The sequence below is a fragment of the Aquarana catesbeiana genome, linkage group LG07, assembly GCF_042186555.1.
Source record: "Aquarana catesbeiana isolate 2022-GZ linkage group LG07, ASM4218655v1, whole genome shotgun sequence".
Lineage (NCBI taxonomy): Eukaryota > Metazoa > Chordata > Amphibia > Anura > Ranidae > Aquarana > Aquarana catesbeiana.
Genome location: NC_133330.1, coordinates 246510183 through 246798540, shown reverse-complemented (window position 1 = coordinate 246798540; position 288358 = coordinate 246510183). Strand labels below are relative to the sequence as shown.

Here is a 288358-nt window from a genome sequence, read left to right as displayed (position 1 = left end):
TCTAGGAGAGGTTTTGTTTGCTTCAGAACTGCTTCTCTCCCCCCATACAGCAAGTTCATGGGAAATCCAAAAGCAGCTTGAAGCAGGTGCTGAGGTCAACTGCAGGTAATATGCATCTGGCGTGAATTCATAATGACCTTAAAAGAATCTCAAACTGATGTCAAAAGCATATGCTCATCAGCACAGGTTATAACAACCAAGCATGTGTAGTATTCAAAAATAAAACTTACTGCATTTCAGTAAATCATGGACAGTGCTGATGGGGGGGGGGGGGAAGCATAGATGAAGCATGCTTTCTGTAGTCTTCAAAAGGGCAGGCATGAATTTTCCTGGGTGTCAGGTTTAAGAATTTAGCTTATTTGCATATTAGGAGACCTCCCAGCCTCAGATACTGAGATGCTATATATTTTCAAATTTTTGCAACTCCGCTATTGGACCCGATGGATATCTGGTGTTCTTCGACAAACCCTGGCATAAACTTCAGAAAGCCAAGACTAGTTATCCAGTAAAACAATAGGCCACACTCGCCATTGAGCAAAACTTATGTTACTTTTCATTAGGGATGAGCTTCGTGTTCGAGTCGAACCCATGTTCGACTCGAACATCGGCTGTTCGATCGTTCGCCGAATTGCGAACGTTATGGGCCGTTCGCGCTAAATTCGTGTGGCGCGTCACGGCCCATAATTCACTGCGGCATCGCAGTGCATTGCTGGCTGATGATTGGCCAAGCATGCACTATGACCCGCATGCTTGGCCAATCACAGCGCCGTCAGTAGAGAGAGCTGTAATTGGCCAAAGCCAGGGTGGCTTTGGCCAATTATGGCTCAGGGGATTTAGTACACACCCCACACTATATAAGGCCGCCTGCACGGCGGCCCTGTGTAGTGTGTGTTCCGGTGTGCTGAGAGATAGAGAGAGAGAGAGAGACAGTGTCATTTGATTTGAGTTAGATAGATTAGGCAGAACAGTCAGTCAGTTAGCTGCACTTACAGTGTATTGTGTATATATATGCATCCCAGGTGTTGCATATATATATATACACTGTATTCAGTTTAGCTAGATCCGTTCCTGTTATCTTCTATCTAGACTATTTACATTTAATGCAGTGCGTCCTGCTCACAGTGTTCAGCTAGATCCGTTCCTGCTATTTACATTTAGTGCAGTGCGTCCTGCTCACAGTGTTCAGCTAGATCCGTTCCTGTTATCTTCTAGACTATTTACATTTAGTGCAGTGCGTCCTGCTCACAGTGTTCAGCTAGATCCGTTCCTGCAATTTACATTTAGTGCAGTGCGTCCTGCTCACAGTGTTCAGCTAGATCCGTTCCTGCTATTTACATTTAGTGCAGTGCGTCCTGCTCACAGTGTTCAGCTAGATCCGTTCCTGCTATTTACATTTAGTGCAGTGCGTCCTGCTCACAGTGTTCAGCTAGATCCGTTCCTGCTATTTACATTTAGTGCAGTGCGTCCTGCTCACAGTGTTCAGCTAGATCCGTTCCTGTTAAATTCCTACTGACCGGCAGGCTTGTCTGGTTACAGTATATAAAGCTACCTGAAGAAAATTACAGGTGTTCTATTTGATCCTATTAGTACCACGGTCAGGCAGCTAGACTATTTACATTTAGTACAGTGCGTCCTGCTCACAGTGTTCAGCTAGATCCGTTCCTGTTATCTTCCTACTGACAGGCAGGCTTGTCTGGTTACAGTATATAAAGCTACCTGAAGAAAATTACAGGTGTTCTATTTGATCCTATTAGTACCACGGTCAGGCAGCTAGACTATTTACATTTAGTACAGTGCGTCCTGCTCACAGTGTACAGCTAGATCCGTTCCTGTTATCTTCCTACTGACAGGCAGGCTTGTCTGGTTACAGTATATAAAGCTACCTGAAGAAAATTACAGGTGTTCTATTTGATCCTATTAGTACCACGGTCAGGCAGCTAGACTATTTACATTTAGTACAGTGCGTCCTGCTCACAGTGTTCAGCTAGATCCGTTCCTGTTATCTTCCTACTGACAGGCAGGCTTGTCTGGTTACAGTATATAAAGCTACTTGAAGAAAATTACAGGTGTTCTATCCCAGCTTAGTGCAGCTACAGGCCATTAGTATGTCTGGAAGGCCAAGAAGGAGAGGCAGACAGTCACAAGCCAATAAGAGAGGGCAAGCAGGCTCTGTGTCTAGTGCTGGTCGTGGAGACGGTGCATCCTCATCAGCACGTGGCCATGGGACACGCTTGGCCTTTTTTTCGGCAGCTGGCCATGTTGAGCCGCAACATGCGGAAGACTTGGTCGAGTGGATGACCAAGCCGTCCTCATCCTCCTCATCCTCTCTCACCCATGCCCAGGGTGCTTTGTCTGGCAAAGCAGCGGCCTCTTCCCTCAGCTCAATGTCATCAGTGACTCCTTCCCTAGCTCCACCATGTCCTCATGAGGATTCCCTCGAACTGTTTGACCACAGTGTTGGGTACATGCTCCAGGAGGATGCCCAGCGTTTGGAAGGCTCTGATGACGATACTGAGCTCGATGAAGGCAGTAACATGAGCGCGGACAGAGGGGGTGCCCAAGAAGGACAGCAATCTGGCAGTCATGCTCCCCCTGCTGCAGCATACTGCCAGGTTTGCTCCAGTGATGAGGAGGGAGGGGATGATGAGGTCACTGACTCAACGTGGGTGCCTGATAGGAGAGAGGAGGAGGAGGAGGAGGAGGAGGAGGAGGAGGAGGCGGCAGCACATCACCAACGAGGCAGGATGCCCTCCAGGGGCCAGCCTAAGGGCAGCACATTGACTGCATCACACCCCAAAGCTCCACATGTGCAGGGCGCTGCAGTCTCTGCGCGTTATTCAAAAAGTTCTTTGGTGTGGGCCTTTTTTGAGACGAGTGCATCAGATCGCACCGCTGCTATTTGCAACATATGTCTCAAGCGTATCTCGCGTGGCCAAAATATCTCCCGCTTGGGTACCACATGCTTGACCAGACATATGTTGACCTGCCATGCAGTTCGTTGGCAAGCGTATCTAAAAGACCCACACCAAAGAACAAAGAGGATCTCTCCTTGCTCCTCATCAGCTGAGATTTCCAACCCCACTAGACCTTCAGTCCTCTCTGAGACCTGCAGTGAGAGGAATGAAGGTGTAGAATTAGGTGTGTCACAGCCAAGTACTTGTGGGCAATCTGCTTTTGGTACACCGACGTCAGATTGTACCAGGCAAATTTCCCTGCCCCAGCTGCTGCACCGCCGAAAGAAGTTTGCTCCCAGCCATCCACATGCCCAGCGGTTGAATGCTAGCTTGGCAAAATTGCTAGCACTTCAACTGCTGCCTTTTCAGTTGGTAGACTCTGCCCCCTTCCGTGAGTTTGTGGAATGTGCGGTTCCTCAGTGGCAGGTACCCAAACGCCACTTTTTCTCACGGAAGGCGATTCCGGCTCTCTACCGGCATGTGGAAGGCAATGTCCATGCCTCGCTGGACAGGGCGGTCAGCGGTAAGGTGCATATTACCGCTGACTCATGGTCCAGCAGGCATGGACAGGGACGTTACCTAAGTTTCACGGCGCATTGGGTGACTCTGCTGGCAGCTGGGAAGGATGCAGGACAAGGTGCAGTAGTGTTGGAGGTTGTTCCGCCACCACGCCTCCAAAATGCTGATTGTGACACACCTCTCTCCTCCACCCCCTCCTCTTCTTCTTCCTCCATGGCCTCTTCCTCGGAACCAGCGGTGCTCCGTAGGCGTTCAAGGGGCTACGCAAGTACGCAGGCCAAAAGATGCCATGCGGTGCTTGAGCTGGTGTGCTTGGGGGACAGGAGCCACACTGGGGCAGAGGTTCTGTCAGCTCTGCAGGGGCAGGTTCAGAGGTGGTTGACGCCACGCCAACTTAAGGCAGGAATGGTGGTTTGCGACAATGGCACCAACCTCCTCTCTGCCCTCCGACAGGGACAAATGACCCATGTGCCCTGTTTGGCTCACGTCCTTAACTTGGTGGTGCAGCGGTTCTTGGGCAGGTACCCGGGCTTACAGGATGTCCTGAGGCAGGCCAGGAAAGTCTGTGTGCATTTCCGCCGGTCATATAATGCCAGTGCTCGTCTGACGGACCTCCAAAAGGAGTTTAACCTGCCCAAGAACCGCCTAATCTGTGACATGCCCACCAGGTGGAACTCAACGTTGGCCATGCTGCAGCGGCTGCACACGCAGCAGAGGGCCATCAATGAGTACCTGTGCGACTATGGCACCAGGACAGGGTCAGGGGAGCTTGGTTTTTTTTTCCCCACGCCAGTGGGCCATGATCAGGGATGCATGCACTGTCCTGTCACCATTCGAGGAGGCCACGAGGATGGTGAGCAGTGACAGTGCATGCATCAGTGACACTGTCCCCCTTGTCCACCTGTTGGAGCACACGCTGCGTGGAATAATGGACAGGGCACTTGAGGCAGAACAGAGGCAGGAAGAGGAGGACTTCCTTAGCTCTCAAGGCCCCCTTTATCCAGACAGTGTTCCTGCGTGCCCGCCGATCACACAGGAAGAGGACGAGGAGGAAGAGGAGGAGGAGGAAGATTGTGTCAGTATGGAGGTGGAGCCTGGCACTCAGCATCAGCAGCAGTCTTTAAGGGATCAGTCCCAAGAAACACATGGACTTGTACGTGGCTGGGAGGAGGTGGCTGCGGACCATGTCGTTCTTAGTGACCCAGAGGACTCCGGACCGAATGCCTCAGCAAACCTACGCTGCATGGCCTCCCTGATCCTGCAAAGCCTGCGTAAGGATCCTCGTATTCGTGGTATCAAGGAGAAGGACCAATACTGGCTGGCAACCCTCCTTGATCCACGTTACAAGGGTAAGGTTGCGGACCTTATCTTGCCATCGCAGAGGGAGCAGAGGATGAAACATCTTCGGGAGGCCTTGCAGAAAGGTCTGTGCAACGCGTTCCCAGAGACTGGGAGGTTACAAACTCCTGTTTCTGGACAACGTGTTGCTGAGGCTTCGGTCAGTCAAAGAAGGAGCGGTGGAGAAGGTGGCCGTCTGACCGATGCGTTCAGACAATTTTTTGGTCCGCAGCCCCAAGGTATGATCGGTTCCAGCAACCATCGCCAGCGTCTGTTTTACATGGTGCAGGAATACCTAGGGGCAAGATCAGACTTGGACACCTTTCCCACCGAAAATCCTCTGGGTTACTGGGTCTTGAGGATGGATCACTGGCCAGAGCTTGCACAGTATGCAATTGAGCTACTGGCCTGTCCTGCATCCAGCGTTCTTTCGGAACGCACATTCAGTGCTGCTGGAGGCGTGGTAACCGATCACAGGGTGCGTCTGTCCACCGACTCGGTCGATCGGCTGACCTTCATAAAAATGAATGAGTCTTGGATCACCACCAGCTACCAAGCACCTGATGCTGATGTAACCGAATAATTTTTTTTGAAATCTCAGATCCCTTCAAAGACTGCCTATGCTGATGCTGAGTGACTATCCCTGAGTAATTATCCTCTTCCTCCTCAATCATCACGCTGATAGCTTGTAAGAACATTTTTGGTTCTGGGCGCCACCACCAGTGCCTAAGGCACAATTTTTCAGCCCCTGTTTAACAGGGGCGTGTAATTACAATTTTTGATGTAATACTTTGCAGCAGGGCTCGTTCCTGCATTCCAACTAGAGTGTCTGTGAGGGGTTGCAGTGTTGTGGCACCAGCACCAGTGCCTAGGGCCCAATTTTTCTGCCCCTGTCTAACAGGGGCGTGTAATTACAATTTTTGATGCAATACTTTGCAGCAGGGCTCGTTCCTGCGTTCCAACTAGAGTGTCTGTGAGGGGTTGCAGTGTTGTGGCACCAGCACCAGTGCCTAAGGCCCAATTTTTCTGCCCCTGTCTAACAGGGGCGTGTAATTACAATTTTTGAAGCAATAATTTGCAGCAGGGCTCGTTCCTGCGTTCCAACTAGAGTGTCTGTGAGGGGTTGCAGTGTTGTGGCACCAGCACCAGTGCCTAAGGCCTAATTTTTCAGCTCCTGTTCAACAGGGGCATGTAATTACAATTCTTGATCTAATATTTCACAGCAGGGCCCTGTGAGGGCTTACAGTGTTGTGGCCACAGCAACACCTAAGGCCCAAATTTCTGCTGAGTATATAGGGCAGGACCCTACTTTCAAACATCTAACTTACAAACGACTCCTACTTGCAAACGGAAGGAGACAACAGGAAGTGAGATGAAATCTACCCCTAGGAAGGGAAATTCTCTCCTGTAAGAGTTAATATGGGAAAACAATTTCTCCTTTCCACTGATGCTTTCCAATCCTTGTTCCACAAAAAAACCCAAATTTTCAAAAAACATTTTTCATTGGGACAAAAAAGTGAGGTGAAATCTTCTGAAGAGGAGGAAAGACAGCAAAACAAATGTCACAGGGGTGATAACCCTTCCCTATGTTTTCCAAAAAGCTTAGAAAAGATTTTTTGGCTGGAGCTAAACACGTTAAAAATGTTCAAAATTACAAACAGATTCTACTTAACAACAAACCTACAGTCCCTGTCTTGTTTGCACCGCCTGTATACTGCTGTTCAGAGTATATAGGGCCTGGTGGCCCCACACCTTTCCTTATTTTAATTTGGGTGCGGGGTTCCCCTTAATATCCATACAAGACCCAAAGGGCCTGGTAATGGACTGGGGGGTACCCATGCCGTTTGTCTCACTGATTTTCATCCATATTGCCATGACCCGACATGACATTAAACCCGCAAGCAGTTTTAAATGAGATTTTTTCCTTTAAAAATGACATTTGGTGCAGGGACTGTTCTAAACATGGGAAACACGCGTCACTTTACAGGCATACTATAGACACCCCCCAGGTACGATATTTAAAGGAATATTTCACTTTTTTTTTTTTACTTTAAGCATCATTAAAATCATTGCTCCCGAAAAAACGGCCGTTTTTAAAAGTTTTTTTTTGCATTGATACATGTCCCCTGGGGTAGGACCCGGGTCCCCAAACCCTTTTTAGGACAATACCATGCAAATTAGCCTTTAAAATGAGCACTTTTGATTTCGAACGTTCGAGTCCCATAGACGTCAATGGGGTTCTAACGTTCGTGCGAACTTTCGGTCCGTTCGCGGGTTCTGGTGCGAACCGAACCGGGGGGTGTTCGGCTCATCCCTACTTTTCATGTTTTAAAAACTCCTCTGTGTTTAAACTCTTATGCTAAGATAAACTACTGTGCTAAAAACATTCTTGGACAGCTCTGATGAAAGAAAACCCTCACGTTTGGCACCAAAATCGCCATCAATGACTGAAGTACGATGGATCAACATAAATGAAAACCCAATCCCATTCTCAACAGCAGATAAAAGGGGCTGTTTTACTTTAAGATCTCATGATATCACCATTACTGCGTGGAAATGTCTGCTGTCCAAACTGTTTCCATGTATATTCCAGACACAAACCCCCTGACATCTTCCTGTCTGTATTTTCATAGTTTATAACTACAGCTTATTGTATATTTGTCAGTGGTAATAATACATCAACAGTGCATTGTGTACATAGTGCCAGATAGCACATAAAAATTTAAGGACTTGCTGGCCTTTTAATGCTGTTGGTTCAGCATGCCCTGGTAAGGGGGTATGAAATGGGAGTACTGCCTTGGTGGATATTTTATGAATAGATGACATTATTTTTGCCAATATGGAAATTATAATCTATTTATTATTGCGGATTTTGGTGGTTTAAAATCTTACTTGTATAGTGCCCCAATTACATTGATTCTCCTCAATTCTCACTATCACACTTATGTCAGTGTACAGATAGCATTATTGTGCAGAGATGCTTTGCAGACAAAAAGCTATCACAAATCGTACATGTTTCAAAGTACCCTTATGCCCCGTACATACTGATGGAAAATGTTCGATGGGAGCTTGTTGTCGGAAATTCCGACCGTGTGTATACTCCATCGGACATTTTCCATCGGAATTTCCGTCACACAAAATTTGAGATCTGGATCTTAAATTTTCCGACAACAAAATCCGTTGTCGTAAATTCCGATCGTGTGTACACAATTCCGACGCACAAAGTTCCACGCATGCTCGGAATCAAGCAGAAGAGCCGCACTGGCTATTGAACTTCATTTTTCTCGGCTCGTCGTACGTGTTGTACATCACCGCTTTCTTGACATTCGGAATTTCCGACAAGATATGTGTGATCGTGTGTATGCAAAACAAGTTTGAGCCAACATCCGTCTGAAAAAAACCATGGATATTGTTGTCAGAATGTCCGATCGTGTGTATGAGGCATAAGACATTAGACCCTTCGTCCAGTACAGGCAATTTGGGTAACCCCTAGCAACATGGACATTAGGGCTAAGAAAAGTTGATCTGCTTGGTTGGGAAATTCTGTCTGATCCTCTATAATTTATTGTCAGGTGTGTGGTGGCTACATGATCTTATTCTACCACTTTTTTCGTGTGTGTATGTATGTGTGTGTATGTATATGTGTGTATGTATGTATGTATGTATGTATATATATATATATATATATATATATATATATATATATATATATATATATATATATACATTTTATACATTTGGGACGGAAAGTATTCAGACCCCCTTAAATTTTTCACTCTTTGTTATATTGCAGCCATTTGCTAAAATAATTTAAGTTAATTTTTTTCCCTCATTAATGTACACACAGCACCCCATATTGACAGAAAAACACAGAACTGTTGACATTTTTTGCAGATTTATTAAAAAAGAAAAACTGAAATATCACATGGTCCTAAGTATTCAGACCCTTTGCTGTGACACTCATATATTTAACTCAGGTGCTGTCCATTTCTTCTGATCATCCTTGAGATGGTTCTACACCTTCATTTGAGTCCACCTGTGTGATTATACTGATTGGATTTGATTAGGAAAGCCACACACCTGTCTATATAAGACCTTACAGCTCACAATGCATGTCAGAGCAAATGAGAATCATGAGGTCAAAGGAACTGCCTGAAGAGCTCAGAGACAGAATTGTGGCAAGCCACAGATCTGGCCAAGGTTACAAAAAATTTCTGCTGCACTTAAGGTTCCTAAGAGCACAGTGGCCTCCATAATCCTTAAATGGAAGACGTTTGGGACGACCAGAACCCTTCCTAGAGCTGGCCGTCTGGCCAAACTGAGCTATCAGGAGAGACGAGCCGTGGTGAGAGAGGTAAAGAAGAACCCAACGATCACTGTGGCTGAGCTCCAGAGATGCAGTCGGGAGATGGGAGAAAGTTGTAGAAAGTCAACCATCACTGCTGCTCTCCACCAGTCTGGGCTTTATGGCAGAGTGGCCAGACGGAAGCCTCTCCTCAGTGCAAGACACATGAAAGCCCGCATGGAGTTTGCTAAAAAACACCTGAAGGACTCCAAGATGGTGAGAAATAAGATTCTTTGATCTGATGAGACCAAGATAGAACTTTTTGGCCTTAATTCTAAGCGGTATGTGTGGAGAAAACCAGGCACTGCTCATCACCTGTCCAATACAGTCCCAACAGTGAAGCATGGTGGTGGCAGCATCATGCTGTGGGGGTGTTTTTCAGGTGCAGGGACAGGACGACTGGTTGCAATCTAGGGAAAGATGAATGCGGCCAAGTACAGGGATATCCTGGACGAAAACCATCTCCAGAGTGCTCAGGACCTCAGACTGGGCTGAAGGTTTACCTTCCAAAAAGACAATGACCCTAAGCACACAGCTAAAGTAATGAAGGAGTGGCTTCACAACAATTCCGTGACTGTTCTTGAATGGCTCAGCCAGAGCCCTGACTTAAACCCAATTGAGCATCTCTGGAGAGACCTAAAAATGGCTGTCCACCAACGTTTACCATCCAACCTGACAGAACTGGAGAGGATCTGCAAGGAGGAATGGCAGAGGATCCCCAAATCCAGGTGTGAAAAACTTGTTGCATCTTTCCCAAAAAGACTCATGGCTGTATTAGATCAAAAGGGTGCTTCTACTAAATACTGAGCAAAGGGTCTGAATACTTAGGACCATGTGATATTTCAGTTTTTCTTTCTTAATAAATCTGCAAAAATGTCAACAATTCTTTGTTTTTCTGTCAATATGGGGTGCTGTGTGTACATTAATGAGGAAAAAATGAACTTAAATGATTTTAGCAAATGGCTGCAATATAACAAAGAGTGAAAAATTTAAGGGGGTCTGAATACTTTCCGTCTCCGCTGTATATATATATATATATAAATATATATATATATATATATATATATATATATATATATATATATATATATATTTATATATATAGTTATAGAAGAGCACACCCCAAAGTTTAATTGTGAGCAGACAATGGACATTTGGGCATTTACATATTCCTAGCATTAAATAAGCTTTAAAGCTAGTCCTTACTTGACTGACCTATGTATCTGCAGCCACTGTGGAGTAATTCTTCTAAGTTTGTGACAGAAGGGCCTTAGTTTTACTTTGACTTTGGTACCTTCTAACCGCTAATGTAAACACCCAACTTGAACATCTGCAATGCTTTCAATGCGAGAATTAATTTTTCCAAAGTGCCTGCAGCTACGGAGGTCAGTGAAGACTTATTGTAAAGCTTATTTACTGCTTATAAATATTGGGGGTTTTTTCGGTGTCTATAGCCTGGCCACAATTTTACTTATGACAAAACAATTGCCAAATAAATAGGGGTCGAGAGTTGTACTCCCAAACTCATAGTCCTTCCAGATATGTTTGTTTTATAAGTACTGTATGATTGAACTCAGTTTGCTGGAACTCCTGAAACCAGTGTGACCATTTTTACTGCTATCAAATGATTTCTATTGTCTTAAGCAATGTTTAGATTTTTTCATCATTTGTAAAAATTACATAGATTATAGGCTATGGGTATTTTTAGACCAGGGATGTGTAACCTTGAGTCAGGATCCCAACTGGAGAAGTGAAATCTATTTGTGAAGTTCTAGATTGACATTTGTATTACATTGTTTTAGGGACTTACAATAAGCCCAAGAACATTTGCGACATCATAGGGCTTCTATTTACCTTACACCTGCTCTTCTCCTCCTGCAAGTCAATGAGAATTCAAAGGCAGCTTAGAGGTAGAATGCAGGTGAGTGGGAAAATAGAAGCACCTTTGAAGGAACTGTGAAGGATCTTAAATCTTCAGCTTGTATATGAACAGTGTACAGCAGGGATATGCAATTAGCAGACCTCCAGCTGTTGCAAAACTACAAGTCCCATCATGCCTCTGCCTCTGGGTGTCATGCTTGTGGGTGTCAGAGTCTTGCTATGCCTCATGGGACTTGTAGTTCTGCAACAGCTGGAGGTCCGCTAATTGCATATCACTGGTGTACAGCAAGCTTTTACAAAGAAATGGTTTATGCTTTTAAAGTAGAAGAAAATGCATTAAAAACACTCACCTTGTTGTTGCTGGTCACACTAGGCCCACAGATTTATCCTGGGAAAGCTCTGAATCCAATTTCTTGCAAAAAAATTTTTTCATGGGAGTGTGATTTCCGAAGTATTTGGGATCCTCAACTTTCTCGGGATTTTGCAAGAAGACCTACTGATGTTGTCTTGTCTAGATAAGTGTGTTGGAAGATTGGTACCATTTTCTCTCAAAGTTTGTTTGCACAATGCAATGTTTTCACAGCAGGAGGTTGTAGCCAAATAAGCACACCTTGCTTTTTGGTGCAAAGTACACTTTAAACTCAAGTTTGAGGATGTTAAAAACAGATCTAAATGGGAATGCTGACTGTAACTTTAAGGCTAGGTTCACACTAATGCGAATTGGATGTGGAGTTCCGCGGATCCAATTCGCATGGCATGAGACTGTGACCGGCTCTCAATGGAGCCAGTTCACACATCTCTGTGGCGGCCGCAGAGTGGATTGCACAAGGGTCCTGTGTGTCTTTGGCTCCACTTCATTCAATTCAATTGAAAATTTGGCCCCGATTCGTCCCTGAAACGAAGAACAGGGACACACTGGACCCCTGCTGCGAGCCATATCCGGCATCAGTGTGATCCCAGCCTAAAGAAGTTTCAAGACATGCTGAAGCCTTCTAGCAGCATGTTTAACCACTTGCTTACTGGACACCTAAACCCCCCTCCTGCCCAGACCAATTTTCAGCTTTTAGCGCTGTCACTCTTTGAATGACAATTGCGTGGACATACAGCACTGTACCCAAATGACATTTTTATCATTTTTTTTCCCACAAATTGAGCTTTCTTTTGGTGGTATTTGATCACCTCTGGGTTTTTTTATTTTTTGTTAAAAAAATGTAAAAAGACCGAATATAAAAAAAAAAAAATACAAAACCGTTTTATATTTTGTTAATAAATTTTGCAAACAGGTAATTTTTCTCCTTCATTGATGTACGCTGATGAGGCTGCACTGCTGGGCACTGATAGGCTGCACTGCTGGGCACTGATAAGGCGGCACTGATAAGGCGACACTGATGGGCACTAAAAGGCGGCACTGGTGGGCACTGATGAGGTGGCACTGATGGGCACTGATGGGTGGCAGTGATGGGCACTGATCGGCACTGGTAGGTGACACTGATAGGCAGCGCTGCTAGGTGGCACTGATGAGGCACTGATTGGCACCACTGGTGGGCATTGATAGGTGGCATTTCTTGGCACTGATAGGTGTCACTGATTGCTGACACTTACTGTGGGCACTGATTGCTGGCACGTACTGTGGGCACTGATTGCTGGCACTGGTAGGCACAGAGGCTCTTCCTCTTCGGGACCGATGTCCCTTCAAACAGAAACCGGCTGTTAGCGTGAGAAGAAAAAAGAAAAGATTACCGATCTTCTGTTTACATCACGTGATCAGCTGTCATTGGCTAACAGCTGATCACGTAGTAAGGGGCTAGGATCGGCCCCTTAATCAGATCTGTGATCACCCAAGTCTCATTGACTCGGGTGATCACAGCATGCACATCTGCGCCCTTCAGGTGGGCGCAGCAAGCCTGCAAAGGGGAGGATGTCAATAGACGTACTCCCGGCAAAGCAGATCCATGCTGTAGCCTTCATTCGGCTATAGCGCGGATCTGAAGCAGTTAAAGTGACATTGTACATTCCAATAAAGATCGGCATTGAACATCTACCTGGTGCTGTATGGGACTTTAAAGCCTTTAAACTGCTTGTAAACCTCTGAAATTTAAAATGAACAAAGCATGTCCTTCTACAGTGTGTACTTGCCCCTACCCAAAGCAGGACAGTGATTTTTGTTTTACAGGACTAGTTAGATTAGGCTTAGAATGTGGCAGAGAGTAGGTTTAGAGTTAGGTTCTGACTGGAATTCCACTTTAAAGCCAAAAGCACATGTTTATTACAATGCAGCTTACCAATTCTTAAATGTGATGGCTACATTCGTTTTATTTTTTAGGCTTTATTTCCATTATTTTTATCTGGTGATCTGGCCAGTAAGTCTGTTGTTTTATAACAGAACAAGCTCTCCTACAAATGTAGCAGTTATCATGTTCAGACACTCCAGTAAACACTGCCCGGGGTGCTTACAACAATCAGCTTTTATTTATTTATATAAAACCTTTATCCCAAAAGGAAAAAAAAAACTGTTGCTGTAACTGCTTTTGTTACTGCAGTGTAAACTAGAGTTTGGCTTCAGTTTGTTTATAGTGATACTAAACCTAAAAACGTTTTTTACCTTAATGCATTGCTTGCATTAAGGTAAAAAACTTTTTCAGTTTCCCTGTGGCCCCCCCCCCCCCCCCTTTCCTGTGAGGAGGAAAAGAGAGGGGAGAAGAGATCAGCGCTGTGCAATGCTGCATCTATTCTCCCCTCTCTTCCACTTCACACAGCATTCGAGCAGCAGCAGGAGCCATTGGCTCTTGCTGCTGTCAATCAAATGCAGTGAGGAAGAAGTGTGGGGGGGTGAGCCTAAGTTCTACTATGTGAGTCTATGAAGCGCAACTCCATAGACACATAGATCTGGAGCGAGCATGCACCGTGTGTCCCCATAGCAAATGGCTTGCTATGGGGACAAAGAAGAGGAGGAGCCAAGATCGCCTGAGAAGAGGAGGATTGGGGCCACTCTGTATAATACCACTGTACAGAGCAAGTGAGTATAACATGTTTGTTATTTGAATCTAAAAATAACATTCAGACTTTAGTAACAGGTTAATGTATTTAAATCTGCTAACACTCCCTTCCCCCCAGACCGACAATGCTGCTGTCTAAAGGTGCCCCCTGTGCTCATTCATCCATGGGTTTACAACCACTTTCAGTCTTACATGAGATGTTATGTTATTCTTGAGAAATATGCAAGTGGTTGACTCCCTCTGGTGGTTATTAGGAAACACACACTTATAAATCAAAAGACTATTATTATTATGTAGTATTATTGTTATTTATTGATGATGATGACAATGACTTTGTAGAAGCACAAAAAAGTTTAAACTTTTTTCATTAGATTAAATAGGGAATGCTAATCTGTGGTTTTTACAAGCATTGTCACTCTTGGCCATTGCCAGTAACTTCTTGGCTCTTTGGGGTAAATATATAAGGCAGTGAATGTCAGTTTCACAAAAAAAAAAAAAACCCCACCAAAGTCGAATCTTACTGGTGCATGTATTTTCAATTACAGGAAATAATTGATCTCTAGTCAATGTTTGGTAAATGTCACATTCACTCATTCATAAATATCCAAATAAGAGTTCCTGTAATAAAACAATTGAGCAATTCCCAAAGGGATGACAAATCTACACTTTTACTACTATTGTACTGTGAACAGTACTGGAGTGGTCATTAAAAGCAAATATGATATCTAAAGAATGCAGCATACATTTACAGCCCTTACCAAAATTTGCTACCGCCAGAGACTAGTGAAGTTTGCAAATTGGCACCAAATTAGACCATAGAGGACATTACACAGACATTACATGGGTTCACCTTGCCTTTAGATACACTCGGGTGCCAGTACTGCCTTGCTGTTATTTTACCCTGATCTCCACAGAATCTATGAACTGCCTTCCTTTCTACCAGAAGTGTCAATGCACATTACAGCTGGCTGGATATTAAAGTATTATACTTGTAAGTGGTTTGTATTAACATTAGCTATTTTGTATGTGTTATCTGCATGACAGTCAGTAAAGTATTATAAATATTACAAAATCTTACTGTTGTTTTCATACAGATACAATTTTACTATATTATAATGATACATAACAACAGATTTGACCCCAGACCGCAATTTATTTACTGGCTAAGCAGAACAAGCATTGGCAAAATTTGAAGGAAGGAATTTGGCAAGCAATAGTCCATCATCTACAATAAAATTATATATAGATATATCTATATATAGATATATCTATTTATATATAGAGATAGAGATATCTATATATAGATATATATCTATATATATTTATATATATAGATATATATCTATATCTATAGATATAGATATAGATATCTATATATACACAGTATCTCACAAAAGTGAGTACACCCTCACGTTTTTGTAAATATTTTATTATATCTTTTCATGTGACAACACTGAAGAAATGACACTTTGCTGCAATGTAGTGTAGTGAGTGTACAGCTTGTATAACAGTGTAAATTTGCTGCCCCTCAAAATGACTCAACACACAGCCATTAATGTCTAAATCGCTGGCAACAAAAGTGAGTTACACCCCTAAGTGAAAATGTCCAAATTGTACCCAAAGTGTCAATATTTTGTGTGACCGCCGTTATTTTCCAGCACTGCCTTAACCCTCTTGGGCATGGAGTTCACCAGAGCTTTACAGGTTGCCACTGGAGTCCTCTTCCACTCCTCCATGACGACATCACGGAGCTGGTGAGTGTTAGAGACCTTACGCTCCTCCACCATCCTTCCCTTTGAGGATGCTCAATGGGGTTTAAGTCTGGAGACATGCTTGGCCAGTCCATCACCTTTACCCTCAGCTTCTTTAGCAAGGCAGTGGTCGTCTTGGAGGTGTTTTTGGGGTCGCTATGTTGGAAAACTGCCTTGCGGCCCAGTCTCCGAAGGGAGGGTTGAGGTTCCCTCAATAAACTGTAGCTCCCCAGTGCCGGCAGCACTCATGCATCCCCAGACCATGACACTTCCACCACCATGCTTAACTGTAGGCAAGACACACTTGTCTTTGTACTCCTCACCTGGTTGCCGCCACACACGCTTGACACCATCTGAACCAAATAAGTTTATCTTGGTCTCATCAGACCACAGGACATGGTTCCAGTAATCCATGTCCTTAGTCAGCTTGTCTTCAGCAAACTGTTTGTGGACTTCTTGTGCATCATCTTTAGAAGAGGCTTCCTTCTGGGACAACAGCCATGCAGACCAATTTGATTCAGTCTGTGGCGTATGGTCTGAGCACTGACAGGCTGACCCCCCACCCCTTCAACCTCTGCAGCAATGCTGGCAGCACTCATACCTCTATTTCCCAAAGACAACCTCTGGATATGTTGCTGAGCATGTGCACTTAACTTCTTTGGTCGACCATGGTGAGGCCTATTCTGAGTGGAACCTGTACTGTTAAACCACTGTATGGTCTTGGCCACCATGATGCAGCTCAGTTTCAGGGTCTTGGCAATCTTCTTCTAGCCTCGCCCATCTTTATGTAGAGCAACAATTCTTTTTTTTTTTTTAGATCCTCAGAGTTCTTTGCCATGGGGTGCCATGTTGAACTTCCAGTGACCAGTATGAGTGAGTGAGAGCGATAACACCAAATTTAACACACCTACTCCCCATTCACACCTGAGACCTTGTAACACTAATGAGTCAAATTACACCGGGGGGGCCTCCTCTAGTGCTGGCTGTGAACTGGATTGAGAATGGATTCTTTCTCTAGTAGGGTCCCAAGGAGAAACCCTTGTGTGCATGCTCCTGGCAGCCACCTGGAATGCCAACATGTACTGTGACATACTGAAGCAGAGCATGATCCCCTCCCTTCGGAGATTGGGCCACAGGGCAGTACTCCAACATAATAACCCCAGACACACCTCCAAGACGACCACTGCCTTGCAAAAGAAGCTAAGGGTTAAGATGATGGAATGACCAAGCATGTCTCCAGACCTAAACCTGCCTGAGCATCTGTGTGCCATCCTCAAACGAAAGCTGGAGGAACGCAAGGTCTCTAACATCCACCAGCTCCATGATGTCATCATGAAGGAGTGGAAGAGGACTCCAGTGGCAACCTGTAAAGCTCTGGTGAACTCCATGCCCAAGAGGGTTAAGGCAGTGCTGGAAAATAATGGTGGCCACACAAAATATTGATACTTTGGGCCCAGTTTGTACATTTTCACTGAGGGGTGTACTCGTTTTTGTTGCTAGCGGTTTAGATATTAATTGCTGTGTGTTGAGTTATTTTGAGGGGACAGCAAATTTACACTGTTATGCAAGCTGTACACTCACTACTTTACATTGTAGCAAAGTGTAATTTCTTCAGTGTTGTCACATGAAAAGGTATAATAAAATATTTACAAAAATGTGAGGGGTGTACTCACTTTTGTGAGATACTGTGTATATATATATATATATATATATATATATATATATATATACATACACATATACATTTTTTTTCCACTGAAAATGTATATTGACAAAACTATAGAGGTTTCACATCTTTGTGTATAGTTATGTTGCTTGGCCGAGATCAATCTGTTCTGTCTGTTGCTACAGATAGAGTTTACATCAATGTCCTTCAGCATTGCTATGACAGGAAGTCTTCTTTTTGTAGGAAACCCCTCCTTGTCCTGATAATCACAACTTTATTTTATAAAAAAAAAAAGTTTTTCTCAGAATAATTGAACAAAAGGTTGCAGGAGGACACCAAGACTTCTCTGTTTTGCATGAACACTTCCTCTAATATAATAATCCCTGTCACTCTTGTCTCCATAATCATGCCTTTTACAGATCTTATGTATAGGTCTCTATATGTAAATATACCATTTAGCTACTAGAAGAATTTATCTACATTTCTCAAGCAAATCAGTGACATGATGAGCAGTAATCCAGGCTGCCTCTCACTTTGCAAAGTCTATGCAACAGTTCTTCTGTGTATCTGCAGCCATTACTTTTGTAATAGTGCGCAGCAAACTGCGTCAGATTTGCATAGGTCTGCAACAGATTTATGTAGACATAAAGGTTTTCACCTTGAGCAGATGCACAATTAATGCTCAACTCCAGGAATTAGCTAAGAATTAGAAAGAACCTACCCTCACAGTGCCCCATCACTGAAAGGGTTGCTCATTAGGTCTAGGGGGTACAGCAAGAGGCAGTATTACTTATCCTAAACACTGTCCCAGCACTGTCTCCTTCTCCCCAAGCCTCTGTGGGCAGCCTCTTGACATCATCCTCTACAATGCAGTGCTCCGAACCCTACATTATACATGGTGGGATCAAGTGAACTGCTTAGAAAGGAGGCAGCAATGAACTAGTTGCAATTTTGTAGGGACCCTGCTGGAGCATGGAATTGGCTAAGGCCCCTTTCACATGGGGCTGATCCGCTGGATGGACTCCGCTAGCTCAACGGGGAATCGCTGAGCAGGCGGATGACAGGTCCTTCTCTGCTCACTGCGCAGGGATGGACCTGTCAGAGCCCCGCTGTTCTCTATGGGGAGATTGAATGAAAATGGACAGCCTGTCTGTTTTCATCCAATCCGCTGGACGGATTGCGAGCGTATCGCCATCTATCTGTTTTGAGCGGATCTTGTCGAATCGGATGGCAGGCGGGTGTCAGCGGACACATCTCTGCTTACATCCGCCTGCCCATAGAGGTCAATGGGTGGCCTGCTCCGATCCCTCTGAAAAACGAACAGATGGATCCAAGTGGGCCGATTGTGTGAAAGGGGCCTAAGGGTTACACCTTATTATCGCACCTGTAGACATAACATGCTTTTTCTCCTTATATTGGGGAAGGAGGGTGAGGTGGACAATGCAAGAGATTGTTTACTGTGGTCAGGGTCTCAGGCTACTGCAGAGCAGTGGCGGTGGGTCCATAAGGGGCATAGAGGCGGCACCCCTCCCCCCCCAAAGTTCCCAAACGAATCATAGAACAATTTATTTTTAAATAACTAATAATATGACTAACATTTTTTAACAACTTTAAGTTGAAAAATTTTAGTCATATGAACATTTATTTTTTAAAAATAAATCGTTCTTTGTGTGTGCACTGTGCCTAATGCGTTTCTATTAGGTCCGTAATTTTTTTACAAGCATGCAATTAGAGCCTGAGGCTCTTATTGACTCATTTTAGGTTGTCCTCGGGGCACAGAGCACTGCGCCTGAACCCTCCCACTTTTGATTTTAGCAAATCAATATTCGCCATCATGTCACTTCCGGTTTCTGGCTTTTTGTCCCAGCCAATCAGGAGGCTAAAGATTTGGAACCCGGAAAGAAGACCGGGTTAACAACAAAGCCGCCGGGTATCAGGGGAGCCGTGACCGCTTAATGGCTCCATTTGTAGTAAGTCTCACAGTGTCCTCTACACCCCCTAAAAATTTTTAGCACCAGCCGCCACTGCTGCAAAGCAACTAAGATGGGATTTTGCAAATCAAGCCGTAACTTTGTAGTAAATCTGACTCTATGCTCCTGTTTAACTTGGCCTTATTGTGCAGGTTTGCAACAATTTCCCCCAAGTTATCCAGATAGGGTCTACATCTACTTCAACATAAAAAAATTGACAGCTAGGTCCACTTTAGGTAAAGACAGGGCCAGCAAACATGGTGCATGCTGTCAACCAAAGAAAACTATAGAAAACTGCAAATAATTACTTTTTCCGTGTTTTGCTTTGAAAAAAGTATTGTAGATAAACCAGACTCATCCCTGGATTTTTCTATCCCTGGAAATTTATCCTGGTATCCCACAGTATCCCTAAAAATCTTTTTTAGGTTGCAGTCAAAAAGATGTACCGTATTTCAGAGCCAGCTATACAGGAAGATGTACCATTTGAACTGATCAGATATACTGCACTAAGCTTTATAACAAAACTAGTGCTACTTGCCCTTTTTCAAAGCATTGCATTTCACTACTATGTGTTCTCTTTCTATTATATGTTTCAGCTACAATACAAACTTGCACATTGTATCTAAGAGTGAAACCGAGGACCTTGGAGTTCTCAGTTTGATATCCTCCAGGGGGCACTGTTAGCTTGGAATTTGTATATGCTTTCTTACTTTGCCAAGTAATCTTTCCCACACACAAGTTTCTGATTATATTCTACTTAACATGCTGTAAAATGCATTGACATCAAAGCACTGTTCTGAAGAGGGCCTTAATATTTGCATTGGTCATTAAGTGGTTGATTTCTGAAAAATAGAATTCTTTTATTAAAGCGATTATTCTATCGTCTGCTTTGCATTATCCATGCATATGACCAACTAAAGGTTTAGTTAGTGCTAGTTTCTGTCTTTGGCTACTTCTCTATCACATTTTGGAAAATGTAAGATTATTAGGCTTTGGTAAGGACTACGAATTTTGTGGAGATATCTCCAGTGTATCTATTTTTTTATTTATTACAGGTACTTATATAGCACTTACCTGGTGCCACCCATGTCAGCATACCCATGGTTGGTTGCTCCGCCCTCTACCAACCCACAGGACCATTTTAACTCTATAAAAAAAGAGTTCCTCCCCTTAGTCAGTATTTTCTTTACTTTGTCCTCATGCCTGCAGGATCATTATCAGCCTTACCTCACCGCTTTTAAGTGTAACCTTTGCAGGTTCATGCTCTCCTGCAGTATGGAGTCCCATCGCTTGGGCTGCTAAAGGCGCCAGATAAGTATGGGAGGTCGTTTTTTTCTGTGGATCTTTTTTTGGGCCATATTGGAAGATTAACAGGAGCTTAGCCTCTCCTCTATGCTCTTCCCTGATGGTATGTCTCCTATCCGTATGTGAGCAGGCTGTTACTTGCAGATGGAGTCCTTAAACACGGTCATTCTATCTGTTCAGCCAGGAGATTGGATGGCGTCCATAGACCTTCAGGATGCGTATCTGCACATACCTATCCGCCCTCAGTTTCAACCTTTTCTTCGGTTCAGAATAGGTGACTTACATCTTCAAATCCAATGCCTTTCCTTCGGGATCTCAACAGTGCCCAGAACTTTCACCAAAGTGCTAGTAGCGATCTTGGCTCCTCTTCGAGAGAAGGGAATTCGAGTACTACACTATTTGGACGATATTCTAGTTCTTTCTCAGCACAGGCAGACCTTGGTGATACATGTACAGTTGGTCCTAGACACACTGATAAAGTTTGGTTGGCTAATCAACTACGGAGGGTCTTCTCCTGGATATGCCAACAATGGGGCACTCCCCAAATAGACCTATTTGCCTCCCCGCTCAATGCGAAGACACCGCTTTTCTTTTCAAGGTTCCCATCTCCGAAATCAGCAGGGGTGGATGCCCTAACCCAGCCATGGAACTTTCAGATGGCATACGCATACCCACCAACTCCACTGTTACTGAGGTTTCTCCAACGTCTAACCACAGAAGCGATCACAGTTTTAGCAGTGATTCCATACTGGTCCAAGAGACCGTGGTTCACGTTGCTAATCAAGATGACCTTGTGCAAACCGCTTCACCTTCCACGCATAGACAACCTTCTGTCTCAAGTCAAGTTCTGTCACCCGCACCCGGAGATCCTAGACTTGAGGGTTTGGAAGTTGAGCGGAAAAGGTTGGGCGAGTTAGGATGTTCGCATAATGTCATTCAAACACTACTACAGGCCAGAAAAGCAGCTACGAATTCCACATACTATAGAGTTTGGAGAAAGTTTACGGAATTGGCAGAAACGAACCATTTCGATCCTCTAAACCCCGGAATCCAGAACATACTCCTCTTTTTTACAGAGTGGATTGGACTTAGGTTTGGGCCTGAATACGCTTAAGGTCCAGGTTTCAGCCCTTTCAGCTCTAACAGACACCCGGTGGGCGCTAGATCCTCTGGTGGAACGTTTCTTGAAAGCAGTTCTAAGATTGAGACCGCCTAGAAAGACGCTATACCCCAAATGGGATTTGACTATCGTGCTTAATATCCTTTCAAAACCTCCGTTTACTCCCACAGAAGAAAGCACCTTGGAGGATATTTCTCTGAAGGCAGTCTTTCTAGTCACCATCACTTCGGGTCGCAGGGTATCAGAGATCCAAGCATTAGGGTCACAAGAACCCTACATTACCTTCTTCCCAGACAGGGTGGTGTTGCAACCTATTCATCAGTTCATCCCTAAAGTACCTTCAGTCTTCCATCTGAACCAAGAGTGGGTTCTTCCAGCATTCGGGGAGGATCCAGCCTCCTCAAAACTGCATGAGTTGGATATAGCCAGATCCCTAAGTCACTACCTAAATTTGACGCAGCAGTTCAGGAAAGATCAACGGCTATTTGTCATCCCCAAGGGTGCCAGAAAGGGAATGGCAGCATCTAAGACGACCTTGCCAAGCTGGATTGTAAGGTTAATCCAAAGAGCATATCGAGCTAGTGGTCTCCCAGTTCCAGATGCGGTCAATGCGCACTCAACGCGTGGAATAGCCTCCTCCTGGGCAGCTTTGGCGCGGGTCTCCCCTGAGACAATTTGTCGAGCAGCCAGCTGGTCGTCCTTCAGCACGTTCATGTCCCACTATAGTGTGGACCCAGCAGTCCTTACTTCCCGAGAGTTTGGGGAAAGGACTTTGCAGTCATCTGTACTGTAGCTTTTTTGTTTAATTAAATTGCTTTATTGCAGTACCCTCCCTGTAAGCGAGTTATTTACCATGGGTATGCTGACATGGGAGGCACCAGGAAAACGGAAAATTTAATACTTACCTTTCCATAATTTTCATTTCCTGGTGCCTGCCCATGGCAGCATACACCCTGCCTTCAATGATCCTATGAGATATAGTTACAAGAATACTGACTAAGGGGAGGAACTCTTTTTATAGAGTTAAAATGGTCCTGTGGGTTGGTAGAGGGCGGAGCAACCAACCATGGGTATGCTGCCATGGGCAGGCACCAGGAAAGGAAAATTACGGAAAGGTAAGTATTCAATTTTCCGTTATCAATCTACGCAGCGCTTTACATATACTATATATTGTACATTCACATCAGTCTCTGCCCTCACAGAGCTTACAATCTAATGTCCCTAACTAACATTCATACATACACATACTAGGATACAAACAAGTGGCCACTGCCCCCCACCTATAACTGGTCTTTGCAGCAAGGAGCACTGGAAAGGTGACGTATGTCAAACAAATATATAAAGAGATTTGCAAGCTCAAACTTACCAACCAGCAAGCTACCAACCATATTGACCTGTCTAACAATATGCGTTAGGAACAGAGGTTTAGTCTGCACACATTTGCAAATACATGCGTAAGCTACAGGCCCCATCAAGGTACCCTGTTTTCTGTAGTCCCCAAATCTAGCTTATGAGTTTCCACAATGGGAGCACATGCATTTTAATGAATAGGCATGTCTTTGGCCTGTGGGAGGAAACCGGAGTACCCAGAGGAAACCCACGCAGGCACAGGGAGTGGAGACCTAGAGGGCCAGGACTTCTCATCCAACATCAGTGTCTGATCTCACAAATGCGCTGCTGGAAGAATGGTCAAACATTCCCATAGACACACTCCTAAACCTTGTGGACAGCCTTCCCAGAAGAGTTGAAGCTGTTATAGCTGCAAAGGGTCAATTCAATATTGAACCCTACAGACTAAGACTGGGGTGGCATTAAAGTTCATGTGCATGAAAAGGCAGGCGTCCCAGTACTTTTGGTAATATAGTGTATAAGCTATGATTCCTTTTCAGCAGTACAGCAGTCACCGTGATTTGCGACCTGTCCTATCAAAAAAGACAACATATAACTACAGGTTGCTTACCCATCCTCGCAAAAGTTGTTCAGCATGCATGTAGATTTTGTAAACCAACACTAAAGACAATGCTAGTTAATCAGTTTATTAATTTAACTGTACAGCAAGCAAGTAAGAGAGTTGCATTAAAAGATTATCTTCAAGTAATCTAACAATAACAGCTGAAATTACATGATAGTTACCTATTAAAACAGAATATTGGCACCAGCTGTTGGTTAATATATGTAAAAGTTACATAGTATTTTATATGGAGTACAGAAGTACACTTTGCTAATGTGTAATACAGAATGGTTAATCAGCTGTAAACTTTGCTGCTAAAGTGGTCAACAATTCGTCTTTGGAATTTGAACCCAAAAAAAAAAAAAGAAAGAATCTGGCGTGTCTGACACTAGATAGAACAAGGATTAGACTCAGACTATTGTTCTAAATTCAGCCAAGTTCACAGTCTATAAGTTGTCACCCTCAGTTAGACTTGATGTGATCTCAGGCAATTCAAGGAGCTACTTGACTTCTAATTTTTAAAAAATGTAATAGTTTATATTGCTAACAAATAATATGTGATTTTGCAGCAATTATTGATTCTCTAAACAAACTATGTGTGATATATGTGTATCTGTGTTTTCTGTTTTTGTCGGTTTTTGCTTTTTTATTTTCACTGTAGATTATTTGTTTCAATAAAGCTATACACCTACAATTCATATTACATATCTCTAAAGTTCCATATTTATTACAGCTATTTACAAAATGCTGACATTTTACATGGGGCTTTACATAGTAAACTTTCACATCCGTTTCTGCCCTCAAGAAGCTTACAATCTAAGGTCTTTATGAAACATGCATACATACACACACACACGTTCTAGGGCCAATTTAGAAACGTTCCAATGAACCTACCAGCATGGAGTGAAGAAATAAACCCATGCAAGCACTGGGAGAACATGCAAGCTCCATGAAGATAGTATGCAGGATACAAACCAGGGACCCTGTTATTTGCAAGGCAGAAGTGCTAACCACTAACCACTAAGCCACAGTTCTGACCTGAAGTGGCCAGTTACAGTTTAGAAGATAATAAAGTAATCTTCACACTACTGGGGGCAATCTTCACTTCCTACAGTGGTAACACCTGTCTCAGAACTGCCCATTGACTGATAAGTCAAAATGTTGGATATGCTGGTAGCTGCCTCTTCTGTAGAAAGCAGATTAACATAGCTCCCAACTGTCCCTGACTTGGAACAAAGTCCCTCTGTCCCTCTTTCCTCCTCATTTTTCCCTGATCTATATAATTGTATATAAAATGCAGTTTTTAACTTTCAAAAAGTGTTTCCCAGAGCTAAACCTCTCATCTGCTTTCTAAATTTCTACATTTGTAAATTTCAAAAGCCAGTATAAAGGAATAGTAGTAGTAAAAAAAAAGCACTTGTGGGTTTAACTAATCATAATTTAGTATAATTCTCCTTTAAAGGCGCGTGGCAGGAGGTGTGCCCTATGCCTACACAATTTTGCTAATATCATTCCCATTTTGGGAGGTATGGACTAAGGTTGCGTCATTTGATTCCAAACGTCCTTTTCCTCCAGTGGCTCACACTACAGGGAAAACAGGGAGATTCAAACCAAAAGCACATAGTACAGCACAACTAGAGGGTCACAAATAGATGCAAACTCAAAAGAAAAAAATATGTAAATATGTGTAGGGCACCACTTGGTTTGCAGGTTAAACCCTGGGAGTAATTCCTTAAAGTAGAACTATAGGCAAAACTTTTTCCCTGGTGCCTCCATGGCAGCATACCTGTGACAAGCTCTGCCTTGGCTCCTCCCCCAGGACTAGTGAATATTATAAAAAAGAACTAGTTAGTACAACCCCAGCATTCTACTTTTTTTCTCATACTTCATGGCAGTGAATATTGGTTGAACGTCTTTACCTTCTACATTCCGCAGTTTCCATCTGGGTTCAGCCTCTCAGGGATGCAGTCCCTTCTTTTAGGCAGCTAAATGCACTTATAAGGATGGGAGTTCCTTCTGTGGGCCTTTTGGGACAAGCAGTTTGTCTCTTAACCAAGAGCTTTACCTGCATTGATGTTTCAGGCATTTGCTCTGGTTTGGCAACAGAAGAAACAACTATTTCCTTTTTCTTTCCATGTTCTTTTTTTTTGTTTTGTGCATTCTGTCTCTTTCTTTTCTCTTTCTCAATTCCCCTTTTTTCCATTCAAACCCTCCTCCTACGTGCTTCCTTCACTCCCATAGTCTTCTTAGATCCCCTTAGGAGTGGCGCGTGCCTCGTGCCGGCTTTTTCTCAGTGTCCCCAGCGTCTTCAACTCCATTCTGCACATGCACCAGCAGCCGGGAATCCCAAGTTTTAGTGCCACTGGACGGCGCATGCGTGGTCATCTCAGAGTCCGTGGCGGCTGCTTCCTCCTCTAAACATATGGAAGAGAGCGCCATTTCTGGACACTCCTCAGATGACCCAGATACCTCAGGTTTCAGTTTTTCTATGGTTTAACCTTATGTGCAGGTGGTGAAACAGGCGATTGGCTGGGAAGAAACTGACACTGAGTCTAAGAAGTCAATGACCAAAAAGACGGAGAAAAGATTCTCCTTCAATCGTTCGGGAAAACTGTACCCACTCTTAGATGTGGACTCTGCAATGCTAGATGGCCCACCAGTAGTAGATGCAGCCGTAATGTGTTTGGCAAAGAACGTCACGTTACCCATGGAGGATTCAACTTAATTTAAAGATCCACTAGATATAAGGATGGATATTGACCTGAAAAAAACTTATCAAATGGTGGGTAATGCCTGTAAACCAGCAATAGTCCTAACTTCAGTATCCAATGCCCTTCACGCATGGACGGATAACATAGAAACCGCAGTCCGGCAATATACCCCAAAGGAGGATATCATCAAAGCCTTGGATGCGTTAAACTCTCAGCAGACTTTATTGGGGAGGCAGCAGTTGACTCAATCCCATGCTCTGCAAGATCAATGCTCCATACGGTAATGGCCAAATGGGCCCTATGGTTAAAGCCATGGGCAGCTAATGTAGCCTCAAAACAAAATTTGTGTAAAATACCATTTGATGGCAAGGCCTTGTTTGGAGAAAAATTGGACAAGGCCATGTCTCGTGCCACAGGTGGGAAATCAGACCTGTTACCTCAAGACAGATGACCCAGATGACGCACCAGGACATTAAGCATTTTAGAAACAAGGACTACAGACAGCTCAGACAGGGGAAAGGCTTCAGACAGAACTGGAGAAGCACAGAGTCCACCTTCCTGAAAACTCGTAGAGAGAGTCAATTCGAGTCTCCCGTTTGTCCTTTGTACATCACCCAAAGTCTTCGCGAAGACCCTTATCGCTATCATAGCCTCCAAAGAGAATTAGGTCTCAGAGTATATATCTGTCAGAAACCATGAAAGCAGACCAAGACAGAAGTACAGTTAAATCACACTTGTTTAATAATTAAAGTAAAAAGAACAAACTGTCAGGGCTGGGCTCAGCCCTTCCTTCTCCGAGCTGGCCGCTCAGCTGTCGGCTAATTGCCAGCTCCTTTCTCTCCACAGTGACTCAGCTGTTGAGGATCTGCTCGTCAGTCCTGCCTACTTAAAGCCGTCCAGCTCACTTCATCTCTGCCTTCACCTTTGGTCACATCTGAGAATTTCTCCTGCGTTCCCGTTGAAGACTTGCTCGGCTGACGTCCCTTCTGGCTCCTGATCCTGCTTGCTGTACTACTACGTTGATCTCTGGCTCTCTCACATTGACATTGGCTGATTACCTGATCTGGTTACTGAACTATGCATCCGTGTGACTACTTTTCCAAGAAATTGTCACCGGTAGAGTGCAATTACGAGATTGGTGACAGAGAGCTGTCGGCGATCATTTTAGCCCTGAAAGAATGGAGACATCTCCTTGAAGGTACCACTGTGCCGGTCCTCATTCTTACTGACCATAAGAATCTCACATTCTTGTCTGAGGCTAAGCGCCTCTCTCTCGGAAGGGGCTCTTTTCTTGTCGAGTTTTAACTACATTGTCTCCTTCTTACCCGGTACTAAGAATGTAAGGGCTGACGCCTTGTCACGACAATTTTCCTTCACTTCCAAGATGGAGTCGGTTCCGGTTCCTGTTACTCCTCCTGATTGTATTCTGGCTACGATTCGCACCAGTCTTAGTTCTCCTTTGGGTGACAAAATTCTTGCTGCTCAGGTCGATGCTCCTCCTAACAAACCTTGTGACCACTGCTTTGTTCCCGAGAGTCTCCGTACTGCCGTGCTCCAGACTTACCATTCTCCCAAGGCTGCTGGCCACCCTGGGAGGAATCAACTCTTTTGGGCCACTTCCCAAAAATTCTGGTGGCCTAGTCTACGTGCTGATGTAACCGCCTTCGTAGCTGCCTGTTCCGTGTGTGCTCAGAGTAAGACTCCACGACACCTTCCAGTGGGCCTCCTACAACCCATACCCAATGGAGAGAGGCCTTGGACCCACCTGTCTATGGATTTCATTGTGGAGTTACCCAACTCCCAGGGCAACACAGTTATCCTTATGGTGGTTGACCGGTTCTCGAAAATGTTGCATTATATTCCACTCAAGACGTTGCCTACGTCTAAGGAACTGGTTTCTATTTTTGCTCGGGAGATCTTCCGCTTACATGGGCTACACAAGGTGATTGTCTCAGACAGGGGTAGTCAGTTTGTGCCCCGGTTCTGGTGAGACTTTTGTGCACAGTTGGGTATTCAGCTTGCTTTCTCCTCTGCGTATCATCCGCAGTCTAATGGGGCCGCAGAACAAGGCAATCAGTCCTTGGAGCAATTCCTACGTTGCTATATTTCTGACCATCATAACAACTGCTCAGACCTCTTAACGTGGGCAGAATTTGCTCACAATAGTGCCTTGAATTCAGCTTCCCGTTTATGGCGAACTATGGTTTCCAACCTTCTGTGTTGCCTGCTTCGTTTGTTCCGCAGAGTATTCCTGAGTTAGAGGAGCATCTCCGTGGTCTTCGCTCCACTTGGGCACAAGTCCAGGAGGCTTTGTGACATACTAACAATAGGTAGAGACTCCATGCTGACCGCAGACGCTTGCCTGCGCTTTCCTACCAGGTTGGGGACAGAGTCTGGCTGTCGTCTCGCAACCTCCCTCTGTGTTCCCTCTTTGAAGTTCGCACCTCGGTTTATTGGGCCTTTCCGTATCCTTCACAGGATTAACCCAGTGGCTTACGCGTTGTACCTTCCTCCTAGTATGCGCATCTCTAATGTGTTTCATGTCTCCTTATTGAAACCTTTGGTCTGCAACCCCTTTACCACACTATACAGGTTGAGAACCATGGGGAGTATGAAGTACAATCCATTGTTGACTCCCGTAGGTTCTGTGGGCGCATACAGTACCTGGTGCTTTGGAAGGGGTACAGTCTGGAGGAATGCTCTTGGGTCTCATCCTCGGATGAACATGCCCTGTCCTCCTCCGTGATTTCCATAGACGTTTTCCCCTCAAGCCTGGTAGTCCTCCGAGGGGGAGGGGTTGTTGAGGAGGGGGTACTGTCAGGGATGGGCTCAGCCTTTCCTTCTCTGTCCTACTTAAAGCCGTCCAGCTCACTTCATCTCTGCCTTCACCTTTGGTCACATCTCTGAGACTTTCTCCTGCGTTCCTGTTGAAGACTTGCTCGGCTGATGTCCCTTCTGGCTCCTGATCCTGCTTGCTGTACTACTACGTTGATCTCTGGCTCTCTGACATTGGCTGACTAGGCGATCTGGTTACTGAACTCTGGCTATGTATTGACTACGCTTACTCTGTTTACCTTTTTATTATTATTAAATAAGTGTGATTAACTGTACTTCTGTCTCAGTCTAATTCATGGTTTCTGACACAAACGTAGTCAAAACATAGCCAAAGTTCAGTAACCAGAACAGATAGTCAGCCAAGCCAGAAGTCAGGGATCAAATTAGAGGAACAGCAAGCAGGATCTGGAGCCAGAAGGGATGTCAGCAAAGCCAGTCTTTAAACAGGAACGCAGGAGATGGTTTCTTGAGATGTTGACCAAGGCGAAGGCAGAGCTCCTCTAGACTGGACGGCTTAAGTAGGCAGGACTGACGAGCAGGATATGATCAACAGCTGAGTAACTGTGGAGAGAGATGGGAGCTGGCAATTAGCCGACAGCTGAGCGGCCAGCTCAGAGAAGGAAGGAGTGAGCCCAGCACTGACAGTACCCCTTCCTCAACGACCCCTTCCCTTCGGAGGACTACCAGACTTGAGGGGAAAATGTCTCTGGAAATCACAGAGGAGGACAGGGGCATGTATGTCCGAGGATGAGACCCAAGAGCGCTCCTCCGGACCGTACCCTTTCCAATGCACCAGGTACTGTATGCGCCCACGGAACCTATGGGAGTCAACAATGGACCGTACTTCATACTTCTCATGGTTCTCAGTAGGGATGAGCGCCGTCTGAACAGAGAGCCGTAATTGGCCAAAGCCAAGGAGGCTTTGGCCAATTATGGCTCAGGGGATTTAGTACACGCCCCACACTATATAAGGCCGCCTGCACGGCGGCCCTGTGTAGTGTGTGTTCCGGCGTTCATAGATAGAGAGAAAGACAGACAGTGTCATTTGATTTGAGTTAGATAGATTAGGTAGAACAGTCAGTCAGTTAGCTGCACTTACAGTGTATTGTGTGTATATATATGCATCCCAAGTGTTGCATATATATATATACACTGTATTCAGTTTAGCTAGATCCGTTCCTGTTATCTTCTTACTGACAGGCAGGCTTGTCTTGTTACAGTATTTACAGCTACCTGAAGAAAATTGCTGGTGTTCTTTTGATCCTATTAGTACCACAGTCAGGCAGCTAGACTATTTACAGTTAGTGCAGTGCGTCCTGCTCACAGTGTTCAGCTAAAACTACAAGTTAGTGCGGTGCGTCCTGCTCACAGTGTTCAGCTAAACCTACAAGTTAGTGTGGTGCGTCCACCTCACAGTGTTCAGCTAAACCTACAAGTTAGTGCGGTGCGTCCTGCTCACAGTGTTCAGCTAAAACTACAAGTTAGTGCCGTGCGTCCACCTCACAGTGTTCAGCTAAACCTAGAAGTTAGTGCGGGGCGTCCTGCTCACAGTGTTCAGCTAAAACTACAAGTTAGTGCTGTGCATCCTGCTCACAGTGTTCAGCTAAACCTACAAGTTAGTGTAGTGAGACCTCTGCACAGTGTTCATCTAAACCTACAAGTTAGTGCTGTGCGTCCTGCTCACAGTGTTCAGCTAGATCCATTCCTGTTATCTTCTTACTGACAGGCAGGCTTGTCTTGTTACAGTATTTACAGCTACCTGAAGAAAATTGCTGGTGTTCTTTTGATCCTATTAGTACCACAGTCAGGCAGCTAGACTATTTACAGTTAGTGCAGTGCGTCCTGCTCACAGTGTTCAGCTAAAACTACAAGTTAGTGCGGTGCGTCCTGCTCACAGTGTTCAGCTAAACCTACAAGTTAGTGTGGTGCGTCCACCTCACAGTGTTCAGCTAAACCTACAAGTTAGTGCGGTGCGTCCTGCTCACAGTGTTCAGCTAAAACTACAAGTTAGTGCCGTGCGTCCACCTCACAGTGTTCAGCTAAACCTAGAAGTTAGTGCGGGGCGTCCTGCTCACAGTGTTCAGCTAAAACTACAAGTTAGTGCTGTGCATCCTGCTCACAGTGTTCAGCTAAACCTACAAGTTAGTGTAGTGAGACCTCTGCACAGTGTTCATCTAAACCTACAAGTTAGTGCTGTGCGTCCTGCTCACAGTGTTCAGCTAGATCCATTCCTGTTATCTTCTTACTGACAGGCAGGCTTGTCTTGTTACAGTATTTACAGCTACCTGAAGAAAATTGCTGGTGTTCTTTTGATCCTATTAGTACCACAGTCAGGCAGCTAGACTATTTACAGTTAGTGCAGTGCGTCCTGCTCACAGTGTTCATCTAAAGCTACAAGTTAGTGCAGTGTGTCCTGCTCACAGTGTTCAGCTAAAACTACAAGTTAGTGTGGTGCGTCCACCTCACAGTGTTCAGCTAAACCTAGAAGTTAGTGTGGTGCGTCCTGCTCACAGTGTTCAGCTAAAACTACAAGTTAGTGTGGTGCGTCCACCTCACAGTGTTCAGCTAAACCTACAAGTTAGTGCGGTGCGTCCTGCTCACAGTGTTCAGCTAAAACTACAAGTTAGTGTGGTGCGTCCTGCTCACAGTGTTCAGCTAAACCTACAAGTTAGTGTGGTGCGTCCACCTCACAGTGTTCAGCTAAACCTACAAGTTAGTGCGGTGCGTCCTGCTCACAGTGTTCAGCTAAACCTACAAGTTAGTGTGGTGCGTCCACCTCACAGTGTTCAGCTAAACCTACAAATTAGTGTGGTGCGTCCTGCTCACAGTGTTCAGCTAAAACTACAAGTTAGTGCGGTGCGTCCACCTCACAGTGTTCAGCTAAACCTAGAAGTTAGTGCAGTGCATCCACCTCACAGTGTTCAGCTAAACCTAGAAGTTAGTGCGGTGCGTCCTGCTCACAGTGTTCAGCCAAACCTAAAAGTTAGTGTAGTGAGACCTCTGCACAGTGTTCATCTAAAGCTACAGGTTAGTGCAGTGCATCCTGCTCACAGTGTTCAGCTAAAACTACAAGTTAGTGTGGTGCGTCCACCTCACAGTGTTCAGCTAAACCTACAAGTTAGTGTAGTGAGACCTCTGCACAGTGTTCATCTAAAGCTACAAGTTAGTGCAGTGCATCCTGCTCACAGTGTTCAGCTAAAACTACAAGTTAGTGTGGTGCGTCCACCTCACAGTGTTCAGCTAAACCTACAAGTTAGTGCGGTGCGTCCTGCTCACAGTGTTCAGCTAAAACTACAAGTTAGTGCTATGCGTCCTGCTCACAGTGTTCAGCTAAACCTACAAGTTAGTGTAGTGAGACCTCTGCACAGTGTTCATCTAAAGCTACAAGTTAGTGCAGTGTGTCCTGCTCACAGTGTTCAGCTAAAACTACAAGTTAGTGTGGTGCGTCCACCTCAGTGTTCAGCTAAACCTAGAAGTTAGTGTGGTGCGTCCTGCTCACAGTGTTCAGCTAAAACTACAAGTTAGTGTGGTGTGTCCACCTCACAGTGTTCAGCTAAACCTACACGTTAGTGCGGTGCGTCCTGCTCACAGTGTTCAGCTAAAACTACAAGTTAGTGCGGTGCGTCCACCTCACAGTGTTCAGCTAAACCTAGAAGTTAGTGTGGTGCGGCCTGCTCACAGTGTTCAGCTAAAACTACAAGTTAGTGGGGTGCGTCCTGCTCACAGTGTTCAGCTAAACCTACAAGTTAGTGGGGTGCGCCCTGCTCACAATGTTCAGCTAAACCTACAAGTTAGTGCGGTGCGTCCTGCTCACAGTGTTCAGCTAAAACTACAAGTTAGTGCTGTGCGTCCTGCTCACAGTGTTCAGCTAAACCTACAAGTTAGTGGGGTGCGTCCACCTCACAGTGTCCAGCTAAACCTACAAGTTATTTTTTTGCGAGCTCTGCACAGTGTTCAGCTAAAGCTACCTGTAGAAGGTTGGTGGTGTTCTCATACTACAGGCAGGCAGTTGATTTTGCTAGCTGCAGTATCAGTACATATATATATATATCCCAGCTTAGTGCAGCTACAGGCCATTAGTATGTCTGGAAGGCCAAGAAGGAGAGGCAGACAGTCACAAGCCAATAAGAGAGGGCAAGCAGGCTCTGTGTCTAGTGCTGGTCGTGGAGACGGTGCATCCTCATCAGCACGTGGCCGTGGGACACGCCTGGCCTTTTTTTCGGCAGCTGGCCGTGTTGAGCCGCAACATGCGGAAGACTTGGTCGAGTGGATGACCAAGCCGTCCTCATCCTCCTCATCCTCTCTCACCCATGCCCAGGGTACTTTGTCTGGCAAAGCAGCGGCCTCTTCCCTTGGCTCAATGTCATCAGTGACTCCTTCCCTAGCCCCACCATGTCCTCCTGGGGAGTCCCTCGAACTGTTTGACCACAGTGTTGGGTACATGCTCCAGGAGGATGCCCAGCGTTTGGAAGGCTCTGATGATGATACTGAGCTCGATGAAGGCAGTAACGTGAGCACGGACAGAGGGGGTGCCCAAGAAGGACAGCAATCTGGCAGTCATAACATAGAAAGGCAGTCAATCTGGCAGTCATGCTCCCCCTGCTGCAGCATACTGCCAGGTTTGCTCCAGTGATGAGGAGGGAGGGGATGATGAGGTCACTGACTCAACGCGGGTGCCTGATAGGAGAGAGGAGGAGGAGGCGGCACATCACCAACGAGGCAGGATGCCCTCCAGGGGCCAGCCTAAGGGCAGCACCTTGACTGCATCACACCCCAAAGCTCCACATGTGCAGGGCGCTGCAGTCTCTGCGCGTTATTCAAAAAGTTCTTTGGTGTGGGCCTTTTTGAGACGAGTGCATCAGATCGCACCGCTGCTATTTGCAACATATGTCTCAAGCGTATCTCGCGTGGCCAAAATATCTCCCGCTTGGGTACCACATGCTTGACCAGACCTATGTTGACCTGCCATGCAGTTCGTTGGCAAGCGTATCTAAAAGACCCACACCAAAGAACAAAGAGGACCTCTCCTTGCTCCTCATCAGCTGAGATCTCCAACCCCACTATACCTTCAGTCCTCTCTGAGACCTGCACTGAGAGGAATGAAGGTGTAGAATTAGGTGTGTCACAGCCAAGTACTTGTGGGCAATCTGCTTTTGGTACACCGACGTCAGATTGTACCAGGCAAATTTCCCTGCCCCAGCTGCTGCACCGCCGAAAGAAGTTTGCTCCCAGCCATCCACATGCCCAGCGGTTGAATGCTAGCTTGGCAAAATTGCTAGCACTTCAACTGCTGCCTTTTCAGTTGGTAGACTCTGCCCTCTTCCGTGAGTTTGTGGAATGTGCGGTTCCTCAGTGGCAGGTACCCAAACGCCACTTTTTCTCACGGAAGGCGATTCCGGCTCTCTACCGGCATGTGGAAGGCAATGTCCATGCCTCGCTGGACAGGGCGGTCAGCGGTAAGGTGCATATTACCGCTGACTCATGGTCCAGCAGGCATGGACAGGGACGTTAGCTAAGTTTCACGGCGCATTGGGTGACTCTGCTGGCAGCTGGGAAGGATGCAGGACAAGGTGCAGTAGTGTTGGAGGTTGTTCCGCCACCACGCCTCCAAAATGCTAATGATTGTGACACACCTCTCTCCTCCACCCCCTCCTCTTCTTCTTCCTCCATGGCCTCTTCCTGTGCTTTGTCCTCGGAACCAGTGGTGCTCCGTAGCCGTTCAAGGGGCTACGCAAGTACGCAGGCCAAAAGATGCCATGCGGTGCTTGAGCTGGTGTGCTTGGGGGACAGGAGCCACACTGGGGCAGAGGTTCTGTCAGCTCTGCAGGGGCAGGTTCAGAGGTGGTTGACGCCACGCCAACTTAAGGCGACAACTTTGCGACATGGCATCAACCTCCTCTCTGCCCTCCGACAGGGACAAATGACCCATGTGCCCTGTTTGGCTCACGTCCTTAACTTGGTGGTGCAGCGGTTCTTGGGCAGGTACCCGGGCTTACAGGATGTCCTGAGGCAGGCCAGGAAAGTCTGTGTGCATTTCCGCCGGTCATATAATGCCAGTGCTCGGCTGACGGACCTCCAAAAGGAGTTTAACCTGCCCAAGAACCGCCTAATCTGTGACATGTCCACCAGGTGGAACTCAACGTTGGCCATGCTGCAGCGGCTGCACATGCAGCAGAGGGCCATCAATGAGTACCTGTGCGACTATGGCACCAGGACAGGGTCAGGGGAGCTTGGTTTTTTTTCCCCACGCCAGTGGGCCATGATCAGGGATGCATGCACTGTCATGTCACCATTTGAAGAGGCCACGAGGATGGTGAGCAGTGACAGTGCATGCATCAGTGACACTGTCCCCCTTGTCCACCTGTTGGAGCACACGCTGCGTGGAATAATGGACAGGGAACTTGAGGCAGAACAGAGGCAGGAAGAGGAGGACTTCCTTAGCTCTCAAGGCCCCCTTTATCCAGACAGTGTTCCTGCATGCCCGTCGATCACACAGGAAGAGGAGGAGGAGGAGGAGGAAGATTGTGTCAGTATGGAGGTGGAGCCTGGCACTCAGCATCAGCAGCAGTCTTATAGGGATTAGTCCCAAGAAACACATGGACTTGTACGTGGCTGGGAGGAGGTGGCTGCGGACCATGTCGTCCTTAGTGGCCCAGAGGACTCTGGACCGAATGCCTCAGCAAACCTACGCTGCATGGCCTCCCTGATCCTGCAAAGCCTGCGTAAGGATCCTCGTATTCGTGGTATCAAGGAGAAGGACCAATACTGGCTGGCAACCCTCCTTGATCCACGTTACAAGGGTAAGGTTGCAGACCTTATCTTGCCATCGCAGAGGGAGCAGAGGATGAAACATCTTCGGAAGGCCTTGCAGAAAAGTCTGTGCAACGCGTTCCCAGAGACTGGGAGGTTACAAACTCCTGTTTCTGGACAACGTGTTGCCGAGGCTTCGGTCAGTCAAAGAAGGAGCAGTGGAGAAGGTGGCCTTCTGACCGATGCGTTCAGACAATTTTTTGGTCCACAGCCCCAAGGTATGATCGGTTCCAGCAACCATCGCCAGCGTCTGTTTTACATGGTGCAGGAATACCTAGGGGCAAGATCTGACTTGGACACCTTTCCCATCGAAAATCCTCTGGGTTACTGGGTTTTGAGGATGGATCACTGGCCAGAGCTTGCACAGTATGCAATTGAGCTACTGGCCTGTCCTGCATCCAGCGTTCTTTCGGAACGCACATTCAGTGCTGCTGGAGGCTTTGTAACCGATCACAGGGTGTCTGTCCACCGACTCGGTCGATCGACTGACCTTCATAAAAATGAATCAGTCTTGGATCACCACCAGCTACCAAGCACCTGATGCTGATGTAACCGAATAATTTTTTTTGAAATCTCAGATCCCTTCAAAGACTGCCTATGCTGATGCTGAGTGACTATCCCTGAGTAATTATCCTCTTCCTCTTCAATCATCACGCTGATAGCTTGTAAGAACATTTTTGGTTCTGGGCGCCACCACCAGTGCCTAAGGCCCAATTTTTCAGCCCCTGTTTAACAGGGGGGTGTAATTACAATTTTTGATGCAATACTTTGCAGCAGGGCTCATTTCTGCATTCCAACTAGAGTATCTGTGAGAGGTTGCAGTGTTGTGGCAGCAGCACCAGTGCCTAAGGCCCAATTTTTCAGCCCCTGTTTAACAGGGGCGTGTTATTACAATTTTTGATGCAATACTTTGCAGCAGGGCTAATTTCTGCGTTCCAACTAGAGTATCTGTGAGGGGTTGCAGTGTTGTGGCACCAGCACCAGTGCCTAAGGCCTAATTTTTCAGCCCCTGTTCAACAGGGGCATGTAATTACAATTCTTGATCTAATATTTCACAGCAGGGCCCATTTCTGCACCCACCAAGAGCGAGTGAGGACTTACAGTGTTGTGGCACCAGCACCACCACCACCAAAGGCCCAATTTTTCTGCCCTTTTTCAACAGGGGCATGTAATTACAATTCTTGATCTAATATTTCACAGCAGGGCCCATTTCTGCATCCACCAAGAGCGAGTGAGGACTTACAGTGTTGTGGCACCAGCACCACCACCACCACCACCAAAGGCCCAATTTTTCTGCCCCTTTTCAACAGGGGTATGTAATTACAATTCTTGATCTAATATTTCACAGCAGGGCCCTGTGAGGGCTTACAGTGTTGTGGCCACAACAACACCTAAGGCCCAAATTTCTGCTGAGTATATAGGGCAGGCCCCTACTTTCAAACATCTAACTTACAAACGACTCCTACTTGCAAACGGAAGGAGACAACAGGAAGTGAGATGAAATCTACCCCTAGGAAGGGAAATTCTCTCCTGTAAGAGTTAATATGGGAAAAACATTTCTCCTTTCCACTGATGCTTTCCAATCCTTGTTCCACAAAAAACCCCAAATTTTCAAAAAACATTTGTCATTGGGACAAAAAGTGAGGTGAAATCTTCTGAAGAGGAGGAAAGACAGCAAAACAAATGTCACCGGGGTGATAACCCTTCCCTATGTTTTCCAAAAAGCTTAAAAAAGATTTTTTGGCTGGAGCTAAACACGTTAAAAATGTACCCGTTAAAAATTACAAACAGATTCTACTTAACAACAAACCTACAGTCCCTGTCTTGTTTGCACCGCCTGTATACTGCTGTTCAGAGTATATAGGGCCTGGTGGCCCCACACCTTTCCTTATTTTAATTTGGGTGCGGGGTTCCCCTTAATATCCATACAAGACCCAAAGGGCCTGGTAATGGACTGGGGGGGTACCCATGCCGTTTGTCTCACTGATTTTCATCCATATTGCCAGGACCCGACATTACATTAAACCCGCAAGCAGTTTTAAATGAGATTTTTTCCTTTAAAAATGACATTTTGTGCAGGGACTGTTCTAAACACGGGAAACACGCGCCACTTTACAGGCATACTATAGACACACCCCAGGTACGATATTTAAAGGAATATTTCACTTTTTTTTTTTTTTTACTTTAACCACTTCAATACCCACGTATGTACATATGATGTCCTGGGATGGGGTCATATGACGTCCTGGGATTCCCGGCCGCCTAGGGGGCGCGCGCGCGCCCGCAGCATTGCTCGGGTCCCGGTGCGTGTGCCCGCGATTGCCCGTTAACGGGGCCGGACCGTGGATCTCTGTGTGTAAACACAGAGATCCACGTGCTGTCAGCTCAGAGGAGAGCGATCTGTGTTCCCAGAACGGAGGAACACTGATCGGTCTCCTCCCCTTGAGCGTCCCCTCCCCCTACAGTTAGAAGCATTCCCTAGGAAACACATTTAACCCCTCCCCGCCCCCTAGTGTTTAACCCCTTCACTGCCTGTCACATTTACACAGTAATCAATGCAATTTTATAGCATTGATCGCTGTATAAATGTGAATGGTCCCAAAAATGTGTCAAAAGTGTCCGATGTGTCCGCCATAATGTCGCAGTCACGAAAAAAAATTGCGATCGCCACTATTACTAGTAAAAAAAAAAAAAAAAATATTTTTTCTTTAAAAATGCCATAAATCTATCCCATATTTTGTAGACGCTATAACTTTTGCGCAAACCAATCAATATACGCTTATTGCGATTTTTTTAAACAAAAATATGTAGAAGAATATGTATCGGCCGAAACTGAGGAAAAAATGTGTTTTTTTTTTTTTTTTAAATTGGGATATTTATTATAGCAAAAAGTAAAAAATATTGTGTTTTTTTCAAAATTGTCGCTCTTCTTTTGTTTATAGCGCAATAAATAAAAACCGCAGAGGTGATCAAATACCACCAAAAGAAAGCTCTATTTGTGGAGGAAAAAAGGGCGTCAATTTTGTTTGGGTACAATGTCGCACGACCGCGCAATTGTCGTTTAAAGTGCGACAGCTCTGAAAACTAAAAATTGGTCTGGGAAGGAAGGGGGTGAAAATGCCCTGTATTGAACCGGTTAAGCATCATTAAAATCACTGCTCCCGAAAAAACTGACGTTTTTAAAAGTATTTTTTGCATTGATACATGTCCCCTGGGGTAGGACCCGGGTCCCCAAACCCTTTTTAGGACAATACCATGCAAATGAGCCTTTAAAATGAGCACTTTTGATTTCGAACGTTCAAGTCCCATAGACGTCAATGGGGTTCTAACGTTCGTGCGAATTTTCGGTCCGTTCGCTGGTTCTGGTGCGAACCGAACCGGGGGGTGTTCAGCTCATCCCTAGTTCTCAGCCTGTACAGGGTGAGGACGTGGCACCGAGGTAGTAAAGCGGTTGCAGACCAAAGGTTTTAATAAGGAGACTTGAAATACATTTGAAATACGCATATTAGAAAGAAGGTTTCATGCGTAAGCCACTGGGTTAATCCTGCGAAGAATACAGAAAGGCCCAATAATAAAGAGAAAAACACATGTGGGAGAGACGCATGCGCTGCACACCCCGAAACAATAATAGTAAAAAATGGACAGTTTCCCCGGTGGGGCTTTAGACAGCAAAATCTTGATATTCAGAAATAATAAAAAAATGTATAACCAGTAAGTGCTTTTATTGAACCATGAACAATTGTAATGCTATAATTCAATTGGCATTACAACATAGAGCACTGGCCAAGTAGTACAATACATATTCCACAATATAAAGTCGACACATCTTTACACAAAATTATATACAGTCATACATTTCCGGGCTGTTGACGGTATAAATCCCCGACGCGTTTCGACCTGTGTACGGTCATCATCAGGGGGATAGTTGGTTCTATAAAATACATTGAATATCTTCAAAATTTAAGAACATGTCATCATAAATCTCATTGTAAGGTTAAAAGTGGTAGTATATTTACCGCTGAAAAGTAGAGGGAATAATCCTTTGGCCAGTAAAAGCCATAAATGGATCCGGGGGGCCCCCATATTCACCCCTGTCTCCCCAGAGCGCATGAGTCCAGCCCAAGGGGCTTACAAGGAGCCACATAGACGCCCTCCAGGGGAAGGAGAAGTCAGTACCTGCGACAAATACCCAATCAGTCAAAATGATTCTCAGCACATTGGCAAAAGTATGAAGTGTATGGGCTAACTGCAATCCTAGTGATCAATATATATTGATCTGGTGTCCTAAGGTTTCATAATTATAATTAATTATATAGAAAGTGGCACAACCATAAAAGAAATGGTTGTATAGTTATAGGGTTGTTTGAGTGGTGTGGTGTGTAAACACAGGTGAGTGGGAAGTGATATGTGGTACAAGGAATATGAAAAACCCTTTGAGTGATAAAGTAAAATTAAAAGGATGGCCAGCACAATGCTGACTACAGTGCCATGTCCAGGTGAATGAAATGAGTGTGTAGTGTCAGCCAACACATGGTGGAATAAAAGTGAAAAACAAATCAAAAGGAGAGTGTGTGAATGAATAAAACCAAATGAAACAATCAAAAACATGTGTGGAAGATCTAAACTGATTATAGGAATAGGAGTATGAGTGTAGTGTTGTAATATTAGAGTAGTAAGGGTATATGTATAGTATAATAATTTACCTTGTGCCACAGTGTGGCTGATGTAGTAGAGTTTGACTTGTATGAACCAAATTGCAATGGAGCAAAAAAGGTAAAAGGCTGGAGCCAAAAAAAAGGATTTGTGCAGTGCCATCCATTACGGTCTGCGTGGAGTCATAATAAGACTCACAGGCAGCCGATCATGGATATATGCCTAAAGTAGGCAAATAATTGAGTAGGCCAGGTGCTGATCTCCTCCCCCCCAGAGTAAGCAGCCCACATGTGGCTCCCCCGGCATCCCTGTAGGCGAAGAAAAAAAAAAAAAAAAACCCCGGCAGCTGCCGTCAACTCCGCCGCAAACCGCGAGATGTCGCGGCGCCGTGCACACGCCAAAGTAACTCGCACATGCGCACCTCGCCGCGGCTCATCCGGAGGTGATCAAGGGATGCCACCGGCAGAGTGAAGCTCACGTCGGCGGACGATGAATACAAACGTCCGTCAATCAGAGCATGGGGGGGAGAGCTCAGATCCTGCATCACCCCCACATTCTCACCCTGCCGGGAAGCCTTCAATTGGACCAGGACTCACCTCCATGAAGCCAACAGGGGCGGCAGAGGTCCACCATGATCCATGACGGCCATAATCTAAAGTACATATGTAAATGCAGTAGGCACTAAATTGTAGATAAGGTGATCATTGAATTTATGCAGGAGCTGAGTGATAGCTCACTGACCCTAGATCCTAACATGTATATTTACAGAGCAGGTGTTAGTTAAACATCTGATCTACTGCAATGCAGGAGTCTAAAAAAGATCTATCCTGATGCATGAGGTGGGGAAAGATACAGTTACGATCTACTCCCTCATTTTGGGGGGCGTTTCCTCCGCAAGAGGCAAACAAAGTGTCACCCCCAAAATGCGTATCGTATCAAAAGAGGTTTTAGACATGTGAGGGTTTGAAGGGCCGTGTGAGCAACACAAAGCTCCTGCCATGTCTCTCATGTGTCATAGGGGGGAAGGGGTGTTTAACCACCCAAAATTCAGTAATAAAGAGAAAAACACATGTGGGAGAGACGCATGCGCTGCACACCCCGAAACAATAATAGTAAAAAATGGACAGTTTCCCCGGTGGGGCTTTAGACAGCAAAATCTTGATATTCAGAAATAATAAAAAAATGTATAACCAGTAAGTGCTTTTATTGAACCATGAACAATTGTAATGCTATAATTCAATTGGCATTACAACATAGAGCACTGGCCAAGTAGTACAATACATATTCCACAATATAAAGTCGACACATCTTTACACAAAATTATATACAGTCATACATTTCCGGGCTGTTGACGGTATAAATCCCCGACGCATTTCGACCTGTGTACGGTCATCATCAGGGGGATAGTTGGTTCTATAAAATACATTGAATATCTTCAAAATTTAAGAACATGTCATCATAAATCTCATTGTAAGGTTAAAAGTGGTAGTATATTTACCGCTGAAAAGTAGAGGGAATAATCCTTTGGCCAGTAAAAGCCGTAAATGGATCCGGGGGGCCCCCATATTCGCCCCTGTCTCCCCAGAGCGCATGAGTCCAGCCCAAGGGGCTTACAAGGAGCCACATAGACGCCCTCCAGGGGAAGGAGAAGTCAGCACCTGCGACAAATACCCAATCAGTCAAAATGATTCTCAGCACATTGGCAAAAGTATGAAGTGTATGGGCTAACTGCAATCCTAGTGATCAATATATATTGATCTGGTGTCCTAAGGTTTCATAATTATAATTAATTATATAGAAAGTGGCACAACCATAAAAGAAATGGTTGTATAGTTATAGGGTTGTTTGAGTGGTGTGGTGTGTAAACACAGGTGAGTGGGAAGTGATATGTGGTACAAGGAATATGAAAAACCCTTTGAGTGATAAAGTAAAATTAAAAGGATGGCCAGCACAATGCTGACTACAGTGCCATGTCCAGGTGAATGAAATGAGTGTGTAGTGTCAGCCAACACATGGTGGAATAAAAGTGAAAAACAAATCAAAAGGAGAGTGTGTGAATGAATAAAACCAAATGAAACAATCAAAAACATGTGTGGAAGATATAAACTGATTATAGGAATAGGAGTATGAGTGTAGTGTTGTAATATTAGAGTAGTAAGGGTATATGTATAGTGTAATAATTTACCTTGTGCCACAGTGTGGCTGATGTAGTAGAGTTTGACTTGTATGAACCAAATTGCAATGGAGCAAAAAAGGTAAAAGGCTGGAGCCAAAAAAAAGGATTTGTGCAGTGCCATCCATTACGGTCTGCGTGGAGTCATATTAAGACTCACAGGCAGCCGATCATGGATATATGCCTAAAGTAGGCAATTAATTGAGTAGGCACAGGTGCTGATCTCCTCCCCCCCCAGAGTAAGCAGCCCACATGTGGCTCCCCCGGCATCCCTGTAGGCGAAGAAAAAAAAAAAAAAAAAACCCCGGCAGCTGCCGTCAACTCCGCCGCAAACCACGAGATGTCGCGGCGCCGTGCACACGCCAAAGTAACTCGCACATGCGCACCTCGCCGCGGCTCATCCGGAGGTGATCAAGGGATGCCGCCGGCAGAGTGAAGCTCACGTCGGCGGACGATGAATACAAACGTCCGTCAATCAGAGCATGGGGGGGAGAGCTCAGATCCTGCATCACCCCCACATTCTCACCCTGCCGGGAAGCCTTCAATTGGACCAGGACTCACCTCCATGAAGCCGACAGGGGCGGCAGAGGTCCACCATGATCCATGACGGCCATAATCTAAAGTACATATGTAAATGCAGTAGGCACTAAATTGTAGATGATAAGGTGATCATTGAATTTATGCAGGAGCTGAGTGATAGCTCACTGACCCTAGATCCTAACATGTATATTTACAGAAAGGCCCAATAAACCGAGGTGCGAACTTCAGTGAGGGAACACGAAGTCGGAGGTTGTGAGACAGACAACCCTGTCCCCAACCTGGTAGGAAGGCGCAGGCAGGCGTCTGCGGTCAGCATGGAGTTTGTACCTATCATTAGCATGACGCAAAGCCTCCTGGACTTGTGCCCAAGTGGAACAAAGACCACGGAGATGCTCCTCTAATGCAGGAATACTCTGCAGAACAAACGAGTCAGGCAACATGGAAGGTTGGAAACCATAGTTCGCCATAAACGGGGACAATCGGGAAGCAGAATTCAAGGCACTGTTGTAAGCAAACTCTACCCAAGGTAATAGGTCCGACCAGTTCTTATGATGGTCAGAAATATAGCAACGTAGGAATTGCTCCAAAGACTGATTGGCTCCCCATTAGGCTGCAGGTGATACGCATAGGAGAAAGCACGCTGAATTCCCAACTGTGCACAAAAGGATCACCAGAACTGGGACACAAACTGACTACCCCTGTCTGAGACAAGGACATTGGGTAGCCCATGTAAGCGGAAGATCTCCTGAGCAAATATGGAAGCCAGTTCCTTAGAAGTGGGCATCTTCTTAAGTGGAATACAATGACACATCTTTGATCAACCAACATAAGGATAACTGTGTTGCCCTGGGAGTTGATGAAATCCATAGACAAGTGGGTCCAAGGCCTCTCTCCATTGGGTATGGGTTGTAGGAGGCCCACTGGAAGGTGTCGTGGAATCTTAGTCTGAGCCCACACAGAACAGGCAGCTACGAAGGCAGTTACATCAGCTCATAGATTAGGCCACCAGAATTGTTGGGAAATGGCCCAAACTAGTTGATTCTTCCCAGGATGGCCAGCTGCCATGGGAGAATGGTAGGTCTGGAGCACAGCAGTACTGAGACTCTCTGGGACAAAGCAGCGGTCACAAGGTTTCTCAGGAGGAACATGGACCTGAGCAGCAAGAATTTTGTCACCCAAAGGAGAAGTGAGACTGGTGCGAACAGTAGCCAGAATATGATCAGGAGGAATCACAGGAACCGGAACCGACTCCAACTTGGAAGTGGAGGAAAATTGTTGTGACAAGGTGTCAGCCCTTACATTCTTAGTACCGGGTAAGAATGAGAAAATGTAATTGAAACTTAACAAGAAAAGAGCCCATCGCACCCTTCTGGGAGAGAGGCGTTTAGCCTCAGACAAGAATGTGAGATTCTTATGGTCAATAAGAATGAGAACCGGTGCAGTGGTACCTTCGAGGAGATGTCTCCATTCTTTCAGGGCTAAAATGATCGCCAACAGCTCTCTGTCACCAATCTCTTAATTGCACTCCGCAGGTGACAATTTCTTGGAAAAGTAGCCGCAAGGATGCATAGCGCTCTCTCAGAGGTAGGACATTGAGACAGAAGGGCGCCAACACCAGTCTCCGAAGCATCAACCTCAAGGATAAAGGGTAACATAGGATCAGGATGTGCCGACACAGGAGCAGAAACAAAGGCAGCTTTGAAACTATCAAAGGCCTTAATGGACTCCGAAGACCAACTCTGTGGGTTACCGTCCTTTCTGGTCATATCGGTCAGGGGCTTGACCAGAGATGAGAAGTTACGAATAAACTTCCGATAATAGTTGGCAAAGCCCAGGAAACGCTGCAGAGGACGTAAACCCACGGGTCAGGGCCACTGTAGAACTGCCGAAAGTTTCTCTGGGTTCATCGAAAAACCAGCAGTGGAAATTACATAACCCAGGAATTTAATCTGTTCACGATGGAACTCACACTTTTCCAGTTTACAATAGAGATTGTTCTCTCTTAGTTTCTGGAGCACACAACAGACATCTGTGTGGTGGCTCTCCAGGGACTTGGAAAATATGAGGATATCATCAAGATAAACCACCACACATAACTGCAACAAATCTCAGAGGACATCGTTAATAAATTCCTGGAAAACTGCCGGGGCATTACAAAAGCCAAAAGGCATTGCGAGGTACTCATAATGGCCTGTTCTGGTATTAAACGCAGTTTTCCACTCGTCGCCCTCCTTAATCCTGACGAGATTGTTTGCCCCTCTCAAATCAAGCTTCGTGAAAACCGTTGCTCCCTTGAGGCGGTCAAAAAACTCTGTAATCAACGGAATCGGATAGGCATTCTTAATAGTGAAACGATTGAGACCCCTGTAATCAATACAAGGTCTCAGTTCACCACTCTTCTTCTTCACAAAGAAGAAACCAGCACCAGCAGGAGATGAGGATTTGTGGATGAAACCTCGAGAAAGTGCATCTGCAACATACTCCTCCATGGCCTTATCCTCCAAGACCGACAAAGGGTAAACCCGGCCAACGAGGGGGTATGGCACCAGGTTGAAGGTCAATTGCGCAATCATATGGCCGGTGTGGAGGCAAACTACCGGCTTGACCTTTGTCAAAGACATTGCTAAAATTGCGGTACTCCTCCGGCAGGGAGGAGAGTGAAGAGGTGCACAGGATGTTGGCTACCTTCTGGAAGCATGTCTCACTGCATTGTGGTGACCAGGAGAGAACCTCAGCACGGAGGCAATCAAAAGAGGGGTTGTCCCTCTGTAACCAAGGATAACCAATAACCAGGGGAAACTTAGGTGAGGAAATAACTTGGAATTGGATTATCTCATGGTGAAGAGCCCCTACGGCCATGGACAATGGAACCGTCTCATGAGTCACATGGGCAGGCTGTAGAGGTCTCCCGTCAAGAGCCTCAATGGCAAGTGGAGTGTCATGCAGCTGAAGCAGAATCGAGTGTTTTGATACAAAAGCAGCACCAATGAACAGGCTTGCAGCCCCAGAGTCGATTAAAGCCTGTATCTCGACGGACAACTCAGCCCAAGAAAGGGTGACCAAAATCAGGGGCTTATCCTTCTGGATAACTGAGGATGAAACAACGCCACCTAAGGTCTCTCCGTGACAGGACCTCAAGGTTCGGGCGTTCCCTGGACGGGTAGGACAAGATTTCAAAAAGTGACCTGCCTGGCCACAATAAAGGCACAATCTCTCCCTCCTCCTAAAGCAGTGGTTCTCAACTCCTGTCCTCGGGACCCACCAACAGGCCAGGTTTGCAAGATAACTGAAATACATCACAGGTGATATCATTTGTTACTCAGTGATTGCAGTATTCTAGTCTGCATCTCCCCAAGGTAATACTTAAAATCTGGCCTGTTAGTGGGTCCTGAGGACAGGAGTTGAGAACCACTGTCCTAAAGGTTCTCTCATCCGTAGAGAGATGCGTGAAACCCAAGTGCATGGGTTCACCTTCACTGCCCGACACGGTACCAGGAAGCATGGGAGGTATGGATGGGACTGCAAAGCTCAGAGACAAACGTACAGGAGGCTTCCGCAAGCGCTCCTTAAAAGTGAGTCTTTCTCTGAGTCTGGAGTCAATGAGGATGGCAAACGTGATCAACTTCTCCAGCTCAGTGGGTATATCTCGGGCTGCCATCTCATCCTTGATGGTATCCGAGAGACCATGAGAAAAAGCAGCCACGAGGGCCTCATTTTTCCACACAACCTCTGCTGCCAGAGTACAGAACTTAATGGCGTAGTCGGCAACAGTTCTCGTACTCTGTTCAATGGACATGAGGCACTTGTCAGCAGAAGCGGAGCATGCGGGAACGTCAAATACCCTTTTAAACAAAGCCACAAACTCAGGGTAACTCAAGACAACAGGTTTTTGCGTCTCCCATAGAGAGTTTGCCCAGGCCAAGGCTCTTTCAGAAAGCAAAGATATCACGAAACCTACTTTGCTTCTGTCCGTGGGAAACGCCTGGGGCAGCATCTCAAAGTATATCTCAACCTGGTTGAGAAACCCTCTGCATTGGACTGAACTGGGGAAGTGGAGCGGAACCAGACATACCTCCTATATACTCGAGGCGGGTGCCTGCACAGAGACAGGAGCAGCAGCAGGGTCGGCCTGCAACATAGGTTGTATCGGGGCGGCCACAGTAGGAGAATCCAGGTGAGCCGTGCGACTCAGGAGCATTTGTAACGCCATGGCGAACTGATCCATGTGGTGATCCAGTCCATCCAATCTGGAAAAAATATTACCAACAAGTGGATTGACTGCATCTTCTGAATTCATGGCCTTCGCCTACTGTCAGAAACCATGAAATCAGACTGAGATAGAAGTACAGTTAAATCACACTTGTTTAATAATAAAAGTAAAAAGAACAAACATAGTCAAAACATAGCCAAAGTTCAGTAACCAGAACGGATAGTCAGCCAAGCCAGAAGTCAGGGATCAATGTAGAGGAACAGTAAGCAGAATCTGGAGCCAGAAGGAATGTCAGCAAAGCCAGTCTTTAAACAGGAACTCAGGAGATGGTTTCTAGAGATGTTGACCAAGGCAAAGGCAGAGCTCTTCTGGACTGGACGGTTTAAGCAGGCAGGACTGACGAGCAGGATAAGATCAACAGCTGAGTAACTGTGGAGAGAGATTGGAGCTGGCAATTAGCCGACAGCTGAGCAGCCAGCTCAGAAAAAGAAGGAGCCCTGACAATACCACTACTTGGACGGAATTCTGCTAGCGAAGGATCCAGTCTAGTTAGTGGAACACAAGAGCATTTTATTATCAACACTAGCAGAGTTCGGCTGGAAGATAAACCAGGAGAAGAGTCACCTTTCTCCAACTCAGGAGATGGTTTATCTAGGCACTTTATTCGATACAATGAATGGGACGGTGTCCCTACCACCTCAGAAGGTGACAAACATCATTCGGAAAATGAAGAAATTGAGTGTGAAATCCTGCCTGACAGCTTCGAATTGCCTGAGCCTGATAGGTCTTATGTAATCATGTATCCCTATGGCACCTTGGGCCCATTGGCACCTGAGACATTTTCAGTTGGAGTTCTTGAGGCTTTGGAACAAGCACCATTTATCTCAACCCATACACCTGACGAGTCGAATGCACAGTAGTCTACATTGGTGGATAAAGAGACAGATGCTCATAAAATCATGTCCATTACTACTTGACTACTGCAACTCCCTCCTCATTGGCTTACCTTTAAGTAGACTTTCCCCGCTTCAGTCCATCATGAATGCTGCTGCCAGACTCATCCACTTTACAAACCACTCAGCGTCTGCTACCCCTCTCTGCCAATCCCTCCATTGGCTGCCACTCGTCCAACAAATTAAATTCAAAACACTAACAATATGTTACAAAGCCATCCACAACTCTGCCACCAGCTACATCACTAGCCTAGTTTCAAAATACCAACCTAATCATCATCTTCGTTCCTCCCAAGACCTCCTGCTCCCCAGTTCCCTCATCGCCTCCTCCCATATTCACCTGCAGGACTTCTCCCGAGCCTCTCCCATCCTCTGGAATACCCTGCCCCAATCTGTCAGACTTTCTGCAAATCTATCCACTTTTAGGCAATCCCTGAAAACTTTTCTCTTTGGAAAAGCCTACCCTGCCTCCACCTAACAAATGCACTTTTAATTTTCTTCATCAGCTCAACCCCCACAGTTATTATCCTTCGTATCACTTGATCCGCTCCCAAAGCTTGTAGCTCTGAAACTCTTCTGCCGGATGCAATTAGAAAAGACAGTTTCAAAGTTAGGTTCCACAGTGAAGCAGACTCCAAAGGGGCAAAAGGTTGGTTGGTTAAAGATTCTAGAATGATAGTTAGGTCTCAGGTGGGAAAGACTTGTTTAATTGGTGGACAAATCTTTTTAACAATTGATGAGCGGTGCTTCTAGGTATAATATCCACCCTATACTTAGTTGACCACCACTGCGCCTCGGAGAATCAAACTAGATGATGATTATCTTCAGTTGGTATAACCTAACTATAGCTGCCACTTAGTGAATATAAGCTATGTAACGAATATTTTCAAATCTTGTGACGTGTCAATGGTGCACTACACCCCACGTGAAGAATTAAAAACTGTGGCGCTATCCTAAACACACTTGTCTTAACACTATATACAGTGTAAAAAATCCTAATCTAGTGAACACATTTTTACAGGTGTAAATAAAAGTGAATCAAAGTAAATACACCAAATAAATACAATACCTAAAGTGACTCAGTGCTGATACTACTAACAAATTATATGTGTCACTCCTTCTCCAATTAATAAATATATAACATAAAAACAAATCGCACCATGTACATATTACGCAATGACTAAGTGACTAATATACAATAAATAAAGTCTGTGAAAAATGCACACATATGTGTAAAAAGTCTGTGATAGTGATTCAATAAATATCAACTGTGCCACAGCAAGTCCTTAGTGTTTCTTGAAGTTAAATGGAACCTTCCACCACACCTATGTGTTCAGTGCTCCCTCTCCCAATAGACAGTCTCTCACCAGCTCTCACTGCCTCCACTTTCGTATGAGGCTATCAAGCATAGGAGTTTCCAGGCTACCAGTAGGGGTTAAGTGTATTCCATCCAGAGATTCGTTCCATATAAAAATGAAAAAAAGCTCCCAATAGTGTGATAACGTAAAAACTTTTAATAACGCACACTTCAAATAACACTTCAAAAGATGCACTCACATTGTGTAAAACACTATAAAAGCACAGCACAAATCCACGGCAATCTGCACACTGTAATATCAACACAGCAACCTGGACAAGCCTTCCTAGGGGGTATGCAGTCACGGCGGACCCTGCCGCAGCTGACGTGTAAGAAGTCTCTCTCACCCTCTCCTCACTCGCTCGTCCACCGGACCCACCGTCTCCCCTGATAGGCGAACCTCAGAGATCGCTTCCTCCTGTCACCAAGTATGTGGTGTTTAATCTTCGCTCGGCCACGCCCCCGACATGTTTCGCTACGCCTGTAGCTTAATCATAGGATAGGCCGCTCAAAGCATCAATCTCCTTTTATACTTCCCCTCCTCTCTATTCAACTAGGGAAGTCACAGTGCGCGTGCGCATCCTGTGTATCCCGCGCCTGCGCAATCAGAGTGTCCCCGTGAGCGCAAACCCCCGCTGATCATAGCTGCCGGTCTGTAGTACATAATACAACTATGCAGCGAAATCAGACTGTCGGTATCTCTCTGTTAAATCACCCTTATTTCTGGCAATCTCACAGAGCAGTGGGTCATTTAACAACATTATAGCATCCTGACATGTTTTTCAAAATACTTTATATGTTAAAAAATTATAATACGCAATATTATTCAACCACATATATTAAAATGCTACAGAGGCTATCCAATCAGGTTGTTGTTATCACAACCCATTGGTGTTTAAAATTAAATATCCGTACAAGCAAATGATCTAAAAGATGCATACAAAATGATATAATAAAATGAATGGGAAAACTAGACTAGGAAAAAATAAAAATTATTTCCAAGATAAAAAGATAAAAAATGAAAGAATGGACATGGCTGGACAAAGATTATCATATCAAAGCTAAAATCAGATACTCTCTAATCTAGTCTTGAATAAATCTAAAAACATAATTTTAAAAATACTACTTTCCTTTATCTCATATCCTAGCTCCAAATGTTAGCCTAACTGTAACCTAAGGTTCCTATGTATAAATATCAATTCCTGGAATATTCGTAAATCTTGCTATTCCTGCAATTATATTGATTGCACTAATAATTATTAAAAAACTAAGATTCATATATGAACCATTAAAATCAAAAATCATTTTATGAGAAAATATTAGGCTACAAATTAATACAGAACAGGTACTTCAATTTCAATGAGGGATTTTAAACTATTCTTATATCATACCTGAACGGGATTGTCCAGTCGGCTAAAAATCATTAATGAAACAGTTGAGGTCTAATTCAATGTTAAGCCCCCTCGGGGTGAGACTTTTAAAAAGGAATATCCATTCCGTTTCTCTGCGTGACAAGTCCCTTACTCTGTTTGAGCCTCTCCATGAAGGATACACCACATCAATGCCACAAAATTGCAGCAGAGATGGGTCCTGTTGGTGTTTATCCTTAAAATGCATGGATACGCTGTGGTACTTGTATCCGTTTTTTATGTTGGTCAAATGTTCACTGATACGTATCTTCAATTGCCTTTTAGTTCTACCAACATAATACAGACCACAGGGGCACCACATAAGGTAGACAACATGTGTTGTGGTACATGTGCTAAATTCCTTGATCTCAAACCTATCTCCTTCTCTGTTGGTAACACTGGTGATCCCTCTATTACTAACCTTCACTGTTTTACAACAGACACACTTCCTACAGCAGAAAAAACCTCTAAAGTTAAAAGATAAAGACCTTAGATTTGGTGGATCCAGAATCTTTTTCACTATTTTATCTCCTATGCTTGGGGCCCTCCTATATATGAACCTCGGTTGGGCTGGTAAAATTCCTCCCAAGTGTTTGTCCTTACAGAGGATGTACCAATATTTTCTAAAGATGTTTTCAATCTCCTTATACTGGCAATGGAACCCAGATATAAAGCTCAATTGATGTTGGGTGTCCCCTCTTTCCACTTCTTTTTCCTTTTAAACATTGTTCTCTAGGAATTTCAGCTATTTCTTGTGTGATTCTGGTTAGTATATCTTCCTTATAACCCTTCTGAATGAACTTCTCCTTCAAGATATCCGATTGGGTCAAGAAATCTTCCTTCAAAGTGCAATTCCGACGGATCCGCAATAGTTGGCCCTTCGGGATATTTTTTATCCAAGATGGATGATGTCAAGTAGCTATTGCGGTCCGTCGGTTTGAAATACACCTTGGTTTTTAACGTGCCATTAACTTTCTCTATAGTGACATCTAAAAAATTAATTATTTTCTCACTAATTTGGTAATCCAATTTAATGTTGTTTGTATTCCTATTTAATTGTTCCAGGAATGTTTCCAAAGATTCCTTGGATCCCTCCCATATTAACAAGATATCATCAATGAATCTTCGGTAGAAGATCAAGTGAGGCCTATTAATATTAAACACGCGCCTATCCTCCCATTCAGGCATAAACAGGTTGGCGAGGCTGGGGGCATACTTTGCCCCCATTGCCACGCCGACCTGCTGGGAGTAGAACTGTCCATCAAACCAGAAGTAATTGTGGGACATGCAGAAGTCTAATGCATGTCCCACAAATTTCTTCTGAACAAACGGGATATCATCCTGCTTGCTAAGTGCCCAATTAAGGGCCAACGCCGCATCCTCATGCTGTATGTTGGTATAAAGAGACGCTACGTCTGCTGTTACCAAGTAAGATGTTATTGTAGGATCAAATTTCACTGGTTCCAACAGACGTAGCAAATCCGAAGTATCCTTTAGGTATGCTTTTGTTGTCTTCACACTAGGTTGAAGAAACTTGTCTAAATATTCGCCCAGCCTTGCAGTTACTGATCCAATTCCATTTACTATAGGTCGTGGAGGTGGGCACTGGGTATTTTTATGCACTTTAGGTAGCGTGTATATCACTGGTATGCGATTTGCACTTGGGACAAGATATCTTTTCTCTTTGGGGTTTAAGGCCCTCAGCCCAAATCCCCATTCCACCAGTGTAGCCAATTGTGCACTATATGAATCTGTAGGGTCTGATTTCAGTTTCATATATGTATTATGATCACTCAATAACTCCACCAGTTGATCATGATAAAATTGCTTACCCATGACTACCACCCCTCCACCCTTGTCGGCTGGGCGAATAATGATGTTTTTCCTATTTTCCAAGGAATCAATCCCCTTCTTAATGTAATGAGGGTTTACCCCTTTCTTGACCGGGAGTTCCTCAATATCTCTCAATACCAGGTTTTTAAACACCTCCACATAATGGTTGTTTTGAATTTGGGGATTAAAAATAGATCTGTTCTTTAGGCCACTATCTATTTTAGCTGGGGCTAGCGAAGCCCTCATTCTTGCTTCCACCGGATGATTTAAAAAATGTTTCTTTATATTTATTGAACGAATGAATTTATGTGTATCGATGTACACCTGGAATTTATTCATTTTCTTTTTCGGTGCACATTTGAGACCTAGGTTTAAGATGTTCATTTCCCTATGGTCCAATGTGACTCCGCTTAGATTATAAATTCCAGTATTTACATGTCCCTCGGTCGTTTTTTTGGGTTGCTTTGATCTGCCAGCCCTGCATCCCCTCCTTCTTTTGGTGGGGGCATTGTATTCATATCTTGCATGTGTGGGGGTCCAAGCCTTCCTCCCCCTCTCTGTTGTTGTATTCGGGGGTATCCTCTCGGTGTACCCCGTTTCCCTCCCCTCCCCCGTTGCCCTAAAAAAGATTGGTTGTGTGATGGCGGATCATAATAGCCTTCATCTTCCAACCCTGTATATCTATTATACAACGGGATTCCATTGTTCATTTCCGAATAATGGTTCGGTGGGGGGTGCTGTCTCCACTGATGGTACTCTTGTGGAGGGTGGTACCCTTGTGGTCCATCTCCTCTATATGGTGATTGGTAATTATATTCCCTTCTTTGTGGGATATTGTTTCTATAGGGTCTAGGTGATTGATAATTGTACTCTCCCCTTCCTTGTCGTCCTGGTCTAGGAGAGTACCCATATCCACCATTATAATTCGTGTTCCTCGCTTGGTTGTCCCCATTTTGGGTGGTACCAACAGGCCCCTGTTTATTCTTTTTCATCGTGGTTTTTTGCCCACTTTCCTTCTGGGTCGGTTTGGGTTGGGATTTCTTCACTGTGGGTTCTACTTCCTGACTTGAGTCTTCCATAGTCACTTCCTGATTTCCACTATTCATACTCTGCCAAACATAAATCTTATTCGTCCTAAAATCATTCGAGTCCCTCGTGAATTTCTTCACTTTCTTTTTTTGTGTTTCACGATCTACTTTATCCAACTTCTTTTTCATATTCATATTGAAGTCTTTCATTTGGTTGGATTCCTTGATGGGTTCCAATTTCTCTTGTAACAGCCCAATATTCTCATTAATCCTACTTAATTTAATTTGTTTTCTTTTTAAAACCAAGCTTTGTAATTCTCTACCAACTCTATTAAAAAATGCCAGCCATTCTTCCATAAAATTAGGGTCATTAAGACCATCCTGTGGGGGAACTTCCCACCTCAAGCTCCTAAATATCAAGTTTTCCCTTAGGTAGTGTTCAAAAGTGAACACATCCCACCATGCTTTTATTTGCTTCTCTAGGAGGTTTTCCAATGATCTCAGTGTTCCTGAGAAATCCTCCTCATCTACGGTCATGTCTTGGTTACTTGAAAAAACATGTTCAGGGTCTATTTGTCTATTAGAGAAATAGTTAAAAGGATCCATGGCAGCTAGTGGATAAATATGTAAATCAATTGATGAGCGGTGCTTCTAGGTATAATATCCACCCTATACTTAGTTGACCACCACTGCGCCTCGGAGAATCAACCTAGATGATGATTATCTTCAGTTGGTATAACCTAACTATAGCTGCCACTTAGTGAATATAAGCTATGTAACGAATATTTTCAAATCTTGTGACGTGTCAATGGTGCACTACACCCCACGTGAAGAATTAAAAACTGTGGCGCTATCCTAAACACACTTGTCTTAACACTATATACAGTGTAAAAAATCCTAATCTAGTGAACACATTTTTACAGGTGTAAATAAAAGTGAATCAAAGTAAATACACCAAATAAATACAATACCTAAAGTGACTCAGTGCTGATACTACTAACAAATTATATGTGTCACTCCTTCTCCAATTAATAAATATATAACATAAAAGCAAATCGCACCATGTACATATTACGCAATGACTAAGTGACTAATATACAATAAATAAAGTCTGTGAAAAATGCACACATATGTGTAAAAAGTCCGTGATAGTGGTTCAATAAATATCAACTGTGCCACAGCAAGTCCTTATGCCCCGTACACACGGTCGGATTTTCCGATGGACAATGTCCGATCGGAGCGTGTTGTCGGAAATTCCGACCGTGTGTGGGCGCCATCGGACATTTTCCATCGGATTTTCCGACACACAAAGTTGGACAGCAGGAGATAAAATTTTCCGACAACAAAATCCGATCGCGTCAATTCCGACCGTGTGTGGCCTGTTCCGACGCACAAAGTGCCACGCATGCTCTGAAGAAAATCCGACACGGGACAGCTCGTTCTGGTAAACTTAGCGTTCGCAATGGATACAGCACTTTCGTCACGCTGCAATGTAAAAAATGGTTTAATACAGCGCACTCTCTTCTTCTTTATAATGTGACAAGAATTAAGTGGTTTTGCTGCTCATATTCACACACACTTCTCACAAAGTTTGATTTGTGTTTTTTTAGTGGGATTCCCTCAATATATTGTTATTAGTTGTCACATCTGACAGTTTTATATTTTTTTTATATTTTTTTTTTGGTTTTTAAGCCTTTTTTTTTCTTTAATGTTTGGATTTTCTCCAAGGCTGATCTTTGTTCAATGTTATTTTTATTTTTACTCCCGAATATTTTTGTGTGTGTTTTGTGTGTCAAGTTACCCCAACACCATTGATATCTTTTATTATTTAATCTCCATGAGATTTTTTGTTGTTGGTGTCCCTTGTTCATTTCACATTGTATATTTGCAATGTACCTGAATCCTCACAAACCAACTGTCATTTTTGAAGTAAAACACATAGGAGAGTAGAATTCAAAACAAAAATCCTTTATTAAGGTATCAGAACCAAACAAAGAGGAAGGCAACACTGGATCAACAGCAGAAATTAGTGAAGCCTGGGACCCCCACGGCAGACATCAATTCTTCAACATCAAAATTGGTGGCCTGAGGAGTCCATATATAAGGGAGGGCAGTCTGGTCCGGGATTCACAGAGACTCGGATAGCAGCAGATGACATCTATGTCCCCAGGCTGTGGTACCACAAGAGGCTGCATCTTTTGGCCGACCAGACTGGATCCAGGGCAATCACTCTCTGGTCTTCCTTTCACACTTCCTTCCGGGCTGTGGCTGTGCAGTAGGAGATGTGGCAGGAGGAGGAGTAGGACCTGGAGGAGGAGGAGGACTGGGAGGACCTGGAGGAGGAGGAGGACTGGGAGGACCTGGAGGAGGACTGGGAGGACCTGGAGGAGGACTGGGAGGACCTGGAGGAGAGGGAGGAGGAGGAGGAGGACCATCCCAAAGCTGTGTGTGAGGTGTAAGTTGTCCCCTCACACCTTTCTCCAGAGCCTCTGAAATGAGGGCCTGACACCTGGCTTGTTGGCCCTCCTCCATCCTCTGCATTTTATAGGCAATGAATGCCGCAAGGTTCTCCTGCCTGGTGTGTGGTGCTCCCAGGACCTCTGTAGCCCTCCAAAAAAATCTGATAGCCGCCTCCTCTAGGCTACTCCTCCTGCTGCCACTTTCTGTTTTCAGGGTGGGTGGAGGGACCTGCAGATCAGCCACCTCCTGGCTGAGACTTCCCTGTGTATGAAAAAGGGACATGGTTTTAGTTTTTGCATCATCAATCACAATCCTAAATTAGTACTCCCAACTAACATCTAGGTAACATCATTGATAGTACAAGCAGAAATATTAAGAGGAATGCTATACCTGGCTCAATCTGGGCTCCTCCACATGTGGCCTGGAAGGCCCAGGTTGGGCGTCAGAAGCCTCAGCCGGGGGGGAAGGAAGTGTGGAAGGAAGACTGGAGAGGGATGGCCTGGGTTCAGTCTGGCCTGCCAGAAAGTGCAGCCTGTCGTAGTACAACATCCTGGGGACATAGATGTCATCTACTGCTCCAGATCTCTGTGAATCCAGGACTTTCTTGCGCTCCCTCAGATATGTGCTCCTCAGGCAACCAATTAAGATCTTTAAATAGGTGATGTCTGCCGTGGGGATCACCTGCTTCACAATTTCACACAATTGCTCCAGTGCTGCCTTCCTCTTTGCTTGGTTCTTGAAATGGGGGTGGGTAATCTCCCACAGACAGGGCAGCTCACTTAGCATATCAATGAATAGTGCCATGAAGTCAGTATCTCTCATTAAGATATCCATGTTCACTGCAAGACACAACACAAGACAAAGCCTAATGTCAAACAAAACTCTCCTAATCTTGTTACAATATAGTCCTCAATCTAGAAGCAGTATAGGCCCAAGTTTGTCTCTTACCTTCGTTCTTACGATCGGCGCGTCCAATGCTCCTTCCTCCGCTCACAGATCGTACGTAATACGCACGCGTGTTACGCTTTATAGACACTGCGCATGTGTGTAACTCCGCCCGCCCCTGACGTTCTTTCTATTCTATTCCCCGCCCCTTTTCGTTCGGCGCAGTGGGGGAAGAGCATGATGGCGGAGTCACACCAGGTGCGTGCTAATTGTAGCAACGAGGAGGAGGAGGAAAGCCCGGATCCAGGCACGTCCCGATCCAGAAGGAGATGTTTTAAGGCCACAAATATGTCGTTTGGGGAGATGTTGGAGATGGTCGACATCATGAAGAAGTCCGACTATGATGGCAAATATGGGCCTTACCCCAACCCGAACATCCGAAAGGCCAAGATCATGGCGAAAGTGGTCAGGAGTCTCGAGCGGAATTTCGGGGTCCGAAGATCAAAAGATCATCTCAGGAAGCGGTGGTCGGACCTGAAGTTGAGAGAGCCAGAGCAGTACCGAAAGATCCGGAGAGTGCTGCAAAAAAGTAAGTAGTTGTGCTGTGTTTATATTCTTTCTGGCTTTATTCCGTTCGTTCTGCTCCATATGCTTTTATTAATTGTAACGTTTAAAAAGGTCAACTTTAATGTTCATGGGCCCATTATTCGTTCGTATCAAACATTTTTCGTTCGGCCTCTAGAACACCATTGTTTAGGCCATATGCATTTTCCCACTTTTTTTGGGGCCTACTTGGATGCCAAATATTTGTTTAGGTAGATGGGTTTGTTACTAGAATGAAATGCAAACTAGATTGTGTGTAAGGAGAGGACACTGAGCAGCTGTTTTCACATCTGGACACTGGAGCACTAGTGTGGGACACAAGAACACCATTTTTATTAGGGGGGGCACACAGGTGCTCCAGTGTATACTATAGGGGGGGCTACATCTGTGAAGCTTGTACCAAACAGGTAAAGTATTGCAGCTTGACAAAGGGCAATAAAAAAAAGACATCTTTGAACTCGGCTAAAATAGACAATTGTACCCCACTTCCAAGCAATGTTTCCTATTTCTATAGTTCTGCCATCAAATATCTGTGTGCTAAGTATACCATTTTTGTTTTACATAGGGGAGAAAAGACTCGGACACCCCTCATCCCAGGAGAACACAGACCCCCCCCTCTGGAAGAAGGGGAACTACCCCAAACCCAAGATGCTGAGCAGGAGGAAGAAGAAGATGTAGTGGAGATTGGCACCACAAGAGGTGAGTGTCTGCGACCACAGACTCAGGTAAAAGAGATGGCTGGTGGCAGATTTTTGAGACCTTTTTTTTTGTTCTTTATCTCTTTTTAGGTGATCGTGATGTTGTGGATCCAGAACGCTTTACTTCTGAAAGTGCCCAGATACTGATAGGGGAGATCATGGGGTGTAATCTCCAATTGCAAAACATCCAGCAACAAATACGTGATGTTATTACAAAAAATAATAACATCATTGATGTTTTGGGGCGAATTTAAACCCCACAAAATGACCGGTTTTCAGTATTTTCAATTTTAACAATGTTTTGAAAAGCCAAATTTGGAGGATGCACACAGTGTGCCAACATGTGCTATCTGCCATCACGGGAGATCAATGGACGCGTTTTGGGGGGGGCAACCCCTTTCTCAATTATAAAGTAGCGTTGAGGAAGGGCTTGCTCCCCCAAAACACGTCCCTTGATCCCCCCTGATGGCAGATAGCACATGTTGACATTCGTAAATTGGTGTGCATCTTCCAAATTTGGCTTTTCCAGGGGTGAGTTCCCCCCATCTGAACGCTATATCAAACCCAGTTCCTAAATACTGATGTCTGATATAGCCTTCAGGTTTTACCTAATGTGAACTTTGTAAGTTCTAGTTTTTTGGCTTTCTTGTTGGTTTTACACAGGCCTGTTTTATCTGAAATGGATATTTTGATTATTCATAATGCTACTGCAAACATTTTATACTACAAACATGTTGGTTTGTTTTAAAAACCTTTGGTAAATGCACATTTTGATTGTGCAGGTATAAAAAAGTGCCTTACTCAAGAATGTGTGGATTATTGTCTCAACACTACAACAACACTTTTGGGGTGATGTAATTGTTGTTTTATGCACAAATGGGGGTTATTTCCTAAGGGCAAATACAGTTTGCACTACAAGTGCAGGTTCAGTGCAGTTGCAAGTGCACTTGAAGTGAAATGTGTTTTTGCATTTAGGAAGTACCAGCCAATACTGTTTTTTATAAGGTTACCCAATCACGACATTTTCTGCACTCAACACATTTCTGTCAGGGTCAGCTAAAACAAACACAAGTAGTAAATGTCCACCAAGAATTGCTTTTGGTTGTTTTTTATTTAAAAAAGGTGTCACATATTGTCTGGCATATTGATAGCCCCCCTACCCACAAAGAACTCCAGGTATCGTAACCGGACATCACGGGCATTCAGGGAGGGCAAGCCAGGACGGCCGCTTTCAAGTGCCGTCATTGTTGATGTATTTGGTATTCCGGCCTCAGGCCCAACTGAGCCAGCATAGTTGGCTGAATGTTTTCTTAAAAAATTATGGAGAACACAGCACGCCAGTATAATATGGTTCAGTTTATACTCCGCCATATGGATGGGTGTCAGAAATAGTCGGAACCGGCTGGCCAGGATTCCAAATGTGTTCTCCACCACTCTTCCGGCTCTGGCCAGCCGGTAATTAAAAACCCTCTGTTCCGGGGTGAGGGTCCTCATCGGGAATGGCCGGATCAGGTGGTCCCCCAGTGCAAATGCTTCATCAGCAATGAACACAAATGGGAGACCTTCAACATTGTCCTCTGGAGGTGGCAAGTCCAAACTGCCATTCTGGAGACGCCTGTAGAACTCCGTCTGGGCGATGACTCCACCATCGGACATCCGGCCATTCTTCCCCACGTCCACATACAAGAACTCGTAATTAGCCGACACCACCGCCAACATCACTATACTATTAAACCCCTTGTAGTTATAATAGTACGACCCCGAGTTGGGTGGTGGGACGATGTGGACGTGTTTCCCATCAATTGCCCCTCCGCAGTTAGGAAAGTCCCACCGCTGGGCAAAGTGGGAGGCCACAGTCTGCCATTCCTGTGGCGTGGAAGGAAACTGTTGAGGAAAAAAAAAAAACATTACTATTTTTTCACAGAAACCTGGCAAGCAGATTAGACACAAACATTATGGGTCAACCTCCAGATAGCATTTATTAAGGGGAATTTAACAACAACAAAGTATAAGGTACACCTATCATATTCCCCCTCCCCCCCTCTCATGGGCCATTTCTAACATTATAGGGGGGGGGGGACTCTTGGACAGGTAACCCTCTTCACTTCATTGAGAGATGAATGCCTAAATACAGGGTATTACTTGGAACAGCCCCTCCTTTGTTACACTATTGGCAGCCCACTGGACAGGTAAGAAGTGTCATAATACAAAGATATAAATATACACTGTACACATTTGAGCACATTTGGACATTCTGCTATTACCTATCAAGATCATAATAGGATACAAGAACTTTAAACAGTACCATTGGAAAATATACAGGCAGGCCCTTGCACTACATGCTTTGGGGAATTCATCCATAAATCTGACCAGTAAAGAGATGGGTATAGTGTGTATGGGTTTGGCAAAGTCAGCAGATAGATGATTGAGGATAGAGAATTGGGATCAGCTGACTTAGCAGTTGGGGGGAGGGAGGGTTACCAAAAATTTGGGGACACCACAAAAAAAAGCCTCTGGCCCTCTGCCTGAATTTAAATCCAAAATAACATTTCCAAACATTTTAGGGGGTGTTTGGGGTAAAGCACTACTATGGAGCTGATAAAATACATTGTTAAGTGACTACATGAGGTGAATATAGGGGCAGGAGACACCATGCTGGAGAGGTTATTGAAGGGCAAATATGTATGAAGGACATAAAATAATAATTACATAAAAATCCAGCATGCATGAGGACAAAGGGGACATTCACAGCATATTACAATCATGGTAATTAGGGAATGAGGAAAGAAATACAATATATTAGCAAACATTCAATACAATAAAATGTGATATAAAAGGAAAAAAATCTTACCTTCATATACTCCTTCTGCAGGACCTGTATGATGGCAGAACAGGTCTCTGGGATAATGATCCCCAGAGCCTGGGGGGAGATGCCTGTCGAGAACTTGAGGTCCTGCAGGCTTCTCCCTGTGGCCAAATACCGCAAGGTAGCGACCAACCTCTGCTCCGGAGTGATGGCTTGCCTCATGCAGGTATCCTGCCTGCTGATATAGGGGGTCAGCGAAGCCAACAAACGGTGAAACACGGGGTCCGTCATCCGGAGAAAGTTCCTGAAATCATCAGGATTATTCTCACGGATCTCACGGAGCAAAGGCATATGACAGAACTGGTCACGCTGAAGCAACCAATTCTTGGTCCATGAACTCCTCCCCACCCTGTTCATGGACTGGACTTGTGTCAAGGTCAGGACCCCAACACCAAGCCCCCGCACAGCACGAACTCTACGAGGAGTACGCATACGAAACATGGCTATAAAACGGTCGGCTGCTCAGAACGAAGTAACAGAACGCACTGAAGAACAGCAAGGCCTGTGAAGAGCGACCTGAAAACCAGTAACGAACGAACAAGAATATAGTGACTAAAGTCACGCGGAACTTGCTTGCACGCACTGAAGAGCAGATACAAACCCACAAGCACAAACTGAACGGCAGAAAACGATCTGAAAGCCACGAGTCTGAAAAAGCGCGAATCGTCTCTCACCAAACTTTTACTAACACGAGATTAGCAAAAGGAGCCCAAAGGGTGCTGCGCTTGGTTCTGAACCGGCCTTTTCTAGTCTCGTCGTACGTGCTTGACGTCACCGCGTTCTTGGCGATCGGAAATTCCGACAACTTTGTGCGACCGTGTGTAGGCAAAACAAGTTTGAGCCAACATCCGTAGGAAAAAATCCGAGGATTTTGTTGTCGGAATGTCCGATCAATGTCCGACCGTGTGTACGGGGCATTAGTGTTTCTTGAAGTTAAATGGAACCTTCCACCACACCTATGTGTTCAGTGCTCCCTCTCCCAATAGACAGTCTCTCACTAGTAGGGATGAGCTTCGAGTTCGAGTCGAACTCATGTTCGACTCGAACATTGGCTGTTCGCAAGTTCGCCGAACAGCGAACAATTTGGGGTGTTTGCGGCAAATTCGAATGCCGCGGAACACCCTTTAAAAGTCTATGGGAGAAATCAAAAGTGCTAATTTTAAAGGCTAATATGCAAGTTATTGTCATAAAAAGTGTTTGGGGACCTGGGTCCTGCCCCAGGGGACATGGATCAATGCAAAAAAAAGTTTTAAAAACGGCCGTTTTTTCAGGAGCAGTGATTTTAATAATGCTTAAAGTCAAACAATAAAAGTGTAATATCCCTTTAAATTTCGTACCTGGGGGGTGTCTATAGTATGCCTGTAAAGGGGCGCATGTTTCCCGTGTTTAGAACAGTCTGACAGCAAAATGACATTTTGAAGGAAAAAACTCATTTAAAACTACCCGCGGCTATTGCATTGCCGACAATACACATAGAAGTTCATTGATAAAAACGGCATGGGAATTCCCCAAAGGGGAACCCCGAACCAAAATTAAAAAAAAAAAATGACGTGGGAGTCCCCCTAAATTCCATACCAGGCCCTTCAGGTCTGGTATGGATATTAAGGGGAACCCCGGCCAAAATTAAAAAAAAAAAATGACGTGGGGTTCCCCCTAAATTCCATACCAGACCCTACAGGTCTGGTATGGATTTTAAGGGGAACCCCGCGCCAAAAAAAAAAAAAAATGGCGTGGGGTCCCCCCAAAAATCCATACCAGACCCTTATCCGAGCACGCAACCTGGCAGGCCGCAGGAAAAGAGGGGGGGACGAGAGTGCCCCCTCCTGAACTGTACCAGGCCACATGCCCTCAACATTGGGAGGGTGCTTTGGGGTAGCCCCCCAAAACACCTTGTCCCCATGTTGATGAGGACAAGGGCCTCATCCCCGCAACCCTGGCCGGTGGTTGTGGGGGTCTGCGGGTGGGGGGCTTATCGGAATCTGGAAGCCCCCTTTAACAAGGGGACCCCCAGATCCCGGCCCCTCCCCTGTGTGAAATGGTAAGGGGGTACAAAAGTACCCCTACCATTTCACTAAAAAACTGTCAAAAATGTTAAAAATGACAAGAGACAGTTTTTGACAATTCCTTTATTTAAATACTTCTTCTTTCTTCTTTCTTCCTTCATCTTCTGGTTCTTCTGGTTCTTCTGGCTCTTCTGGTTCTTCCTCCAGCGTTCTCGTCCAGCATCTCCTCCGCGGCGTCTTCTATCTTCTTCTCCTCGGGCCGCTCCGCACCCATGGCATGGGGGGAGGCTCCCGCTCTTCTCTTCTTCTTCTTCATCTTCTTCTCTTCTTCTTTTCTTCTCTTCTTCATTTTCTTCTCCGGGCCGCTCCGCATCCATGCTGGCATGAAGGGAGGCTCCCGCTGTGTGACGGCGCTCTTCGTCTGACGGTTCTTAAATAACGGGGGCGGGGCCACCCGGTGACCCCGCCCCCCTCTGACGCACGGTGACTTGACGGGACTTCCCTGTGACGTCACGGGGAATGCCACAGGGAAGTCCCGTCATGTCCCGTGCGTCAGAGGGGGCGGGGTCACCGGGTGGCCCCGCCCCCGTTATTTAAGAACTGTCAGACGAGGAGCGCCGTCACACAGCGGGAGCCTCCCTTCATGCCAGCATGGATGCGGAGCGGCCCGGAGAAGAAAATGAAGAAGAGAAGAAGAGAAGAAGATGAAGAAGAAGAAGAGAAGAGCGGGAGCCTCCCCCCATGCCATGGGTGAGGAGCGGCCCGAGGAGAAGAAGATAGAAGACGCCGCGGAGGAGATGCTGGACGAGAACGCCGGAGGAAGAACCAGAAGAGCCAGAAGAACCAGAAGAACCAGAAGATGAAGGAAGATAGAAGAAAGAAGAAGTATTTAAAGGGGTTGTAAAGATGTTTTTTTTTTTTTTAAAAATAACAAACATGTTATACTTACCTTCACTGTGCAGCTCGTTCTGCACAGAGTGGCCCCGAACCTGGTCTTCTGGGGTCCCTCGGCGGCTGTTTCAGCTCCTTCCCGCAAGCATTTACCACCTTCATGCGAGCTCCCTCGCACGGTGGTGAGTGCTTGCGGGCGCGCTCCCGTGATACAGCCGGCGGCTATAGCCACCCGCTGTATCACTCGGCCCCGCCCCCCGGCGCGCCGCGTCATCGGATGTGATTGACAGCAGCGCGAGCCAATGGCTGCGCTGCTTTCAATCCATCCACTGCAGCCAATCAGCGACCAGGCTGAGCTGCAATGAAGCTGACGAGGACGAGGAGCGAAGATTCGAGGCGTCAGGTAAGTAAAACGGGGGGGCTGGGGGCGGCGGTACTGTCAAAAGTTTTTTCACCTTAATGCATAGAATGCATTAAGGTGAAAAAATTTTTACCTTTACAACCCCTTTAAATAAAGGAATTGTCAAAAACTGTCTCTTGTCATTTTTAACATTTTTGACAATTTTTTAGTGAAATGGTAGGGGTACTTTTGTACCCCCTTACCATTTCACACAGGGGGGGGCCGGGATCTGGGGGTCCCCTTGCTAAAGGGGGCTTCCAGATTCCGATAAGCCCCCCGCCCGCAGACCCCCACAACCACCGGCCAGGGTTGTGGGGATGAGGCCCTTGTCCTCATCAACATGGGGACAAGGTGTTTTGGGGGGCTACCCCAAAGCACCCTCCCAATGTTGAGGGCATGTGGCCTGGTACGGTTCAGGAGGGGGGGGCGCACTCTCGTCCCCCCCTCTTTTCCTGCGGCCTGCCAGGTTGCGTGCTCGGATAAGGGTCTGGTATGGATTTTTGGGGGGACCCCACGCCGTTTTTTTTTTTTTTTTTGGCGCGGGGTTCCCCTTAAAATCCATACCAGACCTGAAGGATCTGGTATGGAATTTAGGGGGAACCCCACGTCATTTTTTTTTTTAAATTTTGGCCGGGGTTCCCCTTAATATCCATACCAGACCTGAAGGGCCTGGTATGGAATTTAGGGGGACTCCCACGTCATTTTTTTTTTAAAATTTTGGTTCGGGGTTCCCCTTTGGGGAATTCCCATGCCGTTTTTATCAATGAACTTCTATGTGTATTGTCGGCAATGCAATAGCCACAGGTAGTTTTAAATGAGTTTTTTCCTTCAAAATGTCATTTTGCTGTCAGACTGTTCTAAACACAGGAAACATGCGCCCCTTTACAGGCATACTATAGACACCCCCCAGGTACGAAATTTAAAGGGATATTACACTTTTATTGTTTGACTTTAAGCATTATTAAAATCACTGCTCCTGAAAAAACGGCCGTTTTTAAAATTTTTTTTGCATTGATCCATGTCCCCTGGGGCAGGACCCAGGTCCCCAAACACTTTTTATGACAATAACTTGCATATTAGCCTTTAAAATTAGCACTTTTGAATATTCATGTTCGTGTCCCATAGACTTTAACGGTGTTCGCGTGTTCGAACGAACTTTTTTCCTGTTCGCATGTTCTGGTGCGAACCGAACAGGGGGGTGTTCGGCTCATCCCTACTCACCAGCTCTCACTGCCTCCACTTTCGTATGAGGCTATCAAGCATAGGAGTTTCCAGGATACCAGTAGGGGTTAAGTGTATTCCATCCAGAGATTCGTTCCATATAAAAATGAAAAAAAGCTCCCAATAGTGTGATAACGTAAAAACTTTTAATAACGCACACTTCAAATAACACTTCAAAAGATGCACTCACATTGTGTAAAACACTATAAAAGCACAGCACAAATCCACGGCAATCTGCACACTGTAATATCAACACAGCAACCTGGACAAGCCTTCCTAGGGGGTATGCGGTCACGGCGGACCCTGCCACAGCTGACGTGTAAGAAGTCTCTCTCACCCTCTCCTCACTCGCTCGTCCACCGGACCCACCGTATCCCCTGATAGGCGAACCTCAGAGATCGCTTCCTCCTGTCACCAAGTATGTGGTGTTTAATCTTCACTCGGCCACGCCCCCGACATGTTTCGCTACGCCTGTAGCTTAATCATAGGATAGGCCGCTCAAAGCATCAATCTCCTTTTATACTTCCCCTCCTCTCTATTCAACTAGGGAAGTCACAGTGCGCGTGCGCATCCTGTGTATCCCGCGCCTGCGCAATCAGAGTGTCCCCGTGAGCGCAAACCCCCGCTGATCATAGCTGCCGGTCTGTAGTACATAATACAACTATGCAGCGAAATCAGACTGTCGGTATCTCTCTGTTAAATCACCCTTATTTCTGGCAATCTCACAGAGCAGTGGGTCATTTAACAACATTATAGCATCCTGACATGTTTTTCAAAATACTTTATATGTTAAAAAATTATAATATGCAATATTATTCAACCACATATATTAAAATGCTACAGAGGCTATCCAATCAGGTTGTTGTTATCACAATCCATTGGTGTTTAAAATTAAATATCCGTACAAACAAATGATCTAAAAGATGCATACAAAATGATATAATAAAATGAATGGGAAAACTAGACTAGGAAAAAATAAAAATTATTTCCAAGATAAAAAGATAAAAAATGAAAGAATGGACATGGCTGGACAAAGATTATCATATCAAAGCTAAAATCAGATACACTCTAATCTAGTCTTGAATAAATCTAAAAACATAATTTTAAAAATACTACTTTCCTTTATCTCATATCCTAGCTCCAAATGTTAGCCTAACTGTAACCTAAGGTTCCTATGTATAAATATCAATTCCTGGAATATTCGTAAATCTTGCTATTCCTGCAATTATATTGATTGCACTAATAATTATTAAAAAACTAAGATTCATATATGAACCATTAAAATCAAAAATCATTTTATGAGAAAATATTAGGCTAAAAATTAATACAGAACAGGTACTTCAATTTCAATGAGGGATTTTAAACTATTCTTATATCATACCTGAACGTGATTGTCCAGTCGGCTAAAAATCATTAATGAAACAGTTGAGGTCTAATTCAATGTTAAACCCCCTCGGGGTGAGACTTTTAAAAAGGAATATCCATTCCGTTTCTCTGCGTGACAAGTCCCTTACTCTGTTTGAGCCTCTCCATGAAGGATACACCACATCAATGCCACAAAATTGCAGCAGAGATGGGTCCTGTTGGTGTTTATCCTTAAAATGCATGGATACGCTGTGGTACTTGTATCCGTTTTTTATGTTGGTCAAATGTTCACTGATACGGATCTTCAATTGCCTTTTAGTTCTACCAACATAATACAGACCACAGGGGCACCACATAAGGTAGACAACATGTGTTGTGGTACATGTGCTAAATTCCTTGATCTCAAACCTATCTCCTTCTCTGTTGGTAACACTGGTGATCCCTCTATTACTAACCTTCACTGTTTTACAACAGACACACTTCCTACAGCAGAAAAAACCTCTAAAGTTAAAAGATAAAGACACAAATTGTGAGTATAGCCTCAAATAATAAGGGTAATAAAATTTAAACCGTACCATCATCCAAATTAATATGTACAAGGAAAAGAGAGTGGGACATAGGGGACAGTGGCTGATGTTGGCCCCATAATGTTCATACCCTAAAATGGCTGGACTATACCGGTACAGGTAAACGATGATAAACAAAATATATAAAAGAAGTTTATTACAAAAAGGAAATACATGGTATACAAATTAAAATGCAAAAACAGAAATTCAAAGATCACCAAAGAATATCTGAAAATTACAAAGTATTGACTGGTCTGGTTCTCGACTAGTTTCGCGATATTATCGCTTCCTCAGGAGGACCAATCTATAAGACAAATAATATAATGCAATACAAGCAAAAACATTATACAGTACACTACAAGTAGTGATCGTAAAAACAGCATGTAGAAAGGGGAAAAAATAAAACATAATTACTAGTTCGGCTTACCCTATAATTGGGTGATCGTGTGCGGCACCGGGGCGCCCAAACAACTCTCCCCCGCGGCGGACAAGGGGGATAGTTTAGAGCCCTCTAAAAAAAGCATAGCATAAGTGGGGGGCCACAAAAATAGCTGATGAAAGGATATAATGGATTTAGCCAAACACATGTTGAGGGGGCGGAAGGGGAAGGGAAGGGAGGGCCAAGGGGAAAAGGGGGAAGGAAACTGGGGGGAAGGGGAAGGGGGAGGGGGGAAAAAGGAGGAAGGGAAAAGGGGGAGGAAAGGGGGGGGGCGGGGAGGGAGGAGGGAAGGAGGGTAAGGGTAATGGAACATGGGAAGGGGAAAGGGGGGGGAGGGGAAAACTGGGAGGGACACCGGGGGAGGGGGTAGTGGAGGGAAGGGAAAAAGGGGGTGGGGGACAGGGTGAGGAAGAACAGACAAAACACAGGGACAGGAAAGATAGAGGGAGGGGGGTCTTTTATATATTTTGTTTATCATCTTTACCTGTACCGGTATAGTCCAGCCATTTTAGGGTGTGAACATTATGGGGCCAACATCAGCCACTGTCCCCTATGTCCCACTCTCTTTTCCTTGTACATAAAAGATAAAGACCTTAGATTTGGTGGATCCAGAATCTTTTTCACTATTTTATCTCCTATGCTTGGGGCCCTCCTATATATGAACCTCGGTTGGGCTGGTAAAATTCCTCCCAAGTGTTTGTCCTTACAGAGGATGTACCAATATTTTCTAAAGATGTTTTCAATCTCCTTATACTGGCAATGGAACCCAGATATAAAGCTCAATTGATGTTGGGTGTCCCCTCTTTCCACTTCTTTTTCCTTTAAACATTGTTCTCTAGGGATTTCAGCTATTTCTTGTGTGATTCTGGTTAGTATATCTTCCTTATAACCCTTCTGAATGTTAGTAGTATCAGCACTGAGTCACTTTAGGTATTGTATTTATTTGGTGTATTTACTTTGATTCACTTTTATTTACACCTGTAAAAATGTGTTCACTAGATTAGGATTTTTTACACTGTATATAGTTTTAAGACAAGTGTGTTTAGGATAGCGCCACAGTTTTTAATTCTTCACGTGGGGTGTAGTGCACCATTGACACGTCACAAGATTTGAAAATATTCGTTACAAATCTTTTTAACAGCCTTAAAGAATTGGATTATTAGAGAATCTTCAGCCCATGTCCTGCCAGTTGCCGCTGAAATTGCCGCAACCTGCACCTTGAGTGTACATAGCCCTAGACCTAAGTCTAGGCCTGCTTGCAAAAATTCATGAAGTTGGGAGGAAGATGGTAAATCCGGGCTGAAGCTTCTGCCAACCGCGAAAGACTTGAATTTGTTCCCCAACTTGTCATACATACTGTTTGTTGACGGCTTTCTTTCTCTGAGCAGGGTTGAAATAACTTTGGAAGAGCACCCTAAGGATTGGAACCTTTGCCTTTCAACAGCCAGATGTGAAGATTCAACTTGTGTGGAGTCGGATGGGTGTGACATCCCTGCAATAGAAAAAACTGTATTATTAGAATCTTTTGTCTTTTTTGCAGAGAGTAGAGCTCAGAAAGGTACAAGGATTTATTCCCAAAGTCGCATCTTCCTCAATTATATCGGAACCATGGGTACGTCCAACATTTTCAGAGCAGGATTCGGATTTGCTTCATGAGCTTGATAATGCCTCCACTTTGAGATACTATCTTCCACGGCACCCTTCAGGGACTCATCCAGGCTGTTTATAATTCCCTGGGGCAAGAACAAAAGCAAAGAAGCATCAGCACAAACAATAGCCTCATGGATAGTTAAACTTATCCAGAAGGCGTACAGGGCAAAGGGGCTAGAACCCCCTTTGACTGTCATGGCGCACTCCACCAGATCAGTTTCTGCCTCCTGGGCAGCGAGAGCCAATGTGTCGAGTGAAACCATATGTAGGGCGGTGACATGGTTGTCCCAGCATACGTTTCTGAAACATTATAGTGTGGATCCAAGGGCTTTCTCATCGGTGGAATTTGGCAGACAGGCTAAAAAATCAGCCTTTTTTTCTTCTAAATGATAACCTTTTTCAAATAAATTTCTTTCTACGCATCGTCCCCCCGTCTCAGCTACTTATTTGTCACAGGTATGCTGCCATGGAGGCCCCAGGAAAACTACCATACTTAACGTAATTTTCTTTTCCTGCTGCCCATCCATGGCACCATACAATCCCACCCTCTGTATTCTATATCACGGAGAATGCTGGGGTTGTACTAACTATTTTATAATATTCACTAGTCCTGGGGGAGGAGCCAAGGCAGAGCTTGTCACAGGTATGCTGCCATGGATAGGCACCAGGAAAATATAATTACGGTACGTATGGTACAATTTTTATTTTTTTTTCCATTTTTGATAGAGAAAGGGAGGGTTATAAACCCTGTCAGATTTTTTTTTGCGCTATCTGTGTCCCATTGCAGAGATTTCCCATCACTTCCTGTTCCTGAGCCAAACAGGAAGTGAAAGGAAATCCCTGCAATTTAAGGGAATTCCTTGGGGACCCCCAGGTCACCAGAACTAGAGTCTCGTTTTTAAGATTTCCCCTCTATTACTTTTCTACGGACAGCCCAAAATTTGGGATTTTCTTTTTCTTTCACTTTCAATTACAATGGTAAACAGGACATATAGAGAGGGAGAATCTCCCTAATGGAGCTCAGACAGCTCAGTCCAAAACGAAAAAAGAAAGTTTTGCCTTTAGTTGTACTTTAATAGGCTAGGTGACAGAGTGATTCTAATGCCGCGTACACATGACCGGTTTTGGCGTCGGAATAAACTCCGAAGGTTTCTCCACCGGAACTCCGATGGGATTCCACTCAAGCGGTCTTGCATACACACGGTCACACCAAAGTCCGACCATCCAGAACGAGGTGATGTACAACACGTATTACGGGACTAGAAAAAGGAAGTTCAATAGCCAGTAGCCAATAGCTTCAGTTTCGTACTTGCTTCAGAGCATGCGTTGTTTTTGGTCCGTCGGAACAGCATACAGACGAGCGTTTTTTCCCGATAGGAATTGGTTCCATCGGAAACAGCATACAGACGAGCGGTTTTCCCGATAGGAATTGGTTCCATCGGAAATATTTAGAACATGTTCCATTTCTAGGTCCGTTAGAATTTTCAAAAAAAAAAGTCCGAAGAGCATACACACGATCGGAATAGATGATGAAAAGCTTCCGTCCGACATTTTCTGTCGGACATTCCGCTCAGGTGTACGCGGCTTTACAAAAACAGCTGCATTACCAATACTTCAAATAATGTATAAGCATTAATGTGGTAAAAAAAAAATGCAGTAATACCCCCTATTAATCACCTGTACATGATTATCTTGGTATGTGTGTACAAACACTTACCAAGCTATCTGCACACTGCTGCTAACTATTTCTCAGAGAGCCTCTTTGAGGGAAGATAAAGTAAACCCTAAGTATTTCACATGAAAGAGAAGAGGTGGGAGGAGGGGAGTGGCCTCCCAATATTTTTTTTTCTATGGACACATGTACAGTATCTCACAAAAGTGAGTACACCCCTCACATTTTTGTATATATTTTATTATATCTTTTTATGTGACAACATTGAAGAAGTTACACTTTGCTACAATGTAAAGTAGTGAGTGTACAGCTTGTATAACAGTGTCAATTTTCTGCACCCTCAAAATAACTCAAGACATAGCCATTAATGTCTAAACCACTGGCAAACAAAAGTGAGTACACCCCTAAGTAAAAAATTTCCAAACTGGGCCCAAAGTGTCAAACTTTTGTGTGGCCATTATTTTCCAGCACTGCCTTAACCCTCTTGGACATGGAGTTCACCAGAGCTTCACAGGTTGCCACTGGAGTCCTCTTCCACTCCTCCATGATGACATCACGGAGCTGGAGGATGTTAGAGACGTTGCGCTCCTCCAGCTTCCGTTTGAGGATGCCCCACAGATGCTCAATAGGGTTTAGGTCTGGAGACATGCTTGGCCATTCCATCACCTTTACCCTCAGCTTCTTTAGCAAGGCAGTGGTCGTATTGGAGGTGTGTTTGGGGTCGTTATCATGTTGGAATACTGCCCTGCGGCCCAGACTCCGAAGGGAGGGGATCATGCTCTGCTTCAGTATGTCACAGTACATGTTGGCATTCCAGGTGGCTGCCAGGAGCATGCACACAAGGGTTTCTCCTTGGAACCCTACTAGAGAAAGAATCCATTCTCAATCCATTCTCAATCCAGATATCACAGCCAGCACTAGGGGAGGCCAGGGCCGCTGATAAGGCAGTACAGCCAGCCCTCCTGTTCTCATCAGTTCAAAAGGGGGGCCCGGGGCACCTGCCTAGCAGGAAGGCCAGCAGTACTGCCTTATTGGTAAAACTTGTGACTCTTGTGTAGTGCTGCTGGCCTATGCTTTTCTTTTCTTTCTCCGACTGCACTGCAGAGGGATTGGTTCTACTATTTGCCTCCCCTTCCCCCTGCTGTCTGGGATCCGTGTACCCCTTTCCCCCACAGTGCTGCAGTTTTCCCTCCTCTCCTACTTCTCTCCCGCCGGTAGCTGTTGAGGGCATACAGGCGGGTTATTTCAGGATGGTGAGCGGGGGGCTCACCATCCTGAATAAACACACCAACCTGAATGAACACAGCGAGTAATCGGTATCGATCACTTACTGTGGGGGTACAGATATTCACCCTTTCTATTTGTCCCGTTTACCATTATCACCAAGAGTGAAAGTGAAAGAAAATCCCAAATATAGGAGACATCTTCCAATGGGGACACTAATTTGGGGACCCTGGTGACAAACAGTGATTCCCTAACTTTGAAGAGATTTCCTCACACTTCCTATTTTGGCTATGGGACAGGAAGTGAAGAGAAATCTCCCTATTGGATGCAGACGGCAAAAACTGACAGGGGTTGTAACCCTTTCCTTACTCTATCCAAAATGAAAATGTCTTTAGTTCTACTTTAAATATTCTTTTTGGACTTAGACATGAAAAGATGCCATAAGCTGTCTGTCTCTCTCCGCAGGCCAGGCCTTCAGGAGTAAGGGTTAGAAAAAGCAGGAATCTTCCCTACTGGCAAGTGTTCTTGAAGATGCTGGCTCCTGGAGGGCTGTTTTTTCAACCTAGAAGAGCAACTGTAACTGTCCCCCGCAAGAGAGATGCTGATTGACTGGAAGAAGCCGCTCATGAACCTTTTCAGCTCTCCTGCTTTGGAACAAAATGATTAAGATGCTACATCTAGCACATCATTTTCAAGAAGCCAAAGTCCCATGGGCATCCACCCAGCACAGTCTGTAAGAGAAGGGATCCTTATGGAACAGAAGGCCAGAGAAAAGGATTAGAGCGTAGTCAGGTGTTTAAAGCCTGGTACACACTATGAGTTTTTTTCTGTTCAACCCAGCAGTAACGACCCAACGTTAATACAGCAATCTCCCCCACTGAACTGTTGTGTTCTGGCAGGGGAACAGGGTATCCTAATTTCACCCTCATCCTCTTTTTCATCTGCTGCAGTCTTAAATAAACCTGTTCAAGTTTATATGCCTGGGACCTGATTTTTTTCAAATAACTTATGCCATTTACAATGTAACCTATTACATAACTAGATGCCTGTTCTTGTGAAATCTGGGACTAATGGCATTACAATATTTTATATCATAAAGGACAACCTCAACTATACAATACACATGTTGTACTAAATAATAAATAATTATAATAGTAAACCCCTCTACGGAGTGGTGCTGGAGCCCATTGCATAAAACAAGGAAAACATGCAGCAAGTAAACCTATGTACAGGAGGAGATAAGATGATACCCATAACAACAAATTGTCATGATGTAATTAGCTTCAAGTGCTAATGGTCAGAACTAGGAAATGCGTATAACTCTTAGCACTTCTGATTGTAATTTTTGTACTTTGATCAGAGGTTTGTATTAAAGCGGAGTTCCACCCAAAAATGGAACTTCCGCTCATCGGATTCCTCCCCCCCTCCGGTATCACAATTGGCACCTTTCAGGGGGGAGGGGGGTGCAGATACCTGTCTAAGACAGGTATCTGCACCACTTCCGGGAATAGACTCCCGCGGGAGTCACGCCCCCTCCCGCACTCCCCCACTGTCTCCTGGGAAAGACACAGGTCCCAGGAGATAGCGGGGACCATTGAGAAAGCGCAGCGCGACTCGCGCATGCGCAGTAGGGGATTGGGAAGTGAAGCCGCAACGCTTCACTTCCTCATTCCCTCACTGAGAATGGCGGCGGCAGCACCCGAGGATCGAGGGACGGTTCGGTCTCGGGTGCCAACATCGCTGGACCCTGGGACAGGTGAGTGACCTTATTTTAAAAGTCAGCAGCTGCAGTATTTGCAGCTGCTGACATCTAAAAAAAAACAAATGCTACTGGGAAAAAACAAAAACAAAAAAATTCCCAGCTCAACTCACCAACCAGCCTGCAAACAACCGAATTATCCTAACGGTTTGCATTAAAATCAGGGGTTTAGTTTGCACACATTTGAAAATACATGTGTAAAGTGCAGAGCAGCTTCATGTCACCCCAGTATTATCCGCAGTCCTAACTATATATATTTATGAGAGGCTCCACAGTGGGAGCACATGCATAATAATGGATAGATAGAGCGCAGGTAAACCTGGAGGGAGCCCACCCCTCCTTAAAGACACAGGGACGCACTGGACACCCAGCATATAGCACAATGGCAGCAAAGGAGTCCAGTGCATCCTCTCACCAGTATTCCAAACAAACAAATGGCCACTGCCCCCACCTATAACTGGCCTTCCCAGCAAGAGGCCCATGGAAGGGTGGCGCATATCAAACAAAACTAAATACATTTCCCAGCTCAACTCACCAACCAGCCTGCAAACAACCGAATTATCCTGTCTAACAATTTGTGTTAAAAACAGGGGTTTTGTCTGCACACATTTGCATTTTTATCTCTACTAGTAGACCTTCAATGATGATGAGTGCTCTGCACCTGAATTCTGAGGACTGCACATCTGCTGCAGCCTTTACTACGGCCCTACTCTGCTTGCTGGATTTGTAATTTATTCTTATATAACGCACAATGCAACAGGAAGAGTGGTAAAAGATGAGTGAAAAGAACCAAAGTCCCATGAACTTGGAAGCTAGCCAGGAACTTGGGCAGAGGGATCTTAATAATAGGGATTTTAAGGGATATAAGAAGACAGCACAATACTCAGTGCTGCGGATTCCTTCCAGAACAAAAATAATAATTTTGGGTGGACTGAAGCTTTAAGACTTACCATCTTAATAAACAAGATGAAAGAAAATGAATCATTTTATGGAAGCTAGTCTCTCATTTGTCATTTTAATTCTATAGCCGAGTTACTGGTAGTGTCTGGCATGTGGTTGGTCTTGATATGTCTCTTTGTATTCTTTGAAAACTTGCCATTAGCTATAATTTTACAACCTCTGAATGCCTGTAGGGAATTTATTGATGTTAGAAAGCATTTTGAATCTTCTTCTCTGCGAACATGTCCAAGATACACATGTTTACAATACTTTTTGATAACATGAATGTTCATGAAAGCTATCTTTATTACGCTGTTTACTCATTAGAATAAATCTACCAGCATTAGTTTTAAATTTTATAACTTGGAAAATGCAAAATTATTACTTTAGTAAGTATCATGCATTACATATGGTTTCACCGAAGCCTTGAAGATGTATTGGTTTTATCATTTAACATTGTACTAATCTACACTTAGAAACTACTAAATAAATAACGGAAACAAGTTGAAAAATGTATCTGTTAGATACTTCTCATTGTTGGTTGATTTGCCGCTCACCTTCTCCTGGCTTGATGCACCCAATATAAACACTATCGCTGCTTGCAACAGGTCATGCAAATATTTTAATATGTGTAAAACTAAAAAAAACAATATATATATATATATATATATATATATATATATATATATATATATATATATATATACGTGTTTATGACATACTGGAGGTGTCGCAGAGCATTATGAGTTTCTAAAGAGTGAGCAAAGCAGAAGCTGTTTGCTTTTAGACTGTCTTTCTGTAAGTAAATCTCGTTGTGGTCTTATGTCAACAAAGAGGTAAAGGGGGAGTGCGAATGATGCATTCATCATTCAAAATGTTTACCTAAGCAAGAATATTTACGAGTTGCCGTCCCATGGAGATATGCTGGAGATTCTGCAAAAACTTAGTTGATGGGTGAAGGGTGTGTGCTAATGAGGTCAGCTGGTAAACTTCTTCCTGTGTCTTACTGGTTACTCTGTCTCTGTCTGTATACCAAGGAGTCTCTGAAGCGTTCTAAGAAATTTAGCAAGGGCTAAGGTAAGGCCTTGTCCTCAAAATCAAAGAAAGCTTGTTAAATTTTTCTGCATCAGAGGTACATTAATTGTATATTGGTACATAGGGGAGCTGGATTTAAAAAAAAAAAGGTGAACTTAGCCTTTAACCCACCCAGCCGCAAATTATTCTTTTGATGGCTGAAAACTTGTCTTACCACTCACATTTAGCCCAGGTTCACACTGCTGCGGGATTGTAATCGTGTAAGTTCAGCGGAACTCACGCAATTTCATTCCCGCATGAAAGTCTGACGATTTCAGAGACATCTGTGTGGTTTCCTGGACAGATGTCTATTTAAATTGCACCTGAAATCACCAAAAGTAGTACAGAATCTACTTTTGGGAATTGGTGTGGTGCCGCAAAGTCGGTGGCGCGCCAATTCGGACAGTTCAATTGCAGGCAATAGCCGCCGATTTGGCAAGCGACATGTCAAATCGCATCAATGTGAACCAGGGCTTAAACCCCCATATCCTGAAACACTACCATAGCTACAGCATGTTCTACTCCCCTGCTTCATACTGCCATCAGCAGCTGCTAGTTCCTTCAGCTTTCCATTACCATCAACTTTGGTCTTTAACCACTTACCTACAGGGCACTTTCACCCCCTTCCTACACAGGGCAATTTTCAGCTTTCAGCGCTGTCACACTTTGAATGACAATTGCGTGGTCATGCTACACTCTAACCATGTGAATTTTTTCTCATTTGCTTCACACAAATAGAGCTTTCTTTTGGTGGTATTAATCACTGCTGGGTTTTTTTTTTTTTTACAAAACTGATGAGGCAGCACTTATGGGCATTGATTAGGTGGCACTGATGAGGAGGCACTAATATGCTGCACTTATGGGTACTGATAGGTGGCACTGATTGGCAGCACTGATGGGTGGCACTGATGGGCAGCAATAATGGGCATTGATGGGCAGCACTGATAGGTGGCACTGATAGCCAGCATTGGCTGGCATCACTAATGGGCACTGGTGGCACTTGTTGGTACTGATTGCTGGCACTGGTGGGCACTGATTGCTGGCACTGGTGGGCACTGGTGGACACTGATTGCTGGCACTGGTGGCACTTTATTGTAATCAGGGCACTGATGATCAGTGCCCTGATTACATGTCTCAATGTCCCCTGCGGGGGGATGCCATAGATCGGCCCTCCTCGCCACACACTCTGTCAGTGTGAGGCGATGAGAGCCGATCACTGGAATTTCCATGTTTACACGTGACCGGCTGTGATTGGACACAGCCAATCACATGGTTAAAGAGCCGTGGTTCTTTACAGAGATCAGGGACGCACCGTGTCCTAGGAACACGGCATGGCTGCGATCGCCACGCTGCGCACCCCTTCGGGCGTGCAGGAGCAGCCGTTCAAGTGCCCTGTCATATGACGTTCACCCAGAACGAGAGCCGCACCATCCCTCCGTCATTTGACAGTGGCTGGGCGGCAAGCGGTTAACAATATGGCAGAAGCAAATAACAGCACCTTTGTTATTAGCAATATAAAGACTGTGATGTTTGCAGGGACACTGCCGACTTTTGGCTAGAGATAGTGGTATGCCTCAGATGTGGGGAATTCATTAAAACTGGAGCAGAAAGAATCTGGAGTATCTGCGTATGGAAACTAATTAGCTTCAATATTCAGATTGTTCAGTTAGGGTTTGAAAATGAGAGTTAGAAGCTGATTGGCTGTCATGCACAGCTGCTCTAGATTCTGGCAGCTCCGATTTTGTTAAATTCCCCTCAATGTATTTTCTACAATGTGAACAGTGATATTTTTTTTGTGCTATGTGCTGATGAGTTGAGCAAGGAGACACAGAAATTGCAAGGTACAGTGAGGAAAAAGGGTATTTTTTTCCCTGCCGATTTTGTATGTTTGCCCACTGACAAAGAATTGATCAGTCTATCATTTTAATGGTAGGTTTATTTTAACAGTGAGAGACAGAATAGCAAAAATATCCAAAAAAAACACATTTCAAAAAAGTTATACATTGATTTGCATTTTAATGAGTAAAATAAGTATTTGATCCCCTATCAATCAGCAAGATTTCTGGCTACTAGATGTCTTCTATACAGGTAACAAACTGAGATTAGGAGCACTCTCTTACAGGGAGTGCTCCTAATCTCAGTTTGTTATCTGTATAAAAGACACCTGTCCACAGAAGCAATCAATCAGATTCCAATCTCTCCGCCATGACCAAGACCAAAGAGCTGTCCAAGGATGTCAGGGACAATTGTAGACCTACACAAGGCTGTAATGGGCTATAAGACCATCGCCAAGCAGCTTTGTGAGAGGGTGACAACAGTTGGTGCAATTATTCTCCCTTGGTCTAGAGCTCCATGCAAGATCTCACCTCATGGAGTGTCAATGATCATGAGAATGGTGAGGAATAAGCTCAGAACTACGCGGGAGAATCTTGTCAATGATCTCCAGGCAGCTGGGACCATAGTTACCAAGAAAACAATTGGTTACACACTACGCCGTGAAGGACTGAAATCCTGCAGTGCCCGCAAGGTTCCCCTGCTCAAGAAAGCACATGTACAGGCCCGTCTGAAGTTTGCTAATGAACATCTGAATGATTCAGAGGAGAGCTGGGTGAAAGTGTTGTGGTCAGATGAGACCAAAATCAAGCTCTTTGGCATCAACTAAACTCGCCGTGTTTGGAGGAGGAGGAATGCTCCCTATGACTCCAAGAACACCATGCAGGTGGACACATTATGCTTTGGGGGTGTTTTTCTGCTAAGGGGACAGGACAACTTCACCGCATCAAAGGGACGATGGACGGAGTCATGTACCATCAAATCTTGGGTGGGAACCTCCTTCCCTCAGCCAGGGTATTGAAAATGGGTCGTGGATGGGTATTTCAGCATGACAATGTCCCAAAACACTCGGCCAAGGCAACAAAGGAGTGGCTCAAGAAGAAGCACCTTAACCACTTAAGGACCAGCCTCGTTTTGGATTTTAGGTGTTTACATGTTTAAAACAGGTTTTTTTGCTAGAAAATTACTTAGAACCCCCAAACATTATATATGTTTTTTTTCTAACACCCTAGAGAATAAAATGGCGGTCGTTGCAATACCTTTTTTTGCACCGTATTTGCGCAGAGGTCTTATAAGCGCACTTTTTTTGGAAAAAATTCACTTTTTTGAATAAAAAAAATAAGACAACAGTAAAGTTAGCCCAACTTTTTTTTATATTGTAAATTGATACCCAACATGTCATGCTTCAAAATTGCGCCCGCTCGTGGAATGGTGTCAAACTTTTACCCTCAAAAATCTTCATAGGTGACATTTAAAAAATTCTACAGGTTGCATGTTTTGCATTACAGAGGAGGTCTAGGGCTAGAATTATTGCTCTCGCTCTACCGGTCGTGGCGATACCTCACATGTTTGGTTTGACCACCGTTTTCATATGCGGGCACTACTCGTCGGGACGGGGGTTTTTTTTTTTAATTTTTTTAATTTTTATTATTTATTTTACATTATTTTATTTTGTTTTACACTATATTAAAAAAAAAATTGTGTCACTTTTATTCCTATTACAAGGAATGTAAACATCCCTTGTAATAGAAAAAAGCATGAAAGGACCTCTTAAATATGAGATCTGCGGTCAAAAAGACCTCAGATCTCATATTTACACTAAAATGCAATAAAAAAAAAAAAAAAGTCATTTAAAAAAATGAGATTTAAAAAAATATGCCTTTAAGAGGCGTGGCCGGAAGTGACGTTTTGACATTGCTTCCGCCCAGCGGTGTCATGGAGACGAGTGGGCGCCATCTTAGCCTCACTCATCTCCAGGCACAGGACAGAGACGGATGCGATAGCCTCCGCCGCTACCGCTGGCTCCGGTAAGTGGTGGAGGGCACCGGATCGCAGCGGGAGGGGGGGCCCCTCTCCCGCCTCCGATAAAAGTGATCTTGCGGCGAATCTGCCGCAGGGACCACTTTTATCAGAAAGCCGGCCGCCGCACGAAAACGGGGATACCGAGGTTATGGCAGCTAGCTGCTGCCATAACAATGGTTTCCCCCTTCAAAGTTTGGACGTACATCGTCGTGCGGCGGTCCGGAAGTGGTTAAAGTGTTGGAGTGGCCTAGCCAGTCTCCAGACCTTAATCCCATAGAAAATAAAAATATGTGGAGGGAGCTGAAGGTTCGAGTTACCAAACGTCAGCCTCAAAACATTAAAGAGGTTGTAAACTCAGATTAAAAAACAAAAAGAAAAACCCCGTAAGACAAAAGCATAATGAGTTAGTATGTACCGCATAGTAGCTCATTATGAAATACTTATCTTAGAACGAAGCCCTGCAGCGGCGCCTGCACACAGCTGACATGGCCGACATCTTCCCTGGTGTTTCTTCTGGGTTCACGGGCTCCAGCGCTGTGATTGGCCGGAGCCGCGATGATGTCACTTCCACGAAGGGGCGTGGGAGCCACCGGCTACAGCACAGGCCCTGAAGAAACGGCACGGGCGACCATTCCTTCAGAGCTCATGCGCCGATGACGTAATCAGCGAAGTATACAGTAAATATCTCCTAAACAGTGCAAGTTTAGGAGATATTTACAGTACCTATAGGTAAGCCTTATTATAGGCTTACCTATAGGTACAAACACACAAGGGGAGTTTACTTCCTCTTTAATGACTTGGAGAGGATTTGCAAAGAGGAGTGGGACAAAATCCCTCCTGAGATGTGTGCAAACCTGGTGGCCAACTACAAGAAATGTCTGGCCTATGTGATTGCCAAGTCAAATACTTATTTCACATATTAAAATGCAAATCAATTTATAACTTTTTTGAAATTTATTTTTCTGGATATTTTTGTTGTTATTCTGTCGCTCACTGTTAAAATAAACCTACCATAGACCAGAGGCGTATCTAGTGAAAATGGCGCCTATGGCAAGAACTGAAACTGCGCCCCTGTCAAAACATTTGAAACCTATCTTTCAGGTAACCTTAACAAAAAAAACAGCTAACAAAACTACAAGTCAAACTTTTTTATCTTCCAATTAACAAATTATGGATTGGCACTACATAAAAATTACAACTGCACCTTCCTTGCTTTCACCGATGCAAACTGGTCTATGATGTGCTCAAAGTCAGTTTTTTCTGTTTCTTCTCTTTCTACACTCAGCAGAGCAAGATCACAGAGTCTGTCTTGACCCATGGAGGCTCTCAAATACGAAAGTATTAGTTTTAACTTGCTAAATGATCTCTCACAGCTGGCGATGGAAACTGCAATAGTTAGCATTATCTGAATAGCAATGCGAAGATTGGGGAAGACACTCTCATCTCCATATTGAACAATAAATTCAAGAAGCTCTTTAGGTCTTGATATTTTCATGTTGGCCCGACTTAATAGCAACATTCTGCAATCCAAAATTTCTTCATATAGCTGCTGTGCATCAACATCAGAGCTGTAGAATTCGCCCAAATGTTCACACTTCTTTTTTAGGTCATTATTGTAGGCGCCGTAACACAGTCCCTCGACATCGAGAAGGAACCCAAACTTGGCGTCAGTGTCATGCAAACGGGTGAACCTTTCATCCATTTCTCTGTGAAGACGGTCGAGTGTTCCCTTCATGACTCTTTCCATCTCCTCCTTGGCTGATAACCCAGCATCTCTTGAGTTCTCACCAGGCATTCGTTTCCTTCGTCTCTGACGTCTTTCAAATTCAATATTCCAGTCTTGACAGAGACTGAATCCTTCTTTGAGTGACTCACTGACTAACACTTCTCTGTCATCATCAAAATGATCTCGGAGGGCTTTCAAATCCAGGGCAGCATCGTGGAAGTTCATGCTAGGATCCTGCAGCCTCTTTTGAATACGGTCAATGCGAATGAGCACTTTGTTCCAAAATCCTAGCAAAGTCAGAAAATCGTAACTCAACATGCGGTTATACAGCTGTCTTGCATCACTTGTCTCACTGGTCTCGTTTTCATTGTCTGTCATGTCCTGGAGAACTTGAACTATCTGCTCAAAGTAGTTGTTGATGGGCTTCACTGCTTCTGTCCTTGCACTCCACCTTGTTTCGGACTCTGACTTATGAACCATAGGCACAGCGTTTTTGAGTTTTTCCCAGCGCTGTGTTGAACGAGAGAAGAACACATAGAGAGCTTCGATGGTGCCAAAAAACGTGACCATCACTGTATCCTGCTTGGCTGCATGTACACCCACCAAGTTGAGAGAGTGATTGTTGCAATTCACAAACACTGCCAGGTTGTTTTTTTCACTTATTCTTTGATGAACACCACTTTTGTGTCCAGCCATCACGGCAGCGTTGTCATAGCACTGTGACCGACAATCTTGTAGCTCCATTCCGTCCTTCTCTAGCTGTTTCAAGATGTCTTCAACCAAGCTCTCAGCATCCTTCTGGCTTATCTTTATAAATCCAAGGAAGGACTCTCTAACACGGACCGTTTTCCTCTCAAAATCCACTTCCATGTACCTCACTACTTCTGACATCTGCTCACGGTGTGCCTGATCAGGAGTTGAGTCAAACATGAGACCATAGTACTTGGCCTTACGAATGCTTCTCAGTAAATTCTGGCGAACAGTAGATGCCATCATGTGAATGAATTCATTCTGAACACCTGGTGAAAAATAAGACGTGGATCCAGGATGACTTTCCACATGACCGAGGTGTTCTTTCATGACAGGGTCAAAGATGGCCAGTAGTTTCAGTAGGCCAAGGAAATTTCCCACATTGGAGTCATCATCCAGCTGAAGTGACTCCCTATGTCCTCGCAAAGCCAGGTTCTGAGTCGCAAGGAATTTTATGCAATGAAGGATTCTCCTCAAGATATCACGCCACTTCTGCTTTTCCTTCTCAATCTGTGACTGAAGTTCCACGTCAATAACTCCTCTGTTTTCAGCTAAATTTCTTTCCATTTCTTTCCACTGTGTAAAGCACTCCCAATGGTTCTTAGCATTTTCATGAACACTAATTCTTTCAGGTGCTTTCCATTGGAGGAATCCACTTTCCTGCTCCAATGAAGATTGATGGTCTGACCGGGAATAGAGAAGACAACAGATACAAAATGCAGACTTTTTAAAAGGGGAATAGACCAGCCAAGAGCGAGACACTTCCTCACCACGACCATTTCCCAATTTCCTCTTGAACCAAGTTTTGTTCATTGAGCGGTTATTTGTTGGTAGGAAAGGCCCCTCACTGTTCTGGAAATACTTTGAACCCAGCTTTATTATTTTCGTTCTCAATGCGTCAGGCAAAATTGCTTTTCCAGATTTCTTGTCGAACTTCAGAAGTCCAATGTCATGCTGTTCAATAACTTCTGGTAAGACAGTTTGAGGCTCTTCAACACCATCCAATTCACCAGGTTCAGCATCGTCGGGTTCAATCTCATCGATAAACACAGCATCGCCGCCACCATTGTCTTCCCCTCCTGTCATGTTCAAGTTCTCTCTGTCCTCCTCACTTCTAATCTCTTCATACTCAGATTTATCTGACTTGACTTCCTCCTCGGCTTGTGATGCATTTGCACTTGTTCTACCTTCAGATTCTAATAAACTTGTAGCAGGTGCAGGGGACTCCATGGAAGGTGTCAAACAACTTGTTCCAGGCTTTTCAAAGAAGGTCATGAAGAACTTGCTTGACTTCTTGGCTTCCTCCGCCTCCAACTTTCGTCTCTTCCGTCCTTCAGCTCCACTTTCCTTCTTCTTCATCAAGAAAGGTTTCATGGTCTTGCCATACACCTGAAGATTGATAGAAGTGGGCTGTCAGGCCTGGTGCTCTGCAATTTTGTCGCTGGGCTCTCCAATTTTTTCTTTAGTCATTTTAAAGAAGAACACACATATATATACACAAATTACATATATATATATATATATATATATATATATATATATATATATACACACACACACATACACACATATAATTAATATATTAATATGCTCAAAGACATACACTTTCACTGACAATGACCCATACACTCAAACACACATGCTGACTGGCACACACACAATGGCCCGCGGGCACACACTGATACAAAAATCACTGATGATGCCAACCCACTGGAACACGAACACTCATTAAAATACATTGGTGCACACAGTAACTCATACAAAAACAATGACACACACTAACACACAATCGTGGGACACTGGAGACAGACAGAGAGGGACGCAGTGCGACAAGGACAGAGGATATTTGACACCCCAGGTGAAACCTCATTTTGTCTCACCCCCCCCCCCCGGCTCTACCCCTGACTCCGCCCATAAATGTGGCCACACCACCACCCAAAAATGCACTTACATCAGCACCCATAAATACAGTAACATCAGCACCCATAAATACAGTAACATCAGCACCCATAAATGCAGTAACATTAGCACCTATTAATACAGTAAAATCAGCACCCATAAATGCAGTAACATCAGCACCAATTAATACAGTAACATCAGCACCCATAAATGCAGTAACATCCGCACCCATAAATGCAGTAACATTAGCACCCATAAATACAGTAACATCAGCACCCATAAATGCAGTAACATCAGCACCCATAAATACAGTAACATCAGCAAGCATAAATGCAGTAACATCAGCACCCATAAATACAGTAACATTAGCACCCATAAATGCAGTAACATCAGCACCCATAAATACAGTAACATTAGCACCCATAAATGCAGTAACATCAGCACCCATAAATACAGTAACATTAGCACCCATAAGTACAGTAACAGCAGCACCCATAAATGCAGTAACATCAGCACCCATAAATGCAGTAACATCAGCACCCATAAATGCGGCCTCACCAGCACCCAAAAATGCACCCATAAATGCGGCTTCACCAGCACCCATAAATGCAGTAACATCAGCACCCATAAATGCAGTAACATCAGCACCCATAAATACAGTAACATCAGCACCCATAAATGCAGTAACATCACCACCCATAAATACAGTAACATCAGCACCCATAAATGCGGCCTAACCAGCACCCAAAAATATAGTAACATCAGCACCCATAAATGCGGCCTTACCAGCACCCAAAAATATAGTAACATCAGCACCCATAAATGCGGCCTTACCACCACCCAAAAATACAGTAACATCAGCACCCATAAATGCGGCCTAGCCAGCACCCAAAAATACAGTAACATCACCGCTCCTCCACTGCTCCTGCCCATTGAAAACAATGGGGCAGCGCCGCCATACCACCGGCAAAGCGCTGCTGCATCGGCATTTTGCGGGTGGATTTACCCCCTTTTCGGCCGCTAGCGGGGGGTTAAAACCGCCCCGCTTGTTGCCGAATAGCGCTGCTAAAACGACGGTAAAGCGGCGCTACAATAGCGCCGCTTTCCCGCTGACACCCGGGGCGGCTCAGTGTGAAAGGGGTCTAAGTCATCATCATGTGCGGTTGTACGTGTGTGCCAGGCCCAAGCAGAAGCAAGTAGCCAATCAAATATAGTGCTCAGTATGGATTAAATAAATATGCTTAGCCATAGCTATCATAAATAAAGTGTAATAAAGTGATTTGTGCAACAGCAGGTACTGCTAACACAAATCACTTTTTTACACTTTATGATATCTATAGCTAAGCATATTTATTTAATCCAAATAGTTTGAGCACTAGATTGCTTGCTTTGCAGTTGGTGCTGGTTACTGGTACACTGTACACATGCACATGAATGATGATCAATATTGTGGTGACAAGTGCTGTAGCCTGTACAGTACTAGTACCTGCTGCTGCTGCCTGGGGGGGGTTCCAATTGTTTTTCTTCTCTCCGAGTCCGACGTCTCTCTCTTCTCCTGGTCTCCAGCCTCCATGGTGTCAGCACGTCACACAGACCCGGCCCGAGAGACCCACCAGAAGAGAGAAGCTGAAGCAGCTGCGCAGAGGAGGGTAGGCGGAGCATTAGGCTCCGCCTCCCCCAGTTACTGTATCTCATTCTCAACGTAGATGTCCCGGGCGCTCGCTCTGGGCCAGACCAACTCATCGGCCGTCATGGGGGGCGCCTGTCACTGGCTTCAGTCCTGACTTGCTGTGCCAGCGCTGAGCGCCGTGCTCCAGCAGGCCGATCGTGCCGCCGGGCACAAGATTAGAGCAGGAGGCGGCTGCTACTAGAGGACGGGTGGGACTTTATTTTTTGTGCAGGGGGGCGGCTTTTTTGCCGCCCCCCCCCGTATGGGGCCCATGGCACTTGCCATGGCTGCCATACCCTAGATACGCCTCTGCCATAGACTGATCAATCCTTTGTCAGTGGGCAATCGTTTTTCCCTCACATTGTGTGCTGATCCAGGAGCAGGAGGTTAGCACATGGCAAAGCATTCTCTGAATGATGCCCATGCTGAGTAGCCTCCTGTATTCAGAATGCATCAGGCTGACCTTAGCGCCCATAGTGATGTCTACTTCAGTGATTTCCAGCTTCCAGGAGCATTGGCCAGGTATGGTTTTTACATAGTCAAAACTGGACCAATGTAACTATGTACAAATATTCCATCCTTTTTTTAAGGGGGCAGGCGCATATATGCTGTTAGCGTAAAATAGTAAAGAATATAAGACAACCATATGACAGAAAACTGTATGTATATCATTACATGCAACATGAATGCTAAGTCATGCCAGGACAGGAAGTGAGGTAAAATATCTACAACTGAGACACTAAAAAACATAAAGTACTATTTTAGAAGAGCGAAGAAGGTTCAGAACATAACATTTTTTAATGATGTCATGTCATGTCATGTACAGCCATCACAAGGACAGGAAATGTGGAAATCTTTTCCCAATTCTCTCCAAACTTGAGTTAAACTTTAAAATAGCATGCCCTTGTGTTAACTTTTACAATGATTACCACATAAGGATGTTTAGAATATGGATGTGGCCTGTAGGAAAAGAAGTTAGTTCACGTTTGTCCAAGGCAACCGTAGTAAGAGAATATGGACGCTCCCTTTGCTCACCTTTCTTTTTGAAAATGTTAGTTGCCTATCTGTCATGTTTTTCCACTGCCTGTAATACTTTCAGAGGTTCTGAGTAGTTCAGGAGTTCTGACTTCATTCTGATTTTATAACCTGCAGTTGCAAGAAAATAAGTAATAAAGTGATCGTAAAGTCTCGTTTTTTTTGTTTTTGTTTTTAAACAATCACAGTATACTTACCTGCTCTGTTCAATGGGTTTGCACAGGGCAGCTTGGATCCGCCTCTTCTCGGGTCCCTCTTCACTGCTCCTGGCTCCTCCCTCCGGTTGAGTTCCCCCACAGCAAGCAGCTTGCTATGGGGGCACCCGAGCCGAGCTGCAGCTCAGTGTGTCCATTCAGACACAGAGCTGCAGTTCGGCCCCACCCCCTCTCTCTCCTGGTTGGCTAACTGACTTTGATTGACAGCAGCAGTACTCTTGCTCACCGGGCAGGTTGGGCTGGACAGCGCTTGCTGCACCGACTCCAGGTTCTCGAACTGGTCAGCAAGGGGGCAGCCGGGGGCTGCAAAGGGGAGCCGGGGCAGCTCGGTCGGAGCTGGCTGGGGGAGGACAGCCTCCAGTGGAGCATGGCTCGTACACCATCCATGCGGGGGGGGGTGTTCTGTCCTCATCCTCATCCTACACTTGGTAGGACACCGGTAGGGACTTTTTACTCCTCTTCACCAGGAAGGCTCTAGGCATGTCTGCAGCAGACGCAGTGCAGTATTACAGTGACCACTGTCATCTGGGCAGATAATCAGGAGCTATTTTACCAAAAAGGCATACAACATTAAAAATAAAAACTGGGATAGAATCAAAGACCCATTTCTGTCCAAAAAGAAAAAAAAAAGTTTGGTGATGTTAAGCCCCTTTCACACGGGTTGTGCAATCAGGTCCGCCTGTCAGTTTTTCAGGCAGACCTGATTGGCCCCTCCAGTCCCTTTTATGGAGTGGTGGATGTCAGAGGACACATGTCCATTGACTCGCACCGCCATCTGATCCGATTCTGTCCACCAAAAACAGACTGATGGTGGTCCTATTCCCCATCTGCCTGGCGGATCAGATGGAAATGGACAGGTGGTCCGTTTTCATCCGATTGCCCCATAGAGGAGAGTGGGACTGTGTCCGTGTCTGCTCTGCATAGCATACCTGTCATCCGCCTGCTCAGCGGGAATCAGTGGAGAGATCCCCTGCTGAGCAAGCGAATTCTGCTTAGTGGAGGCGCCTGTGTGAAAGGGATCTTAGACTTTAAAAGCTTAATTTCACCTTCCATGGTCTAATATTATAATCTATTTTTTTACAGCATGGTGAAGTGGTGCTTGCAATAAAGTTTATGTAAACCCAATCACAAAAGTTTCATATCAGTTTTAATATCTTACTGAAATTTCAAAAGTCATTTTTGATCTTTTTAAATCTACAGCCTTCATGAAAATAATACCTGGTAATTGTGCCATAGAGATCCTTGTGCAGGCACTTTTTTGTTATAGGATGACAACACTCTGTCCCTGTCTCCTAACTGCTCTCATGTGCTGTTGTCCTGTCACAATAATATCAATCGGAGACCATATACAGCTGTGCTGATATTCAATGTGTAGGAATGTTTTGGTGTTGTCACCATCAGGAAGTTTGACCTGAGCAATGACATACAGCTGATGCAGGAGTGAATCAATGTAGTCAAGAAGGTGTTGCAAAAAGGCTTTAGCAGATCAGCGACATTCATATTCAATAAAGATGAAGAAAAGGTGAAAATCTCACCTCCTGAAATACAATCGCATGTCAATTGTTCCTGACGCACAGTGCTTTAGTGAACCAAATGACATCCATTTAAAGGTTACTTTTCTTTAAGATGGTTATGCATGGGGTGAGTTTATTCCATAATGCAAACATTTTTGGTGCAGTAGTCACATATGGTTTATGTTTGTATCAGTAGACCTGCACTAGTATCATAAGGGATCTTGTAGGTGGAAATTTGGGTCAGATTCATCCCTGTTGCTTGATCAGGCAGTGAGGGTTAAGCTGGCATTCTCTGATACAGGTAGTGGTCAAGCCGGGAAGTTAGGAGTTAATTGTGTTTCCTGGGTTTTTCTTGATGGGTTTTTCCTGGGTCCCACCTAACCATTCTGTGTGCTATAAATGAGATGGAGGCCCAGACCCAAGACGCTTTAGGCCTGAGAGAGGCCTAGCAAGTTGTCCACTGCCTTTAACGGAGTCTGGATTCCCAGGATTATACAAGAGTTTATACAGTGTGAAGATACAGTGATTACCACAGGTAACAATGGTTTCTTTAGCAGTCTGTCATAAGTGTGTACGTGTGACAGGAGAGATAGCCTCTTGTAGCGAGGGAGAGGTTGTCGGCACTCTTTCAGCTGTGATCTGTCTCCCATAGCAACGGGGCCAGTCTGCACCACCAGGGCCCTCACCCTGTACACAGGTGCGGAAGAAAAAGAGTTAAGTGAAGTGCACACATGGAGTTTGCGCTAGGTGCACTGCGGGGCCCCACACCATTACTGGTGAGGTAGGACAGGTGGCGAGGGCAAGAGCTCTGCATGTCCCTCCTAATTGCACAAGGGACTGTGGTGATGTACAGTAACATCGAGAGAGCTTATCAAACCCAGTCGATTGTTCCAGTAAAATGTACCCTCTGTGTAAGGCAGTGACCCTATTCAGAGTGCCTAGCGTAGCCTGGGTTTTTCTTGATGGGTTTTTCCTGGGTCCCACCTAACGATTCTGTGTACTATACATGAGATGGAGGCCCAGACCCAAGACGCTTTAGGCCTGAGAGAGGCCTAGCAAGTTGTCCACTGCCTTTAACGGAGTCTGGATTCCCAGGATTATACAAGAGTTTATACAGTGTGAAGATACAGTGGTTACCACAGGTAACAATGGTTTCTTTAGCAGTCTGTCATAAGTGTGTACGTGTGACAGGAGAGATAGCCTCTTGTAGCGAGGGAGAGGTTGTCGGCACTCTTTCAGCTGTGATCTGTCTCCCATAGCAACGGGGCCAGTCTGCACCACCAGGGCCCTCACCCTGTACACAGGTGCGGAAGAAAAAGAGTTAAAGTGGTGTTCCGGCCAAATGTATACTTTTTAAATAAAAATACCCCTATAATACACAAGCTTAATGTATTTTAGTAAAGTTAGTCCGTAAACTAAGGTCTGTTTTGTTAGTTTATAGCAGTAGTTTGTTATTTTAGAAACTTACAGCAGGCCATGGCCATCTTAAGTGTGGGCATCTGAAGCCAGACTGTATTTCTTCCTGGATCTCATCCTTGCAGATCTCGCACATGCTCAGTGCAGCACAAGTGGTGTAATAGGTTTCAGGTCAGGTTTCCATAGCAACGGCAGTGTCAGAGGAAGTTGCCGCCCCTTCCCAGAAGGCATTGCAAACAGGAAATGATGCGATGGGCCGCGGCCAGGGAGGAGGAAGTGAAAAATGAATACAGCAGATATACAGTAGTTGCTGAGAAAAAAAATAAAGAAATATCCAATTCGTTTACAGTGCACAGTTTAGTGAGGGATGCTGAAGAGTTGTAAAAGTGGGTGGAACTCCACTTTAAGTGAAGTGCACACATGGAGTTTGCGCTAGGTGCACTGCGGGGCCCCACACCGTTACTGATGAGGTAGGACAGATGGTGAGGGCAAGAGCTCTGCATGTCCCTCCTAATTGCACAAGGGACTGTGGTGATGTACAGTAACATCAAGAGAGCTTATCAAACCCAGTCGATAGTTCCAGTAAAATGTACCCTCTGTGTAAGGCAGTGACCCTATTCAGAGTGCCTAGCGTAGCCCAGAAGAACCCACCCTGGGGAAGGCCTCTCATGTGACTCTTGTTTGGTGCCCAATGTTAAATCACGTGACTTCTTCAGATGGTCCCCCTAAGAAGTCACATGATTTGATGTAACGCATTTTAAGTTAAGTGTATTTATTTTTAATAAAAATTGTATATACTGTATATAGCATAGAGCACTATATTTTCATTCTCTTTTTTGAGTTATCCTGGGTGAAAGCATCATGGGGGATGGTAACGGATTGTGGAGCATCTGATTACCGGAGTGACGAATTTTGCTGAGGCTCATGAGACCCCTTTTAAAGGGGAAGGCGCATAAGGACCTAATATGATAAGATGAGAGCATAAGCTTTATAGTGACGGGATATGAACATATGATGAACTACATGTTATAAAGTCACAGTGGAAGAAATTGCATGTTGTTTTTTTAAGATCAACTATATTGTGAGAGTGTATTTCAAAGTGACACACATGGATATTTTGGACATCCTCTCTAATAGATATACATTGATTATTTAAAGTAAAATATACGGACATTCTTGGACTCTGCTGAGGATTATGATACTGGGATAGCATATTTAAAGCGGTGCACACGGACATTCTTTTATTTTTTTGTTTGTTCTTTAATTTTTATTCCCAAATGCACATTTATTATTTAACTGCTTCCCGACCGCTGCACGATGATATACATCGGAATGGCACGGGTGGCTAAAAGGGCGTACAGGTACGTCCCCTTTAAGAAACGGTGCTGCGCGCGCCCACAGCGTTCCCCGTGACCGCGGGTCCCGCAGACTCAATGTCTGCCGGGTGCCCACGATCGTGTCACAGACAGGTAGAATGGGGAGATGCCTTTGCAAACAAGGCATTTGTCCGTTCTGCCTTGTGACATGACAGAGATCACTGCTCCCTGTCATCGGAAACAACGCCTTCATCGCCCCCTAGTGGTTAACCCCTTCCCTGCCATTGTCATTTACACAGTAATCAGTACATTGTTATAGCACTGATCGCTGTATAAATGACAAAGGTCCCAAAATAGTGTCAAAAGTGTCCAATGTGTCTGTCTTAATGTTGCAGTCATGATACAAATCGCAGTGCCGCCATTACTAATAAAAAAAAAAAAAGAATAATAAAAATGCCATAAAACTATCCCCTATTTTGTAGATGCTATACATTTTGCCCAAACCAATCAATATATGCCTATTGCGATTTATTTTTCTTTTTCCAAAAATATGTATAAGAATACATATCGGCCTAAACCGAGGAAAAAAAATGTTTTTTTATATCTTTTTGGGGGATATTTATAGCAAAAAGTAAAAAAATATTGCTTTTTTTTTTCAAAATTGTCGCTCTTTTTTTGTTTATAGCGCAAAAAATAAAAAACACAGAGGTGATCAAATAACACCAAAAGAAAGCTTTATTTGTGGGGAAAAAATGGTTAATTATCAGTTAAAGCGAGCCAGTGCTGAATTGCAAAAAGTGCTCTGGTCAGGAAGGGGCAAATCCTTCCAGGGCTGAAGTGGTTAAAGCAAAACACAGGGATACTGCTTGTTTTTTGCCAATTTTTGCCACATATTCTTTATTTTTTGTGTACACAGTAGATATATCATTAGACATTATCACTAAACATTTTGGTTGAGTACTGCATGGCACTGGTAATGGGGGATTGTCTAACTCGTAAAAATGCAGCTGTGATCTTGTTCATGCATATTCTCAGATATGAAAATGTTTTTGCATTTTTTATTACCTAACCACTGATAATCCATTTAATTTCTCTGTAAATAAATTATGCCAGTCTTTCTGGTTGCAAAATTAAACAACGGACAATTTATAGTTTACATATTCTCAGACATAGCTGTTAGCATAGCTGTAAAACCACCCTTTGGGCTCTTTCACATAAGCATTGAAAATAGGTGGTATAGTTTCATTTTTACCGCTACCTTACCATCTATCAATTTTTAGCAGGTTATTGAATAATGCGCTTGGAAGCTTGTTGTATGCAGAGAATACTCTACTTTCATGGAGTAATAAATTACATGCCATTTATCATAGACAAGAAGAGAAGAACAAACAAGTACATGCACTGAACATAGACAGAACATCCTGTCACTACATTACATGTTGTACTTTTCCAATGTCAATGTTACTAAAAATTGTTAAAATAGGGAGCGAATGGAGGTGTTTACACTGCAGCCTTAGCATTACCTCAGGTTGCATCAAGGCAAAATTAACACTGTCTGCAGAGTTCAGCAGGCCTTGAACTGCCTCCATTCACTTCTATTGAAGTGCATTAAAAGCATGCCATAAACGCACTGTAAATGCACCTGTGGCGTTTAGAGTGCATTTAAGGTGCGGTTGCAAAGCGTCAAAAGTGATCATTCCCAATTTTAGCCTTGTACAAATTACAAAAGCTTATCTCCCAGGGAGTTTGATGAGCATTGCATGACGCAACATGAATGCCTGTGCGGCGCAACCAAAACGCTCATTAATGCTATGGGTGTGTTAATGCGTGTTAGCCTGCTGTAGAATTTAACACCTGTGTAAAAGAGCCATTACTGTGTTTATGTGATGCTCAAACAGTCAGGCACTGTGGGGGAATTTAAGACCATAGGACTTGTGTATGACCTTTCCTTCTCCCCAGCATGTTAAGCAGATATGGTGAGATAATAGCACAGCTTCCGTGATGCTATAATAGTTCCCCTGATTGGACACATGTAACCTTTGCTGTCCGTCAGCATGATAGAAAAGCAAAGGTGCAAACATTTTTAGGTTGTCAGACTAGATGGCTTTTTGTCTGTCTGCATATTCTCTTTCCAATCACAAGAAAAGAAGGAACAGTGTTGGTTGTCTGTAGCAGCTCTTTCTCTTTCACAATAACCTACAATTTTCTTCAATTCTTCTTACTTTTTTTATAAATAATATATATCAGCAGGCTCTTCTCTGTAAATAAATTCAAAATTAAATTGATGTTACCTCCCTGAGTTAATGTGATATAATACATGTAACAACAGCTTTATCTTTTTGTGACATTTTCCAATTTCCTGTAACACTGTAACAATGACCATTGATTTCTTTTCTCTAGGGATGTAGAACTGAAAAGGGTCTGGCAGGAACAGGCGCTCTGCTCTAATTTCCAATTCCCCAGTCATTAAACACTTATGCCGCGTACACATGAGCGGACTTTACGGCAGACTTTGCCCGGCGGACTGGATTTCGTCAGACAATTCGATTGTGTGTGGGCTCCAGCGGACTTTGTTTTCTCAAAAGTTGGACAGACTTAGATTTTAAACATGTTTTTAAATTAATCTGTCGAAATCGAGTCCGGTCAAAAAGTCTGTTCGTCTGTATGCTAGTTCGACAGACAAAAAGCCATGCTAGGGCAGCTACTGGCTATGAACTTCCTTGTTTTAGTCCGGTCGTATGTCATCACATACGAATTCGACAGACTTTGGTGGACTGTGTGTAGTCAAGTCCGTTCATTCAGAAAGTCCGTCGTAAAGTACGTCAAAGTCCGCAGAGCAAAGTCTGCCGTAAAGTCCGCTCGTGTGTACGCGGCATTACTCTGAGTCATCTAGCTTGAAAACACTGCTGTACTATTCTACAGCAAATTTACTGCTGCAACAGCCAGTGTCTATACAGATGACTTTTAGATTGGATTTTCATTGTTGTCAATGCATGTCAACATTCCTTATACAATATTATGTGTACACTGGCTAAGTGCATTGGGATACCAGTCACCCCAATCCCCTGCAAGCTATATATTGATAAAACTGGATATAATTTTTTTTTTTCACTCAAGCACCAGGCTAAAAAAAAAACCAACAACAACAAAAAAAAAAGATTACTTCATCCACAAAAACAAGATGGATGGAGGGACCCCCTTCATCGGGACACTGTATTCTAAAAAGTTTTTCAGCATGTCCCTTCAATAGATCAAATGACTGACTTCTGTCAAGCTTGTATGACCACAAACTGCTAGGCCTGTGCCTGCTTAACTGGCTGAATTGTGATCAATGTATGACCAGCTTTATTAATAAAGGAAGAGACAGTGGGACTTTATTAGTGCTAACATCTCAGAGATAAAACCACAATTATAATAGTCTCAATAATAAACAAAGAAAGTATTTTGTTTTACAAAAGTTAAAAACACCCTTAAAAATCCACCAATAAAAGGTGTGTTAAATATCACCCTTAACAAAGCATGCAATCCACCACACATCTGACTCTGACTAGAACTATATTTGTAAATATGGTTATTAAACTTGAAGAAAGATTACATTATACAAATCTCCAGTATTTTATAGTTCTATGTCTACAGGATGCTAAGTCCCAACATGTTTCGTGACGAATCACTTCCTCAGGAGACTTTAGGGTGAAATCATGGAAAACTAAAAAGCATAACCCAAAGTGATATTGCATTTTGTCTAGAGATGAAAGGGGAGAATCTCACAGAATGAGGCAGGCAATGGAAATCTCAAGTTATTGGAGCAAACTATTCATATGGTGAAAAGGCACATTAGAACGCAATAAGTTGAATAGGCCATGGTCCTCCAAAATGATCATAACAAAGCCATACTTGTGCCCATCAACAGTCAATGCACATTTCCATGTTCCAGACAGCTTTACTCTCACAAATCTCTACCTTACATGCCTACATCAAGGAATTTTCATCTTTATTGGGCTTCAAGGTCAATAACTCAAAGCCCTACCTAGCATCCTAAGTTCCCAAACCTTTACCTTGCCACAGTCCTCTTACCAGTAATCCGGAGTGTATTGAATCTGGGCATCAAACTTACACCTAATCCCCAGAGTTTATATGATGCTAACTACTCTAGACTTTTTAAGAAATTAGAAAACTCCTATTGACTATGAGAATGACTATTCTGCCAAAACTGTTATACAATTTTCAAACGTTCCCCGTGAAGATCCCTCTTTCAAGCCTACAAAGCTCCAACAGGATCTTCTTTCATTTACCTGGGTGGCCATAAATCTCAGAGGGAATGTGGGGGTTAGCATTAGAAAATATTACTATGCATCCAATCTCAGTCCAGTGATGCTCTGGTCTACTGTATACTTACACAACAAATTGTGGGAGATTGAAATATTGTAGATTGCCCTGGTCCATTGCAACTCACTGCTTTGAGGTCCCACTACCAAATGCAAAGATATTGACTTGTTAGCAGCAATGAAGTTTACTAAAGGGATTTGGGTTGTTTGCCAAGCAAAATTCTCATTGACATCTGTCACCTCTCCCATGGTATCCTTTCTCTACACACCAGCTATCTCTAATGCCCTGTACACACGGTCGGATTTTCCGATGGAAAAAGTGCGATCGGATTGTGTTGTCAGAAATTTTGATCGTGTGTGGGCTCCATCTGACTTTTTCCGTCGGAATTTCCGACACACAAAGTTTGAGAGCAGGATATAAAATTTTCCGACAACAAAATCCGATCGTTTAAATTCCGATCGTGTGTACACAAATTCGACGCACAAAGTGCCACGCATGCTCAGAATAAATTAAGAGACGAAAGCTATTGGCTACTGCCCCGTTTATAGTCCCTGAGTACGTGTTTTACGCCACCGCGTTCAGAACGATCGGATTTTCCGACAACTTTGTGCATGTGTATGCAAGACAAGTTTGAGCCAACATCCGTTGGAAAAAATCTGATGGATTTTGTTGTCGGAATGTCCGATCAATGTCCGTGTGTACAGGGCATAACTGTCCCACTCACCACATGGTGTTGATTTGAAAACTCAAATTCCTCTTCCGCATTGGCAAAATCATTGATACAAGGAAAAAAAAAACTCTTTTATACTTTATGTATCTTTGCCAGACAGCACAAACAGGAGGGTGACAACACTTTCTCTGGTGCAGTTAAAGAATACAATGGTTTCACCTTCCAACCCTAATTTTGCTGACTGGAAAGGAAAGGAGCAGAAAAAGCACTGATAAGTCATCATCTCTGCTCTTTCCTCCTATCTGCATGTAGCACACCTCCTGCTCTCTAGCTCCCTCATCACCTCCTCCCATATCTGCCTCCAGGACTTCTCCCGAGCCTCGCCCATCCTCTGGAATTCCCTACCCCAATCTGTCAGACTGTCTCCAAATTTATCCACTTTTAGGCGATCCCTGAAAACTTTCCTCTTCAGAGAAGCCTATCCTGCCTCCATCTAACAACTGCACTATTTTCTCCATTAGCTCATCCCCCACAGCTATTACCCTTTTGTATAACTTGACCCTCCCTCCTAGATTGTAAGCTCTAACGAGCAGGGACCTCTGATTCCTCCTGTATTGATTTGTATTGTACTTGTACTGTCTGCCCTAATGTTGTAAAGCACTGCGTAAACTGCCGGCGCTATATAAATCCTGTGTAATAATAATAATAGTGCAAACGGGGGACTGGTCTGGCTCTTTGATCCCAGGTTCCATTCCCAGATAGGCTAATGGCAGCCAGGCACATAGAATTTCCCAATCACTCGAGTCAGAGAACAGGCTGTGTCTGGATCGGGTCAACCTAGGAATATTCCAGTAACTTCAAAACTTGTAATAGAGGACATTAATACTGAACTAATACTTCCATGTGAAGGCACCCTCTGTTGAAGTGTAGACAACGTGGTACTAAACAGAAAGTCCTCAACAGGAATACAGTCCTAATGCCGTGTACACACGATCGGATTTCTCTTTGGAAAAAGATATGACCGCTTTTCTGATGGGATTCCACTCAAGTTTGCCTTGCATACACACGGTCACGCAAAAGTTTGCTGAACTTATGACCGTCAAGAAAGAAAATGAAGTTCAATGCTTCCGAGCATGCGTCGAATTGTTTCCGAGCATACGTAGGAATTTTGCGCGTCGGAATTGCCACAGATGATCGCATTTTCGGATAGGAACTTTTGCCGATAGGATTTCCCAGGGATGCCATAGCATTCAGGCTGGGCCTTGCTCCCCCCAGGAACAAGAGCCCACTGCTCTGGGTTCCAGCCTATTTATTCCCTACAGGGTAAGTAGCTGAGTCCCAAACATGAGAGCCCATAGCAGACCTGACTAAACAATTATTGCTCTCCCTAACTACAGGAAGGCCAAAAACTAAATTTCAACCACGAGTAGCCTAATAGGGGTGCTGCAAGCATGTTCCCTCTCAGCACATATGTGGTCAGCAGAGCCTGATTGACTCCTAATTTTGTTTCTCATTTCCCAAGTCTTAGTGCAGCTGAATTACAGGATGATGATAGGAAAACAGGTTTGGATGCTTATACTAGTTCTATGCAAAAAATGAATTAACCAGCATTAAAAGTGTTTATTATTATTATTATGATTCAAAACACCAATAAAAGTTGTGCTTGAGCTAAGAAAAAAAAAAATCAAATATCTCATATAAAGCAGCTAGAACAATATTGCAGGAAACAATGTAAAGCATAAAGATATCAAAAGCAGTGCAGAGCTATCAATGACAGATGACCCTCTAAATGTAAAACAAAAAAAAATTTAAAAAGTGATTGTAAAGTCTCGTTTAAAAAAAAAAAAAAAAAAACGTGTAAGGCCTCTTTCACACATGGCATGTCTGCTTTGACGGACTCCCCTTGCTCAGCAGGGATCGATCCGTTGATCTCCGCTGAGCAGGCGGATGACAGGTGCAGAGACGGACATGTCAGAGCCCCGCTGTCCTCTATGGGAGATCAGATGAAAATGGATCCGCCTGTCAGTTTTCATCCAATTCCATCCGATCCGCCAGACGGATGGAAAATAGGGTTTCCATCAGTCTGGATTTGGCAGACCGGATAGCACTGGATGTCAGCAGCCATGTCATCCGTCGCTCCATAGAGGTGAATGGAGCATCCAACGGACTGATCTGACAGCATGTGTGAAAAGGGGCAATATACTTACCTGCTGTGTGCAGTGGATTTGCACAGGGCAGCCAGGATCCTCCTCTTTTTGGGTGCCTCTTTGCTGCTCCTGGCACCTTCCTCCTGTCAAGTGCCCCCACAGCAAGCGGCTGCAGTTTGCCCCCCCTCTCCCCTAATTGACTAACTGACTTTAACAGCTGCGGGTGCCACTGGCGCCGCTGCTGTGTCTCAACCAATCAGGAGGCAGAGTCCCGGAGGGCCGAGGGACTAGCGGACATCGCTGGACAGAGATAGGGCTCAGGTAAGTATTAGGGGGTGCTAAGGCGGCTGCAACACACATAAGGCTTTTTATCTTAATACATAGAGTGCATTAAGGTAAAAAAAACATCTGCCTTTACAACCACTTTAACCACTTGCCGCCCGCCATATAGCAAAATGAGGGCTGCAAAGTGGTTTCAATATCCTGACTGGGCGTCATATGGGGGCACGCATTTCGGCGATCGTTGTTGCGGTGTGTCAGTCTGACACACCGCAACTCCAATCTAGGTAAAGAGTCTCTGACAGAGACTCTTTACCACGTGATCAGCCGTGTCCAATCATGGCTGATCACGATGTAAATAGGAAGAGCCGGTGATCGCCTTTTCCTCATTCACGTCTGACAGACGCGAGTAGAAGAGAGCCGATCGGCTGCTCTCCTGACAGGGGGGTCTGTGCTGATTGTTTCCCGCCCAGGACCACCAGGGAAGACGCCCAGGACCACCAGGATGGCCATCCACACTGGACTACTAGGTATGCCCCCTAGACCCCCAGGGAAATACTAATCTGTGCCCAGGCAGCTGCCAATCAATGCCCAGGCAGCTGCCAATCAGTGCCCACTCACAATGCCTACCACTGCCAGTGCCACCAGGGATGCCTATCAGTGCCGCGTATCAGTGCCCAGCAGTGCCACCTATCAGTGCCCAGCAGTGCCACCTATCAGTGCCACCCATAAGAACCCATCTTTGCAGCCTTTCAGTGTCGCCTATCTGTGCCCACCAGTGCCACCCATGAGTGCCCATCAGTGCCGCCTATCAATGCCCATCAGTGCTGCATATCAGTGCCACCCATCAATGCCGCCTACCAGTGCCCATCAGTGCCCATCGTCAGTGCCCACTCATTGGTGCCACCTCATCGGTGCCACCTTATCAGTGCCTGTCAGTGCCGCCTTATCTGTGCCCATCAGTGAAAGAGAAAACTTACTTATTTACAAAATTTTTAATTGTTTAGCAAAAAATAAAAACCGCAGAGGTGATCAAATACCACCAAAAGTAAGCTCTATTTGTGGGAGCAAAATGATAAAAATTTAGTTTGGGTACAGTGATGGATGACCGCGCAATTGTCATTCAAACTGCGACAGCGCTGAAAGCTGAAAATTGGTCTGGGCAGGAAGGTGTATAAGTGCCCTTTACTGAAGTGTTTAAATGAGATAAAAATAACTACAAACAAATAGTTTGTGTAAATCAGCTGGAGAGTTAAAAGTCTACCCAAAGAGTCTTTGTAAGATGATGAGTAGTTAATAGTGCTCAAAAGAATAATGTACAGAGGAGGAAGACCATACACCTTCAAACTGATCACACTGCCTCTTACCATAACGGTACTCATTTTCTATGTGTAATTTGTAATTATGTACATAGTGGCAGACATATTTGCTCGATAAATACTCAGGCTTTGTTTCCTGCTTTTCACTGTTAAACAATAAAGAGGAGTTGTAAAATTTTATCAAGGTGAAATACTGATTGGTTGTGCCCATTTTTCCAAAGTCTGCCTAAAAATGTGTGCTCTGTGAGATCTATAATTATGTGTCCATAAACAATGTAACTAATGATTTGATGAAAATCCTCTGTTGATGCAACAAATTAACTTTGTATAAAAGTGAATAGCAAAGCCATAGACACATAATAGAGTCCATATACAGCTTCAAGTAAAGTCCAAAAAACATCCAAATGCTTGTATCATTTTCATTTTCTGTGTCTTCAAACACCCCTATCAATCTGACAAACAGACTGTGCTCAACACCTGTGCTCCATTCAAACTCACTATACAATATAGGACTTTGTCCGGCATCAGATACAATCCCAGCTTATTCCGTGTAATATAGGAATAGGCTCCTCATGGGGGCATATCATAAAAACAAATTAATTTAAATGTTAAAGTGGATGTAAGTCCTGTGTCTTTCTGCTATATCGTTCCTCTGTTATCAGCATGACAACTTCTAACAAGTTCTCAGAGACGGGAGATAAACAAGCCTAAAATGTGTGTCAGGGGTGGGCGCTATAAATAGATTAGCAGAGAGCTTGTCTTGTCATAGCACAGCTCTGAAAGTATCTTTGTTCTTCTGCCTTTGTGGAGTGGAGGTGTGTGCCTTTCCTCCAATCAGCTGTCACACACAGTGTAAGCCAAGACTACACTCCTACTGCTGAATGAGGAAGTACAAATTCTAACACATTGTAAGAATTCTAAAGAATATAGCAAGCTGAAGACAGCAGATATACATGTAAAACTCATGTAGGGTGATTTGTTTCATCTCTGTGTATCATCTGAGGCAGTTCACTTCACTGGGTATAGGAGAGGGTTTACATCCACTTTAAAAACAGTTACTCACATTTCACATAACAAATATGACAAATCCCACTGACCTAAATCCCCGCTCCTATGATTAGGTCAGTTAGGGACTTAGGGTAAACAGTAATTGGTTGATTCAAATATACATGTCCCTTTAGCGGCTTATCTACAAACCTCTATAGCTGATAAAATAAGAAGAAGAAACAAAAAAAGAACAGACTTGTAAAAACATACAGAAAATTAGCTAAGCTACTGGAAAGCCAACATCTGGGGATAAATATTCTCAGACACAGTTCCCTATGCCAGGAGAACATTACATTGAGGCTGTGACCTAGAAGTGTATTTCTAGTTCTAAAACTGCACTGTCATTGAGAGCTTCAAATCTCAGACTAATAAATGGGATCCAGTTACTGTGATTTCTGTTCTTGTGATCACCATGACAGCCATTTATAGTGATCTGTGGCTGCAAGTGGCATTTTCTTTTTCTCTCCTTTTTTCTCATTTTCCCTTTAGGGTTAATAAAGTATTTTGTATTCTGTTTTCTCTCTGCATTTGCTGTGCACAGAGAAAGAGGTACAATGGAGGAAATAACTACAATAAAATATACAGTTAAAGTTAAAAAGTTTGATCAAAAAATTGCAGTGCCCATTTACACTATTGTGTTGTGGTAAAGAAAGTTACTACAATGCACAGTATTGCACATTACACATGTTGGTATGACCCAATGCACTTTACTGATACTGCATCGCACAACTATGCACTAAAATGCATTGTGGTGTGCTGCCATAAATGTCACATGCACCTTTTTTGGTACATAATTCTGCATTAGGCAGTCCATTCAAATGCATCACAATAGTGAGAAAAAAAGCCTTTACTGTATATCTAAAAGCTTATAATAAAAAGCATGAGCAGGCTAATCATCAAATTAAAGTCTTATGTCCTGAGGAAAAAAAAAAAGCATAATGTTCTCTATTTCACCACTCACTCACATTGCCCATAACCAGTCCCTCCCAACTTCCCCAGGTATTATATTCTCAGGGGATCATTTTAGCATTAATATTGTTAACTGTAAAAGAGAAAAATTTTTGCATCCACCTGGAAAAAAAGACTATGTTCTGAGTCATATTTTGCAGGCCACAATGACCCCAATCACAAGATAAAACATTCTACATTTTTCTTCCTTAATGGTTTATAATTGGTAATTAATTTCATTTGGGAACATGAAAACCCTGTATTATCTGCATTTGTGTATTATGAGAAAATTGTACTTCTATTTATGTAGAAAAACATTGTGAAATTTTAAACCGCCGATTGTAATTTGATTAAATCTAAAAAAGAAAAAGACAGTTGAATTGAAAAGCAGAGTAACAACTATTTAGCTATATTAAGTAGTTAGTCAAGTTAATTGATGTATAATGTAGCTGCTAAATTTGGTCTAGCATCTAGGCTTAAAAAAACTATCTACTAACTAAAAATATATTCCACCTTCGGATTCAGTAAACAATAAAGACATCCTATGGTTTTACAGCGTTCCTCAACTAGGGCTGAATGGAAGAGTTTTATTGAATAGGGATTCTAAGCAAGCATTATGTGCTGTCATGTTTAAAACAACTTTAGGATTTTATAATCAATATTCTGATTTAATGAAAGTAAAACATTATATATATATATACAATGGTTATAGTAGAGTAGCTTTTTTTCTGTACTAAAATTATAATTTATTTCCTTAACTCACAGACTTGTTGATACAATAGAAAATGTCAGTCTTTTGATGTTTTAATACTGCCTTTGTGTAAAGAATTGAGTAAAATAATACAAAATGTCATGTATGCACCTTGTGGCCTTCTAAAACTATCTCCAGGTCTGTCAATCACGTAAATCACTTCTCATTTAACTTTCATCTGCCAAAACATTCATTTTTATTCTTATACTAAGCAAATTGGTAAAATTGCTTTACCGCTACCGCAGAAGCAAACAGAACTGCAAATAACTCTGAAATTGGAATAATGTAATACAAATAAAACAACAGGTTACGTTTATATTAGTAGAGTAATTGGAAGTGTTTTAAGGGCAAAGGAAGTAACAGGAGTTACAAACAAACACTCTTTATTTTAGGGAAAGAGTAGCCATCTAGCAGTAGGTATGTGGGTAAGGTGGCAAACATCTCACAGTCTGCTTTGACCAAATATTTTGGCTCAAACTGGAAGGAGGGTAATGGGTGCCATCTACAGAAATTAAAGGTAGGAACCTCATGACTGGCTCAAATTAGGAAAAAGAAGGAGATAAATGAATGCCTGCTTTAGCAGTCACATGCATGGAGCACATGATTATGGCTCAAAATGGGAGAGGAAGGACATTGCTTGGTGACAACTATAGAGATTAAATGGACCTTGTGACTTTGGCAAACAATCCAATACAACTGGTGACTCATATATATATGTATACAGTCAGGTCCATAAATATTGGGACATCGACACAATTCTAATCTTTTTGGCTCTATACACCACCACAATGGATTTGAAATGAAACTAACAAGATGTGCTTTAACTGCAGACTTTCAGCTTTAATTTGAGAGTATTTACATCCAAATCAGGTAAACGGTGTAGGAATTACAACAGTTTGTATATGTGCCTCCCACTTTTTTAAGGGACTAAAAGTAATGGGACAATTGGCTGCTCAGCTGTTCCATGGCCAGGTGTGTGTTATTCTCTCATTATCCCATTTACAAGGAGCAGATAAAAGGTCCAAAGTTCATTTCAAGTGTGCTATTTGCATTTGGAATCTGTTGCTGTCAACTCAATATGAGATCCAAAGAGCTGTCACTAAAAGTGAAGCAAGTCATCATTAGGCTGAGAAAGCAAAACAAACCCATCAGAGAGATAGCAAAAACATTAGGTGTGGCCAAATCAACTGGAACTTGGAACATCCTTAAAAAGAAAGAACACACCGGTGAGCTCAGCAACACCAAAAGACCCGGAAGACCATGGAAAACAACTGTGGTGGATGACCGAAGAATTCTTTCCTGGTGAAGAAAACACCCTTCACAACAGTTGGCCAGATCAAGAACACTCTCCAGGAGGTATGTGTATGTGTGTCAAAGTCAACAATCAAGAGAAGACTTCACCAGAGTGAATACAGAGGGTTCACCACAATATGTAAACCATTGGTGAGCCTGAAAAACAGGAAGGCCAGATTAGAGTTTGCCAAACAACATCTAAGAAAGCCTTCACAGTTCTGGAACAACATCCTATGGACAGATGAGACCACGATCAACTTGTACCAGAGTGATGGGAAGAGAAGAGTATGGAGAAGGAAAGGAACTGCTCATGATCCAAAGCATACCACCTCATCAGTGAAGCATGGTGGTGGTAGTGTAATGGCGTGGGCATGTATGGCTGCCAATGGAACTGGTTCTCTTGTATTTATTGATGATGTGACTGCTGACAAAAGCAGCAGGATGAATTCTGAAGTGTTTCAGGCAATATTATCTATATTATATTATCAAAGTTTTTTAAGGGAAAGAAGTGGAATGTTATGCAATGGCCAAGTCAATCACCTGACCTGAATACGACTGAGCATGCATTTCACTTGCTGAAGACAAAACTGAAGGGAAAATGCCCCAAGAACAAGCAGGAACTGAAGACAGTTGCAGTAGAGACCTGGCACAGCATCACCAGGGATGAAACCCAGCGTCTGGTGATGACTTCAGGCTGTAATTGACTGCAACGGATTTGCAACTAGGTATTAAAAAGTGAAAGTTTGATGGATGATTGTTAATCTGTCCCATTACTTTTGGTCCCTTAAAAAGTGTGAGGCACATATACAAACTGTTGTAATTCCTACACCGTTCACCTGATTTGGATGTAAATACCCTCAAATTAAAGCTGAAAGTCTGCAGTTAAGGCACATCTTGTTCATTTCATTTCAAATCCATTGTGGTTGTGTATAGAGCCAAAAAGATTAGAATTGTGTCAATGTCCCAATATTTATGGACCTGACTGTATATATGTGTGTATATATATATATATATATATATATATATATATATATATATATACTCTGCCTATATATACAGTGCATTCCGCGGTGCACAGTTTCTAATACAGTGCAGGCGGTGTATACAGTATATAATAGTGTGTACAGTTTCAAATACACTTCAGGCGGTGTACACAGTATATAATACAGTGTAGTGCGGTGTTAAAAAAAAAAAAATACCCATCATGTCCGGAAGGCCTCCAAGGAGAGGCAGACACTCACAGGCCACTAAAAGAGGGCAAGCAGCCTCTGAAATAATATTTAACAGCAGGGCCAGTTCCTGCACTCAATAAGAGTAACTGTGAGGGGTTACAGTGTTCTGCCACCACCAACAACTAAGGCCCAATGTTTCTGCCCCTATTTAACAGGGGCACGTAATTACAATTTTTGAAATAATATTTAACAGCAGGGCCCGTTCCTGCGCCCAACAGGAGTAACTGTGAGGAGTTACCGTGTTCTGCCACCAACACCTAACGCCCAATTTTTCAGCAGAGTATATAGTGCAGGCCGTATAGTATATATACTGCAGTTCAGAGTATATAGTGCCCTCAGTGTAGTATATAAAATACAGTGCAGGGTATATAGTGAAGTGTACAATATATAATATAGTGTATTGAAGTGGTTAAGGGGAGCCCTATGACAGAATTAAGAAACAAAACGGCATGGGTTCCCCCCCCCGTCTATACCAGGCCCTTTGGGTCTGGTATGGATTTTGGGGGGGACCCCCATGCCATTTGTGGCGTGGAGTTCACCTTAATATCCATATCAGATCCAAGGGCCTGCTATGGACTGGGGGGGGGGGGGGGGGTGAGGAACCCACGCTGTTTTTTTAAAATATTTTTTATGTATATTGCATCTGGCAATACATTACAGCCGTGAGCAATTTTAAATTACATTTTTTATTTTAGAAATGTAATTTTGCAGTAGTACTTTTCTAAACATGGGAAACATGTGCTACTTTACAGGCAGACTAAGGGGCCCCCCAGGCACGATACTTAAGGGAATATTTCATTTTTATTATTCCACTTTAAGCATTCTTAAAATCACTGCTCCTGAAAAAACGGTCATTTTAAAAACTTTTTTTTGCATTGATACATGTCCCCTGGGGCAGTACCCAGGTCCCCAAACACTTTTTATGGCAATAACATGCATCTAAGCCTTTAAAATGAGCACTTTTGATTTTTCACGTTCATGTCCCATAGACTTTAACAGTGTCCGCACAAATTTTTTGTCTGTTTGCAAGTTCTGGTGCGAACCGAACGCGGGGGTGTTTGGCTCATCCCTACTCAAGTATTGTGCCTCCTAGTGAATTCACTCCACCCAAGTAATCCTGTTTAAGGTTTGTTGGCCCACTTTTACTTGAAGAAAAGAAAGTTCTAAGACACAAACGGTTGCCCTTGTTATGCAGTTTTGCTCATAAGTTTACATACCCTGGCAGAATTTATGATTTCTTGGCCATTTTTCAGAGAAAATGAATGATAACACAAAAACTTTTCTTTCACTCATGGTTAGTGTTTGGCTAAAGCCATTTCTTATCAATCAACTATTTACTCTTTTTAAATCATAATGGCAACTTAAACTAGCCAAATGGCCCTGATCTAAAAGTTTACATTCCCCAGTTTCTAATACCGTGCATTGCCCCCTTTAACATCAATGATAGCTTGAAGTCTTTTGTGGTATTTGTGGATGAGGCCTCTTTAGGGCTCAGATGGTAAAGCTGCCCATTCCTCTTGGCAAAAAAGGCTCCAGTTCCTGAAAGTTCTTGGGCTGTCTTGCATAAACTGCACGTTTGAGATCTCCCCAGAGTGGCTCAATGATATTGAGGTCAGGAGACTGAGATGGCCACTCCAGAACCTTCACTTTATTCTGCTGTAGCCAATGACAGGTTGACTTAGCCTTGTGTTTTGGATCATTGTCATGTTGGAATGTCCAAGTACGTCCCATGCACAGCTTCCTGATTGATGATGGCAAATGTTCCTCCAGTATGTTTTTATAACATACTGCATTCATCTTGCAGTCAATTTTGACCAAATTTCCTGTGCCTTTGTAGCTCACACATCCCCAAAACATCAGCAATCCACATCCGTGTTTCACAGTAGGAATGGTGTACTTTTCATCATAGACCTTGTTGACTCCTCTCCAAATGTAGCGTTTATGGTTGTAGCCAAAAAGCTCAGTTTTGGTCTCATCACTCCAAATGACTTTGTACCAGAAAGTTTGAGGCATTTCTCTGTGCTGTTTGGCGTATTGTAAGCAGGATACTTTGTGGCATTTGCATAGTAATGGCTTTCTTTTGGCGACTCGACTATGCAGCCCATCTTTCTTCAACTGCCTCCTTATTGTGCATCTTGAAACAGCCACACCATGCTTTCAGAGAGTCCTGTAATTCATTTGAAGTTATTTGTGGGTTTTTCTTTGCATCCTGAACATTTTTCCTGGCAGTTGTGGCTGAAATTTTAGTTGGTTTACCTGACCCTGGTTTGGTTTCAACAGTGACTCTCATTTTCCACTTCTTGATTAGAGTTTGAACACTGCTGATTGGCATTCTCAATTCCTTGGATATCTTTTTATATGTTTTATACAGTTCCACTACCTTTTCCCGCAGATCCTTTGACAATTCTTTTGCTTTCCCCATGACTCAGAATCCAGAAACGTCAGTGCAGCACTGGATGAAGGATGCAAGGGTCTGTCAGGAGTCCAGAAACTCATCAACCTTTTATATACACACACACTAATTACAAGCAAACAGATCACAGATGATAATGGTTACCTTTAATAGCCATTCAAACCCCTTTGTATCAACTTGTCTGCATGTTATCAGGCCAAAATCACCAGGGTATGTAAACTTTTGATCGGGGTAATTTTGGTAATTTCTGTTGTCACTATGATTTAAAAAGAGTAAACTTATGAGCACAACTGTATATTCAACCAGGCCATAATATACCACTAAATTAAGCTTGGACCCAGCAGACAGAAATAAACATCTCCGAATACTAGCAGACTCCTTCCATAAGAAAGGTTACAAGGACAAAACCATCAATACAAGCAAAAACATGACCCTGAGAAAGGGAAATGAACATTTCCAATACAAAGGGAAAAAAAAAAGCTTATACCTTTAGTAACCACATATAATCCAGCACTAGACGGGATAAGAAAGATAATCAAAGATTTGCAACCCATCATAACAGAGGATGAAACACTGAAAGAAATAATCCAACAACCCCCAATGCTAGCTTTCAAACAATCACCCAGCCTCAGACAAACCAATCATGCACAAATAAAGGAACCAACCCCTGCAACTAAAATGCTGAAAACTGTGCAGCCAAATCAAAGAAAAGAAAAAGGACCTTCGGTATTACAGGATCATACACCTGTACCTCCAGTAATGTTGTGTACCACATCCAATGAAAACAATGCAACAAATGATCTTATGTTGGGGAAACAGGACAGAAATTGCAAACAAGAATTAATTTATACAGACAGACCATTAAGTAACATAATAGAAGATGATTTCTGCACACCTGTGGGACAGCTTTTCTCCCATCCAGACCACATTAAGGATGACATGAATGTTTTGGTTCTTAAAGGGAACTTCAAAACTACTCGGGAAAGGAAAACTTTTGAACTAAGAATGATAATTCTATTTGACACAAAAAGATAATAGACTAAATGTGGACCTGTGTTTTCCAAATCATTATCCAACAGTTTTACTACTATCCTCACTTCTGTAACTGTTATTTCCCCTCCCAGTCTATAGCCCTTATCCTGCCTTATCTCACTAACTATCCCAGTTTAATTATTAACTATTGCTGTGGTTGTTTGTTTGTGCTTCCGTTTTCCTTAAAAAATTGTCTTACCGGGGGGGGGGGGGGGGCAGGAGGCGGAGCCTAGCGGAGCAGACATGCATTGTTAGAGCTCCACACCGCTGAGGAGAGAAGAGAAGGACAAAGCGGAGCCTGCAGCCTCAAAAGGTATCCATTTGAACCTTTTTGCCCCTGGGAACAAACTGTGAAAGTTTGGGCAGGAAATATGGTACTGGGAGGAAACCGTGGCAGAAATAAAAATCACCTCACAAAGAGCTCACAGGCACTCACTGCAGCTGAAGCAGCTCCAGTCACCTCACAAGATACAGCATCAGGGCGCTCTCACAGACAGAAAATGTCACAGCAAGACTCTCCATTTGAGTCAGATACAGAACAAATCCTCTCACAAACTTCTCCACAAGCCTCCTCAGTATCCCCAGTAATATTATTACAATATGAAAAGATGCTTCATAAGGCTTTAAAACAAACCTCAGACCAAATAACAAAAAGCCTAACCAAAGAAATAAGAGAGCTGGGGAACCGCACCGCAGCCTTAGAAATAAAAATGGATGAAATTGAAATTACAACCCAAGAAAATATAACAGAATTGGAACAATTAAAAAAAGAGAATTTAATACTTCAAACTAAGCTCGAAGATTACGAAAATAGAGCCAGACGTTCAAACTTGCGCATAAGGGGAATACCTGAAACTGTGACAGACCTGCAATCTACTATTACTGCTCTATTACAAGAACTAAAGCCAGATATCCCTATTGAACGTTTAGAACTGGACAGAGTACACAGAGCCCTCACAGCCAAAAAGAAAGATGGACCCCCACGTGATATAATCACAAAATTTCATTATTACAGAACGAAAGAACAAATACTAATTGCTGCAAGAGAAAAAAAGGAACTTACTTTTCAAGGACACAATTATCAAATTTTTGCTGACCTATCCCAACTTACTATTACTAAAAGACGATCCATGAAACCCCAACTAATGGAACTGCAACGCCACAACATTATGTATCAATGGGGCTTCCCCTTTTCAGTCAGATTTAACTACCAAGGTACAATTTACAGAAGCAGATCATCAGATGAACTACAACAAACCCTTTTAAAATTAAATCTGACAGAACCCACAAGCAGCAACACTCCCACACGCAGAAGAATGGCATCATCTTCACCTTCAGGCAGCACCCAGAAAATTTCAGAACAAAATGGGAATCATCATTCTCACAAAAGAGGCCGTTATGCCACATCATCCATGGACCAAGAAGATTCAATGGACTGACATCCTAATTCCTGATATCTCTTAATTTATTATACTAAGAGATGGTTCTCTATAAAAAACCTGTATTTATAACTGAATGTAACTGCATTCTGATAGTCACACACTGTGTGGGATCATGTTACATTCCAGTTATATTTCTTATTACTTCTGATTCATATAGCCTTAGAATATATAAGTGAAATAAGGAAATTCTTGTTCAGTTATATATTATCAGGTAATAACAATAGATTTATTACTTTTTAGGACAAATATGTTCAATAATCCAGAAGTAATGGAAGCTTTTTCTTTCTTTTCTTAAAACAAATATATTATTACCTAACTAGTTCCTAGAATTATGTTTTTGTTTATTCTAATCTGAAGCAATACAACCTCAATTTTATGAGTTAACATATCTAAACAGTTACATATGAATAAAATATGTAATTGTTTACTCTAAAAGGGTTAAAATCCCAAAATAATTCAAACTATCTTCATCAATACCAAAGTTATGAACAGTACCTTTCTAACTGAATTATTTAGCCTAGGGCAAGACTAACCATATACAACCACCCTGGAAAAAATAATTTCAACAAAAACTATATTCTGCACTCCAATTAATGAAACATCATTTTGATGTCTTTTGACATAGCACTTCTCTCCTGTAAGCGGAAGATCCGTGTACCCCCATTAGCCCTCCTCATTCTCCCAACCATATTATGTGGGAGTGTGACGAAGGCACTTATTCTCCTGAGAGAGATATTTATTCTCTTTCACGGGTAAATTGTGATTACTTGCAAAAAATAATTTATACAATGTATCATCTAATCTCATATGTTTTTTGTTTACTCTTTACTCCAGAATTCACTGGTTTCTTTTCTATCTATTCATCTCTTCAGTCCACACAGGTTGATCTGCGCAGTCAGCTCTGCATAACAAAAAGTAAGTCAAAACTATTTGATCTATTGCCATGGCACCACTGAATATACTTTCCCTGAATGTTCAGGGAATAAATGTCCCTCAAAAAAGGACCAAAGCCTTCCGTACTTTACATAACAAGAAGGCTCACATAGTATGCCTCCAAGAAACACACTTCACCAAAGATTCTACTCCAAAATATATTTCTCCTTTTTATCAACAAATTTACACGGCTTCTGCCTGTACCAAGCAAAGGGGAACTCTAATTGCATTTCACCGATCCACACCATTCACCTTATCATCAGAAATTAAAGACCCAGAAGGTAGATACCTGATACTCATGGGTTATATAATGGATACAGCAATCACGGTGATTTCCTACTACGCTCCTAACAAACAACCTACACCATTCCTCTCACATATATTACAAGTGATTAATACACACAAAATAGGAACAGTGATAATGTGTGGGGATTCGAACCAGGTCCTCCTCCCATTTCTAGATAAATCACCTTTTACACCATCCAAAATAACCTCTAGATTACCTTTTTCTCAACTTCTTTCCAAATACAATCTGGTAGATTCATGGAGAGAAAGTAACCCAATGAAAAAGAAATTCACTTATTTCTCGCACCCTCATCAAACCTTCACCAGAATAGATCATATTTTTCTAACAATAGGAATGATACCAGAAATTATTGCATCAGATATAATTCCGATTCCGTGGTCTGACCATAATGCAGTATACACTACTATAGCCTCAGCCATACCAAAAGCGCATGACCCAACGTGGTACTTACCGGACATAATGCTCAAACACCCACTACATCAGATGGCCATTGAACAAGCTTTAAAGGAATACATATCAATTAATAATACAACAGACATCTCCCCAATAACACTGTGGGAAGCTCATAAGCCTGTCTTGCGTGGTACAATACAAAGACAAATGGCACTATTTAAACGGGAACGCAAAAATCTAGCAAAAAAACTAGAACTCAATTTTAATGCAGCCTACATATCATTTCAAGATAATCCATCTCAGAGTACAAAATCTCATCTGGAAAAATCTAGATTGGAATACGATCTATTTCTCACTGAGTCAGTTGATAAATCCCTCAAACGCTCCAAACACAATTTCTACATGAATACAAACAAACCAGGTACATATTTGGCTCGGGCATTAAATTCAACTAACAAATCTTTCAAACCAATACGTTTGAAATTATCAAAAAATGTTTACACTTGTAATCCAGTTAAAATAGTCCATAAATTTCACTCACATCTCGCAACTTTATACAAGACAAACAATGAATTTAATCCTACAGAGGCTGAATCCTTCTTCTCAAAAATAACCTTACCTGAGTTATCTCAGAATCAAAAAAGCAGTTTGGATGAGCCTATAACTATAGATGAAGTTGCTAACGCCATAAAAGACCTAAAACTTAACAAAAGACCAGGCCCAGACGGCTACTCAGCTTTATACTATAAAACATTCTCAGAAATACTCTCTCCCATTCTCACTGAAACTTTTAACAAACTTCTAGATGGACATTCTTTTCGGCAGGAAACACTAATGGCAATTGTTTGTATGATCCCAAAACCCCTTTCTGATGATACTTCCTGTGTGAATTATCGGCCTATCTCTCTGTTAAACCTCGATATTAAATTATTAGCAAAAATAATAGCAAAACGCCTCAATAGCATTATAGGAAAATTAATACATAGAGATCAAGTAGGCTTCATGCCAAATAGACAGGCAGGCGATAATATACGCAGGGCAGTGTTATTGGCACATATTGCTAAAAAACGGAAAATCCCTTTATGTTTTCTATCTCTCGATATTAAGAGGGCATTTGACACAGTATCCTGGCAATATATGCAATATTCATTACAAAAATGGGGTTTTGGACCCCACTTTTTAACATGGATCAAAGCATTATATAATAAACCCAAAGCCTATATAAAATATGCTGGATACAAATCTGAAGCCTTTAATATCGAAAGAGGTACCCAACAGGGTTGCCCATTATCTCCCTTATTATTTGCCCTTATACTCGAACCCATGGCCCAATACATCAGAACAAACCAAACTATAACTGGCATTGAAGTAGGAGGTATTACACACAAATTATGTATATTTGCAGACGATATATTACTTTTTCTATCATCACCACAGGTCTCTGGTCCTAACTTAATACCAGCTCTTGATGGATTTGCAGCCCTATCGGGCCTTATGATTAATCCTAAGAAATGCCTAGTGCTTAATATTTCACTCACAAACATGGAATTGATCCCGGCTAGGGCTGCACTCCCATTCACATGGGCAGAAAAATCAATCCCATATCTTGGAATTCATTTAACAGCATCTCATTCTGACTTATTCTCAACCAATTATCCTCCTGTATTAAGACAGATCACAAATCTAATAAAACAATGGTCGCAACTTCCTTTATCCTGGATGGGGAAGATTAATGCAATCAAAATGACTATTCTACCCAAATTGCTTTATCTATTCAGAGTCCTCCCTATTCCAATTCCTTCCTATTTTTTGAGAATAGTACAAAAAAGAGCAACTTCGTTTATATGGGGCTCTTCTAAACCACGTATACCTATACACACACTACATCTTCCCAAAAATAAAGGAGGCCTGGGATACCCTAATTTTACTAACTACTACAGAGCAGCACATTTGGCCAGTCTGTCCAAATACCATGCAAAACAGGAAATCCCATTATGGGTATTTATAGAGGCTTCAGAAAATGACCCTCTATTAATATCAAATTTATTATGGCTTGATCCTAAAGACCGCTTTAAAATTCATAATCCCATAACTAAACACTTCTTATCTCTCTGGGATAAACTAAAAACCAAATATCAGTTACAATCTCCACACAATCCTCTCCTTTCTTTTATCAGAAATCCAGCCTTTTATCCGGCATGGATCTACCCAAATTCTTTTAAAGCTTGGACAACATCAGGCATTCAGACACTAAATGACTTCATAGCATCTAAATCATTCCTTTCATTCCCATCGCTTAGAGAAAAATATGATCTACCAAACTCTGAGATACTTAGATATCTCCAAATCAAAAATTTCTATACACCATTCCTAAAGGGGGATACACCATTATCCCAATTATCCATTTTTGAATCAATCTGTACAAAAGATCCATTTGCTAAAGGTACAATTTCATCACTTTATAATCAATTTTATGGAGTAGCAAATCTTAATAGACCCTCTTACGTTCAGAGGTGGGAGGAGGACCTGGGACGAACTTTAGAAGACACGGACTGGTCTAACATATGGCTCACATCTAAGTCATCTTCACCCAACATCTTAGCACTGGAGACAAATTATAAAGTCGCTGGTACCTTGTACCCGCTAGAGTGGCAAAATATTCACCTAATACCTCAGCTCTTTGTTTTCGAGGATGCCCAGAAATAGGCACATATTTACACATATGGTGGACGTGCCCAGTAATCCAAACCTTCTGGAAGGAAGTCTTCGTGATTGCATCTAAAATATTTAAAAAAATAATACAACCAGATCCATATTTAACTTTACTTAATCTAAAACCGGAATGGTTAACACTCTCTCAATTCAAACTAATGATCCAACTGATAACGGCTGCAAAACAAACAGTGGCCAAGGCATGGAAATCTCCTACATTGGTACTAGCAGAAACAATTCACAGAATGAATAATACAATGTCCCATGCTAAGATGGTAGCCATCGATCAAAATCAAATTCCAAAATTTGAAAAACTTTGGCATCCTTGGATAAAACAACAGTTCCTGTCAAACTTCAATGACTCTGTCCTGTTGCCATGGTAACAGATTAAATGACTTACAGAGACACCCATTCTAAGGCTTCAAAGAGAACTAAAAAGAATAATAAACTGACGAGCGGGACAAACTTGTGGACCATACCTCTACCTTTCAACCCTTTTTCTTCTTTCTCTTTCCTTTTCTCCACCTTACGATTAAAGCTCATTATCAGAATTTATTTGACCTATATACACTCTATTTGTAAACAATATGTATAGTAGGTATAAATCATTTAAATACCTACAAAAGTAACTAAGGAAATTATATATATCTTTAATTTAGGTTTACGTGAACCCAATGTTTAATATTTGAAATTTCATGATATTTACCTATATAAACCCTACTGTAAAACAATGAGCTTACTTTATAGATCCTTGTAAACTTACTTTATGTATCTTTATAACATTGTATACTCAATAAACTTCTTTTGACAAGGAAAAAATTGTCTTACCTAACATTCTGTTAAAAACTTTTGTATTAGTACTGCTTGGACCTTGAAGAAGGGGTTACACGCTGAAAGCTTGTCCTGAAAATTTGGATGTTAGTGTAAATAAATAGTATCACGGACAATACCCAATTGTTTTTGTTGCAATTGTACTAATTTGGCTACAATCACCTCAAAGGAGTACCCTTGAAATCGTTTTCAGGTCTACCAACCTCTGGAAAAACCTCAGGGAATCCTGGCTGAGAACGGCTGGACTATACTTAGCAATTAGGTAAAATAGGTGAGCTGCAAAAAATGTGAACCTTAACCTTTTTAATTTAAAAACACAACTGTCTTCTGGGAGAGTGATCTCATACAGTATACTGAAAGACCAACTGAATGGAAAGTGGTTTCATACTGAGAACTTCTTCTCTTGCCCAGATAAAAACTAACTGGAAACCACAAAACTTGATTTTCAAAACAACAGACCCCAGCATGTACTCTACTAACAAGACCGGATAGTTGCTCAATTCCTAAGAAGCAAAGAGTTTTTGTGAAACAACAGTTTTCACAGAGACCTTGTGCTTACTATCTGTTTTACATGTTATCTTGTTTTCTTTTGCAGACCAGAGGTACTGAGGATTAGCTACAAACACAAAAAAATCTTGAACTGCTTTAAACAAAGTCCTGAGCGCAAAAATATTTATTTGAAGGTCAAATTCTCTATTCCAACACATTTTCCTTCTCTTGCCTCTAAAGATGTGAAAACTTGAGAGGATTAGGAGCTTTCTAGGAGCCTAGAACTGAGGTTGCTAAGGCAGCGTCATATGCGAGGATTTCTCTCCTGCTCCTAATCAGGAATTATATGACTAATGCCGCGTACACACGATCGGAAATGCCGCCAGCAAAACTCCGATGAGAGCTTTTTGGCGGAAAATGCGACCGTGTGTATGCTCCATCAGTCTTTTACTGGCGGAATCCCAGCCAGCAAAAGATTGAGAGCATGTTCTCTATTTTTCGGTCATCAAAAGTTCCTATCCGAAAATGCGTTCGTCTGTATGCAATTCGGATGCGCGAAAAAATCACACATGCTCGGAAACAATTTGACGCATGCTCAGAGGTATTGAACTTCATTTTTCTCGGCTCATCGTAGTGTTGTACGTCATCGCGTTCTTGATGGTCGAAAGTTCAGAGAACTTTTATGTGACCGTTTGTATGCGAGGCAAGCTTGAGCGGAATTCCGTCTGAAAAACCATCCAAGTTTTTTCTGACAGAAATTCCGATCGTGTGTATGCGGCATTAGTTACATTTTGCTACTAATTGCTTTGTCACATTACACTATCCTGTGCTTTGCCCATGCAGGGAAATACAGCAGTTTCACATAACTGCTTCCCTTTTCCTCCCCAACTGCAAACACTATCCCTTCGCTGCTCTGCCACTTCGTTTAGACATCATGGGCAAAGAAAAAGTGCTTGGTACTCCTGGACATGAGAAGCATATGACTCACTTCCCTTTCTCCCATATGACAAAGTTGGTGCTTGGTGATTGACCACAAAGGCACAATGTCACATGGTGGAGGAGAGCGAGTCCATTGCCTAGTGTAAGCTCTCTGTGTACCTGCTCTGTATTTACAACAGAAGACTGGAGGACTGACAGTTCATTGCTGGGAGGGGGGAAGCAGGACGAGCTGCGAGATCAAACTGCTGAAAAATCAACCAGAACCACATTAGTTCCTTTGCTTTGAACTTTGAGGATGAATTGCTCCACCATCTTGCCCTGGACTCTGCATGAAGGCCGCAGACAGCTTTTTGCTCTTAGAATATATAGGAAAAAATAATAAGGCAAAAGGACCTGCAACATTTTCAGACTCAGTCAAAGATGGAAACCTTAAAAAAGTACCTTTTTTTTTTTTTTTTTTTTTTTTTTATTCAAAGGTTGCATGGGTTTGCAACCTTTGATTTGGAGGCAGAAGACCCAAGCCCATAGTTAGGCTTTAAAGTGGTATTAACCCCAAATGCAAATAATATTTTGCAGCTTATAAATCCTTAGATGTGGTGGCTGCATTCGTTTTCTTTCATTCCTTTATTTTCAGCCTTTTAACACACTTCCTGTCTTAGGGTGTCTGCATTTGAGGTGAAGTAGTAAAGCAGACACCTTTTGGATAGGAGCATTGTCAGACTAAAACTGGCCATAGCCACAGCCTGCTGAATCACAGCCGGTTCAGCAGGGACCATGTATGGGCAGGCTGAATGTACCCAAGTTAATCGATCGATCAACTGGGGTACAACCAGCACATTGGATTTTATATGAATATTGTCAGCAGCTATTATAGCCGCTAGCAGTAATCACTTTGTTCTCCCGGTGGTGACGGCTCACCACGCCTGCCCCCCCCCCCCCCCCCCCCCCGCCGGCAGAACACAATGGCTCGGCGGGAGGGGTTCACCCATCAACACTGACTGTGTTGATGTAGGAAATCGATTTTCTTTCCTGCAACCCGTGGTTGCAGTAACGTCGTTCTCTGCACAACCGCCATCTTGTGCCATTCCATATTAGCAAGTGCTAATTCTCATTTTCTAGTAGTAGTTGTAGTAGTAGATTTGAGCAGAATTAATATTGTTTTGTTAAATTTGCACAAGATGATTGCATTTAATTTTTGTAATGAGTGGCCATTATTTTTTGCATGAAAAGTTTTTTTGTCAAGATTGAATAAAGTAAACAATCTTTGTATGTGTCATATACGCATGAATTTAATGAAATAAATTACATATATTCATTGTATGCAAAGCTATGTTTATGTGAATATTTCTGGGGACAGGGACCACATCTTTTATCAGATTCTTAAAGGGGTCAGTGACACAAAAAGGTTACTTTGTCTGGGCGTCTTGGTCTGTTAAAATCAGTTGAAAAACAGACTTACTGGCTGGATTATTTGGTGAAATGAAAGGAAAAACCCTTAAAAAAGAAAACTACTGCAGCCATCACATCTAAGAATTAGTGAACTGCAATGTAATACATTTTTATTTTTGAGTTTAATACCACTTTAAGAAAACTGTATACAGAGAGATGTGATACCGAACATACTGAAAAATAGATTCAGAGTTTATGTAAGTTTTAATTTCTGTTCAAGATTCACGTCTTAAAAGTAACACATACAAAAGCTAAATGTCATGAAAGAACAGAAAGAAGGCTTATGTAAGAGTACACCAATAAAAAATAGGTCGAGAACGAACCACTTACATCATTAATAGCTGTGGGTAATCTAAGAGCAGCATGTACTTGTTTGCAGTACAGTACAGCATGCCATGTCTTTCATAGAGTCCAGGAAAATCAGCTGGTAATTTATAGCTAGGTGATGGAACAAAGGCTGCTTGGAACAACTATTATGTTGACCAAATAGGTTGTTAGATAATGTCTTCTTTGTTCGAAGAAAAACTTCTAGCATTTTAAAAACAAAATCCTGCTTTTAATTTGCCTGAATTTTCTCTTTAACTGTTGGGAGATGATCAGTGGCACAGATGACTTCCAAAATGGGTAACATGGCAGATGCAAAGGGCAGAGTAGGGATGGAATACTTTATTGCAATGAAAACAATGGTTACAATGTCTGGTATACCTTTGATCAGGGAGTGATTGAGAGTTTTAGGATTGTTAGGCTACATTCACACTGGCGATTAGGGCCGGTGCGAATAGTAGCGGCAGCACCTATTCGTGGCTCTCTGCACAGCCAGCGATTACCTGCGGGGGCTTTGTGTGCGTCAAGCAGCAATCACCACAGGTAATCGCTGGCTGTGAAGAGAGCCGCAGTGGTTGGCGACCTGTTATCATAGTGAACGGGTCCAGCGGCCGCACATAGCTACTGAGAGCCGCAGCAGGAATATCTGATTGCTGCCACTCCTATTTTCACCGGCCCTAACCACCGGTGTAAATGTAGCCCTATACCATTACTTGGATTGCTGCACAGGGATTATGGCTTATTAAAAGGTGTTGGACTTTGGATACAATAGGCCATTTCGGGGAACCGTTGTTGTTGCAAGCAAGGGCTCAAATATCAGAGCTGGAATATCAAATACTACTATATACATTTTATTTACTTATTTATAAATTAGATAGTTAGTTGAGTGTCAGTTAAATATCAAACAAAGCACTTTTCAAACCTGAAAATACTAGTTGTAGAAAATGAAATAGCTCTTGTGCAAAAGATAATAGCACAGTGCTTCATCTGTTTAGGGACGCTTCCACAGCTTGCAAAGCTAACCTTTAGACCCCTTTCACACTGGAGCATTTTTCAGGCATTTTAGCGCTAAAAATAGCGCCTGTAAAGTGCCTTAAAAGAGCCTCTCAAGCCACCCCAGTGTAAAAGCCTGAGTGCTTTCATACTGGGGCGGTGCGTTTGCAGGACGGGAAAAAAGTCCTTCAAGCAGCATCTTTGGAGTGGTATACGCCACTCCCACAATGCCCTGCCCATTTAAATGAATGGGAAGCGCTGCCGAAGCAGCAGCGCCGAAACACGGGCGCTATTAACCCTTTCTTCGGCTGCTAGCGGGGGTCAAAAGCTCCGCGCTAGCGGCCCGAATAGCGCCACTATAACAGCAGTAAAGTGCCGCTAGAACGTTTTACCGCGCTTTACCACTAACGCCGGCACCGTCCCAGTGTGAAAAAAATAGAAAAAAACATCATCCATGTCATTTGCCAACCGTCTAACTCATATGTGTGATAGAAGGGCATTTGGGCCTTAAAGCCTTTGTGCTAAACCTATGCATAAAGCACCTCTCTTCAGTCACTGACAGCTCCCGTTCACCGTTCATGATTAGGAGCCATGGGAGGGGCCCAGATCATTTGATCATTGTGGTAGCCGAATATAATGGTCACATGATCAGAAACTCGAACGCCGCATCTTGTTGTTCAGAACTCCTTAAAAGTCCTGCAGTAGGTGGATGCAAGGGGTTAAAGTAGTTCTAAAGGCTGAAGGTTTTCCTTCCTTGTGCAGCAACTCCCTCTCCTTATACTTACCTGAGGCTGATCTCGATCCAGCGATGTGCACGAGAGCAGTGGCTCACTCTCTCCTCATTGACTCAGACACAGCAGAGGGAGCCACTACAGTCCGTGAGGAGGGAGCAGGGGCTAAGCAACAGAGCAGGTAAGTATGACATTTTTGTTATTCAAAAAAAAAAAAAACTTTACCTTTAGTATCACTTTAAGGTAGGATATGCAAGGCACAACCATTGTATTGTGAGTTTAGATATAAAAACTACAGAATGCTATATAATGAGTAATGCCCTGTACATACGGTTGGATTTTCCGACGGAAAATGTGTGATAGGACCTTGTTGTCGGAAATTCCGACCGTGTGTAGGCTCCATTACACATTTTCCATCGAATTTTCCGACACACAAAGTTTGAGAGCAGGATATAAAATTTTCCGACAACAAAATCCGTTGTCGGAAATTCCGATCGTGTGTACAGAAATCCGACGGACAAAGTGACACGCATGCTCAGAATAGATAAAGAGATGAAAGCTATTGGCCACTGCCCCGTTTATAGTCCCGACGTACGTGTTTTACACCACCGCGTTTAGAACAATTGGATTTTCCGACAACTTTGTGTGACCATGTGTATGCAAGACAAGTTTGAGCCAACATCCATTGGAAAAAATCCTAGGATTTTGTTGTCGGAATGTCCGAACAAAGTCCGACCGTGTGTACGGGGCATAAGTCTTATGCATATATAATTAAAATCTATATGTACTTTCAGTTTGAATCAGGTAACTTCATTGCAGATGCATCAAAATAAAAGATGTCCAATGTCTTGCAGTTCATATTCTTTGTAAAGTAGCCACATCCTGAATTATTTTTGCTATTGTAAAATGATAAATATATGTGTATTGTTGTGATTGTAATTATATTTCTTTAAAAATATGCATAGTTCAGATGCATATTGAGTTTCCCTGAAGAAGCGGGGATCGAGGTCAGTGAAATGCGTTGGACTACTCTATGCTCAAGAATTTCCTCATTTACTAGGAACAAGTACTATTGGCTATGTGCCATATGTTACTCACACATCAACATGTTTTTATGATGTTTTTATTGATGTTTGTACAATAAAATAATTTTTTTAAATATAATTTGTGTTGTGGTACTCCCCTAAGTGACAACCCCTTATCCTTAAAAATCCTATCCAATATATGGGAGGGAGTTTTCCCTCTCTATCTGAAGACTGTAGTAGCCACATTCTGAATCTGAATCCTGAGCAGAAAGGCCTATCCCCTGCCAGTATGCTGAAGAAAATGAGCCTTGCTCTTTGCATAGAAGAAATGGTCTCTCTGCAAAGGTCTGACACTACCTCGGATGAGTGAGAGCTAATTTCTCCAATCAGGAAGAAGCATGAGCTTTGCTGATTGTAGACCTGTAAGTCTGACTTTTGATACATCTGGAATATACTGTACTGTATCCCAGGCTTTTTTCTCAGAGAATAAGTGTAGGAACTTCCCCCTTTTGAGTCACCCCTTGACTCCATCCCCTACCCACCTCTGAGCACTGTTCCTTGGTTCCACCTCTTACCCACCACCCAGTAGCACCTCTTTTAGGATCCATTCACACCAATGCATTTTTTCATGCTTTTTGCAAAAATGCAGGACATTTTTTTAACATGGGTTCCTATGGAACACATTCACATCAATGCATTTTTGTGCCTCTGCATTTTTGGAAAGGGTCAAGGACCTTCTAAAACGCAAAACCGTGCTTTTTTGCTTTTTTTTGGTTCAGGCCTGGTTCACAACTATGCAGGTTGCAGTTTGCATATCCCAGGTGCATTTTGTGTTTTTCAGTACACGTTTTTGATCCATTGTCATCTAAGGAACTAAAAACCAGAAAAAAAGTTCCTGGCCCTTTCAATAAAATGCATAGATGTGAACGTGACCCATAGGAAACCATGTTAAATGAACTGTGTGTTTAGTTTGTTTCTGCAAAACTGAAAACACACTAAAAAAAATGCATAGGTGTGAACCAGGCCTGAGTCATTTGTATGGAATTTGTTAAATAAAAGAAAAGTAGTAAAATAGATCCCCAACAGCCAGCAGCAGTAGACCCCCCCCCACAGCAACAATAGATTTGCCTAGAAAAAATACACCCCCAGCAACAATGGACTTCCACACAAACTAACACCCCAGCAGCAACAACAGATCTCCCAACAGCCAGCATCAATAGACTCTCCAACACACCCCAGTACTCCTTGCCATTACATACACTCAGTCCTGGAGGTGCCGGAACTGCATTACCCCGCATTCCTGCTGAAAAAAAGCCCTGATTGTATCAATCTTATTTAAACTAAATTTCACCTTAAAACTATAATTAGAAAAGGGTATTTATTCTCCCCTACATGTTTCGATTATACAGTATGTAGATACACAAGCCAGAAGAAATAATTCTCTCAAAGCAAAAAATTGTAATTCGTACACATTATGCATATCAGTGCAGCTCTGCAAGGATGGAATATTCATGTCAGGTCACATTAGAAATCAGAATTCCCCTTGAATGCATAAGGCAATTGAGGTCAGTCCACATATTGTTGGAGGACTTCAGACAATTTCAGCTAAATAACATTTTGAAAGTACATACATTTTTCCAATAAAAGTGATTAGGAAAGATGAATTTAATATATATTAGTGGCACACCTGTGCTCCTTTATAGTGAACCCCAGCTGATGCTTCAAGATATCACCCTGTTATTCAAATGTATATTATTTAGTTATGATTGGAAAGCAGTGCTTTTACAAGGTTATATATAAATAAGTGTGCATGGAATTGAGATATCTGAAAATGTAAAAATATAAAACTATTAAACTATACCTCCTACAGTTATGAAAGTTCATTGAAATTGTAAAGATAATGTAATGCTTATTAGACTTACACATACTTAATAACTAACCAATAGCAAGTAATTAAGTGTTTACTATTATAAATTAACACATTTCAATGGCGCACACATCCTTCTAACTCTTATAAGTGTGCAATGGAGCATAAAGACCTTACTTATAGTGAATCAACACATTTAATAGCGCAAAAATCCTTATGGAACATAGTATAGTACATCAACCATATGAATACAATAAAAATGAAAAGTTTAAAGTTCCCAAACATAAAATATAATTATTCAGATTCAGTGAACAACAATCTCCACTATTCACACTCCAAAAATATTAACTATGCCAATGTGAAACAAGCTCTTTTTAGTGATGCATTCTATCCACTGAATCCATATGAGGCGCAGACATCCAAACTTGAAACATCCTTCATTAAATCCTATCCATACTCCCAGTGGATAAATATATAGCAGAGACAGAGGGGTCTTCCGTTGTGTAAAACCATTTATTGGACAATATAAATTGTACATAAAATCAAAACACTCACATGCTGATGTGCCCATCGTGGGACCCAGGATAACCCACCTAGTGGAGCTCTGGTCCACTAGCTGTTCCTGCCTTTGGTGAGAGCTTGCGTTCCAACAAGCGGATGTGACATCACAAGCCAGACCCTTCCCAATGTGTTTCGTCATCCATGGATGTCTATATGAGCGCTGCTTGAAAATGTAACCCCCAGGTCAACCAATCTGGTATGCCAGGAATGTGAGATAGTTTTGCCATGGCAAAAGATTAGGAGGGCATTAGTGTGCAGCCACTGGCCATGATGATACCAGCCTGTATAGCTTTCAGAATTATGGGAATGCTTAGGGAGGTTTTACAAAAATGTTGTACTCTTTCTGAGGCATCAGTATTGAAAATCACTACTGTAGCTGCTGATTTTTAATATAAGGACACGTACCTGCCCCTGGATCCAGTGCTGCCCTTGCCTAAGCCGATACTTTAATTGGCTTCGGGGTACAGGCGCAGGCATCTACACTAAGGGAAACTGGCACTTTGTGATTGGTCCAGCTGTCTTCCTCTCAGATCACTGTGGCCTCTTTAATCATTTTCTCTATTGGTTGAATTAGACAGACTTGTGTCTTTTTTCAATATATTTAACTAGGCCCTTTGAAACCTATGCAATTGATAATAAGTTCTAACCACTTAAACCAGTTTAGAAGGTAGGGGGTGGCAACCAACTTGTTACCCATATGGGATACAGTAGATATGGTAAACAGAACCCCACAAACACCCCCACCGCCCCCCACAAACACACATCAACAACCCGCTCCAGGAAATCATCCAAAAACAAAACAAAAATAAGTGAACACCCAAAGGCTACCTCCTATTGCTTTATTGAATAGAATAAACAGCAGAAAAAGGTATGCAAGGTGTATGATCCACAGTGTCCACCTCCACTCCAATAGATCCCCCCCCCCTACTAACCAAAGATATCCCCCTAAAACCAATGGCAACAGATTCCCCCTCTAATGACCCCCCCAGGGCCCACACCCACTAATTCCCCTAGAACCCCAAATCAGATGAAACAGCTAACAGGGACCTCCCCTAGGAGTTGGGACAGTGCAGCTGTAGCTAACTACCCCCCAAGATGTAACCCCTGATGAATGCACCTGCAAAAATAGCTATGATCAATGTCCAGCAATGCAGAGACTTCAATGACCTCCCAGGATCCCTGATGGAGAGGCTCTACACCTTAAAACCGCAATGGACGAATGTAGTGCAACCCATCATACCCATCGTACCAGGCATTCCTGGAAGTTGGTCAAAAGGGTGGACGTATGCCCCACTGATGACTATCCTAGGAAAAATTATGTAATTTTCAATGCTACCAGTCCTGTCATGTCAGGTAAAGGTAAGTGCCTGCTTCCTGATGACACAATTTTCATTGCGAAACGCGTAGAGGCTGCTGGGAATTTTTCATGTGACGTCATTTCTCGTCGGACAAAAGCGAGGCTTGAATCGCAAGCTGCAAGCCAAACGGGATCCCTCCGCCGGCTTGCACCGCACGCCGGCGGAGGGATCAGACGGCGATACCTTCCCAATCCATTTCTAACTGCTGGAAAAGCTTGGTGCCGGCCCATGGGCACCAGAAACATGTGAGTTCCATAGTCTATTTTTTACATGGTTTTAAAATAAACAATAACAAGCATATTGCGCTATGATTGCTGTTTGATTGTTTTTTTCCATGAGGACGGATTTATTTGCTTTATTGCATTGGGGCCAGCTTGAGACAAACAGCAAAGTGGAATGGTTATCCCATAATGAACCAAAGGCGTATTTATAATAATATCTGGTGAGTGGCCAATTCATGTGGTGGTGGTGTTGTCACTGGAATTCAGTCACATGAATCACGAATGAGGAACTAAGAGCACAGAAACAGCACAACTGTAGTGGATAGCCCACCCAGGGATTCACGCTCTATCAACACATGAGCACTATTGAATTTAACTGGTTTATTTAATAATGTTTATCAGTACACGAGCACAATTGGACTTTAATTTATTTATTAATGTGTCTATATAATCATTGGAAGATACATAAGCGGTGTTACTAATTATTAGTAAATATTTTTGGAGTATATGTAAATGTAATTATTTTGCTTATCTGATTGGTTTAGATAAAGCGGTTTTTGTCTTTGCTGTAATATCACTTGAGGTAGCGCAGTCAGCACTTGATATATACTTACACAAGTGCCTGTATAACCTGGTTGGAGAGCTGAATGGCAATATGGAAATTCATGTGTCCAACAATCTGCTATGCCAATGTGTGTAGGAAACCGCACCATAGGTAAAGATTTCGCTAATCGCTCCACAGCTGTGTAATAGCATGTAGTGAAGGAAATGGAAGGGCATCAATCATGCATCTCAGCAAGACCTAGGACAGTGTGAAGATGGAAATATCTATGAACTGTATTTGATCTGGCCAGTGATGAAAAACTAGGTCCCATGCAATCTGGGTACCCACGTAATACTGCCGATGTGATCGTTCTGCAGATAGTTCATCAAGAAAAAAGATTCCCCCTTCGTTGGGACTTTATAGGCAGCAACCACACAAATGAATTTGAAAAATGTAATTTATTAAATATTCATAAAATCATTTGATCATACAATGACCGATGGTTAAAAGGACATAGAAAAAATGCTACACAAATATACAAAAATCAGACAAAAAACACAACAAGTAACATGGTATGTATGACAAAAAGTATTTGTTACTCTCCTGTATATAATGATCTCCGGTACCCGACGTGTTCTGGTTTAAGTACCTTCGTCAGGGGTATTAGATAAGAGTATATGACGTCATAATTTTTGTCTTACTACAAAAGATAGAAAAAAACATATCATAATGATACAAAGCATGGATAATTTTGACAACCATAAGGGACGAATGACTAGCAGTGATTGTAAGAAGCACCCTACCATGTGAAATATTCCACCGTACAACTTAGAAAAAATAGATGAAACACTACCGGGGGGGTATCAGTGGCTGCCCAACAGGTGCACCAGTAATGCACAATAATATCAGAGGAACGGGGGATTACCCATTCAATTGGCCTGGTGATCGCAAGGAGACATATGTGGCAGATTACCAAACAAGGTTTGTAAATTTTAAGTGAAAAGCGCTATCCGAAGCCTTAAATGTGGCTCCTGATCCATATATATATAGCAGCAACACATTCTAGATCCTTGGACAATACACCTCCCTGTAAGCAAAAAGGCCCCCTATCTCAGTGTCACCCTGCTCCGCAGTGCTCCCTGTGTAAACAAGGCATATCTCCGTTCTGACAGGGGACATCACACAGATCCTGTCTTTCTGCTAAGAAGAAGATGGATCTGTGTGTTTCCCCAGTCACACTTCCCCTATACAGTTAGAAAACACCTGCAGGGAACACATTTAACCCCTCTATCGCCCCAGATGTTAACCCCTTCCCTGCCAGTGTCATTAGTACAATACCAGTGCACAGGGCTCTTTTTCTCAGAAAATAGGTACAGGAACTCTAACACGACCCCCTCAAAAGACACCCTCCAAACCGCATCAAATAGTGGGTGTGGTCAAATGTCACTAACAGTTGGAGGACTTAAAAGTGTGCATTACAGAGTGCAGTGTTCGGGGTGCGCTGCATACAGAGTGCAGCGTTCAGCCTTCTTCCACTTTTGCTTACTTCCGCACCCCCATCCACATCTAACTTTCACTCCTTTTCAGCTCTGACCTCTACATGCAATACCCCTCCCCACTTCTCTGCCCCCCATCTTCTCCCCACCTCCTTAAAAACTCCACTATCTTCCACATGTCTTACTTTTATTTCTGTATTAAGCTGAAGCACTCACTCTGCTTTAGTAGCTCCCCACACACTGTTGTTGGCTCCACCTCTCTCACTTGTGGGGAGATTATCCAGTGGGGGGTGTTGGCATCTGCACTGCACCCCGGGCACCTGAATCTCCCTTGTCCCCATCCTGCATTCAGTGGGGGCCACTCTGGAGATCAAATCTGTGGGAGCCATTGGGAGACAAGCTGCCACTTGTAAACACAGAAGCCGGACTTCTGTGTTTACAAGTGGTAGTGGTGAGCAGGGAGCAGAAGGCCTGAGCCAGAGGTGGTGGAACTGAGTTCCACCAAGTTCCAGCTGAAAAAAAGCCCTGGCAGTGCATATTTTTAGCATTGATTACTGTAATAATGTCACTGGTTCACAAAAAAGTGTCAAAAATGTCAGTTAGGTGTCCGATCTGTCTACCACAATGTCGTAGTCCCGCTAAAAATCACTGATCGCCGCCATTACTAGTAAAATAAAAATAATAAAAATGCCATAAATCTATTCCCTATTTTGTAGACACGATAACGTTTGCGCAAACCAATCAATATACGCTTATTGTTTTTTTTTACCAAAAATATGTAGGAGAATACATATTAGCCTAAACTGATGAATAAATTAGGTTTTTTTTTTACATTTTTTTTTTGGAAATGTGTTATAGCAGAAAGTAAAAAATACATATGTATTTTTTTTAATTGTCGCTCTTTTTTTGTTTATAGCGCAAGTAATAAAAACCGCAGAGGTCATCAAATACCACCAAAAGAAAGCTCTATTTGTGGTAAAAAAGGACACCAATTTTGTTTGAGTTGTTTGTCAGTTAAAGCGACGCAGTGTCCTATTGCAAAAAATGGCCTGGTCAGGAAGTGGGTAAAGGACGACTCCTGTGTGTTTTTAAGTAACTTTTCTAATATCTCTTTTTTGCGCTGATGTCCATTCTTACCGTAATGGCATCTTTGTTCCCTTTCTTTTATTCTCCAACTATAGAATGGCACTAATATATTTTGTGCTTTACCTAAGAAGGAATCCAGAATCTTCGCACGTCAGTTACAAACCTGTTGTCCTGACATTAAGCACCTGCAGAATATGGAATCAGCATTACAATATGTCCTGAGGCTTTAAAATGTCCCTGGGAGTTTCAGTACTTATGTAGGGTTGGTAATCATTAACCACACATTGTACATAATACTATATTGCAAGATATTGTATATTAGAAAGAAAAACTAGACATTCTATGAAGATATTGCTGTCGTGAGAGCTGCACATGTCATACGGCTAACAATACAGCCCTTTGGCAGGTCGGCGTAGAAGGAGGGCAGTTAGTCTGGCTGCTGCCACACACCTGGCAGGGTCGGAGGGCTACAGGGAGGAAGGCCCATGAGATGCAGATGACAAATGACAAGGAGTGCGTTATGCAATCTCCCTCCGCCTTCTCCTGATCTGTGTGTGCAGCCTGGCCACTGCCACCATCTAAAATCTGGCACCCCCAGCATCCCTGCAAACCTTTTTTTTTTTCTACATAGTATCACTGTCTTTTGGAAATGCTTTAAACGAACAGTTAATCCTTAAATTGTTTTCAACTTGGTAGTATATTCACTACAAAAGGCAGGTAATATAGGTCTTTAACTGCTTGCCTACCAGGGCAATTTTTACATTTTTTAACAAATAAATCTGCATTTTTTTTTTTGCTAGAAGATTACACAGAACCGAAACATTATATATTTCCTAAAAGCAAAGGCGCTGGGGAATAAAATGGTGGCTGTTGCAATTTTTTATGCTACATATTATTTATGCAGCTGTTTCCCAAATGCTAATTTTTAGGGGAAAAAAAATACACTTACATGAATTTTATCACACACAAACACAAAAAAATACTAGTGGCACACCGGAATGAAAATTTCAGTGCTGAAACTGAAACTTCAAGAAGCACTAGGCTGAAACCAAAATTGACATTTTAAAAAAAATATATATATTTTTTATAAATAATTCTATTATCCCTTTCAAAGCCTAAACCTATTTCTGACATTTAAAGTTCGAATCCATATTTTTTGCTAGAAAATTACTTAGAACCGCCAAACATTTTATATATAAATATATTTTTTAGCAGAGACCCTAGGGAATAAAATGGCGATTGTTGCAATATTTTATGTCACACAGTATTTGCGCAGCAGTCTTTCAAATACATTTTTTGGGGGAAAAAAGACACTTTCAAGAATTAAAAAAAACAAAAAAACGAAACAGTAAAGTTAGCCCAGTTTTTTTGTATAGTGTGAAAGATGTAAGGTCAAGTAAATAGATATGTAACATGTCAAGCTTTGAAATTGCGCACACTCGTGGAATGGCGACAAACTACCACACCTAAAAATCTCCATAGGCAATGCTTTAAAAAAAAATGTAACGGTTACCAGGTTACAGTTACAGAGGAGGTCTGGTGCTGGAATTATTGCTCTCATTCTGACAATCATGGCGATACCTCACATGTATGATATGAATACCGTTTACATTTGTGGGCGCGACTTGCATATGCGTTTTTTTGCTGCGCGAGCACACGGAGACGGGGAGCGCTTTAAAAAAAAAATTCTTATTTATTTTATTTATTTATTTTTACATTGTCACTTTGAAAAAAAAATTCTGATCACTTTTATTGCTGTCACAAGGAATGTAAACATCCCTTGTGACAGTAATAGGTGGTGACAGGTACTCTTTATGGAGGGATCGGGGGTCCTTTGCACTTAAGTATTCAGATCAGCAAAAACAGCGAATCTGAATACTGTCATTTTTTAAAAATCGGCACCATTGGCAGCCAAGTAAATCGGAAGTGGCGTTGTGATGTCGCTTCCGGTATTTTACATCGGAGATCTGATTGGAGCTGAATCTGGCAGATGCTGCAGCTGGTGGCTCGGGTCTCCCAGTGGGACAGGAGGCCTGGGAAGAACGGTGGAAGGCGGCGGGGGGGGGGGGGAATGTTCCATCCCGCTCATTTAAGATAACAGCCGAGTGGCTTTTAGCCACTTTGGTTGTTTTTACTAGAGAGCCAACCGCCTACTCTAAAAAACGGTACTGGGGTGATGGCTGCAGCTAACGAAAGTGGTGTGGAGGAAAATCCGAACAGACAGTGACTCCGGGGGATACTACAGATGGACCCTTACCAGGAATGGTGGACCTCCCTGATAGCAAGGTCATGTAAGCATGCAGATACAGCCCTCTGCAGGGACAGCTGGATGGTGGCGTCCGGATCAGCTGATGTGTACAGCGTTAAAATAGGGGACGATTCCAACGCGTCTACCTGGAAGGGGGCACCCGACTGCCATGTGCCGCCGAGCACCCGGAACATCCAATAGCCGCCGCTGATAGGGCGCTGAGCGGATGGGGGCGGGGTTTGGACAGGAAGGTCTTGTCTACCTGGAAGGGGGCACCCGACTGCCATGTGCCGCCGAGCACCTGGAACATCCAATAGCCGCCGCTGATAGGGCGCTGAGCGGATGGGGGCGGGGTTTGGACGGGACATTCTGCATTTTTATGCAGCGCACTGGATGTGAGAGACATGAGACATGTGTCACTATGTGATGCCTAAATAATTTTACAAGAGTAAACAGTATGATACACTGAAACATGCATTGCACCGCTGGACCTCACACAGATACTATCCCACACAGCAAGACGCTGCATTTGTTTTAAAGTTTATTGCATGTCATTGGCACTGACAAATTATAAATACTAGAAAGGTTAAACGAGTTATATACATGGACATACAAGTCAGCAAATCTCCAAGTTATTTTTTAATAAGACAAATTATAAAAAACATAGCTACTGTATACTGGTATGTATTCTTTAGTTTTCATAGATAACAATGGCTGACTAATTTAACTCTGTACCTGTTAATGTATAATGTATAGGTTTATCTAAGCGATTGATAGAAATGTCACCAACTTATAGTGGTATGCATCACACTACAAAATCTACAAAAAGTCTTTCTATCTACACTTGACATCTTAGAAATATTTAGTGAACTCCTCAAGCCAAATCATCTCTAGACACAGCTCTCTACATCCAGTAAGTACCGTCTTTCATGTGTCATGGTGGTTTTCAGATAATTCTATATCAGTGCCAATTTACTGAACGATCTCTCTCCTAAACAACTTGTCACCATCAGACTCCGATTTGTTTTAAGAGGTACATTAAAGTGGTTGTAAACCTTTACATATACCCAGTGAAGTGACTGGCCTCAGGTGATACACAGAGATGAAACAAATCCTCCTACATAACTTGTACTTGTCTATCTGCAGTCTTCTCTTCTCTACATCCATTCAAAGTGTTGAATTTATAAGCTTGTCTGAGAGTTCTGAAAAAAGGGTATGGAGAGCTGAAATTACACACTGCAGAGGTCAGTGAGGAGAGATCTGAGAGCTGATTGGAGGGAAGGGACACAACCCCTCCACACAGCTCCCAGGAACAAAGCTGAGGCTGTCAATCAGCTGGAGGTCCCTCCCTGTCACCATTTTTCTCTTGGTTTTAGGAAAACTTGTCAGAAGTGATTCATGCTGTAAGCAGAGGAACAAAGCAGCAGACAAAAAATACACTTAATGCTTTTAATTGAGAAAGTACACACTAAAGAGGGATAATCTTTGTTCATATTTCATGTCTAAGGTTTACAACCACTTTAACCCTTGGAAAGGTATCAGAGAGTCCTTCATCAAGGAGTAAAACCACTTGGCGTAATGGAGTGAGACGTGACCTACATGTGGCAAAAGCTGAAAATAGACCATTTTATCTATGAACACCTTACTGAAATTACAAGTGTAGCACCTTCTAGGTTGCTAGATAGTAAGTACGATTTTTTTGTACAGGATAAGTAAATTGTCAGCCAAGCCTGTGTGTTTTTCTTCTGGGTCAGGGTTGAGTGACTCAGTCAGAGCTGGAGACCCACAGACAGCATCACCAAGACCTACCATTTCTTTCCAGAATATTCTAGCATCTTCTGGAAAGGAAGGAGAGGAAAGGTGGAGCTGCCTGGGGAGCCCTGACCAATCCCCAACTTGGATTGGCAGGGGGCAGGCCTCCTTAAATATCCAGGGTCAGCCCAGCTGGGCGGAGTTGTTTGGGTGGAAGCTGGAGATGGAGTGCTAGGCTGTCGTGGCCCTAAGGAAACTCCCCAGTCTGGGGGGGTGACCTTGGGCCTTGGACTTGGGTGCGGACAGGACCCTTCTCACAACACACGGCGTTGTCCTGGACAATTGGCACAGGAGCAAAGAGAGGACAGCGGGAGAGCACCGCTAGGCAAAGTCTCCTGGGAGGAACAACAGGTCGCAGCGAAGAGGGCTGGTGAGTGAAACACAGTCAGGAAGGACTGGGAGATTGCAGTCTGGGATGGGTGCAGAACCAGTGGAGTGGACTGTGGCGGCACAGGCAGTGGAGAGAGGCAGCTGCAGCCAGGAGGGTTGGCAGGGCCTGAAGAGGTGGTGCTGGGATCAGTAGCCACGTGGACAGCTAGCACTAGGACTACCACTATTTTTTATGCTACACCAGAGGGGCCCACGGTCCCTGCCTGCAAAGGGCATTCGCTAAAGCCTGGCTGAGACAGTGTCAGGCCTAAAATATAGTGCTAGCTGGTCCAGGAAGAACAAGCAAGTGATGTGCTGGAGGTGTTTAGGAGAGATAGCCTGCAAGCAAGTGATGTGCTGGAGCTGAAGTGTAGAGGAGTATATACAGGAAGTGTATATAGTTGTGTCCCGTATACTTTCTTCAATCAAGTGGGCATCCCATACTCCCTTACGACATCCAAGTTTAATACTCCTCAACAAAAAAACAAAGTTCAAGGACTGCTTTTCTGTCTGAGGGTGAATGAGAACTGTGTGCCTGACTGGGCAGGGTGACAGACGGACCACAATACTCGGCAGCCATTACCGTGGTACACAAGGGAAAGAAGTAATACGTTTCTTAGCTTTAGTTCTCTGCATCAGGTAGACAGCATATTTGTCTATATACTGACTGGTATGCTACTGTGCTTTCTTGTAAAGCAGCAGACAACTGATGACATTGAATGTGAGCAATGAACACACACAATCGTAGGCTACCTTCCGTGCCCTATGTATGGTTCCTTTAAGCTGCCAAAATTCCTTTAAAACTGATACAATATACCAGTATAAAAACTTTTTCATATTATTGCAGGCAAAATATTGCTTCTCAAGATAAATGTTAATAAAAGAAACGTATTTCTTAATTATTATATATTTGAATAGAGGTGGGCACTTCTGGCAGGAGGTCCCGGGCAAATCTGGTACTATTGATATCGCCATTTTTAATAAACCATATCATGCTCAATTTTAACTGAATCCTTTTTTATTGTAAGAGTGTTCTCTTTTATAGTTCTTACATTATTGTTTTATTTGTTTCATGGTATCTAGGTAGGCTATTAGGCCTGATCAAATTAGGCTATTAAATTCTTATAGTAAAAAAAATGTGGGGGACTGCACAGAAGAACACTAAAGGATAGTTGGGGAGGTGGGAGGGGGATAAAGAAAGCGAGAAAGGGTATCTAAATAAAGAGGATTTGGACTAGGGGCAAGGGTCCAGAATTCTAAAATACCAAAATGTTGTGTAGGACTGTGGTTAGCTTTTTGGAACTATTGCTAGTAAAATCACACTCTATGAAAGGTTACTGATGTAACTTTAAAGTGTTTGTTACTCTAAAAAAAAAAAAATTGATCCTGTTCCTTTAAAGCATGAATAACACCACAGTGCTTGTGCTGTGTCATTTGGCTTTATCACCTGAAATACCTGGCTGATCCTGCCTGGATATGCCCTCCACCCTGTAAACTGACCACGGTTTATCAGGGCTGCTGAGCTCTGACACTGTGGTCAGTTTACGTGCCTCCGTCATCTGCAGCTCTCTTGTCTCTCCTCATCCCCCCTGCCTATCAGCTCTGTGTCAGCGCCTCCTCCCCTCCTGCTGCTGTTACATTCAAGTTACATTAAAAGTTTCATACCATCCTCTCTGTTTAATAATCCTGTGTGCCTCAGTGTCTGTGCCTTATAAAAATAAGCCGTTCTATACCTGATTTCAGAGCGCCGTTCGGTGCTCATGTGACCAGCCGCCTCTCTCCTCCTCCCCTACTGACTGACGTCAGCGTGGGTTTCTTGGCCCCGACAGCTGCAGCTGTCAGACAGGGAGAGCAGAGAGGTGGCCGGTCACGTGAGCCCCAGGCGGCCCTCTGAAATCAGGTATAGAAAGGATTATTAAACAGAGAGGATGGTATAAATTGAATATAGAGGCTTAACAACCACTTTAAAGCTGAGCTCTAGGTATTACACAAAAATACATCCTTGCAGCTCTAGGGTTAAATTGTAACTAGATTGTAATGCTTACCTCATTCATGACTCCAGAAGACTTCAAGCGCTATTCTCTTCTCTTTGAGAAGTTGTTGCTGTGGGTTGTGAGCAGGTCCTAATTATCCTCATACAATGCAAGACTATTGATCTTGCATTGTACTTGATGACATCTATGTGCAACCATTGGCTAGAGTACCTTACAGAAGAGGCTTCAGGGTACTCGTCACATAGCGTGGAGGAAGTCTGCTGAAGTGAGGTAACTATTACAGCCAGCTTATACCTCTATCGCTAGACCTATTGAGCATTTAACCATTGGAGTGGGGGGGCTGCACTGGGGTGTTTTTTGAGTAACTCCTACAGTTCAGCCTAAATATCAGATGTTTTTCATATGCATGATATCATTTATATTTTGGATCCATGGGCTAATGAGAGTTTTTAGGCTAGGTTCACATATGTGCGGGTGAGTATAAGTGTTAGGTGTTTTTTATATTGCTCCTTTTACCAGCCTGCCCTACACCAACATTGCGACCAGCAGAGGACATTTCTTCACTACTGCTTCTAATAATCGTGAGTGAGCACACTATTTCATGAGCAGTTTTACCTTCTGTTCCCATACCTCCCAACTTTTTGAGACGGGAATGAGGGACACCTATTAGTAAAAGTATGTAGGCATAGGACATCCCCCCGCCACCCCTTCCCTTAAAGAAGAAATAAACAACAACAACAAAAAAGTTAAGTTAAACTCACAAGTGCTTTCTTTTATTTTTTTTTCAACCTCTACTATTCTGTAATACCGGCTTTTGAAATTTACAAATGCAACAATTTAGAAATTGGATAAAAGGTTTAGCATTGGGAAACACTTTTTGAAAGATATACAATTATATAGATGTGACCAAAATGAGGAACAAATGAGGAGGAAAGAGGTTGGAAATGAGAAGGAAAGAGGTTGCTCCAAATCAGGGACAGTCCCTTTGAAATCAGGAACAGTCCCTTTGAAATCAGGGAAAGTTAGGAGCTATGTATTCCTAGAGCCAGGAGTTTGCCTTCTATATGTTTGCATACTTACAGACCTTTCCAGTCCAGTGTTGGTCACCTAGGCTACTGGTTTAATCAAAATATTTTTTACTATGCACTAAACTTTTGCTCGGCCCATCACAAAAGTTTCAGTTTCTCATGTGGCCCCTTGGGAATATGAATTGCCCACCCCTGGTCTAGTCTAAACAAGGCTTCCTTCCTTTTCTCCTGGTGGCCAAATGGAGCAGTGAGAGAAAAGGGATGGTACATACAGCTAGGGTGGTGGCAATTCCTAAAAAAAACATTTATCTAACCTACTAATTCTCGATAGGTGCATTGCTAGGTTAAAAAAAAGTCTTCTATACTCCATGTGTAGTGCGATCCTTCCCCATTCTCTCTGGCCTTTTCTGCTTTTATGCACCTGCCCCATAGACACTGGTGCATGTCTTTTCTCAATGACACAAACCACTGAACACAGCAAATTGACCAAGCATCCATCACTCCTGGAAATGTGTGATACTTCACCGGAGGTGACTGCAGAGATTGTTGGCACGGGCAGCGGGAGAGGTTAGTATTTTATGTTTTCCATACAGGGAGCCATTTATTTTGAATCATTACTCTATGACAGTCACTTTAAAGAATTGGCAGGCTCACAAGTTAGAAAAAGTAAAAAAGAAAAAAAGAAGAAAAAAAAAAAAACAGAAAAGAATGACAGTGCTGTAAGGCAAAGAGTAAGCTGCTACTTTATGATTTTCTTATTTTTTGGGTTTGCAAGGGTATGCATAACTTCATGTAAGCCTGCATGGGCAAAGCACAGGTTCACTTCAGACCAGGGGTTCTTAAACTTTTTAATCTAGGGACCCAAATTAGAAAATTGTTACCATAATGGGATCCAAGATGACAATGTTTTTATAGAGCGTTGGTAAAGCCATACAAAGACAAATAACAATGGCCGCACAACAACTGAAAAAAAAACTGTATTCATAATGCATCATGGGGGGTGGCGAGTTATAGGAATGATTGCATACGTGCACCACTGCAGGACAATGCCTAAGCTGGAGGGGTGATGCTAACTACCCACAGCTACTGTCTGACAAGCTAGTTCTGTCTCAAACAACTTACCCTTTCACAGTCAAAACAATGTTTTTTAAAGCTTTCGGTGTTGCCACTGGAAAAATATTATTTGGGTCCTACTGGACCTGCAATGTACTTGATTACATCAGAACTGTACATGCTGGGTTGGCAGTACCAGCACCAAACTCGACCCATTCAAGTGCAAGGGACTGCGCCGCGTTAGGCTGTATGGGGTAATCAGCTCCGCCCCTATATGTGTCTTCGTTGTCATTCAAGTGGCGACCCATCCCAAATACATCTGTGACAAGTTTATAACCCTTTTGCTGCCAGACCCTGCTTTCCATTCTTCACTTCAGGTGGCCAGATCATTTTTTCAATGTTTCAATTTTTAGAATCATTTTTCACTTACATCTGTAGGAGTTTGAAAACTTGAAATCATATATTTTATGAATAAACTGACTGATTGAATATAAAAGATGGTGCTACTAACTTCGTAAGTCCCAAAATAGTTGTGAAAATGTTGCATAACATACAAAATTCCTTCAAAATCTAAAGCAGTGCTTCCCAAAGTGGGTGATTGTGCCTCCTGGGCCATAGAATGCATTAAGGTAAAAAACCTTTTGACTTTAGAACTATTTTAATTACTATCACCAAGGGACGACAAGCCTATTTGTGACAGTATATTTATACACCATTTTTGACAGATGCTCTTTGAAGAATTATCAGGATTCTAAACAGGTTTTTCATCTTAGGTGGTAGAGAAAGAGGTTGAGGATACAGAGTCTGCAATCTCCTTCTCCTCTGCTGCCCTGAGCTTAATACTGAGCTCTTTGTTCATTTACAAAACTGAAAGAGATAGGAAAGATAGGAAACATGCAATTACTGTGTGCTTATGGACTTCTTTCAGCATGAATGAACATGGAAGAACTTGTTCATTCAGAAACTGAAGGATGTTTGTAAACATCAGTGGCATGTTTAAAGTGGAACTTCATTCTCACTCCCCCCCCCCATGTGATTTCTTGTGCATGCTCAAAGACAGCAAAGTTTTGGGAATTCCCTAATATAGCTGTTTTTGTGCATGCATGGATTCCCCCCCACGTGCACAGATGGTCGGGGGAAACCTGCGCATGAACAGATGTGCCACAGGGCTCATTTAGGACCTAAACACCAGTGGCACATCTGCGCATGTGCAGGGGTGGGGGGGGGGGGGGGGAATGTCGCCTCTTGTCACCCTGAATGAAAAAACTGATGATCAGACTGGTGTGAAACAAGGACGGTGGTCTGATCACCAGTAAGCGCTGGGGTGGGGGTGACAACAGAAGGGCACATAGTCATCTGGCACGGAGAGCAGCACAGCATCACTGATCTCAATTATTCTCTAATGAGCAGCGTCTTGGAGATGCAAAGGATCTAAGGCTTACTGAGCTGGCCAGCTGCAAGTGGTTCAGCTCCGCCATAAGCATAACCCTACGTTCACCATGCGTTTTTTAGTGCGTTTTGCAGTTTGCAGAAACGCACTACAGTCCATTTAACATGGTTTCCTATGGTACTAGTTCATATCTATGCGTTTTGCGGCTGGTGCGTTTTTGGAAAGGGTCGGGACTTTTTTCCTGCAATTTGCAGCTAATAGACTTCAATGGAGCTGCACCCTGATGACAGCGCCGGACAGCGGGGAAAATAACAACGGAGAAAGACAGCTTTGCGACAAGACCAGCTTTTTTTGTTTTTTTTTAGCGGGAAACAGGGGGCGGCGAGGAAAAGAAAGAAGATGACAACACGAGGAGGATGAAGAGGGCGGCTAGGAGGAGGCGAGGAGGAAGAAGACTTTGACACCGGGAGATGACAGCTCGGGGGAGAAAGCGGTGGTGGAAGAAGACGAGGGCAGCGGGAGAGATGACACCGGGAGAGACGGCGGCTCCGAGCTATTTTACTAATAAAGGAATTGTCAAAACTGGCTCTTTTTTTTTTAACTTTTCACTGCTTTTTTGGTGAATGGGTAGGGGTATGATGTACCCGATACCCATTCACATAAGGTGGGGGGCCGGAAGCCCCCCGCCCCAAAACACCCATCCCCCATGTTGAGGGCATGCAGTCTGGTATAGTTCAGGAGGGGGGGCTCGCTCGTCCCTCCCCCTTTCCTGACCTGCCAGGCGGCATGCTGGGATAAGGGTCTGGCATGGATTTTGGGGGGATCCCATGCCTATTTTTTTTTTAGCGTGGGGGGGGTCCCCTCCAAATCCATACTAGACCCAAAGGGCCTGGTATGGACCTGGGGGGGAACCCCATGCTGTTTTTTTCACACTTTTTTTTTATTCAGCTTTCATCAGGAACCCCGCTGACAGCTGATGAATCATCGATTGTTAGGGATGTGGTAACCGGCTTCCCGGCCCCCTCCTTAGCAACCAGCTTTATACAGTGTGTTTTACGGTGCATTTAAAGAGAAAAAAAAACATAAAACGTAAAACTGCATGCAAAAACACAAAAAAACGCTGGTTTAAAAATGCAAAATGCACTGCAAAACGTGCCTGAAAAATGCATCAAATACAGCCGTATAGGTGTGAACCTAGACTTTGGCAGTGGAAGGATTCTAATGCATCTCTACACACAGCCATTTTTTAGTATGGAAGGGTTACATCCCTGTTAGTTTTGTATTGCTGTCTGTATCCTTCTAGGTAGATTCACTCCTCTATTTGTGCTGTGACCATTACGAGCAGAGGTGAAGTTGGCTGTTCTCTGAACTTATCGCTATTCAAACTTACAGTCATGCGCTTTTTTTAGGAAATCACCTGTGGGCTGCAGCACATGTAAACAAAGGGGTGGGATGCTGGTGATGCCAGTGCCCTCTAGTGGACTGGTCGCCATATTTAGTTGCAGCGTCTCCCTGCAAGAGTAGCTAAAGAAGTTGTTTCCTTTTTCCCTAGTTAAACACACACAGCCAGGCATACAGCAATTTCTTCACTCTTCCACTGGCTCGAAATGAACAGTCGAGGGGTGTATTTTTTGGGTTTTATTGGAGCGAGGAATGATGAATTTGAATGAAGTGTAGGGAGCATGGGATACCCCAAAACTGATGAACCGAACACTGTGAGGATTCTTCTCTAGCTTGATTAAGATACTCACAAAACAAATGGTCCCAGAGAATTTCTAACACTGATGGTGACTATGACTTCTCCTCAAAGGACCACAGCTACACGCAGTCGCTATTTTCCAGCACTTGGGTTATCTACTAGACTTGTTTAGTTTCGGTTTGTTGTCATTCGTAAAATACATCATTTCGTTCTGTTATATTCGTTATGTTACGTTAATTCGTTTTTGGATAAATTCTTATTATTCGTAGAGTGTTGATATTCGTTATACTGAATCTCGAATCATGTCGAATACATTTGTTATATCCGATATAATTTCTTTCGTATTAGTCGAAATTCGATATTAATGTATGTATATTGATTCGTGATAATGATTTGTAGTTTGGAAAGTCGTTTGTTTATTGAATCTATTAACACACACAATGACAATATCTCTTCTCCTCTGCTCAAATACAATACAACACCCTTCTCACTCAGTTCTCAGGAATGCAATGTGCCAGTAATCCAACCTCCAGCACAAAATTAATCAGCTGATTGGACTGTAAGATTTACTTTGAGTTGACCTTTTGTTTCATTAGATCTTTAACGAATTACCGAATCATGTCGAATTCATTCGTTATATTTGCTATAATTTCTTTCTTATTAGTTGAAATTCGTTACTTTTTTATTCGGACATTCGGATGCATCCAAATATCAGAAAGATGCAAAATTTGGACGAATTTAGATTCATTACGAAACAAATTGCACATGTCTATTATCTACTCACACAGCCACAGGACCAGAGGTTGCCTCCTTCCAATATCCACCAGGCTCTCCTTAGTGAGGGAGATTCACACTCACTAAACCATAGGACACTCTGTGAAAAGGTTATTCAGATATGGAAGCAACTAGAAAAATTTGCTTCCAAAATTTCAGATAGTAGTATAAACCTCACTCTCCATAACTGTCTCCTATTTTCCCCCATCATTGGATTTTCCATCCATAATATGAGACTGATATGTGCTGCAATACACTGGTTGATAGCATACCATTGGATATCCTCTTCAGTCCCTCTAATGCCCCGTACACACGGTCGGATTTTCCGATGGAAAATGTGTGATAGAACCTTGTTGTCGGAAATTCCGACCGTGTGTAGGCTCCATCACACATTTTCCATCGGATTTTCCGACACACAAAGTTTGAGAGCAGGCTATAAAATTTTCCGACAACAAAATCCGTTGTCGGAAATGCCGATCGTGTGTACACAAATCCGACGCACAAAGTGCCACGCATGCTCAGAATAAATTAAGAGATGAAAGCTATTGGCTACTGCCCCGTTTATAGTCCCGACGTACGTGTTTTACGTCACCGCGTTCAGAACGATCGGATTTTCCGACAACTTTGTGTGACCGTGTGTATGCAAGACAAGTTTGAGCCAACATCCGTCGGAAAAAATCCTAGGATTTTGTTGTCGGAATGTCCGAACAAAGTCCGACCGTGTGTACGGGCATAACACATTTGAAATCCAGAATCAATAATATTAATCTTATGGAAAAAATATTCCACACACTACAGAATACTAACCATTTTTACATTAAAAAATGGGACCCAGTGCTGTTGTACGTCTGTATTGTCTGTGTGTTTATTAAGAAAATAAAAAAGTTAAAAAAAAAAAAAAATGGGACAATGGCTTAACCGTGTCAATCTCCTTTTCAACCCTGATTAACTTTACCAAGTATTGGTGATCGAAGAACAATATAATATATGTATATATATTAAAATATATTTCCATCAATAATCAAACAATATATTTTGTTAATGTTTATGTGTAAACTACTTTTATTGTACTTTTTATGGCATATGACAAAAGCTTTTTGTACCACTTCTTTGTACCCAATAAAAATAGTTTGTAAACAAACAAAAAAAAAACATAGGACACTCTAGGAGGGTGCTACATAATCATTTTCATTGGCTAAATATGGACATGTGTCCCTATAGAGGCACTGACTTCACCAGCCTTCTGCCCATTTGTTTACATAAGTCACAGGGAGGTGAATGACCCAGTCCACAGGCGATTGTCCTAAAACTGAGTGTGACTTTGAAGCTGATAGAGTTGAGTTCAGATGATATCCAATTTCCTCTCTGATTGTGAGGGGAAGTGTAAACTTTAAAGTATAAATAAAAGCAAAACATTTCTTTAGTTTTGGATAGAGTGGAGAGCAGGGCTGGACTGGGACAAAAATTTGGCCCTGGACTTCATCCAGACTGGCCCACTTTAATTGTGCAAACAAGCACAAAAACAGTATATAAACTATACGCAATTGTGCAAAAAAAATAAGTAGCATAACATAAGGAGTCCTCACTAACCTCTTTTATTATTTCACTTATTCTCCTCTGTATTTTTCTCATCTTTCTCACATCGATGTGTGAGGTTGAGGGCGAACCGTGCAGCCATTACTTTGACAGGCTGTCACTGAAACCGGCCCACTGAGCCATCGGCCCACCGGGAAACTCCCTGTTGTCCTGATGGCCAGTACATGCCTGGTGGAGAGGGATTGCATAGCTCCCAACTGTCCCTGATTTCAGGGGACCGTCCCTTAATTGGAACAAAGTCCCTCTGTCCCTCTTTCCTCCTCATTTATCCCTCATTTTGGTCCGATTTATATAGTTGTATATAAACTGCACTTTTTTATCTATCAAAAATTGTTTCCCAGAGCTAAACCTTTCATCCAATTTCTAAATTGCTGCATTAGTAAATTACACAAGCCAATATAAAGAAATAGTAGTGGTAAAAAAAGCACTTGTGGGTTTAACCAATCATTTTTTTTTGTACAATTCTCCTTTAAGGGAGGCGTGAGACAGGGTGTGTCCTATGCCTACATACTTTTTCTAATAGGTGTCCCTCATTCCCATCTAAAAAAAAGTTGGGAGGTATGGGATTGGAACACCTGCCAGTTTTTATTGATGTCTGTGCTCCCGTTTGGGAGATTCACCCTCTCTATTTGTCCTGTTTACCATTATCATTCACAATGAAAGTAAAAGAAAATCCAAAATTTTGGGTTGTCCCCAGAAAAGTAATAGAGGGGAAATCTTCCATTGGGGACACTAGTTCTGGTGACCTGGGGGTCCCCAAGGAATTCCCTTAATTTGCAGGGATTTCCTCTCATTTCCTGTTTGGCTATGGAACAAGTAGTGAAGGGAAATCTCTGCAATAGGACACAAATGGCATTAAAAAAAGAGCTAGTAGTGCATGCACTACTTTCTCTGCATTTCAGTGTGATGAATGGGCCGCACTGCATGTGAACACACTGGAATCACACAGGAGTGTAGCAAGCATTCCAGTGATATTCAGGTGTGAACAGTCCCCAAAGCTCACCACAAAATCTACAGTTTGATTGTACAACCTCCTTTAGATCTTCAAGCAGCCATGTTCATGGGCATGCCTAATTGGATACAAAGAGATTGGATAGGTTAGGGAAGTCCCCATATTGCATAGAGTTGGTAAATCTAACGTTGTACAAATATTGTATGGCCAGATTGTAACATGTATAATGACGCTAAGCCTCGTAAACACAAGCAAAAACTGTACAATTTGGCTCCTCTCCCAATTTTGAAGCATGGTACACGCCAATAATTATTTTGGTCAACCCAGTAGGCTGAACAAAAAAAAACTGACAGCTCGGGCCAGAGCTTCTGTACTAATCTAATGTTAGTACAGCGATCTCCCCTGCTGTTCTATTGTGTTCTGAAAGGGGGGGGGGGTACGTGGCATCAGGGTGGGTAGCTTACAAGAAAAGACGGCCCTATTTGCAGACGACATGGTGCAGCCTCATCAGTGCCCATCAGTGAAGTCTCATCAGTGGCCATCAGTGCAGCCTCATCAGTGCCCATCAATGCAGCCTCATCAGTGTCCATCAGTGGAGCCTTATCAGTGCCCATCAATGCAGCCTTATCAGTGCTCATCAATGCAGCCTAATCAGTGCCCATCAGTGCAGTCTCATCAGTGCAGCCTCATCAGTGCCCATCAGTGCAGTTTCATCAGTGCCCACCAATGCAGTCTCATCAGTGCCCATCGATGCAGTCTCATCAGTGCCCAACAATGCAGCCTCATCAGTGCCGTCAATGCAGCCTAACAGTGGCCATCAATTCAGCCTCATCAGTGCCCATCAATGCCTGGACCACACAGAGCAGGGATCTCTTGCTGTGACATTGAGCTTGGATTTTAATTGCCCAGTGGCCCCTGTCAAGAAAGTCACGCCTCTTTGTTACAGCAGCCATGCAGCGTTCCAGATCCAAGCTCCGTGTCATAGCGGGAGATCCCCACTGTGTGTGACATACACATACACATTTAGGCATGGAGAGGAGGAGGGATGGGGAGGACTCTGATAAGGGACGATGACATAATTAATGCTATCGCGATGTAGCCATTCTCTGAATCGATGCAGAATTGTTTAAGGCTGCCTCGATTACACAATTATTTTCAACACCCCTACTCAGTATGACCACCGGGTTTGCCTTCCTCTCCTGTTTTAACTTTAAAATGAGTAAGGAAAGCAAAATATTTAGGTATTACCATTACTAATTCAGTGTCTGATTTTATAAGGTTAAAGGGGTTGTAAACCTTCGTGGTTTTTCACCTCAATGCATAGAAACCTCTTGCAGTGCAGCAGCCCCCCAGTGACCCCGTTTTACTTACCTGAACCCTCTTTTTCTCGCGCCGGGGACGAGCACACCAGCTATAGCCCGTGTCTCGTGTCCTGATTGGCTAGATTGATAGCAGCGCAGCCATTGGATTCCGCTGCTGCCAATCAAATCCAATAACATGGCACCAGGGGGCGGGGCCGAGTCCAGCATTCGTGACTGTGGGTGCAAATGCTGGACTCGGGAGCGCGCCCGCAAGGTAACCCCCAGCAATGTGATGTCCACGAGATTCCTTGCTGCTGCCATCTTCTTGTCGGCTTCTTTCAGGTTCAAGATAATCAATATTAATCAGTGCCCCTCAATGCAGTCTCACCAGTGCCCATCAATGCAGCCTCAATAGTGGGCAGCACAGTGGTGTAGCGGGTAGCACTTTCGCCTAGCAGTAAGAAGGGTCACTGGTTCGAATCCCAACCATGACACTACCTGCCTGGAGTTTGCATGTTCTCCCTTGTGCCTGTGTGGGTTTCCTCCCACACTCCAAAGACATGCTGGTAGGTTAATTGGATTCTGTCTAAATTGTCCCTAGTATGTATGAATGTGAGTTAGGGACCTTAGATTGTAAGCTCCTTGAGGGTAGGAACTGATGTGAATGTAAAATGTATATGTAAAGCACTGCATAAATTGACGGCACTATATAAGTACCTGAAATAAATAAATAAAATAAATAAATAGTGCCCATGAATGCAGCCTCAATAGTGCCCATGAATGCAGCCTTAACCACTGCTCATTAATGTAGCCTCACCAGTGCCCATCAATGCAATCTCACCAGTGTCCTTTCAATGCAACCTCAAAGTGCCCATGATTTCAGCCTTACTGTGCCCATGACTGCAGCCTCACTGTGCCCATAATTGCAGGCTCGCTGTGCCCATGAATGGAGCCTCACTACGCCCCTCAATACTGCCTCACCAATGCATGAGGGCTAGAAAGGAGAGCCGCCGGATCTCACAGAGTGGGTCTCTCCCACTGTGATACCTTGTGGCCGCATGTCACTCGGATGGTCTCATCCGGCTCTGGACTGGAACTGCGTATGCACAGTTCTGAGCCGAGCGTCACAGCCATATGTTTTACTGGACAGCTTTTCCTTTCACTGGCATTGACTGGCAGGAGAAAAGTGCCCGGTTTTACTGGCTGCCAGTAAAAATAACAGTGTAATCTTTCAGTTTGTTTGCGCCCCTCCAAAAAATTTTGAGCACCAGCCGCTACTGGCTCAAGTGCTAAGCTTGCCTCATTTTTTTACCTTGTAGTATTGTTTGTGCAGACCTGTTTATTAGAACTCCTTTCCTCTTCATACAACTTACTAGATGGAATAGAAGAGCCATGGAGGAGCTCTGACTCGGCACACACGCACAGCGCCACCTAGACGCCATAGGCGGTACAGTCACGTCTATAGAGTGTCCGGGGATGCGGCGTGTTATCTATCGCTCGGCTCTCATCTCATCGCTCAATCTCCAGGAAAGAGCACCGAGCCGGCCGAGTCTATGTCTGTCCGTGTGTCCTGTCCCTTCTACACACAGCGAGCGCCCCATGCCGCCCTGTGCCACCCGCACTGCCAGCCTCTGACCGGCACCTGCCTACTGCGGAGGAGGAGGAAGAGGAGGGGAGAGCCGGACCGGGCACAGCTCAGGTGAGACCACCTTCACCACCCCCCCCCTACACTGGCACCGGGGGAGCACTGTGTGCCAGCACTGCCCACCCCTCTCCTGGGGGCATCGATCAGTCCATGTGCAGGACTCCATGGCTTCTGTGTGTCATACCAACACCTGATCCGGGCACACACATACCAGGGAACTGCCAGAAATCTGTTGTAGGTGTGCCATAGAGGTGCCAATCTGCTGTAGCTGTGCCATACATCCACAGTAGATCTGTTATAGAAGTGCCAGGGATCTGCCATGTATCTGTCATAGCTCTGCCATAGATGTGCCAGGGATCTAACATGTATCTGTCGTAGATGTGCCAGGGATCTACCATAGCTGTGCCATAGATCTGCCATATATCTGGTAGGGATCTGCTGTAGCATTGCCATAGATGCTCCAAGGATCTGCCATAGATGCACCAGAGATCTGCAGTAGATATGCCATAGATCCTCCATATATCTTCTGTAGCTCTGCCATAGATCCACCATATCTCTAGCAGAGATTTGCCATAGATGCCCAATATATCTGGCAGGGACCTGCTGTGCCATCGATCCACCATTTATGTGGCAAAGATCTGCCAGATATCTGGCAGGGATCTGCTGTAGCTGTGCCATAGATGTGCCAGGGATTCACCATATATCTGTCAGCCATAGCTGTGCCAAAGATTCAGCTTATATCTGACAGGGATCTGCTGTAGCTGTGCCATAGATGCACAATGGATCTGCCATAGATGTGCCAGGGATCTGTAGTAGCTGTGCCATAGATCCATCATATATCTGGCAGCCATAGCTGTGCCAAAGATTCCACTTGTATCTTGCAGGGATCTGTAGTAGTTGTGCCTTAGATGCACCATGGACCTGCCATAAATGCGCCAGGGATCTGCTGTAGCTGTGCCATGAATCTGCCATAGATGGGCCGTGGCCTTCTTTGTATTACTACTGCAGGTTAAATCTAAAGTATATCCAAAAATGATTTTGGCCATTTGCACAGTAAAAATAATCTAATGATGTGTGCCCCATCTCTGGCTGAAGCAGCGTGAGTTAGGGCACTTTCATACTGGCACGGGCATCGGCGGTAAAGCGGCGCTGTTTTTGCAGCGCTGTTTTTGCAGCGCTCTTAACCCCCGCTAACGCCCAAAAAAGGCGGCGGCACTGCCCATTGATTTCAATGGGCAGGGGCGCTGTCTGAGCAGTGCATACACCCCAGATGCTGCTTGCAGGACTTTTTTGAGCATCCTGCCAGCGCACCGCTCCAATTTGAAAACACTCGGCCTTTCACACTGGAATTTTTAGAGCTATATCACCTGTAAAGCACCTCAGTGTGAAAGTAGCCTAAGGCTGCGCTTTGTGGGTGCATTTAACCCTTTTTCGGCCATTAGCGGGGGTTAAAAGTGTCCTGCTAGCGGCCGAAAAGCGCCACAAAAACAAAACAAAAATAGCGGTGCTTTACCGCCGACGCCCCAGTGTGAAAGTAGCCTTACACATTATTTTTCCTCAGGCCCCTGTTGACATGAACTGTCCAGTGCTGACTTGTAGTTCCAGCTGTAGTATAGTGATCACTGTGAGTTGCTCACTTGGCACCTCCTCCATTCAGAAAAATCCTTGCATTCTTTTCAGTGAATGCAAGGTGCATTGGGGTTGGAGGAGAGGGAAATCATGACGCTCATCTGCACTTCCTCCAATCACAGAGCACCTTGCATTCACTGAAAAAAATACAAGGCCTTTTATGAATGGAGGAGGTGCCATGCGAGCAACTCTGTTATATCTGTACTATAACCAGAATTACAAGTCTCAGCGCTGGATGTTCAGTGCTAACGGGGCTGCTGCCTGAGTAAAAGTAAAGCTGGTCATTATATATATTTTGACGCCTCTGATGATATCCTATGGGATGAAACATGTCAGGCTGGCCGATGCAAGTACGCTGTGAGCCGCGGATTTTCTACTATACATCATGATGCCTGTATTTTTCTACTACCTGTAAGTGGACTACAATAAATGATTGTTTTTATACCTTAAGGGCTTCACTATTGCTACCTTATTTTCTTTCCATTTGGGTAACTTGTCATTTGTGAGCGTATATCATATTCATCCCTGTTTTGGAGTTTGATGAGCTGGTGGCTATATGTGGCCTGGATAATGATTTCCCTGTGATCGATCTGCAGTATTTGGAGTGTGACACCTTGATCCTCTGAGATTTATGATTACATGCCTTTTTATCATTACTTTTTGGTAAGCAGATTGGATTCACTTGGGTGTGGTGTGCTTTTTTCATGCACACTGAATCTGGTGAAGGGTCCTTCATATTCCCTATCTCTTCATTGACAGAACTGTTATATGATTAACGATAATTTGAAGCGCTGGATTTTGGACTTTTTATATTTTTGTTTGATGATCAACGAACTGTGCTGGCTGCTTCTCAATTATTTAAGATAGCGCATATCTCTATCTCTATCCATATACACACACAGAGTTGTGCTCATAAGTTTACATACCCTGGCAGAATTTATGATTTCTTGGCCATTTTTCAGAGAATATGAATGATAACACAAAAACTTTACTTTCACTTATGGTTAGTGTTTTGGCTGAAGCCATCTATTATCAATCAACTGTGTTTACTCTTTTTAAATCATAATGGCAACAGAAACTACCCAAATGATCCAGATCAAAAGTTTACATACCCTGGTGATTTTGGCCTGATAACATGAACACAAGTTGACACAAAAGAGTTTGAATGGCTATTAAAGGTAACCATCCTCACCTGTGATCTGTTCGCTTGTAATTAGTGTGTGTGTATTAACTGCCGGTTCACACAGGGGCGACTTGTCAGGCGACCTAGCCGCCTGACAAGTCGCCTCCCGTTCTGTACTATGGAACCGTTCTAATAGGAGCAACGCAAGTCGCTCCGACTTAGAAAAAGCTTCCTGTACTACTTTGGGGGCAACTTGAGGCAACTTGCATAGACTTCTATACAGAAGTCGTTTTGCAAGTCGCTGTGGAAGTTGTGTGCAGGTCGCCTCGGTGAGGCGACCTGCAAGTCGTGCCGCCCCTGTGTGAACCGGGGCTAAAGGTCAATGAGTTTCCGGACTCCTGACAGACCCTTGCATCTTTCATCCAGTGCTACACTGACGTTTCTGGATTCTGAGTCATGGGGAAAGCAAAAGAATTGTCAAAGGATTTGCGGGAAAAGGTATTAGAACTGTATAAAACAGGAAAGAGATATAAAAATATATCCAAGGAATTGAGAATGCCAATTAGCAGTGTTCAAAGTCTAAAAAATAAGTGGAAAATGAGGGGTTCTGTGGAAACCAAACCATGGTCAGGTAGACCAACTAAAATTTCAGACACAACTGCCAGGAAAATTGTTTCCTTCAGGTGAAATACAGGACTCTCTGAAAACATGTTGTGTGGCTGTTTCGAGATGCACAATAAGGAGGCACTTGAAGAAAGATGGGCTGCATGGTCGAGTCCCCAGAAGAAAGCCATTACTACACAAATGCCATAAAGTATCCCACTTACAATATGCCAAACAGCACAGAGACAAACTTCAAACCTGGCACAAAGTCATTTTTAGTGATGAGACCAAAATTGAGCTTTTTGGCCACAACCATCGTTACATTTGGAGTGGAGTCAACAAGGCCTATGATGAAAGGTACAGAGGTGGATCGCTGATGTTTTGGGGATGTGTGAGCTACAAAGGGCACAGGAAATTTGGTCAAAATTGTTGGCAAGATGAATGCAGTATGTTATCAAAAAATACTGGAGGAACATTTGCATTCATCGGCCAGGAAGCTGCGCATGGGACATACTTGGACATTCCAACATGACAATGATCCAAAACACAAGGCCAAGTCAACCTGTCATTGGCTACAGCAGAATAAAGTGCAGGTTCTGGAGTGGCCATCTCATTCTCCTGACCTCAATATCATTGAGCCACTCTGGGGAGATCTCAAATGTGCAGTTCATGCAAGACAGCCCTATAATTTACTGGAACTGGAGGCTTTTTGCCAAGAGGAATGGGCAGCTTTACCATCTGAGAAGATAAAGAGCCTCATCCACAAATACCATAAAAGACTTCAAGCTGTCATTAATGTTAAAGAGGGCATTACACGTTATTAAGAACTGGGGTATGTAAACTTTTGATCAGGGTCTTTTGGGTAGTTTCTGTTTTCATTATGATTTAAAAAGAGTAAACACAGTTGATTGATAATACATGGCTTCAGCCAAAACACTAACCATAAGTGAAAGAAAAGTTTTTTTGTTATCATTCATATTCTCTGAAAAATGACCAAGAAATCATAAATGGGCATGTGAACTTATGAGCACAAGTGTGTGTGTGTGTGTGTGTGTGTGTGTATGTATATATATATATAGATATACAGATTTATCCATGCACACTCTGTAGTATAGATGGATGAATGTCTTGCTGCAGCTATTGTAATTTGACATCTGGCCCCACCAGCTGTCAAAATCCCCAAACAGTGGCTGCATCTGATTGGATATTGGTGCTGCTAGTGTGACAGTTTTCTGCCCGGCTCCTTACATTTATCAGTCGGGGAATGTCGGGTGGTAAAGGGCTGACAGGGCCACACACTGTGCTTATCTTGGCCAATCCAGCTGGAAAAGGATGAAAAATGCTCCATGTGTGGATATGTACCAAACCCTGCACAGCCAGACAAGGGGCTCTCATCATTACAGGGGACGGGCAGAAATCATTGTTGGCCGTATTTCAGATTTAACACTAGTTGGCTTCTATTTGTCAGAATATTTTAAATGCAGTTTTTATAAAGCACCTCCAAAGTGCACTCACCCCTGGCAATCAATAAGAACATGTCACTTACTAAAATGATAATAGTACGCTCAAATCTGATTATTTCTGCTCTTAAGGTGTATTTCCACTTTTGCCATCTTAATTGAGACCCCCCCACTATATGTTTATTATGTGTTTCCATTCACACAGCAGTGCCCACTGTCAACCCTCCATACTCCTCTGCTGTGCATACTGCCCACTGTCATACCCTCCACATTTCTCTCCTGTACATAGTGCTCACTGTCATACCATCCACACTCCTGTCCTGTACATAGTGCTCACTGTCATACCATCCACACTCCTCTCCTGTACATAGTGCTCACTGTCATACCATCCACACTCCTCTCCTGTACATAGTGCTCACTGTCATACCATCCACACTCCTCTCCTGTACATAGTGCCTGAAGATAATAATAAAAATATATATATATATAATCTTTCTAATTGTTTCCTTGGAGCAGGTTGCTCATAGCAGGTAGCTACCTTGAAATGGTTTGCCTGTATGGACACAGCCGCTCATCCTAATTGGACAGAAGTGTGGGTTTGGGTGAGTGGCTCCAAATGCACTCTGTTTGCACTCAGGGCTGCTCACCTGCAAGCCTGTTAATTGGGACTACCTGCCACTGGCTGTGTCTATGCAGTCGCAGCATCCCCATACACTAAGGCTGGCCATACATTATACAATTTTCTTGTACAACTTTCCATATAATATAATATGAGGTCAAACCTAAACACTTTCAATGTGTATGCAAACGGGTAGGCCCTTGCACTATATAGTTGAAGGTAAATCTAAAGAAAATTGAGTAAGAAAATTGTATGGTGTATGGCCAGCTTTACACGGGCTGCCTGCGTTCAAGACTTGGTGGCTCAAGCCACAAGCGCACACCCACAGATATCACGGTCTATGGGCCTCAGTGCCTGTGTGAATGAGGCCCTTCCGAATAGCTTGCGATGTGCAATTAGGGAACAGATTTTGGGGATGATGCAATAACATCCATTTTGTACCTCTTAAAGCAGAACTACTCTGCATCTGAGCACCACAAACTAAAAATGCTGTTTAATTCATTTTTAATATTCAAAGCAAACTCCCTCATCCATCCATGTCTCAATGTTTTATTTAGCTGAGAAATCACTTTGAAAAACACCCCCTACAATTTCTGGCCGTGGCCATCTTGAGGGCAGATGATTCATGTAGCAGTTACTTTCTGGACTCTATCTGCCCTTAGCTCAGGCATGCAGGCAAGAGGATGTGCTTAGCTGAGAAAGCCCCTCCTCCTCTCCTAAAGACTCTTGGGATGTATGGCATCATTTGCCTAGGCCTGGAAACCAGAAAGTAACTGAAGAAATAGGGGAGAAAAAAGCTTAAAGTAGAGTTCCACCCAAAAGTGAAACTTCCGCGTATCTGCTTCCTCTGGTGCCACATTTGGCACCTTTCAGGGGGGAACGGGTACCTGTTTTTGTCAGGTACCCTTTCCCCACTTCCGGGAGACGGCGTGATGGCGGCGCCGTCCCTCAGAAGTTTGCCCCCCCCTCCTTCCTTCGCTGCCGGGCCAGTTAAAAAGCACAGTGCGCTTCGCTCATTCATAGCCAATTTCCCCTACTATGAATGGCGGCGGCAGCACCTGACAGCCTATCCGAAAATCAGCTGGGGTGCCGACATCGGACAGGTAAAAATATTAAGAGTCAGCAGCTGCAGTATTTGTATCAGATGACTTTAAAAAGAAAAATGTTTTTCCCACCGCAGAACTCCTCTTTAAAGCAAGCAAATATCATATACATTCCTATCTATTTACTAATACTAGCAGCATAAGGATTAGAAATAGTTCATGTTGATTGAGAGAGTGAAGTTCCGCTTTAAGCCTTGAGACCTCTTAGGCCTGGTTCACACCTATGCATTTTTTTTGTGCGTTTTCAGTTTTGCAGAAACATACTATAGTCCATTTAACATGGTTTCCTATGTGTCACCTTCACATCTGTGCATTTTATGGAAAGGGCCAGGAACTTTTTTCTGTTTTTTTGTTCCATAGACTTCAATGGATCAAAAACGTGTATTGAAAAATGCAAAATGCACCTGGAATATGCAAACTGCCACCTGCATAGGTGTAAATCAGGCCTTAGGCTTCCTCAAGCACACAGATGACCACAGCACCATTAAATCCAATGTGTCCCGACACATGGGGGCATTTACTAGTGCAGCATTCAGAAATGTAAAACTGACTTACCTGAGTCCTGTGTTTAGGGATGGGTAGTTTGTTATTTTTTACATATGTATGCGCTAAATGTGCGTAAATCTGTTAAATAATAATAATTATTCTAGCCACTGGAATGAACTTGCACATATACGCTTCTAAATGCACACACTTGTTTACTTTGCATTTAATTACACCTGTGGGTATGAGCCACCCCAAAAATACACACAATATACCTTTTTTTTTTTGTGTAAATGTAGTTCATTTGCTCCTAAATATTCGGTGATCCTGCCATGCTGACATACACCTGTGTCCAGGACCGGATTAACATAGGGGCTATTGGAGCTGCAGCTCCAGGCCCCTTACCTTAAGATAGGCCCATTTGCCTAAAAAAAAAAAAAAATTTACTCCGAGGGTCGTTGCTCGGTGACCAGGGTTCGCAGGGGGTAGGTAGCTGAAGACCTACCCCACTACTGGTCAAAATTTGGGGCTCCTATCATCTATGGTTCCAGAGATACGGGGCTCCTTGCACAGCCTGTCGGAATCTACGTACAGAGCGGCCAGTTTAAATACAAGCTGGCACACTCTGTTTGCAGCAGACTGAGAGGATGAGGTCACAGTGCCTCTCCCTACTGTCAGAGGCACTGAGCTCAATGGTCAGCTTGGAGCCTGCAGAACTTGACAGGCAGAACCGCCTGTCAAACTCGCCTATTGATTTCGATGGGGCCACTCTGCAACTGCAAGCCAAACTCACTCCCAGTAGCAGCATAGTCCAACAATGTAAAACTACCATTCAGCAATGTAAAAAAAAAAAAAAAAAAGAGTGTCAGTAGCACCTCATGAATGCCTGTCAGTTGCTGTTATACCACTTGGTGAAAAGCAATTCACCACAGATCACTTTTCAGAGGGCAGTAAGCATTACCGCAAATGTGAAAAAAACTTGAAACACATCATCCATTTTATACTCCCCACCAACCAGGTCACTCGCCATCCACTTCCCATGTTAGCCACCTCTCAGTTACTCCCCACCACCTGCTAATTGAAATCCCTCCATGACCACCTCACACCCCCCTGCTGACAGACCTCTCCCCAGCCTGTCCCCACACACCCTCTCATCTGCTGACCTGTGGATGGGGGGAATCACTCCCGCAGTGTTGTGTCCTTCCAGTGGGGAGCCTTCCCTACCCACATAATACAATGATCAGTGTTGCTAACTATAGCTGGCAGCACTGAATGTTTTGGGAAAAACCTGACAGGCTGGTTATACTCAAGTGGATTAATAGATTGACTTATATACAACCAGCTAGCCCATACATAGATAGACTATGGCTGGTCTCTGCTTAATTGGCTTAATTTCAATAAATGTATGGCCCGCTTAACCACTACGCAGTCCCTAAACATCCTTCCACAAACCTTTACATTTTTCCTTCTCAGATTCCTTCATCCTCCTCACCTGTACATAGTGCCCGATGTCCTACCCTCCACACTCCTCTCCTGTACATACTGCCCACTGTCACACCCTCCACACTCCTCTCCTGTACATACTGCCCACTGTCATACCCTCCACACTCCTCTCCTGTACATAGTGCTCACTGTCATACCCTCCACACTCCTCTCCTGTACATACTGCCCACTGTCATACCCTCCACACTCCTCTCCTGTACATATTGCTCACTGTCATACCTTAACATTAAATGTGAAAATCAGAGGTGTTCTGTCACATTAGCAACCATGTAAGGTCAGCAGGTTTGCTGTTGCTTTTAAAATTTAACATCTAAACAGTCCGTCCGATCTACAAATACTGTATTTATGCATATAAGCTCCGTTTTGTGTTGAAAATAGCTGTTAAATCTAAAACATCTGTGGGTGTAACAAGATGTCCGCTTGCCCCCTTCTCACTCTCTCATTACAGTACTGTGCAGGAGTGTGGGGTGTAGCAAGATGGCGGCGACGAAACGTCACTTCCTGACGAGACAGCGGCCGCCTCCGGGTGTACCAAGATGGCCGCCGCTCCGGAGCTAGGCCGAAGCCGCGGCCTTTCCTATGGCCGAGGCCACAGAGCGCTCAGCGGATCACGGGTGTGCCGATCCGCGGAGGTTGACCCGTGACGATCCGTTGCACCCCTACTGCCCACTGTGATACCCTCCACACTCCTCTCCTGTACATATTGCCAACTCTTTCTCTCTACACTCCTCTCCTGTACATAGTGCCCGCTGTCAACCATCCACACTTCTGTACATATTGCCCACTATCATACCCCCCACACTCCTCTTCTGTTCATACTGCCCACTGGCATACCCTCCACTGTGCATACTGTCCATTGTCATGCCCTGCACACTCCTCTCCTGTACATAGTGCCCACTGTTATCCCACCCATACTCCTCCTCTATGCCTCTTACCCACAAAAACAGTTCTTTAAAATTTTATATTGAATATCCTCAATGTTACCAGCTCTAGAATGGGCACACTTTTGTTAGTTCAACTAAAGGAAATCTCAGTCCATATTTGTTCTGCCTATTATTAGGATTCATTTAATTTTGTGATTACTACTGTGATGTATAGAGGAACATAGGGGATGTCAGCTACTTTAAATATACCACTGGTAAAAAAAAAAAAAAAAGTCCCTGAAAATATTTTTTAAATGTTGGCAACTATGCACGGAGGTAAAACACTACTTTTTAGAGGCCCTGAGGTAGGTTATGCCATAATGTACTAGAATGCACAGCATATTAGCACATTACGGTAGACTTGCCTGTCGGACTGAGCCCTGCAGTGCTGCGCTGAGATCATCCGGCGGGTCCCGGGCACTTCCATATTCACCTGGTCTTCCTTCCAGGTTCTGTGCCTTCGGTGACTTGCCTTGACCAGGCTGCGTTGCTGTCACTCCCACGCATGCTCATGCGCATCCTCTCTCTCTCTCTCATCCTCCCTCCCTTACACCTCACCCCTCTCTCATCCCCTTTCTCTCTCTCTCTCATCCTCCCTCTCTCTAATTTAATTTGTTATAACAAAAAATTGTTTGCATATTTTATTTATTTTATAAAAAGCCCCACCAAAATCCTCAGCACCAGGCCCATGATGTTCTTAATCTGGCCCTGCCTGTGTCTCTGTAGTGTGTTTGTCTGCCCCGCCTTCTTCCCAGCCCCATTCTGTTGATTGACAGAAGCTTCCAACAAGAGCCTCATTATCAAAGCTGAAAGCACCACAGATGGGTAACATACCACCCTGCTGTGTGTAATGTCACTCTGCCCGCCCACTGGCCTGTCACTCTGCCCGCCCACTGGCCTGTCACTCTGCCCGCCCACTGGCCTGTCACTCTGCCCGCCCACTCGCCTGTCACTCAGCCTCTACCTTGGAGACAGGAACGTGAAGGGAAGATGCGTCATCATAGGATTGCAAATAGAAGAGGTACATAACCCTCCTTCTCTTTAGAAGTCGATACAATTTTAAAGGGTTGGTTAACCTTTATCAAAAAACTGCCCATGTTTATAAGGGGTGCCTGCGGATAAAAAACAAACCGTGCGTCTTTGACCAAATTTAAATAATGCCCTTGCTATAGGTGTAGGCCATTTACAGACCTCGTGCAGCCTGAGTGAAGCACTCTGAGATAGCATCACCATTTCCTTTCTTGTTTCTAGTATGTTGCTAAGACACTTCCAGACGTTGCTGGTCCCTCCACCACGAGCTCTCAAGCCCACGCACAAGTAGTCCACTGTCTCCTCCATTGCAGGGGAGACAGAAAGCACGTGAAGCGGGTGTTTGAATTGGCTGAGAGTGTCTTAGCAACATCCTAGCAACTGCCTAGCAACAAGACAGGATGGAATGATGCAGTGTTTCAGTCAGGATTCAGGAGGTATGTAAACGGTCTACACCTATAGAAAGGTCATTATTTACAGTCCAGTCAAATCCTAACACTATTTAAAAGTGCTCCCACACCCATTCTATGCCTATTCTAAGTTCCCTGTGAGGAAAGATGTGCATTTACCTATTCTGTTGGTGCTCCGGTCACATAATTGGGTCCCAACTGGCTTCAGTGTAGAGAAGGGAAAGCTAACAATAAATGACGTCACCTCTCCTCTACACTGAAGCCGGCTGCTGGAGAGATCATGTGACTGGACCAGGGTGACCCCAGAATAGGTAAGTATGCTAATTTTTCTTTTACAGGGTATTTAGAATAGGCCTAGAATGGGGGCAGGAGCAGCTTTAGGTATAGTATGGATTTGACTGGAATTCTACTTGAAGAAAAGTAGAATTCTAGTCAAAGCTGTACAGTTTGTTTTTATCTACAGGCGCTCGTTGTCTACATAGGCTGTTGGTAATGGTGAACTAACCCTTTAATAAATACAGGGGTAGATTTACTAATGCGATTGCGGTTGCACTTCTTTTCCTTCAGAGCTTAGTAACTGTGGTAAAATTTTCACTTTGTATAGAATAATTAATCGTGTGCAAGGAAAATAAAGTAAACAGCACTTTTGCTTGCACATGATTGGATGATAGAAATCAGCAGAACTTTACCAGATTTACTAAGCTCTGAGGAAAATTAATGCAACTGCTCTTGCAAAGTGCACAGTCTATTTTCCTTTAGTAAATCGGTCCCACTTTCTGCTACATTACTATTGGCTTTGTTATTGTTGTAATTTGCTATAGATAAGGGCAATGAAAGATCAGAATCAGGCACCACATCCTATTGGATAAATAGAGACAACTGCCAAAAAGAGCGGGACTTTAAAGGTGCCAAAAAAGTACACAACTTTTTATAAAAATATGTACATTTTAATATCAATTTCTTTAAAATGATAATAAATGTTCAACCAACGTTTGATTCATACAACAGTGCAGCCACTTCTTGCTCTACATGTTTCGCCCCAAAGGAGCTTCCTCAGGAGCTTTAAAGGTACTGCATAAAGTTGATACTATGAAAGAAACAGTTGTGAATATTTAAAGAGTTATATATAGAGCCCTTGCACACTGGGGCGGCGGCGGCGGTAAAACGCCGCTATTATTAGCGGCGTTTTACCGTCGGTATGCGGTCGCTAGCGGGGCGGTTTTACCCCCCGCTAGCGGCCGAGAAAGGGTTAAATACCACCGCAAAGCGCCTCTGCAGAGGCGCATTGCCGGCGGTATAGCCGCGCCGTCCCATTGATTTCAATGGGCAGGAGCGGTAAAGAAGCGGTATACACACCGCTCCTTCACCGCTCCGAAGATGCTGCTGGCAGGACTTTTTTTACCGTCCTGCCAGCGCATCGCTCCAGTGTGCAAGCCCTTGGGGCTTGCACACTGGGATGACAGCAGCGGCACATTCGGGGCGGTTTGCAGGCGCTATTATTAGCGCAATAGCGCCTGCAAACCGCCCCAGTGTGCAAGGGCTCATATTGTGACAATCATGTCAAAAAGAAACGCAAATCATATATTAAGCATAATTACATAAACTTCTTAAATTATAAACTGAGAATTTGTGCCTACCAGATGCTTTAAAATCAAAATGCTTCAATCATTTGAATAATTTCAGTTCCTCTATAGCCTAAGTCAGAGGGACAAGTTGCAAAAACGGGGAGAAGGAAATGTTCTGAAATGTATAAGATTAACACATAAATTTGAAATATATAGACATTGTTTATCAAAAGAGGACTATGGTTGTCTATGGGTAAAATAGATTGACCTTAGAGCCCTTGCACACTGGGGCGGTTTGCAGGCGCTATTGCGCTAATAATAGCACCTGCAAACCGCCCCGAAAGTGCCGCTGCTTTCATTCCAGTGTGAAAGCCCCGAGGGCTTGCACACTGGAGCGATGCGCTGGCAGGACGGTAAAAAAAGGCCTGCCAGCAGCATCTTCGGAGCGGTGAAGGAGCGGTGTGTATACCGCTCCCTTACCGCTCCTGCCTATTGAAATCAATGGGACGGCGCGGCTATACCGCCGGCAAAGCGCCTCTGCAGAGGCGCTTTGCGGTGGTATTTAACCCTTTCTCGGCCGCTAGCGGGGGGTAAAACCGCCCCACTAGCGGCCGCATACCGACGGTAAAACACCGCTAATAATAGCGGCGTTTTACCGCCGACTCTGCCCCCCGCCCCAGTGTGCAAGGGCTCTTATTCAGAATAGATTTCAAAGTAGAACCAATTGGTTCCTCATTTCCCTGGAAAGCGTAATTTGCTGCTGGGATATGAAAAACCTTTAAAGTTCCGCTCTTTTTGCCAGTTGTCTCTCTTTGTTATTGTTGAGTTCACAAATAACTTGGAGCTGAATTCCAGGAATTAAGCCACTTCCTAAAATCTGCTGGCTTACTATGGGTTACAGGGTTAGTTTACCAAAAAAACTGCCAATGCAGGTAAGGGGCAAGTAAACTGTGCAGCTTTGATTAAAGTTATATAATGCCCTTGCTTTAGGTGTAGGCCATTTTCCCCACCCGAAGTCTGACTGCAAAACTTCCAGAGATGGCAACATCTTGTCCAGTCTTGTTGCTAGGTTGTTGCTTAGACACTTCAAGCTCTTAGTGAATACACCGCTCCTTCACCGCTCCAAAGATGCTGTTTGCAGGAGTTTTTTTTTCTCTCCTGCCAGCGCACCGCTTCAGTGTGAAAACCCTCGGGGCTTTCACACTGGAGAAACAGTAGCGGCAGTTTTAGGTCGGTTTGCAGGCGCTATTTTTAGCGCAATAACGCCTGCAAACCGCCCCAGTGTGAAAGGGGCCTTACTGCTCACTCCCACTATCACATGAGTAGAGGTCGGCCGATATTTGGCTTTTTTTACTTAATCGGCATCGGCCGATTGTGCTGATAAAAAAAGCCAATTATAACTTCAGCGGGACTTGCAAATGACTTCTGTAATAGAAGTCAGTGCAAGTTTTCTGAAGTTTTCTTCTCTCCTCCTCTGGGCAGCCTGCCAAGTCTGATAAGAAGATACATTGTATCTCTTTCAGGTTCTTTTATCAATAGACTGAACTCCGTGGAGAAGTTTGCAGTTTAACCATTTAAAGACTAAATCTTTTCTGACACTTGTTGCTTACAAGTAAAAATCCTGTATTTTCTGCTAGAAAATCACTTAGAACCCCCAAACATTATATATATTTTTTCTAGCAGAGACCCTAGGGAATAAAATAGCGGTTGTTGCAATATTTTATGTCACACGGTATTTGCGCAGCGGTCTTTCAAACGCAATTTTTTTTTTAAAAAATACACTAATGAAATAAAAAAAAAAAAAAGCAGTAAAGTTAGCCCATTTTTTTTTGTCCAAAAGTTTTGATTACCTGTTTTTGTGTATTTAATATTTAAGATATAGTTATTTTTTAATCTAAATTATACATACTGATTGGAGGTTTGTTTTGTTTAATAAATGTTTAAATATAAAAAAATTTTCTGTATCACTTATTACTTAAGGCTGCTTTCACACTGGAGCAGGCATGCGTTGACGGTAAAACGCTGTTAGTTTTAGCGGCGCTTTACTGTCATTTTAGCGGCGCTATTCGGCTACTAGCGGAGCGCTTATAACCCAGCTAGCGGCCGAAGAAGGGGTTAAATGCGCCCCTGAAGCGCTGCTGCCGAAACGCTTTGCAGGCGCTTCGGCAGCGGTGCGCATTCATTTCAATGGGCAGGAGTGGTGGAGGAGCGGTATACACACCGCTCCAAAGATGCCGCTTGCAGGACTTTGTTTTAACATCCTGCCAGCGCATCGCCTCAGTGTGACAGCACTCGAGCTTTCACATAGACTGCAGGGGAGCCGTTTTACAGGCGCTATTTTTAGCCCAAAAGCGCCTGAAAAACGCCCCAGTGTGAAAGGGGTCTAACTGTTAGATTTTATGCGATGAAGGGAAAAAAAAAAAGAAATCGGCCTAATATATCGGCCCAAAAAAATCGGCATCATATATCGGCCATCGGCCACCGCGATTTCTAAATATCGGCTTTGGCATCGGCCAGAGAAAAACCCATATCGGTCGACCTCTACACATGAGCGAGCTCTCAAACCCCCGCACATGTGTTGTCCACTATTTTCTCCATCGCAGCATTGCTGAACTCAGCGCTACTGTGACATGGGAGAGAGAACACATTAGGGGGGTCAGAATAGGCTGGGAGTGTCTTAGCAACATCCTAGCAACAAGACAGGATGAGATGATGCCATCTCTGGGAGCTCTTCAGCTAGGCTTTGGGAGGTACCTAAATAGCCTACACATATAAAAAGGTTGTTCTGTCCCTTACTTGCATAGGCAGGTTTTTTGGTAAAGGTGAACTAACTTTTTAATTAAAAATACTCTCTTCTACATTACTGTTTATTTTATTAGTGTGGAGTTCACAAATACTTTAAAGCTGAATTCTAGAAATTCAGCCACTTTCTAAAATCTGCTAGCTTACTACTATGAGGTAAGTGCAAGGAGATGTTTGTTACCTCCTGGACTTATCTCATTAATTCACATCTGACAGTTTTACTGGGCCCTGTGGGTACAACTGCTACACTCTAGGCGCTCTGACAGGGGAGACACTGTCTTCTCATACACAGCATCCCTTTGCTGACCATTTTCTGAAGACTTTGTATTTTGTAAATGGGTTCACATAATACAAATTTATGATTGGACAGGAGAAGGGGAGAGGCAGGCACAGTGGCAACTGTGACCAGAAGTACCAGCATCTGAGCGCTGGAAGTATAGCAGTAGCTGTGCTCCCGAGGCTCAGTAAAAATAAAAATTGTCAATTAAGTCCAAGAGGTTGCATGCATCTTGTTGGACTTCAGACCCCATTAACACTGGGGCACCTTTCAGACGTTTTACCACTAAAAATAGCACCTCTCAAGCCACCCCAGTGTGAAAGCCTGAGTGCTTTCACACTGGGGCGGTGTGCTTGCAGGACGGGAAAAAAAGTCCTGCAAGCAGCATCTTTGGGGAGGTGCAGGAGTGCTGTATACACCGCTCCCTAAACGCCCTGCCCATTGAAATCAATGGCCACTGCTGCCGAAGCGCCTGCAAAGTTATTCGGCAGCGCAGCAACACGGGCACTATTAACCCTTTCTTCGGCTGATAGTGGGGGTCAAAAGTGACCGAAAAGCACCGCTATAACGCCGCTAAAACTAGTGGCGCCGTACCACTAATGCCTGCACCGCCCCAGTGTGAAACGGGTCTAAAGAGGAGTTCCAGCCTGTATTAAAAAAAATTAAAAGTCAACAGCTACAAATACTGCAGCTGCTGACTTTTAATATAAGGACACTTACCTGTCCAGGGAGCCCATTGGCTTTGTGTGCAGGCACCGGTATCCTTATTAAGGGAAACAGGAAGTGAAGCCTTGTGGGTTCACAGCCTGTTTCCTACTGCGCATGCGCAAGTCGTGCTGCGCTTTCTGAATAGTCCCGCTGTCTTCTGGGACCTGTGTGTGTCTCCCAGAAGGCAGCGGGGGGAAGGAGGAGGGGCCATAAATGACGTAGGTCACCGCAGCGCCCTTACACGGAAATGGGAACGAGTACCTTTTGAGGTTTTGAGTTTGACGCGTATCCGCTTCCCCCTCCCCCCTCAAAGGAGGGGAAGCAGATAAGCGGAGGTTCCACTTTTGAGTGGAATTCCGCTTTAACGATTGGGAATCCAGAACATTTTAGAAAGTGGCTGAATTCCTGGAGTATAGTTTATAACTGATAATGGGATCTGCCAGCACAGTACAGACAGGGTTAATTATGGCAAACAGAAATCTAAAGCCCCCTTCTTAAAGTGTGTTTTTTTTTTGTTTGTTTTTTAAACCCAATTCAAAAAATGACTCTTTTACTACCTTTATTAGAAGCCATCTGTGTCCTTTCTAATGTCAGCATAGGGCAGCCCAGCAATAAAAATAACTGTAAATCCTCCACAGCTGCAACTTCCTTTATGAGGGTGATTACGTTCGCTCTACATGGTTCCACTGAATGTTGGAATGTGGCCACCCTCCTCTGCAGCTCCCAGCATGGACTACAGTAAGATGTGCTGATGCATCCAGCGTGTAAAATCAAAAGGCGAACGCCCATTGATGAACTTGCTGCCCGCAGGCTTCAGAGTGACAGTGGGAACAGATACTGGTCTTCACCAGCAGACACTTGTGGGTGATACCAGCCTGAAATAAACAAAACGTCATGCATGCGCAGTTGCATTGGAAGGTGCATAGAAAGTTGGGACTTGTAGGTTTAGGTGAGCGGTGCACGTGATCACAATATATGTGCATTGCTTGCACACAGAGCGGACACATGGAGGCTTTCCTACAATAACAACAGAAAAACCTATTACTAGGGTGTAAGCTAAGACAATGGTGTATTACTGGTTCTTAAAGCTGTATTAAACCCAAATGCAAACATTTATTATATTGCTGTTTACCCAATCTTAGATGTGATGGCTGCATTCATTTTCTTTTTTAGGCTTGCTTTCTTCTATTTTTCAGCCGGCGAGTCTGTTATTTTTTAAAAGACCAAGCTCTCCAGCAGAATGTATCAGTTACAGAAATGAGACAAACCATTTAACACTGGCAGGGTGCTTACAATAATCAGTTTTGTTGTATTTATGTAATCTGTTATCCCAAAAGAAAAAATAGTTTGATGTAACTGATTATAAAGAAATTGAGTTTGGCTTCAATATATTAGTGTATCTAAATCCGCTAGTACAACTAACACTCCCCATCACCCCAAACTGACAATGCTGCTGTCCAAAGGTGCCCCCTGTGCTCATTCATCCAGAGTGGGGGTACTCTAATGCAGGAGGTGTGTTAATGGGCAGATCACCAGGTGAAAACAAAGGGGGAAAAAGCCTAAAACTCAAAGGATTGGTAAGCTGCGATGTAATACATTTCTGGTTTTGGATTTATTACTGCTTTAGCCACTTGAAGACCTGGCTTTTTCTGGCACGTTTTGTTTACATGCAACATTCATACGTTTTTTTTTTTGTTTTTTTTGCTATAAAATTACTTTGAACCCCCAACTATAATATTTTTTTTTAAAGCAGAGGACCTAAAGAATAAATTGGTGTTTTTGGCAATTTTTTTATGTCACACGGTATTTGCACAGAGGTTTTTCAAATGCAATTTTTGGAAAAAAATAAAACTTTTGGTGTAAAATATAAAAGATAATGTTACACCGAGTAAATAGATACCAAACATGTCACGCTTTAAAAGCACGCCCGGCGACAAATGTTGTAAATTTTACTATCCATATAGGCAAAGCTTTAAAAGACTTTACAGGTTACCACTTTAGCAGGTACATGATTGTGCGGCAAGTGGTTACAGAGGAAGTAAACCCTGATGGGTTTTACGTCCTCTTTTGTTCCCTGGAAAGTAAAAGCATAATGGGCTAGTATGCATTATGTTCCACTTACCTGCAAACGAAGCCCGCAATGTCCCCGATGTTGGCGCCGTCGATCGTCACCCCTCTTCCTTCCTGGGCCCTGGACTCCGGCTCTGTGATTGTCCGGAGCCGCGCGACATCACTCCCGTCGACGAGCTGACGGTCACAGCACGCTGCTGAAGAAAGGGCACGATCGTGCCCTTTCTTCAGTGTGCATGCGCCGATGATGTCCGCGCAAGTGTATATGGCAAATATTTCCTAAACCGTGCAGGTTTAGGAGATATTTTCAGTACCTACAGGTAAGTCTTATTATCGGCTTACCTGTAGGTAAAAGTGGTATGTAAGGGTTTACAACCACTTTAAATTGAGACTTTAATTAAACATCGAACGTTTAGTGACACTTTAACATTATATAGAAGAGGAAAGTTGGTAGGATTTTTAACCCCTTAATGCCAACAGTACACAGATATGCAGTCTCACTGGACTGGGCTTTTCTCCGTGGGGCCACATATCCGTATATCTGTCTTTGTGCTGGGAGCGTGCCACACCCTTCACTCCCAGCACAGGGATCCAGGTCTCAGCGGGAGCCCCGGGTCTTGTACTAATGATCGGGACCCAGAACTCCCGGTTCTGCAATTGTCAGGGGCAGGAGCATTTATTTTGGGTTGTTCTTTGGTGGTAGGTTTTTTTTATTTTTTTTTTATTTTGGGACAGTTTTCTTTTGATTAAAAAAAAAAAAAAATCAGGAGATATCCATAGCTATTTACCACCAACTTGTCCTGAAAAATACCAAAGGTATAATCCACCAGTAGTTGTGATGATATGTACGGTTTTACTAACCTGTCAAAGTTGCAAAATTGTGCTTAAGCATTAACATTTGTTTTACCCTTAGGCGCGAAGGGGTTATACAAGTTAGGAGGTAAGCAGCAATTTTTATTTATTTTTGAAGCTATGCTATGTCAATTGGAACATGTTACAAATAAATATAAAGTAGATGTTATCCCAATTTGGCTGGAAAAGTGGAAATACACTTTAAGATATTGTCACTGCATCTTGCGCAACCTTACTTAATATTATGTGTTATACAATAGTAACATTGAATACATTTAGGGCTTCAGTTGCTGTATGTTTATCTACCTTATTTAATAATGTGGTATTGTTCATTAGTAACAATGAATACATTTAAAGCCTAATTGAATTCTCACTCTAAATCCATTCCTGGTGCTTCAAACCAAAGCAAAAGCTGTTATATAATATTTTATATTTTACATTTCAAAACATCAACAGTCTGAGTAGGAAAGTCTTTCCCCTGCTAACAGCTGCAGTGTGGGGCCCTTGCTATCTGTAAATAAGCAGTAGGCTCTACACAGAAGTCCCTGATTAATTAGAAGGATAGCTTTACAGACAGTTCTGGTGCAGTAGAAGCATGTCAGACTTCTGCAGAGAGACCCCTGCTTCCACACAGAGAACAAAGACCCCACTCTGTAGCTGCTGATCTGCTGACAGCCTTAAAGCGGAATTAAGCCATCCTATCCTTTTACAGCCAAGGAAGCTGCTTCTGTTTGATTTGCAACTGCCATTGTGCTACGCATGTGATCAGTTATGACACCAGCCATTTGATGGTATGATAGTTTGGTTGAAGACACAAGCGCAAGTGACAGCAATCCCAGTATTTCACCAGGATTTCAGGAATGTAACTGTTTTTTTAAACCATTAAATAGATGAGTTTAGTTCCGTTTTATGATTTACTGCTGTTCAGGGGCTCTGGGCTTCAGCAAAATGGCAGCCTCCAACAAGAAGAATAAATAAAATGCCGCGCTATATTAAGATTACCAATGTGATATGACACATAAAATACATGAATATCTTAGTGCAAACCGTGCATGATATTAAACATAATAACATATAATATATAAAATGTCCATTGTGCTGGGAAATGAAAACATTAACAGATGAAGAGTGACGCACTATATTGAAGTAACCAATGTGATATGACACATATAAAGAAAGTGCATGAATGACTTTTATGTCATTGTACTCACATCTTCCAGGTGCTGAAGCGCACCACTCTATAGCAGATAAAAGAAAAAAAAATGATGCAATAGCTTGTCCATTTGCAGCGTTCAAACCTGCTGCCTACTACACCGTCCTGTCCCCTCCCCTACGCGTGTTTGACACAGGGATCAGTCACGTGTCTTCCTCAGGGGGATTGTTTTTTCTTTTATCTGCTATAGAGTGGTGCGCCTCAGCACCTAGAAGATGTGAGTACCCAGATTGATGTTTTATAAATAAAATATGTTTTAAAATGATAAAACACCATTTAGACTTTATTTTTATCAGGATTCCAAAGAGCTTCAGTCACATAGAACCCAGGGGTGGTTCAGAGGCGTTTTTTGACCAAACTTACGTGTGCCGTCAAACGCCCTGAGGTGAGCAGATTCACACGGGGTGGTTGCACAAGTTTGTTGTCACCTTGTCAACTTTGAAGCACCATCACAGGATTTTGCTTTGCCAGCACAATGGACATTTTTTATTTTATTATTTAATATTATGCACATTTTGCACTAAGTCATTTATGCACTTTATTTATATGTGTCATATAACATTGATTACTTCAATATAGTGCGTCACTCTTCATCTGTTATTGTTTTAATTTGACAGCACAATGGGCATTTTATATATTATATGTTATTATGTTTAATATCATGCACGGTTTGCATTAAGATATTTTATGTATTTTATATGTGTCATATTACATTGGTAATCTTAATATAGCGCTGCATTTTGTTTTTATATATTTATACACTTATAAGATTGTGATCAGTGCCAGCAGCTGTATCAATTTAGAAGGTTCTGAGTCATTCGTTTTGTTTGCTCGCAAGCTTTTTCAGTTTACCTCCAACAAGAAGAAACAAGAACAATTATTACTGAGGAATGTACAGTATCTCACAAAAGTGAGTACACCCCTCACATTTTTGTAAATATTTTATTATATCTTTTCATGTGACAACACTGAAGAAAAGACACTTTGCCCCAATGTAAAGTAGTGAGTGTACAGCTTGTATAACAGTGTACATTTTCTGTCCTCTCAAAATAATTCAACACACAGCCATTAATGTCTAAACTGCTGGCAACAAAAGTGAGTACACCCCTAAGTGAAAATGTCCAAATTGGGCCCAAAGTGTCAATATTTTGTGTGGCCACCATTATTTTCCAGCACTGCCTTAACCCTCTTGGGCATAGAGTTCACCAGAGCTTCACAGGTTGCCATTGGAGTCCTCTTCCACTCCTGCATGATGACATCACGGAGCTGGTGGATGTTAGAGACCTTGTGCTCCTCCAGCTTCCATTTGAGGATGCTCTACAGATGCTCAATAGGGTTTAGGTCTGGAGACATGCTTGGCCAGTCCATCACCTTTACCCTCAGCTTCTTTAGCAAGGCAGTGGTCATCATGTTGGAATACTGCCCTGGGGGCCAGTCTCCGAAGAGAGGGGATCATGCTCTGTTTCAGTATGGCACAGTACATGTTGGCATTCATGGTTCCCTCAATGAACTGAAGCTCCCCAGTGCGGGTATCACTCATGCAGCCCCAGACCATGACAACCCCACCACCATGCTTGACTGTAGGCAAGACACACTTGTCTTTGTACTCCTCACCTGGTTGCCGCCACACACACTTGACACCATCTGAACCGAATAAGTTTATCTTGGTCTCATCAGACCACAGGACAAGGTTTCAGTAATCCATGTCCTTAGTCTGCTTGTCTTCAGCAAACTGTTTGCGGTTTACTTGTGCATCATCTTTAGAAGAGGCTTCCTTCTGGGATGACAGCCATGCAGCCAATTTGATGCAGTGTGCGGCGTGTGGTCTGAGCACTGACAGGCTGACCCCCCACCCCTTCAACCTCTGCAGCAATGCTGGCAGCACTCATACGTCTATTTCCCAAAGACAACCTCTGGATATGACGCTGAGCACATGCACTCAACTTCTTTGGTTGACCATGGTGAGGCCTGTTCTGAGTGGAACCTGTCCTGTTAAACCGCTGTATGGTCTTGGCCTCCGTGCTGCAGCTCAGTTTCAGAGTGTTGGCAATCTTCTTATAGCCTCTGCCATCTTTATGTAGAGCAAAAATTATTTTTTTCAGATCCTCAGAGAGTCATTTGCCATGAGGTGCCATGTTGAACTTCCAGTGACCAGTATGAGAGAGTAATGCCCTGTACACACGATAGGATTTTCCGATGGAAAATGTGTGATAGGACCTTGTTGTCGGAAATTCCGACCGTGTGTGGGCTCCATCACACATTTTGCATAGGAATTTCCGACACACAAAGTTTGAGAGCTTGCTATAAAATTTTCCCACAACAAAATCCGTTTATCGGAAATTACGATCGTGTGTACTCAAATCCGATGCACAAAGTGCCACGCATGCTCAAAATAAATTAAGAGACGAAAGCTATTGGCTACTGCCCCGTTTATAGTTTTGACGTACGTGTTTTACGTCACCGCGTTCAGAACGATCGGATTTTTCGACAGCTTTGTGCGACCGTGTGTATGCAAGACAAGTTTGAACCAACATCCGTCGGAAAAAATCCATGGATTTTGTTGTCGGAATGTCCGATCAATGTCCGACCGTGTGTACAGGGCATAAGAGCGATAACACCAAATTTAACACACCTACTCCCCATTCACACCTGAGACCTTGTAATGCTAACGAGTCACATGACACCGGGGAGGGAAAATGGCTAACTGGGCCTTTTTGGACATTTTCACCTAGGGGTGTACTCACTTTTGTTGCCAGCGGTTTAGACAGTAATGGCTGTGTGTTGAAATATTTTGAGGGGACAGCAAATTTACACTGTTATACAAGCTGTACACTCACTACATTGTAGCAAAGTGTAATTTCTTCAGTGTTGTTACATGAAAAGATATAATAAAATATTTACAAAAATGTGAGGGGGTGTACTCACTTTTGTGAGATACTGTATGTTCCTTGCTAAAGAACGGGGCTTGACAAATCACACATGCCAGGTCACCATGGCAACCAGAAACCGCGTCCCGGCACCTGAGCTTCCGCCAGCCCACTCACCGCCAGCGCCAAGCGTGAGCAACTCCCATTGCCTGACACCCCGGACATGCACTATGCCTGCAGCAACTTAAGATATATGCTTATTGAAGTTGTTCCACTTGTCAAGGGCTTCAAACCAGGCTGTGATCAGCGCTTCAGCCGCCCGCTGGCTCTCAGATCAGCACTGAAAAAGTCCTCACCCTTTGCCTCCCAGCATGGGATGAACCGCCAGTCCAGGAAGCATAAAGGCTGCCCCACTCCTTCCAAGATGGCGCTGGGCTCAGTGAGCTGCTCGAGGGACAGCGGCTCCCCTAGGTTAACCTGCTGACTCTGAAGACAGCCAAAACATCTTCCCCCGACAATCTGCTACCTGCTGGATGCTCCCCGGATGCATCTCTCCTTTCCCTGGTGCGAGATGAGTTGGCCAAGGTATCGGCCACCATTATTCCTGAGTTCTGGAGGGAACTCTGAGAGTTTGGACACAGCGCTACCTCACTGGAGGTCCACATGGATGCCGCTACCACACTCCTAGAGGGACACGAGCAAGACCTGGAGAAGGCTCTGCCTGAATTAGAAGTCCTCAAAGACCAGCTAGAGAACATGGAAAATAGGTTTAGGAGAAGCAACTTGCACATCAGGGGCCTCCCAGAGAATGTAGTTGATCTGCAGGGTACTGTACAGGCCCTATTCCAAGAATTAGCACCTGATCTTCCTCTCGAATGCCTGGAGATGGACAGGATTCATAGAGCCCTGGGCCCAAAGTGGGACTCTGGTCCTCCTCGTGACATTCAGGTAAAAATGCATTTGCTCTAAAGAACTCCTTCTACAAGCGGCCAGGCTCTCATTGTCCCTTCAATTCCAGGGCCATAAATATAGCTTCTATGCTGACCTCTCACAAGTTACCCTGCAGAAACGCGAGCAATGGGGCCCTATTTGATGGCACTACAGTCAGCTGGCAAATGAAGGAAAAAAAAACTCCAGGTCTGCTGCTAACTGGCAGCAGAGTCAGAGCCAAAGTTTCTCTCTTCCTCTCCACACGCGGTCACCCCTGTGCACCCTCCGCCCCCTCCCTCAGCAGGCCCGCTGCCACCATGCACAAAGGAGCGTGGGTTCCCCTCTCCCTCAGCACCAGCCAGTCCATGTGCACCATGGCCCACCCCTCTTTCTCCCCGCCAGTCCCCACGTGCGACGCTGGAGGGTAGCACGGAGGCGAGCAGACACAACACACACACATCAAAAACCTCAGCCCCAACAACCTCAAGTGTCAAATCCCCACACTCCAAACTTTTTTACATGGGTGCATGTATGTGCACTTTTAAAAGGACCTATGGAAATGAGTGCTAAACATCTGGAACACATGTAAATGTATTTGAGATTTTGTTCAGCATTTGCATGGTGGGACAGTAACCACTAACCACCATGCAGCTAACCAGCCAGTTACTCAATCTTTGGAGCACTTTCACCGGCAAATGAATAGAGTTGTGTGTAACCCTAGGTTCACACCTATGCGTTTTTTAGTGCGTTTTGCAGTTTGCAGAAACTCACTACAGTTCATTGAACATGGTTTCCTATGGTACAAGTTCACATCTATTGGCTTTTGCTGCCAGTGCATTTTTGGAAAGGATTGTGGGACTTTTTTCCCCATGATTTGCGGGTAATAGATTTCAATGAAACAGCACCAGAAACGCAAGTGTTGTGGTTGTGATGCGATTTTTGATGTGTTTTGCTTTTGCGGTTTTTATTTTAACACTGTATATAGCTGGTTGCTAAGCAGGGGGCCGGGAAGCCGGCCATCGCGTCCTTAACAAACGATGAGTCATCAACTGTCAGCAGGGTTCCCCGCTGACAGCTGAATGTAAAAAAATAAAAGTTGCCGGGGAAAAAAAAAAAATGATGTGGGGTACCCCCTAGGTCAATACCAGGCCCTTCGGGACCAGATTGGATTTGGAGGGGAACCCTCCCACCAAGATTAAAAAAACAAAAATAGCGTGGGGTCCCCCCCCAAAATCCATACCAGACCCTTATCCGAGCATGCAGCCTGGCAGGTCAGGAAAGGGAGGGGACGAGCGAGCGCCCCAACACCCCCTTCCCTCCTCCTGAACCATACCAGGCTGCATGCCCTCGACATGGGAGGGGGGGATTGGTGGAAGCACCTTGCCCCCACAAGAGCCTCTTCCCGACCCCATGCCATTTTTTTTTTACATTTAGATGGAGGGGGGGGGGGGGCCTGAATTCACACTAGACCCGAAGGGCCTGGTATAGACCTGGGGGGGGACCCCACACCGTTTTATAATAATACTATATATATTTTTTTATAAAAATGGTGTGGCCCCCCCCCCCCCCCCGGTCTATACCAAGCCCTTCAGGTCTTGTATGGATTCAGAGGGGAAAGCAAGGTACTTTGGTGGGGGGGCTCTGCCCACAGCACCAATCCCCCCTATGGGTTGGGGCACTCGCTCGTCCCCTCCTTTTCTGAACCTGCTGGGCAGCATGCTCAGATAAGGGTCTGGTATGGATTTTAGGGGGGGACCCCACTCCATTTTTGTTTTTTAAATTTTTGTGGGGGGGGACCCAATCTGACTTTTTTTTTTTTCCCCGGCAACTTTTATTTTTTTTTACATTCAGCTGTCAGCAGGGAACCTGCCATCTGGCCGATCCTCTCAGCTCAGCAGGGGACCAGGGGATGGATCCCCTGCTGAGAAAACAGAACCGGCTCGTGTGAAAGGGGCTTAAGGGTTTCTGTGCACTCTGTGGGCCTGCCACATATTCTGCAATCATATTTCTGTTGGAAAAGTGCAAACTTCATTCACAGCTGAAGAAAGGGATAAATGAGACCATGGTTTGGGGGAGTGACTGCCTGTGGAAAGGAACTACTGTGAAATAAGGGGTGCTAGTAGCTCTGCATACATCACACAGAACTCTGCACTAGGGAGACCTAGTGTAAGTGGAAATTGCTCAGCAGATAATTTAGGATACAGTGATGGAGTCTCTAACCTCACAGTATTTTTTCTTATCATACATTTGTACTTTTCTCTATCAGGGCCTCATGGGTTAATATAGATCACATGCAATGTCACAAGTTTCAACCTTCACATAACTCAGTTCCTATATACTACAGATAAACAAACCTGGAACTTAGGAATGCACACACACATGCAAAGGTTTATTGAGTAATGTCAGGCTATTCATTTTTTCCAGTGAATATCTTTACTTAATTTTTTAAAGAAATAGAAGTGTAACTCCAACCTAAGTTTTATTTTACAGAGCTTGGGTGATTGGGACAGAAAGTGAGAAAATTGTGTACAGACAATAAAATTATGATTGAGGTTCTAAACGCTCTCCTTGCTTCCTATCTAACTGAAATCATGATTAACAGCATGCCGACCATCCGTTTCGCAGAATGGCATGGCTGGGTGAAACGCCGTTATGTTACGTCGCTTCGCCTTTTGGCCACTAGGGGTGCGCGCTCCCGACCTCGAGTGCCCGGCGGCCGCGATGACCACCGGGCTCCCGCAATCGCTCGTGACAGAGCGAGAACTGGGATCTGGGTGTGTAAACACACCCAGATCCCGGTTCTTTCAGGGGAGAGGAGATAGATCGTGTGTTCATACTAAGTATGAACACCGATCTCTCTCTCCTCCTAGACAGTCCCATCCCCTCTACAGTTAGAAACACATATAGGGAACACAGTTAACCCCTAGATCGCCCCATGTGTTAACCCCTTCCCTGCCAGTGACATTTATACAGTAATCAGTGCATTTTTATAGCATTGATTGCTGTATAATTGTCAATGGTTTCAAAAATGTGTCAAAAGTGTCCGATGTGTCCGCCATATTGTCGCAGTCCCGATAAAAAACGCAGATCGCCGCCATTACTAGTAAAAAAAAAAAAAATAATAATAATAAAAATGCCATAAATCTAACCCCTATTTTGTAGACGCTATAACTTTTGCGCAGACCAATCAATATGCGCTTATTGTGATTTTTTTTTTTTTTTTTACCAAAAATATGTAGAAGAAAAACTTTTTTGATAAAAAATGTACGATATTTATTATAGCAAAAAGTAAAAGATATTGTGTATTTTTTCAAAAAATGTCGCTCTTCTTTTGATTATAGCGCAAAAAATAAAAACCGCAGAGGTGATCAAATACAACCAACAGAAAGTTCTATTTGTGGGGAAAAAAGGACATCAATTTTGTTAGCGTACAGCTTTGCACGACCGCGCAATTGTCAGTTAAAGCGACGCAGTTCCGAATTGCAAAAAAATGGCCTGGTCATTGAGCAGCCAAATCTTCCGGGGCTGAAGCGGTTAATAGAACATAGAATAAGCTTTTAGCTACGCTTGTTAGACAGCAGTAACCATTAAAGTGGCCACTAATCCATAACTACAGCTTGTCCGAGTGTTTATTGTGTCTTATTTGTGTCTGTTCAGCCAGCTATGTGAAGATTCAGGGACAGCCTTGATTTATATTCTTATCGGAGATATGGCCTTTCTCAGTTATAACGTGCAATGTTTTATTCTCTGTCTTCTCTTCACATGCTGTCTCATTGAATAAGCAGTGCTCAGGCTTGTTGGGTTTTAACTGGTTTAGTTGGCGTTTTTGTTTGGTGTTAATGATTATGTGCTTGACTGTATTTTGCATTCCTTAAAATGAAATCCTTTTGTGTGAAAGTTTAATGTTTAACCACTTCAGCCCTGGAAGGATTTACCCCCTTCCTGACCAGAGCACATTTTGAGATTCGGCACTGCTTCGCTTTAACTGACAATTGCGCGGTCGTGCGACATTACACCAAAACAAAATTGATGTCCCTTTTTTCCCCACAAATAAAGCTTTCTTTTGGTGGCATTTGATCACCTTTGCGGTTTTTATTTTTTGTGCTATTAAAAAAAAAAAAAAAGAGCGATAATTTTGAAAAAAACCCAATATTTTTTACTTTTTGCTATAATAAATATCCCCCAAAAATATGTAAAAAGTTTATTCTTCTACATATTTTTGGTAAAAAAAAAAAAAAAAACCACGCAATAAGCGTATATTGATTGGTTTGCACAAAATTTATAGCGTCTACAAAATAGGGGATACATTTATGGCATTCTTCTTATTAAATGTTTTTTTTATTAGTAATGGGGGCAATCTGGGAATTTTTTTTTTTTTATTTTTTTTTTATCGTGACTGCGACATTGCGGCAGACACATCGGACACTTTTGGCACTATTTTGGGACTATTGTCATTTATACAGCGATCAATGCTATAAAAAATGCACTGATTACTGTGTAAATGACACTGGCAGGGAAGGGGTTAACACTAGGGGGCGATCAAGGGGTTAAGTGTGTCCTAGGGAGTGATTCTAACTGTAGGGGGGATGGGCTCACTACAACATGTCAGAGATCACTGCTCCCGATGACAGGGAGCAGTAGATCTCTGTCATGTTGCTAGGCAGAACAAGGAAATGCCTTGTGGTTAAAAATCCTTTTTTACATGAATGTGTCACTTTTGCTATGTGTTGTTTAAAGGGAATTTGGACTGGGGAGGTTTGAAGTTAGAGAGTAACTCCACTTTTGTTGAGAAAAAAACATTCCCCTCTGGGTGATCTATGTACATTACAAAGATTTAGACAAACTTTGTTGCAGATTCCTTTTGTTATTCTGAAGAAATCCCTGTGTGTTTGTAATGGGAGTGGTTTCTTAATTATCAACCAGCTGCTGCACCTGCAGAGCTCTGAGGACAATTGCAGGGTCTGCATCCCTTTTTAGATACAATTTCCTATTGGGAATATCTCAAAAATGACATTTTGTTGTTGCAGGGGATGCCTGATATCTGACGTGTATCTTTAATGTAGACTTCTGGGAAAATCAGTAATCCAAACGCACAAGCAGGAAATGACACATCTTGGGGGCATTGTGTGTACAGAACACCTCCGGGTAGCCATATATTACATTGCATTTAATAGAAAATTACAGAGGTGCAGATTGAAAAGGAAAGGTCATTTTTGATAACATTCAATTACAATATGACTTGTGTCGCACCTGGAAGAGCTTTGTTAGGTGAGCGTATCCCATTCATCCAGATTCTTGAGCTTCTTTGAGCTGGAACCCTGTTTGCCTGCAGATGGCAATGAGACGCAGGTTTAGAGTAATGTTGTGGTTTCTGGATGTCTGAAAAATGTAGGTCTGCCATAATGTGCAAGTATGCTGTGCATAAGTGCACAATAACCCTTTCATGCTGCCTCCCGGTGGCCCTTTAAGTGACATTTAATGCAGGGAGGTAGCTGGCTTACTGTCATGTGGCCATTGTGTGTCTCAGAGATCACATGATCAGGCGACTGTTCTGCTGGATCATGGCCTGAAGGTGTGACCAAGAGCTATAGAAGACATCTTGGTCAGTGTGCACTCTCGGCGCGGATCCTCAGGCTGCCAAGGACACATATGTATTTCTGCGGGGTGTTAAAGCCCACTTTTGCTGCTGCTGCATTCCATTCTTAAGTGATTTTTTTTTTTTTAAGTGCATGTAAAGCCTAATTTTTTTCAATAGAGTGTGGAGGGGTTAGAACCCCTGATTGCGGTTTGTGTTCTCACTTAGGAGATTCCCCCTCTCTATCTGTCCTGGTGACTATTACCTCCAGTACAAAGAATGAAGGGAAATCCAAACTGGAGTATTGCATGGACAAGGGGTGAAAGGGAAATCATCCAATGGGAACTGTCTCAGAGGGGAATATATTTTACTTTGCAGAGATCTCCTCTTACTTCCCATTGGGGTTTATTTACTAAAGGCAAATCTAATTTGCACTACAAGTGTATTGCAAGTGCACTTGAAATTGAAGTCACTATAGATCTGAGGGGGACATGCAAGGAAAATAAAAAACAGCATTTTTGCTTGCACATGATTAGATCAGCAGAGCTTCCCCTAATTTCAGAGCTTCCCCTCAGATCTACAGCAATCTACAGCAACTGCACTTACAAGTGCACTTGTAGTGCAAAGTGGATTTGCCTTTAGTAAACCAACTCCATTGTGTTTCTGGGACAGAAAGTGAACATAAATCTCTGACAGGACATAGACAGATAAAAAAAAAAAAAAAAAAAAAGCCTGAACGGGGTCATAGCTATTTGTTACTCTATTCTAAACTGATATGATATGTTTTAAGCTGGCCATAGATGGATCAGTTTTTTTACATTCAACCGGTGGGTTGCAGGAAGAAAACTGACCTGATTTCCCCCATCCACACAAGGTGGGGGAGTCCTCCACGCTGTGTCATTTGTATTTTGCCTCTGGGGACCCCTCTCTGCCATCTGAATACACAGGTCGATGTTCCATAGCCTGCAGCGCTGAACGAGAGAATTTTTTTTTTTTTTTGCTGCGGGGCGATTGTACAGAAGTGGATCAGTAAACGCCACAGTTACCATACATGAATCAAAATTCGGCCGTTCCTTGCTGAACAGCTGAATTTCGATTCACGTATGGGCAGCATTAGTTTAGAATGCATTTTAATGCAGACCTCCACAAATGCTTACACATGCCTTCTTTTGGCTCCACTAATGCCCTGTTCATTTGCTGGGAGTGAGAGAGAAGCCCTGTATAACCTATGGGTTGCTGGAGTCAAAGCTTACGCAGGGCTAGGACTCCCCATGTGACAAGAGCTAGAGAGCTGATTGGTAACGTCACGTGACTTGAAGTCACGTGACGATACGCGTCAGGATTGGAGCACAGGATACTGTCACAAACTGACGGCAGGAGACGAGCTCGGCGCTCGTGGATGCTATACACCGCAGTTTACTTCTAATGCCCCATACACACGGTTGGATTTTCCGATGGAAAATGTCCGATCGGAGCGTGTTGTCGGAAATTCCGACCGTGTGTGGGCTCCATCGGACATTTTCCATCGGATTTTTCGACACACAAAGTTGGAGAGCAGGAGATAAAATTTTCCGACAACAAAATCCGTTGTCGGAAATTCCGATTGTGTGTACACAAATCCGACGGACAAAGTGCCACGCATGCTCAGAATAAATAAAGAGATGAAAGCTATTGGCCACTGCCCCGTTTATAGTCCCGATGTACGTGTTTTACGTCACCGCGTTTAGAACGATCGGATTTTCCGACAGCTTTGTGCGACCGTGTGTAGACAAAACAAGTTTGAGCCAACATCCGTCGGAAAAAATCCTAGGATTTTGTTGTCGGAATGTCCGAACAAAGTCCGACCGTGTGTACGCCCTATATATGTGAGTTTTTCATATTGTTTTAAATAAATTGGTTTTTATACGGGATTATGCTATGAGTGCTTTCTCCCTATACCCCACATACATTCATCCCATGTGACGAGCACTGAGGAGTGGGGACTAACTGAAGATACTTACTGAGGCATACAAACTCGGCGTTCGTGGATTGATGCCCACACTCATTTTCAAAAAGTGAGTGCACCCTCTTTCTGTGTTCCGCCCCCTCTTACTTTGGTCTTCACAGGGTTACACTACATTTCTGTTTATGTCATTTCTTTCATATACCGTCCTGCACATCCACCATTGGAATCGCCTCAAAAATTGGATGGGATATCCATGCCTGCCTGTGGTCTGCAATTAAGCACATGCTGTATACCTTACAGCAGTAAGGTGAGCCGTTGCAGACACAGAGGTGTTTTCACTGAAGACTTCTCCTTTTTCCTGGAATTTTCATTACTTGGTGGCGGGACTGTTATATACTTACCCATATGGATTTATCACATTCAACTTCTTGATTTGTCACTATGTGCTAGTTTTGATACTAGCCCTTATCCACTTGGACTGTTTTGAGTGTTTTAGCATTATTATTTGCACGGATTTTGCTCTTTTTTTAGTTATTCAACCCATGTCAGTATATTTGTTATTTCATGGTATGTTTGTTTAGTGCATCTGTGGCCGCATTCACTTCGGCCGCTTTCACCTCTTTACTTAGCCCCTTCCACCTCCCTTGTCCCTTTGTCACAGCGCAACTACCACTTCCTTTTACCTACACTTTTTTGTCCGTTTTTGGAACAGTCACACAGGTGTTGCAGCAGTGTTCCTTAGTTTAGGCTTTTTTGACAGCGCGGGAGTTCTCCAATTTTATGGAGAGCTGATTGGCCTTCATACCCAGAATTATCCAAGCTTTATTTCCCGGCACTGACTTGAGCAGCGTGGGAGTGAAGGAGAGGTAGGTATATGGGCGAAGTACAGGTTAGCGGTAAGTGGTGTTCCACCCAGAAATAAAAAAAATGCATGAATGTGTCTAAAAAAAAAATTGAATTTTTTTTTTTTAACTCACCTCTAAATGGCTGTTGCTAGGGGGTCCCTCGTAGTCTGCCTCCTTCTGTACCTGGGCTGGTGACATCACTTCTCGGCGCAGGAAGGGCTCAGCTCTGCCCCCTCCCTCTTGTCAATCATCTGGGACACATTACAGGTGCCAGATAACTGAGCGGCCAATCACGGCGCACGGCGACGCTCGCGCATGCACAGTGGGTGCCCGGCTGTGAAGCCACAGCTGCAATGCCAGAGCCGCCGAATGGAGGGGGAGACGAGCGGGGCTTATAACCCCCTCATCTCTGGACCCTGGGACAGGTAAGTGCCCGATTATTAAAAGTCAGCAGCTGCAATATTTGTAGCTGCTGACTTTTATTTATTTTTTTTAAATGGGAACTCCTCTTTAAGTTAGCGTAATCATTTGTAGACCATTTTGTACAGTTCAGCCCAAATGTTAATTCTTATTACAAAGATCGATTTTTGTTTTTTAGCTTGGAGAATGTAGCTTGTGGCTATGCCTTGTCTTTTTAAGTTTGTAAAGACTTCCTACCCCTCAAGTAACAATCAAGATAATCAGCGATTGTGTAGTTTCATAAGAACAGACTTGCAATTACTAAGGCTGCCACGCCTGCTATGGAAGTTTAGTCTGCTTGCAAATAGGAGTCATTTTATTTCTTTGTGATTGGTACTTTGACCGTGACCACTAAATATTTTGGCAGCATAATGACTTGGTAATGTGTTTTCCCACTAGCCTTGTATGTGGTATTGGTTGAATTATATTATCTTGTGTTTCAAATAATTAACTAAGAGCAATAATCTAATAAAACTTCCAATTATGAATACATGATGAATAATCTCTGTGCAGATTAATTGAAGGGCATATTTTCCTTTTGCAATAATATAATGATCGAACAGTTTTGTGCTGGATTGTTGTTTTTTTGTTTTTTTTGTTTTTTTAAGTTGAACTCCAGATACAATATTATATTTTAACTATCCAGAATGAAGACCTTATGGGAGGCTGCTGCCAATCAGAGAAGCACCTAAGGGCAGTGATGGTTTATTTTGGTGTATTTCAGGAGCTAGGGCGTTTTGTAGCAGATTACTGAACTTGGCCTTTAACATTCATTATTTACAAAGCTCCGAAAATTCATGTAGAGCTATGGAAGTTCAGAAACATTACAAGTTAAAGGCAGAAGGTTTTTTTTTATCTGAACGCAGTCTATGCATTAATATAAAAAACCTTCTGTGTGCAGTAGCCCCCTTCAGCCCCTCTAATATTTACCTGAGTCCCATCTTGATCCAGCACTGTTGCACGAGAGACACTCCTCATTGGCTGAGACAGCAGCGCGTCACCATTGGCTCCTGCTGCTGTTAATCAAAGTCAAGGCGCCAATGAGAAGAGAAATTGGGTGGGGCCAGGCCATGGCTCTGTGTCTAAATGGACACAGGGAGCTGTGGCTCGGGTGCCCCCATAGCAAGCTGCTTGCTGTGGGGGCACTCAACAGGAGGGAGGGGCCAGGGGCTGCGAAGAGGGACCCGAGAAGAGGAGGATCTGGGCTGCTCTGTGCAAAACCATTACACAGAGCAGGTAAGTATGGCATGTTTGTTATTTTTAACGGGAAAAAACAAGACTTTAGTAAGTGGATGTAAACCTGATTCATGAAATTTGAGCTGGGCACATACATCTGCAGTGTTTTCTTATCTCTCTTCAAAGCACTATGTCCCGTAGCTGTCTCCTGCTCCGTTCTTCTATCAGCCTAACTTCTGACAAGTTCTCCATCACATATGCTAAAAGCAGTGAGAGTTTTGTGTTGGGGAGGATGCTATAAATAGATTAGCACAGAGCTGAACAATTCAACGAACAGATCTGAGAGTCTCTACCTATGAGGAGAGGGGGTGTGTGCCTTTCCTCCAATCAGCTGTCTTGGCTGTATGCCCAGGCTTCACTGCAGTGCTAACCAAGACGAGAAAATCTGCTAACACAATCTGAACTTTCTAAACAGTATATAAAGCTGAAGACAGCAAATATACATGTAAAACTTATGTAGGGAGATTTGTTTCATCCCTGTGTATCATCTTATCCCTGTGTATCATCCCTGTGTTCACTTTACTGGGTATATGTGAGGGTTTACATCCACTTTAAAATAAATGTAAACCCTCGCCTTGTCAAACAATCCATTCAGTTTAAAATAGAAATGAAAGTCAAAACATTTGTGAATAGATATGAAAACCCTTCTTTTTTTGCCTTTTTTATAAGTAATCACATACCCTCTGTTCTCAGCTGAATGAGGAGCTCAGAAAACCATGGGAGGAGAAACAGCAGCACACTGGTCTTCCCAGTGAAAAGCTATGCAGGGAGTGCGTATCAGCACAGATCATTGGAGGAGAGCAGACTCAGTTCCAAGCACAGCCAGAAAAATGACCATGCTGTGCTCTCTTGCCTAGTGTGGGCAGTTTGAAATGGCAAAGCAGAGGAACTGACAGGAATACCAGGGATATCACACAAAGCAAGCAATACAAAGAGAACAGGATACATTTTCATACAGGTACAGCAGGCACATATCAGGAGTATGAAATGCTGGGTTTACATATTCTTTAATTGCATACCCTCATTTGTCTTGCTTGGCACAATGTAAGTATGCTTCTCTTTTACCTAAAGGACCAATGTGGAAGCCGACAATCGCTGTAATATTCAGTGCTACTGCAGTGATCACCGCAGTCTTCTGGGTCATGTGTACTCACACTGGCACACTGACCACAGGAGGTCGCTTGCTCGGCACGGCCGTCATTTACAGAAGGTGTTCTCCAATTGGACGTGATGGCGAGGAGGCATGGTGATGTCACGATCTTCACCTTGTATAATGAGGGAACACCCTTTCATTGAAAAAATGACAGGGCATTCTGTGAGAACAGCCTTCTGAGAGGGCGACCCCCCCTGTGTTCAGTATGCAGTGAGGCAGCTGCTCGACACAGGAGCTGGAAAATTTGCAGCGATCACTATAGTAGCGCCAACCAGTACAGAGATTACTGGTTTACAAAGCAGTCCCTCAAGTATGAGATACACATAATTAAAGAAGTTGTAAACCCCAATTAACCCCCCCCCCCCCCAAAAAAAAAAAACCTGTAAGACAAAGACAAAGGCATAATGAGCTTGTATGCTTTGTATTATGAAATACTTACCTTAGAACAAAGTCTTCCATCAGTGCCCGCAGGTGACCACACCTACGCACTAACATCCCATAGGCTTGAATGCTCCTGTGGTATAGGTATGTCCTATTCAAGTCTATGGGACATGGTAGCCCAGCACTAGATTTGTACTGTGATGTAGAACCAGGTGGGTGGCTGCTGCCATCAGAAGAGGTTAGTGAGCACATACAGAGAGGATGGTTTAACTTGGTGCAATTAAGGGTCTCAGGAGGGGGTATTTTTTTCCTTTAATGATTGGTGAAATGTTTTATTCCTTTTACTTACACTAACTCTGTTGGCCATGTTTTAAATTTATTTTTAAATGTTCTTCTCGTAACAGGTCTTGTGCTAAAATAGCTAGTGTATACAGACATTATAACATTGATTGTGGTGTTTTCCATTCACGTGGCTGGCAATAGTATTGATTCACACATGCCTCTACGTTATCTACCATACAAAGGTATAGGATTGCCTGACAGCTGTTGGGTTATAGACACGCCAACCATAGAAATGATACGTTCTGGATTGTATCTAGTTCTGGCAAATATACACATACACTAATGGCCCGTACACATGATCCGATAATCAGAGGAAAACTACCGCTTTCGATGTGATCGTACGATAATCGGATCGTTAGTACAGAGCTTTCGAGAGCCGATCACGACAATTCATCCGATATTATTAGACCAGACAAGCACAAAAATTTTCCTCGTACGATACCAGATCGTACGATTTTCGTTTAGTCAGCACTGTTGTTGTCTGAAAATACAATACAAATACATTACAACACATGACATCACTTACGATTTTTTGTTTCTGGCGTACGAGAATTTTCGTGACTTTAGTAACCTATTCAATTTCTACTTGCAACTATTAAGCAAAAAAAGTTGTATGATCTTCGGAACGTCTGTATGGGCCATTAGGCACTACCAATGCCGGGACCAGGTCATCTAGAGCCCAGGGTGAACATTCCAAATTGCCCCCCCCCCAAGATTTAAAACATTATGTGTCAGCAAAAATCCCCCCCCCCCAAAAAAAAATTGAGCACTAATCTGCATGTTCACCCTCACCCTCTAAACCTACCCCCCCCCCCATTACAAATCAACAACATGTTGAAATCCCTTCTCCCAGCACAAATCTTTGCCCCCATCTCCACCAGCTCACACCCTCTCTCCCTCCATATGCCCCCAGCACAAATCTATCCCTTCCCAAAAAAAAAAAAATACCCCACTCCTAGCACACATCCTTTACCCCTTAAATTTCCCCTCCAAGCACGGATCCCCCCCCCACACACACACACAATCCAAATCCCCATTCTAGCACCAATTCCTCTCCACACAATCCCCCATCCTAGTACATCCCCCCCCCCACAAATTCCACCTCCTAGCACAAATACCCAACCCCCCCCCTCAAAAAAAAAAAAAAAAATTCCCCTTTACCATACTACTTTTATAGCACAAAATCCCCCCTCCTAGCACCAATTATCTTCCCCCATCCCACCTCCCAATACAAATCCCCCCCCCAAATCACCTTTCTTAGCACACCTCCCTAAATTTTTCCTCCTAGAACAATTATTACCCCCTGCTGCTCCCCAAATTCCGCCTCTCAACACAAATACCCTTCCCCTAATCTCCTTGAGGTGCCCCCCTCCCCACCTCACATGATACCATAGTACCCAGGGCAGCCGCCCCTCCTGCCCACCCCTTGTCCCGACCCTGGGCAGGACATACATGGTTAGTGTTTTTTTTTTTTCTTGTTCTGTTGCTTATAAAAAAAAAAAAACTGACAGATTCCTCCATCCACACGAATGAGGTTAAAGCAGGAACCCCCCCACAGTACATTGTATTTTGAAAGTGGAACACAATTGGAGAAGATCTATGCTCACAGCACGCACTTTCATGTTATAACGTCAGCATTGTAATAACAATAAAAATAGTTATAATTGACAATCCAATATAAGCCAGCTCTTGCTGCCTGCTAGCAGTGATTCCTGTATGGACTCCACCTTCTGAAACTCCTCCTCAGCAGTTCTGTGAAATGAGTGTCACAGCAGAGCCTACCCACAGGGCACAGTGACCACGTGTCACAGGATTCAAGGACGTGAATGTGTGGGGATCTTCACAAAGTAAGTTTGAAAACTTGAAGATTGTTCAAATTATTTGGAGTAGGCTAAAAAAACATTATTTTGACCATAGATACACTTTAAATAATTGACTTCTGTTGAGCGATGGAGGCCCGTCAAGGGAGGCCCTACAGGAGCAGCTGAATTTCTATCAGTGTAAGGTCAGCTTAAAGTGTTACTACACCCAGGACCCTGCATTCAATATATCTGGTCTCCCACAGTGCACAGAACATGGAAATGTAATAGGTTTAGTAAATATAGATTGCTAAATACTTTCTCTCATCATCAATATACAGTTGTGCTCATAAGTTTACATACCCTGACAGTGTTGTAGATCAAATGCAGCCTTTAAAATTTTGTAACGCCGGGTTGCGCTCCACCTGCGTTCCACAGTGGCAGAAGTGACGTGTCATGTTGAGTCCACCAATGCATTTCGTCAGTACGTCTGATATAATCAGGAGTCCCTGATTGATTGCTCAACTTGGGTAGAACCAGCCTGCTGGATTCTGCTATTGGCGATAGCGAGAATTGCTGTCTTCTCCTGGGACTGCTGGGAGAAGACAATGGCTCGGCAGGAGGGATTCCAGCATCGACACGTTCTGTGTTGATGGGGGAAACAAGCAAATTTCTTTCGCCCCATGTATTCGCTTCGTGTATGGCCGGCCTTATGGTGAGATCTGTGTGGTTACTCAGGACAGGTCTGTCTGAGGTAGAGGTCCTCATTGGCTGCTCAGGCAGACAGCCAATCATTCCACCATAACCTCTCTCTAGTGGTGAGAAAGAAGCTGGCCACCTATGGAAGGACACCCAATTCTGGTTGTAGATGTGTATTTCAACACTTCAGGTATACAGCCTCCTGCACACAGGAACTTCTGGCTATACAAAGTGAATTGCTCAGGATACACAGCAGCTGCGTACAGCTATTACTATGGACAGCTCTACGCAGCAGCTGTGTGTGCAAATTACATTGTATGCCCCAAAGTGCCTGTGTGTATGAGGCCTGAGCTTTACCTAGCTAGCCACAAGGGATGAAGCACGCCTTTTCTTTTAAGTGGACTCAGATCCACTTTAATTGTCTGGCATATTGCTAAGAAGCTGTAGATGATTTATCATTGTTATTCTCCACAAAAGACCTAAAGGAAAGCTCTTTGTAAACAGGTTTCATTGTTTGCATTGCAGATCCTGTTGTACTCTTATCCAAACACAAATGCTGGTAATGCAGGTGCCTTTATGCGACATGATACAAGACGTGGTGTTGTTTTTTTTATGCTTAGTTTTTTTGTATTTGTTTTGTACAGACAAAATCTTAACAAGTGATCACACCTTTTGCAGTTAAAAATATAACCAGTAACTGCATGGTATGCATTGATTTAGGTATACGCTATCTATGCCAAATACCTTATTTTTAAATTTCTTTTATGACTTAAGCTTAGAGTGTGTGCGTGCGTACTTGATATATCAAAGATTTTTAATTCTGTTCAACTAGTTTAGTGATCCAGGTACCCTTGCCAGAAAGCATAACTAGGTCCTGTTTTTTTCCTGAGAGCTCTCTACTGACTACACTGCAGCTGAGCAATAAAGCTTGGTCACAGACCCACCCTAGTTTGTGTTGGACAATGAAGGTGCAGCTTTACACTAAAGTGGTCATCACTTTCTCTGTTAGGCCCTTTCACTCTGCTCTGCTGAAGAAAAATGCATTAAAATCGCATATGCATTTTTACCTCATTTTCTAGTTGCCTGAATTTCAGCCTGCACCTGTGAAAGATGGACATGTGATGCAAAAAGCAGACCAAAATGCAACCCCAATGCATTTTTGATGCATTTTCCATTGATTTCAATCAATGTGTTTTTTTGGTGCACTTTTTAACCTCTTGCCGACCACGCTATAGTCGAATGACGGCTACAGCTTGGTTGCACATGTCCAGGAGGGCATCTATTGACGTCCTCCCAGAACCCTGCCCCGCTGCGTGCCCCCGGGGCATGCATTGGGTGCATTCTGTGATCAGCTGTGTCTTTTGGACACAGCTGATCACAGATCAAGGTAAAGGTTCAATCACAGCTGCCTTTTACCATGTGATCAGCTGTGTCCAATCACAGTTCATCACATGTAAACAAATGCTGGTTATTGGCATTTCCTTTCATCAGTGCTGTCACTGTCTGAGGAAAGGAAAGCCGATAACCGGCTTTCCTGTGACAGGGCACATTACACTGATAATCAGGGCACTGGTCATCAGTGTCCTGATTATCAGTGCAGCTCAACAGTGCCCATCAGTTCAGCCTATCAGTGCCCAACAGTGCAGTCTTGTCACCACACATCAGTGAAGAAGAAAAATTTCTTATTTGCTAAATTTAAAGAAACAAAGAAAAAGTGTTTGTTTTTTCGTTTGTTTAGCAAAAAATAAAAAACCCAGTGGTGATTAAATACCACCAAAGAAAGCTATATCTGTTTAAAAAAATGATAAAAATGTCATATATGTACAGTGTTGCATTACGGCGCAATTGTCATTCAAAGTGTGACAGCACTGAAAGCTGAAAATTGGCCTGGGCAGGAAGAGGCTGAAAGTGCCCAGTAGGTTACATAGTAGGTGAGGTCAAAAAAAGACACAAGTCCATCAAGTCCAACCTGTGTGTGTGATTATATGTCAGTATTATATTGTATATCCCTGTATGTTGCGGTCTTTCAGGTGCTTATCTAATAGTTTCTTGAAACTATCAATGCCCCCCCGCTAAGACCACTGTTAAATAGGGTAACAAAGATTAAGCATGCGAACTCCTAAAAATGCACCGCACCTTCAACATACTGGTGTGAAGAGTTCCATAGGATTTAGGAGGAAATACTTTTATAGCATTTTGCTTGCACTTTATTAGGGTGAAAGCACAGCAAAAATGCATCAGAGTGAAAAGGCTTTTAGATAATCTTCAAATATGTGTCTCACTGGAGCGTTCTATGAAATTCTGCTTCGCTGCATTTTGGTGTGGTGTAATGAACAACGCAGTGCACTGCAGCAGAGCCGAATTAGCTTCCAGCGCTCCCCAGCTCTTAGCCTCGGTAAATCATCTGCACAGCAGCACTAGGATTGATAGCAAGAAAAATTCAGGTATGTGCACTAGTTGATTTTTAAATTCATACTATTTTTAAACTGTAGGTGTACTAAATGATGGCCTTTTTATATATTATTATTCATGATTTATATAGCGCCAACAGTTTACGCAGCGCTTTACAATGTGTAGGGGAGACAACACAATTACAGTACAGTTCAATTCAGAAGGTACAGGAGGGCCCTGCTTGTAGAGCTTACATTCTAAAGGGAGGGGGTGGTGGTACAAAAGGTAATAGCTGCAGAGAATGATTTGAGGGGGGTGGCTCGGGGATAGTTATGTGGGTGTGGGATAGGCTATATATGTCTCAACATTTATTTGTAAAAAAAAAGAAAAAAAAACACATATACCGTTCTATCGCGGGGTGAGTGACTTGCATTGTAATAGACTATCAAGAATGCATCGAAATTTCGGGCGCCGAAACATATCGGCCGAAAATGGCCTTTTCGGTAATTTGACGAAAGAGAAAAATAGCTGAAAATAGGGCGGGGCTCCGACCCTTGCCGCCGCCCGTTACGGGGGTGTCCTATAGCGCAGAAGAGAGAGGAGAGCCACCGCCTGGTTGATTAGAGCGGTGGGAACTTAACAGCTTTCATTTCAATAGTTGTGTGTTCCCCGCCGCGTGCCGTCCCAGGATTGGACGGGTGATCTGTCTATCAAAGTGCCAGGACAAAGAGGAGGGGCTGTATGTGACGGCGCGCGGCGGGGAATACACAGCTATTGAAATGAAAGCTGTTATGTTCCTGGCGCTCTAATCAACCAGGCGGCGGCTCTCCTCTCTCTTCCCTCTCTTTCCCTGCACAGGCTGGCTGCACTGGGGACACAGGCTGGCTGGCTGCACTGGGGACACAGGCTGACTGCATCTGATGGGCACTGGTGAGGCTGCATTGATCTATTGTATCATGTCTGCAGTCTGACCATCTCTTGTACCATGTCCCCAGTCTCTGACCATCTCCTGTACCATGTCCGCAGTCTCTGACCATCTTTTGCACCATGTCCCCAGTCTTTGACCATCTCCTGTACCATGTCCGCAGTCTCTGACCATCTTTTGCACCACGTCCCCAGTCTCTGACCATCTCCTGTACCATGCGCCCAGTCTCTGACCATCTCCTGTACCATGTCCCCAGTCTCTGACCATCTTTTGCACCATGTCCCCATTCTCTGACCATCTCCTGTACCATGTCCGCAGTCTCTGACCATCTCCTGTACCGTGTCCGCAGTCTCTGACCATCTCCTGTACCATGTCCGCAGTCTCTGACCATCTCCTGTACCATGTCCCCAGTCTCTAACCATCTTTTGCACCATGTCCCCATTCTCTGACCATCTCCTGTACCATGTCCCCAGTCTCTGACCATCTCCTGTACCATGTCTGCAGTCTCTGACCATCTTTTGCACCATGTCCCCAGTCTTTGACCATCTCCTGTACCATGTCCCCAGTCTCTGACCATCTCCTGTATAAAAATATTTTTTTTAAAAATGAAGTTTCGGTATCGGTCATTATCGGTTTCGGTTTTCGGTCTAGTGTATTTTTCATTTTCGGTATCGGTTTTGGCACCCAAAAATCCATTCGGTGCACCCCTACTATATATGACTGGCAGTTGAATGTGTTAGGTTACATTCACACAGCCACACAGGGGTGGCAAGAGACTAACGACAGCAGCTTCCAGTGGTGGCTCTCAGATTTGTACTTGGCGCTGCTGTTAGAATGTCACTAATGAACGGTTACATGCAGATACTGCCTCCAACCGACCCTGGATGCAGAGTCCTTTCTGCCCACAAACTGTTTGCAGCTAATCGCCATCGCACAGATCGTTGCTGCGTCCAGAGGCGCCACTGAGCCACCTCTGAATGCAATATGATTTGCGCCCCTGTCTGCCTGTTAGAATGTAGTTTAAGGCTGGGTTCACACTGGTCCGACAAACGCTCCGACATTGGGAGCTCATGTCGCATGACGTGTGAAATTTAATGTTTCCCTATGGGAGCCGTCCTAACTGGTCCGACACAAGTCGTTCCGACTTTAGAAATGCTCCCTGTACTACTTTGGTCCGACTTTGATCCTACTTCAGCCTATTGACTATCATTGAAGTCGGATCAAAGTCAGATTGCCGTCTTGCATGATCCGACTTCGGCACGCGACTTGTGCTCAGATGTTCTTGAGGGGGAACTCCGCGCCAAATTTTAAATAAAAAACCGCCATGGGTTCCCCCTCCAAGAGCATACCAGGCCCTTGGGTCTGGTATGGACCTTGAGGGGAACCCCCTACGCCGAAAAAAACGGCGTGGGGGGTCGCCCCCAATCCATACCAGACCCTTATCCGAGCACACAGCCCGGCCGGACAGGAATGGGGGTGGGGACGAGCGAGCGCCCCCCCTCCTCCTGAACCGTACCAGGCCGCATGCCCTCAACATGGGGGGTGGTGCCTTGGGGGAGGGGGCGCGCTGCGGCCCCCCCACCCCAAAGCACCTTGTCCCCATGTTGATGAGGACAAGGGCCTCTTCCCGACAACCCTGGCCGTTGGTTGTCGGGGTCTGCGGGCGGGGGCTTATCGGAATCCGGGAGCCCCCTTTAATAAGGGGGCCCCCAGATCCCGGCCCCCCACCCTATGTGAATGAGTATGGGGTACATCGTACCCCTACCCATTCACCTAGGGAAAAAGTGTAAATTAAAAAAAAACACTACACAGATTTTTAAAGTAATTTATTAGACAGCTCCGGGGGTCTTCTTCCGACTTCGGGGGTCTCTCCGGTTCTTCTCCGCGCTCTCCGGGTCTTCTGCCGGGCTCCTCCGCTATTTTCTGCTCTTTTGCTATAGCGGAGGAGCCCGGTCTGCTGCCTTCTTCTCTTCGGGGGTCTCTCCGGTTCTTCTCCGCGCTCTCCGGACCTTCTGCCGGGCTCCTCCGCTCTCTTCTGCTCTTTTGCCGCTCTTTTGCTATAGCGAAGGAGCCCGGTCTTCAATCTTCTGCCTTCTGCCTTCTGCTCTCTTCTCCTGATGTTGACACGACGCTCTCTGGGGCTGGAATGCACTCTGAGCGCTCCGCTCTGTCTTATATAGGTGGTGACCACGCCCCCTTATGCCGTCACAGTCCCTGGGCATGCTGGGACTGTGACGTTTTAGGGGGCGTAGTCATCACCCGATGACCACGCCCCCTTATGCCGTCATAGTCCCAGCATGCCCAGGGACTGTGACGGCATAAGGGGGCGTGGTCACCACCTATATAAGTCAGAGCGGAGCGCTCAGAGTGCATTCCAGCCCCAGAGAGCGTCGTGTCAACATCAGGAGAAGAGAGCAGAAGGCAGAAGATTGAAGACCGGGCTCCTTCGCTATAGCAAAAGAGCGGCAAAAGAGCAGAAGAGAGCGGAGGAGCCCGGCAGAAGGTCCGGAGAGCGCGGAGAAGAACCGGAGAGACCCCCCGAAGAGAAGAAGGCAGCAGACCGGGCTCCTCCGCTATAGTAAAAGAGCAGAAAATAGCGGAGGAGCCCGGCAGAAGACCCGGAGAGCGCGGAGAAGAACCGGAGAAACCCCCGAAGTCGGAAGAAGACCCCCGGAGCTGTCTAATAAATTACTTTAAAAATCTGTGTAGTGTTTTTTTTTAATTGACACTTTTTCCCTAGGTGAATGGGTAGGGGTACGATGTACCCCATACTCATTCACATAGGGTGGGGGGCCGGGATCTGGGGGCCCCCTTATTAAAGGGGGCTCCCGGATTCCGATAAGCCCCCGCCCGCAGACCCCGACAACCAATGGCCAGGGTTGTCGGGAAGAGGCCCTTGTCCTCATCAACATGGGGACAAGGTGCTTTGGGGTGGGGGGGCCGCAGCGCGCCCCCTCCCCCAAGGCACCACCCCCCATGTTGAGGGCATGCGGCCTGGTACGGTTCAGGAGGGGGGGGGGGGGCGCTCGCTTGTCCCCACCCCCATTCCTGTCCGGCCGGGCTGCGTGCTCGGATAAGGGTCTGGTATGGATTGGGGGCGACCCCCCATGCCGTTTTTTCGGCGTAGGGGGTTCCCCTCAAGGTCCATACCAGACCCAAGGGCCTGGTATGCTCTTGGAGGGGGAACCCATGCCGTTTTTTTATTTAAAATTTGGCGCGGAGTTCCCCCTAATACCAAACAATGCCGGGCATTGGCGGGGATCCAAGTCGGATCCCCGTTCATTGAAAGTCAGACACATGCCGGCTTTATGTCGCAGGGCAAAGTCGGATCCAAAGTAGGACGGCTGTCGTGTCGCACCAGTGTGAACCCAGCCTTAGGGTGATTGTGGTAGACAAAGTAGGTAGCAAAATGAGAAACACTGAGGGAGGGCAGAAAGATGAAGAACTGTCTAAAAAAGTTGCTAAATATAAGTGAGGAGTAAAATTCTATACTATATCTAAAGTTTGTAGACTCCTGGCCATCACACCGATGTGCCCTTGTTGGACATCTGACTTTAAAACAATGGGTATATGAAGCTTGCCCTGCCTTTTCAGCAATTACAGTTTGTGTCACATCTTTATGTCTTCCAGCATCTGCTTCCTTTGCGCCTCTCTCTGCATTTGGTCACATAACATCTCAGAGCAGCAAAGGTGGTCACTGACCAAAAGCCCCACTCTGATGTCTGAATACTGAAGTACTTTTTAATATTGGCCCAGCCCATTTCTCCCTTGCCTGTACCCTCTGTTGACTACCACAGAACCCCAAAAACACTAGAACATCTATTGAATCAGTAACTTTTTGTTTGAATATATATATTTTTAATTTGAGCAGAGTAAGTGTCAGGGGAAGGTTGGACTGGCGTTTATGGGTATAGTCACTATCTGAATATTTGCTACTTCCAAACTGCAAGTAGATCTAAAACACAAAAATCTATATGGCTTTTTAATCATGAAAGCGGTAATAAACTCCACTATCAAATTTTTACCTACAGGTAAGCTTTTATCTCTATTAAGGAGATATTTGAATGTTTTGCAGCCAGTGACATCATCAAGGTATGCTCACTGTGCTCTGAATGGATGGCATACTTGAGTGTGCCGGCCACTGAACGTGCTGTGCCCTTACCACAAGCACGCGCGTGACATCATTGTGTCACGGCCATTCAAACGATTGGAACTGAGAACCCAGAAGGAAGACCGGATGGGGATGGAAGCTCTGTCAGTGGTCACAGCGCACTGCTGGAGGGGTTCCTTTACAGGTACAGTTATGTGAAAAAGAATTTGCCTCCTTTCTGATTTTTTTAATTTTTTTTGCATATTTGTCACACTTAAATGACTCAGATCTTCAAATTTTATTATTACACAAAGATAACCCGAGTAAATACAAATGTACAATACAAATTACAGTTTTTAAATGATGGTTTGATTTATTAAGGCAAAAAAGCTGTCCAAGGGGCCACCCTTGGTGACAACAACTGCAATCAAGCGCTTGCGATAACTGGCAATGAGTCTTTCATATTGCTGTGGAGCAATTTTGGCCCACTCTTCTTTGCACAATTGTTTTAATCCAGCCACATTGTTTTCGAGCATGAACGGCCTGTGTAAGGTCATGATACAGCATCTCAATTGGATTTAAGTCCGGGCTTTGACTAGGCCACTCCAAAACCTAAATTTTTGTTGGTTTGAATCATTTGGAGGTAGACTTGCTGTTGTGTTTCGGATCATTGTCTTACTGCATAACCCAAGTGCACTTGAGCTTGAGGTCACGAACCGATGGCCGGACATTCTCCTTTAGGATTTTCTGGTAGAGCTCAGAATTCATGGTTCTATAAATTATGGTAAGTCCTCCGTGTCCTGAAGCTGCAAAGTAGCCCCAGACCATCCCGCTACCACCACCACTTCTGACTGTTGGTAAGATGTTCTTGTTATAAAATGCTGCATTAGTTTTATGCCAGATGTAACGGGACGCACACCTTTCAAATAGTTACATTTTTGTCTCATCAGTCCACAGAATATTTGCCTAAAAGTCTTGGGGATAAGATTTTTTTTTTTGGTAAATGTGAGCCTTTTGTATTCTTTTTGGTCAGCAGTGGCTTCAGCCTTGGAACTCTCCCATGGATGCCATTTTTGCCCAATCTCTTTCTTATTGTTGAATCATGAACACTGATCTTACCTGAGGCAAGTGAGGCCTGCAGTTCTTTAGATGTTGTTCTGGGTTCTTTTATGACCTTCTGGATGAGTTGTTGTCTTGCTGTTGGAGTAATTTTTGTAGGCTTGACACTCCTGGGAAGGTTCACCACTGTTCCAAGTTATCTCCATTTGTGGATAATGGCTCTACCCTTGGTTCAATGGAGTTCCAAAGCCTTAGAAATGGCTTTGAAGCCCTTTCTAGACCAATATATGTACATTACTTCCACTCTGTTCTTGATTTTTTTTTATTGACTGTGACATGATGTGTGGCTTTTTGTGATCTGTTAGTGTGCTTCACTTTGTCAGACAGCTTCTATTTGTGTGATTTCTTGATTCAACAGGTCTGGCAGTAATCAGGCCTGGGTGTAGCAAGTGAAATTTAACTCAGCTTTCCAAAAAATTGTGGTTAATCACAATTAATTCATGATTCAGCATGGGAGGGGGCAATTACTTTTTCACATAGGGCCAGGCAGGTTTGAAAGTTTTTTTCCCTTAATAAATGAAATAATCATTTAAAAACTGCGTTGTGGATTTACTCGGGTTACCTTTGTGTAATATTTAAATTTTGTTTGATCTGAATTCATTAAGTGTGAGAAATAAAAAATCAGGAAGGGGCAAATACTTTTTCACACAACTGTTATGCCCTGTATACACGATAGGATTTTTTGACAACAAATGTTCAATGGGAGCTTGTTGTTGGAAATTCCGACCGTGTGTAGGCTCCATCGGACATTTTACGTCGAAATTTCCGACAAACAAAATTTGATACCTGGATCTCAAATTTTCCGACAACAATATCCGTTGACTGAAATTCCGATTGTGTGTACACAATTCCGATGCACAAAATTCCACGCATGCTCGGAATCAAGCAGAAGAGCCGCACTGGCTATTGAACTTAATTTTTCTCGGCTTGTCATAAGTGTTGTACGTCACCATATTCTTGACGTTCGGAATTTCCGACAACATTTGTGTGACCATGTGTATGGAAGACAAGTTTGAGCCAACATCCGTTGGAAAATAATCCACAGTTTTGTTGTCGGAAAATCCTATCGTGTGTACAGGGCATAAGTCTTTTATAATGTGCTGGTATGCAATGCATGAAAATTTGTTTTTTTTTGCTAGAAAATAACTTAGAACCCCCAAATATATATATTTAAAAAAAAAATTTTTTTAAAGCAGAGACCCCAGCCTAGAGAATAAAATGGCGATTGTTGCAATATTTTATGTCACACAGTACTTGTGCAGCAGTCTTTCAAACACTTCTTTCAAACACTTCAATGAATTAAACAAAAACAAAACACAATATTTACCCCAATTTATTTGTACAATGTGATAGATGATGTTATGCTGTGTAAATTGATACCAAACATGTCATTCATCAAAATTGCGCATGCTCGGGGAATGGCGTCAGACTACAGTTCTTAAAAATCTCCATAGACACTTTAAAAATGTTTACAAGTTACCTATTTAGAGTTACAGAGGAGGTCTAGTGCTAGAACTATTGCTCTTGCTCTAATGTTCGCAGTGATACCTCACATGTGTGGTTTGAACACCGCTTACATATGCTTGCACAACTTATGTATGCGTTCACTTCTGCGCGGGAGCACGGAGGGATGGGGCGCTTTAAATTTAGATTTTTTTTTTCTCGTTTATTTCACTTTAACATCCCTTGTAATAGAAATAAGGATAACAGTTCCTCTTTATTGAGAGATCTGGGGTCAAAAAGACCCCAAAATTTCTCGTTTACCTTTTTTAAAAGCAAAAAATCCAAAAAAGATTTTTTTTTTTTTAACTGTTGCTTTAACAAAAAAAAGAAAAAGATTTGCTATGGCCCGGGATCCCTCCCCCCTCGGGCATCCCTCCCACTACTTCTAAAAGGAATCCCATGGCAAATCCGCCCGCCTGTCTCTGGCATTACGAAACTCCTGACCTTCAGTCTTGTTCTGGGTCAGTCACTCAAAGTATTGATTTCATTTAATAAACATAATGGGCACGTTAGGCCCTGCAATGCAGACTTCAATTCTGGCTTTATGTGTACCTTAACTATATATCATTTTGATTATCACCTACTTTTGTATATACAGTATCTCAAAAAAGTGAGTACACCCCTAACATTTTTGTAAATATTTTATTATATCTTTTCATGTGACAACACTGAAGAAATGACACTTTGCTACAATGTAAAGTAGTGAGTGTACAGCTTGTATAACAGTGTAAATTTGCTATCTCCCTCAAAATAACTTAACACACAGCCGTTAATGTCTAAACTGCTGGCAACAAAATTGGGCCCAATTAGCCATTTTCCCTCCCAAGTGTCATGTGACTCGTTAGTGTTACAAGGTCTCAGGTGTGAATGGGGAGCAGGTGTGTTAAATTTGGTGTTATTGCTCTCACTCTCTCATACTAGTCACTGGAAGTTCAACATGGTACCTCATGCCAAGAACTCTCTGAGGATCTGAAAAAAAGAATTGTTGCTCTACATAAAGATGGCCTAGGCTACAAGAAGATTGCCAAGACCCTTAAACTGAGCTGAAGCACGGTGGCCAAGACCATACAGCGGTTTAACAGGACAGGTTCCACTCAGAACAGGCCTCGCCATGGTTGATCAAAAAAAAAGTTGAGTGCACGTGCTCCGCGTCATATCCAGAGGTTGTCTTTGGGAAATAGACGTATGAGTGCTGCCAGCATTGCTGCAGAGGTTGAAGGGGTGGGGGGTCAGCCTGTCAGTGCTCAGACCATGCGCTGCACACTGCATCAAATTGGTCTGCATGGCTGTCATCCCAGAAGGAAGCGTCTTCTAAAGATAATGCACAAGAAAGCCCGAAGACAAGCAAACTAAGGACATGGATTACTGGAACCATGTCCTGTGGTCTAATGAGACCAACATAAACATATTTGGCTCAGATGGTGTCAAGCGTGTGTGGGGGCAACCAGGTGAGGAGTACAAAGACAAGTGTGTCTTGCCCACAGTCAAGCATGGTGGTGGGAGTGTCATGGTCTGGGGCATCATAAGTGCTGCCGGCACTGGGGAGCTACAGTTCATTGAGGGAACCATGAATGCCAACATGTACTGTGACATACTGAAGCAGAGCATGATCCCCTCCCTTCTGAGACTGGGCCGCAGGGCAGTATTCCAACATAACAACCCCAAACACACCTCCAAGACGACCACTGCCTTGATAAAGAAGCTGAGGGTAAAGGTGATGGACTGGCCAAGCATGTGGAGGAGCGCAAGGTCTCTAACATCCACCAGCTCCATGATGTCGTCATGGAAGTGTGGAAGAGGACTCCAGTGGCAACCTATGAAGCTCTGTGAACTCCATGCCCAAGAGGGTTAAGGCAGTGCTGGAAAATAATGGTGGCCACACAAAATATTGACACTTTGGGCCCAATTTGGACATTTTCACTTAGGGGTGTACTCACTTTTGTTGCCAGTGGTTTAGACATTAGTGGCTGTGTGTTGAGTTATTTTGATCGGACAGACGATTTACACTGTTATACAAGCTGTACACTCACTACTTTTCTTTACATTGTAGCAAGGTGTAATTTCTTCAGTGTAGTCACATGAAAAGATATAATAAAATATTTACAAAAATGTGAGGGGTGTACTCATTTTTGTGAGATACTGTACATGACTTTTTTGGATATTATTATATCACTGAATTAATTCCCATCTAGCAATAAGGTGTTTGTGTTAAAGTAAACCTTAAATGGAGGAAGAATGAAGCTGGCCACTGCTGATCCTTTCCTCTGAAAATGTTTCCTGTCTGTTAGGCAGATCCACTGGCTTCAATATTTATTACTAGTAACAAATATGCATATCAGGAGTTTTTTTTTGTTTTTTTATCTGACTTCATTGCTGCATACTGGTTCCAGATAAGTGTCTCAAAGTATTGAAGCCAGAGACAGCCAGGCATCTAGAATTTTAGGCAGTCAGCAATGGCAGCCTTTGTTCAGCTTTTCTTTAAATATGGGGGTTCCTTTAAAAATGGCTCCCAATTGTCCTTATTTGGAACCAGATCTCTTTGCCCCTCTCTTTATAATCTATGATTTTGATGTAATACCAAAATTGTTACATTACACCAAACCTTTTATCCAGCCTCTGTATTATTGCGTTTGTTTTGAGGAGCCAGTAAAAACCAGAATTAGTGATGGGGAACATGACTTCTGCTGCTAGCCTTAGTAAATAGATGGGGAAAGTATATCATATTTACTTGATATAAACGTGTTTTTTTTTTTACCTTTCTTAAAGTGGAGTTCCACCCACTTTTACAACTCTTCAGCTTCCCTCACTAAACTGTGCACTGTAAACGAATTGGATATTTTTAAAAAAAAAATCTCAGCACCTACTGTATATCTGCTGTATTCATTTTTCACTTCCTCCTCCCTGGCCCATCGCATCATTTCCTGTTTGCAATGCCTTCTGGGAAGGGGCAGCAACTTCCTCTGACACTGTCATTGCTATGGAAACCTGACCTGAAACCTAATACACTGCTTGTGCTGCACTGAGCATGTGCAAGATCTGCAAGGATGAAATCCAGGAAGAAATACAGTCTGGCTTCAGATGCCCACACTTAAGATGGCCATGGCCTGCTGTAAGTTTATAAAATAACAAACTACTGCTATAAACTAACAAAACAGACCTTAGTTTACAGACTAACTTTACTAGAATACATTAAGCTTGTGTATTATAGGGGTATTTTTATTTAAAAAGTATAATTTCGGCCGGAACACCACTTTAAGTCATTTCCTGGTTTCTGGCCTAGGCAAATTATGTCATACATCCCAGGAGTGGAGGAAGGGTTTTCTCAGATAAGCACACCCTCCTGCCTGCATGCCTGAACTGAAGGCAGGGGGATTCCAGGAAGTAAATGCTACATGAATCATCTGCCCTTAGGGTTGCCACCCCATCCCTTTAAACCCAAACATATATTAATTACGCAGGCTCCGAGGCTAATTTAATGAAGACAAGGCACTAACATGTCGTCATGGAAGTGTGGAAGAGGACTCCAGTGGCAACCTATGAAGCTCTGGTGAACTCCATGCCCAAGAGGGTTAAGGCACTGCTGGAAAATAATGGTGGCCACACAAAATATTGACACTTTGGGCCCAATTTGGACATTTTCACTTAGGGGTGTACTCACTTTTGTTGCCAGTGGTTTAGACATTAGTGGCTGTGTGTTGAGTTATTTTGATCGGACAGAAGATTTACACTGTTATACAAGCTGTACACTCACTACTTTTCTTTACATTGTAGCAAGGTGTAATTTCTTCAGTGTAGTCACATGAAAAGATATAATAAAATATTTACAAAAATGTGAGGGGTGTACTCATTTTTGTGAGATACTGTACATGACTTTTTTGGATATTATTATATCACTGAATTAATTCCCATCTAGCAATAAGGTGTTTGTGTTAAAGTAAACCTTAAATGGAGGAAGAATGAAGCTGGCCACTGCTGATCCTTTCCTCTGAAAATGTTTCCTGTCTGTTAGGCAGATCCACTGGCTTCAATATTTATTACTAGTAACAAATATGCATATCAGGAGTTTTTTTTTTGTTTTTTTATCTGACTTCATTGCTGCATACTGGTTCCAGATAAGTGTCTCAAAGTATTGAAGCCAGAGACAGCCAGGCATCTAGAATTTTAGGCAGTCAGCAATGGCAGCCTTTGTTCAGCTTTTCTTTAAATATGGGGGTTCCTTTAAAAATGGCTCCCAATTGTCCTTATTTGGAACCAGATCTCTTTGCCCCTCTCTTTATAATCTATGATTTTGATGTAATACCAAAATTGTTACATTACACCAAACCTTTTATCCAGCCTCTGTATTATTGCGTTTGTTTTGAGGAGCCAGTAAAAACCAGAATTAGTGATGGGGAACATGACTTCTGCTGCTAGCCTTAGTAAATAGATGGGGAAAGTATATCATATTTACTTGATATAAACGTTTTTTTTTTTTACCTTTCTTAAAGTGGAGTTCCACCCACTTTTACAACTCTTCAGCTTCCCTCACTAAACTGTGCACTGTAAACGAATTGGATATTTTTAAAAAAAAAATCTCAGCACCTACTGTATATCTGCTGTATTCATTTTTCACTTCCTCCTCCCTGGCCCATCGCATCATTTCCTGTTTGCAATGCCTTCTGGGAAGGGGCAGCAACTTCCTCTGACACTGTCATTGCTATGGAAACCTGACCTGAAACCTAATACACTGCTTGTGCTGCACTGAGCATGTGCAAGATCTGCAAGGATGAAATCCAGGAAGAAATACAGTCTGGCTTCAGATGCCCACACTTAAGATGGCCATGGCCTGCTGTAAGTTTATAAAATAACAAACTACTGCTATAAACTAACAAAACAGACCTTAGTTTACAGACTAACTTTACTAGAATACATTAAGCTTGTGTATTATAGGGGTATTTTTATTTAAAAAGTATAATTTCGGCCGGAACACCACTTTAAGTCATTTCCTGGTTTCTGGCCTAGGCAAATTATGTCATACATCCCAGGAGTGGAGGAAGGGTTTTCTCAGATAAGCACACCCTCCTGCCTGCATGCCTGAACTGAAGGCAGGGGGATTCCAGGAAGTAAATGCTACATGAATCATCTGCCCTTAGGGTTGCCACCCCATCCCTTTAAACCCAAACATATATTAATTACGCAGGCTCTGAGGCTAATTTAATGAAGACAAGGCACTAACTGGGTTTAATTACCACCTCAATCAACCACAGAACCCGTGTAATTAATATGTGTTCCGGTTTAAAGGGATGAGTTGGCAACCCTAGCCCTTACTCATGTTGGCCAGGGCCAGAAATGCTAGGGTTGTTTTTCAAAGTGATTTCTCAGCTAAATAAAGCATGGAGACATAGATGGAGAGGAGAGTTTGCTTTGAATATTGAAATGAATTAACTACTTGTGGACCGACTGCCGCAGTTGTACTGCAGCAGAATGGCACGGCTGGGCGAAACGACTTTATGCTACGTCGCTTCGCCCTGTGGCCACTAGGGGGGCGAGCGCACCCGCTGCTCGCCCCCAGAGCCGATGCGAGTGCCCGGCGGTCACGATCACCACCGGGCTCCCGCGATCACTGGTTATACACCGAGAACCCGGATGTGTGTGTGTAAACACAGTTTCCGGTTCTCTGAGTGGAGAAGAGACAGATCGTCTGTTCATACAAAGTATGAACAGCGATCTGTCATCTCCCCTAGACAGCCCCCTATCCCCTTCAGTTAGAACACACACTAGGGAACACAATGAACCCCTTGATTGCCCCCTAGTATTATACCCTTCCCTGCCAGTGACATTTTTACAGTAATCAGTGCAATTAATATTGTTTTTTTATATATTTTTGGGGGATATTTGTTATAGCAAAAAACAAAAACATTTTGTTTCTTTTCAAAATCGCCGCTCTTTTTTTGTTTATAGCGCACAAAATTAAATAAAAAAACTGCAGAGGTGATCAAATACCACCAAAAGAAAGCTTTATTTGTGGGAAAAAGAGGTCGTCAATTTTGTTTGGGTGCAGCGTTGCACGATCGCGCAAATGTCAGTTAAAGCGACGCAGTGCCGACTCGCAAAAAGTGCTCTGGTCAGGAAGGGGGTAAAATCTTCCGGGGCTGAAGCGGTTAAATAGCATTTTTGGTTTGCGGTGCTCAGATGCAGTGTAGATCCGCTTTAACACCCCATTCACACTTGTGTGAACATCAAACTCGCATGACAAATCGTATCCCTTGTTTTCCAATGATAACCATTCATATTTGTGTGACTTAGCACTGCCGATTTCAGACAGACAGACATCTATGCAAATCACAATGAAATCAGTAAAAAGTAGCGCAGGAACCGTGACAATATGAACAGTTCCATTGCTGGCAATGGGGTGTGACTTGTCGTGATTTGGAACTGTGATATTACATGACAAGTCGCACCGGTGTGTACGGGGCTTAAAGTCACATGGACTTCAGAGTAGTTCATGCACTACTTTGGTCCGACTTTCATGCAACGTGGGGGCCATAGACTTCATTGTTAATCCTCAAAAGTTGATTAAAAAACGTACCTGAATGTTTTACATGCAATAGTGGGTCCAACTTTGCAGAGGGACAACAAGTCACATCCAAGTTGCACCTATCCAAAGTTGCACTCCAAAGTCACGCGTACAGGTGTGAATGGAGCCTAAATCTTTCTGGTCTGTGTCCTTCATCTAAGTCAGGTCCATAAATATTGGGACATCGACGCAACTCTAATCTTTTTAACTGCAGACTTTCAGCTTTAATTTGAGGGTATTTACATCCAAATCAGGTGAACGGTGTAGGAATTACAACAGTTTGTATATGTGCCTGCCACTTTTTAAGGGACCAAAAGTAATGGGACAATTGGCTGCTCAGCTGTTCCATGGCCAGGTGTGTGTTATTCCCTCATTATCCCATTTACAAGGAGCAGATAAAAGGTTCCCCACACACAAGGCGTTTCCCCACACATATGCTTCCACGGTGGGACCCATTCTCGTTTGGGCCACTGGAGGGAGCTCCTCTCCGTGCTGGTGGCGTTCCTGGATCACCCCGGACATTTAGGGGTTTCGCACATGCGAGGTTTGACCTGCGCATGCATGAAACGTTACGACGTCGTGCATATTGCGTCGGGGCTGACGGCTGCTGCCGGGGCATCGCCTTCAGGAACGCCGAGGGGGCCACGCTATTACCGCCAATCTGCGGTTGGGTTTCCAGTTGCAGGGGGAGGATGTGGGGTGGAGATGAGCACCTGTGATCAAGATGCAATTAACTCTATTAAATAAAGGTGCAGCTTCCTGAGGATCTTCAGATGATCCCTGGATGGCTGCCAACACATGCAGGAAGGGTCAGAACCAACAAGTAAGTGCTTGTACTGGATATGTCCTGCCAGCCGCAGCTCACATAGTATGAAATATGTTCATATATTTTTTATGATTTAGGTTTTTCAATACATTTATCACAATGACATCTTATACACATAGTCCAATAATAAGTAATAATAACAGTATTATCATTTTCACCACTTGTTTATAACCTTAGATATTCCTTTATTAGGCACTTCACATTATTTCACCTTGTATAGATTGTTTTCGCCATCACACATCACTAGCCTTCTTAGTTTTTTTTCCCTTTTTCACATGTTTGTTACATTTTTTTTTTTTCACGTTTTTGTTTTTTGGCACACATCAATAACACTTCATTTATGCTATATTTCATTACACAGACCCCATGCTTTTGGCACTCATCAATAACATTCTATTTATGTTACACTTTATCACATGGATCCAATCAATTAGTTTTTTTCATATACTACCCCACCACCCAGCATCATCACCTTTGCAAGGTGAGGCGTGAAAATATAGAGCTTGTTTAAAGTGATTTTTTTTCATCAAGCACTCCATACACTTAGTTCAACCTATCATATATTTACATATCACAATTTAGATTCAAAAATTATTAAAATATGAGCAATAGGGATAATATTAGTCGAGACCACCCTATTAAATTGTTTCGAATATCAAGCAGTCTGGCTATATAGGACCATATGGAACACCCACCCGACACCCGCTGACCACATACTAATTTTTACAAATATCAAATTACAGGTGCCTCGCCCTACACCTTCCCCACTGGGTCCAAATGCGTGGCTCCTTGTAAGCCCCGTGGACTGCGGACGCGCCCAGAGGTGACAGAGGGAATGGGCAAACATTGTGGCACCACCGCACGCAACGGTTTTTATTAATTCAAACTATGCGACACAAGCCCACTTTCCTATTCCCAAATGATAAGTACTTCTCCATATGTATGGTGATGTACTTTCAAGACTTTCAAAATATCACGAAATGATCCATTTGGATATTGTAGAAAATCCTAATGGAATTTTTTGATGCATCTCTCTAGAATTTAAAACCCCCCCGAAGAAGACCAGAAAAGGAAAAAGGGTCGAAATGCATTGGGGTATTCATGGGGATTCACATGGATAGTATTATTAAAATGTAACTGTACAATTAGAACTTTTTTAATGAATTGATTGCCATGGGAGATGGTCCTTTGTTGTTGCTTGTGTTGACTACTGGTATTTTATGTGATATTGATTGTATCTATGTAATGCATTCTATGTCCGAAATTAAACAATATTTTTACCAAACATGGATACTAAACATTGTTTCAAAAATATTTTGCTGCTTTAAAGCCCCCCCCCCCCCCCCCCCCCCCATTTGGAATCTGTTGCTGTCAACTCTCAATATGAGATCCAAAGAGCTGCCACTATCAGTGAAGCAAGTCATCATTAGGCTGAAAAAACAAAACAAATCCATCAGAGAGATAGCAAAAACATTAGGTGTGGCCAAATCAACTGTTTGTAACATCCTTAAAAAAGAACGCACCGGTGAGCTCAGCAACACCAAAAGACCCGGAAGACCACGGAAAACAACTGTGGTGGATGGCCAAAGAATTCTTACCCTGTTGAAGAAAACACCCTTCACAGCAGTTGGCCAAATCAAGAACACTATCCAGGTAGGTGTATGTGTGTCAAAGTCAACAATCAAGAGAAGACTTCATCAGAGTGAATACAGAGGGTTCACCACAAGATGTAAACCATTGGTGAGCCTCAAAAACAGGAAGGCCAGATTAGAGTTTGCCAAACAACATCTAAAAAAGCCTTCACAGTTCTGGAACAACATCCTATGGACAGATGAGACCAAGATCAACTTGTACCAGAGTGATGGGAAGAGAAGAGTATGGAGCAGGAAAGTAACTGCTCATAATCCAAAGCATACCACCTCATCAGTGAAGTATGGTTTTGGTAGTGTCATGGTGTGGGCATGTATGGCTGCCAATGGAACTGGTTCTCTTGTATTTATTGATGATGTGACTGCTGACAAAAGCAGCAGGATGAATTCTGAAGTGTTTCGGGCAATATTATCTGCTCATATTCAGCAAAATGCTTCAGAACTCATTGGACGGCGCTTCACAGTGCAGATGGACAATGACCCGAAGCATACTGCGAAAGCAACCATAGAGTTTTTTTAAGGGAAAGAAGTGGAATGTTATGCAATGGCCAAGTCAATCACCTGACCTGAATCTGATTGAGCATGCATTTCACTTGCTGAAGACAAAACTGAAGGGAAAATGCCCCAAGAACAAGCAGGAACTGAAGACAGTTGCAGTAGAGACCTGGCAGAGCATCACCAGGGATGAAACCCAGCGTCTGGTGATGTCTATGCATTCCAGACTTCAGGCTGTAAGTGACTGCAAAGGATTTAAAAGTATTAAAGTGAAAGTTTGATGGATGATTGTTAATCTGTCCCATTACTTTTGGTCCCTTAAAAAGTGGGAGGCACATATACAAACTGTTGTAATTCCTACACCGTTCACCTGATTTGGATGTAAATACCCTCAAATTAAAGCTGAAAGTCTGCAGTTAAAGCACATCTTGTTAATTTCATTTCAAATTTATTGTGGTGGTGGTGTATAGACCCAAAAAGATTAGAATTGTGTCGATGTCCCAATATTTATGGACCCGACTGTACATACTTTGTGCTGAAAAGTGCCCTTCTTTGTCATCTCAAAAATGTGGGAGTTATGAAGAAGTAGTTTTAATAATAATGTCTACAATAGACCAATCCTTGCTAACTAATGAATGGATACCTGCAGTGTGTGGTTGTTAAGGACGCATCCTTCAGGATGCCATACATATACAATACGTTCTGTGGTCAGCAACAGGTTAAATATTACACTCATAATTTCCCAGGGTCTTACACTATGTGGTTATACCATCACTAGTCCATCCATTTACCAGTTTATGAGCCCGTACATTCCACATAGCGTTACTACCTGTGAGTACAGCTCTGCCTTTCATTACCGTGTATGAAGCATCACATAAGTGAACGTTCTGACATCTGTGTGTTATTTGATTTTATAGGAATTTAAGAGGAATATCTGCTCTAAGGGATTGCAAAAAAAGAAAAAAAAAGCTTTAATTTTAAAGGAAAAGTTCACATTTTTTTAAAGACCAACGCCAACCCCCCCAAGTCTCCCTTGCCCACTCGGTACAGTAAACTTCCCTCAGTATAAACGCTCCTAGGCACTGTAATACCATAGATTTGAATGAGACATACCTATACAGGAGCGGAAGCAATTTCCCATTCAAGTCTACGGGATGTTAGTCTGCAAGTGTGGACATACCCTGCCACTAGATATTGGCCAGGCTACAGCTGGCATAGGAGGCCTTGACTGTTTGAGGAGGTAAGGACCTGCAGGAGGGCATGACTCAGTTTACTGACTAAGGCCGGCCATACACAGTGCAAATTTCTTTTCTGCAATGATGGGTTGCAGGAAAGAAATTTGCATGATCCTCACATCAACATAGTCAGTGCTGACAGGGGAATCCCTCCTGCTCTCGGCAGGGGTGGGAAGGGGAAGCTGTCCTCGCCAGGAGAAGACAGTAGTTGTCGCTAGTGGCTATAGCAGTCGCTAGCAATAATCGTAAAAGAATCCGGCAGACTGGTTGTATCCAAGTTGATCGATCAATCTAGTACATTCACCCTGCCCATTAATGGTTTGAATCTCGGCTGATTCCTGCTGAACCGGCTGAGATTTGAACCGTGTATGGCTGGCCTTACATGGCAGGGGGGATTATTAAAAATGTGTGAACTTGTCCTTTATCAATTGGCTGCAACGCTGATCAGTGTATTCCACTGACAGCGGAAAAGTCCTTGCTGTCAGAATACAATAGTGCAGCGTAGAGAATTTCTTCATCCACCTCAAATGTGTGGATGGGGGAATCCATTCAGGGGTTTTTTTTTTTTTTTTTTGACCAGCCAGCTGACTAATCGGAAAGATCCAAACCATATATTACCATGTTAAGGCTGGATTCTACTATGTTGTGTGTTGTATTAACTCGTGTTGCGTTAAAGCGTAACTCCACTTTTGTTGAGAAAAAAACATTCCCCCCTGGGTGATCTATGTACATTGCAAGGATTATAACAAACGTTGTTGCAGATTCCTACTTTTTGTTATTCTGAAGAAATCCATGTGTGTTTGTCTGTGCCCCTGTTCTGAGTGGGTCTAATGGGAGTGATTTCATAATTATCAACCAGCTCTGGCAGCTGCAGAGCACTAATGAGGAAAGCTGCTGGGCCTGCATCCCTTTAGTCATGTTCCTATTGGAAATATCGCACCAAAAATGACATTTTTGTTGCAGGGGATGCCTGAAATCTGACTTGTATCTTAGGTAGACTTCTGGGAAAATTGGTGAGCCAATCACACAAGCAGGAAATGATGTTTTTGGGGAGTGGTCAGTACACATTCTGTGTACAGAAAAACTCCAGGTAGCCATATTGCTTTGCATTTATAGAAAATTACAGCGGCTGCAGATTGAAAAGGAAAGGTAATTTTTAATAACATTCAATTACAATATGATTTGTATCGCAATTGTTTATACACACTATATTATTTTTTCTTTATTTGCTATTTTTTTTTCCTACGAAAGTTAAGGCAGCCCATTTATTTGAGCAGGCTGTCAGTGCACAGGAAAGGACCAAAAACGGACATCAAGCATTTTTTTTTTTTTTCTGACTCTGTGTATAACAATGCGTGGTGCGTTGTGGTTCGCTGCAGGACATGTGCACTTGGAGCTGTGTTGCCATAGTTCCTTGTGGTGCCATTCAAAATGAACAGCACTGCAACGTGCGAACACATCTTGTTGTAAACGTGTGTTGCCAACTGCCAGTATTTTTACTGGCAGCCAGTAAAAAATGGGCACCTTTCCCCTGCTAGTAAATGCCAGTGAAAGAAAGGTTGCCAGTAAAAAAGATGGCTGTGACGTTTGGCTGAGACCATCTGAGTGCCTGCTACATTGTGTAAGAACTGTGTCGGCAGTGTGTCTCGTGAAGTCATGGTGCAAGAGAACGGAGCAGCTGGAGCCTCATGTGCAGGTCTGTGGAATGGGAGGAAGGCAAGCCGGGAGTGGACTGATGAGACCACCTGGCATGGAGAGAGAGGGTCACTGTGACTCAGGAGGGGACGTGTCATGTCGGTGAGATGCCATCATCATCTGTGCTGCTGCACACTGCTGTCAGTATCACTGTAAGAGTCAATTGCATGTGCGTGTGTCGCCCATTCTAATTTCTTGCCCTCTCGATTCCTGTCCCTGAGCTACTTATTTACTATATCAAAAATGAAATAAGCAATATGTTTTTGCCTTAATATCTACCTTAAATGATTTTGCTAATTGCATATTGTACTTGTTTGTAGCCTAAATACTGAAATTTGCACTTAAAACTGTCATTTTGTAACTTTGAAATATGCCAGTAAAAACGTGGCTGTGCCAGTAAATTTTGGATGTCGTGTCAGTAAATGTCAATCTGGTAGGTTGGCAACACTGGTGTGTTTCACATTATTAGAAAATGCAGCAAGTGAAGCGCCCATCCTCAGTTGGAGCAGCTCTTTAATGATGATACGGCTTGCTTTCCCTGTATGTAGTGATGTAACCTGGGAGGAAAAGAGGGCTGTCAGTTGAATGGTATTTGGTAACAAGATCTCTAGCAACCTGGATGCTGGTAACGGAAGAAAATAAATGCCGGACATAGGCCTTGTCAGTAAAATGTTAGTGTGGAAAACCTCTTTAACCACTTCAGCCCCGGAAGGATTTACCCCCTTTCTGACCAGAGCACTTTTTACAATTTGGCACTGCGTCGTTTTAACTGCTAATTGCGCGGTCATGCAATGCTGTAACCAAACGAAATTTGCGTCCTTTTCTTCCCACAAATAGAGCTTTCTTTTGATGGTATTTGATCACCTCTGCTGTTTTTATTTTTTGCGCTATAAACGGAAAAAGACCGAAAATTTTGAAAAAAAATGATATTTTCTACTTTTTGTTATAAAAAAAATCCAATAAACTCAATTTTAGTCATACATTTAGGCCAAAATGTATTCGGCCACATGTCTTTGGTAAAAAAAATGTCAATAAGCGTATATTTATTGGTTTGCGCAAAAGTTATAGCGTCTACAAACTAGGGTACATTTTCTGGAATTTACACAGCTTTTAGTTTATGACTGCCTATGTCATTTCATGAGGTGCTAAAATGGCAGGGCAGTACAAAACCCCCCAAATGACCCCATTTTGGAAAGTAGACACCCCAAGGAAATTGCTGAGAGGCATGTTGAACTCATTGAATATTTATTTTTTTTGTCCCAAGTGATTGAATAATGACAAAAAAATAAAAAATAAATAAAAAAAAAAAATTACAAAAAGTTGTCACTTAATGATATATTGCTCACACAAGCCATGGGCATATGTGGAATTGCACCCCAAAATACATTCAGCTGCTTCTCCTGAGTATGGGGATACCACATGTGTGGGACTTTTTGGGAGCCTAGCCGCGTACGGGGCCCCGAAAACCAAGCACCGCCTTCAGGATTTCAAAGGGCATAAATTTTTGATTTCACTCCTCACTACCTATCACAGTTTTGAAGGCCATAAAATGCCAAGATGGCACAAAACCCCCCCAAATGACCCCATTTTGGAAAGTAGACACCCCAAGCTATTTGCTGAGAGGCATGTTGAGTCCATGGAATAGTTTATTTTTTGACACAAGTTGCGGGAATGTGACAATTTTTTTTTTTTTTTGCACAAAGTTGTCACTAAATGATATATTGCTCACACAGGCCATGGGCATATATGGAATTGCACCCCAAAATACATTTAGCTGCTTCTCCTGAGTATGGGGATACCACATGTGTGGGACTTTTTGGGAGCCTAGCCGCGTACGGGGCCCCGAAACCAAGCACCGCCTTCAGGATTTCTAAGGGCATACATTTTTGATTTCACTCCTCACTACCTATCACAGTTTTGAAGGCCATAAAATGCCAAGATGGCACAAAACCCCCCCAAATGACCCCATTTTGGAAAATAGACACCCCAAGCTATTTGCTGAGAGGCATGTTGAGTCCATGGAATATTTTATATTTTGACACAAGTTGCGGGAAAGTGACAATTTTTTTTTTTTTTTTGCACAAAGTTGTCACTAAATGATATATTGCTCACACAGGCCATGGGCATATGTGGAATTACACCCCAAAATACATTCTGCTGCTTCTCCTGAGTATGGGGATACCACATGAGTGGCACTTTTTGGGAGCCTAGCTTCATACGGGGCCCCGAAATCCAATCACCGCCTTCAGGATTTCTAAGGGCGTTAATTTTTGATTTCACTCCTCACTACCCATCACAGTTTCGAAGGCCATAAAATGCCAAGATAGCACAAAACCCCCCAAAATGACCCCATTTTGGAAAGTAGACACCCCAAGCTATTTGCTGAGAGGCATGGCGAGTATTTTGCAGCTCTCATTTGTTTTTGAAAATGAAGAAAGACAAGAAAAACGTATATTTTTTTTTTTTTTCTTTTTTCAATTTTCAAAAGTTTGTGACAAAAAGTGAGGTCTGCAAAATACTCACTATACCTCTCAGCAAATAGCTTTGGGTGTCTATTTTCCAAAATGGGGTCATTTGGGGGGGTTTATGTCATCTGGGCATTCCATGGCCTCCGAAACTGTGATAGGCAGTGAAGAGTGAAATCAAAAATTTACGCCCTTAGAAAGCCTGAAGGCGGTGCTTGGTTTTCGGGGTCCCGTACGCGGCTAGGCTCCCAAAAAGTCTCACACATGGGGTATCCCCGTATTCAGGAGAAGCAACAGAATGTATTTTGGGGTGTAATTTCACATATTCCCATGGCATGTTTGAGCAATATATCATTTAGTGACAACTTTGTGCAAAAAAAAAAAAAAAAAATTTGTCTTTTTCCCGCAACTTGTGTCACAATATAAAATATTCCATGGACTCGACATGCCTCTCAGCAAATAGCTTGGGGTGTCTACTTTCCAAAATGGGGTCATTTGGGGGGGTTTTGAACTGTCCTGGCATTTTATGCACAACATTTAGAAGCTTATGTTACACATCACCCACTCTTCTAACCACTTGAAGACAAAGCCCTTTCTGACACTTTTTGTTTACATGAAAAAATTATTTTTTTTTTGCAAGAAAATTACTTTGAACCCCCAAACATTATATATTTTTTTAAAGCAAATGCCCTACAGATTAAAATGGTGTTTCATTTTTTTTTTTCACACAGTATTTGCGCAGCGATTTTTCAAACGCATTTTTTGGGGAAAAAACACACTTTTTAACATTTTAATGCACTAAAACACACTATATTGCCCAAATGTTTGATGAAATAAAAAAGATGATCTTAGGCCGAGTACATGGATACCAAACATGACATGCTTTAAAATTGCGCACAAACGTGCAGTGGCGACAAACTAAATACATTTTTAAAAGTCTTTAAAAGCCTTTACAGGTTACCACTTTAGATTTACAGAGGAGGTCTACTGCTAAAATTACTGCCCTCGATCTGACCTTCGCGGTGATACCTCACATGCATGGTGCAATTGCTGTTTACATTTGACGCCAGACCGACGCTTGCGTTCGCCTTTGTGCGAGAGCAGGGGGGGACAGGGGTGCTTTTTTTTTTTTTCCTTTTTTTTTTTGCTTTTTTATCTTATTTTTAAACTGTTCCTTTAATTTTTTTTTTTTTAATCATTTTTATTGTTATCTCAGGGAATGTAAATATCCCCTATGATAGCAATAGGTAGTGACAGGTACTCTTTTTTGAAAAAATTGGGGTCTATTAGACCCTAGATCTCTCCTCTGCCCTCAAAGCATCTGACCACACCAAGATCGGTGTGATAAAATGCTTTCCCAATTTCCCAATGGCGCTGTTTACATCCGGCGAAATCTAAGTCATGAAATGCTCGTAGCTTCCGGTTTCTTAGGCCATAGAGATGTTTGGAGCCATTCTGGTCTCTGATCAGCTCTATGGTCAGCTGGCTGAATCACCGGCTGCATTCTCAGGTTCCCTGTTGGGACAGGAGAGCCAGAGAAAAACATGGAAGACGGTGGGGGGGGGCATTCCCTCCCACTGCTTGTAAAAGCAGTTTAGAGGCTAATTAGCCGCTAGGATTGCTTTTACATGAAAGCCGACCGCTGGCTGAAAAGAATGATACCAAGATGATACCTAAACCTGCAGGCATCATTCTGGTATAACCACTCAAAGTCCAGCAACATACCAGTACATTGCTGGTCCTTGTTGGGCATACATTGTAAACTTTTTTTTCATGCAGCCTGTGGGCTGAACGAAAAAAAGATCTTGATCGGTGGGTATGCCCACCATTAGAATACCTCCCTTCATCCACCCACTTCTAATGATGGGCATACATGCACCGTTTTATATATGCCGAAGCATGGGGGCATCCTCCCGCAAAAGGCAGGAGCAAATCGCTCCTCCACCCACTGCTGCCCCCACGCTTCGGCATATATGCTGAAGTATGTAACTGTGGTGGTGAAATCACCTCCGACAGCGCTGGAGTCACGGCTTTATGTATCGTGGGAGCAAACGCTGTTGCTGTCAAGATAAATAAATCCGCGCTGCAACTGAATGGCGTACCTGCTAAGCAAATGATGGTTAACAAAAAACAAAGTAACATTACAGTATAACAGTAATACTTACCATACCTGCAAAGCAAATACAAAAAAAAAAAACATAGTAAAAAATAAAACATTTAATGCAACCTGTGCCTACCTAAAATATATATATGCCGAAGCATGGGGGCATCCTCCCACAAAAGGCAGGAGCAAATCGCTCCTCCACCCACTGCTGCCCCCACGCTTCGGCATATATGCTGAAGTATGTAACTGTGGTGGTAAAATCACCTCCGACAGCGCTGGAGTCACGGCTTTATGTATCGTGGGAGCAAACGCTGTTGCTGTCAAGATAAATAAATCCGCGCTGCAGCTGAATGGCGTACCTGAAAACAAAAAAATGGTTAAAACACATTAAACTATAAAAAAATTACATACCTGAAAAGCAAACATGATAAAACATAACAATAAAACATTGCAGAATAGAATACAGTAAAAAAGAGAAGAACAATAGAGAGAAAATAGAGAGAGAGAGAACAATAAAAACGACAACTATTTTTTTGTTTTTTTTATTTTATATTTTTTTTGTGTATTTTATTTTTTTTTTACTTTTTTTTTTTTATAACTGTAACTTTTAAAACTGTAACGGTTCCAGGTTTGGGTCTCTCAAAATGCGATGGCATCTTGGGAGACCCTGTGAAAGTGTGTCCTAGTCTGTGCAGTGCTGTACCCTACGCTAAAACTCAACTAGTGTATGGTAGCGTTCAAAACATTCACCAATGCAAAGACCAGGATTGCCAGGACAGGAGGGACAATAATACCGGGTGTCACGCCTAAATCCGCGCTTTCTGCAGACACGACATTTTCTTTGGGGGGCTTGTTGGGTAGGGGTACTCGGGATGGCATAAGGAAAATGCCTCTCATGCAGCCGGCCTACTGCATTTGGTTGGGGAAGGTGAGGTGGAGCACCGTCTGGAAACAGAAGGGCTCTGACGATCTTTTCCTGGAATTTAAGGAAGGATCCAGTCCGTCCTGAAGCTCTGTATAGCACATGAGCGTTCAGCAAAGCCAATTGAAATAAGTATACAGACACTTTTTTGTACCAGCGTCTGGCCTTACGGGCAATTAGGTACGGCGCCAACAACTGGTCGTTGAGGTCCACCCCTCCCATATTTTGGTTATATTCGTGGACACAGAGGGGTTTCTCCACAACACCAGTCGCCGTAGTAATTTGGGTCGTCGTGTCTGCATGAAGGGAGGTAAGAACGAAAACATTCTTATTGTCCCTCCACTTCATAGCGAGCAAATTATTACACTGCAAGCAGGCTCTCTCCCCCAGCCTAAGACGGGAATCTACAAGCCGCTGAGGAAAGCCCTGGCGATTAGGTCGCACGGTGCCACATGCTCCAATTTGATGATCAAAAAGGTGACTAAAAAGTGGCACGCTCGTGTAATAATTGTCCACGTACAAGTGGTACCCCTTTCCGAATAAGGGTGACACCAAGTCCCACACTATCTTGCCAGCGCTTCCTATGTAGTCAGGGCAGTTTGTCGGCTCTACGTGACTATCTTTGCCCTCGTAAACCATAAATCTACATGTATAGCCTGTGGCCCTGTCACAGAGCTTATACATCTTGACCCCGTATCTGGCACGCTTGCTGGGAAGGTACTGGTTGAATGACAAGCGGCCAGAAAATTTAATCAGGGACTCATCAACGCAGACAACTTGATGGGGAGTAAACAAGTCTGCAAAACGTTGGTTGAAGTGGTTTACGAGGGGCCGAATTTTGTAGAGCCGATCGTATTCAGGGTCTCCACGAGGACGACAGAGTTCATTGTCGTTGAAGTGCATGAACCGCAAAATCTGCTCGTATCGTGCCCTGGTCATGGAGGCAGAGAACACGGGCATGTGGTGAATTGGGTCAGTGGACCAATATGACCGCAACTCACTCTTTTTGGTTATGCCCATATTGAGGGAAAGGCCCAGAAAGACCTTAAATTCGGAGACCGTAATTGGTCTCCAATCTCTGGCAAGGGAGGACTGGGGAATAGTGGCGATGTGTTGACCAGCGTACAAATTGCTTTGGTCCACAATAGATCTATAGAGATCTTCGGTGAAAAACAGTGAAAAATCAACTGTTTCCACCTGAATTCCGGGTTGGCCAGTGAATGGGGGCAATACGGGTGCTGCAGAAGTGGTGGGTACCCAATTCGGATTGGCCAATGCAGCAGGAAGGGCACTATGGGCACGACGGGCCTGTCTTTGTCTTCTTGGTGGCAGCGGGACCCTACTAGTGCTTGCCACCTCACCAGCTTGAACTGCACTTATGGGACTCACCACGTCACCACGTGATACTGCAGTGCTGGATGTACGACCAGGGTGTACTAGGCCGCTGGTGCTTGCCAGTTCACCAGAAGGAGTAGCGGCACTAGTACTGCTCTGCTCCATACGAGGGACCTGCGGTTCTTGCACTTCAAGGACAGAAGAAGAAGTTCGGGGTCTGGTACGCCTGACCCTAGCAGGGACCACAACTCCGTCGTCAGAGCTATCTGTCATGGAGCCGCTGTCCTCTACAGGATCGTATTCTGAGCCTGAACTTGACAGATGAGTGACTTCCTCTTCACTATCTGTCATACTCAGAAACGTGTAGGCCTCTTCACTAGTGTACCTTCGATTTGCCATTTTGGCCTCTAAATTTAGGGGTACACTAGTGAGACTCACAGGCAAAAAAGCTCCTGACTGTCAGCGACTGATTCAAAACGCTACCAAAAAACTGTTAGCGATCGCAGGGATCAGGCCTGACTCTGCGAACGCTGCAGTTATCTGTGCTTAGTGTTTTGTGACAGTTATCGATCGATACTGCACTTGGGTGGGCTGGGCCAAGGAGCAAAACGCAGGTGCTAGCAGGTATCTGGGCTGATCCCGCTAACACTGCGTTTTTTTGGGGGACCCTAAACTGCTGGGGAGTATAGATCTGATCGGATCAGATATCGATCCGCTCAGATACTATAGCACTAAGGGAGGTGTATGCTGCGTGCGTGGGTGTTAGCGGTACTGGCGCTAACCTGACGCTGCCTGGGGCGACGCAGACCTTATCTGACCCTAAAAACTTAACTTATATCACCGCCGGGCAATTAGGGGGTTAAACCTTTATAAGGTAATAAACGGCGGGTGCCCTAAAACTGTAATAAACTGTAATAAACTATAATAAACTACAAAAAACAAACCAACTAACCAGCGTCACCCGTAACAATTATATGGTGATCACTGGTGAAAGGGTTAACTAGGGGGCAATCAAGGGGTTAAAACCTTTAGAAGGTAGTATATGGGGGTCCCTGTCGCTATAAAACACTGACAGCGAACCTATATACTTACCTCCCTAACTAGCGTCACCTGTGTCACTAATACAGCGATCAGAAAAAGATCGCTTAGTGACACTGGCGACGGGGGGTGATCACGGGGTTAAAACTTTATTAGGGGGGGTTAGGGGGGTACCCTGGACCTAAGGGGGGTACCCTAGACCTAAAGGGGGCTAACCTAACTGCCCTAACACTTATAACTGACACAAACTGACACCAATGCAATAATCAGAAAAAAAAAAAAACCTGCTATTGGTGTCAGTATGTGTGGGGGTACAGGGGGGTGATCGGGGGGTGACAGGGGGGTGACAAGTGTGCCTGCGTGTTCTACTGTATGTGTAGTGTTGGTGCACTTACTTGGATGTCTTCTCTCCTCGGCGCCGGACGAAAAGACCGTCTCGAGGAGAGATGACATCACTTCCTCCGCTTCTGTTTACATTCACAGAAGCCGAGGAAGCACATCATTGGCCAGGAGCGATCGCGAGGGGGGAGCCACGAATGAGTGGCCTCCCCCTCACCTTCGATCGACCCTGACCTCGATCCGACCGCCGCTGGCACCGGGGGGGGTCCGATCGGACCCCCCACCCGCGGGCAGGCAAGGACGTACCTGTACGTCCTTTTGCCTGCCCGTGCCATTCTGCCGACGTATATAGTCGTGCGGCGGTCGGCAAGTGGTTAATATTCTAAAAGGATTGAAAAGAAGAAGTCACATTTAAGTGCTGACACATGCTAATTTCATTCCCGTGCTCCTCCATCTGCTGTGTGGGTGGTTCCTTTACAGACGCACAGGTTTTTCACCATGCCAGCTTGGCAGCCGAGTTCTGTATATGTCTGACATTTGCAAGACACACATCCTCTCACTACCTGGAGGGATCCGTGAGAACACCGCAATGACCTAAGATGATCTTATCTCAGTGGTCCTCAAATCCTGTCCTCGGGACCCACTAACAGGCCAGATTTTATGTATTACCTTGGGGAGATGCAGACTAGAATACTGCAATCACTGAGCAACAAATGATATCACCTGTGATGTATTTCAGTTATCTTGGCCTGTTGGTGGGTCCTGAGGACAGGAGTTGAGAACCACTGTCTTAGAGCCAAGTTTTTCCTCAAGATGCTTAGTTTGCATAGCATATATCTGCATTGACAATACAGGATAGACATATGTATATAAGGAATCCTGTTTATTTGATTGCTAACTGGTTTGAAACATAATCAAACTTGGCATCCTGTTTCCTGTATTTATGCTCACAGACTGCTGCTTGTACATCCTGTTTTAATGTTTAATCTGTGGCACTCTTTGCACATATAGCAGATCGCTGTATGATGTATTTGGAACATGATCGTTAATATTGATGAACAAAAGTGGCACTCCAATGTCCGCTCTTCTAGGCATTTCAATTCAACTGTCAACCGTAGTGTTCCCACCCAAAAAAGTGCCTAGAAGAGCAGGCATTGGAGTGCAGCTTTTTTTTCATTGGTATTTATTTGATGGGCTTTTTGGAGCCGGTACCCGGGGCGTCCACAGAAAGTGAGTGGCGCCGGTCTGGAGCGGTGTTCTGGATTTGGGATAACGTTTTTATATATGTAAAAACATTTACATTGAGACAGACATTTTACGAGGGATCTTGCTGCCAGCTCCTGCGTATTTCAATATGCCCATGTGCATGAGGCCTTATTGCCGTGCTTACCTTGAAGTAATGTGAGTTTCACTGGCTTGCTTTTACTCATTTTTTGTTGTTGAATTAAATATCTAAAATTGTGATTAGCCAATAGAGGTAGCTGTCAGTGGCTCCGAGCAATTGCTCTCTCTTAAAAGACATTTTTGGATCTGCAAAAAACAGCCCACCTTCCCTGGGCTCTAATGTAGTGGGTTGAATGGTGCTGGGCTTCCATTAACTTGGAAGACTGAGGGCATCTAGTGGCAGAAAAGAAGTACTGTGGGGACAGCTCTAATATTGAATATGAGTGATGCAGTAAAAGCTGCTTTTTTATGTTTTAATAGGGTATTTATTTTTAGCTGGAGTCTGCTTTAAGCTAGTTGTCATATTTTTGGTTCTAAGAACTAAAAGTTCCCCAACTGCATTTCGGCCCTTCTCCATGACGGATTGTTGTCATGTAGGAACTGTGATGTTATTAGTACAATTTGAAAAAGTTGATATTTGCATAGGTAGTTCATGGGACTGCATGGCCACTGTGGATGGATTGAGACATAAAATGGCAGGATGATCTGGCACTATATGCAGGTTGCTTTGATATGCAAATGTCATTTCACAGGTTTAATTTAAAGTGTTTTACCCTAGAAAAAAAAAAAAAAAAAAGAAAAAGGATCCTGTTCCCTAAAGCATGTTATACAGCACAGTGCTTGTGCTGGGTCATTTGGCCCCCTGTATCACCTGAAATACCTGGCTGATCCTGCCTGGCTATGCCCTCCCCACTGTAAACTGACCACTGTATATCATGGCTGCTGAGCCCTGACACCGTGGTCAGTTTACATGCCTCTGTCCTCTGCCCCCCCTCCCTGCCTGTCAGCTCTCACTAGCGCCGATCTGCTCCGCTCCCCGCTGCTACAAAACAATGTGATCTTTATACCATCCCAATTGTTAGATAACAACCTGTGTCCCAGTGTCTGTGCTTTATATAAAAAAAAAAGCAGATTTCTACCTGATTTCACAGTGCCTCCCGGTGCTCACGTGACTCCTGGCTCTCTCCTCCCCGGCTGTCGTCAGCGGAAGTTTTAGGCCCCGCCCGCTGGAGCTGTCAGACGGGGATAGGAGAGAGCCAGGACTCACGTGAGCACCAGGAGGCGCTGTGAAATCAGGTAGAAGTCTGCTTTTTTTTTTTTTTTTTTTTTTTTTATAAAGCACAGACACTAGGACACAGGTTGAATCGATGCTCAATTGGTACTAAGGGACCCAAAGTGTGCTAAGAAAACATCCCCCACACCATTACACCACCCCCAGCCTGAACCGCTGATACAATGTAGGATGGATCCATGCTTTCATGTTGTTTATGCCAAATTCTGACCCTACCATCTGATTGTCGCAGCTGAAATTGAGACTCATCAGACCAGGCAACATTTTTCTAATCTACTTTTGTCCAATTTTGATGAGCCTGTGCGAATTGTAGCCTCAGTTTCCTGTTCTTAGCTGGCAGGAGTGGCACCTGGTGTGGTCTTCTGCTGCTGTAGCCCATCTGCTTCAAGGTTTAATATGTTGTGCATTCAGAGATGGTATTCTGCATACCTTGGTTGTAACGAGTGGTTATTTGAGTTACTGTTGCCTTTCTATAATCTCGGACCAGTCTGCCCATTTTCCTCTGACCTCTGACATCCACAAGGCATTTTCATCCACACAACTGTCGCTCACTTGATATTTTCCCTTTTTCAGACACTTAAATCCCCTTTCTTCCCCAATCTGATATTCGGTTTGAACTTCAGCATGTCATCTTCACCACGTCTAGATGCCTAAATGCATTGAACTGCTGCCATGTGATTGGCTGATTAGCAATTTGTGTTACCAAGCAATTGAACAGGCGTACCTCTTAAAGTGGCTGGTGACTGCTTTGGTATTTGGCTCAGCACTATCCCACGGAGGGTGTCAAATGCTTTTCGATATCCGGACATGTCTGTTATTTTTTGAGACCCCCTACAACTGAACAAAGTGGCAGGGAACAAAGCAAAGGTATGTACTGCTGGGGATGGGGGCATAGATGGGTACTGGGGGGAGACTTTTTGCTTTGCCCTGCATGAGTGAAGCACAGATTTAAAAGGCCCCCGCTCAGATCTCTTCTGTAATTGTGTGAACATGCTTTTCATTGGGATGTCAATGACTTGTATATATACATTCTTACTGAGATAGACTAAAGCTGTAGAGAATAGAGCAGCTCAAAACTGCTTTTAAAAAGCTGTAAGTGCTTTTGGTTTCCTTTACATTATTTTTAACTGTGCTGCAGGAAGTCCTGGCTCGTGCAAAGCTGATTGTTGCATTTTTAATTAAAACACGAGCTTGCGTCTTTTATTTGAACTGCTACCCTTGGGAAGAGGCCATTGTATATCTAACCAATAAAACTATTCTTTTCTACGTACAGATCAGTTGTCTGGATTTTTTTTTTATAGTTAAAAACCTGTGACAGGATGTAAGAACATCACATTGTATTTATAATTAGTATTTGAATTGCCCTAATGGACAATAAAACATATATAGTTTGTGCATGGTCGTGGAAAACCTAGGTGGTATCATGAAGTTGGCTTACAGTATATGTACACCCAGTCACTAAATCCTATTTTAATGTTATTTGTAATTTCAGAAGTCATTTTTTAAAATATTTTGAAATCTATATATAATATAGAACAGGGATATGCAATTAGCGGACCTCCAGCTGTTGCAGAACTACAAGTCTCATGAGGCATAGCAAGACACTCAGAGGCAGAGCATGATGGGACTTGTAGTTTTGCAACAGCTGGAGGTCCGCTAATTGCATATCCCTGATATAGAATAATACCTGATGATCTGTTATAGGGTCACAGTGCTCTTGCCATTATCTCCCTGTTGTACTCTTGCACTGTCATCCTGTCACTATGGACTACTAGTGGAGACTAAAAGCAGTCATGCTGACACACCTTGTGGAGGCAGAATCCACTGTTCACCATTAGGACCTCCCCCAAGAAATGATGTGCAGCAGTCGCTGGAGTACATGCAAGTCGACAGAAGTGGCTGTAAAGAATCTGCAAGAGATCGGCAATGTTGATATACAATTCTTGTTGGCCTCTTGCCATGGTGGGCTGCTTTATTAGCCAAATAATCAATAAACAGTGCTGCGCTATAAATCAAAAACAAATAATAATGGTACAAGTGTAACTAAAAAATGGTAATCAATAAACCCTATATTGCTGAAAGTTCATATATAAATTTCATATATTAAATCTGTGACTGATTGAAGTGAATTCAAAAAATAAAGATATCAACCAATCAAATCCAAAGTGCTTGTGCTCCCCTCCACCAATCTCACAGGCTGCTCACCTCATCAAATCAGCAATGTTCCCCTCTGGGGATAGTAAAGAATGAATAAAGGGGGCACAATATGGGCCCACTTTCCTGAGGCTGTGGCCTCCCCACCCCAGGTTAATTAAATGATTTTAGTTATACACAGTATTGCTATAGGGGGATTTATATTTAAGGAGGCTGCCCCTTTAAGAAGAGAAACTAGGGAATTCGGGATGACCCAATCAGAACACTGGGAAGGTTCTGGAACACCTGGGATAGTCTATAAAAAGGTACAGAGAGAGGCGTTCTCCCTCTTTTCCTGTGACATTGAAAGAAGACAGGAGCTCCCTCCGTCCCGCGAGCACGTTTATGTGGTTGGGTCACCCTGGATTTCTAGGGGGGACTGTTATTTATATTTAAATATGGGGATTACTGCTCGAGTTCTAATAACTGAGCAGAAAGAAAACAGTTTTTTTGAATTTCTGTTGTTATTAGGATAATAATAAGAGTTATGGATAATACATTGTTTAAACCAATAAAGGTGCTGCGGCCGATTTTTTTTTTTTTTTTTTTTGCCAAAACAAATGTTTTGTGTGTTGTTTGTTTGGTAAGGTATTTTGTTGTGGGTGTGGCCTACAGTCTCAGGCTGGCGTGGTGCTGGTAATCACTTTCCTCCTCCAAATTGTTTATTGCCATGGGATAAAATCCCCGATCATCTAACCAAATATGATGGATATACAAAAGAAGGAACATTGCTGATTTGACTCAGATGTGAGGTGAGCAGCCTGTGAGACTGGTGGAGGAGAGCACAAGCACCGTTGATATATTGATTTTTTTTTTTTAATGCAATTCAATCAGTCACACATTTAATATATGCACTTTCAGCAATATATGTTTATGGATTACCATTTTTTAGTTACACTTGTACCATTTTTAATTGTTTTTGATTTATAGCGCAGCACTGTTTATTGATTATTTGCACCTTTGAAATGAAGTGAGAACACTTGTTAGGCCCCTTTCACACTGGCGCGGTTTGCAGGCGTTATTGCGCTAAAAATAGTGCCTGCAAACCGCCCCTAAACAGCCTCCGCTGTTTGTTCAGTGTGAAAGCCCGAGGGCTTTCACACTGAAGCGGTGCGCTGGCAGAAGAAAAAATCTCCTGCGAGCCGCATCTTTGGAGCGGTGAAGGAGCGGTGTATTCACCGCTCCTGCCCATTGAAATCAATGGGACAGCGCGGCTATACCGCGGCTATAGCCGCGCTATACGAGGGGTTTTAACCCTTTTTCGGCCGCGGGGGTTAAATCCGCACCGCTAGTGGCCGAATACCGCTGTAAAACAGCGCTAAAAATAGCGCTGTTTTACCGCCGACGCCCCCTACCGCCCCAGTGTGAAAGGGGCCTTAGTGATAGCAGTTATTATTAACCGCTTCAGCCCCCTTCCTGACCAGAGCACTTTTTGTGATTTGGCACTGCGCTACTATAACTGACAATTGCACCATGCGCGACGTTACACCAAAACAAAATTGGCGCCCTTTTTTCCCCACAAATAGAGCTTTCTTTTGGTGGTATTTGACCACCTCGGCGGTTTTTATTTTTTGCGCTATAAACAAAAAAAGGGCGTCAATTTTTTTTAAAAAAAGCAAAATTTTTTTCTTTTTGCTATAATAAATATCCCCCCCCCAAAAAAAAAAATAATATAAATATATATATATATATATATATTACCAAATTTTTTTCCTCAGTTTAGGCTGATATGTATTCTTTTATATATTTTTGGTAAAAAAAAAATCGCAATAAGCGTATATTGGTTTGCGCAAAAGTTATAGCATTTACGAAATAGGGGATAGTTTTATGGCATTTTTATTATCAATTTTTTAAATTAGTAATAGCGGCGATCTGTGATTTTTTTTTTTTTTTTTATCGGGACTGCGACATTATGGCGGACACATCGGACACTTTTGACATTATTTTGGGACCATTGTCATTTATATAGTGATCAGTGCTGTAAACATGCATTGATTACTCTGTAAATGACACTGACAGGGAAGGGGTTAAACACTAGGGGGCGATCAAGGGGTTAAGTGTGTCCTAGGGAGTGATTCTAACTGTGGGGGAATGGGCTACCACTGACATGACAGCGATCCCTGCTCCCGATGACAGGGAGTAGTAGATCCCTGTCATGTCACTAGGCAGACTGGGGAAATAGCTTGTTTACATAGGCATCTGCCCGTTCTGCGGCTCCGTGACACGATCGTGGGACACCAGCGGACATCGAGTCCGGCGGGACCCGCGGGCACAGTCACGCTGTACGTGGTGGGCACGTGCGCGCCTGCTAGTCCCGCCAATTAAAGGGGACTTACAGGTACGCCCATTTGCCCACTGCTGCCATTGTGCCGACGTGTATCGGCCGGCAAGTGGTTAATTATATATATATTTTTTTACACTACTTTATTTGACGAGATTGCACAGATTGATATTCACTTTATGCCTTATTAGTCAGTAAGGATTTGATGGTGTTCATTGTGCATTCTGCTCAGTAGTTTATGTTTAGTGAGATAACTAGCAGATCTCACAGGTAGGGTAATTCCCCCCCCCCCGTTTATCCTGGGGAAAGGAATCAGGGATTTTTTTTTTTACACTCTGATTGTTGTTACAGTGATGATTACTATAACAGCAACATTTTGAACTATCACGGATAGGATACATTCATAACAGCTGTGATTTACTATTGTGTGCTGTAATTGGTCCACAGCTTTCATTTTCTGTTTTTAGGCTTTTTTTTTTAAACAAATTTGGAGGGGGTCCACTAAAAAAATGTAAATATTCATTTAGGCCCCTTTCACACTGGGGCGGGGGCGGCATCGGCGGTAAAGTGCCGCTATTGTAAGCGTCGCTTTACCGTCAGTATTCGGTTTTACCCCCCGCTAGCGGCCGAGAAAGGGTTAAAAACCACCTCAAAGCGCCTCTGCAGAGGCGCTTTGCCGGCGGTATAGCCGCGCTGTCCCATTGATTTCAATGGGCAGGAGTGGTATACACCGCTCCTTCACCGCTCCGAAGATGCTGCTAGCAGGACTTTTTTTTCCTGTCCTGCTAGCGCACCGCTCCAGTATGGAAGCCCTCTGGCTTTCACACTGGGGAGACAGCAGCGGCTATTTCGGGTCAGTTTGCAGGCGCTATTATTAGCGCAATAGTGCCTGCAAACCGTCCCAGTGTGAAAGGGCCTTAAGGCTGGATTCACACCTATGCATTTTTAGCGCTTTTTGCATTTTGCAGATTTGCACTACAGAATGTGTTCCATAGGAAACCATGTTAAATGGACTGTAGTACAAATCTGCAAAATGCAAAAAGCACTAAAAATGCATAGGTGTGAATCCAGCCTAAGAGAATGTCATAGTGATTGCTTGCACAGTTTGAATGCAAATAATTCCCAGTACTGAGGAAGCAAGTTGTTTTCTTAATGTGAATAAAGAAGCTCAACTTTTCTCATCTAAAATCTATTTTCAGAATCGGAAAACACTATAATGCAATTAAATATTGAAAGAATTATTTCTGTTTGTAAAGATTTAATACGCTTCTTTCAGAATATTAATTTGCCCCGCAGCACAAATGCTTTAGCCGTGACGTGTCTACGGACCCCTTCTGCTTCTTATTAGAATATGGATTAAATGTCATTGTGTATTACAGTGGCAGCGGTCACATATTTCTCCGGAGTCTGAGGACTCGTGTCTGTCATCTGGATTCCCTCTGCCCTACTACAGTAACTGTTTTGACTTCCTGTTGAGCTTCCTGTGAGCACGCGGCGCTGGTAAGAACACTATTATCTGATTCTTGTTATACAGAAATGTGTCACCGAGAAGCTGTTTATATATAAATAAACTGCACTTTCCTGGTGACTGCAGTGCACAAAATGTCACATTTATTACAATCGAATGGAGTCGGCAATAGAAAGTACAGAAAAATCTATTTTATATAGCTGAATCGTATTGCAAAGTCAGATTACAGAACTGAAATCTGAGTAACATTTTAGAAGTACAGTCTCTCTACACATTTGTGTTGCTGTGACAACTAAGTGGTGCATCTTAATGGCAGCAGTTGTACTCCATGTTGTGGCCCCCAGCCCATTCCAGCCTTGCACATGCTGTGAGCTGGATGGCTTCATCGGACAGCGACAATTATCACTGGACACTTTGAGAGCACAGAATAAAACATGGGATATGGGAGAGTGGTATCGTTTTTTGAAGGCTGGCTGACTTGATTAGAAAGGTTTAGAAATAGATGAGGGTTCTCATAAAAGTATGTAGGCCTACATATCTAGAGAATACTTACATTTTGTATGCATGCTTCAGAGTTTATGTGGGTCATACATTGAGGCTGGCTTCACACTAGTGCGAATTGGATGTGGATTTATCCGCATCCAGTTCGCACGTCAGGAGACTGTGACTGGCTCTCAATGGAGCCGGTTCACACAGCTCCGGGAGGGCTGCGGAGCGGTTTGCAGAAGAGCCTGTGCGTCTTCTGGTCCATTTCAGGTTTGAATCCAGCCAAAAAATTTGGTCCTGATTCGTCCCTGAAATTGAGAACAGGGACGCACCAGACCCCTGCTGTAATACCCCGTACACACGATAGGATTTTACAGCAGAAAATGTTCGATGTGAGCTTGTTGTTGGAAATTCCGACCGTGTGTAGGCTCCATCGGACATTTTCCATCGATATTTCCGTCACACAAAATGTGAAAGCTGGTTCTCAAATTTTCCGACAACAAAATCCATTGTCGTAAATTCAGATCGTGTGTACACAATTCTGACACACAAAGTTCCACACATGCTCAGAATCAAGCAGAAGAGCCGGACTGGCTATTGAACTTCATTTTTCTGGGCTCATCGTACGTGTTGTACGTCACCGCGTTCTTGACTTTCGGAACTTCCAACATTTGTGTGACCGTGTGTATGCAAGACAAGTTTGAGCCAACACCATTTGGAAAAAAACATGGATTTTGTTGTCGGAAAATCCTATCATGTGTACAGGGCATTTGCTGCTCTGCACAGCAGTGTGAACCCAATCTGAAAGTGAGCACCAACCTATAAATTGTATCTAAACCCAAAATGAAAATGTAAAATATTGCAGCTTCCCATTTTAGATGTGGTGGCTGCATTAGTTTCCTTTTTCTATGCCTCTTTCCCTTTTATTTTCACCTGGTGATGTGGCCAGTAACACATATCCTGTCTTAGCAAGTCTCAACTCAATGGAGGAGCAATGAGGACTGCTTTGGGCAGCTGCATTGTCAACCTTTGGAGAGAGTAGTGTTAGCACTGGCAGATTTAGATGGGCATGACTACCACATTAAAACCAAAATTTCATCTTATGACCTGTACACACGGTCGGATTTTCCGACGGAAAAAGTGCGATCGGATTGTGTTGTCGGAAATTCCGATTGTGTGTGGGCTCCATCGGACTTTTTCAGTCGGAATTTCTGACACACAAAGTTTGAGAGCAGGATATAAACATTTCCGACAACAAAATCCGATTGTTTAAATTCCGATCGTGTGTACACAAATCCGACGCACAGAGTGCCACGCATGCTCAGAATAAATTAAGAGACGAAAGCTATTGGCTACTGCCCCGTTTATAGTCCCGACGTACGTGTTTTACGTCACCGCGTTCAGAATGATCGGATTTTCCAAAAACTTTGTGCGACCGTGTGTATGCAAGACAAGTTTGAGCCAACATCCGTTGGAAAAAATCAATGGATTTTGTTGTCGGAATGTCCAATCAATGTCCAATCGTGTGTACAGGGCATAACACTTTTTTATGTAGTTACAGCAAGTTTTCCTTTTTGAAATTAAGGATTTACATAAATGAAACCCTGACCATTGTAAGCACCCGTTTATTAGGACAGTATTTTTTTAACACGAAGTGCCACTTTTGCTGGACAAGTTGGTCTGGTAAAGGAAAAATAACAGACTTGGTGTAATGATCTGCAGGTGAAAAAAAAAGGAAAAGCCTAAAACAGGATCTGTGTGAAATCCTGATATGCCCATCCTAGAGGACACAGACTTAAAGCCTCGTACACACGATCGGATTTTCGACAGGGAATTGTGTGATGACAGACTGTTTGCCTAAAATCTGACCGTTAGTACGCTCCATCAGACAATTGTTGACCAACTTTCTGTCAACAAATGTTGGATGGCAGGCTAGTAAATTTGCGACGTACAACAGTCTGTTGTCAGATTTTCCTATTGTGTGTGTACATAAGTCCTTCACACAAAAAGTTGAAAGTACAAACATGCATGCCCAGAATCAATGCTCACCAAACACGACGTGGTGCTCAAGAGCTGAAATTCCTCGTAGTACATTACTACGTTCGTGTTTGTTGGCAGACAATTGTGTGCCATTAGTATGCAAGACAAAATCCAGGCACACGCCCTTCGGACAGAAGTCTGACGCTTTTTCTGACAACAATCCAATCGTGTGTGAGGCTTTAGGCTGGCTATACACTATACAATATTCTCATTCAAATTCCTTTAGATTTACCTTCACCTGCAAGGGCCTGCCTGACTGCATACCTTGAAAGGGTTTAGGTTTGAACTCGTATTATATGGTTTTGGTAAATCTAAAGGAAAGTTGAACAAGAAAATTGTATAGTGTATGGCCAGCCTTAGAAGGGAATGAAGAGGATATTAAGGCAGTTATTGGAGGAAGCTGTGAAAAATTTCTCTCCAACAGTTTGTCACTATATTGGTCATGCTTGTTAATGATGAAAAGCTCAGTGCTTCTGTCTGCAAAAGCCTGGGAGCTGTGCAACCTGACCCTTCTCCATCTCGACATGCCCCTTTGGGCACAAGAAGACCTGAAAAAACCTACAAAACATTCCCTGTTCATGAGGAGATGGAATATGCAGTTTAGGACCAGGATTTTGACTCCCCCCAAAATCTTTGCTATACTCCTATCCAGTGAAAAGTTTTCAAAGAAGTTGGCTTTTCCTGTGGATGATCCTATAATCTATGTTCCTAAGAAACATCTCACTGTAATTATTGTGGTTCATTTTTTCAAAGATTCTGCAGAAATAAAATTTGAGACACTCCCAAGATTCTCTTTAACCCCTTCCCAACCAGCCGCCGCAGTTGAACTGCGGCAGGTTGGCTCCCCTGGGCGAAACAACGTTGCCTTACGTCAGTTCGCCTTTTGACCACTAGGGGGCGCGTGCGTGCTGCTGGAGCCGAGCACCTGCGATCGCTTCACACAGAGACAGAATGGAGATCTGTCAATGACAGACAGATCACCGTGCTGTCAGGGGTGAGGAGAGCGATCTGTTGTTCATACTAAGTATGAACAATGAATCGCTCTCCTCACTCAGGCAGTCCCATCCCCCCACAGTTAGAATCACTCCCTAGGACACACAATTAACCCCTTGATCGCTCCCTACTGTTAACCCCTTCCCTGCCAGTGACATTTACAAAGTAATCGGTGCATTTTTATAGCACTGATCGCTGTATAAATGCCGGTGGTCCTAAAAATGTGCCAAAAGTGTCCGATCTGTCCACCATAATGTCGCAAGTCAGGATGAAAATCACTGATCACCGCCATTACTAGTAAAAAAAAAATGCCATAAATCTTTCCCCTATTTTGTAGATGCTATAACTTTTTTTTTTTTACCAAAAATATGTAGAAGAATACATATTGGCCTAAACTGAGGAAAAAATTTAGCTTTTTTAAAAATATTTATAATAGCAAAAAGTACAAAATATTGTGTTTTTTTTTTTTTTTTTTTTTTTTCAAAAATGTCGCTCTTTTTTTATAGCGCAAAAAATAAAAACCGCAGAGATGATCAAATACCACCAAAAGAAAGCTCTATTTGTGGGAAAAAAGTTTTGTTTGGGTACAACGTCGTACGACCGCGCAATTGTCAGTTAAAGCGACGCAGTGCAGTATCGCAAAAAATGACCTGGTCATTGAGCAGCCAAATTTTCCGGGGCTGGAGTGGTTAAACCTGCTTGGCCCAGCTCTGCAACCAGCTCTTGCTGCAATTTCAGCTTGTCAAACTGCAGCTAACAGGACTAGGACAGTGAACAACCAACATGACCCTGTATTTCAGGATCATATTGTTTCAGAGAAATTACAGCAATTGCCTTTTGCTAAGCTTTTTTGTGTGGATGTCCTGAGCAAATCTCCAAAATGGCTCTAATCTCCATTCACAAACACAGAATCTTATGGCTAAAGGCTTGGACAGCTAAAGCTGCCTGCAAAAGGCATGTCGCATGTATCCCTTCCAGGGAAGAGGTCTGTTTGGTGAGGCACTTGACCAATTCTTCGAAGAGGTCAAAGGTGGGAAGATTTTTCTTCCACAGTTAGGTCCCAAAATCACTCCCCTCCAGAGCCCCCTAGCTCTTCTAAATGCAGAGCACCTGTCTGCTCTAACCAGGCTTCAACTTCAAAACTGAACTTCAAAAGTTCAGTCTTTCCTTTCGGCACAAGGCTTGGCCCACAAAAGCCACCAAGCCTGCCCCGAATCCCACTTCACAATGGAGGGGTGTCCTCTTTCCTAAGAGTGTGAGGAGATCTTGTAGTTTGCTTCTCTCTGGGTCACAAACATCCTACATCTGTGGGTTCAAATGGGATCAAAATCTCTACCACCTCACTGCTTTCTTCTTTCACATCAACCACAAACCAGGGTGGATATAAATCAATTATTTAAAAAAAAAAAAATTTAAAAAAACAGATTTTTTTTTTCTAAATTTAAATCAGATTTTTTTAATTTTTATTAAATTTATTTTAATAAAATGTTTTTGGAGTAAAAATCTAAAGATAGTTTTCTATTTAAAATACATTAATAATTTAGTTTATTCAGCGTGAAATGGAGCTTAGTTCTGTAGCATGAGGCTGTATATTCTGCAATATTTACTTTTTTGGCAAACTAATTCAATGAATCCCAGCTCTGCAAGCTGAGATAACATGCACTGCATTGATGCATTCACACAATTTCACAGTAACCATGACATACAACAAATATCAGATATATGTCTTTATGCCAAAATGCAAATCTATGTACACTACAAACTGTATGATTTAATCAGTTCTGATATCGCTGTTTTACTAACCTGACAGCTTTTTATTCTAAATAGGAAACCTTAATTTTGTTAATTTTGCAACTATTAAAGATTCTAACTACCAGCAAGAATAAGTCCTTACATTTAAAGAGCGCCTGTCATTTCAGATCCATCATGGTAGTGCCTGTTAGCGGCATCCACTCACCTGCTGCCACCACGTCCCTCACCTTGTTGTGTCACTACTGCATCACCAGCCATCCCATTAAAGTGAATGGGACTGTCGGTTAGTCAACAGCGGGTCAGAGGAGGAGCCGCTACGGGACAGATGACAGTTGCTCTTTAAAAATTATGATTTAAATCGAGTTGATTTAAATCAAGCCTTTTTACTAGTGATTTAAATCGACTTGATTTGAATCAAATCCACCCTGCCACAAACTGTCCAAAGGCAGTTAGATTTGCAGCATGCCCTGAACCACCTCTTGTCCCAGGAGTCATTGTGCCAGAACCACCACAAGATAAGTTCAAAGGATTTTACTCAAACCTTAAGTTTGGCTCTTACCTACCTATCATCCTTGTGCCCTGCTCCCATGCATCCAAAGGAATTGTCTCTAAATAGTCAGAGCTATTATACTAAACCTTAAGGCCTCATTCACACAAGGCATACAAAAGTGTGCACCCATGTAGGGCTGTGTCGGACCTGTGCACCCGCATGTTTGTTATATTGGGAGCAGCTTCTGTGTCTGTGCAGCAGTAGCGTTCCAATTGACATCAATCGGACTGCTTGCAAATGGATGCACAGAATACCTGTGTATCCCCATGCGGGTAAACATGACCATACATGAGGGTATGCTTTTGTACGCCCTTTGTGAACGTGGCCTAAAGCTACTGCTTCTTATCAGACAAATCCCTGTTTGTTCTTTCAAATCCCTGTTTGTTCTTTCCTTGGGTCCTTGCAAGGGACACCCTGTGATTGCAAGAGCTTACACTCTTAAACAAAAACCTCCTCCTTCTCTGTTGTGCCCCTACTCCACCAGATCTGTAGGAATTTTTCTGGGCATTTCGGCACCACGTCTTTGTAGCCCACCTGGTCTTCTGTTCATACTTTCTCAAAGTTATACCCCACACTTTTGTGGTTGCAGTTTTTGGCAGCAAGGTTCTTGCAGTGGCACTGTGAACCTGTGTCCTTTTGACTTCTGTTATTTTTCGGCCTTTTGCCACTGTTTGCCTAGTTGTGGCCCACTCTTATTTTTTATTGCTTGGGGACATCCCATGGTGTATGAATATATGTTGCCTGTGTTATCTGTATGCTGTACTGTATGATTAAGATGATGGGATGATGGGAACTTACCTGTAAATTCCATATCTTGGTGTACAGTACAGGACACAGGCCACCCTCCCTTTCTTCATTTCTTGCTTCCTTGGATTACTATGCTTTTCTTGTTACAAAATTAAGGACTCACAGTGGGGTAGGGTTATGGGGAAGGAGTGTCCTCTAAAGCTTGCCAGTATACAATCACCTGTACATGCCCTTATATGTGTTATGTGGACATGGCGAGAAATGTCATTAACTACTTTGGGCCACTCCTTGTTTTACATTGTCATTTCTCTGTGTTGCTGTATTGAATAAATCTGTATATATTGTCAGTTGGCTCCATTTCTGTGGTGGTTGCATTGATAATGTATGGTTTGATTTGACACACAGTATTTTTAATATAAGCAGAGGGCTTTTTATTTAGATTGTAATCTCCTTCTTTGGCCCTGCCCATTCTGTGATTGGAAGAGTTCTTGCTCCCCCAGAGTGAAAGTAACCACCTTAATAAAAGTGATTTTCTGATACATTTAATTAAAGGAACCATAGGTAGGCAGCCTTGGCACTCCAGCTATATTGAAATTACCAATCTCATGAGTCATTGCAAGGCTGATAGCCCCAAGCGTGACTCCCAGGAGGCAGAGGCATGATGGGTCTTGTAGTTTCATAACAGCTGGAGTGTCGAGGTCACATAGTTACATAGTTAATCTTAAAAGACACGTCCATCCAGTTCAACCCACAGAGAAAAAAAAAAAAAAGAAAACCAACATACTCAAATTGAAAATCTCCCATATACACTACTCAATACCCACAGTTGATCCAGAGAAGGCAAAAAAAAAAAAGCCCAAACCCCAATAGGTTGCCTACCCTTGTCTATAAAAGAATACCTGGTCTGCAAGTTATGCAGTTATTTCAGCTGGGGAAGGTGATTGACTAAGTCCACAGTTTAGAGATGGTTGGGACCATTGAAGAAACAGCAGGGGACAGAGAAGCCGGGTGCAATTGGCCAGCTTGGGGACCAAGTTGAAGCTCCCCAAGGGAATCCCATTAAAAAAGAGAGAGCCCTGAAGGACCCATAGTGATATTCTGCGCATGCAAAGCTGGAGAGACGCTAGTAGAAGGTAAAGCTTAAGGTCTAAGGATATTCCTTTTAAGATAAAGGAAAGCACATAGAGGCAAACACACCTAGTAGGAAGTGTGGCCCAGGAGTTGAGACCCATCTAAGAGGTTACATTGTGAGGTGGTTGTGGAGAGGTGTCAGGAGAAATTCCTGCTCTGCTGTGGCATACTCACTATCTACAGAAAGATTCCCTCTGCTGTATGGTCATCCCCTCATAAATCACAGGTAATAATTGCTAAACCTTGTTACATATATAAGGGGAATATTATCATATCTCTTAATATATCCTGTGTTACAAATCTGCAAAAGTGTTTGGATTGTCTCCAAGGACAAAAAGCCATGATAAGTTCAAACATTCCAAAATGCTGGAGATTTTTGTTCCCAAGTATACCAGTGAGAACTTGTTTAGTATATTGTCTCTGCAGGAGACATGTTATTTCTCACAAGGCTTAGAGAACAGTAGTCAATATAAAGCCCTTTTAATGTCCTCTTATGTGCAGATGTTGCATTTGTATTGAGTGTGACCTGTGTTTAGAATTAAGAGGACGTATTCCTTATGGTGGTAGGTTTTTTATTATTATTATTTTTTTTTTTAGTCACATGGTAATTGCATGGTTTGTTAAATTTGAATTTTCAGTAAAAAAAAATTTAATTCACACAAAAACAGTATAATATTTAGGTAAAATATTACAAATTAGGTTATGTTAAGTAAATATATACCAAATACATAAAGGCATAAAACTGCATGTGCCTGTGAAACAGCATAAAACGATGGTACTCAAAATTGTCTATAGGTGATGCTTTAAAAGCATTTACAATTCAATTTAGTGTTACCTGTGAATGATGGCCCTAGAATTATTGTCCTCACTCTGGTGTCTGTGGTAATACATAATATTTGTGGCACAATCTTTTTTTCATATTTATGCCCTGAAGAGGGGGGCTTTAAAAAAAAAAAATGTTTTAACCACTTGCCCACCAGCCACCGTCATTATACTGCGGCAGCTCAGCTCCTTCCCGCAAATCGCCGTAGATGTACATCAGTCCCTTTAACAGCTATATCAGGGGCGCGCGCGCCCCCGCTGCACGGCGTGGGAGCTGATGCGCATGGCCGGCAGCCGCGATGGCCACCCGCGATCGCTCCACAGAGAACCAGAACTGGGATCTATCAAAGTAAACAAACAGATCCTCGTTCTGACAGGGAAGTACAGAGGGATTGTCTGTTCCTAGCGATTAGGAACAGCGATCTCTCTGTACTCCCAGTCAAACCCCCCCTCACAGTTAGAAACACCTCCCAGGGAACACATTTAACCCCTTGACCCCCCCTAGTGTTAACCCCTTCCCTGCCAGTGTCATTTATACAGTAATCAGTGCATTTTTATAGCACTGATCGCTGTATAAATGTCACTGGTCCCAAAAAAGTGTCAAAAGTTCCCGATCTGTCCGCCGCAATTTCGCAGTCCCGCTAAAAATCGCTGATCACTGCCATTACTAGTAAAAAAAAAAATAATAATAAAATGCCATAAATCTATCCCCTATTTTGTAAACGCTATAACTTTTGTGCAAACTGATCAATATATGCTTATTGTGATTTTTTTTTTTAAATAAAAATATGTAGAAGAATACATATTGGCCTAAACTGATATTTTTTTTAATTTTTTTTTGGGGGGGGGGGGGGATATTTATTATAGCAAAATATAAAAAATATATTTATTTTTTTTTTCAAAATTGTCTGTCTTTTTTGTTTATAGCGCAAAAAATAAAAACCACAGAGGTGATCAAATACCACCAAAAGAAAGCTCTATTTGTGGGGAAAAAAAGGACGTCAATTTTGCTTGGGTACAGCGTCGTATGACCACGCAAATGTTAGCGACACAGTGCCGTATCGCAAAAAATGGCCTGGTCATTAAGGGGGAAAATCTTCCGGGGCTGAAGTGGTTAAACTTGTTTAATTTTGACATATGTAATAGCATAGTGCAGGTGATAGATTCTCTTTAAGGAAAACCTGTTACTTGTGCTATTTTATTACATAATAGACCCCTGATGTCATTCTTGCATTCGGTTGAAGGTAATTGAGCCAAGACTATGCTTGATTACCGTACTACCCAGAGATTGACGGCTCTGAACCCGAAAGCGCTCATAGCTGATGGCAAGTTCAAATGCTTTGGCAAACAGTTTTTCAGAATTTGCATATCAACATTCAGACAAAATCCTACTGGTGTATGGTCAACTCAAGAAAATAAAATTGATGGTTTATTTTCAATCTAATGCCTAGTACCTGTGCCTCCTATAGACATGCTCAGACATTGTCACTGGAGAGGGGGGACAGAGAATGTGCCTATGGGCCCTTGTCACATTTATATAGTTTCTATAGAAATTTGATATATGAATTTTGGAAGTTTCTGGGCAGATCTCGGGAGAGACTGCATCAATTACCTGCCATTGTTAAGCCCAAAAAGATTCCTCCATCCACACAAACAGGATTGATGGAGAAATCCCTCCTGCCGAGACATTGTATTCTGACAGTGGGACTCGCTGCTGATCAGCGAACATTTTCCAGCATGTCCCTTCTACAGAAGTTGATCAAATGATTGACTTGTGTCGGACAGGGACGGCCACACTGATTGAAATTCAGTCGGTCCCTGCTGAACCGTTGAAATTTCAATTCGCCTGTGTCCAATTTTTAAGCTTTGTAGTCTTTTTTTTTTGCACACAGGTGTACTTTAAAAGTGGCCAGGGCAGGTTTGATTTTGGCACATAGCCACATGTGGGCAGGAGAATGAGAGCAAGTAATAAAATAAAGGTGTGACCTTATAGTAAGTCAGAAAAAAACAAATGTGGTGCTAGCACAACTTTATTACCCATCAAATCATTTTTATTGATCAGGAAGGATATGCTGGAACTGGAGAGAGTCCAGAGAAGGGCAACAAAGCTAATTAAGGGACTGGAGGATATTACTTATGAGGAAAGATTACGAGCACTGAACTTATTCTCTCTGAAGAAGAGACGCTTGAGAGGGGATATGATTTCAATGTACATATACCGTACTGGTGACCCCACAATAGGGATAAAACTTTTCTGTGAAAGGGAAATTAAAAAGACACATGTCCATTCACTAAAAATTAAAAGGAAAGCGGTTTAACCTTAAACTGCGTAGAGGGTTCTTTACTGTAAGAGCGGTAAGAAGGTGGGATTGTCTTCCACAAGCAGTGGTTTCAGCAGGGAGCACAGATCATTTAAAAAAACTATTAGATAAGCACCTACACAACCTTAACATACAGGGATATACAATGTAATACTGACATAAAACACACACATAGTTTGGACTTGATGGACTTGTGTCTTTTTTTCAACCTCACCTACTATGTAACATCATACAAGTGACACATGTATTGATAAAGGGACCCTGTGCTTTTATTGAACACTGCACTATTATGGCGATCAATGTGGTCAGTACAATCACTTGGTGAATAGATGTGGTTGAACATTATCATCAATCGAGTTGTTGGAGTACCCATTACAACCAGGTCTTAGTACTGCATGGTGTGTGACCAGGATGTGATTATTTATTACAAAAGTCTGATTGCTCTTGTTTAGTATTGATTTGCTGCACAGCAAAGTTAAAGGCTCTTTCTAGGTGTACCAAGAATAAAGCACTACCATTATGCTCTATTGCTGTTTTTATTAGTTCTTAGTTACAGAGATGCTCATTTTAGCACAACAAAAAAGCTGCTGACAGGTTTAAAGTGCGGGTCCCTAGAGGTACCAGTACATATTTGTAGCAACTACCAGTACTTTCCACATCCCATGATCCACGGGCCAATCAACAGGCAAAACTTTGACATTATCTGATGGTGTTGAAGCTTGCCCACTTCTTCTTGCCTCCTACACATTTTATTAGCCAATATGGAAGCCCATCATGATGGTGGGGGGGGGGGAGGGGGTGTTCAAACTCTGACATTCCCTAAAAGTGCCATTCTCTGGACATTCATTTGAATGAAGCAAGAGATAATGAAAGCTGCTTGGTGATCCTTTGGCCGTGTAATCAATGTTTTGTTTCCCTAAATCTCCACTGTGAGAGCAATTCGCTGGAGCAAAAAAAATCTAATTGAAATGCCTGTTTTTGCATATCATAAACCAGGGTTATGTGATGCCGCAGCCCACGTCTTCTCCTTCTTACTTCCTGTTTGGACCCTTTGGGGGGGGGGGGAGAGGATGGTAGAAGACCGACAATCTTTGGCTTCATTTGTACTTCTGGATTCACGGTCTTATGGCACCTGGCATCTGAATTGTCTGTGCCAGTGACCTCAAGATGGGACACACGGTCAGAAAATCGTACGAAAAATACCACTCTCAAAGTAATCGTACTGTAATCTGATCGTTAGTACACAGCTCTCGATAGTCGATCACGTTCATCCAATATTATCCGATGTGACAAGCAAATTTTTCCCGTACAATACCAGATCGTATGATTTTCGTTTAATCAGTACATTTTTTGTCTGAAAATACAATACAAATACAATCCAATACATTACATTACTTCTGAATTTTTGTTATGTTGTACAAGAGTTTTCATAACTTTAAAAAAAAAAAAAAAAAAAAAAAAAAAAAGATGATCATTCACTCAATAATCTAATTGCATGTACCAGGCATTATATGAGTATATGTGGCTTCACTGGGTAAGAGGATAAAAAATCCTAGTAGGATGGGTTAGGAGAGTGTTGGAGGGAGGGATGGGAAAACATTTTACCCTGGATTGGAGCTTGAAGGTGACAGAGCCTCTTTAAAACGGAGTTCTGCCCCCCTTTCAAAAATTAAAAGTCAGCAGCTACAAATACTGTAGATGCTGCCTTTTACTATTAGGGCACTTACCTGCCTAGGTATCCATCCTCACCCTAGCTGATTCTCGGGTGCTGGCACTGCCATCTTGTCTAAGGGAAACCTTCACAGCTGATCTCCTACTGTGCATGCTCAAATCGCTCTGCGACCTGTAAATGGGCTGGCTGCTGGGGGAAGGAGGGGGGGGGATCGGGGCGAATGTCTGGCTCATTTTGCCGTGGCAAACTGAGCTGGAAGTGGGAGCAGGTACCTGTCAAGACCAGGTGCCCCCCCCCCAAAAAGGTGCCAAATGTTGAGAAGGGGTGGGGGAGGGCGGACAAGCATAGCTTCCCCTTTTGGGTGGAGCTCCACTTTAAGATGTTGATTTTTGAGCTAGCAGAGTGGGATAGGGTATGTCAATTCTATGACTTATTTAAGTCTCTGCAGCCAGTAGATGGCGCTGTAAACAAGTCTCAGCAGTTAGACAGCAAGTAGTTGGTAGTCCTATGCTATGTTGTATATTTACATGATTTTATTACTGAACACAATACAGAAAATATTTATATCTTTTATGCATAACTTTAAACCCATGGCACTTCTGTGTTCAGGAAAAAAAGGCCATATAAAGATAAATGCTGATGCAGCCAAGCATTGGCTTTTACATGAGTACATGGGCGTTCAGCCATCCATTTATGTGAGAGGTTGTACGCCCAACCTGCGGCTCCCCAGCAGTTTTTTTACTATAGGTATATTTAATGCCTATATACGTCTGTGACCATGTACTCTTATTAGAACATTAACAAAATGTGGCTATGCCCATGACATCGAAACAGTTAATTCACTTCTAACTCAGAATGCATTAAACTTGTGCACTGAAGAATGATCTTTAATGTCTAAATTTTATTTTTGATTAATCTCTGAAGGTCTCAAACTTTGTTCCTAGTCTTTTAGATGAAGGGAAATTTGGACTAAAAGCTTTTCCTTTGATAATACAGCGTTAGTAAGGAGCAGCTGTGTTCTTGACCTGTTCTTGTGTATGAACAGGGACTTTAATGGGATCCTATATCAAGGGGATGTGACATCATTGAGACAGTGGGCATGGTACGGAGAGCTTTAATAGTGTTATTTATCAACCGGGAGCACGGATCTCTTTGGCAGAGTGGAAAACTTACAAAGCATAACCATAAGTGAATTGAGACTCCTGATCCAGGAAAAGCATTGACTTATAAAGTGGTGGCATGCAAGTGTGGAAAATGGATAGGTTGCCAATTCACTTTAGTTTTTATTGCGAGGAATAATAATTACTTTGAGCGTCTTGATTTATTTGTTTTCTATATATTCTGCATTATCGGTTGAGAGACAGATTTGTTCTATATTTATCCTACGAGTTTCAGCTACGGAGAGATAGAAGTAACATTATTAGAAGCTGCTTCACTTATCCTTTCTTCATCATTGGTCTGTGCCCATTGTATGATGTGCTGAAAATACAACCATCAGACAGGTACCGGGCTGCTACGGAGCAGAGTAGACCCAACCCATTAGGAAAAAAAAATTGGTTCACTCCGGGTAGCCATCTACCTGCTTAGTAATTCAGTTTAATCTTGGTTATACTGCTTCCTGCAGAGGAATAAGGTCATCCTTCGAGTCCTTCCTTCCTACCTAAGGTAGTGTTCTTCTTTCCTCTAAATGAGAATACTCTGCTTCCATCACTCTGCCCTACGCTGGTTTATCAAATGGGAGATAGCTTTTTACTACTTAGATGTGGTCCAGGGTATTTGCCAGACAGTGGTTAAAGTGGTTCTAAAGCCTTAACCACTTCAGCCCCGGTGGTTACCCCCTTAATGACCGGGCCATTTTTTGTGATACTGCACTGTGTTACTTTAGCTGACAATTGCGCTGTTGTGTGACACTGTACCCAACTAGAATTGATTTCCTTTTTTCCCATAAATAGAGCTTTCTTTTGGTGGTATTTGATAACCTCCTGCGGTTTTATATTTTTTGCGCTATAAACAAAAAAAACTGTCAATTTAAAAAAAAAAAAAAACAATATTTTTTATTTTCTGCTATAAAACATACCCCCCCCCCCCAAAAAAAATGTAAAAATCAAATGTCTTCATCAATTTAGGCCAGTATGTATTCTGCTACATATTATTGGTAAAAAAAAGGGACATTATTACAGTGATCAGTACTAAAAATGTGCACTGATATTGTACTAATGACACTGGCAGGGAAGGGATTAACATCAGGGGCAATCAAGGTGTTAACTGTGTTCCCTGGGTGTGTTTAACAACTGTATGGGGGATGGGCTGCCTGGGATAACACAGATCCGTCTTCCTGCATAGCAGAAAGACAGGATCTCAGTGTAATTCCATCAGAACAGAGATCTGCCTTGTTTACTTCGGCAGATCTCTGTTCTGTCTCTGCGGGGAGCAATCGTGGGTGGCCGGCGGACATCAAGTCCGCTGATTGGCTCCCCCGCTGGCCAATCGGGGCGTGCGTTCCCTCAGAAGCTAGTGCACGAACCGCCATACCGGTACAGCAATTCGTGCAGCCGAGCCACCTTGCTGCAGTATAACTGCGGCGGCTGGTCAGCAAATGGTTAAAGGAGTTGTAAAGGCAGAAGGTTTTTTATATATATAATTAATAAAAGTGTCTTTTTTTTTCCCAAAAAATTGCAGTTGAAAGATCGCTGCGCAAATACAGTGTGACATAAAATATTGCAACAATCGCCATTTTATTTTCTAATAATATATATATATATATATATATATATATATATATATATATATATATATATATATATATATATATATATACATACATACACACATACACACATACACACATACACACATACACACATACATACACACATACATACACACATATATATATATACACACACACACACACTCAGTACAGTGAAGAAGACACAAATTTTAACTATGCGTTTATGTTGATGATTCCAAGTGCACCTAGTTTCCTCTACATGTTTCGCCAATAATGGCTTCTTCAGGAATTATTTAAGTGCGAACAACATAACTGAATAGAAAAAAATGAATTAATGAATACATACATAGTGATGGTTCATATAGCATGCTAGATTTATATCACATAGCATGGGTTCCAATGGTTGCACCTAGATGGAAATGGAGGTCTACTGTGGAAATTAATGTATTATTAAAAAAAATGTTTTTTCTATTCGGTTATGTTGTTCGCACTTAAATAATTCCTGAAGAAGACATTGTTGGCGAAACATGTAGAAGAAACTAGGTGCACTTGGAATCATCAAGATAAACGCATGGTTAAAATTTGCCTCTTTTTCACTGTACTGAGTATTTGTGTGTGTGTGTGTATATGTATATATATAATATATAATTTTTTTAACTTTGTTAAATAAAATCACAGGATATATATATATATATATATATATATATATATATATATATATATATATATATATATATATATATATATATATATATATATATATATATATATATATATATATATATATATATATCCTGTGATTTTATTTAACAAAGTTAAAAAAATTATATATATATACATATACACACACACACACACAAATACTCAGTACAGTGAAAAAGAGGCAAATTTTAACCATGCGTTTATCTTGATGATTCCAAGTGCACCTAGTTTCTTCTACATGTTTCGCCAACAATGTCTTCTTCAGGAATTATTTAAGTGCGAACAACATAACCGAATAGAAAAAACATTTTTTTTAATAATACATTAATTTCCACAGTAGACCTCCATTATATATATATATATATATTACTTTTGTCAGATTGGGTAATAAAAAGGATTACCTTTTTACATTTTACGTGGGAAGCTTATATTGGGACTTGGGAGCCAATTCCAGGTCAGTGCTGATGGTATGATATAGAGGAAAATTACTATAGCATGACTGTAAAGGTTTCCAGCCAGAATCTAATGGATTTCAGAATAGAGTTATTGATGCATTGTGTAATTAGGCTCTGAGTTTAATGTACATGTGTTTTGATAATTCTGAACAGCTTCTGTCTGATCTCTGTGGAAATAGATATTAATTGTTATCTCTGGCTGTAGCTCTAATTGCAAAGTAATTTTCTGACTTGGCTGAGATGCACTGATACAGAACTCCCTACATTGGATGGTGCAGATTCCAGCTCCAGGCAACTTCTATACCAGTGTTTACAGACATTGTTCAGGAAAGCGTACAAAGAGCAATAATGAGTCACAGAAACCAATCCTATTTCGTTAGTGCAGTGAATTATTGCTGTGGATTGCTTCATTACGGGCAACTACTATTTGCTAGCTACTAAAAGTGTCTTCGGTCTCTACATACCTAACCATCAATGGGTAATTATTTAAATTTTTAGCTTTTGTGGGGTTAGGACCTCTTGCTGTCCCAGTGACCACCTTTTATCAAGTGGTATCAAGTACATGCAGGTGCCTTAAGATTCTCACCACACACCCGATACCATGCTGTGATAAACCAAGTTTTTATGGCTCCTAGTAGCGTTCTCCTGCCTGCAACACATCCCTTTTGGTCCATCTTTATGATTGATTGTCTTAGTGGCCAAAAGAACATGTATGAGGCTGCTAAGCTTTTAGACCTCATGGAAGTATCTCAGAAAACCTAGACTGGCAAAGCCTCAGGTTTAAATGATGCTGTGGGTGTGTGGTGCACCTCCTCTTGTTTTGGGGGGGGACTGATTTTTTTTCTTTAAACGTTGGGGTGCAGGTTACTGGTTGGTAAAGAGAGAACATGAGATGAAGATAGCTTTTATTTTAGGAAGAGGGTGGATGCTTGGCTGTCATTAGCACTGAAGGGCTCATGCCATAGCACTGGACCCCCGGTCCTGAAAACGATTGTATTGTTGAAAGACCTCTTGAGATAACTGTTGTGGTATCTGAATTTTACTTAGTCGGGAGGTGTTGTGCAAATCTAATACCAGTTTCTTTTTTTGTTCTTGCGTTTTAATGCATTACACTAATCACAGCTTAGAGAAAGAAGATTACAGAATTCATACTCCTTTCTAAGAGCTCTCTGGTATTTTTTATATTTGACCTGTGGTTGTCTGCTAATTTATTTCTTTTAGAAAAAGGGAATTATGTTTCATTAAGTAAATGTTAACAATGAGACTACTGTGCAGTTATGTGAAAAGGTATTATTATATACTGCATGGCAAAACTTAGAGCATAGTCAAATTTTTTTTTTTTTTTTTGTAGTTTTGGATAGAGCGGGGGGGGGGAGATGTTAGAACCCGTGTCAGGTTTTAATTGCTGTGGTGTCCCTGCTGGTGAGGTTCACTGTCTGTTTTATCCTGGTGACTGGGAATATCAATTAATCACTCCTCAGTTGCATAAGGCCCCTTTTACACTTGTGAGACTTGTCCTGCGACTTGGGACTGCAAAGTCACATGACAAGTCGTACCCCATGATTTCCAATGAGTACCATTCATAACTGTGAGACTTCATTTCGCAGCCACTTCAAAGTAGTCCCTGCAATACTTTGGTCCGACTTTGATCCGACTTTAGGTCCACAGACCTCAAGATTACACAGGCATTGCTTCAAGTCGCACATGTGTGAAAGGGGACTAAGCTGTGGGTCACAACTGTCTAAAGTCTAGTATACACGGGCTGAATGTCGGGCATGTGTACAGTAGTCGGTCCGACAGAAGCCGGCTATTCGGGTCATGACCAAAAAAGGTCTGGTGATAAGCATCCAATCAGCCAATAGCTGACAGCACTGACCGGAGTGTTCTGGCGGGGGGGGGGGGCTGTCCCCTTGTCAGAACACAATAGCTCAGCATGGGAGATCGCTGTACTAACATGTGCATAGTTAGTACAGTGGCTCCTCCTGAGCTCTCCAGTTTTTTTTTCAGCCAGGTGGGTTGAACGAAAAATAACTAGTATTGTGTACTAGGCTTAAGAAAGGATCTGGTCTCATTTCTTGGTGGTGTCTCTAAAACAAGAATGAAGCTAAATCTCTCCAATAGGGTATAGAAAACCTTAAGCTGCCCAACTCCAGTCATTTTTACTTTTTTGTGTACCTTTTCTTTTTTTTATCTTGGAATAAATCTGTAATGGTTTTTCCTAAATTGACAGCTATCTGTAAGTTTCACTGAGTGCAGCTGGTCTGTGCAGAAGGAGCTGCATCTTCAGCTCCCCACTGATTTGCAATGGTATCTATGATAGACACAGGCTGTGATGTTGTGCCTCTGTCACCCCCCACTACTGAGTGGAGCTTATAGAAAGCTCTTGAAGTAAACCATATTTTCACATGTTAGAATTTTTTTTTAAATTGATTGCAAACATAAACATTTTTTTCTTTAAAATAACAAACATGTCATACTTGGCTGCTCTGTGCAATAGTTTTGCATAGAATGCATTAAAGTGCTTGTAAAGTCGTGTTTTTAAAAAATAAAAATAACAAACATATTATACTTACCTGCTCTGTTGTAGTGGATTTGCACAGAGCAGCCCCGATCCCTCTCTTCTCGGGTCCCTCTTCTCCCTCCTGTCAAGTTCCCCCACAGCAAGCAGCTTGCTATGGGGGCACCTGAGCCGAGTCTCAGCTCCGTGTGTCCATTCAGACACAGAGCTGCCATTCGGCCCCGCCCCCGCTCTCTCCTGGTTGGCTAACTGACTTTGGTGGACAGCCATAGGAGCCAATGGCGCTGCTGCTGTGTCTTAGTCAGGAGGAAGAGTCTTTGGCGGCCGAGGCACTCGTGGACATCGCTGGAGGGAGATGGGACTCAGGTATTAGGGCTGCTGCTACACACGGAAGGCTTTTTATCTTAATGCATAGAATACTACCACTTTAAGGCCTCATGTACACTGGACGTTTTTGGACATTTTTACAGCAGCTGTTTTTGGCTTCAGACGTTTTTTTCTACAGTCAATAAACTCCCCATCATGTTATCCTATGTGTACATGCACAACATCAACTGTTTTTGGCTGTAAAAAAAAACCCACAACTAGTGGGTTCTGAGAGGCAGTTTTCAGCTGTAAAAATGATCTAACATCAAAAAACCTCAAAAAAATGCAGATAAACGCTCAAAAACGCGGCTCACCAGCGGTTGTTAACATTTTTGATCCATTGAAAAAATAGACGCTAAAAAAAACACTATTGCAAAAACATTGAAAAACTCACTACAAAGCTGCTGATGTTTTTATAACGTTATTATAACGTCCAGTGTGCATGAGGCCTCAAGTTTTACAAAGGAAGGGAAAAAAGGAAGTAAAAAACTGTGTCTGGGGTTATTGATGTCTGAATGGATTATTTGGCTTCCAGCCAAAACCTTTGACACCCACCCCCTCCGCCCCTTTTCGCCCACGCCCCTTTTTGCCCACGCCTTTGTAGTTGATCCCCATACACTTCTATTCCTTCTAATTTCCTGTGATATTAAACACCATCTTCTTGAGAAAGTGCCTTCAATTGCTCTCAGCCACCTCTAAATCTCAAAACACCTTTTTTTTTTTTTTTTTTTTTTTATTATTGCTGCTCTTATCTGACTTCCTTTAGGCTGGGTTCACACATGTCCGGATGCGGTTTGCAGTCTGGTGCGTTTGTGTTCACCAGTTCAGGTGCGTTTCAGGTGCAAATTTTTGCATGAATTCGCATCTGAACTGACTTAAGCTGCACAATTCTGGATAAAATGAAAATCATGATTTTTTTGCTTAGAATAAAGATCACGATTCCCGAGGCGTAACATGATCTTTCATATTATACAAAAAAAATCAGACTAACTTTACTGTTTCGTTTTTTTAGAATTCATTAAAGTGTATTTTTTTCCCAAAAAATTGCGTTTGAAAGACCGCTGCGCAAATACAGTGTGGCATAAAATATCGCAACAACCACCTTTTTATTCTCTAGGGTCTCTGCTAAAAATATATAATGTTTGTAGGTTCTAAGTAATTGTCTAGCAAAAAATTTGTCAAAGGTTTAGTCTTTAAGTGGGTAAACTGACCTCATTTACAGACCGAAGTTTGTTCCTTTGATCTAAAAGTACTAAATGTTACAATGTTTATAGTTATCTCCCTGACAATGTTGTGGCAGGCTGCCTGTTTTTTTTAATTCTTGGATAGCTGTCAGCTGTGAGCAGAGAACTCTCTGCACTAAATCAAGAAAAAGCTGTGTTAAGATTGTGAGGGGGGGGGTTGAATCGAGATTGCGATTTTTTTTTTTTTTTTTTTTTTTTTTTTTTTTTTTTTTTTTTTTACGATAAATCGTGCAGCTCTAATCTGAACCGAACCCTTTTCAAAACCACACCAAAGGTGTACTGCTTGTTCCAGATCAATAGAAACAGAAAAACATGTTAAAGTGGTAGTAAAACCTTGAGAGCAAAATAAAAGAAATGGTCCCCCTGCAGGTTTAAGTCATAATGTACTACTATGCACTGTATGCCTGTACATTATGACAGACTTCCCTACAAACCAAGCTTTCCAGCACTGCGCTGTCAGTCAGGGCTGTCCCCGGTCCCCAACACTTCCATCGTCACCCAGTTTTCCTTCCAGGTTTTGTGTTTTCTGACGTTTGATTGGCTGGGTCGAGGTGACGTCACTCCCACGCACACAGAGCGGGCCGTAAATGTGGTCTGAGCTGAGTATGTGCGGCTCAGATCACATTACCCAGTGTATATTTTAAATGTGGGACTTTACTACCACTTTTAAGGAAGATTTTAATGAAAAAGAAATGACACGGCCATTAAAAGACGTTCGGATTTGTTTTTTCAAAATCATACTTACCTAGGTAGATGCTGCATTGGTCCAATGCCTTATCTGTCCCCCGCTGGCTGTAAGACTGAGCGATCAAAGACCGCTGATTGATCGGTTCTCGGAGCTCCGTGAGCAGAGAGCTGGTGACTGTCAGTGGCCGCTCTCTGCTCCCCCCATGCGTGCGTGCTCACTCATTGGAGCACTAGGTGTGTGGAGGGGCCAGGAGCGGTTTACTAAGGCTCTCAGCGGCTCACTGAGCGGCTGAGCCATGGGTCCAGGTCAGGATTAAGGGGGGGGGGGGTTCCGACTTTGTTTTCGCAATCCTGATCAAGCCTGGACCAGCTCTGTGACATCAGCCGACAGCGGGCTTTAGCATGCTATCTGCTGAAAACGGGTCACAGGAGTGCATCCTGTGATCCACAGGAGAAGTCCAGTCAAATGGGCTTTGGCTGTATTTCTCCTTTTAAGCAGTGGAAATAAATTGATTATTTCTGAAGAATAAAGATAGTGTTTAGTTTTGTTACTTTAAGAGATGGCCTTACAGACATCAGTGTACATTGACAATGCAAGCAGGGCTAGGGGATAGAAGATTTCTTCCAGAGGCCTTGAAGGTACCTGCGGGCCTCAACTAGCCGTTTCAGGTGAGTTTACATCTTAGACAAGGATAGGGGGGTACATTCGCTTGGTGGGAGGGTAGGCCAAAAGGATAACTGCTTTCTGTGACAGTACATCGATCTTTTCAGATTGGTTTGATTGCTCATGGTTAAACAAGGAGGCCACTAGGCCTGTGTGTAGACCGCTAGGAATGTCTGTAGTTGTTCTTGACACTAGTCATGGAACAAATAGATGTCATTTCTCAAGGCCATTTTCAGCATACCATATACATTGAGATTTGGACAGGTGTTTTGCATTTGGCGCTCTAGAACTTTATGGAATAATCTGTGAATATGCTTGTACAGCTGTGTTTTCCCCTGAATACAGGTATCGGTCAGGGAGGAAAAGTCGGGGGGTTTGGAGTTTTTTTTTTTATTTTGGTGTGTGAGGAAGGGTAGATCTGGAATAGTTATTTGCTTTCCATGAGGTCAGGTCAGTGTTTCATGAAGACAACACACATCAGAACAAAGATCAGAATAAGCTGTAGCCAATCAGTGAGAGCAGATGGATTGAGTAAAGCAATCGTATCGCTGTTAGTAGGATCAGGCTGAAGGCTGTTCTCATTTTCTTTCTCTTTTTGGCAGCAAAGGCTACTTAGGAGATAGTTGTCTGTGATTTGTTTATGAGATTTGCTTTGCCAATATGTTGTTAACTGCAAACTCTCCAATGTGAATATAATTTAAAACCTGTATCTGGCTAATATTTGCTAGAATTACTGGGAACATTGGCGCTATGCAGATGCTGCATAATTCTATTTACAATGAACATTTGAACAGTTAACCTCCATCTAAAAAAGAATGTAAGACAATTGGTTCATATGGTTATAGGGGAACTATAATGTGTTTGTTAGAGAAGATACATAAATGTAACATTTCGTATTTTTTTAAAATTACTTTTACATGCCTAATTGCAACTGCGTATCTAAACTTGAGAATAAAAATGTACTATATTGCAGCTTAAATGCATCCACTCAGGGCGGTGCAAAATGCCGGGGCTGTTATGCTTTGCTGTGGGAAAAATGAAATGGCATGTCACATTGCACTCTTTTCAAGTTAATGGGGCTGCGCCACAAGACCCCTAAATAAAACACAACCAGTATTCTCTATTAGGCCTGATTCACACCTATGCATTTTTAGTGCTTTTTGCATTTTGCAAATTTGCACCACAGAATGTGTTCCATAGGAAACCATGTTAAATGGGCTGTAGTGCAAATCTGCAAAATGCAAAAAGCTCTAAAAATGCATAGGTGTGAATCAGGCCTGAGAGCGTTTGGGACTTCATATTGTATCCCACACTGTGATTATGTGTAATCCTGAAATTATGCAATGTCTCAGTAGGAAAAAATCAGTTCATAACATTCCCATTGTAGTAACAAACGATTTATTGGAGCTTAAAGGTCACATACAAATCAATCACAATTGGCTTCTAGTTGGAAAAGTCATATTGAAGAACATAATGTAACTGGGTGGTTCTGTAGTACTTAACCGTGTAACAAACCCAATTGTTGACCCAAGTCTTGTCAGAGATGGTACAGGGAAGGCTGCTTGCACAATGATGGAGATAGTATGCTGAAAGTCTTCGGCTGTTGGAATATCCGCTGCACATGGTGCAGGTATGTGGGACTTGTAGCAGGAAATCCTTGATTTTCCCCTGAGTGGGGACGCAGCACCTAAGCTGTAGAGCTGGATATGATGTCATTGGGCCACACCGGAAGAGGGGCAGAGCCAGAAAGGTTCCTTGTGGGTGGCTGCGAGGTGGAACCCACAGATCAGTGTCTGAAAGTGTCACCATGCATGCACTTTCTCAAGTCACCTCAGTCGCCACAACAGCCCTGCAACTACGTGCAATGCAGTGGGGCAGCATTTTGAGGGTTAAAGTAGGAAAACAGTCGGCATGGAGTAGAGCTGCACAATTCTGGCTAAAATGAGAATCGCAATTTTTTTACTTAGAATATAGATCACGATTCTCGCGGCGTAACATTATCTTTCACATAAAACAAAAAAAATTGGGCTAACTTTACTGTTTCGTTTGTTTGTTTTTATTCATTGAAGTGTATTTTTTCCCAAAAAATTGCATTTGAAAGACCGCTGGGCAAATACAGTGTGACATAAAATATTGCAGCAATTGCCATTTTATTCCCTAGGGTCTCTGCTAAAGTATATACAATGTTTGGGGGTTCCAAGTAATTTTCTAGCAAAAAATATTGATTTTAACTTAAGAAAAAAGTGTCAGAAAAAGATTTAGACTTTAAGTGGCTAAACTTCCTGCATTTGCATGTTGTTGAAAACTTGGCAGACTGCCCAGATTATTTATTTACACAGAAATTCTATCCCTTTGATCTAAGAAGGAAGCTTAGTTACAATGTTGCAAGTTAAAAACTTGGCAGTCTTCCCAGATGTTTTCTTTTGACAGCTGAGTGAGCAGATAGTTTCTCCACTTGTTTATATGAAAGAATCGGCAACCTCTGCAGGAGCGATTGTCAGGGTGGGTGAATCGAGATCACGATTTTTTAACGATTAATTGTGCAGCTCTAGCGTGGAGGAGACCTATCGCCTCCTTGCCATCTGCCAAATGAACTCTGAAAAAGTGATTTATCATGAATCGCTTTTCAGAGTGGCGGCAATAATCGCCACATAATCACATGTGAACAAGCTCTTGGGCCCCTTCCGTATTGACGGATGAAAAACGGACAGCAATGCATTACTATGGGCAAACTGATGTAAAAAAATGTCTGTTTACGTCACTTTTTCATTCGCAGGCCCATTATTTTTTAAACGGCAAAGTCTGCATTTTTCTTCCATTTAAAAAATGGAAGCCGATGAAAAATGAATGTAAACGGAATTAATTTTTTCATTTTTTTTTTCCTAGCAAATTCGTGACTGAATGGATGATATCTGTGTGAAAGGGGCCTTAATCTTCTCTTTTATTTTAATTTTAACTTGGTGATCCTGCCAGTGGCACATTGACTGTGTCAGGGTTACTTTGATTGCTCACCTCCTTGTTTCTTTGGAGGGATAGAGTTATCAACCCAGGTAAGGACTACAGAATAGCCCCGCCCTCTCCTACTTTCTATAACATAGAGCAGTGGTTCTCAACTGCAGTTCTCAAGTACACCCAACAGGCCACGTTTGCAGGTTTTCCTTTATCATGCACAGGTGCTTTAAATCAGTCAATGGCTTGCTATTTTGGGCAGCTATTTTATCTAAGATAAATTCCCAAAACATGGCCTGTTAAGGGGTACTTGAGGACTGAGGCTGGGAACCACTGACCTAGAGAATAGGTGTCCTGGCTTAAAACAATGCTGGCAACTGATAGGTTAGCCCAGGAAAAGTGAACAGGAAGTTATCACCCTGCTAGATTTGGCAGGATTGAATGGTATATTTTGCACTGATCAGAAAGAAAAAGTACCTTCAGTGGTACATTTAACAAAGCAAAAGATACCAATAAGTAAATTTCACTGTTAGGCAAGCCATAGGTGAATCGATTTTCTTTCCTTCCACCATGGGTGGAAGAAAAGAAAATCGGTCAATTCCTCCATCAACATAGTCAGTGTTGATGGAGGAATGCCTCCCACAGCGCTGTTGTATGCTGCTGGTTGGGTTGCAGGGTGCTCTCCTGGCCAGCAGAATACAATGATTACTGCTAGTGGCTACACCCGCTGGCAGTAATCGCATGCAGAAAAATCTGCCAGGCTGGTTGTACATCGATCGACCTTGGGTACAATCAGCCTGCCCATACATGGATCAAAATTCAGCCAGTCCCTGCTGAACCGGCCAAAGTTCAATCCATGTATGGCCGGCTTTAGAGAAGTAATCCATTAAGATGATCCACACAACCAGTTGCTACTATTAAAAATCTGCTAGGAGAACACAATGGCTCAGCGGGAGAGATTCCCCCATCCTCACTGACTTTGTTGATGGGAGATTTGAGCGATTTTCTTTCCTCCAACCCCTGGTCACAGGAAAGAAAATTGCTCTGTCTATGGCTGGCTTTAAGCATATTCGTTTTACTACTGGAAATTAGAGCTGCATGATTAATCTTTAAGAATCGGTATCGCGATTTTTTTTTTTCCCCCTTACGATCTTGACAAAGTATTTTCCAGATTCTTTCTATGCAGTGAATTCTCTGCTCTGCTGAAGCCCACAGCAGTCAAAAGAAAAGGAAAAAAAAAAAAACGGGCAGTCTGCCAAGTATCACAACATTCTTTAGCAGTGGAACTAAGGCTGGCCATACATTATACAATTTTCTGTACGATTTTCTTTCCTTCAACTATGTAGTGCAAGGGCCTGCCTAATTGGATACAATTATGTTGTTTAGTTTTGACCTCATATTATATGGTATTCGGTAAATCTAAGTGCCGGTTCACACAGGGGCGGCACGACTTGCAGGTCGACTCACCGAGGCGACCTGCACACGACTTCAGCAGCGACTTGCAAAACGACTTCTGTATAGAAGTCAATGCAAGTCGCCTGAAGTCGCCCCAAAAATACTACAGGAACCTTTTTCTAAGTCGGAGCGACTTGCGTCGCTCCTATTAGAACGGTTTCGTAGTACAGAACGGGACGCGACTTGTCAGGCGGCTAGTTTGCCTGACAAGTCGCCCCTGTGTGAACCGGCACTAAAGGAAATTTGTACAAGACAATTAAACATGTATGGCCAGCCTTAGTATAAACATTGTAACGATTTGTCCTTTAGATCAAAGGAATACACTTCGGTGTGTAAATGAGGGAAGTTTAACCACTTAAACACTAAACCTTTTTCTGACATTTGTTGGTTTCAAGTTAAAATATTTTTTTTTTTTGCTAGAAAATTACTTAGAACCCCCAAATATATAATATATTTTTAAAAATTTTTTTTTAGCAGAGACCCTAGAGAATAAAATGGTGGTTGTTGCAATATTTTATGTCACATTGTATTTGCGCAGCAGTCTTTCAAATGTAACTTTTTGGGAAAAAAATACTCTTTAATGAATTAAAAAAAACTAACCAGTAAAGTTAGCCCAATTTTTTTTTTGTATAATATAAGCAAAAAAATATAAGCAAACAAATTGTGATTCTCATTTTGGCAAAATCATGCAGCTTTACTGGAAATGTTGTGTTTCAAAGGCCAAGTATTCTGTTGAAGACAGACTCATAACTCGCAGTGCACATGCTCATTTAATCACAAGATCCTTTGGCTGTAGTACCGCTCCAACTGCCATAACCATTTAATTTGCCTTCATGGATAATTCAAGAATGAAGCGTGATCTGACCACACGTATCTTAATCACGCATGACAATAAATGATTCTTTTGAAGGGAAAAGTATTATTAACCACTTCAATACAGTGGTTAATTTTCACCCCCTTCCTGCCCAGGCCAGTTTTCAGTTTTCAGCGCTGTCACACTTTAAATGACAATTGCGTGGTCATGCTGTAAACACTATACCCATATGAAACTTTTATCACTTTTTTTCCCCACAAATAGAGCTTTCTTTTGGTGGTATTTGATCACCTCTGCATTTTTTATTTTTTGCGCTATAAACAAAAGAAGAGGGACAAGTTTGAAAAAAACACAATTCAGGCGGTCCCCGGGTTACAAACAAAATGGGGTCTGTAGGTTTGTTCTTAAAGCGGGGTTCCACCCAAATTTTGAACAATATCTGTATGTATTCTCTTCCTTGCCTAGATGCTGACATGCCGTTTAAAAAAATTTAAATCGCCGTAATTACCTTTTATTTTTCTATTCTTCTTTGCACTTCCTGGTTCTCCTCCCGTGGGAGTAGGCGTGTTTCTAGCCTCTCCCAGACTCCTGGGAGCTAGTCTCAGGCTTCCCAGGATGCCACTGAGCATGTGCGGGAACGAGCGGGGAATGCTGGGAGCACAGCATTCACCACATCCAGGAAATGCTTGTGGGCTTCAAATGCCCACAATGAAGATGGAAACCGCCTGCAGTGAATAATATAAGTTATTCTTTCCCACGAAATCTGACACAGGCGGACATATTACACACAATATGTGAGTATGTAATGCTGAGAAGAAAAGTTTGTGAATGAACTCCAAAAAAAAAAAACGATAGATAGGTGGACCCCCGCTTTAAGTTGAATCAGAACAGGTACATTTTTTTTAAGTGCAGCTCCAGCCAAAAATACTATGTTTAAGCTTTTTGGATAGCACAGGGAAGGGTTAACACCCCTGTAATGTTTGTTTTGCTGTCTGTGCCCCTGTTCAGAAGATTTCACCTCACTTTCTGTCCCAATGACAACTGGATTTTGAAAAATTTGGGTTGTTGTGGAAACAAGGATTGGTGATAAAGCATCAGTGGAGACACCTTTTTCCTATAATAAATCTTAGGCCCCTTTCACACTGGGGCGGGGGCGGCGTCGGCGGTAAAGCGCTGCTATTGTAAGCGGCGCTTTACCATCGTTATTCGCCCGCTAGCTGGGGGTGGTTTTACCCCCCCGCTAGCGGCCGAGAAAGGGTTAAAAACCACCGCAAAGCGCCTCTGCAGGGGCGCTTTGCCGGCGGTATAGCCGCGCCATCCCATTGATTTCAATGGGCAGGATCGGTGAAGGAGCGGTATACACTCCGCTCCTTCACCGCTCCGAAGATGCTGCTAGCAGGACTTTTTTTCCCGTCCTGCTAGCGCACCGCTCCAGTGTGAAAGCCCTCGGGACTTTTACACTGGAATCAAAGCAGCGGCACTTTCGGGTCGGTTTGCAAGCGCTATTATTAGAGCAATAGTGCCTGCAAACCGCCCCAGTGTGAAAGGGCCCTTACAGGAGAGAATTTTCCTTCCTAGGGGTAGATTTCCTCTCACTTCCTGTTGTCTCCCTCCGTTTGTAAGTAGGAGTCGTTTGTACGTCGGATGTTTGTAACTAGGGGACCGCCTGTATTTTTTATTTTTTGCTATATTAAATATCCCAATTTTTTCTAAAAAGAACCCTAATTTTTACTCAGTTTAGGCCGATATGTATTCTTCTACATATTTTTGTTAAAAAAATCACAATAAGCATATATTGGTTTGCAGCATTTTTATTATTTTTTTTTTTTTTTTTACTAGTAATGGCAACGATCTGCAATTTTTATCATGACTGTGACGTTGCGGACACTTTTGACACTATTTTGGGACCACTGACAGTTATACAGCGATCAGTACTATAAATATGCACTGATTACTGTATAAATGTCACTGGCAGGGAAGGGGTTAACACTAGGGGGCGATCAAGGGGTTAAATGTGTTACCTAGGGAGTGATACTGACTAGGGGAGGAGACCGATTGGTGTTCATACTTGGTATGAACACAAGATCTATCTCCTCTCCCCTGACAGGACATGGATCTGTGTGTTTACGCTCTGTAACGAGCGATCTCGAGTGCCCGGCGGACATCGTGGTCGCTGGGTATGCGCATCGGCTCCTCGGTGATGCAGTGGGGGCGCGCGCGCCCTCTATGCCACCGGGAAGCCGAGGACGTCATATGATGCCCGCCCAGGATGGGAGATCCCACCTGCAGGCGTCGTATGACAATGGGCGGGCAGGGAAGTGGTTAAGTAACACACTAATATACATGGTTATTGCACACTGCAAGCCTGTATTGTTGGATCTCTTTAAACAAAAGAGATCTCTTTGTAGTTAGTTATGATGTAAGTCTTATTTTAGGCAGTTTCAAAAGACTTAATGGAGAAAATAACTACAATAAGCAAGCATTCCGCTGAGAACACATTTTATTGCAGGTAATGTCACGGCTGACAAAAGAAGGAACAGCAAGTGTGCTTAACCTGACATGCCAGGTTACTGATTATGTCTTGTTCAGGGCAGTGTTTTCACCCTGTTTCCAACCCCTTACGGAGAGCTGTTTTAAGAAAGCTGTGGAGATTTTCCTTTTGTTCTTTCAGAGAAGACCATATATTCAATTGTAAAATGATGAAAAAATGTCCAGGTTTATCAGTTTAAAATAGAAGGTTTAATTTATTTTTATGTTGCCTTTATACATTACATTACAGTAAGGTAAAACTTAGCGTTACTAAACCTACAACAGTAAAATCAGCCTGTATATGCAGTAAAGCATGCTTGTTATGCTCACTGTAGAACCTAAGGGGTTAATATTCCACATTGTATAAAAAGGATGTTTGATCCTACTATCTCTGATCCTCCCCTTCTTCCACTGTCCCCAATCCATCTGCTGATGGCACAGAGCCCTAGGAGACAGTCTCAGTTTGGTGTGTATTGCTAAAGAGTTTGTTTAGTTTTTTTTTCTTGGGTTGGTGCATGTGAGCAGCACAGGGCCAATCAGCACTGTCCAGACAGAGGGTCAGGGGTCCTGCAGCCTCATAGGACAGTCAGAGGCGAATGGAAACACCTCCTACAAGCTGTAAAGTGGTTATAAACCCACGTGGACAAAAAAAAAACCTACAAGACAAAGGCATAATGAGCTAGTATGCATAGCATACTAGCTCATTATGACATAATTACCTTAGATCGAAGTCCCCGCAGCGGTCCCGGCACACAGCTTTGGCTGACGACGTGTCTCCCGGAGTTACTTCTGGGTATCGTGGGCTCCGGCGCTGCGATTGGCCGGAGCCGCTGGCAACGGCACACTAGCTGAAGAAACGGCACGTACGAGCCATCTCTTCAGTGCGCACGTGCCGATGACATCGCCACATGCGTATACAGTGAGTATCTCCTAAACTATGCAAGTTTAGGAGAAATTCACGGTAGCTACAGGTAAGCCTTATAGGCCTACCTGTAGGAAAAAGTGGTTGTAAGGGGTTTACAACCACTTTAACCAGACACTCGTAGAAGTCATAAGACTTCTATATACTGCTTAGAGCTGCAAGATTAATCCTTAAAGAAACAGATTGCGATTCTACAACCCTCGTCATCTAAACAAAGCATTTTCCCAATTCAGTGCAGAGTTCTCTGCTCACAGCCTACAGTTGTCAAAAAAAACCCCAAAAAAACAGGCAGTCTAAGTTTATGACAACATCGCTTAGACGGAGATAAAGAGAAATATTGGAACACTTAGTCTTTTTAGATCAAAGGAATAAACTTCGGTCTGTAAATGAGGGAAGTTTAACCACTTAAAGACTAAACCTTTTTTTGACATTTGTTGCTTACAAGTTAAAATCCAGTATTTTTTGCTAGAAAATTACCCGTATTTATCGGCGTATAACACGCACAGGCGTATGACACGCACATTCATTTTAAGAAGGAAGTTTCAGGGAAAAAAAATATTTTTTAAATAAGGAACTTTGAAGCAAAATAAGGGTCAGTGCCCATCTGCAGCCTCACCATTGCCATCAATGCAGCCTGATCAATGCCTATCTGCAGCCTCACAAGTGCCATCAATGCAGCCTCACCATTGCCATCAATGCATCATCCTCACCATTGCCATCAATGCATCATCCTCACCATTGCCATCAATGCAGCAGCCTCACCATTGCCATCAATGCAGCAGCCTCACCATTGCCATCAATGCAGCAGCCTCACCATTGCCATCAATGCAGCAGCCTCACCATTGCCATCAATGCAGCAGCCTCACCATTGCCATCAATGCAGCAGCCTCACCATTGCCATCAATGCAGCAGCCTCACTATTGCCATCAGTGCAGCCTGTTCGATGCTCATCTGCAGCCTAGAGGGGACAGGGAGGGGGGCGAGATGAGCGCCGACAGATTACATACAGTGAGACTCTTCTATGATAGACAGAACAGTGGTCCAATGGCGGCCCAGGAGACGGGACTTTCTATTACAAAGGCCGCCAAGTAAACAGGCGATTCTCACTGTATGTAGTCTGACGGTGCTCGTCCCGCCCCCCTCCCTGTCTCCTCCGAGGCAGCTAAAATTGAAGTATTGGCGTAAAACACGCACACACTATTTGCACCCAATTTTCATGGTGAAAAAGTGAGTGTTATACGCCAATAAATACAGTACTTAGAACCCCCAAACATTATATATATCATTTCTTTAGCAGAGACCCTAGAGAATAAAATGGCGGTTGTTGCAATATTTTATGTCACACTGTATTCGCGCAACGGTCATTCAAACGCAATTTTTGGGGGAAAAAACACACTTTAATGAATTAATAAAAAAACTAAACAGTAAAGTTAGCCCAATTTTTTTGTATAATATGAGAGATGATGTCACACCACGAGAATCGTGATCTTTATTCTAAGCCAAAAAGTTGTGATTCTCATTTTGGGCAGAATCGTGCAGCTCTAATACTGCTGATGAGAAAATATATTTAACAGATTATATGTACTACAATAATTGCATTTCCATGTTCTGTGTACTATGGGGGACCAGATATAGTGAATGCAGAGTCCTAGGTTTAGCAGCCTTTGTGCTAACAGCCTGCATTTCTATAGTCTTACCTTCACTATCTTGTCGCAGCAGCTGTGCAGGGTGTCTTAAAGTGGTTCTAAAGCCTGAAGGGTTTTCACCTTCATGTATTCTATGCATGAAGGTAAACTTTCTGTGTGTAGCTCCCCTTCTAGCCCTCTAATACTTACCTGAGCCCCATTTTGATCCAGTGATGTGCACAAGAGCAGCTGCTCTCTGCCACCTCATTGGCTGAGACACAGCAGCCATTGGCTCCCATTGCTGTCAATCACAACCAATGAGGGAGTGGGGGAGGGGTTGAACTCTGTCCTGTGTGTCAATGTACACACAAAGCGGGGCTTGGTAGCAAGCAAGCACAAGTGCTCCCATAGCAAGTAGCTTGCTATGGGGACACTCGGTGGGGGAGCTCAGAGCGTCAGCAGAAGACCCCAGAAGAGGAAGGTTCGGGGCTGCTCTGTGCAAAACAATTTTTTTTTAAATGTTCCTTTTAATATCACTTTAATATGACTGTAGTTCAATAGGCACCAGATTTAGACCCAGAGCTCACATAATGTAACAGACCTGGATAGACACAGCCACTTCCCTTCTCTGCGATAACCCTATGTGAGGAAGCTTGTGCTATAAGGTGTGTTTGTTACTCAGCTCTACTGGTGCAGGGCCCTGCAATGTTAAGCTGGCCATAGATAGATCAATATTTGGCTGGTTCAGCAGACACTGACTGAATTTAGATCCATCTATGACTATTCCCGTTCAAGAGCAGTTGATCTAAGGACTGATTGCTCTCGAACAGGCTTGTTGAAAAATTTTAAACCACATATCAGAGCAGATAGAGGCCCAGAAAGGAAGTTACTCATGGCACCAAGCAGCATTGGTAGTACAAGACGGATGTGTTTGCCAGTGCGGACCTCTCTAAAAGGTTTGAGATCAAGGAGTTTATCAACTGCTCCACTACCCATTTATTTATATGCTGGTATGTCCCTGCAACAAATATTATGTTTGCATAACAATGCGGCAGTTGTCCGCATTGACAAACTCATCCGTAATATAAAAAAGAAGAATGATGAGAGCCCACTGCCAATACACTTTGCTGAGCATCATGATGGAAAGCCACACGGATTGGTTGTGAAGGGGATCTTTGTGCTCAACCTGCCATTGCGCAGAGGTGACTTTAATACGATCCTCTTGAAAAAAGAAAAAAATTGGATTTTTAAGCTGGGCACACTTGCCCCATACGGTCTAAATACAGAATGTAACTTACAGATCTTTCTTGAATCATAAGATAATGGCAACACTGGCATTGATAGCTGCCTCTATTGTTTCACCATCATTACTAACTGACTAGCTCTATTTTTGCCCTTATTATAATTATAAGATAGTATAGCCATCTTATGGCCTTCTGTTTAGGATTTAACGTACTAATGTTATGCAGGTATATTCCTGGTCCTTCCTTTCCTTCCCTACATCCGCCCCCAGTTCATACTGACTTCCCTTGCCTTGATATGTGGTTTATGGTTTTTTTGAGTTACTGGGATGAAACCTACCCATCCTTTAAGGTAAGACGGCAGTAGATTGGCTGATGGTTTAATGGTTTATGTATATTCCTACCATCTTTTGAGATCTTTTAAGACAGGTCCTTGGATTTTTTTTTTTTTGAAAATGTTGCTTTGATAAACATATTCTGATGGTGGAGGAGCCCCACTGTTGGAATACAATGACACAGTGGGGAGGATTCCCCAAATTTAAATGTGGAAATAGGGGAATCTGGTCAGGTTTTTTTTTCCAGTCAGCCCGCTGGTTTATCGCAAAAATGTATGTGTTTTCCAGCCCCATAGCTGGCCATGCACATTTATTTCCTGGTAGAAAAAAGTTATTTTAGGCATTTCCTAGCAAAATTCGGGCACAAATTACAACTTGTGGGGGGGCACTGGACTATTCAGGGGTAAAACGAAAGGCAAGGGGCATATGTGACTAATGACTTTCAGTTGAAAGCAGTACGATTGTGATACATATATAGTAAATTCCGCGCTCAGGATAGTAGCAGGTTGCAGCCCCTCCTATTGGGTTCCCAAGGGAACTTATAGAGATAGAGATAAAAGATGGGGTAATTGGCGCTACCCTATAGAACAAATGAGTATATATTAAAAGTAGTATGAAAGTGCCTGTCTGTAGAGAAAGGTGGAGTACCTTATCCTATGAGGCAGAGTGTGTGTATGTGTGACCTTCAGTGTTCCGTAAAAGTGTGATAAAGCAAAACCAAATGTGTATGTGACAGGTACACCAGATATGTATAAATAATCATCCGAGTAGCATCCCATATGAAGAGAAGGGTGTGTGAGTGTATCTTTCAGTCAAAACTGAGCCTAACAACCTTGCATATAAACCAAACAAACAAAAATATCTTCCACGATTAATCAACCAAATATAGCAAGAAAATATCTTGTGGTAAACACAAGAACGATGTATACATAAAAATATGTATGGAATGTAAAAATATATATGCACCAAAATATAAATGCAAAAATATATAGACAACTAAATATATATAGTCCCACACAAACCATGTGTGTGGAAAACAAAAGGTGAATCGTAAAAGATATAATTAAATATAGAAATATAAAAAGTCCAAGTCCCACATGTAAAAATAAATAGAATGTAATCCCAAAATAGCCATTGGTGACTTGTAACAGCTGACTTCGGTGCTCAGCACGTATGGTGACTCGTAGTGCTCCCCCAAATGGGTCCCCACTCACCAGACGTAGTTACCCCTGCAGGGGTAATAAGCAAAAAGTGGGTGACTGTGGATAATCCTCCTCCTCAGCTTTCTTACTTTCCCATCAGTTCCTCCATCGGGCTCTTACAGCTGTCCTCTCAAACTCAGGGGTGCAATCCGGTCAGGACCTCCCAAATCCTTCCATAGTGTCTCAAAACTGGGTCTGTGGCTGTGAATTAGAGACACTGCAGACTATAGGTGAACAGGCACCACCACAATGGATTTGAAACAAACAAGATGTGCTTTAACTGCAGACTTTCAGCTTTAATTTGAGGGTATTTACATCCAAATCAGGTGAATGGTTTAGGAAGTACAACAGTTTGTATATGTGCCTCCCACTTTTTAAGGGACCAAAAGTAATGGGACAGATTAACAATCATCCATCAAACTTTCACTTTTTAATACTTGGTTGCAAATCCTTTGCAGTCAATTACAGCCTGAAGTCTGGAATGCATAGACATCACCAGACGCTGGGTTTCATCCCTGGTGATGCTGTGCCAGGTCTCTACCGCAACTGTCTTCAGTTCCTGCTTGGGGCATTTTCCCTTCAGTTTTGTCTTCAGCAAGTGAAATGCATGCTCAATCGGATTCAGGTCAGGTGATTGACTTGGCCATTGCATAACATACCACTTCTTTCCCTTAAAAAACTCCTTGGTTGCAGTATGCTTCGGGTCATTGTCCATCTGTACTGTGAAGCGCCGTCCAATGAGTTTTGAAGCATTTTGCTGAATATGAGCAGATAATATTGTCCAAAACACTTCAGAATTCATCCTGCTGCTTTTGTCAGCAGTCACATCATCAATAAATACAAGAGAAGCAGTTCCATTGGCAGCCATACATGCCCACGCCATGACACTACCACCACCATGCTTCACTGATGAGGTGGTATGCTTTGGATCATGAGCAGTTACTTTCCTTCTCCATACTCTTCTCTTCCCATCACTCTGGTACAAGTTGATCTTGGTCTCATCTGTCCATAGGATGTTGTTCCAGAACTTTGAAGGCTTTTTTAGATGTTTGGCAAACTCTAATCTGGCCTTCCTGTTTTTGAGGCTCACCAATGGGTTTACATCTTGTGGTGAACCCTCTGTATTCACTCTGTTGCTCTTCTCTTGATTGTTGACTTTGACACACATACACCTACCTCCTGGAGAGTGTTCTTGATCTGGCCAACTGTTGTGAAGGGTTTTTTCTTCACCAGGGAAAGAATTCTTCGGTCATCCACCACAGTTGTTTTCCGTGGTCTTCCGGGTCTTTTGGTGTTGCTGAGCTCACTGGTGCTGCTGAGCTCACTGGTGCATTCTTTCTTTTTTCTTTTTAAGGATGTTCCAAACAGTTGATTTGGCCACACCTAATGTTTTTGCTATCTCACTGATGGGTTTGTTTTTTGTTTTTTCAGCCTAATGATGGCTTGCTTCACTGATAGTAACAGCTCTTTTGATTTCATATTGAGAGTTGACAGCAACAGATTCCAAATGCAAATAGCACACTTGAAATCAACCCTGGACTTTTTATCTGCTCCTTGTAAATGGGATAATGAGGGAATAACACACACCTGGCCATGGAACAGCTGAGCAGCCAATTGTCCCATTACTTTTGGTCCCTTAAAAAGTGGGAGGCACATATACAAACTGTTGTAATTCCTACACCGTTCACCTGATTTGGATGTAAATACCCTCAAATTAAAGCTGAAAGTCTGTTAAAGCACATCTTGTTCGTTTCATTTCAAATTCCATTGTGGTGGTGTATAGAGGCAAAAAGATTAGAATTGTGTTGATGTCCCAATATTTATGGACCTGACTAATATATATATATATATATATATATATATATATATATATATATATATATATATATATATATATATATATATATATATATATATATATATATATATAAATTTAGCAGAGACCCTAGGTGGTTGTTGCAATATTTTGGGATAAAAAAAATACACTTTAATGATAAAAAAAAATGGTAAAGTTAGCCCAATTTTTTGTATAATGTGAAAGATGATGTTACGCGGTGAGAATCGTGAGAGAATCGTGATCTTTATTCTAAGCAAAAAAAGTTGTGATTCTCATTTCAGCCAGAATTGTGCAGCTCCCTATCCCTCACTAGACCAAGGAGACAGACCTGGACTGACATAAGGATGGGAACAAGTAGTGAATTGAGCCTTTAAGGACTGGTTGAAAATAGGATCTAGGAGGTAGACAGACAGGTCATCCTCTTCATACTTACGGCTGCACTATGGGTGAACTTTTTTAATGTGTAAGGATAGCATTTTACCAACTTTACTTCCTTTTCTTATTGTAACAGAAGCTCTGATCTCTATGGGGGTAGAAAGGGTGCTAATAAACCCAAGAGGGTGGTCAAAAATGGCTGGATTGGTCAGCTGTCTTTTCATGTCTATGGGTATGCTAGATCATGTTGAGGTGATTGTCATTTGATTTAGGGCCTTTCACACTGTCCCGCAGCTCAAATGATGCTGCCTGCACAGAGTTTTGGGCTGCAGAGCCGTGCAGCAGGGGTCTGTGTGATGCACTTTTTTTTTTTTTTTTTTCCCTTGAAGATCTGTGTAATGGCAAATATGTACACTAGTCTGAACATGACACACACAAAACTATTGTCCTCCATGAGGAATAATGTACAGTAAGTAACTGCACGGTGCATATAAAAGCCAACACTGGCTCTGGAGCTGTACAGTCCACTTTTTTAGAAAACCGGGTAAAAGTTGCCATAGCACGAGTATGGAAGCCTCCCATGGTTAATCTAGCACTGGTCAAACATAAAACATCTTGGATTATGATTAATGAAAATTTGACGAGTATTCTAAGGGACAAACAAACCAGATTTTAGAAAGTATGGAATCCCTGGATTAGATACCTCCAGGTTCTCTAGTGGTGGGGATGTCTTGGGAGTCTGAGTTGAGGGGACCTGTCGTTCCCCCCCCCCCTTCATTTTTTCTTTCTCTTTTCTGTCCCTTTCTAAGTTTCCTCTTTAATTATTTTTGTGTATGGATGTTAATGAGAAGGCCACGGTGTCTCTCTCAAACCTATATTGGGATGTAGGGCATAAAGCTTTGCGGTAAAGGAAACCTAGTTGATACTATGGTACCCTATTTTTCAGTATAGTTGGGATAATACCTGCATTGTTCTCTAATAGTCAACATTTGTGTAGTTTTGGATTATCCAGTGCCATGTACGTGGGTATTTCTAAATGCTGAGCTTTACACCCTTAGAGAGTGATTATCTCATTTGACAGGATCCACCTGTTAGAAGCAGTTCTTTACTGCTTTTCATGTCCTTTTCATTGAGACAGGTGAGTCCATGATTTGGTTCGAGGGTGTGCTCACCCTTTTATACTTGTATGCTACTATTTACATTTTTTGTATTTCAAATGTATTTGAATAAAAATGATTGAAAAAGAAAACGGGGTAAAAACCAGCTAATACAGCAGTGCTGATGTGTTTCAGCCAAGGAGGCTTTCCAAATAATATCATTAATATGTTTGTTTTTAAAAAAACTTGTTTTTGTGGAGATTGAATGTAATTGTATATGTGTATGGGGTACGCAAGCATTCTCACAATCCTTGCTGTGTCGCTGATCCGACCCACTGGAAATAATGGATGATTATAGAGAAATACAGAGCTCCCTCTAGTGGCTAATCTATACATCTCTATAGCTAATAAAATATAAAAAATATGGATAAACAAGCGCCAAGTTACTTTGGGCTAAACATTTCAATTGTAGTCAAAATTCATACTCGCTGAAAATACATCATTCTTTTAGTGAGTATCTGTCTATTACATATTTTGTTAACTGTGTAAAACACATTTGCTAGTAGTGTAAAATAAAAATGTCTTAGTTATTTACTCTGGACGGAAGTCACAATGTGCAACAGCTCTCGTATGTTCCAGCCAGGCATCTGCATTTGGCATATCCATCCTCGCTGTACCAGCAGTCAGTAAATATAATATGGGTTGGCTTTCTCTGTCTGAGATATTCCTACACTATTAATTGTGGCTGCTGACTAAGCGAGGAAAAAGTTTAACATGCCCACCTGTTAACTGTTATGTTTATCCTCTCTGTGTTTGGTTGGGTCATACTGCTTATGTAAACATGCTTGACCAATCTCTTTCTTGGGTTTTATGGAAATGAAAGAGTGATCATGTAGCTCTAATATGCACATTGACTATGCATAAATTAGAAATATCAAGAGCCCCTATACACTTGTGCGTTTGTGTTTTTAACACAAATTGATGCAAGCTGTTTTGTTAGTTAAGATGCGTTGCACTAAGGCAGCTTAATACATTTTTTAATGGACTCTCAATGTACAAAATCTGGACCTGCAGCAATTTGGAAACTCAAGGTACCATGTTGGGGTGTGCTGTAACATAGGTGTTTATACTGTACTGTGTATGGGTGTTAAGCTGCCATTCTAAATAAATTCTGCCACATAGTACTGTACATTTACAAGCGTTGTGGTAATGCTCAAGTGTGAAGCTGGACGTAAACAAAAAGAAGTTTATAGCTTTGAATTGCTTTATACCCAGCTGGACTCTGTGAAGGCATAACCCACTATAATTTAAAAAAATGGAAAGGGGGGGTGCCTTTTACCTCCTCTTTAGGTAGAATACAACATTGCTACACCCTAATTTGTACTGTTCATCATATTAGATGTTGAAAATACAAATCTTGATGCAGTTATACACATAGGGCTCATACACTCAGGTGAGCATACAGCAAGAATAATTTTATTTAAGAGTCAGAACTTATTTGAGAGTCAGAAATTGCTCAAGGAACCCATAGCAACTTCTGTTGGAACCCTAGTCGAGAAACCCTGGTCGAGAGGGGCTTATAGATTTGGATCCACAAAAGGGGACTGTCCCTCCAGAAGAAGAACATTTAGAAGCTGGGGTAGTCTGGTATAGTAGCTGTAAGGGAAGAGGGCCATTGTAGATGATCAGACTGATCTTAGTGCTCTGATCTCTGGCTAGGGAATAGGGAATATTTGCCCATAGCAGGCAGATGCGCTGCTTGACCAAGTCCACTCTTTTTCTTTTATTTTATAAAGAAAAATCAGTAGGGTTGTAAACATTTAAGGGATCACTGCTATATTGATAGAAGCCCATATGCTCCTCGCCATTGGGTAAGTGTCCCAAGAGATGGAAGAGGAGGCAAAACTCACAGGCATCAAAGAATTGGAATTGCAAGAAGTAGATTAGAAGTTGCGCTCTTAACTCGTACCTCTGTGCCTTTGTGCCTTTCCTTTCAGCCTGCTAGGATTTTTTTTTAAGAGGAACAGACCAAATTTTTGGGCCTCCTTCAAAGCATACCCAATACTAAAGGACATATGAGCTGATAGTATCTGCAGCATTCCTGCGGCCATATGGCTGTGGGCATAACTGGCCATGTACTGTATTTTGGTGCATATTTATAAAGCAGTGAATCTGACATTTAGCAAACATTCTCTGCAAGTGAATCTTCCAGATGCATGTTTTTTTTTAATGGCTGTAATTTATTCACCACAAAAGAATGTTTGGTGAAAGTCACATTCACTGCTTTATAAATAGTAGTGGGGGTTGGGCATTCTTTTGTAAAAACAAAAAAAAAACAATATTCGCAGATCTGAAACCGACAACAGCCAATTTTTTTGAAATTTTTTTTTTTTTTTTTTTTGCAAATGTATTTTTTTTTATATTTTGCATAGTACAAAATACATAAAAAGAAAATGAACAAAACCACGCCGCACAGGATTCATAGAAAAGACGAGTAAAAATAAAGAAACTCCCACAACATCCCCCACTTCAGATTCACCTCCCTGTGGACAAATCCACCTTCCCGGATGCAAATCCCCTAAAACAAAAGGCATAAATATAACATTATATTATAGGCATCGATATAACGATTTCACAGTTCTCATGGTAATAAGGCCATCAATCATCCCTACATCCCGCTATCTAAGCAACAGTCAGTCCCTAAATAATCCCAATGTTAGTACAGCAATTACAGAGCCATATCCATCACCACCCAGGCAACCGCCTCCCTATTAGTACAATCATATAATCAGGCTACAGAAAGATTGCTGTCCAAACTTTGTCAAATTTCTTTGGACACCCTCTGCTCAGGTGTATTGCTTTATAGAACGGAATCACCTTATTCACAAGCCCCTTCCAGTACGACAGGGAGGGCGTTGTGGGTAAACAATGTTGATTTATCTGTATTTCCTACCTTTATTCAGTCTGTACACATAAGTTACATTTTTTTGAAATAAAGATCTTTTGACCTAGCTTAAAGAAATTTAGTGGCCTAAACAAAACCTTGGATTCTTGTATAAGGTTTGAGGAATGAGAACCTCAGTTGGAATTTGCAGAAGGACCATTAGGTTGATAGGCTTAAAGTGGGCACAGCATGAAGATTGATGAAGGACAAATTCAACTGTGTGGAAATTTAGTAATTTACAAAACAAACAAAAAACTTGTGTTTTAGGTTCACGCCTGCTCTTTCTATACAGTCCCACCCTGGACCTCGCTTTCTTTAACATTTTTGTGAAGAAATAAATCAATCTGCATTTTGAGGGCCACACCTATCATTCCACATTTTAGAACAGAGGGCCTTTTATTGTCACTTACACATTTTGTTTTGTTCAAGCAGTTGTCAATTACCATTTTATGCATTAGCATTTTAAATTGCTGAACATCACAGTTAACCTAAATAAAAGTCTGCCTATGTCTGAAGCTCGCTTCCATACAGATCAACTGTGCTATGAAAAGTGGATACAATGTTTTATTCAAGGTTTTAATTTAGAAGCCCATTTACAAAATTGGGAAAATGAAAATGCTTTCTCTTTGCCACATTTCACATTTGCACTGTTGTATTTCACTGAGTGTTCCTTCATTACATAATTTACACTTGAAGTTTGATTGGCAAACTGTACTTTAAAAACAATTGGCTAAATGCAGCAAAAAACTAAAAAAAAAAAATGCTACTTTGCTACTTTGAAGGTTCCCTCTGCAACCTTACCCTTTTTGTAAATAATAAAGCCAAATTTAGGGATGGCAGTTTTTTGTTTTTAACATAATTTTTCCCCCAAAAAATGAATTTGTGTTTATTTCATGGACAATGCAAGGCTTATAATATCAAGCACACTAATCTAAAGCAAGAGAAAATATGTGCACAGGTTTAATATTAGGTGGACATGGATGGCAATATCACACACAGTAAATAATAAACTACTAATGTATACAGTATTTCATCACCACAGAGTTAAAGTGGTTGTAAAGGCAGAAGGATTTCTATCTTAATGCATTCTATGCATTAAGATAAAAATCCTGGACTGGACGGGGCACCAGGTCCCATATACCCCATTTAGGCCTCACCTAACTAGGTGACTGTCCCTAGAGGGACATCAAGCTAGTGCCCAGGGGGTTTCGGGGTTTCGATACCCTCCCTGGGCCAGCTTTGTAGTTAAATATTGTACAGTGTACCAGAACTGTTAGCCAAGGTCTGGCCCTCATTTTACTTTTGTGACCTACTCCCCCCATTTTTTTTCCCCTCCCCTCTCCCCTTTCCCCCTCCTTTTCCCCACTCCCATCCTTCTCCCCTTCCCCCTCCTTTTCTTTTTTTTCTTTTTCTCTTTCTCTTTCCCTTACTCTCATCATTGTTCTCCCCATTGGTTCGTAATTTTAACTGTTTTGTTGATTCGACCTTTAGGTAGTTTTTCACCTGCCAACACCCTCACGGGACTTACTGAAGGGAGCAGACAGATCGATTGTCACCGGCTTCAGGTATGCCGTCACTAAAGGTACTATCTTACAATGTTAGGGGGCTCTGCTCTCCACACAAGCGCAACAAACTATGGCTCAAACTGAAACGCCTAGGGGCCCAAGTCGTGTTCCTACAGGAAACACACTTTAGACAGCAATCCCTCCCCAAGATACCTACACACCTCCTATAATCAATGTTTTTTTAGTAACTCCCCAGTAGCTAAATCACGTGGTACAGCAATCGCATTTCATAAATCATGCTAGATAAATAAAAGGGGATTTTGCAAGCCACGATGGTATATTGCCTCAAATGTGGAAATCACCTAGCTGCTCGCGCAGAACACGTTTCATATGCCGTGCAATACAATGTATACAAAAGATACGCTGCGCTAAGGTGAAAATATCAATCTGGAGATTATTAATGCATATAAAGTATTCTGAAAATACCGCATAAGCGGCTTATCCAGCCACAGCAAGGCACAAAAGATATATATATTAAAAAAAAGTGTTTTTAAAGTGCATTGTGTAAATAATATACTAGATGTATACCATTAGAATGAGAGTAGCGATTACTGAACTACTGCCTGTATATATAATGAATGAACAAAAATCATTTATATAGCCTGAAAAATACCGTGTAAAGAAATGTATCACAGTGATAAGTGCAAAGTACAATAAAGTGCCAAGTGCCACACAATGAGTGTAAATATCAAATCCAGGATGTAATATGTGATTATTAAAGTCCAATATATGAAAGAAATGCACATAAAGTCCATAAAAACAGTTCATAAGAAATCCAATGTGCGTGCATTAATCTTAGTGCTCAGAATTCCATGCTCAAGTGCCATCCAGTGACCCCCCGGGGACAGCCGCTCACCTCAGAGCGTGCGACTCAGCTGTGAGTCTAAACACGCTTATGAGCCATCCCACGGCTCAGTGATGGAATCCATTTACACAATTTTCAGCAGCAACTCCAGGAATCCCCCTGATGAAGACACGTGGCCCTGTGTCAAACACGCGTAGGGGAGGGGCCAGGACGGAGCACGGAGCTATTCACTCCACTGAGATGCGATGCACAGCTTATCCCTCTTGACAGGCAAACTTTAAAGCGGGGGTTCACCCACACCGCCAAAAAAAAAAAAAATATTAAAAGCCAGCAGCTACAAATACTGCAGTTGCTGACTTTTAATACATGGCCACTTACCTGTCCCAGGGTCCAGCGATGTCGGCAGGGGACGCCGAGAACCCGCTCGGTTCTCGGCAGCTGCCGCCGCCATCCTAGGTGAGGGAATCAGGAAGTGAAGCGTTGCGGCTTCACTAACGCTTCACTTCCCGGTTCCCTACTGCGCATGCGCGTCCCAAGTGGTCCCCGCTCTCTCCTGGGAGCTGTGTGTTCCCAGGAGACAGCGCGGTGGGGACGGGAAGAGGCGTAGACTCCCATGGGAGTCTATGTCGGAAGTGGGTGCAAATACCTGTCTTAGACAGGTATCTGCACCCCCCTCCCCCCTGAAAGGTGCCAAATGTGACACCGGAGGGGGGGAGGGTTCCGAAAAGCGGAAGTTCCATTTTTGTGTGGAACTCCGCTTTAAGGCAAACTTTGGAGAATGTTATCAGATTGGTGCACTCACGCACCTTGCAAATGTGAGTACCCTAATGTGGGGAGCTTTTACTCTAGATAAATATTTTATAAACGATATCACACTATCCAGTTTTTTCTTTTCCTTTATTCCCAACTGTGGAGTTGCTGCTGAAAATTGTGTATATGGTTTCCATCACTGAGCCGTGGGATGGCTCATAAGCGTGTTTAGACTCAGTCTCACAGCTGAGTCGCACGCTCTGAGGTGAGCGGCTGTCCCCGGGGGGTCACTGGATGGCACTTGAGCATGGAATTCTGAGCACTAAGCACTAAGATGAATGCACGCACGTTGGATTTCTTATGAACTGTTTTTATAGACTTTATGTGTATTTCTTTCATATATTGGACTTTAATAATCACATACTACATCCTGGATTTGATATTTACACTCATTGTGTGGCACTTGGCACTTTATTGTATTTTGCACTTATCACTGTGATATATTTCTTTACACTGTATTTTTCAGGCTATATAAATGATTTTTTTCATTCATTATATATATACAGGCAGTAATCGCTACTCTCATTCTAATGGTATACATCTAGTATATTTTTTACACATTGCACTTTAAAAACACTTGTTTTTTTTATATATATCTTTTGTGTTTTGCTGTGGCTGGATAAGCCGCTTATGCGGTATTTTCAGTATACTTTACTTTATATGTATTAATAATCTCCAGATTGATATTTTCACCTTAGCGCAGCGTATCTTTTGTATACATTTCATAAATCATGCCCGTTCCAACCCTCAGAAAGCCGCATAGACCCGCAAGGCCGTTATGTCTTTGTGAAAGGGGTCATAGCCAACCAAAAATTCACATTTGCGACTCTCTACGTGCCTAATGCCCAACAACTCTTCTTTATAGATTCAATATTAGAAAAGCTGATAGAATTTCGAGAGGGCCTCCTGATCCTTGGGGGGGGAGACTTCAATGTTGGCCCTGACCCCCTCCTGGACACATCCTGTGGCCGCCCCACACATTCCCAGGCCTTCCTTAAGCATTTCTGTAAATCGTTACAGAATAATTTTCTCATTGACACTTGGAGAGCACTGCACGCGTCAGACAGAGATTATAGCTACTACTCAGGGGTACATGATGTCTATACGCGCATAGATCTTATGTGTGTAGATCATGATACTCTAGAGCAGGGGTCTTCAAACTGCGGCCCTCCAGTTGTTCAGGAACTTCAATTCCCATCATGCCTAGTCATGTCTGTGAATGTCAGAGTTTTACAATGCCTCATGGGAAGTGTAGTTCTGCAACAGCTGGAGGGCCGTAGTTTGAGGATCCCTGCTCTAGAGCTACTGCAGTTGGCTGAGATAGGGAATATCCCTATCTCAGACCATGCCCCTGTTCTTGCTACGATCAGGGTCCCCGATGGCATGGTCTTGGAAACTCAACGAAAATCTAGATGACGCCTCAGTGATATCTAAGGTCTCCGACACCATCACTCACTATTTTACAGAAAATGTGTCTGATGAATTACCAGAAGGAGTTGTGTGGGAGGGCCATAAGGCGGTACTCAGGGGGGAATTGATCTCACTGGGTTCTAAACTTAAAAAGGAAAGACAGATTGATTTTCAGAGGGTGCTATCAGCCTTACACCAGGAAGAACATAAACGCCAGGGGGATGTTGAGGCCCGCAAATGCCTGACTGAGCTAAAGGGAGTTGTTCTCACGCCTCCTCGATCGTTGACGAATATTACGAACATGGTAATAAGTGCGGCAAAATGCTGGCCAGGTCTCTCTGAAAGAGACGAATAACATACACACACTTAGGTTCCCCGGTGGTACAGCGACCCTGCACTCTTTTGGGATTACTTCGCTATTTAGAGACTACTATGCAGATTTATATCACTTAGACAAAGGCATCTCCCACACGGACAGAAAGCCAAACTGCGTGCTATTAGCGACCACCTCGCGTTGGCCGGGCTCCCTTCTCTGACGCCGGAGCAACGACTAGACCTCGAATCACCCATTTCCCCACAGGAGATCATTGGGACAGTGCAGGCTCTGCCTAATGGGAAGAACCCTGGCTCGGATGGCTATACCAAAGCATATTACGCTAAAATTCTCCCCCTGCTGCAAAACCACCTGTGCAGATACTTCAGTTTGTTCGCCCCCGGTCACCCGTTCCCACTAGAAGCCCTGTTGGCTCACATCACGGTGCTCCCAAAGGAAGACAAGGACCCTGCCCTCCCACAAAGCTATCAACCTATATCGTTGCTTAATGTCGATATAAAAATTTTTGCTAAAATTATGGTGAACCGACTAAAACATCTCATACCATCTATCATCCACCCTGATCAGATGGGATTTATTCCAGGTCGTGAGGCCACAGATAATTCCATCCGCTCCATGCATTTCATTCAGTGGGCTCGCTCCCACCAAGACTCCACTCCCTACCTTATCCTGTCCACCGACGCCGAAAAGACATTTGACAAAATAGACTGGTCATACCTCAAGGCGGTTCTAGAAAGTTAGGGTTAATGGCTATCTATCAACTGGATTCCCCATACAGAATGGCATGAGGCAGGGGTGCCCCCTCTCTCCCCTCCTGTTTGCCTTAGTTCTGGAGCCTCTCCTTAGAACAGTACGGGCAAGCAGCAACATTAGAGGGATGACGGTGGGGTCCACAGAATATAAACTCTCAGCTTATGCTGACGACGTTCTTTTCCACTTGACAAACCCTCTTGTCTCGCTGCCAAACCTTATGAGGTCCTACCCATTAATATACCCAAAACGTTGGCCACTAACCTGCAGCAAGCTTTCCCATTTAGCTGGACCAAAGCCTCTATTAAATACCTAGGGATCCAACTCACAGACCGGTTTGATACAATATACTACGCTAACTTCCCTACTCTTCTGGGCATGGTGGGTGCGCAGAGACCTGCAAAACTGGGCCAAGACCTCTTTCACATGGCTAGGTAAGGTTAATATACTTAAAATGAATGTCCTCCCTAGGGTACTTTTCTTGATGCAGATGCTACCCATCCCCCTCCCCAAAAGCTTCTTCCCACAACTTCAAAGCCTAATGATTAGTTTCATATGGCACAATAAAAAACCTAGGCTGGCCGTGTCCTTATTACAGAAACCTAAAGAGGCTGGGGGTCTAGGACTTCCAGACATATGTCGCTATTATAGAGCTATACCGCTCCAGCACATTTTAAACTGGCGCCATCATACCAACTCCAAACTGTAGGTCTCCCTAGAGAAAAGCCTAGCAGGTCGCAACCTGGCGTATGCCCTTTGGCTACCCCAGGAATACAGAGGGCTTTCACAATCAGCTTCTTCGCTGACCACTCATACCCTCCATGTCTGGGATCGCACTAATGCTTTGTATGCCCTGGCTCCCCATTGGCACCGCTAGGAGGATTCCTGTGGTTCCCTCCTGGGGAACAGGCAGCCTTTTTTGGGTCCTGGGTCACCGATGGCAACTATAGTTGTGGCAAATTCCTGGAGAGAGGCAAGTTGATCCCCCTAGAGACCATGAGGGACAGGCACGGACGCTTCCCAATGGACTGGTGGAGACAAAAACAGCTACAACACTTCATTGCGACCCACGGTGCCTCTATAAGAGGAATAGACACTCTTACTTCATTTGATCGATTGTTCATTGAAGCGGAGCCTACCCCCCATTTGATTTCTGAACTCGATCAGCTTCTGCTGTCACCAAACCGGCCTTTATCTGAGAATGGGAGCATGACCTGGAAGTCGAGTTCTCAGCTGAACAAAGGTCGCACATGTTTAGACTGGCATACTCCAGCTCCATAGACTCCAAGACACAGGAAACTAACTACAAACTTTTGACCCGTTGGTATCTGGTACCTGTGGCTCTATCACGTATCTACCCCTCAGTCACAGACCGTTGTTGGCGCGGCTGTGGCCAGAAACGCACACTCCTCCACATTTGGTGGGACTGCCCAGTGATTAGTCTATTCTGGCTAGAAGTCCACACCTGTATAAAGGATGCCCTGCAGAACGAAATCCCGCTTTCCCCAGCTCGCTTTCTCCTGCACCTCCCTGCCCTTTCTCTGAGCCATTACAAGAAAAGCACACTTCCTTATCTCTTAAATGCTGCTAAAAGGCTTATACCTCTATTGGAAACGTCCACAGATTCCTACTATAACGGAGTGGCTTAGGAAGGTGGACGAAATTAGGGAGGCAAAGGAGTGGGTGGCGAGGTGCAGGGTCAAAAGTGAACGTTTTAACAGTATCTGGGCACAGTGGCAGAAATATACTGCCGACCCAGACCCTGTGCCATCTAGCCTGGAGGTTGCGCTGTTGGAGTTAGCAGAGCCCTCACTGAAACTGAAGATACCTGTTAATGGTGACGTGCATACCTGAACATGACCTTTCACAAATCCTTCCTGAAGTTGAGATCCCTATACCCCTTCTTTTTCCCCTCTCTGGTTTATATAGCCGACAACTGAGCCCAAATCTAAGGTTCAACATATCCTTTGAAACTTTTTGTTATGTTTTTTCTTAGCTAATGCTCTTACAGTACTTTGATGGTTGCACCCGACGGGAAGATTTACCTGACAACCCTGGTACATTGGTGGGACCCGCATATGGGAAGGCTGCAGAGGGGGCCCAGGGGGTGTCTCCCCTAGATGGAGGTATGATGGAGGCTTTTTAGCCCCTGTCCTATGGGGGGGGGGGTGCCTGTCGGGTCCTTGTTAGCCGCTGGGCTGAGATACACCCCAGCATATTAAACGAGACCTACAATAAAAACATAAGGCCCGCCATTGACGGTCTGAGTCCCGGCCGGTTCAGCAGGAACCGACCGAGATTTGAATCATTAATGAGCAGGCTGAATGTACCAAGTTGATCGATCAATCCGCTTGGGTACAACCAGCCTGCCAGATTCGCTTGTGATTATCGCAAACGGCTGCTATAGTCCCTTGCGATAATCACTGTCTTCTCCCGACGAGGATAGCTCTCCCCCCCCCCCCCCCCCCCCTGCTGGGAGCAGACAATTGCTCAGCAGGAGGGATTCCCCTGTCAGCACTGTCTGTGTTGATGGGGGAATCGTGCAAATTTCGTTTGCAGGAAAGAAATACGCAACGTCTATGGCCAGCTTTAGGGGGAAATCCTTTTCATATTTGTCACCTTCAATCATAAGCACATACTGGATTTTGTTTAAACAAAGCAGCATGTAAATAGGGCAGCAAATCTGTTTTTATTCCCTTCTATGGGGTGGAATAATTATATCTTGTATGACTTCCATTGTATTTGTTAATAATGACATTTTCTTCTTTTTTTTTTTTTTTTTTTTTCTTTTTTCTTTTTAGGAATGTTCACCCTTTCAGAAGTTGCCTCACTTAATGACATCCAGCCCACCTATCGGATTTTAAAGCCATGGTGGGATGTTTTCATGGACTACTTGGCAGTGGTTATGTTAATGGTTGCAATCTTTGCAGGGACCATGCAGCTAACCAAAGATCAAGTTGTTTGCTTACCAAAGTTAGATTCAGCTGTATGTTCAGCCTCTCAAACTAGCAAAACCATACAAGTTTCTCCTATGTTTGAAGAAACTACAGCAGGACCTGATACAAAATGGGAAAGTACATTACCTAATGTTGAGTCAGAAGAACCTTTGACAAGACAAACCGATACTTTGGTCGCTTCGACTCAGTCTTCTGTTGAGAGCGTTAACAAGGAAGCAAGAAATCCAGGAGGGAGAAAGACAAATCTGGATTACCAACAATATATATTCATCAACCAAATGTGTTATCATGTGGCTCTCCCATGGTACTCTAAGTATTTTCCCTATCTTGCACTTATACATACAATTATTCTAATGGTCAGTAGCAATTTCTGGTTTAAATATCCAAAGACCTGTTCAAAAATTGAGCATTTTGTCTCGATACTGGGCAAATGTTTTGAATCCCCATGGACAACAAAAGCTTTATCCGAGACAGCATGTGAGGATTCAGAAGAAAATAAGCATAGACTTACTGGTGCTCAGTCCCTCCGTAAACACTTTTCAAATAGCAGTGAAGAGGGAAGTCCTAGCCCCAGCACTCCAATGATCAGCAAATCTGGACTTACGTTTTCAGCTGACAAACCAGTAGTGGAGGTTCCTGGGATTACCATCTTGGACAAAAAAGATGGGGAACAGGCTAAAGCTCTTTTTGAAAAGGTCCGTAAATTTCGCACCCATGTTGAAGACAGTGATTTAATTTACAAACTTTATGCTGTACAAACAGTTGTCAAGACCATGAAATTTATTTTTATACTGTGTTACACCTTAACATTTGTAACTGCAATAAGTTTTAAACACGTCTGTAAACCCAGTGTTGAGCACCTTACAGGATACAAGGAGTTTGAATGCACACATAACATGGCATTCATGCTAAAGAAGCTTCTTATCAGCTATATTGCTCTTATTTGTGTCTATGGCCTTGTTTGTTTGTATACTTTGTTTTGGCTCTTTAGGAGACCTCTTAAAGAATACTCATTTGAGAAAGTGAGAGAGGAAAGCAGCTTTAGTGACATTCCTGATGTTAAAAATGATTTTGCATTTCTTTTACACATGGTTGACCAGTATGATCAGTTATACTCCAAGCGCTTTGGAGTTTTCTTGTCGGAAGTGAGTGAAAACAAACTGCGTCAGATTAGCTTAAATCACGAGTGGACCTTTGAGAAGCTTAAGCAGCACATATCTCGCAATGCCCAAGATAAGCAGGAGTTGTATCTTTTCATGCTTTCTGGAATTCCAGATGCTGTGTTTGAGCTAACAGATCTTGAAGTTATTAGGTTTGAGCTTATTCCAGAAGCTAAGATCCCGGCTAAAATTTCTCAAATGACTGCTCTTCAAGAACTTCATCTCTGTCACTGCCCAGCTAAGGTTGAACAAACTGCATTTAGCTTTTTGCGAGACAACTTGAAGTGCCTTCATGTGAAATTTACAGACGTGGCTGAAATTCCTCCCTGGGTCTACTTGTTAAAAAATCTTCGAGAACTACACTTAGTAGGTAACTTAAACTCTGAAAATAACAAGATGATCGGACTTGATTCATTAAGGGAGTTAAGGCATCTAAAGCTTCTCTATGTGAAGAGCAATTTGACCAAAATACCAACTAATATCACAGATGTGGCACCACATCTAACAAAGCTTATCATTCATAATGATGGCACCAAGGTTGTTGTGCTAAACAGCCTTAAAAAGATGATGAATGTAGCAGAGCTGGAGCTCCAAAACTGTGAATTAGAGAGAATTCCGCATGCTATTTTCAGTCTGACCAACTTGCAAGAGCTGGATCTAAAACAGAATAGCATTCGTACTATAGAAGAGGTTATCAGTTTTCAGCACTTAAAAAGGCTAACTTGTTTGAAATTGTGGCACAATAAAATTGTCAGCATTCCTCAGTCTATTTCACAAGTAAAGAACTTGGAATCTTTGTATTTGTCACACAACAAGCTAGAGTCACTTCCAGTAGGCCTGTTCCTCTTGCAGAAGCTTCGACACTTGGATGTCAGCCACAATTCTATATCTATGGTTCCTATTGAAATTAGTAATCTCCAGAATCTTCAGCATTTGCATTTTACAGGAAATAAAGTGGACATCTTGCCAAACACATTGTTCAAATGCATCAAATTAAGAACTTTATGCTTGGGTCAAAATTGTATCACTTCTGTCCCAGAAAAAATTGGGCATTTAGTACAGCTTACACATCTAGAACTAAAAGGGAATTGCTTAGATCGCTTACCTTCTCATATTATTCAGTGTCGCCTTCTCAAGAAAAGTGGGCTGCTTGTTGAAGATCACCTGTTTGATGCTTTACCATCAGAGGTAAAGGAGGCATTGAACCAAGATACAAGCGGCCCTTTTGCCAATGGCATATAGACCATTTTGGCTAGTGTGCGGTATATTGAACAGAAGTTTGAGCAAACCTCTTCTTTTTCCCATAATTTTTATTTATTTTTATCTTTTTTTACAAACAACCAAAAATTACAAACCTTTAGTGTACATATTACATGAGCACATAAGAAGTAGAGGTATAAACAAGTCTACATAGAAACATAAACAGAACAGGAGAACAGAAGGTGAACCAAGAACCACACAAAGGATCGGCGAGTCAATACAGGCATTCAAACAGGCCACTTTTTTCTTCTCAAAATCTGAGACTGGTATTTTTTTCTTTTCTTGGTAGGCCATTGCACCCCTCAAGACATGATCTTTGCAGTTTGTCTATTTACTAACAGTTATTGTTCATTATTGAAGGTATAATTACATATTTCAATAGGTTTATACCATTTGCAGATCTTATGGAAATGCTGCAGTTATTTTTTATTTTTTTTTTTTTTTTTATGTAATTTTAAGGAATTCCCCTGGATGTTTACAGATAATCTGTTTGTTCACATTTGTAGATCAATTACATAGTAAATTTTGGTACTCTGTGTGTTTTTATTCTTAACTAGTGGATAAAGTAAGCACAAAATAGTGTTAAACTAGTGTCACATCCATTACATTAAAAAAAAAAAAAAACTTTGAGGCTTGGAGGGTTTTGTCCTCCGAATATGGTGTCCAAACCCATCCTTCTCTCCTTCCTATTAGCCACATTAAATTCAGTAGGTGGCCTCATTGTCCGGTGGGAAGGCAAAGACTCGAAGGAATGCTACAACCCCCGTCAAAAAGTATGAAATCAACACTCTTGGAAAATGTTCATTCAATTGTTTAATTGTGTAGAAAAAAAACGAATCAGGGACATGCCTCAAAACTATTTTCATTTAACATTCCAACCTTCTGGCTTTAAGAAACATAAAAAAAATAAAGAAAACTAGTCAATTGCAACTGTTTTTGCAGATCAAGCAGAGAACAAATATGGAATCACTCAATGCTGGGGAAAATATTATGGAATCACAATGTACTTTGCAGTTCTAAAACAAACCTCTGCATCAGATTACATCCTGAAAAAAGATGTCATCATCACCAAACATCCTTTCAGTTGATAGAATAAGAAAAGTGTCCAAAATCTCAATATAAACTTGTGCATTTATTGAAGATTTAATGACTATAATCTCCCCGCACCTTTACCTAACATGCAACCCCGTATCCTCAATGATTGTGGAAATTTTGCATGTTTTCTTCAGGCAGTTGTCTTCATACATTTCATTGGAACGGCATCAAACAAAAGTTCCAGCATCCTTACCCTGCCCAATGCAGATTGGAGATTCATCACTGAATATCACTTTCATCCACAGTCCATGATTGCTTTTCTTTAGCCCACTGTAACTTTGTTTTTTTTTTTAGGTGTTAATAATGGTTTTCGTTAATACAAATTAAATGGAATGGTTGTGAAAGGGAAGTGTACTGATAGAACAAGGAAGACATCAAAGTGTCAATATAGAAAACTTAAAGCAATATGCCTTGAAAACAGAAAATGCCCAACAAAACAAATGAGGAACAAATGGTCAGAAGCTGGAGTCAATGTCTGTGACTGAACTGTAGGACATCGCCTAAAGGAAATGGGATTTACAAACAAAAAAGCCAAACGAAAACCATCATTAAAGCGGGGGTCCACCTATCTATCGTTTTTTTTTTTTTTGAGTTTATTCACAAACTTTTCTTCTCAGCATTACATACTCACATATTGTGTGTAATGTGTCCGCCTGTGTCAGATTTCGTTGGAAAGAATAACTTATATTATTCACTGCAGGCGGTTTCCATCTTCATTGTGGGAATTTGAAGCCCACAAGCATTTATTTCCTGGATGTGGTGAATGCTGTGCTCCCAGCATTCACCGCTCGTTCCTGCACATGCTCAGTGGCATCCTGGGAAGCCTGAGACTAGCTCCCAGGAGTCTGGGAGAGGCTAGAAACACACCTACTCCCACGGGAGGAGAACCAGGAAGTGCAAAGAAGAATAGAAAAATAAAAGGTAATTATGGCGATTTAAATTTTTTTAAAGGGCATGTCAGCATCTAGGCAAGGAAGAGAATACATGCAGATATTGTTCAAAATTTGGGTGGAACCCCGCTTTAACACCTAAACAGAAAAAAACAAGGTTATAGTGGGCTAAAGAAAATCAGTCATGGACTGTGGATGAAAGTGATATTCAGTGATGAATCTGCACTGGGCGGGGTGATGATGCTGGAACATTTGTTTGGTGCCTTCCAATGAAATATATGAAGACGAATGCCTGAAGAATTTTGGACAAGCTTCTTATTCCATCAATTGAAAGGATGTTTGGTGATGATGACATTTTTCAGGATGTGATCTGATGCAGGTGTTTGTTTTAGAACTGTCATGGTGATTCCATGACATTTTCCTCAGAATTGAGGAATTACATATTTTTTTCCTCTGCTTGATCTGCATAAACAGTTGCAATTGACTACAGTTTTTCTTTTCTTTTTTAAGTGTATTTTAAAGCAAGAAGGTTGGAATGTTAAATGAAAATAGTTTTGAGGCATGTCTGTGATTAGTTTTTTTTTCTGCACAATTAAACAATTGAATGAACATTTTCCAAGAGTAATGATTCCATACTTTTTGGCCAGGGGTTGTAGATTATGCCTAGGAAGTAGGAATAAGCTCAGGTGAGTTTGGACATGAGTCCAATTCCATGGAAGGTATCCCACCAGGAAGCTGCCAAAGCTGACAGCCAATCATAGCCAGTGGACGCATTCCCCACCCTCGCAGCTACATGTATTCACGCCCCTTGCATATGCGCGGTTGCGGTGCGGAGAATGCCTCCACTGCATTGGCTGTCAGCTTTGCTAGCTCAGGTAGATATGAACTCTTGTCCAAACTCTCCTGAAATCATGCCTACTAGGAAACTGTGGTTGTAGTTTATGCTTTTGTTTTTTTAGGGAAACTGAAACACACTGCCAGATAATCTATGGTTTGAGGGACCACCTTATGAGGTCACAACCAAACCCTAACCCCCCAAAACACACGTACACCCTAATGCAGACTATATTGTGTCAACGTTATTATTTAGTTGCTTTTGAGGCTCATTTGAGGTAGGTGTTTAAGCGCTACATAGAGTTCATTAATTTCTCCCGTTTCAACTTCTTATCATAAGGCTAAATGAAAATTCTAAAGAGTACATTTGTTAAATTTTACAATATACCATCTTACAGAGATAATTTAAAATATAACTGCTTTGGTCCTTCTGATGCAACATTTCATCTTAGTATTAAAAAAAAAAAGTTGATTCTCTGAAGCATACCTTAAAGTCAAGTTTTGCAGCTATAACACTGACACTGCCACACAACAATAAGAGTTCTAATATGTGAATTTTCTTTGTCAAAAAATACATTTTTGTTTTACATAATATAACAAATATGCATAATTCCTTTAGAAATACAATCCATAGATGTTTGTGTGGGTCAACCTTTTAACCACTTCAGCCCCAGACCATTTGGCTGCGCAAAGACCAGAGCGTACGACGTGGCTCCCAAACAAAATTGACGTCCTTTCTTTCCCCACAAATAGAGCTTTCTTTTGGTGGTATTTGATCACCTCTGCGATTTTTATGTTTTGCGCTATAAACAAAAAAAGCAGCGACAATTTTGAAAAAAACGCAATATTTTTTACTTTTTGCTATAATAAATATCCCCCAAAAAATGTATAAAAAAACATTTTTTTTCTTCAGTTTAGGCCGATACGTATTCTTCTACATATTTGTGGTAAAAAAAATCACAATAACAGTTTATTGATTGGCTTGTGCAAAAGTTATAGCGTCTACAAAATAGGGGATTGTTTTATGGCATTTTTAATAATATATATATATTTTTTTTTACTAGTAATGGCGGCAATCTGTGATTTTTTTTTTATAGTGACTGCAACATTATGGTGGACAGATCGGACACTTTTGGCGCTATTTTGGGACCATTCACATTTATACAGCGATCAGTGCAATTAAAAATTCACTGATTACTGTGTAAATGTGACTATCAGTGAAGGGGTTAACCACTAGGGGGCGCTGCAGGGGTTAAGTGTGTCCTAGGGAGTGATTCTAACTGTGGGGGGGGCTGGGCTACATGTGACATGACACTGATCACCACTCCCGATCACAGGGAGCTGTGATCAGTGTCACTAGGAAGAATGGGGAAATACTTGTTTACATCAGCATTTCCCCGTTCTTCCTCTCCGTGATACGATCGCGGGTATCCCCGCGGACATCGAGTCCGCGGGACCCGCGATCACACTCACTGGGCTCACGGCGGGTGGCCGCGCGCCCACAATTCCGCGTCTAAAAGGGCAGCGTACAGGTATATCGGCGTGAGCCGGTCGGCAATGGTTTAAACTGTCATTTTAAAGCAGATGATGGATTTAGGGAAAGAAGAAATGGAATGAGTAATGCGATTATGTGAACTTTTGCTGCTTATGGACAATTTCATAATTTTTCATTAAGAGTGCAGGTAAAACAAAAATGATTTAAAGGACTTTCACAGCAAGAAGTGTACATTTAATGGCTAGTGGCAGTGGTTATGTTATATATATATATTGCTCTGTCACTGTTGTTGCTAGGGCCACTAGTTCTCTGCACAAGCAGCTAAAGGGCAATTCAGAGGACTAGTCTATGGGTGAAGTAGCATTTTTACATGCTGCTGAAGTTAGCATTTATCAAACATGATCACTTGACCCACACTTGTGTGACAAAGAAGATTTATCCCCACTTTAGTGTGATAAGAAAAATATGGTTAAAATTTTCACAACATGATATACACTTTGTTACAGTGGAACTACGCTGTATCTGAGCACCACAAACCAAAAACACTATTTTATTTTCAATATTCAAAGCAAACTCCCCCATCCATCTATGTCTCCATGCTTTATTTTGCTGAGAAATCACTTGCTTAGCATTTTTGGCTGTGGCCATCTTGAGTATGATTCATGTACTATTTACTTTCTGGAATCCATCTATTCTTAGCTCAGGCATGCAGGCAGGAGGGTGTGCTTAGCTGAGAAAATCCCTCTGCCTCTCCTCCAGAAGATTCCTGGGATGTATGACATAATTTTTCTAGGCCAGAAACCAGGAAGTAACTAAAGAAATGTAAAAAAAAAAAAACATTAAAACAAGTAAATATGACATACTTTACTTATCTATTTACTAATGCTAGCAGCAATAAGCCCCTTTTCACTTAGGCTATCTGTCCGATCAGGTCCGTCTGTCAGTTTTTCAGGCAGACCTGATTGAACCCTCTGCTGTCATCCGATCCAATCCTGACTGCCAGAAACAGACGGATGGTGGTCTTATTCCCCATCCATCCGGTTGATCAGATGAAAATGGAGAGACGGTCCGTTTCTATCCAATTGCCCCATAGAGGAGAGCAGGACTGTTCTGTGTCCGCTCTGCATAGCGGAGTGGACAGTGACCTGTCATCCGCCTGCTCAGCGGAGAGATCCCCAGCTGAGCAAGCGGATTTCTGTTAGCGGAGGCGCCCGTGTGAAAGGGGCTTAAGGATTAAAAATAGTCAGTGTTGATAGAATGATGTTCTGCTTTAAATTCATCTATATACACTGCTCAAAAAATTTAAGGAACACTTTTCAATCCGAGTATAGCAAATAAGTCAGTTAAACTCCTGGGATATTGATCTGGTCAGTTAAGTAGCAGAGGGGGTTGTTCATCCGTTTCAGCTGCTTTTAACAACAGGTGCACTAGATGGGCAACAATGAGATGACCTCCAAAACAGGAGTGGTTTTACAAGTGGAGGCCACTGACACTGTTTTTCACTAGTTTTGCATTTGGCTAGGGTCAGAGTCACTACTGGTAGCATGGGGTGATACCTGGACCCTATAGAGGTTGCACAGGCAGTCCAACTCCTACAGGATGACACATCAAAAAGTGCCATTGCACAGTCTCAAGAGCATGGAGGAGATTTCAGGAGACAGGCAGTTACTCTAGGAGAGCTGGACAGGGCCGTAGAAGGTCCTAAACCCATCAGCATGATTGGTATCTGCTCCTTTTTTGCAAGGAGGAACAGGATGAGCACTGCCAGAGCCCTACAAAATGACCTCTAGCAGGCGACTGGTGTGAATGTCTCTGACCAAGCAATCAGTAACTTCATGAGGGTGGCCTGAGGGCCTGACGTCCTCTAGAGGGCCCTGTACACACTGTTCAGCACCGTGGAGCTCGATTGGCATTTGACATTGAACACCAGAATTGGCAGGTCCGCCCCTGGCGCCCTGTGCTTTTCACGGATGAGTGCAGGTTCACCCTGAGCACATGTGATAGACTTGAAAGGGTCTGGCGAAGCCATGGAAAACTTTATGGTGCCTAAAACATCATTCAGAATGACCTGTTTGGCAGTGAATCAATGATGGTCTGGGGAGGCATATCCATGGAGGGACGCACAGACCTCTACAGGCTAGACCAGGGGTCTCCAAACTATAGCCCTCCAGTTGTTCAGGAACTACAATTCTCATCATGCCTAGTCATGTCTGTGAATGTCACAGATTTACAATGCCTCATGGGACATGTAGTTCCGCAACAGCTGGAGGGCCGTAGTTTGGAGATCTCTGGGCTAGACAATGACACCCTGACTGCCATTAGGTATCAGGATGACATCCTTGGACCCATTGTCAGACTTCACGGTGGTGCAGTGTGTCCTGGGTTCCTCCTGGTGCACGACAATGCCCAGCTTCATGTGGCGAGAGTATGCAGCCAGTTCCTGAAGGATGAAGGCATTGATACCATTGAATGGCCCCCACACTCACCTGACCTAAATTCAATAGAACACCTCTGGGACATTATGTTTCGGTCCATCCAACAACACTGGGTTGCACCTCATTCTGTTCAGGAGCTCAGTGATGCCCTGGTCTAGATCTGGGAGGAAAGACCCCAGGACACCATCCGTCATCTCATTAGGAGCATTTCCCGACATTGTCAGGCACACATACAAGCACGTGGGGGCCATACAAACTACTGAGTACCATTTTGAGTTGCTGCAATGAAATTTCAGCAAAATGGACTAGCCTGCTGCATCATTTTTTCACTTTGTTTTTCAGGGTGTCTTTGAATTCAGCCCTCTGTAGGTTGATAATTTTCATTTCCGTCAACCGATGTAGCATTCTTTCGTTCCTAACACATTACCCAGTCAATATCAGTATAGATGATTTTTCCCCATTGAGCTCTGATGTGTTTTTTCAAAGTGTTCCTTTAATTTTTTTGAGCAGTGTAATTTCAGGTGCATCAAAACAAAAGGTGCAAAGATCTTGGAATTCATTTTCTTCTGGGCTTGTTCAAATGTGCAGCCAAGGGGGCGATAAAACCAGGTGTTTTTACCGCCCCTACAACCACTTATCTAAACACAGAAATGCAACCATTCAAGGATGTGATCATACTGTGACCATGATGCTGTGCTTTACAGGTGTGACAAAAATGAAATCGCAGATCACTTTTAGCAAGCGTTACTGCTGCTGAATGTGACCCACGCAAGTCTATGGGGACGCAACTGTGTGCAATGCATGTGATTGCAGGACAGTTATGCAGCATTTACAAAGTTACGTCAGGCAATGAATCAAGGACAATTCCTGTCAAATGCATCTGAAAAGTGACCCATCGCAGATCAGCCGGCAAGGGCTGCCGAACATGTGAGCTAGCCACAAGAAAGCAGCCACCATCTGAGTAGAAACACCCTTATACTGGAAACAATGTTCCAGCCAGATTAAAAGCATTTAACATTTCCAATTTATTTTATATTCATAGGAAATCTAAGTGAAAACTAAGTTATGGGTAGAATGCTACAGCTACATCTGATGGCAACTGGGCCTTATAAATACTCAGAGAATAAGAAAATTAAAATTTTACACTTGTATAATATCTTGAATATAGTGTATGAGAATTTCAAGGAGAACTCTTTATGAGAAAGCTTTTTGAAGCAGCAGCAATGGAGCCAAGGAAAGGTTTGCGCTGGTGATGGTGACACCATTAAGGTAAATCTTGCGCTTTACCCTGCATGAACTTGCAGGATTTCAAAGCCGCATTTCAGTCCAACTTCAGGGCGACTTGAAAGACATCTGTGCGGATTCATGCACAGATGTCTATTGAAATCTCCCCCAAAGTCGCCAAAAGTAGTGCAGGAACTCGGTGCGGCGCCGCAAAGTTGGCGTCACACCGATTGGGAGGCTCCTATTGCCAGCCATAGGCTTTGATTTGACCTGTCAAATCGCATGTCGAATTGCGCCGATGTGAACAGGGCAAGGCAGATATGAAAAAGATCCTCGTGGTTTATGTTTTCATTAAAAACTTTTAAAGCTGATCTTCATGTTTTAGTACAGTTTAACCACTTGCCACCAGCCATATAGCAATATGACGTCGGCAAAGTGGTTGCGATATCCTGACCAGACATCATATTACATCGCCAGGATATCAAGCCGCCGTGCGCCCCCGATCGTTGTTGCGGTGTGTCAGTCTGACACACCGCAACTCCGATCTAGGTAAAGAGTCTCTAACAGAGTCTCTTTACCATGTGATCAGCCGTGTCCAATCACGGTTAATCACGATGTAAACAGGAAGAGCCATTGATCGGCTTTTCCTCACTCGCACCTGTCAGACGCGAGTAGATGAGAGACGGTCGGCTGCTCCTCTGACAGGGGGGGTCTGTGCTGATTGATTATGAGTGCAGCCCCCCCGAGGATCCCCACACTGGACCACCAGGGATGCCCACCACTAGTCACCACCAGGTATGCCAATCAGTGCCTACAATGGATGTCAATCAGTGCCCACAATGGATGCCAATCAGTGCTCACAATGGGCATCACTGATTGGCAGGCATTATTGTTTGGCACTGATTGGCATCCATCAGTACCATCCATTAATGTACATCAGTGCCCATCCGTGCTGCCTATCAGTGCCCATCAGTGGCACCTATGTGTACCCATCAGTGTTGCATATCGGTGTGCCACCTATCAGTGCCGTATCAGAGCCGCATATTAGTGCCCATCAGTGCCACCTCATTGGTGCCCATTAGTGCAGCCCCATCAGTGAAGGAGAAAACTTATTTACAAAGTTTTGTAACAGAAACAAAAAAAAACTTTTTTTTTTCAAAATTTTCTGTCTTTTTTTTATTTGTTTAGCAGAAAATAAAAATCCCAGAGGTGATCAAATACCACCAAAAGAAAGCTCAATTTGTGAGAACAAAATGATAAAAATGTAGTTGGGGTACAGTGTAGCATGACCGTGCAATTGTCATTCAAAATGCGACAGCGCTGAAAGCTGAAAATTGGTCTGGGCAGGAAGGTGTATAAGTGCCCTTTATTGAAGTGGTTAAGTAGTTTGGACCAAGCTGGTCGAAATGAACTAGTGACAGATGCAGCGGCTGTGTGCTCTGTATAACCCAGTGTTTCTCAATTCCAGTCCTCAAGGTTCCCCAACAGGTCATGTTTTTTTCACGATTTCCCTCAGATGAAACGGCTGTGGTAATTACTAAGGCAAAATAATGGTAAGCCTGAAAACATGACCTGTTGGGGCACCTTAAGGACTGGAGTTGAGAAACACTGGTATAACCTGTATGTAGCCTGGGGAAAAAAGTATTTGATCCCCTGCTGATTTTGTATGTCTGCCCACTGAAAACGAAATGATCAGTCTATAATTTTAATGGTAGGTTTATTTTAACAGTAAGAGACAGAATAACAACAAAAATATCCAGAAAAACGCATCTCAAAAAAGTTAAAAATCAATTTGCATTTTAATGAGGGAAATAAGTATTTCATCCCCTATCCATCAGCAAGATTTCTGGCTCCCAGGTGTCTTCTATACAGGTAACGAGCTAAGATTATGAGTACTTTTAGGGAGTGCTCCTAATTTCAGCTTGTTACCTGTATAAAAGACACCTGTCCACAGAAGCAATCAATCAGATTCCAATCTCTCCACCATGGCCAAGACCTAAGAGCTGTCCAAGGGTGTCAGGGACAAGATTGTAGACCTACACAAGGCTGGAATGGGCTACATGACCATCGCTAAGCAGCTTGGTGAGAGGGTGACAACAGTTGGTGCGATTATTCACAAATGGAAGAAACACAAAATAACTTTCAATCTCCCTTGGTCTGGGGCTCCATGCAAGATCTCCCCTTGTGGAGTTTCAATGGTCATGAGAACAGTGAAGAATCAGCCCAGAACTACATGGGAGAATCTTGTCAATAATCTCAAGGCAGCTGGGACCATAGTCGCCAAGAAAACAATTGGTAACACACTACGCTGTGAAGGACTGAAATCCTGCAGCGCCCGCAAGGTTCCCCTGCTCAAGAAAGCTTATGTACAGTCTGACGTTTGCTAATGAATATCTGAATGATTCAGAGGACAACTGAAACTGAAATAAGGCATTACTAGATCTACTGATTACCAACAATACAGACCTGATCATGGATGTGGAAATATGGGGCAATTTAAAGAAAAAAGCATTCACAGGTCAATTGGCTTCAGTATAAATCACACAAATAGGAAACACAAGAACACTGAATTTCAAAAGAGTCAACTTCCCTAAACTATGAACCTTGCTAGAAGATATAAATTGGGATAAAATCTTAGAAACAAAGAACACAGAGGAGAGATGGGTTTGCTTTAAGAGCATATTTAATAAGGGCATTAGCCAGTGCATCCCAATGGGAAATAATTTTTTTTTTTTTTTTTTTTAAGTTTTTAAAAGAATTTATTGAGTGAATAAAAGTTTTGTAACAAATGTTTTCCCTCGCAGGGGAATCCAAAGATTGTATAATAGTATACATGGAAACAGTATAAGTCAAACAGATTAAAGGTAATAAACATCACTTAGGCAGATCCGCAATTAGTGCAGAGGATATATCTGAGGGAATCAAGAATGTTATAGAGGCGTGA

The 288358-nt window shown here is 43.0% G+C and overlaps 1 protein-coding gene across 4 annotated transcripts; it reads left to right on the top strand.

Moving 5' to 3' along the window:
• The first annotated feature begins 147244 nt into the window (after nt 1-147244).
• LRRC8D (leucine rich repeat containing 8 VRAC subunit D) lies at nt 147245-277972 on the top strand. 4 transcript variants are annotated; one of them, XM_073593175.1, is made up of 4 exons: nt 147245-147491; nt 166658-166684; nt 267882-267955; nt 274866-277972. In XM_073593175.1, exon 4 carries the CDS (start codon nt 274868-274870, stop codon nt 277421-277423), a length of 2556 nt encoding a protein of 851 aa, XP_073449276.1. In that variant the 5' UTR covers nt 147245-147491; nt 166658-166684; nt 267882-267955; nt 274866-274867; the 3' UTR covers nt 277424-277972. The 4 variants fall into 4 exon arrangements, with proteins under 4 accessions (XP_073449276.1, XP_073449279.1, XP_073449278.1 ...); XM_073593178.1 differs by lacking the exon at nt 166658-166684; XM_073593177.1 differs by lacking the exon at nt 267882-267955.
• Nucleotides 277973-288358: the final 10386 nt, after the last annotated feature.

Bases quoted from the DNA above. Each gene is read 5' to 3' on its own strand.
- LRRC8D (XM_073593176.1), top strand. From the start codon at position 274,868: ATGTTCACCCTTTCAGAAGTTGCCTCACTTAATGACATCCAGCCCACC.